This window comes from Talpa occidentalis, unplaced genomic scaffold (assembly GCF_014898055.3).
Source record: "Talpa occidentalis isolate TD23 unplaced genomic scaffold, MPIMG_talOcc4v2.1 talOcc4.12, whole genome shotgun sequence".
Taxonomy (NCBI): Eukaryota; Metazoa; Chordata; class Mammalia; order Eulipotyphla; family Talpidae; genus Talpa; species Talpa occidentalis.
The window spans coordinates 8,540,261-8,814,453 of record NW_023601212.1 but is presented as its reverse complement, the minus strand read 5'-3'; the positions used below and the strand labels follow the sequence as shown (position 1 = coordinate 8,814,453).

The 274,193-nt window shown below is 54.6% G+C and overlaps 16 protein-coding genes, 1 long non-coding RNA gene and 1 other non-coding gene across 26 annotated transcripts in view; 11 read left to right on the top strand and 7 right to left on the bottom strand.

Annotated features, from left to right (window-relative positions):
• The window catches only part of MYDGF (myeloid derived growth factor), a 10,221-nt gene extending 3,326 nt beyond the window's left edge, over positions 1–6,895 (top strand). The window contains exons 3-6 of the mRNA XM_037505127.2: positions 1–44; positions 2,552–2,633; positions 3,065–3,137; positions 4,207–6,895. The exon at positions 1–44 is cut by the window's left edge and continues 18 nt beyond it. Coding sequence (XP_037361024.1) covers positions 1–44; positions 2,552–2,633; positions 3,065–3,137; positions 4,207–4,286 — 279 coding nt within the window. The 3' untranslated portion in view covers positions 4,287–6,895. The remainder of the gene's footprint in view (positions 45–2,551; positions 2,634–3,064; positions 3,138–4,206) is intronic.
• TNFAIP8L1 (TNF alpha induced protein 8 like 1) lies at positions 5,825–19,811 on the bottom strand. 5 transcript variants are annotated; one of them, XM_037505123.2, is made up of 2 exons: positions 19,719–19,811; positions 5,825–8,187 (listed from the first exon to the last, which is right to left on the bottom strand). In XM_037505123.2, exon 2 carries the CDS (start codon positions 8,180–8,182, stop codon positions 7,622–7,624), a length of 561 nt encoding a protein of 186 aa, XP_037361020.1. In that variant the 5' UTR covers positions 8,183–8,187; positions 19,719–19,811; the 3' UTR covers positions 5,825–7,621. The 5 variants fall into 5 exon arrangements, with proteins under 5 accessions (XP_037361020.1, XP_037361021.1, XP_037361023.1 ...); XM_037505124.2 differs by lacking the exon at positions 19,719–19,811 and adding an exon at positions 18,942–19,663; XM_037505126.2 differs by lacking the exon at positions 19,719–19,811 and adding an exon at positions 18,959–19,663.
• Positions 12,250–12,354, top strand: LOC119242411 (U6 spliceosomal RNA). Its single transcript, XR_005124427.1, has one exon. It is a non-coding gene; the product is annotated as a U6 spliceosomal RNA (small nuclear RNA).
• Positions 19,812–53,683: 33,872 nt separating the features above from the next.
• SEMA6B (semaphorin 6B) lies at positions 53,684–81,020 on the top strand. Its single transcript, XM_037505121.1, has 17 exons — positions 53,684–53,707; positions 68,769–68,918; positions 69,057–69,180; positions 71,269–71,329; positions 71,479–71,541; positions 71,942–72,043; positions 72,443–72,533; positions 72,838–72,957; positions 73,418–73,506; positions 74,861–75,078; positions 75,899–76,030; positions 76,197–76,346; positions 77,202–77,384; positions 77,473–77,619; positions 78,356–78,433; positions 78,541–78,599; positions 79,176–81,020. The coding sequence occupies exons 2-17, from the start codon at positions 68,798–68,800 to the stop codon at positions 80,093–80,095; spliced, it is 2,658 nt and encodes an 885-aa protein (XP_037361018.1). The 5' UTR covers positions 53,684–53,707; positions 68,769–68,797; the 3' UTR covers positions 80,096–81,020.
• A 3,086-nt stretch (positions 81,021–84,106) lies between these two features.
• Positions 84,107–86,411, top strand: LRG1 (leucine rich alpha-2-glycoprotein 1). The gene is made up of 2 exons (XM_037504241.2): positions 84,107–84,174; positions 85,145–86,411. Exons 1-2 carry the CDS (start codon positions 84,143–84,145, stop codon positions 86,145–86,147), a joined length of 1,035 nt encoding a protein of 344 aa, XP_037360138.1. The 5' UTR covers positions 84,107–84,142; the 3' UTR covers positions 86,148–86,411.
• A 1,068-nt stretch (positions 86,412–87,479) lies between these two features.
• On the top strand, positions 87,480–95,951 carry PLIN5 (perilipin 5). 2 transcript variants are annotated; one of them, XM_037505118.1, is made up of 9 exons: positions 87,480–87,525; positions 88,014–88,125; positions 88,264–88,348; positions 89,241–89,436; positions 90,200–90,282; positions 90,595–90,775; positions 91,718–91,917; positions 93,962–94,078; positions 94,599–95,951. In XM_037505118.1, the coding sequence occupies exons 3-9, from the start codon at positions 88,286–88,288 to the stop codon at positions 95,127–95,129; spliced, it is 1,371 nt and encodes a 456-aa protein (XP_037361015.1). In that variant the 5' UTR covers positions 87,480–87,525; positions 88,014–88,125; positions 88,264–88,285; the 3' UTR covers positions 95,130–95,951. The 2 variants fall into 2 exon arrangements, with proteins under 2 accessions (XP_037361015.1, XP_037361016.1); XM_037505119.1 differs by lacking the exon at positions 88,014–88,125.
• A 3,063-nt stretch (positions 95,952–99,014) lies between these two features.
• Positions 99,015–112,731, top strand: PLIN4 (perilipin 4). The gene is made up of 9 exons (XM_037505115.2): positions 99,015–99,107; positions 99,235–99,302; positions 99,731–99,857; positions 100,903–100,964; positions 102,597–103,490; positions 103,583–106,742; positions 106,871–107,058; positions 109,790–109,876; positions 109,951–112,731. Exons 2-9 carry the CDS (start codon positions 99,252–99,254, stop codon positions 110,281–110,283), a joined length of 4,902 nt encoding a protein of 1,633 aa, XP_037361012.1. The 5' UTR covers positions 99,015–99,107; positions 99,235–99,251; the 3' UTR covers positions 110,284–112,731.
• HDGFL2 (HDGF like 2) lies at positions 110,610–129,125 on the bottom strand. 3 transcript variants are annotated; one of them, XM_037505117.2, is made up of 16 exons: positions 129,019–129,125; positions 126,603–126,679; positions 126,361–126,499; positions 121,381–121,572; positions 119,728–119,844; positions 119,566–119,637; positions 117,978–118,146; positions 117,815–117,890; positions 117,367–117,679; positions 116,317–116,420; positions 115,346–115,419; positions 115,117–115,187; positions 114,683–114,784; positions 114,263–114,476; positions 113,368–113,500; positions 110,610–112,998 (listed from the first exon to the last, which is right to left on the bottom strand). In XM_037505117.2, the coding sequence occupies exons 1-16, from the start codon at positions 129,088–129,090 to the stop codon at positions 112,896–112,898; spliced, it is 2,028 nt and encodes a 675-aa protein (XP_037361014.1). In that variant the 5' UTR covers positions 129,091–129,125; the 3' UTR covers positions 110,610–112,895. The 3 variants fall into 3 exon arrangements, with proteins under 3 accessions (XP_037361014.1, XP_054549037.1, XP_054549038.1); XM_054693062.1 differs by having other exon boundaries at positions 110,610–112,995; XM_054693063.1 differs by having other exon boundaries at positions 117,978–118,143.
• Positions 129,126–140,079: 10,954 nt separating this feature from the next.
• On the top strand, positions 140,080–151,830 carry UBXN6 (UBX domain protein 6). The gene is made up of 11 exons (XM_037505104.1): positions 140,080–140,250; positions 143,293–143,456; positions 143,966–144,030; positions 145,393–145,521; positions 148,777–148,874; positions 149,190–149,265; positions 149,685–149,769; positions 149,876–150,095; positions 150,188–150,318; positions 150,600–150,748; positions 151,245–151,830. The coding sequence occupies exons 1-11, from the start codon at positions 140,168–140,170 to the stop codon at positions 151,371–151,373; spliced, it is 1,329 nt and encodes a 442-aa protein (XP_037361001.1). The 5' UTR covers positions 140,080–140,167; the 3' UTR covers positions 151,374–151,830.
• A 1,929-nt stretch (positions 151,831–153,759) lies between these two features.
• Positions 153,760–180,096, bottom strand: CHAF1A (chromatin assembly factor 1 subunit A). 2 transcript variants are annotated; one of them, XM_037505102.2, is made up of 15 exons: positions 179,993–180,095; positions 177,533–177,583; positions 174,159–175,015; positions 169,159–169,212; positions 166,215–166,444; positions 165,936–165,996; positions 165,534–165,602; positions 162,539–162,765; positions 161,836–162,004; positions 161,634–161,714; positions 161,122–161,214; positions 159,856–160,108; positions 158,902–159,392; positions 154,631–154,727; positions 153,760–154,206 (listed from the first exon to the last, which is right to left on the bottom strand). In XM_037505102.2, exons 1-15 carry the CDS (start codon positions 180,042–180,044, stop codon positions 154,130–154,132), a joined length of 2,862 nt encoding a protein of 953 aa, XP_037360999.1. In that variant the 5' UTR covers positions 180,045–180,095; the 3' UTR covers positions 153,760–154,129. The 2 variants fall into 2 exon arrangements, with proteins under 2 accessions (XP_037360999.1, XP_037361000.1); XM_037505103.2 differs by lacking the exon at positions 169,159–169,212 and having other exon boundaries at positions 179,993–180,096.
• Positions 180,097–183,610: 3,514 nt separating this feature from the next.
• On the top strand, positions 183,611–216,536 carry SH3GL1 (SH3 domain containing GRB2 like 1, endophilin A2). Its single transcript, XM_037505100.2, has 10 exons — positions 183,611–183,856; positions 210,655–210,723; positions 211,014–211,086; positions 211,950–212,093; positions 212,521–212,654; positions 212,825–212,983; positions 213,342–213,445; positions 214,138–214,262; positions 214,392–214,448; positions 215,019–216,536. Exons 1-10 carry the CDS (start codon positions 183,812–183,814, stop codon positions 215,213–215,215), a joined length of 1,107 nt encoding a protein of 368 aa, XP_037360997.1. The 5' UTR covers positions 183,611–183,811; the 3' UTR covers positions 215,216–216,536.
• An 84-nt stretch (positions 216,537–216,620) lies between these two features.
• MPND (MPN domain containing) lies at positions 216,621–225,238 on the bottom strand. Its single transcript, XM_037505101.2, has 13 exons — positions 225,232–225,238; positions 224,865–225,124; positions 223,921–224,157; positions 221,508–221,640; positions 220,588–220,672; positions 220,293–220,389; positions 220,032–220,104; positions 219,877–219,953; positions 219,218–219,386; positions 219,060–219,130; positions 218,502–218,591; positions 217,746–217,838; positions 216,621–216,983 (listed from the first exon to the last, which is right to left on the bottom strand). The coding sequence occupies exons 1-13, from the start codon at positions 225,236–225,238 to the stop codon at positions 216,897–216,899; spliced, it is 1,479 nt and encodes a 492-aa protein (XP_037360998.1). The 3' UTR covers positions 216,621–216,896.
• A 560-nt stretch (positions 225,239–225,798) lies between these two features.
• On the bottom strand, positions 225,799–227,705 carry LOC119240586 (uncharacterized). The gene is made up of 3 exons (XR_005124149.2): positions 227,645–227,705; positions 226,123–226,276; positions 225,799–225,873 (listed from the first exon to the last, which is right to left on the bottom strand). It is a non-coding gene; the product is annotated as an uncharacterized LOC119240586 (long non-coding RNA).
• Positions 227,706–238,934: 11,229 nt separating this feature from the next.
• On the top strand, positions 238,935–247,188 carry STAP2 (signal transducing adaptor family member 2). The gene is made up of 13 exons (XM_037505099.2): positions 238,935–239,052; positions 240,699–240,770; positions 240,907–241,029; positions 241,868–241,924; positions 242,718–242,818; positions 243,200–243,334; positions 243,939–244,008; positions 244,098–244,200; positions 244,326–244,400; positions 245,307–245,480; positions 245,574–245,666; positions 245,748–245,813; positions 246,071–247,188. Exons 1-13 carry the CDS (start codon positions 238,951–238,953, stop codon positions 246,157–246,159), a joined length of 1,260 nt encoding a protein of 419 aa, XP_037360996.1. The 5' UTR covers positions 238,935–238,950; the 3' UTR covers positions 246,160–247,188.
• On the bottom strand, positions 246,433–256,776 carry FSD1 (fibronectin type III and SPRY domain containing 1). Its single transcript, XM_037505098.1, has 13 exons — positions 256,682–256,776; positions 255,749–255,844; positions 255,440–255,571; positions 254,701–254,802; positions 252,986–253,008; positions 252,666–252,787; positions 251,971–252,180; positions 250,106–250,204; positions 249,225–249,375; positions 248,790–248,869; positions 247,290–247,541; positions 246,824–246,912; positions 246,433–246,732 (listed from the first exon to the last, which is right to left on the bottom strand). Exons 1-13 carry the CDS (start codon positions 256,694–256,696, stop codon positions 246,622–246,624), a joined length of 1,482 nt encoding a protein of 493 aa, XP_037360995.1. The 5' UTR covers positions 256,697–256,776; the 3' UTR covers positions 246,433–246,621.
• Positions 256,777–258,147: 1,371 nt separating this feature from the next.
• Positions 258,148–260,147, top strand: LOC129145441 (transmembrane and immunoglobulin domain-containing protein 2-like; the record flags this gene model as incomplete). Its single annotated transcript, XM_054692940.1, has 3 exons — positions 258,148–258,193; positions 259,835–260,025; positions 260,127–260,147. Coding segments are annotated over exons 1-3 (258 nt in total), but the record flags the coding sequence as incomplete, so codon positions are not given.
• Positions 260,148–260,151: 4 nt separating this feature from the next.
• On the top strand, positions 260,152–265,275 carry LOC119240365 (transmembrane and immunoglobulin domain-containing protein 2). Its single transcript, XM_054693061.1, has 3 exons — positions 260,152–260,194; positions 264,375–264,518; positions 264,824–265,275. Exons 2-3 carry the CDS (start codon positions 264,419–264,421, stop codon positions 265,084–265,086), a joined length of 363 nt encoding a protein of 120 aa, XP_054549036.1. The 5' UTR covers positions 260,152–260,194; positions 264,375–264,418; the 3' UTR covers positions 265,087–265,275.
• A 739-nt stretch (positions 265,276–266,014) lies between these two features.
• SHD (Src homology 2 domain containing transforming protein D) lies at positions 266,015–272,258 on the bottom strand. The gene is made up of 6 exons (XM_037505097.1): positions 271,946–272,258; positions 270,489–270,594; positions 270,220–270,408; positions 268,627–268,750; positions 267,397–267,516; positions 266,015–266,406 (listed from the first exon to the last, which is right to left on the bottom strand). The coding sequence occupies exons 1-6, from the start codon at positions 272,240–272,242 to the stop codon at positions 266,220–266,222; spliced, it is 1,023 nt and encodes a 340-aa protein (XP_037360994.1). The 5' UTR covers positions 272,243–272,258; the 3' UTR covers positions 266,015–266,219.
• Positions 272,259–274,193: the final 1,935 nt, after the last annotated feature.

The window sequence follows — 274,193 nt, the reverse complement described above, 5'->3', positions numbered from 1 at the left end:
GGGACCAGCGAAGACCACCAGCACTTCACCTGTACTATCTGGAGGTAAGCCCAGGGTCCTGAGTTGCAATCTTTTTTCAGAAGAGGCCTCTTTGCTGACGGCTACTGTGGGCACATGCCTGGGGTGAAGCCCAGCATTGTTTCAGGCAACAGTGAAGACAGGGGAAGCCAGACCATGAGGGTTCTGCACCTCTGGAGGGGCACACAGGCCAGTGGAGGTGACGTGACACCGTGGAAGCAAGAGGGGTTCTTCCACACTGCTGGAAGTTGGTGGGATGGGGAGGGCTCCTCAAGGATGTCCATGTACTGAGGTTGACAGAGGTGGGGATATTGGGAAAGTATGTTCCAGGCAGTGTGAGTAGCTCAAGTAAATAAGTGCTCAAAGTGTTCACGGAGGGAAGGGACTCAATGTGGCTGCAGCCCCAGGATAAGGGACTGGGCTCCCGACTTGCTACCCTGCCCTCGTTGTCACCCTCAGTCATGTTCCTTGTTGAGGGCTTCATCTGCAACCATGGAATGTTTGTCTTTTCCATTCTTATCCCTTCTGCCTGGCGCCCAGCTTGATGACCGAGTGGCAGGCGGGGCGGGGATAGAGGAAAGAGAGGGTCCGCCACCGGTGGGTGTCAGAGCCGCAGGGAATCCTGGCCTTTCCCCCTGGAGCTCTATGGCCTGGAATGCAGTGCACCAAGAAGAACCTACTTCTGGAGCATTTATTATATGCCTGGAATAGTGTGGACACTTTGGGGGTACACAGGAGTCATCCAAGCTGTGTTCCCCCTTCAGGGGACCAGGATCAACATAGGGGGGCCGGTCAACAAATGAAACACCACTAGAGCACCCTGATGGTGGCATTTAATTAAAGGACAAGATGTGTTTTAATCACACCTGTAGGCGTTGTCCCACAGTTTGCTGCTCAGTGCTTAACAGGTAGCAGGTGTTTACTACAGTTTGGAGGGCGATTCTTACCTGCTCTGTGCCCCCCAGCAGAGGCCCCAGAGGCAAGGAGCTGGGCCTTTGTGATTTGCAGGGAGGTCCCGCCTTCTGCGTGCCTCTTTCTGTCTGGTCACTGCCTGGCATGGGGTTCGGTGTTCCATAGTGTATGGAGGGGCATAATCCCTCGCTACCCAGGCCCTGGGACATGCTGAACCCCACGCCTGCTGCCACACTCCACTGAGGGGCTGAGCCTAAGTGGGCCAGGCCTCCAGATTTCAAGCACTGGCTGACCCTCCACTCACCAGGCCTGGGGCAACCACCAGCCTTGCACAGTCACAATTCAGGGATGTCCCAGGGTCGACCTTAGGCCACTTGAATAAAGTGACCATTGCAATAAAGTGAGTCACACAAAGTTTTTTGGCTTCTTAGTGCATGTAAAAGTTATGTTTAACTATACTGTAGTCTGCTACGTGTGCAGTAACATTAGTTCTGAAGGCACAACACTCATACCTTAATTAAAACTACCTCATTACTAAAAAATACTAACCAGCATCTAAACCTTGAGTGAGTCTGATCTTTTTGCTGGTGGAATGTCTTGTAAAAAAGGCAGTGCCTGGGCCTCCCCTGGTGGTGCAGCGGTTGAACGCTGGGTTGTGAAGCTGCCCACAGCCTCTGCAGCGCTGGTTCGATCCCCGGCCGCTGGGCGAGGGTCCCACATGGCTCGCAGACCTCTCCTGCCGCCCGCTGCTCCCCTCAGCAGTGTACTTTGGTCCTTCTGCCTGCTCTGCTCCCCGCTCTGGCTCTGGTGAATTCTCTCACCCTCCCGCGCTTCTGACTGTACCCAGTGCTTGTATAAATAAATAAATAAATCTTAAAAAAAAAAAAAAAAGGCAGTGCCTGAGAAGTGCAGTAAACCAAGGTATGCCTGTATGATCTCCTCCCCCTACCCACTTGTATGCACCCTCTGCTGGGGCTCGCACAGAAATGACTTTCAGCCCATGGCCCCCTCTTCCCACTGCCGCCTCAGTGGTGTCCTCCCTGCTGCCTCTCTGTCCCCACCCATCTGCCCACCACATGTGAGTACGAGGAGTTCACACTGCAGACATCATTGTCTCCCTGCTTGCCACCTTCCAGTTACTTCTGCTCCCATTCCCATCCTCTTAGCTCCTGTTTCTGCACAGGCCATGCTGAGTAAGTTCCTCAAATGCCCCCATTTGCACCCCCCGCAGGACCTTTGTAGATGCCATTCCATCTGCCCAGGGCAGCCACCCCCCTCCTTTCTAGTTAACTCCTGTACTTCACGCTCCTGGATGTTGCCTGGCTTGGCCCCCACTGAAGTACCTGCACGCTCGGTTAAAAAGCTTTCAGTGAATGAACTTGTGATTCCCTGTCATAGAATAGCTCACACCTAGATGGACAAAGAAACTCATTATGTGAGCTGAAAGAACCTTCCAGCAAAGAGGAAAGAAGGAATGATGTTGAAGGGGCCCCGTCCATCCTTCCCACAGGCAATGCCTCAAAGCAGTTTCCCTCTTGAGAAGGAGAGGGCACAGCAGCCCGGGGCTGTCTACCCCCCCCCCACCCCCCCACCCCCCCACACACACTGCCTTCCTTTGCAGGCCCCAGGGCAAGTCCTACCTCTACTTCACACAGTTCAAGGCGGAGGTGCAGGGTGCCGAGATCGAGTATGGCATGGCTTACGTGAGTATCACTGCATGTTGGGGCTGCTGCCCAGGGCAGCCTGCTGTGAACTATATGTTTCAGACCACAGGCTGGGGGGAAGCAGGCAAGATGAGGAGAGGCAGACTCCAAGCCTCTCAAGTCTGTTTCACAGGGTGCACTGGGCAGACCTAGTGGCCCAGATTAGGACCCAGTTGACCCTGGAGACCCAGCGGGCAGAGCAGGAAGTGTGCCCCTGGCCTTCCTCTCTCCCACCACCAGGCTCCTGCTGGTGTCCCCCACTGGCAAAGTCAGCAGGAAGTCGGGGGCATGGCGGCTCTCCCAGGACAGGAGCAGGGTCAGCGAGGGCAGAAGTGGGCCCGGAGGGACAGAGGGAAGGCCCCACATCCCTTGGCTGGGCAAAGGGCCTGCGTTCTTTCCCACTTACAAAGTTTCCATTTGATCCCTTTCAGTCTAAAGCTGCTTTTGAGAGAGAGAGTGATGTGCCCCTGAAAAGTGAGGAATTCGAAGTGACCAAAACAGCAGGTAAGTAAAGAGGGATTGTAGAGGTGGGAGCCAGTTGCCAGGGAGGGAGGTGGTGCGGCACACCGACAGGGGCACCCTGGCACCCGCCCTCAGCCCCCATGTTCTAGCTCCACGTCTGTAAGCTGGTCCTGCAAAGGGCCTTTTCAGCTTTGTGGGGCACATGGTCTCCGTTGACATGACTCAGCCAGCCCCTGGAAGGCAAATCAGTCATGAACCATGTCAGTGGTTAGCAAGCGTTTCCCCGAGGCGGGGAGGGGCGGCCTGGCTCTGCGACCAGGAACAGCTCCGATACTTTAAAGTAGAAAGTGTCAGCATAGTGTTTCCAGGGGTGTGCCACGAGATTGGGGGTTCCCTCCTGAGGTCCTGAGAGCCCCACCAATGTCCTCTGAGCCAAGCCAGCCTCTGGGCAGAGGCTGAACAGAAGGGGTACGAGATCCCCAGAGTGAAGGCTCAGCGTGTGAGAACAAGGGGCGGCGCATGCGTAACTGTGACAATAGATGTGAAGCGTGGAGTGAAGCTGAGTGGGTGGAAGCCCTGAGGGTCCTGGGACAGAGAAAAGTCGGAGGAAGGAACCCACGTGGCTGCGGGCGGCACTGGCCGGGAAAGTGGAGGGGAGGGGCAGCACGAGGAGGGGCCTCCAGGGAGACAGTCCTGGGTGTGGAAGGAGCCTTGTCTGAAGGTCCTCGGGGCCGGGGTTACTTCAGAGGAGTGATCAAGGACAGAGGCGTGGGGGTTGTTGGACACAACCCTGGGGCTCACGGTAGAAGGGGAGGTGGGCAGGGAGCTGAAGGCCTGCTGAGGGCTGGGTGGGGGTGGGCCTGGTTCCCTGCTCCTGCCAAAACCTTTGCACGTGTGAGGGGCAGGTGACAGTCCCCGTCCATTCTCATTGTGGCAAAATTGACCACCTCGAACTTCCCTCTGGCTTCTGCCCTCAGGACAGGCCACCCACTCTCCACCCGTCTTCTGTGCCTTACCTGTAACTCTTACAGGGCCAGGGAGCTTTCCACGGGGAGTCCATTTGGGGACATTTGTGGGGTGTTGAAGGTCTGGCCATGTGTTTCTTTTGCAGTGGGCCACAGGCCCGGGGCATTCAAGGCTGAGCTATCCAAGCTGGTGATCGTGGCCAAGGCAGCGCACAGTGAGCTGTGACCAGGAGCCCCGATCAGGGTGGCATCACCTCATTTTTGCTGAAGGAGCCAGGACCTGAGAGGATTGGTGTAGTGCTGGTTTTCTAACATCAGTTATGCCTTGACTGATGTCGCCCTGATCGTAGGGGTTCGAAGCAGCGAAGGCCTTGTAGCAGAGTCCACTGGGCCTGGAGGCCAAGGATGTGCTGAGCCCCTCTCATGGCCTGCCCCTACCCTGCTCCTCTGAACAATGTGGATTGGGCACATGGTGGGCTGTGGGGGCACTCAACTTCTCTTAAGCTGGCTTGTGTCTCCCCCATGGGATCAAGCCTGGCTCCTGGATGCTCCCAGGGAGAGGACTCCTACAGACCTCCGACCCCACGCTGACTGTTTTCTCACAGCTTACCCAAGGGACCTCCTTTCAGATTGACTGAGAAGAAATGAAATGTTCTTTTATATTTAAATAAATAAGACATTAAAAAACAACCCACAGTCTTGGTGTCTGGCGCCTGCCTGGCTGAGCCGGGGGCCCAGGGATAGCCGCAGCGGGGCGGGGTGGGAGCCGGCCACCCATACTTCCCTTCTCTGTTGGAAGCGGGGGAGCTGTTGCCCTGGGCAGGTGGGAGCTTCAGGCATGACTGCCACGAACCGCCCCTGGAAAGTGGGCTCTGTGTGTCCCTGAGCCGTGGGGACGGAACCGTCCACTCCCAGCAGGTCCTCCACAACCCCCATAGATGGGGCGCGTGCTCCAGGGCACACTGTTCTTCTGCATCCAGGTGCTTGCTTTTGCTTATTTCTGAAGCTGGATTCTGCAGTGACTTAAAAACAAGAAAACCCACAGGCAAACCAAAATAAATAAAATCTCCAAATGTCTCAGCCACTCAGAAGGACCATGGTCTCCTAGTTACAGGGGCCTGGGAATCTGATTTGACCTTCAGGCGGCCCTCCAACCTGTCTTCTCGCCAGCAGACAAGGGGAAACACCCGGGCTCCCAGCTTCAGAGCCCTGAGGTGTGGAGTGCCTGCTAATCGGAATCACCATGCTGGAGCCACAGAGGCCGTTCCATGCCCTTCACTCCGTGCCCTGCCTCGTGCCAGCTGGAGCTGCTACCTGCCAGCGTGCATCTTTGCAGAAGAGGTCTCCTTGCAAGAATGAGGCCGTGGGACACTCAAAGACAGCCTTGCACCCTGGGCCCCAGGGAGGAGATTCTTAGGCAGTCAGCCTCCAGCCATGAAGGGTGCAGTGGTGGGGGCAGTGCACAGGACATGCCAGGGCCTCTGGGCACAGAGGAGCCCCCTGCCCCATGTGACTGACATGCATGCACATCTTTATGTAACTTTGTTCAGCGCAAGAACAAAGCCACCTGGCCCTGGGGCTCGTTGGTTGGGAGGAGGAGCTGAACCAAAGCCTGTTGGGGGCATGCAGAGGCCCGCTCCGCGACCGCACTCATCTGGCACCCTGGTGCCTGGTGGCGCAGAAATTGAACCTGTCACCAAGGGCCACGGGTATATGACATTTACATGCATCCTTGATTTAAAAAGCAAAAACCCCAGGAGGGCGAGAGAAAACTGTCAGACAGCGCCAGGCAATTCGATGGCCGTTTCCATATAATGCAAATGGAAGATGTGCACTTTTATTTAAATAGTTCTGTAGTGCTCTTTGGTTGTTTTAAATTAAATTTCAAATTTATGAAAAGATCAAGACAGGCTGGACAGCCCAGCAGGGAACAAGCACAAACTGCTCTGCACATTGACCTATTCAGTCAGCAGAGGCAAGGGCAAAGGATTTCATCTGGGGCTTGTTGCTGTAATCAAAACGCACATTTGCTCCTGAATTTGAAGCTCTGTCTCTTGACTAAAGATAAGGGGATGTTTGCCTGTAGAAAGATGGGCAGAGGTAGCAGCTGGCTTTCGGGTGAAAGCCTTTGGCTTTTTCAGGGAACCAGAAGTCACGCCACAGGAGACCGGCCCTGCACTTGAGGATGTAATCTCCCATCAGCCAATATAGCCGTACAGGGATATGCAAAAGGGCATGGTGGGGACTGTAGCAAAGCAGGGGGGCAACTGCTATGCAGCTTCACAGCAGGCATCAAGGCTCAGGTGTGTTTTGAGAGACACTCCAAGGAGCGAATGGTGTGCAAGTTCTTCATTTTTTAATGTTGGCAAATAATTCCAAATGTCTCAAACACTAGATGGGGCCAAGCAATCCCATCTTCCCTAATATGGCCAACGGGCCTCCTGTGTGCAACCTTTGCCCTAAACAGGCCTGGTTCTGCAAACATTCTTTTTTTCCCAAAAACAAAAACCAGTCACGGGACATCATTTTCTCCTCCTCTAGGGCATCCAGAATAACCTTCCCAACCCTGACAGTGGCCAGACCCACAGCAGTGTTTTGCAACCTTTTAAAACCAATGTCCCCTTTTGACAATTACAAATACATTCATGGCTGGTTTAACAACAGGTATGTTCTGAGAGATGCGTCATTAGGTGATCATTGTTGTGCGTACATCACAGAGTGTAATGACACAAGCCCCTCCACACCCAGTCTACATGGTACAGCCTATTGGAACCCCCATGGTGTATGTGGTCCCACAATCAGAATATGGTTAATTGGTGCTTGACTAATTACAATCAACCCTTGAACAACATGGGTTTGAACTGTACAGATCTGCTTCTCCACAGATTTTTTTTTAATCCTTGGATTCTGCATTCACAAATTCACCAACCTTGGCCTTTAGTTGGGATCCTAAAACCAATCCCTGATGGATACCAAGGGATATCTGTAAAGTCTTGGGGGAGTCAAAAAGTTAAACATGGATTTGGACTGCAAAGAGGTCCGTGCCCCTGCCCCTGCCTTATTCAACTGTCCATCTGCCGTGACACCCTATTCCCACAGTCACATTCACAGGTCCTGGGGGGTTGCTAGTGAGGACTTCAAAGACATTTGGGGGAACATAGTTCACCCCATAACACCCTTCTAGTTCACATGATGCTGTCTGTAGGAATGAAAAAGCCCAGGCAACATAATACTAAGTGGGAAGTGCCAGTCATGGGATGACAGCAGGTGCTTTGAGGGTGCAGACGGGCCTCCCAAGGGTTACGGCAGTTGAGGAAGCACAGGCGGTAGGTGGGCGCTGGCAGTGACTTTGAGGTGTGTGGAAGCTGCTGGCTGTGCTCGTCTCCCTGCTGAGCGTGGAGAGGTGACACGGATCCTTAAAACCGCTTCAAAAGGTTTAGCATCCTCCGAAAGGGGAGAGGTTACCTTTCTGGGGGAGATTTCAGCCTCAATGGGACTGAGAGAAAAGAGGTGGAAAAACCCACAGGTCCCGACCCCTGGCAGGAAGACCATGGACAGAGGTCAAAGGCTGCCCTCGTCCAGCATCTTGGTGAGGCCCTCGCAGATCCTGCGCAGGTGGGAGCGGTAGGGCTCGGCGGGCCCGTAGAGCGCCGCCAGGAAGTCACAGTCTGCGAAGTGGCCGAAGACGTGGTTGATGCGGCCGTGGGACTTGGTGGTCAGGTGTGGGCCCACGGCCTGGTGGAGCAGGTCCCGGCACTCATGCAGGCCGGCAGCCAGCACGCGCCGGTCGAAGGTGAACTCCACCTGGTGGAAGCTGACGGCCGTCATGGCCAGGCGGCGGGCCTGCTGGCGGAAGCGCTGCAGCAGCGCCAGCTCCTCGCCGCCCAGCTGGCCCCCGCGCAGCAGCACGCCCAGCTTCATGGCCACCTTGACCAGGTTCTTGACCACCTTCTGGGCCTCTTTGCGGCTCCGGGTGAACTCCTTGGTGGCGCGGTACAGCTCATCCAGGACCTCGCTGCTCGTGTCGTCGATGAACACGGCCACCATGGCCTTCGACGCCATCTTGCTCAGCAGCTTCTTCTGGGCCTGCAGGGCCAGATTCTTGGTGCTGAAGGTGTCCATTGGCCCTGCCAGAGAAAAGAGACCCATCAGTGGTGCCCACGGCCCAAGGCCCAGGGCTCTGAGGGGTAGCTGGGCGGGCCCACTGTCTTCACAATCTGTGAAGTGAGTACACACCAACAGCATGTCTCCGAGGAGCCACGGGGCCCAAGCCTGGAGAGCACCGGGTGTGGGGCGGGGCTGGGTGCAGCTTGTGAAGGCCAGGGCAGCTGGCAACTGAGCCAGGGATGTGTGGCAAGTGCTGCGGAGCAGGGAAGCTAGAAGTGCCCAGAGCACAGGCACCCCAGTGGATCACGGGGGCCTGGGCAGGCCTGGCGGGAAGGACAGATGGGAAAATAGTCGGGCACATCCCAGGGTGAAAGATCTGCCAGCAAGGGGAGGGAAGTTCTGAGCAGCTGGAGGACAGCGCACACAGGAAAACGGCCTTCACGCTCAAGCTAGTCCCCAGCGGACCCTCAGGGACTGAGAAGAAACCGTTTCTTAAAAAGAAAGAAAGAAAGAAAGACAGAAAAGAGGGTCAAAGTGTTATAGGGCAGCTCCGATACTGAATGGGTTCCTGGCTGTGGGTCCTCACCCGCGCGCTTTAAAGGGACTTATGAATACTCCACTGCAGACACACACAAAAGGTTCATAAAAGGTTTATTTACAAGGGAAAAGGAAATCAGGAAAATGTACAACTCAGGGAGAAAATAGGGAAATAAAGTCTTTAATGCGTCCTACCCGATCCGACGACCTGGAAACCCAAAGTCACTCTCAGAGCTGGCCCGATGCTGCGAGCTGGCGGAGAGCCAAAATGGGGGACCCCTCCAAAGCCCACGTGTCTGGCTTTATACCAACCTGGCTGCTTAACCCCACCCTCAGGTCCCAGCCACCTTCCCTTGGGTGGGGATGGGATGTGGAGTTCCCAGTGTCTTTGGCTTTGGCCTGGGGTGGGGGTGGAGTCCACAAAGCCTGTATGGAATCAGCTTTAGGACAGCCTTTCCCCCTAACAATTCCCCCCTTTCACTTTATGTCACCATTTCCATGGTGATGAAGATTGAATATATGGAGGTTGGGATGCAGTCTCAGATGAACATTTTTTACCAGGTTTGGTGAAATCTGAACAGGGGAACCCCACTACCTGTGAGCCCTGATAGCAACCCCCAAAGCTGTCATACTCTTGCTGTGAGTATGGAAGGGGCTTAAGGGGCGTTTGCAGAGAGGTTCCAGCTTGTTCCCCGCCCCCGTCCTGCGGTCTGGTGAGACAGGATCCCAGACCCAAGGCCTGGATTGTTGCAGGGGGAGGAGGAGCCGGGTCACTGTTCCCAGTCCTCCAGCCCCACTGCTCCCGAGTCACAGCAGGCATCCTTGAGGAACGAGTCAGGTGGGCAGCGGCCTGACAAGGTTTCCCGGGAGGCCATTTGGGAGGTTTGTGGAAATGCTTTGCAGCAGTGACTCCCAGCACAGAGACACTGGACGGCTCCCGCCCAGGAGGGATGGCCGGCCGCCTCTCGGGAACAGTGAGCAGCCTCTGACTGCAGAAGTCCTGTCTATCCCTCACGTCTGTCTCCCTTTGTCTTTCCTGCACATCAGTCTTCCAGATTTCCCAGGCTCTGGAGCCTGGAGCCTCCTACTCCCACCACCTGCATCCCACAGTGCCAGGATTCTCCCTAAATTGTACATCTGGGCATAACGCTTCCCATTTGAGAACCAGCTGGCAGCTCCCCATCATTCCAAGGAGCAGGCCCCACACTTCATTGGTGCCCCTGCATCTTCCCTGGGGGTCTCCTATACATCTTCCAAAGCCCCCAAGTTCCTGCCTCTTTCTTGGTGGAATCTAATAGATCCTCTTCTAAGGCCCTGCCTCTTCCCCTGCCGGATTCATCCTTCAACCTAGTCTGGAGTCCGCCTCTTCTGGGAAGCCATCCCTGAACAGCCGAACTGACAGTGAGACAGTGGTACCTCTGGACCCCACAGCACCCAGGCATTACCCCCTCACTTCATTTCCCCATCGGCCTGCCTCACCCCAGGCCACAGCGAGGAAGTGGGAATCATTCCTTATCTGCTGTGTCCTTGGAAACCAGAAACATCTACTGAATGAATAAGGGGAGCCCTGAGATCCACCCCTAGCACGCCCCCGTTGCCCCAGGCCCTGGTCAGAATGCACCCCGCCCAGGCTGCCAGGCCAGGAATGCCATGTGGGCGCCTGCTCACCCCTGGGGCCCCCCACAAAGCTGGTCTTTGTGTGAGCTCAGACCCCAAGAGAAATCCCAACCCTCAGCCTCCCTCTTGCTGGTCCTCAGAGGTCAGGACAGGCACGGGGATTACTGGGCTAGTATTCCCTGCCCCCGTAGCAACCACCAGACCCCAGGGTTATGCAGGTGTGGGCCAGAACAGGGGTGTGTCAATGACTCAGCACCATGTGGCAACCCCTAAGCCACCAGTGGGCCTGTTTGTCATTTCCAGGCATTGAGCTGGTTGCCTGTTTTACAGAACGAAACACAAAGGCTCAGAGAGGCCACACGGCAATGCAGTGACTACTGGCCCCTACTTCCTTTTTATCCCTAACTTCCTCCACCTTTCCCAGCTGAGGCCCTCCCTGAGTCTTAGAAGGCCAGGAGCTATCCTCCATGACAAAACCTGCCCCATTTTTTATGCGTGCTCCAGGCTTTAACCCTTTTGACAAGCAATATAGCCAACTGCCTCATGCTTCAATCTCCCCATCTGTAAAATGGGGAAGATCAGAATTAATGCCACCCTGAGCAGAATCACGTGGGTGAGCCCTGTGCTTCCCAAGATGTGAGCTTCCTCCGCAAAGGCTGGATACCGCTGTCGAGAAGGCTGCCATTCAAGTGCTGCACCATGCATGGTCCCTGAATGTGTAGACCTACTGCTCTGGAATTCCCCAGAAAACAGAACACATTTTCTAGAATACCCCATTTCTTATCCAGCAAACCCCTGCTCATCCTTCAAGTCTTTGTGTCACTGTCACTTTCTCCTGGAAGCCTTCCCAGACTGAAACCCTCAGCTCCCTTGTTCACTCTGTGTCTCTGGTAGCCAGCTCAGGGCCTGCTACTCAACAGGCCCTTGGGAAATGTTTTTTGAATGCATGAGGGACAGGATGTATACAAACATCAGGAAAAAAAGAGGGAATTCCCACTGCCACCCCGGGCCTAGTCTCCCCAGTTAACAGATAAACAGAGACTCAGAGAGGGAAGGTCTATCCGTGAGTCCAGGGACGAGGCACCTGGACCACCAGGGTCCTGGAACCCAGATCTCTCTGCCTGTCTTGGCTGCTGTGTAACCTTGGGCACGGAGAGGGCGCTGCCCTCCTCTGGGCCTTGACTTGCCCATCTCTAAGTCCTGAGATTCCAGAAGGGAGCTGGGTCTATTTACTGGCTTCAGGTAGGGCCTAGGCACCCCCTGAGCAGCTCCAGGGCAGAGGGGAAAGGGGCGGGGGCAGAGGGCAGCTTGCCCTCCCACCCCCAGTTCCCTGCCTCCACACTCCTGGCCCCTCAGGACAGCCCAGCTGCAGCCCCCCGCCCCCTGACCCATTGTTCTGCCAGAAACACCCCCATCCAAGCAGCTGGACAGGGATCTGGCTGCTCTCCCTGGGGAGCAGGCCACGGACCAAAATAGACCTCAGCCTTCCTTCCTGCTTTGCTCACCCAGGTCTGAGGGCAGGCAAGCCAGCAGGCCGCCGCCACGCCACATCAGCCCTCTGAGACGGGACTTTCCCAGGGACGGTGAGGGGCTCGGGACTCAGGGCTGAATGTCCAGGGTTCCGGGTCCCTGCCCATCAAGTGTTTGAACACCCCCCATCATCAAAAGTCCACTAGAGCTTCAGGGGTTCGACTGGAACACTCATTCAGTAGCTCACTGAGCATTTATGGAGCACCAGCCACGTACCTGGCACGGGGAACACAGCAGTGACCAGAAACGATCCCATCCCTAACTTCTTGAGCATCCCAGCCGCTAGGTCCCATGCCACCTTCTTGTCACAAAATAATTTGGGAGGCCCATACTACCCTGCAGTGGAATACACACACACTATCACCTCCCTCCACCCAGTGGTTTGAAAATCAAATTCAGGGCTCACTTCGGCAGCACATAGACTAAAATTGGAACGATAGAGAAGATGAGCAGGTCTCCTGCACAAGGATGCCACGCAAATCCATCAAGTGTTCCACAGTCTGAAAAAAAATCTAAGAGATGGTGATAAAGGCCTGATCTTGGGGGGAGCAGGTCCTGGATTGTGCAGGAGAGGTCTGCTTTGCCATGTGGGATTCTCGCCGGCCGGCCAGGATCGAACCCACGCTGCAGAGGCTGCGAACCGCTTCACAGTGCGGTGCTCAACCACCTGCGCCACCAGGGAGGCCCGGGGACAGGGCTTCTTTTTGGAGTGATGGAATGCTCTGAAATGTGAACACTTGAAAACGATAAATTTTATGGCATGTGACAGATCTCATCTAGCTGAACACTGACATACATTTATGTCTCATTTTTTAAAATATTTACTTTTTTGGGCCTCCCCGGTGGCGCAGCGGTTGAGCGCTGGGTTGCGAAGCTGCGCGCGGCCTCTGCGCCGCCGGTTCGATCCCTGGCTGCTTCCCGGCCACCGGAGGAGGGTCCCACATGGCGCGCAGACCTCTCCTGCCGCCCGCTGCTCCCCTCAGCAGTGTACTTCGGTCCTTCTGCCTGTTCTGCTCCCCGCTCTGGCTCTGGTGAATTCTCTCACCCTCCTGCGCTTCTGACTGTACCCAGTGCATGTATAAACAAAACAAAGAAAGAAAGAAAGAAAGAAAACATGCCTCTATAAAAAAAAAAAAATTTACTTTTTTAAATTAAATTAAGTCAGAATTTGGCCCACCCTGTAACACAAACAGAAATGAAAGGAGTGTACAAGTCAAGGTTTGTAAATCCCTTCCATGTCGATGAACACATAGTAGGTGCTCAATGCAATCATGTGCTCTTAGCAACGGGGCATGTTGGGAGAACCGCATCGTTGGTGGGAACAGCACAGCGTGTCGGAGACCGCACCCCTGGGCTATGTGGCCCAGCCTGGAGGAACCAGCGCCGTCCATGTGGTCTGGCATTGGCCCAAACATACCCAAGTGACACATGACTGTACATGCTTGATTTAAAAGAATGTCATTTCTTAAAAGCTCAAGCCAACTGAACTTGAAGGTGGAGCAAATCTATCAAAGGTTCGCCCGCCACGGGCCTTCATCACCATGCAGCGCCGTCTCCCCTCCACTCACCTAGGAGTTGCATCTCAGGAATATTCCCTGAATATTAAACTGTGCAAAAGCTCCAGTCGTGGGTTTATTTCTGGGGGCACATTAGGAAGCCTTGGGGGCCAAGGGACTCCCTGGTGTGGCTGGACGCCTGGTGTCCCTGGTCTCTGTCCCATGCCTAAAAGCCAGAACATCTTGCTATTATCACAAACAAAAATAATCCGTCTAAATTTCCAAAATGGCCCCCTAAGAGGCATTACTGCCCCAGATGGAAGGAGCGGGATCCAGAGCGCAGCGAACAAAGACATAAACAGGAATTTCAGGGACAGACAAGCACCGGCGCCAAGGGGGGTGGGAGGGGCAGTGACAGCCAGGGACAGGCAGGAGGACATGACCTTGGCCAGGGCGGTCAAGCTCCAGGTGGAGCCCCTGGAGCTGGGACAGAAAGGACAAGACCTGAGGGAAGGGTAGGCCAGGCAGAGGGACTGGCTGGCACTGAGGTCTGGGGCAGGGCTGAGCCAGCCACGCTGGGACAACAGTGAGGCCGCAGGCCCATCCACAGCCCCTGCATAGACTGCGGTCCAGGTCGTCCCACAGCTGTGAGGCCTCTCCACTGAAACCGCAGACCTTGCTCCTGGGGGCAGCTCTCACATCCATGAAATGGGTGTGCAGGCACCGAGTCCCTGTAGCTGTAGCTCGGGCCCTGCGCCACAGAACCCCAGTCCACAGCTTTGACTTTCACCCTGCCAACCCCTTTGTCTTTTGGACCCCAAACTTCATCCCTGTCCCCATGTAGACACCCCAGCTCCCAAACGCCCTGCAGACTGGCTGCAGAGGCTGACTTCAAGCCTCCGGCTGCTCCAGACACAAAAGCATCTTTTACCTGCAGCGCCAAAGCGAGGAGGTCGGACTATGGGCCTTGGGAGGAGAAGGGCTCGTGGCGGGGAGGGGGCTGGTCCCCAGTGCCTTGCTTTTCTCCATCCCTTCAGTCCCCAAGCTCTCCCCCATTGCACACAACTCCCCCTCTGGCTCACTCAGCTGCAGCCTCACCCACTCCTCGCTGTCCCTGCAACTCACCAGGCGCAGTCGAGTCCCAAGACCTTTGCACGTGCTGTGCCCTTGGTATGTGTTGGGGGGCATTCTCAGCATCGCTGTTCCCCCACCCCCCGCCCCTGGACCAGGCTTTCCCTGGCGTCATCAATAATTCACTCCCAGTCTTCTCAATTTCATCCTGTTTTTCAACAATTAATTGTATGGGCCCGTTAATTTATGATTTATGCTTTCCAGACCAGAGGTGAGGCCAGAAAGATGGGAAACGGCCTGTCTTAGTGCTGATGGTGTCTGTAGACCCAGTCCCAGGCACACAGCAGACTCTCAACCACACTTCGGACGGCAGCATATACAGCGGGGGTCCCCAGAGCCCGCACCATCAAGCCTGGGGGTCTAGTGGCTGTAGCAGCTAGATCTGTGTCACTAACTCTGCGACATCCACACGATGACAAGATCCCCTAACAATGCTTTACTCAGTATGTATCCCTGTTAGGTAACGCATGATTGTATGTGATTGTTCAATGACTAATCAACTACTAAATGTTATAGAAGCACTTACAGGTAAGATCTGGAAAATAAAGTTGTCCTAGCCTGCTAACTCCTCCCACCATACTCCCCATTCAACCTGAGCTGAGCACTCAGCAACCCCCCAACATATTTCCAGGTCCACAGCCACACTGGGGAGGGGTGGGAGGCCTTCAACATACACATTCCTGTCTAGATAGTGGGGGTGATGGTGATTCCAGAGGGTAGAATACCCCACCTCCCAGCTGCTTCTGCCCTTCCAGCACTCTGAAAGCTGCACCCCATTCTATACTTGCTGAAAAATTCTTAACCACCAGCTTTAAAGAAAGAAATGTACACACATACGATTATCTAAATGTTCCTGATAGAAAGGACACATGCTACCAAATTTAAAAGCATAATCAGATATACAATTCTCTGTATTGTAAATTCCAAATGCCCAACTATTTCTGGAAAAATGTTATTGTTGAAGTTTTGTCAAACTTGTATGACTCAACCTATTGTTGTAAATGACAAAGAAACGTACTTCCGACATGGATATCACCCTTTATATTCACAAGACTAACAAGGAGAACTAGAACTCCACTCCCTCCTTATCAATGCCATGAGCAGCCTCTTAGCTGAATCAAATAGTAGGTTTCAAAGAGCGGGAGAATATTTCAGTGTTTTTGTGCTTTCACAGTGAAACAGCTATACATAAAGGTAGAATTTTAAGTTTAATCTTAATTATTGACATCTGCTTAAGTTCCATCCAGAGTTGGCAAGCAAAGACCCTCTGCATCATTTTGTAAATAAAGTTTTATTGGCACAGAGCCATGCCCGGTGTTTCTGTATTGTTTATGGCTGCTTTCCTAATTGTAGTGTTGGATAGATGTGACAGAGTAAAATATTCTGCAGAGACAAAAATATTTACCATCTGCCCCTTTATTGAAACCATGAGCCAACTCCAGGTCTAGACAATCAACACAGCTAATGCCCTTGATTTGTGGCATCTACCAATTCCCCTAGTGTAAATTCTCCCACCATGGCCAATTTCAAGCTTCCGACTTGATGTCAGTCAGTGTGCAGCTAGGAAGATGCTCACCATTTCCACCAGATATACACAAGATGAAAATAATCTCAAGAGCTTTAGTCATAGCAAAATAATTAGACCATTATGATTTTTCACTATTACCTTTGCTTTTTTATAATTGTTGTTAAACAGAATTTGTATATCATAAAATTCACCCTTTCAAAGTTTACAACTCAGTGGTTCTCATGTATTCACAGAGCTGTACAACCCTGGCCAGTATGTCATTCCAGAACATTCTCATTACCCCAAAAAGAAGCCCCTTCCCCCACCCCACCCCCAGGCAACTACTCATCTACTTTCAGTCCCCGTGGCTGTGTCTGTCCTGGACATTTCACATCAATGGTGTCACACACTCTGCCGTGTGTCCTGAGCATGTTTCAGGTCATCCACGTTACAGCATGTGTCAGAGCTTCCCCTCTGTTTATGGCTGAATAATGTTCCACGCCACTGTTTCAAATACAATGCATTTAACTGTAAGTTCATAGTCTAACATTTTTAATATGTCTATGTTCAACAACTGGTTGGCAAAATTCCTGAAAATAAGCAAGTGGCTCTCGTGAGCTAAGACAAGCAGGCTCTGGCGAGCCACTGGTCCACGGGCAGCCAGCCCCCACCACATGAATTCTTCATGCCTCACACAAAGGGTGTCAATAATTGATGGCCCTGTTGGGCCGGGTTAAGCCATCACTCCAGCTCTCCTCTCTCAGCCCCGGCTGCGGCAGTGCAGAGGGACTCAAGGGTGTGTATGTAGCCCCTAAATGAATCCAACCTCCGCAGCCTCCACCCTGGGCCCCTGGTCTCCTCCACATGGTCCCCTGGCTCCCACCCTCAACCCGCTCCCCACAGCAGCTAGAGAGCTCCAGGGCAATCACCTCTCTCAGAGCTCAAAGCCCGAGTCCTCCCAGCTGCCCACAGAGCCCTATACAATCTGCCCCATCCACTCCCTGCCCTCACCTCCTCCTTCTCTCACCTTCACTCTCTGCTCCAATCACACAGGCCTCCTTGCTGTCCCTCCAACATACCATGTGTGGTGCTGCCCCAGGACCTTTGCACTAACTGCTTCTTTCTGGTCATCGAGACCTGGACTCACATGTCCTCCCATCCATCTGTCCCTCTACCATCTTTATGCAATTATAATGAATCATTACGAATTTGCTGGATGAATGTCCACCTCCCTCAACCACATGGGTCATCCCCCTCCCCCTCCCCAGGCCTTGGTCATGCAGGGTATTTGTTATCCTGCACCAGGTCCGGCTCATGGTAGGTTCTCAGAATCTGTTTGTTGAATAAATAAATGACCTTCCAGTCCCAGAGGAGCTCAGGTCCAGATCTCATCCAAGGGCCCCATGGTCCAGCCAGAGGAAAACAATGGGCCAGAGAGAAACAGATCTCTAAGGTCACACAGAAGTGCAGTGTGAGCCCCATTGGGCCTGCCCAGGTAGAAAGGGACTTCGATGGCCCCCAGCCTCTACCACCCCTAGAATACCAACGACACGTGCTGCAGGTGACCTGGCAGGGAGCGTTCACTAGGCATTTCACCTCCAAGCCCTCATTGCCAAATTCTTTCGATGGACTTGCCAGGTTGCGGTTATATCAGAGCGGGAAACTGAGGCAGAGCGGACTGGGATCTTGACTAAATTGACAGTACAACGATAAGGTAGGCTCAAGCTCTAAACCTAGTGCTTAAGCTGGGAGACCCTTTCCTTATTCCAGCCCATCCTGAAGGAGAGTGGTCTAAGCCCTTTAAGGAAGTTTCTAGACCGATGTGGCCTATCACCCACTTTGAGGGACTCATCGGGGGCCTTCAGTAAAAACTTTATGAAGTACCCTCCCCCCATGCCTCCCACTCTCTCCTCTTCCCCTCCCCCCACCCAGTGCCCTTCTAGTCACCAGTTATCTCAACTCCTTTCCAGAAGGAGACAACTAGCTCCCCCAGACAGACAGGAACTGAAGCACAGAGATCAGGGTCTTAGAAGATGCCAAGAATTCCATGCAGTTCAAGGGAGCAGGGCTGCAGGAGGTGGCCTCAAGGTTGGTGTTGGGGGATACCAAGGGAGGGATCACAGGGGAGATGGGCTCGCCATGTAACTCTACCAAGTTCTGCTGTCTCTAGCCTCCAGCTCTCCATCTGTAACGTGTGGGACTGTGTCCAGACCAGCTGGAGGCATTTATTCAGCGTTTGCCTCTTGGTGAGGCTGTTTCCATGACAACAGTTGGAATTTTGTCTTAGGGACCCTCTGGTGACCTCACTTGACAAGCGGGGACACTGAGGCCTCCTGAATCCAGATCGCATCACCAAGCAACCCCAAGGCCCCTCACCTGTTCAGACCTCAGGTGAGAAACTGGCTGCACAGTGGAGGGAACACGTGGGTCTTAAATCTGCACCTGTCTGACTTGTCTCTTGGCCTAGGGACCCCCTGCCTCCTGTCACAGTGGGTTGGAATACCCCCTCACCCCACCCCAGGGACCCAGGCACTCACCCACCGAGAGCTTCCCAGGCCAAGCCGGGAGAAGCACAGCTCAAGTGTTTGCGTGGCTGGGCAGGCTCTTTGTTCGGTTTCCATAGGTACAGCGTCCCTGGGCCGGCCCCTCCTCCACCCCTCCCAGCCACCCAGCCCTTGCCCGGCCCGGCCCATCTAGGCAACTTGTTATGTTTCAAAGTTGGCGCCCGTGGGCCTGGCATGGCTGTAGAGGGCACAGTCTGTGTTACTGTCCCGAGGCAGGGCTGTGCCCTGCACGTGGGAAGGACAAGGAGACCCCTGGGATTGGAGCAGAGTGAGTGAGGGGAGAGTATGAGGAGGTGGGGGCAAGAAGGAAACTTGTAAGGTTCACATTCTTGCATTAAATTCTGGAAGCAGTCCGAATCCCAGAGAATAGTATCCCTCTCCATTATACTTACAGCAAACAGAGACTCACTGGTTCAAGTGCCAGAGGGAGTGGCAGGATAGGAACCCAGGTTTGTCGATTCCAAGATCTGATGTCCCAACCACGGGCTGAAAGGTTCTCACCGCTGAGACCCTCCCAAGGGAATTCGCTTCCCACAGCTGGGCTCAGACAACATCAGGAAGTAACCTTGGAGTCTGGTTTACAGCTGGGACCGCCCCTCCTTCAGGCTGGCCCTCCAGGACAGAGGAGGAGCTGATGCATGCAGATCTGGGTCAGATCACCTGCCAATTACCTTGGAGGAGACAGACCCAGTTCACAGCTGGCAAAACTGAGGCCAACGCTTCAGGGCACTGGGTGCATCCCAGGTAGGTCTGTCTAGGTGGGCCTGGTCCTGGCTGCCCCAGCTTCCTGGATCAGCCAGGGGCAGGGATCGGTCCTTTGACCGGGCCTCCCACCACCTGGAATGGCCTCCCGACTCAGCATCTGGCTCCAGCGCCTGGCACCCGGCACCGCGAATGGGGCAGAGTCCATCAGAGTCCCCATGAGGGATGGACGCTGGTCCCAGGGCACGGTCCTGCACGGGGGTGGGGGGGCAGTTCAGACCCAGGTTGTTTCCCCGAACCCCCGCAGTGACCGAGAGACAGAGGGAGAGGGAGAAACAGAAGAGGGAAACTGAGGCAGGAAAAGAGCGGGGCGGGGAGGAAGGGAGAACGGGGGCGGGAGAGACAGACGGCGGCCAGGCGGCCCTCGACATGCGACGAGACGGGGCGCCCCGGCATCTTTCGTTCACCTGCTCTCCGCGGCCCGACCGTCGGGGATCTGTCCCGCCGCCTCCGAGGGGCGGTTGCGGCAGCTGCGGGACTCGCGCCTGCGGAGCGGGACAGGCACGGGGTGGGGCGGAGGCTCGGCCCCGCCCCCGGCAGACCCGCCCCCGGCAGACCCGCCCCCGGCAGACCCGCCCCGCCCCTTCCCCCGAGCGGGCTGTGGGGGGCGGGGCTGGGGGCGGGCCGAGGGCGCCGGCTGAGCCAATGGCAGCGTGGGCGACGTACGAAGCACTCAATGGGCGCAGGTCACACCGCGGGCGGGGCGGGGCCAAGCGGGCGGGGCGGGGCCAAGCGGCCGGGGGATTCCTCCGGAATCGCCCTCGGAGGCCGGATGTTGGGGGCCCTGCCGGGATGGGGATGGGGACGTGGGGTTTGAGCCAAAGAAAGGGGAGGAAGGAGACGCAGTGGTGGGGAAGAGGAAAAGACAGAAAAGCAAAAAGAAAGCTAAGCCAGCCATGTGACTTTGGGGGAGTCCCTCCTTCAAAAAGCTGAGGACTCAGTTTACCTACTTTGGTAATTGGGATTAGGGTGAAGCTTTTTTTTTTTTGAAGTACGACCTGGAAAACCCCTTTACAACAGAATTAGCTGGGAGCCCGTTTTAAAATGCAGATTCTTGTACCCTCAGATGGGCTGAATCTGGACCCAGGCTTGAAGATAAATCTTTCTGAGTTGCAGACAAATTCTTGGGATAAGATTTGAGGCAGTTAGTGGGTGGACAGGCCCTGGAGACCCCAACAGAGGACTCCCAGTCCAGCCTCAGTTTCCGTAGGAATGGGCCCTTGTGGGACACGTAGGAGCATCTTGCCAGCGGGAGGTGGGGGGCAGCTGGGCCCTCACCCCCCTCACCCCCCCACCCCCCCCAGGATGCAGCTGTGAGTCCTGGGAACTGGGCCCAGTAGCAACTCCCAGCTTCCCTGCTGCTCTGTTTCCTCCCTGCAGCCCCAACTCTGAGTCCCCGGTGGGGCTAAGGCCAGGGGAGGCCAGAGCAGACAACAAATGTTGGTTATGTGCCTGCTGTGTGTCAAATCCTGATGGGCACACCGGGGACACAGAACCCTGGCACAGGCATCATGAGCCAAAAATAAATGCCCAATGTGGCAGGGGAAACTGAGACCCAGAGTGGGAAGGCCTTGCCTGAGAACACAGTCACAAGTGGCAAGCCTGGGATTCAAACCCAGGAGTGCCAGTGCCATTTCCTCCCACCCCAGCCAGGTCCTGCCCTCGCTCCAGACCAGGGTTTCTCATCCGGTGACTCCTTGGTGGTGGTGGGGGGGCTGTCCAGCGCATAGGAGTTGAGCAGCATCCCTGGCCCTCACCCATTCAATACCAGTAGCATACCTGCCCCCCCCCCCCAAAGTCATGACAATCAAAGATGCCTGCAGATATTGCCAAGTGCCCCTTGGCGGACAGACTCACCCTGGTTTGGAACTTACTATTGTATTTCCATCTCTTCATGCCCTCTGAACCCTAAACTACTGAGACTCCTTCAGATAGTGTAGCTGGTGGGGGTCACAGAGGCAGGGGAGCTGTTTTTAGCACCTCATGGAACTGTAGACATTGTTTCTTTGTGTCCAGGGTGGGCATGGACAGTAGTTTGGTGTCACTGAGGTGAATGCAAACCCAGCTTTGTCACTCTGTGCCCACATATGTTCATCAATTTGAGACTGCATTTTCCAAATCTGTGACATGAGAATTATGAAGACTATCGGTCCACAGATAAGGGCACCTTAAAAGTACCTCAAGGATGTGGAGAAATTGGAACCTAACAATCCTTGTGGGAATTTAAAATGTTACAATGACTATAGGAAAAGTCAGCAGTTCCTCAAAAAAATTTAAACATAGAATTGCCATCAGACCCAGTGATTCCACTCATGGGTCTCTGCCCACGTGAGTTGAAAGCAGGGACTTGAACAGACACTAGTACAACCACTTCGGTGACAGCATGAGTCACACCAGCCCAAAGATGGCAACAACCCCAAAGCCATCAACAGATGAATGGATACAAACAACGCGATTTATCCATATATTGGAATATTATTCAGCCACCAAAATGAAGGAAGTTCTGATTCATTTTATAGAGTGGATGAGACTTGGAAACATAAAGTGAAGGGTACTGTTCATGAAAGGACAAATCCTGTGTGACTCACTCACATGAGGGCCCTGGGGGAGTCACATCCATGGAGATAGGAAGTAGATGGTGGTGCCAGAGGCTGGGGGAGGGGAATTAATGGTAATGGGGCCGAGCTCCAGCTGGAGAAGAAGGGAAAGTTCTGGAGCTGGAGGGTAGGAATGGCTGCACAACAATGTGAACATGCTTAATGCCACTGAGCTGTGCACTTAAACACAGGGAAGGTGGTAAATTTTGTTATGTATTTGCCACAATTTAAAAAAATGAAGGATGTAATATAGCAAAAAAACACTTGTATACTGTAAATGGGTGTTAGCTGAATTACATCTCAATAAAGCCAGTTTATTTTAAGTACACAGCAGCTGTCAGGTAATAATAACAATATTATAGCTAATGTCTATTGAGCTCTTATTATGTGCCAATCACTACTAGCACTTTACCTACATTAAGTCACTGAATCCTCAGAGTAACCCAGCCACGGAGCGATCTGTCCCAGGACACTCAGCGCATGGTGGGATTACAAAGAGGGACAGCCTGAGCCGGCTGTAATGTGCTCAGCGCCTCCGGGTGGCGCTGACACCTTGGGGGCTGCAGGAGGAGGCTCCTGGGCCTACTGAAGACAAGACCAGGGATTCTATTGGGCGTCAAAACTGGGGGCTTAGTCTGGAGCCAGAGGCTCCTGTCAGAGTCCAGAGTTCAGATCAGAGGTGACACTCAGCCTGAGATCTGGACGCGGGATCTACACAAAGTCGGGAGCTCAGCCCAGATGGGGGGCTCAGCCGGGATCGTGCTCTGCCAGACTTGGGGCTCCATTAGGGAGAAGCTCAGCTGAGAACCGGGGCTTCTATTCTGAGCTCGCAGCTCAACTCGGAGTTGGGGCTCAGCCTGGAATCACGGGTTTATCCAGGATGGCGGGTTTAGCGGGTAGGGGATCTACGGGAGTGGGGGTTAGCTTAGAGTTGGGGTGTCTCTCCGGGATCATGCTTCAGCCCGGGCGTGGACTCTTTACCCCGAGCGGGGCTCGCCCCTCTGGAGAGGGCTCGGCCCGGAGCGCGGAGCTGGGGCGCCGTCTCCAGCAGGGGGCGCGCCCCGCCCGCCGCGGCGCCTCTGCGCTCCGGGAACGGGTGGAGGCGAGCGCGGGCCGGACCTGCGTCTAGGGCAGGGTCCGCAGGTGCACAGCACCCCGACCGCAGGCCCGTCCAGCGCCACCGCCACCCGCGGGGCTGGTACCTCGGAGGGGCCACGCGGGTCTCCGGGCCTCGCCGCGCGCCTGCGCGCTGGGGCCAGGGAGGGGCTGGCGCTGCGGGGTGGGGCGCGGGCGCGCGGAATAAGGGGGTGGGGAAGTGGAGGTGGGGGTGTCGCGAGGAATGAGGGGGGGCCTGCTCTGGAGCCTCCGGGAGCCCCTCCCCCGCAGCCGGGCGGCTTCCCCGCCGGTCCCGCCGTCAAGGCGTTTTGGGGGCCAGCGCCCCTCTCCGCCCACGCTGCAGCCCCGGCCGCGACTCCTACGAGCCCACGAGCCATCTGCTCCCGGCCCATCTGCCTCTCCCTGCAGAGCCATCCCGAGGCCGCTGAAGAAAGGGAGTGGGTGGGCGAGCTCAGGGGGGGCAGGGGAGCGGGGGCCGAAACTGGCTTGAGTCCCCAACACTGGCCCAGCCAGGGCAGCTCCTGGAGCTCTCCAAGGACACTGAGCGTGGGGGTGTCTTCACGGGCCACCGGAGCCCGGGGCCTGGCGCCCCTCGCTCTTGCTAACACGGAGTGAGAAGGGGCTGAGGGGCTGGGGGGCTGGGGGTGTCGGGGGTGGGAAGAAGCTAAAACAATTTCGGTCCTCTGCCTCCTTCACCCCCATGCCTGCCCGTCTCCCTCCCCGCTGCTGCCGCAAAGAAGCGAGGAACCAGCGGGCCCAGCGGGAGGATGTATTTACAAGTGTCAGCCGCGGAGACGCCAGCCGGCCGCCTGCGTGTGGGAGGCGGGCGTCTGCAGCAGGAGCCCGGCTGTGAGGCTGTGTGTGCACGTGTGTAAGTGGGTGCCTGTGACTGGGGGGAGCATGGTCTGATCTGCCTCTGAGGGTAGTGAGCCGCCCCCGCCTTCCTGGCTGTAGGGAACTGCACTTCTTGCAGCCTCGGTTACTTCATCTGGGAGTTGGGTGCAGGCACACAGCCTGCTTCAGAGGTTCGTTAGGCCTGGAGGACAGGTGTCAGCCCTCGAAGGAGGTGCACTCACATGCACGCGCTGGCCACGTCCACAGAGGCCAGGCGCCCACGGCAGGGCTGTGACGGGGAACCGGGCACCCAAGGAGTTTTCCAGGGAGGAGACAGGTAAGTGAGACTGTGAGAGCCGGATCCAGTCACGGGAAGAAGCAGGAAGGAGGGAACCTTTCGTGCTGGGTTCTGGGCCCCCTTAGTGACCCTGGGCCATCATAGACCCCTCTGAGGGTGTTTCTTCATCTGTAAATACCCAGCCTGGAGGGCAGTTGGAAAGACTGACCAAGCGCATGTAATAAAGCCCTTAATCCAGAATGAGGGCCCAGTTTGAGAACTGTTATTATTGGGGGGGGGGGAGTTGTTACTTGCCCCTAGGAACTCCCAGGCTAAGGGAAGGAGGTGTAAGGACATTGGGAAAAGCACTCACAGTAAGGTTTTGGGGGTCAACAGGAAATAATGTTTTTCCTGACTATAACACTGGGACCCTCAGAACATCACAGGCTGGATAGAAAAACCCAGACTTCATCCTCAGGGAAATGGGGAGCTGTAGAGGGTGTTAGAGCCAAGAAGAGATCAGGGTGTTGGAATATCCCTTTGTGGCCAGTGAGGGGTGGGCAGCAGCAAAGGTAGCCACAGAGGCATGCCAGTGGAAGTAGAGCCCCACTATGAACCCACAATCATTGATTCATTCAGCCAACCTTTACTAGATGGGTTCAAATCCCTGCTCTGCCAGTTACCTGCAGTGTGACTTGAGACAAGTCATTTGCACTCATCGCGCCTCAATGTTGTCATCTGGAAAATGGGCACCTACTGTGTGTCAGCACATGTACTGGTTAGGGACAAAGGGGCCATCCCTGCTTTTGGCAAGCTCACGTCCTAGAAATGTGGGTTGCCGCTGTGAGCTGGGTGCTTTAGAAGAGTTTTCTTGTTTGACCTGCCCCATGACCAGGCACAATAACTCTGACCTTCTCCTCCAGGCAAGCCCTGCCTTCACACCAGCCAGAATGTCTGTCTAGTCTCTCTCACTTCCAGGCATCTGCCCATGCTGGGCCTGCTGCTTCACCTCTTGGCCTGGACAACTAGAGGTCATCCTAGAAGACAGTGTCTCCCTGACTGTCCCGCCCAGCTAAATTAGGGCCTCCTCTGGGGTTCACAGAGCCCCAGATGCCCCCCAGCCATGATCACCCTAATTTTAACAGCTCAGTGACATGTATTATACTCCCTTACTAACCTGAGATTCTTTTTTTTTATTTTTTTTAAACATTCTTTTTTTTTTTTTTTTTTAGATTTATTTATTTATTTATATAAGCACTGGGTACAGTCAGAAGCGCGGGAGGGTGAGAGAATTCACCAGAGCCAGAGCGGGGAGCAGAGCAGGCAGAAGGACCGAAGTACACTGCTGAGGGGAGCAGCGGGCGCCAGGAGAGGTCTGCGCGCCATGTGGGACCCTCCTCTGGTGGCCGGGGAGCAGCCGGGGATCGAACCAGCTCTGAGATTCTTGAGAGGAATGACTGGGTCTACTTGGCTCATGGCTGTGTCCCAAACAGGGCCTGGCACACAGTAGGCACTTACTAAATATTTGTTAAGCAATTTAAGGGGACTTTCCTTTCCATTTGGTAGCTGAGAGAGCAGAGCCCAGAAAGGACTTGTCCAGAGTCACAAAGCAAGTGGGGATCCAAACCAGGATTCAAGCCCACTCCAGCCTGATCCCCTGGTCCCTCCCTCCAGGCCACTGCTTTGCTTCACCCTTTGGGCACTGCTATTTTTTCCTGACTATTCTTCCCTATAATAGCTCCATCTGGCCTCATAATTCCTGAGGTCCTCTCCCCAATACTTTCCTGCAATACTGCAGAGGGTCAAGGCAATATGGGAGGACTTCCTGCAGGAGGGGGCTCCTGGGAAGCACAGTATGCTGAGGGTCACACCCTACCACCTGTGATGCCTGTGATGGTCGGGTAGGTTTGCTCATCCTCACCTCTCCAGGAAGCACAGGGTGCAGGTGGGAAGTCTATTTTCATCACTGTCCTCACACCCACCCGTCTGTCCCAATGACTTCATCAGGGCCTGAGCTAGGGGTGCTGCTGACCTCATCCTCCCACCTCAGGGAGGGTGTGTGAGCAGAACCCTGACATGATAAAATAATAACTCAGCAGCCCCACCTTCAGCAGAAATCTGGGGCAAAAAGACTTTGCATGCATTATCTCAGAGAGGAAGGCATTGTTTCAGGCTCCCTTTATTTATTTTTTTTTAAAGGTTTTTTTTTTTTTTAATAGAGGCATGTTTTATTTATTTATTTATTTGTTTGTTTTGTTTATACAAGCACTGGGTACAGTCAGAAGCGCAGGAGGGTGAGAGAATTCACCAGAGCCAGAGCGGGGAGCAGAGCAGGCAGAAGGACCGAAGGACGCTGCTGAGGGGAGCAGCGGGCGGCAGGAGAGGTCTGTGCGCCATGTGGTCAGGCGGCCGGGGAGCAGCCGGGGATCGAACCGGCGCTGCAGAGTCCACGGGCAGCTTCGCAACCCAGCGCTCACCCGCTGCGCCACCGGGGAGGCCCTCAGGCTCCCTTTAGCAGCGGAGTCTGGAAAGAGAATTCACTTGCTTAGGATCACACATCCGGTGAGCCGCGGGGCTGGAGCTGGTTTTCCACCCACCACTGCACTCTCCCTTCTAGGCATTCCCTTGGCCGCAGCTAGAGGGCGCCGGTGAGCACCTGAGTGGGGTCCTGCCCCTCCTCGGCCCACAGCCCTGCGAGGCGCCCATCTGCCTCTGGAGAACTGCCCAAGTACTGCCCCAGGTCCGCAAGACCCGCCACACCTTTATTCTTTCACACACACACACACACCCCATCACCTACCTACCCTCCTTCCCTCTCTCTATTCCCCTGCTCTAGCGCACGGGTCTCCCCGCCATTCCTCCAGCAGGCAGGCCCAGTCCTGTCCCAGGGCCTTTGCACGGCCGTTCCCGCTGCCTGGGAGGTTGTTTACCAGGGATCTGCGTGGAACATCTCCTTCACACCAGCTGAGGGCAGTGGAGTGGGGAAGACGCCTGCTCAGCGACGTGTGCAGGGGTGCGGGTGACACCACCACTGCACTCCCTCCCGGAGAAAGACGGTCAGCGCATCTGCTGGGCTGTGACCGTCCGTGAGACGGACAGATGACATCTCCCAAATCACTCCCAGTGGCTTCTTACATTGTGTTTCCCGCATATTCCTGTCTAATTAATATTTTCCTGTAGATCCGCTCATACCTGGAACATCCATACGTGTATTGGTTTTGAACAATAATTTTTTTCATCACAAAAGTGAGAGAAAAATCAGCACGTCTCGACAGAGACAGGTAGCCGAAGTACAATTTAATCTGGATCTCACTGGCTGCCACTGGCTGCCACTCTGCCACTGGCAGAGGCGCTGACCCTGTGGTGCGTGGCTAGATTAGCAAATGCAAGAGCAGTTACAGACCACCCCCCCAGACCCCGCCGAGACTTGAGAAAGGTGGAAGTGACATTTAAGAGGAGTCTCTTTGTAACTGGGCTTTGAGGTTATTTCATGCCATGCAAGGACCCTGCTGAAGTCATGTTATTTGTTAACTAGGGGGGTGCAGTGCTTTTGGCAGTGCTGGCCACAAGATTAGAGGACCAGGCCTAGAAACATCACCCCCAGACAGACCCTCCTGACAACCAACATCAGATATTCTGTCCGCTTCATCTATGGTGTTTCCTGTCTCTCTTTCTCACTAGAATTCATGTTTCATGAAGGTCATGTTTATCTGCCTTGTTCCCATTATGTCTCCAGCACTTAGAACAGTAGGTGCTTAATAAATGTTTGTGGAATGAATGACTGCGTGTGTGTCCACATCTCCTTGTGCTTGGCAGAATAATGATCACCCTCCAAAAAAAGATGCCCACATCCTAATCCCCAGAACCCATACCACATCACCTCATACATGGCAAAGGGCATTTTGCAGACATGATTTAAAGACGGGGTTTATCCTGGATTATCTAAGTGGGCTCAATGTCCTTGTAAGGGCAGAGGGTGAGAGTCAGAGAAGGAGATAAGACAACAGAAGCAAAGAACGAGGCTGATGAAATTTGAGAACAACTTGCCCAACATTTGCTGGCTTTGAAGATAGAGGAAAGCTTCATGGAATCCACTAGAAGCCAGAAAAGTCAAGGGAATGGGTTCTACCCCAGAACCTTTAAAGGCGATACAATTCTGCTGACACCACGATTTTTGGTTAGAGGAGCACAGGAACCTGGGAGGCGAGAGAAGGCGTCAGGACCCTGGAGAGCTCCATTCAACCTGTTTAAGGGATGCCTACTGTGTGCCAGGCACCATTCTGGGTGCTAGGAGTGGAGCAATGTAGAAAGCACACACAAATCCCTGCGCTCATAGCTCTGACATTCCAATGGGAAAGATGGGCAATAAACAATCTAATAAAATGCATAATACAATCATGCCTCACTTAAGAACAGAGATTTATTCTGAGAAATGCATCATCAGATGATTTCATCATTGTGCAAATATCATTGAATGCAATTCCACAGCCTAGATGGGAGAACCTGCTACCCGCCCAGGCTCGATGGTAGCGTCTGTAAGGACCACTGCTGCATATGTGACCTGTCATCTACAGAGGCATGGTTAAGCAACACACAATTATATTCATCCAGTGAAATAGTGTAGAGCAGGGCCTCCCTGATGGCACAAGGGGTTAAAATGCAACCTATGAAGCTGTTTGCAGCCACTGCAGCATGAGTTCTATCCCCAGCCAGGGAGCTACCCACATGGCACAGCAGACCTCTCCTGACTCGCCTGCTGCTCCCCTCCGCAGTGTATTTCAGTCAATCTGCTTGTTCTGTTCCCCACTCTGTCTCTGGTGAATCCTCTCACCCCCACACACACCTCTGGCCTGCACCCCAGTTCTTGTATGCATAAATAAATAAATCTTTTAAAAAAAGAAAAAAGAAATAGTGTAAAGCAATCAAAAAGGAAGTGATTGAACTGCAGAATAATAATTTCTAATATTTATTGAGCACCCACTATGTGTCAGGCACTTTACTAAGCACTTTATATGTGATAACTTAGAGAATCCCTTAGAAAAACACCCTAAAAATATAGGGAGTATTAGTACCTCTATTTTCTAAATGTGGTGGTTTCAAAATATGTCTGTGAGTTCTTTGACAATTTCTTCAAGAGTTGGAGCTCAATTTCCCTCTTTTTGAGTGTGGGCTGGATGTCATGACTTAGTTTTAATGTATAGAATAAGGCGGAAGTGACGAGTTCTTCCTCCTATGACTAGGGCACTCTGTTTTCCTCTTCACTCTCTCTGGGATCTCGGGGGGTGGGGGGGGACGCTGGCCGCCATGTTGTGAGGAGGCTCAAGCAGCACTACAGTGAACCCCACACCATGATCAACCCATCTATAGCCATGTTGGAAGCCGCTCCTCCAGCCTCCTTGAGCTTTCAGACGAGACAACCCTGCCACTGTGTTTGACTGCAGTCCCCATAGGGGCCCCAAACCCGAACCATCAGATAAATCACTCTCAGATTTCTGACCCCTAGAAATGTTTGAACTAATAAATACTGTTGTCTTAAACTGCTTTTTTATACCACGTGATACATGAATGTATAATTTCCATTCACAAAATAATCTTATTCGCTATTCATGGGAATATGTGTGTGAGAATACACACATATATGAGTGTGTAAAAATGTATGCATAGAGGTGGGGGTCACTGGGGGCTTCCTCTTTAGCTCTAATATTTTGTCGGTTTCTTAAAAAACTGAAAAGAGGGCCTCCCCGGTGGTGCAGCGGTTGAGCGCTGGGTTGCAAAGCTGCCCGCAGCTTCTGCAGCACCGGTTCGATCCCCAGCTGCTCCCCGGCCACCGGAGGAGGGTCCCACATGGCGCGCAGACCTCTCCTGCCGCCCGCTGCTCCCCTCAGCAGTGTACTTCGGTCCTTCTGCCTGCTCTGCTCCCCGCTCTGGCTCTGGTGAATTCTCTCACCCTCCCGCGCTTCTGACTGTACCCAGTGCTTGTATAAATAAATAAATAAATCTTAAAAAAAAAATGAAAAGACCTGCAGCAAACATCACAAGTGTTAGCCATTGTCAGTCCTGGCTGAAGCACACACAGGTGTTTGCTATATTCGTCTTTGCACTTTTCTTTCTTTTTTACTTTTCTCAAAATTAAAAATAAATGATTATAATGGAGGAGAAAGTCATGGAGGATTTAAATAGGTGGAGCAGAAGTGGGAGGGTGTTGCAGGCAGAAGCACCAGCTTCACAAAGACCTGAGGCAGCGGTAAACATGATCTTTCTGGAAACTGAGGAAACCTGCAGCCGTTATTCTGCCCCCAGCTGCACCTTTGAATCATGTACACAGCCCCCAACTCCAGACCAATTAATTCAGAATCTGGCGGTGGAGGTGGGGTAGAAGTGGTGGTAGGAGTTAAAAGCTTCCCAGGTGACTCAAATATGCACACAGCGTTTGGAAACCATTGGATACACAGTCAGGTGCAGTGGCCACTTCAAACCCGTTTGCTGAGGGGTAACTGAATTATTCCAGGAGAGTCAAAAAGAAGGTAAGCAGATCTCTGCCAACCTGTCATTTGGACTCGGGAGAAGTTGGCCAGGCAGGATTCAGTCCCCTTAATTGTGAACTTAATGGATTCTCATCACTAGCCTAAAAAAAATCCAGGTGATAAGAAAATTAAGAAAATTAAGAAGATCATGAGCTAGAACGCAACCGGGTGGCTTTTTTAACTGGAGTCGTCAGGTAGGCTTCTCGGAGGAGGTGACATTTGAGCTGAGACCTGAGGATAAACCTGCCCTAGAGCTGTGTGGAAAAGGTGTGCCAGGCAGAGGAAACAGCAAAGAGCAAAAGCCAGCACGGCGACTAGGACCATGACGAGGGACCCAAGAGGTGGAGTCTGGCTTGGACAGGGATGGGAATGGGGGTTAGGATCCATGCATGAATTTTCTCAACGCAGCCCTGTCACTCCTCAGCAGAAACACCCCTCCCCCTTCCCCAGCATCCCTGAGGGAAACAGCACCTGAATCAAGGCATTTATTTTTTCCGAGGGGAGTGAGCATGAACATGATCGCCCTACAGCCATCCGATTTTAAATTTAGCCTGGTGCACATGGAACTCAGTTCAGGAAAAACAAGAAGTTATAAAAATATAATTCCATTCTCTGTCATGGGCAGCAGGGGGAGTGGGGCAGGGAGAGATGGGGGCTGGGGGCTGGGCAGGATAGAAAACATAGAGGTGGGGTTGCTAGGACAGGGGACTCGTAGGGTCCCAGCCCCAGCACCTCCCCCCAACCCCCAGCTCCTCTTGTCCTGTGCCCGCTGACAGCTCAGTCCTCACACAGCTGTGATCAAAGCAACCAATCAAAACCCCAGCTCTATCCCTTCCCATGCTGCCCCGGATCTCCTGTGGTTCCCCACTGCCTTGCCGAAGGAGCCCAAAGCACGCGCTCGCCATCCTCCATGCCCCAGCCGGGGAAATTGCTTCCCAGTCTGCCCCTAAGTCCCTGCCTGTGCTGTCCCCTCTGACTGTGCTCCACCGTTTCAAGAAACTGGTCTGGAGGACGAAGTCATGCCTGTTGTCTCAGCCATCTCCAGCCACATAAGCCACTCCAAACTAAGAGGCTTCACACAACACACATTGACTGTGCAGTTTAGGTGATCCAGACACGACCTCACTGGCTGCTCTGATGTGGGGTCTCAAAAGACTGCATTCAAAGACAAAGCCAGGGGATGGTGGGCTCATCCAAAGGCCTGACAGGGGCAGGACCGGCTTTCGAGCTGGCTGGGTGGGTTGGCAGCATTTAGTTCTTTTCCGATTATCGGGCAGAGCATGCCCTCAGTTCCTTGCCAGGTCACTTTCTCCATCAAAGCAGGCAGGGAGGGAGAACCCAGAGTAAGAGACCCAAAAAGAAAGACCCAGAGAGAGAAAGCCAATAAAACCGAAGTTACAATCTTATGTAGTCTAATTAATTCATCTGAGAAGTCTATTTCATCACTTTCACTATATTTTCTTAGCTATAAATGAGTCAAAGGCCCCACTTACATCCAACTGGAGGGATGACACAAGAGTCTAACGAAGCAGGAGGCAGAAACCCTTAGAGGGCATCTAGAACTGGGGCGTCATTAAGGACATCACTTTATGTTTATGCTGTGGAATATTATGCAGCTGTTAAGAGTGGGGAGTTTTCCCCTGGTGGCGCAGGCGGTTGAGTGCAGTGCTGTGAAGCTGTCCGCAGCCTCTGCAGCGTCGGTTCCATCCCAGCCAACCCGTGAGGGCCCTACATGGTGCAGCAGACCTCTCCTGTCTCGCCCGCTGCTCCCCTCAGCAGTGTGTTTCAGTCAGTCTGCCTGTTCTGCTCCCTGCTCTGTCTCTGGTGAATCCTCTCACCCTCCTGCGCATCTGGCCTGTACCCCAGTTCTTGTATAAATAAATCTTTAAAAAAAAAGAGTGGGGGGTTTTAACTTTAATAGTATCCTGTTACTGGGGAGGGAATGTGTTCTTAGACAAGGGACGCTGGTGATGGTGCACGGGTGAATTGGTGGTGGGAATTTTGCAGGGACTACTCCTGAAAAGAGAAAGCATGCATTGTTAAAAAAGGAAGAATGATGTAAAATTTATATAAAATTTTAAACAATGTTGATAGAACAACCAGATATCTACAGGTAAAATAATAAAGGTAAATCTTTTCTTATACAAAAAGAAATTATCCTGTTACTGTTGAAAAACGTAAATACACATATATTAGAAATATAGACATTTTCTTCTTTATGATCATCCAATGATAGTCCCGCTTAAGGACCTTTGGACATGCGGTGCCCTCTGCCTGCTGTGCCCTCTGTCCACTCAGACATCACCTCCTCAGGGAAGTCCTCCCTGACCACTCTCTCTAAAATAACCCCATCCTCCTCCCTGACCCCCACTCTACTTTGTTTAGTCACAGCCTGGCCCAACATTTGACCTGTGTATTTATCTTGTTAGCCTCCATCTCTCCCACCAGAAAGGCACGTCCAAGTGCTCAGGGACTTTTGTCTCTTTTGCTCACTGCTGTCTTTCCATCACTTTGCATACAATGGGTGCTCACTTACTATGGATTGAACAAATGAATGTATACCTGTGTGCACATAAGTGCACATATGCTGCTTTTGATTAATGTTTGCCTCTACAAGCAAAATTTCAACTGCCAACCAATCCCCTTTTCTTAAGCACCCCCAACACCTGGGGCATTCCTGGCCTTGACTCTGTTGACTTCATTCTCATTACAGGGCAACCCGGCGCTCTTGACCCCTCCAAGCACCCAGTTTTCACTCATTGGTTGGATAGAACACACTTTTCCCACCCGTGCCCCCACTAGCCCACCCAGCCAGCCGCTTTTTCTAAACTTAACTGGCCTCTGAATGCAGGTCCCAAAGCAAGCTGCCCCACCCCGCCCCAATTCTCCCTGCGTCTCCTGGGAACAGCCATGTCTACAGCAGCCCCACGACCATCTTGCCCAAGTCCTGACTAGTCCAGTGCTACTTTGTTTCATCATCGCCCAGCGTGAGCTGATACCCTCAGGGCCCCCATGCAGATGAGACACTCAGCCATCACACACACAGCAACAGGGGGCTGCTGGGACTCAAGGTCGCAGGAAGTCCCCGACCAGGGCCTTTGTGTCCTTGGGAAGGTCCCCTGCTCTCTCTGGACTCCCGCCCCCCGGCAGGCAGGGAGTGGTGAGGCCACAGAATACATTCCAATTCTGCCTCCCAGCTCTAGTTCAGGACCTGGGAGGCAGGGAGCAGACAGAGGGGCTGGAAGTCGAGATCCCATCCCAGCAGAGGAGAATGCGGCCTTCAGAGACTGGGCAGCCCTGGGGAGGGCACAAGCACTTCTGAGCCTCTGCTAACAGAGAGGGAGGCCGAACGTCAGAGGACGGAGGAGAGGCAGACAGAAGGGGGCGCTGCGGTGGGGGGTCAGGGGTGGGTGGGTGATGGAAGGAGCTCAGCCCACCCACCCCGTGGCCAGTGATAGAGGGGCACATGGGTCTACAGAAGCACGAGGGAAAAAGGAAAAGAGAGGTGGGTGGAGGGAAGAGAGGAGACAGGAGAGGGAGCGGAGGCAGAGGAGGAAAGTCAAGGCAAGAGGGGAGAGAGGCAGTGAACGGGAGAAACAACAGAAGGGAGCCAGCGCGAGGGAGAGTGACACACCAAGACGAGAGGGAGAAGGGAAATGCACGGACAGGCTCTGGAGACTAAGCCCAGGAACCAGGCGAGAGAGCTGGTCAGCCTCAGAGACGCAGCGACGTTGGATCATGCAGGCTTGGATTGTTCTGTGTCTTCTTGGGATACCCAGGCTGTTCCTGGAGGCTCCTCCATAGACCACCCTCTACCTCTCGCGGCCAGGCTGCTGGAAGGAGCTGGAGCTGGGAGCAGCGGCAGACAGGGCCTGGCCAGAGAGGGAGAGAGGGACAATTCAGGCTGCACAGGAGAGGGGCATGGAGCCAGGGCAGTCATGAGAGGACAGGCAACCAACCACTAGGAATGAAAGATTTAGAGGGGGGTGTAGGGAGGCGGGAAGGTGTTCCCAGCTATTCCTGGCAAAGGGCACAGCTTGTGCGAAGGTCCTGGGGCAAGCACACGACTGGCATGTTGGAGGGGCAGCGAGGAGGCCCACGTGGCTGCAGCAGAGCGAGTGAGGAGAGGACTGGAGGGGACGGGGCGGTGGGGGGGGAGGCGGGGGGGGGCAGGTCTGGCAGGCCCAGGGCCCTGTAAGCCATAGGGAAGACTTGGGACTTTACCCAGAAGAAGGGGGGCGTCCTAGAGGGCAATGTGCAGAGGAAGGAAGAATCTTCCTTAGATTTTAAATTGATTATTTCTGAATTCTTTCACATAGGAAGAAAAACAAAAATTTCAAGCAAAAGTAATCAAACAGCTTTACTTCTAACTGAGGTGGTCCACCTGTGACGTATTCTCTGGACTGGGAGTTCTTTTTCAAAATTTCTCCAAATATAAATCAACAAGCAAATAAAGAACAAGTTCAATCTGATCTCCAACTCCACCCAGGCTGTCCCACTCAGGTGGGACATTCAAGCCTCCCTCTGGCCTGCACCTTTGAGCCTTTTCTGGGGCAGGGCCCCCTCACTGCCCCCTCACCTTGAGCCTCTCAGGCAGGAAGACCGGCTTCTTCCCTGAACTCACTGACTAATGCCTCGGCTCTGAAGGCCTAATTGTGCATGAAATCCGATCGAATTATCAGACCCTGATGAGCAATTCCTGAGATTATTTAGCTCAGTGAAGTAAATAATGACATGAGCCATTGAGTTCCCCTGCACACTCCTGCATCACCGTCCCCCCAAACACATACACACACACACACACACACACACTCCGGTACTGTACTATGGTTGCCTACATGGTCTTTAGCCTGAGAAGTGGGAACAAAAGAAAGAGTGGGGGGCTCAAGACCCTCAGATGTTAACCAGAAGAACACTTTATGCTTTCCTACAGGTGGGGAAAGTGAGGCTGAAAGCTGACACAGAGAGTTAGGGCTCCAGAATACATCGCTACCTCTCCTGATGCAGGCAAGTGAGGACCTACCTGCCTCTATTCCAGGAGGAAAAAAATACCAGACAAGAGTGACATGCAGAAGGGCGGGGTGGGAGGGGAAATGTGGGGTGCGGGTGGAGGGGGAGCTGGTGTGCATGAATCCTAAGCTCTTGTCATTTTGGAAGAGGGAAGAGACACTGAAAATTTCTCTTCCGTGATAAGCTAAGTATACATGTTAAGAAGTATATGAGTGACTACTAGGAGGACAGAAATAGGATGAATAATTTCCAAATCACTAGATGGAATAAAAAAGCAAATAAAGAATATCTGACAAATTCAGCAGAAGGTTGAAAAGGATTTTAAAAAGAAGCAAAAGGAAAAAAATCCACATTGAGCAGAAAGCACAATAAAAGAAGGTGAGAGAGATTTAAATATGCCAGTAAATGCAATAAATATAAATGGATTAAACTCACCACTTGAAAGATTGGGTACCTAGAAATATCAACACACTCGATCCATCTCTGGTTTTTTGAGGATGCACCTCTTAAACAGAATGTTGCATTGTCAACAAATAAATTGCATGGGAAAGAGAAAAAAGAGAAAGAGATGGAGGGGACCTAGGGAATAAAAGACATGTAAAGACAGGGGCCTCCCTAGTGGTGCAGGGGTTAAGTCTCAGCACTATGAAGCTACCTGCGAATTCAATCCCTGGCCAGGGAGCTACCCACCTGGCATGGCAGACCTCTCCTGTCTCACCCACTGCTCCCCTCAGCAGCGTATTTCGGTCATCTGCCTATTCTGTTCCCCACTCTGTCTCTGGTGAGTCCTCTCACCCTCCGCATCTCTGGCCTGTCCCCCAGCTCTTGTATGCATAAATAAATAAATCTTTAAAAAAAAAGAAATGCAAACTGATCTATGTATAGAAAAAATAAATGATTCTGGAACTTTCTTCAAGATAATGACAAGAAAGATTAAATAAAATCAGTCATGAATTGATAAATGTTGACGTTGATGATGGATATATAGGGATTCATTGTATTATTTTCTCTGAAATTCCCTACAATAAAATGCTTGTGAAAAAGAATGATACAGATAAGCTTAAAAGTCAAAGGATAGACAGAATAATATGCCAGACACTGATCCCCAAAGGCTATTCCCAGGACCTCTGTGGTAGGGAGACACCACACCAGAGAGGTCTCAGGGAGGGAGTCTCAAGTACCAGCAGGGGGGATGGGTGGGGTCCAAGACAGGTCCATAGGCCCAGATAAGGCAACTGAGACCCAGAGGTAAAATGACTCGCCCAAGGTTACACAGCTGATGAAGAGGCATGTCAGTTCCCCACCTGGAACTGGATTCTATTTCCTCTTCTGTTGAACCACATAGCTGAATAGAATATAAAGGAAGTGACACTCTATGACTTTCAAGGCAAGTTTATATAAGGTACCAGGACTTTTGGAACCTGTTTACAGGCCATGTTATAAAGAAGCCCAGATCATATGCAGAGACCGCAAGGGCGGTCCAGCCCCAACCTGAGCTGAGGTCCTGGCCAACAGCCAGCATTGACTACCAGACATGGGAGGAGGTGACCCCCAGGGTCCAGCCCCCGCCAAGTAGAGCAGAGACCAACCATCCCATTCAACTCTGGGCCCAACGGGTGTGACTTGCCTTTGCTGTATCCTCACACCTGGCACAGGATCTAGCACACAGTTGGTGCCCAATAAATGTTTGTGGCTTGCATGAGTTGAAGCTGTTCTGCTTGGTTCTCTGGCCTAATGATGACAAACATAATAGAAAAGAGCACACACAGGGACTCAAACGGCAGGCAGGCGCACATTGGTAGCCATGGGCCCCTAATCCCTGGCCTGGCCTGGCTCAGCCTAGAGCCTGCTGCAGTTCTTCCAGCTCTTATTAAAGCAAGACTTTTACTTAGGCAGGCGCTGCCAGTTCTAATTGATTGCCTGCATCCCCTGGGGGACTCAAGTTCCCGAGGTTGGCAGCTGGGTCAGGGCCAGGCCACAGCAGGTAAGAGGGAGATGCTCTGAAAGACAGCGAGGCTGGAGCTTCTGCCTCCTCAGAGGGGGGCCTGCTGCCCACCTGCCCTGCCCTGCCCTCTCCAGCCCCAGGGACTGAAGCACCATCTGACCTGCAGGTTCAGGGTCTCCCTCCCAGGTCTGTGCCAGACCTTCATATGTTTGAATGTTATATGCTTATATGACATATGTCAAATGTTTTGGTCACACCAAGAACACACTCCAAGATGCACATGGACTCATGAGCACACGCAGACAAACCCACGACCCAAAGATCCAGAGACCTGTGGACAATATTCCCACCTGGGCCTCAGACTTCCTGTCTGTAAAATGGGTTTATAATAGAGCCTCTCCCTGGGGGGGGTCTGGGAGAGTTAAATTAATTAATATTTAGGAGAGTCTTAACATGGGACCTGGCAGATACTCAGAGTTCTTTGCTTTTTATTTATGCACTCAGCAAGTATTGATTGAGTGCCTACTGCATGCCAGGGCTGGTGGTGACAGCAGTGAGCCGATGATGCACAAACTCCCGTCTTCTGGGAGCTGACATCTGAATGGGGAAAGAGGGCGAAAGCCTGGTTTAAAAAAAAATCAATGCTGGGGCCTCCCTGGTGGCGCAGTGGTTGAGCGCTGGGTTGAGAAGCTGCCCGCAGCCTCTGCAGCGCCGGTTCAATCCCCGGCCACAGGGTGAGGGTCCCACATGGCGCGTAGACCTCTCCTGCCGCCCGCTGCTCCCCTCAGCAGTGTATTTTGTCGGTCTGCCTGTTCTGTTCTCCGCTCTGGCTCTGGTGAATTCTCTCACCCTCCCGCGCTTCTGACTATACTCAGTGCTTGTATAAATAAATAAATAAATAAATAAATCTTAAAAAATAAATAAATAAAAATAAAAAAATCAATGCTGAAGTATGCTGGGAGGACACAGGCAGACACACACACACACACACACACACACAATCTAAGAGGTAGACCCTCTGAGGTTCTGGGACCATTCCCATTTCACAGGAAGGGGTGCAGGAGGCTCTAAGACGGAACAGAATAAAACAGGCTTATTCATGGCACATGGCAACAGGCCATGCTCCATGTGGCCCCAGGACCTTTGCCCCTGCTGTTTCATTGCCAGACAGACTCTTTCCACTCCTTATCTTTCCTTCTCAGCTGCTGTCACTTCCTCATGACAGCCCTTCTGTTTCCTCAGTCTTTCAAGGAGCCTCTGATGCCTTGAAGCTGCTTTGACAACAGCTGCGTGTGAATTCAGGAGCTTTTTTTCATTAACATCTGTCCTAGTGGCCGCTGAGTTCCCACAGCCCTGGGCAGGCAGGGCACACAGTAGGAGCTCCATAAATCCACACTGGCTGTTAGTACCAGCTATACCAGGTGTAGCTCTGGGGCACAGCCCTTCTCACACAAAACCTGCAAACTGGGAGCTAAGGGGGTAGGTCGGGAGCCTCCCACCTTCTTAGCCTGAACTGCAGCTGTGCCCACTTAGGCCACCAGGATTCTAGAAGCTACTTCCAGCTTTTCATCCTCCCTGGAGACCCTTCATTTCTGCTCTGGGGTCCTAGAGGCAGGAATCTGCCTTCCTGAGCTTTGAAACCAACACTTAACTTGAAATGTACCACCTCAGTAAGGACACCCCTAGACCTAGACGGTGGGCTGCACCTGGCCCGCTGCTGTTCCCGTCAGCCTCTCCTTTGTAGGCTGAAGGGAATGACCAACTTTGGGTCCACATGAGATCTGCACAAAGCCTGGGGAGCTGTTAGTAATGTCACTGGGATAATGATTTTCACTGTTGTCGAATAGAACCACAGCAGGATCTGCTTGTGTCTGGCTTTGTAAAACTGGGCCCACCTTCTTCTACAGCGACCACCCTCAGAAATCTAGCAATATTCTGAGTCATCTGTCTACACTGAAGGTCCCCGATACTCCTTCTCCCATGGGGCTCTCATGCCCCCACATCAGGAAACTGCACCCCAAGAAGCATGTCCTGGCAGGAGGACCCACCTTGGAGAACGCACGGACAAGCTGGGGCACAACTGGACTCCTGCTCCCCTGGCAGGAGCTGCCCCCACCTCTGCTGGCCTGGAGCTGACGGCCTTCCCTGCACCAGGGAGTTAGGGTCCAGGGTTGGGTGGAACGGGGCTTTGCTTCCCACTTTCTAGGGATTTTCCGAACAGGGACAAAGTTGGGGGTCTCTCACTTCAGGGGCAAGTCCAGGCAGAAGAGGTGAAAGTAGGGGGGGAAACTGCTATGTTACCCAACAAGCAGGGGCACGGTTCCCAGGCAGAATCACCTCACTCCCTCGCTCTGAGGTTCCCAGGCAGAATCACCTCCATCCTTGCTCTGAGCTGGCAGCCGGGAGGCCCCAGGAATACCCCCCCACCCCCACTTAGACCTCTGAGCCTCATAAAGAACACACAGGCAGAGGGGAAGTAAAACAGGAGGTAACATTTACGAAGGGTTTACCACGAGCTGGAGGGTGTGTGAGGCTCAAGCCTCTGAAATAGACGCTACTACAGCCCCCCTTTTATCTATGGGGAACAAGGCCAGAGAGACATGGGGGCCCAGTCATTCGACGGCTGGTAAGTAGCCGCCAAGTGGGGGCCCTGGGCTCCCCAAGACCAGAGTCCCAGCCTGTGCTGGGCATCTTGTTTCCCACCTGGGGCTGTGCCGTCCACACAACAACCCGCCTTGCACAGATGGGGAAACACGCTTGGAGGGGCAGGCCTGGGCCTCCCGCCTGAGGTCATGCTCCCCGAAACCTGCCTCTTAGCCGGCCTGTCACCAAAAGCTGTCTGGGCCTGGGATCCTTGCAGTGGGTTTACTGCAGGGTCTGGTCCTCCAGCGGGCTGGGCACCTTGAAGGGCCACTGGGAGGGATGTTACCAGGTGGGCGGCTCAGGGACAAACAAGGCTCCCAGGGGCCACTAACCTCGCTCCAACTCGGAGCTGTTGGCTCTTCCCACCAGGGCCTTGGTGGGTGGGGAGTCCCCTGTGCCCTCTGCCCCCACCCCACGGGGCCAGCACTGTCTGGGAGGGTTGGCACAGCCAGCAAGCTCCGAGTTTGCCAGCGTTGCCCAGAGACCAGTGGGCAGCAGGCGAGCCCCCGCCCCCCGCGCGTAGACCCCTGCCTGCCCAGCCCCGGACCCGATCCTGGACAATGGGCAGGTCATGGGAGGAGGGGACGGGCGGGGCTCTGGGCCCGGGGGAGCCTGGGAACCAGACGACTCGGGGTGGGGGGGTGGGCGTGCAGGGAAGGGGCTCCTGAGCTCAGAGAAGGGGCTGCAGGAGGAGCTGGCAAGGACGGCGTGGGGGGAGCCTTGGAGAGGGGCCCCAGGGGGCGGGGCCTGGGGAGAGCCAGGGAGATTCGACCCCTCGCCCCACAGAGGCCCCGGCAAGCTGGGCCGTGACCCCCGGTCGCCGGGCTCGCCCGAGAACAGGTGTGGGGGCGTCTGCAGGCTGGAATAAAGGGCCCGATCCCTTTCGGAAGTGAAATGACATCGGCCCTCGGGGCTCTAAATATGGACGCAGCTGACTTGGGGGTGGGGGAGAGGTTGGAGGAGCCCGGAGGACCGGGGAAGCGAGGGGTAGGGTATGGGGGGGGGGCCGGGGGGGACAGCCTGAGCCCGGGGGACACGATCAGGTTTCTAGACGGACGCGGAGCCGGGTGACATGATACACTCCGGCCCCAGGCATCCCCGCCCCGGAGCGCAGCGCCCCAGCCCCCCTCCCTGCGGCCCCTCCCCCCAGGCCCCCCCCCAGCCCCTCCCTGCTGTCAGTGCTCTCCTGGGGCGCCCCCGCTGCCGAGCCCCTCCCCTGCCAAGCCTCCTCCCCCTTCGCCCCCCCAACCCCCTCTCTGCTCCCTGACCCCCCACTCTCTGAGCAACCCCCCTCCCATCCTTCAGTGCCTTCGAAGGGGGCTGCCCTCTGCAAGAACCCTGACAGAAAAGCCACTGCTGCTTCGGCTGGGACCTGCTTGGCCTTTCCTCATTCACAGCCCAGGCCTGGCGCTGGGTGAGGGGAGCAGAGCTCCACTGGGCACCCGGCGGGACTGGCTCCCCAGCAACGATCTGCAGGGACCCCCTTCCTGAACACCTTGGGCAAGGCTTCTCAGCAGACATCGGTGCTGGGAGGACAATCACCTACACACACACCCACCCCACACCTGAACCCCCAGCGTGGCCGGCTCAGACCTCCTTGCCATCCCAGGAGCCAGTTTGGAAATGGGGGACGGGCAAAATTCTTCATTCATTTCTATTATCAACAAACAATGAGCACCGAATGTCTGTGAGTCTGTGCCAGGGGCGGGAAAATACTGCCCCATCCTGAAGGGGCTCACAGCCTAGCGGGGAAGACTGTCAAGGAGGTGATGGGGGCACGCGGGCAGTTGTGGGGTCAGGGAGCTGCAGGGTCTGGGGTGGCTTCCACAAGGGGCGTCCGCTAAACGAAGGGATAAAGTCACCAGGGGCCAAGGGCAGATGGAAGCAGGAAGAACAGCAAGTGCAAAGGCCCTGAGGCAGTAGCCCCTAAGTTGCAGTCCCAGCTTTGTCATGTGTTTGCTGTGTGCCCTGGGCTAGTGTGCCTGCCTCTTTCTGAGCACTGGTCTCGCCACACTCAAGGAGAGGGCTTAGGAGGCACCTGGCACACCGTGTAAATATTTGCCAAAAGTTGGTGAAAGAGTTGAGGTTCTGGAAGGTTGTCATGAAACAGAAGGCTCGTAATTCCTAAGGGGGTTGGGCGGCTCCTGACCTTTCCCTGGCCAAGGTGCCCCTTCCCCTAAGCCCTTCCTCCCTGGCCCACCAGTCCTCTGCCAGCTGTCCCTCCATGTGTGCGCCAGCCTGTCAAAAGCAGGCGCCTGTTCCGGAACACCTGATGCTTCCCTTCCCAGGGATTTCGGAGCAGTAGATGCACGGAAGTTCAGCTGCCACACCGGCTTAACCCTGGAGCCTGGGTGCCGGGTTCTCAGAGGCCTGACGCCATCCCTTTTGACCTTGTAGAGCGCCCTGGCACTGCTCCCAACCTTAGCTAGAAAGACCCACTTCAACTCCTGGCATTGCCTGGCTGTGTGACCTTAGGAAATGTAGTCAACCTCTCTGGTTACAGGCGCCACTGATACATCAAGCACATCCAAAGTGGGTACTATGTGCCCAGGGCTATGTTTAGACACTTTCTAGGAATGAGCTCTATCTTACACAAGATTCTGAGTACTCAGGTGTTGTTGGCCCATGTCACAGATGTGGAAACTGAGGCACTGAATCATGTTCTATGACTCAAAGGGTAAAATAATCCAATTGCTAACAAACACAATAACATATTGTGTGCTCACTGTGTGCCTGCCTTTTTAACGTGGATTAACTCATTTAATTTTCCCCCCAACCCAAATGAGTTTATGGACTTTGTTAATAGAGGTCCCTTTTATAGATAGAGAAACTGAGGCCACACAGGATAAACAACTTGCCAAAGTCACGAAACTATGTAACTAGGACCTATTGGGTTTAGCGATTTATTTCTCTCTCTCTCTTTTAAGGACTTATTTTTAATTTATGCATACAAGCACTGAGGTGTAGGCCAGAGGTGTGGGGGTAAGAGGATTCACCAGTGACAGAGTGGGAAGCAGAGCAGGTGGATCTACTGAAATACACTGCTGAGGGGAGCAGTGGGTGAGACAGGAGAGGTCTGCCTGCACCATGTGGGCCAGCTCTCTGGCCAGGGATCAAACTCAGGCCACAGTAGCTGGTGATGACTTGATTGCACCGACTTTAACCACTGTGCCACCAGGGAGGCCCAGCAATATGTTTCTCTTGTGCGCATGTCACACCTAAGGCATTAAAAACAGCGGTGAATAGGGCTGCTATTGTGATTGCTATTGTCATTATTGTTACATTGTTATACCTATTAAGAAAACTTAGCTAAAACTTGGAAATGAAGAAGAGAGTGCAGCAGAACTTTTCATGTTCCACAGGGTGTTGTCTAACCTGACCATCAAAAATTATTTCGTTTTCACACATTGTCCAATATGGTACCACTAACACATATGACCAGGTAAATTGAAATCACTTAAAATGAAATCACCCTCAAAATCCAATTGCTCTTGCTCTTACCAGCCACAGTTTAAGTGTTTCCTAGCCCCGGACCGCTGGCTGCTGTATTGGAAAGCAGGCATTTCAGATACCTCATGGTAGAGAGCTCTAGTGGACAGCTCTGCTCTGTAAGAAGCCACTTCACCTTGACTTTGCATTTTACCATCTGATTAGATGAGAAGTCACAGTTAACTTGTACATTTTGGTCTGTTAGAAAAGAGAGCCCCAATTATGATTTTATTACAACAGAGAACATTCACGAGTTTGTATCTAACCTAATCTTATTCTAACACTCTCTCTTTTAACAATCCCCATAAATACCCAGTTCCTCAAACCAGCTCGACCATCTAAATTATTGCCCCAAATGATAGTTAATTAATAGCTGGTAAATGCTTATTCTATGTCGGGCTGAATCAAATTTTCAACGTTGCAAAAACTGTACATTGACAGTCCCAGATTGCAAATGGGGAGACTGAGGCCAGCTCTCTGCCTTCACTTTGTACCCCAAGCCCAAGGGTACAATCACTGCACAGCCAGTCACCCCTTCAAGCTCCAAGAAGCAACTCTAAGAACCTGTCTTCCTCCCGCAGTGGAGAACCAGGTCAGCCAACCGCTGGGACTTCAAAGGGAATCTATAAATACAGCTGCAGGAGGAAAAATAGACACTTTCCTGGCCCCTCCCAGCCTTGCCTCTCTCCCTCTCCAGATCTTTCCTGGCAAGGCTCCCACCCCAGTAGCTGGGCTGAAGCCCCCACTCCCAGGAACCCCTGCTTTCCCCTTGGTCCCTCTCCCAGGTACCTAAGAAAAGAGGGTATCACCAGGAGGTGAAAATGAGATTCTAAACCCAGAGGTGGGATTACTGGTGTGTTGAAATCTCTTAGTTCTAGGACCCTGGCAACTTCCTTCCTTCTCTTACAGGACATGAAAGGTTTCTGTGCTGTACTGGGTGCTGGGAAGCTGGGAAGCTGGCAGGACCAAGGCAGATTGTTCAGGGAGGGGTGGAGCAATCAGGAGGGCTTCCTAGAGGAGGTGCTATGAACTTAGTTCAAAGAAGGATGGGAGAGATGGGGCACTGGGGCCATGATGAGCCAAACTGGGGAAGGTGCAGAGAAAGGGGTTCTGAGCCCTCTTGGATTCATCCCTCTTTCTCACTCCCCAAGTCCTGTGTCTTCGCATCCCAAATGCCTCTCAAATGTTCCCCTTTCTCTCTGCCTCTGTGGCCCCTGTCCTGGGCTGCATGATGCTCCCCTAGACTAGTAAAGTCCCCTCATCCCTGGTCCTTCTAATGTGGCTCCTGCTCTAGGTGCACTGGTCTCCACAGGCAGCCAGAGGAGCATTTTCAAAAGTTAAATCAGATCATCTCATGTGCTCACTATCTACTCTCCCATGGCTCCCTAGCGCTCTTGAAATAAAATCCACGTCCCTTTCGCCACCCTGTCCCCACCGCCTATGCTTTTGTTCTCTCTGCCCCAGTCACAGTGGCCTTCACCCCTTCCTCCTAAACCCCAAGCACAGCCCTGCCCTAGGGGCTTCACACATAGCTCCAGCCCCTCTTTCTTTCCCAAACTGGCTCCTATTCTTCACGGAGGTTTCAGCTCAAATGTCACTTTCTCTGAGAGACCCTCCCTGATCCCCCTACACACACACACACACACACACACACACACACACACACACACAGCTGTTGCTTCTCATTTTTTTTTCCTTCCTGGCCTTTGTAATGACCTGAAATTATTTTACTTATCCACTTGTTTCCATATTGTCTGTCTGTATATGCCCTTGGAGACCACAGACCCTGCCTATATCCCACCTCCACGGGCCTCAGTTTCCCACCTGTAAAATGGGTTGTGACAAGCTGTTCCCAAAGGGAGGATGCCTGCCCTATTGGTCATTAAAGTCTCTGTTTCCCTTGCAAACATTTGCTTGGTTTGGGAGACTCTTGTAAGTGGCATGCTAATCAATGCAGGTTTTATGCAAATAGCATGAATGTTTATTTCTTGCCCCTGCCTTCCAGAAATTCCCCACTAACCTAGAGGACCCAGAAACTGTCCCAACCCATATCTTTCGGGGATCCACACTGAAGTGGGTGAGCAGGAGGAGGGGGCAGCCCTGGGTCAGTCAGGAAAAGGGTGGAACACAGAAAGCCCCATCCAGTAAGGGGGCAAGATGGAGAAATAAGACAGGGGATGGAGAGATGGAGAGAAAAACACAGAGACTGGGAAAGGGGCAGAGAAAGGTCAGCAGAAAGGTGAGGGGCATGCTGGTCGTGGGCCTGGCCCCAACTTGTATCAGAAGAGTGATGCATAGCCTGTTGGAATCTTCTAAAAGGAGAAACGGAGGCTGACCCCACAGGCCTCACTGTATCCCAGGGCAGGTCCGGGGTAAGAACAGGCCCACTGTTTCATGAGACCATTGAAACAAGGCGACTTCTGTGACAGGGGCCCAGACCTTACCTTTACAGAGTGCCTGCTACATGCCAGGCTCTATGCTGGGTAATGCTGAGGCCAAGACAAAAGTACCTTGACCAAGAGAGCCCTGGTCCTTGTCCTGAGACTCCCAGTCTGGTGTGGGGATGAAGAGGCAGCAGGATGGGAGGAAAAAACAGCATGAGCAAAGGCCTGGGGCAGGGAAAAGCTGGGTTCTCTGAAGAGTTGAATGAATGAATTTCAAAGTGCTGCCCCATCCGTTCCCTCCCCTCTCTCCTGTCTACTCTGTTGCAGACACACAGGCCTCCTTGCTGTCCTTCCAGTACACCAGGCATAGTCTGTCCCAGGACCTTTGCACATGCTGTCTTGTCCTCCCACGGGAACTCTGTTCCCCACATCAGCATTAATTTCTCCCTCACCTCCTTCAAGTCTCCACTGAGACGCCACCCCCTCAGCGAGGCATCCCTTGAACACATGTTTAGAATCTCCCCCAACCTGGGCATTCCCCATCTTCTTTCCTTGCTTTATTTTCCTCCTTTGGATCATCTGGCCCAAAATAGACTTAACCTATTTATGCTGTTTCTTGACTCACTCCCCCATTGGAACACCAGCTCCTCCAGGCCAGAGATTAATCTGCACTGTTCACTGTGCCCCAATGATTAGAGCCAGGCATCTAGAAGGTGCTCAGTAAATACCTGGAAGGGTCATCTCTCCCTTTCTGAGCTCTGCTAGGACAAGGCCCGGCTCTGTCAGGGTCACCACAGTATCCCCAGCACAGCTCAGCAGAGCACACAGCAGGTGCTTAATAAATAGGCCAGTGGGATCAAGACCCGCAGTCTCAGCCTTGCCTCTGAAGACATCAGAGGTTTTGTAGCCCAAAACTGAGCTTGTCCCAGGCAGGGTGCGATGGGAACCAGGGGACAGATGTGAGCTCAGCCCAAACATCAGCACTTCCACACGCTGACGTCAGTGGCACTTGAGCCTCGAGCCCTGGTGGCAATGACAGAATCCCGCGGGCTGAAGTCATTCACACCACGTTCCACTGCCCAGACTTGTTCTCTCCATAACAGTTCTGAATTTCTTTTTTATTGTGGTAGAATGTAGAGCACGTATTATTTGCTCTTTTAAACCCCATTTGTAAGTGTTCGATTCCATGGCAGTGAGTGGGTTCACACTGTTGTCCCGCCATCCCCACCAACTAGCCCAAAACATTTTCCTGATTCTCAACAGAACTACATCCCCACTCAACACTAACTCCCCCGCCCCTTCTCCAGGTTCTGGGCTGTCTCTATGAATTCCATGCCTCCAGGACCTCACACCAATGGAATCCTATAGTCTTTGTCCTTTTGTGTCTGGTTTATTTCACTCTGCACAGTGTCCTCGAGGTTCATCATTGTCCAAGTGTCAGAATGTCCTTCTTTTTTAAGGCTGAATGATATTCCAGTGCCTGGATGAACCACACTGCTGATCTCGTCTTGTCGAACACTTGGGCTGCTTCTAGCTTTGGCTACTGTGATGTCTGTTTCGGGAGTCCAGGCTTTTGCTTTAGCCGTCTGTTTTCACTTCTCTGCTGACCATGTCTTGATCAATGTCAAGGGCATCCTCACAACTTCCAAGGGAGGATGAAGATCTTGAAAATGTCTCAAGATGAAGAAACTTAGAAGTTCAGAATCTCATGGGGGGTGCGGGGTGGGGGAGGAGACCCACCTTTCTGAAATACCTACTATGTGCAGGCCTCTGGTGTCCTTAGAAGAGTCCTTACATAAAACTAGCCGCAGCTGAGAAGCGAGCTGGCACAGAACATATCCATTCCGCTGTCAGCTTGCTTGCCTCTGGTGACAGGCAGCTCCCCTCTTCACCATCAATTCAAAAAATGATTTGACAAGATGATTTTAGAGGAAAAAATCCTCCACCAAGCACACAAAGATCTTCCCAAGCAGAGGGAGCAGCAACTGGAACGTCTTCAGGAGGGACTCTGTGCAGTGCGTTTACTGGGGTGGGGTGGGAGAAGCTAGATTTTGAACAGGGAGAATGTGACACTTTGCCCCTACCTCCAAGGAACACTAGCCTCCGCCTGTTTCTACCTACATCCCAAGAACAGACCTCAGGGAGCTTTAAGATTCCCGAAGCCCTCCCCAACTTCCCCTTCAGGGAACCAGAGTGCCCTTTATCTCATCTGCACATACAGCTGAGGCCTTGGGAAGGGGAGGGGTTCTGGGGCTACCCAAGACATTCCCAGGCCTTTGTGGGGGATTTTACTGTTTCTGAGCACAGGAAGCTCTGTAATTGCTCTAATTTCCACTCACAGATCAGGCGGTGAATCCTGTTGCTTATCTCCCTAATGTTTTCCCCGTGTATGTGTGATGTGTTTAGCTCAGTCAGACACAGGCTGAGCGGTCCCCAGTGGCTCCCCACTGGCTACCTAGCTGAAAGCCTACTTTGTGCCCAGCCTCTCCCAAGTCCTCTCCACAGCGGGGACTTGGACAGATTCTGGGGACAGGCATCCTGAGTCCGAATCTGTGCCCAATTCAAAATGAGCAAAGTGCTGGGAGCTCTGCTCTGTACACAGTAGGTGCTTAATAAGTGCTCCTGAGGTTATTAGCTTTCTGGTTACCTCTCCCCCAAGCTTAAGAGGTAGCCTCTTGTTGCCCTTTTATTTTGGTCAGGGAGGTAACTGAGAGCCCCCAGGCCAGCCCCCAACCCAACCGGGCCTCAGTTTCCCTATCAGGAGGGAAGGCAGGTACCAGAGGCTCTCAGGCCCCACTCACTCACTCATTCATTTGTTCAGCACTTTTGTTGACCGTCTATTGTGTGCCAGACCCCATCAGAGACCCAGCAGACCCAGCAGAGACCATGGCAGACTCCATGCCCCCCCTGGCAGAGCTCACCAGAAGAGAAAGAAGAGAATGGATAAAAGAAATACTGTTTAAAAAAAAAGTATAGCAAAGCAATCCAAACAGGGGAAGGGGATGATTATTTAGATGGGAGAGTATGAGGGGACATGAGGGAGCCTGGGGGGGGGGGTATTGGGAAAACAGTTGAGCAGAGACCTGGAGGGTGTGAGGGGGGCAGCTCAGGGAAGAAAGATTCTCCCAGCTAGAAAGAACTGCCAGAGGCTGAACAGACTGTGACCAGCTAGAGGAACAGCAAGGAGGGAAGAGGTCAGAGGTCAGAGTGACTCAAACAGAGTGCCTGGAGGGTGGGGGAGATGACAGGAGGAGGGGGAGCCTCTGGATGAAGGGGGCAAAAGACAGGGTCAAGGTCTTTTGCCCCAGTACCATAGGGGCTTCCCCATAGCTGCCCTCTGCCCTCCAGCCCCCCCATTCGTGTCCACGTCTCTGAGGTTTCTGGTTAACAAGCATTTACTGACCATCTTCCGAATACCTCGTGCTTTTCTAGGCAATGAGGATCCAGCAGGGAGAAAACAGACAATGTTTGGTTGTGAGAAACACAACGAAGCACCGAGCAGGAGAAGGGGCTAGAAAGCAAGGGCACGTGGTAGCTGGGGACATCACAGCTGGCTCCCAGGGGAGGTGACATTTGGGTTGAGATTTGGAGGAGAGGGGGCCCCTATGGAGATCATTCCAGGCAGACAGAACAGCAAGTGCAAAGGCCCTGAGGCAGGACAGGCTCAGAACAAAAACAGCACATTCAGGGACATGCATGAGGCCTCCACAGTTGTACTCCCAACATTTCTTTTCTTTTTTTTTCCTTTTCCAGATTTATTTTATTTGTGCATACATTTTCCATTGGAGCTGCTGCAGCCTCCTCCCCCTCTCCCTCTTCCTGCTTCTTTCTCCTCCTCTCTCCTCCTCCACCTGTCTCTTCTGCTCTCCCCCCTCCTCCCCTGGAAGCCCTTCTGCATCCTCAGTGCTGGCAGTTGGCAATGGTCCCCACGGTGGGGCTGAAGGCAAGGAGCCAGGGTCTGCCCCAGGCTCAGAAGTGCCCAGGCAGAGGGCAGGGGAGGTCCTCGAGATCCCACCTGCTCACTCACGGGTCTTCCAAGCTAGTGAGTCCCAGAGTAAGTGCTGGAAAGCCTGGGGTTCAAATTCCAGCTCCAGTTGCTCGGTGAGTGACCAGCCGCTTCTCACTGCACCTCAGTTTCCACACTGAGACGGAATAACAGTAGTGACGATGTTCTATAATGATGGAGCTGCAAATAGTAGGTGCTCAGTAAATGCCCATCACTGCAATGACCGCGATGTGCACACTGTGGGGAGTTATCCGGGCAGCAGGTCCAGGGATGCTGCGTGGCCTCGGGAACGGGCCACACCCTCTTGGGCACCGGTTCCCTCCAACCCTCCAGAGGGGTACTTGGCGACGACGCCAAGAGAGGACCCCCCCCCCCAAGGAGGCCGGGATCGAAGGGGCAGAGCCGCGGCCGCGCCGCCCCACACGAGCGCGCGGGCTCCGGGCGGTCAGCTCTGCGGAGGGACCAGCTGGGCGGACTTAGCTGCGCATCTGCCGCCCGAGCAGCTGCCGTTCTGGGGGGGCTGGAGGGGGATTTGGGACGAGGGAAAAATCTGTCCGAGGACAATCGCGTCTGCGCTGCCCAGCTGCCGGCCCGGGCTGGGGGGACACCCCGAATCCTCCCGGACCCCCGGCCCCTCCTCCGCCGCGGCCGCCCCACGTGCCCCTGGGGGGGGGGGCGTCGGGGAGGCCCTGACGTCACACGCGGCCTCAGCCAATCGGAGCTGCCCTTTCTGAGCCCCCCAGGGGATTCCCAGGCCCGAGCCGGGACCCGGGGCACGACCGCGCAGCTACCACCCCCCAACTTAAAAGAGGACCCGCACCCGTCCAGAAAACCGAGGCGGGGGCGCGCCTGGGAGGGGAGGGGGGACCCCTGGGAGCCGCCGCCCCCCGCCTGGCCCCCGCGCTGCCCAGACCCGGCTCGGACGCGAGGGAGCCACGCAGCGGGGCGCCCGGGCGGGGAGCACTGATGGGGGGCTCGGGGGCAGCGGGGCGGGATTCCCAACCCCCCCCCAGGCGCCAGTCAGCCAGGGCTAGATTCAGCGTCACCCCATCAAGGGCCCCCGAAGGCCTCTGGCCCCCGCGGGGTCGCCCCGCGCCCCCCGGACCCCGCGCAGCGGCCGGGCAGCGCCGAGTAGGTGCCGGTGGCCGCGGCGCCCGCAAAACCCGCACTGGATCCCGCCCGGGGCGGAGCAGGACCGGTGCGCAGCGCGGGCCAAGCAGGCAGCGGCGACCGGGAAACTGAGGCCCAGAGGGCGGGGTTTGCTCAGTCTCGTAACTTGGAGGGTGCTGCTGGCAGTGGGAACCTCGGGTGAGACCCTGCCCCTCCCTGGGCCTCCCTGACTCACCCCGAGGCCAACTGTGAACTTCCTGCCACCCTCCTTCGGGCCACAGCTCAGACAGTGAGGAGCCCAGGGGCAGGCGAGGGGGAGGGGAGCAGCCCGGCCTGACCCTGCCCTGGTCAGGGACATGAAAGACCCATTCATGGCTGCTGAAGCCTGGGTGGCAGCTGAACGGAGGTGGAGCCTCCCTCGGGGCTTTTGTCCCAGCCGGTCTTTCTACCGGTGTCCCCTTCCCGCTCCCCATCCTGTCCTTCTCTGGCCCCAAACCACCCCCCCTTGTGCCTCCTGGAACCCCACCTGTAACGGTGCCCTGCCTGTATCTATGCCTTCAATTCTGCAACTTGGGGCTCTTCCAGCTTCCCTGCTAGATTGAAGGTAGGGAGCCAGTTTCTTGTGGACTGCCTAGCGCAGGACCTGGCACACAGTAGGAGCTCAGCAGATGTTTCTTGAAGGAATAGGTTGCAGAGGAGGCCACATGGGGCCAGGCTGCTGGCATGCTAGGGGATGGACACCGCAGGGTGACAAGTGTAGAGCCTGGATACCCAGCAGGGGTTCTGTGATTTAACCCCCTTGTCCAGCAGGCCTCGGCCCCTCCTACCCCCATCCCAAACCCCTCCAGACAAAGAGTTGGGAGGCTGGATGCTAGCAGGTGGTGGCTGATTTGCCTGGAACTCTGGCTCTGCCGGAAAGCAGGTTAAGGCAAAACCACCAGCAGGAAGGCCTGACTGTTGGCGGAGGTTTGTGGTTGCTGATGGGATAGTCTCTGGGAAAATGCCCAGGGCCTGAAAGAACAGGGTTGTGTCTCAGGGTGCCAAGGAGGCTGCAGGTTGCCAGGGACCCAGAGTGTCCAGGGGAGCAGGGTTCAAGCCCTGCCCCCTGCTGTGTGCCTGGTCACCTGGAAGCCACACCACCTGTCTGAGACACTCCCCTCCCCCCAGGACGGCTGGGAGTTGTGCACAGGACAAAGTGGGTAAGCACACGGAGAGGTTGCTCTACCTAGGGAAAGCTCCTCGCCCTCTCTGTCCCCGTTTACTGTCTATGGGGGCCTCTCGGGGCTAACCTGAAGATGAATATATGCCTTAGATGCTCAGGAGTAGTCCCAGCACACAGTAGGTGTACAAGAAATGTCAATAAATAACATGCTAGAGTAAAATGTTTACTGAACCCTCTATACTGAAGATCCAAGAGGCACAGGACAGCAAGTAGCCAGCGAGGGAGACACATGGTCACAACCACATGGAAGTGTTTGAACAGAGAAGGACCCCAAGGCCATAAAAGGGGCTCCTGGTTGTCCTAAGATCACAGAGGGCCAGAGCGGTTACGGGAAGGTCTGCAAAACTGGGAGGCTCCATCCTGGAGGCTAAAAGACAGCAGCAGCTCCCACCTGACCAGGGGTTGCTGGAGCCCCCTCAGCACCCCTTTCTGGGCACTGGGGCAGAGGACGGCCTCTGGGGGCTGTGTGCCATTCTGCTGTCCGCAGCTAGCTTGCTTAGGTTCTGATCCTAGTTGAGTGACCTTGGACAAGATGCCTCCCTCTGCCTCAGTTTCCTCAGTGAGTCTTGTTAGTGTGAAGATAGTGGATTGACTAAATGACCTCATCCACCAACGAGGTCATGCAGACCCGGGAGGGGTAGTTCCTGACTCAGCATCACCCTGACCATCCCTGTGAATCTGAGAAGAGATGGATCCTGGGGGTGCAACTCTGGCCAGAGGGAAGGGAGCAGGAAATTGAGGAAACAAGCAGGCTCCCCATCTGTGCAGAAGCAGGGTGCCTTCTTGGGAGCCGCTCCCCGCCCCCACCCCGCCTCCAGCGCCTCAGGCAGCCCACTCCGTTCTGCTCTCCGTTCCGCGCCTTCGCTCCGGGCCGGGTTTTGCGCGGCTCCGGGCCGGCTTCGGGGTGGGGGGGTGGGGGGGCCGCGGGGGGCGGAGGTGGCAGAACCGCGAGTCGCAGCGGCGGCCGCGGCGGGCGGAGGAGATGCGGCCGCGGCGCGCCCCCGGTCCGGCCGCCGCGCAGCGCCCCCCGGGAGCCGACGCCAGCGCGCGGGGGGCCGGGGCTGAGCCCCCTCCCCCAGCGCAGCGCCCGGGCCCGGGGCGGGGAGACGCGGCCCCAGCGCTCCCCCCGCCGGGATGCCGGGCTGAGCCGGCCCGGCCGGGACAGGTGCGCGCACGGACCCCCCGCCCGCGCCGCCCGCGCCCGCGTCCCTCCCGCGCCTCGCCGCGGCCCGGCTCGAGGTGAGCGCCCCGGGGCGTCTGGAGAGGGGGCTGGGGCGTCGTCATCCCGGGGTGTCCGTCGGCACGCAGCCGGGGGCTTGGATTCTTGGCAGGGGTGGCCGGGCTGGAGGTATAATGGGGGAGTCTGCGCGCCCCGCTGCTGGGAGGATGGGTTTGGAGCCGAGAAGGGGCTGGTGGAGCGCTGTGAGGAGACGATCTGTCAGCGACGCAACTGGGGAGAGGGGCTGGATTTTCGGGGGGTCGCCTTAAGGAGCCTTATAATGGGGGTCCAGTAGCAACGCTTTTAAGAGGTTGGATTTGGGCCTGGGCGCTAAATGAATCTCCATAATGGGGGTGTCTAATGGTACTGCAGCTGGGGGGGGCACTGGATTCTTGACTGGGGGGCCTGTATGTAGAGCTATAATGGGGGTTCTGTCGGCACCGCAGCGGGTGGAGATTTTGTGGGGGGGGAGCCTAGAAGGCACAATAATGAGGACTCGCGGCTGCGCCGCTGGGGAGCTGGATTTGGGCCCAGGTGGGGGGTTGGGGAAGGGAGGGGGTCTGCTAGCCGGGGGTGGGGTGTTGTTGGGGGGCGGGGCCCTGAGATCTAAGTCTTGGGCCACCCGGGGCTGGTGTGGTGGTCCCGGCGCGGCGAAGCCCCCCGCCCCACTCCGCGGTCCAGCCGCCGCACCTTGGGCGCCCCCGTGCCTTTCTCCTGCCTCTGGCCGGGCCCAGAACGCGTCCAGGGCCCGCGCCGCGGGGGAGGGCCACGGTGGGGGAGAGAACCAGAGGGTCCGGATCCCCCTCCCCGCTGCAGTGGGGGCTCGGGGGTGCAGGTCCCCCCAAGAGCTGACAAAGGGACAAAGAAAGCGTTTCTCTCAGAGCGCACTAGGCGGGGTGGGGGTGATGAGTGTGGCCCCCTCTTGCAGGCGCTGATTGGTTCCTGGAGCGGGGGTCACGTGCCCCCCCATCCTGCTGCGCTCCCCCTAGTGCCCTCCGAGTTTGGGGCACCTCCCAGAGGGGACGCTGCCATAGAGACCCCTCCTCCCTGCCCAATAGGTATAGATGCTGGAGCTGGGAGTATTTGCAAGAGTCCTGGGGTTGGGGGCCATACCCAGACCCTCCCCCCTAACTGGCTGAGGTTTTTGGCGTTCTTCACATTATGTCATCTTTGACCCCCAGATTGGAGGGGAGCTGGAGCTTAGGGTTAGGAGAGGGAACTGCAGTCATTCAAGATCTGGATTTGGGTTTAAGGAGGAATGAAGAGTGATTCTAGTGACTGGGGCTACAGGACCCCCCCCCCCCGCCACACACACACACACACACACACACACACACACACACTCCATTTGCAAAATTGCATTGCTTCATGTTTTTCTGGGTTCCCGCAGCTTTTCACTAGGCGTCCACATACCCTCTCCAAAATCAAAGTTCAGTAACCTGGGACATCCATCCCCCACGACACCCCCACCCCTTCCCACATCCTATTAGACACAGTTTCTTTCAGAGATCACATTTTCAGAAATATTCAGGCGATTGCTGAAACTCTCTTTGAAAGAGTACAGCATGGAGGACTTGGCTGGGGGTCCTGGGTGGGGTCAGAACCAGCTCCCTGGGAAGTTGTCTGGGGGTCAGTGTGGCCCAGAAGAGACCCCGGTGGGTATGGGGTAGCTGGCATCTCTCGGAGCCTCATTGAACTAAAGCGTCCACTCTGAAGCAGCCCATTCCCAAAAGCAGACAGGAGACCGAGCCCAGGAGGGGGCAGAGTGGGCAAAGAGGGGAGCCAGACCTTTCTGCCCCTGAGGCTGCTAGATGGGGTGAAGGAGGAAAGGAACCCCATGTTAGCAGTACCCTCCTGCATCCCCACCCCCAGCTGAGGGTTGCCTCAGAAGCCCGGTTGATGGTGAGCTGTGCAGAAATTAGACATGGGTCTTGCAACACCCCACCCCCCTCCAGAAAAAAATTTTTGTGGAGCAGAAAAGGCTGGGACCAGGAGGAGAGAGCATGGCCGCAGGCAAGTTGCTGGCCCCCTCTGGGCTCTGGGCTCGTCAGGGGTGCTCTTTGGTTTTCAGTTCTGAGTGGAGGGAGATGAGACGGAGGAGGGTCACACAGAACCTTCTGCCTTTGAAACCTCTCCACATTTCCTCCTGCCGGGGCTGAGCACCCAAATCCTCAGGGTCCTCTCACCTCCAAGGAGGTGAGAATGTGTGCAGTGGAGGGATTGAGTCACCTGGGCGGGGCCTCAGTCACTGGGGATTTGGGCTGGAGAGATTTTGACATCTGCAGTGATCGTCCAGGGTTTGAGACTGGAGTTGCTGGGGTTACCTTGGGGCTGGGCCTGGAAGATAGAAATCAAACTGCCCTTGGGAAGGTGACCCTGACGTCAGCCAGCGGGACAGGTGAGCCAGGTCCCTGGGGGCCGAAGGACGCGCTGGTCACTGCCCGTCTCCTGGGAAGGAGGTGTCCCTAGCTGACCCTGGGTGTGGCTCTCCTCCTGCGTGCCTGGCCCTTTGCTGGATGATGCTGGCGGCTAAGAGAGAGGCAGATGGAATCAGGGAAGGCTACCTGGAGGAGGAGATGCTGGCGCTGGGTTTGAAGGATGGAAGGATGTTGCCGGGAGGAGAGGGGACAGGTGTTCCAGATGGCGGGAGTGGTAAAGACAACCACGGCAGGGTGTGTTGGGGGAGCCTGAGTGACTGTTTTAGGTGTGGGAGAAAATGAACAGGGAGGCCTGAGAGGAGGGCAGGGGCTGTGAATGCCAAACTGAGGAACAGACTTTACTCCCAAAGGCATTAGAGAGCCACAGAAGGCTTTAGAGCCGGGTGAGGGTGGAATGGGCAACATTTCAGACTTGAGCAGTCACTAGCAGGGACCTAGTAGGAAACAGGCACCTGACAACCAAGGTTGCTGCTCAGGGGGTGGGGAGTCGCTCGTCACAGGAGGCAGGCAAGTGGAGGTGGAGAGTCGTCTTTCCAAATTCTGGAAAAATAAGTCTGGTGTTGGTTAGGCCCAGGTAACCCTCCAGAGTTGTTTTCAATTTCCACTTACTGTGGCGTTTTGCTGTAATGTTTAAAATACCATGATTCTGAAATTCTAGGCCATTTAAGGGGCTGCACATTCTCAGATCCTGATTCCTCCAAGATGCAGTGGTGACTGGGATTGACTGTGGTGGGTCTGATTTCTCAGAAATAGGGACACTGAGGCTCAAGGCAGCCTCAGATGTGGTGCCCCAGCCACCGGCCCATGTCCTGTGGTCAAATGATCAGGGAGCCAGCAGGAATTCAGCGCATGGCCCAAGAGATCCAGGCCTGAGCCACATCATGCTCTTTTATCATGGCCAGCCCTCTGGGATGTTTAGAGAAAGTAGCAGATGTTATAATGCGCTGAGGGCTAGGGACCCTTCTTACATCCCTTTGGGCAGTCATATGTGCCCCCCCCACACCAGTTGCCCTAAATGCCCCTTTACTTTCTGGTCCCAGGGTCCAAAGGTAGCCACCCCAGGGTCTGCTGTGAGGTAGGCCCTGTCTAGTAAGGACTACAATTCCCAGGATGTGTCCTGGCCCAGACCAAGTTGCCTTCCAAGGGCTGGCCTAGGAGAGAATTTCCCCACTGCAGGAACCCAGAGAAGGTTGTGGGTTCTCGGGGGGAGATCCAGGCCACCTCAGGACTGATAACTCAATGAGTACTCCCAGCGGCTCCTATATGCCATGCCCCGTGTTGGGTGATGCTGGAGCTCAGGAAGGAGCCTTTAGCTCTGATGCCTTGTTGGCCCTCAAAAGGCTTCCAGGCTCGTGGGAGGGGAAGCAGAGGCAGACCCTGACCCTCTCTGCTACGTGGAGTAAGAGCCCTAGCAGAGGGAACACATGGGCCTGGGGAAAGCTGATCTCTACCAGTTGGATCAAGAAAGATGCACTGGGGAGGAGGTTATAGCTGGGGCCACGGCGGATGTGTAGGAGTTCACGGGGGAGCCACGTGTTTTCTAATATTATAGTTTCAGAACCTTCTCCCTTTCTGAAAGCCAGAGTCGGAGTCCCTGGGAGTTTGAAACAGTCACTCTGAGTCGTTGCCCTTAGAGATTGCCATAGTTAGGGCAGACTTACTTGGGTTGGAATCCTTTCATTACTTACTCCTGCCCGCTCTTTGAGCCTCAGTTTCCGCATCTGTAAAACACCAGTGCTATTCTTGCTCCTTTAAGCTTGAACATTTAAACAAGCGGAAGCAGGCAAAATGCCAGGCATGACCTATTGTTTTTCTTACTCCAGAAAAAGAAATAACTTTGAAAGGCAGGAATGTATGGCCTGGCCCTGGAGCTGTGGGGTCCTTGTTCTCATTGATGAGTTGACAGATATTGGATGAGCACTTACTATGTGCTAGGTACTGGGGACCAGCAATGACCAAGGCAGAGTGGACTCTGCCCTTTGTAAGTTCCCAGAGTGGAGATATGGACACTAACCGGGGAAATAAAACCAATCATTTATAGTGAGTACCTGGATAAGACAATAATCCTGGATGATGAGGCTGAGAAGGGCGGGGCTGTTTTATCTGATGGTGTCAGGCAGGGTGTCTTTGAGGAGGTGGCGACTGAGCTGAAACCTGGAAAATGAGAAGGAGCCCATCATGCGGAGGCCTCGGGGAACAGCCTAGGCGAGAACACAGCACATGCGAGGGCCCTGAGACAGGACCCCACCTGGGGGGTTGGAAGGACAGGAATGAGGTTCATGTGCCTGGACAGAGTGAGACAGGGAAGGGGGAGGCAATGGGAGCAGGTGGTGCAGGCCTCCTGGGCCCAGGGCAGGACATGAGCACCCTGGAGGGCTGTGGGCAGAGAAGGGGCAGGACCTGGGTGCGGTGCTCACCAGCGCCCCCTCCCTGCTGTGGGAGGACAGACAGTAGGAGCAGAGATCCTGAGTTTGGGGGTGGTGGGGAACGCCTGCTCTGCTGCAGGTGCGTGACTGTGATTGTTAATGGATGAACGTGGGGAGGCACTGAGGGCCCTGCCTCCCGGGTGATGCCTGGCTGAGACTGTGGTGTCTGGGTTCAAGTCCAGCTTGGCCATTTCCTGGCTGGGCAATTTGGGGCGTGTTTCTTGTCCACTCTCAGCCTCAATTTCCTCACCTGTGAAATGGTCGGAAAAGCCTCTCCCACCTGGCACTTTCCGTAAAGCCTGTTGCTGAAGGTTGAGAACACGATAGATGTCCCATGAGTGTTTGCTGTCATTCCCCTTTGAAGGTCCGAGTCCCAAGCTCTGGGGAGCAATGAAGCATAGGTTGTTGGGGTGGCAAGTTCCTCGAGGTCACCCAGCAAACCGGGGCCCCTACTCCTCCCTGTTTTTCTCCTTGATGAACGTTTCTCACACCCCAACACCCAGAGCCCCTATCACTTACCAGCCTCTCCTCCATTCCTGAGCCCTGACTCACCGGCAGTTGTGGTCCCTCTGACCCTCAGGACCTGCTTCCCTCCTTTGTCTTCTTCAAGTTCACTCTCCAGGTCTCCCCTTCCCGGCAGCACTTGGCACTACCCACCCTGCGTCTCTCATGCAGACCCCTCCACGTCGACCTTCCTGATCCTCCCCCCTCAGGGATCATGGGTTCTCCCAGACAGAGCCTCAGGGAGAGGAGCAGTGACTGGAGGAATTCTGGATGGGGGGGTTCCCAGAACCCCAAGTGTAGGGGCTGGGGCTCCCCATCTTCTGCTCCCAGATGGAGGACACAGAGGGCAGGGACTTAGTCTTTTTGTCTTCTCTAAAGTTAATCCCGCTAGAGCTAAACCTTACCTGCCCCCCAAATCTGAACCCCAAGAACAGGGCCTGACACCTCTATAGTTCCTCCAGATTGGGCTGGGACATCTTCCATCTGCCCTCAGGCCTGCCCAGAGACCCCCTTGGGAATCTGTGGGTGCCCAATCCACCCAGCCCCAAGCCCATCCTGGAATTTCTAGGACCCCCCCAGCCCCTACAGCCAGCCCCCTCTCGTGCCCCCTAATTACCTGCTGGCTTAAATGGCACTTTAATTTCTTTGCAATGGTCGCAACATCCGCAAGAAGGCAGCCCCTTCCCCATCCCTAATTACAAGTTGCTGCTTCCGATTTGCCTCCTGGAGGCCCAGTTGCCAAACAGTGATTAAAATTAATTACCTGGGAGTTCATCCTCCCCATCTGGGCTGGGAACCCTGGGACTGGACTGTGTCCCCCACTCGAGATCCTTCTTCCTCACCCCAACTTCCTGAGTGGGAATCCAGCTTCCTGGGTCTCTACTTGCTGATCCCCAGTGTTCAGCCTCCGTGGCCTCCTCAGCGGCAGATGGCACCTGGTGGGCGCTCAGTAAATGTCAGCAAGAGGCAGCTAGCCGTGTGGCCCAGGCTGCAGTCCCAGCTGCCCCCTGCCGTGCTGTGTGACCTTGGCTAAATGGCGTCCCCTCTCTGAGCCTCTTTTTCCATCTGTGAAATGTGGATGATGGCGCTGGTCTCTCCAGGTTGAGGTGGGCAGGAAACAATTCATACCTGGGAAGGGTTTGGCCCAGCACCTGGGTCACAGCAGGGGCTTCATAAAATCTTAGCTGGCACTACCCATCCTGCGTCTGCAGGGTGCCACCCCTGCTCTGCAGGGCAGCTGTCGGGTGCCGTGGAAAACCACTCGGGCACCTTGAGCACCGTCCTCTTCAAAAGAGCAGCTCAGCATTGAACGCTAACCGTGTGCCAACTGTGCAGAGCCCTTGACACGCGAGACCCCGCGTGGCAGTGTCCCTGGCCCAGCTGGCATGCAGTCAGCGCTCAGGAAGTCTGGAATAAACAAGTCCTTGCAGCGCTTTCCTAAGTAGGGACCTTCCGTGGGACATTCATCCAGCCAGTGTTTGTTGAGCACTTATTAGGCGACAGCCCGACCCCCTGTCCCCACGGAGCTGACATTGTCACCCCCTGTTTACAGAGGAGGAAGCAAGCCCAGAGAAGGGGGGGCGTACCCCAAGGATGCACGGCAGTCAATACGGTTAATCAAGCACCTACTCTGCGTTGCTCATCTGCCCCTGGTGAGAACCTGGCGCGGAGGGTTGTCACCTCAGCCCACTTGTGAGGACACCGAGGCTCCAGGGGCGCAGGACATGAGGAAGAGGGCCAAGGACCAGGGGTGCACTGGCTGCCTGCAGGCTGGGGAGGGATGAGTTAAACGGCATGAAGGGAGTGTTGGGAGGGGGCCTCTCTCCTCAGCCCACCCTCCCCTGTGGCCAGGGCCCCTGGGACTCCCTCTGGCCACTCTGCCAAGTTCCTAGACAGTCCTGGAGCGATGGGGCGACTGAGGCAGCTGGAGAAGGCAGCTGTAAGCAGAGCTGGTAATGAGACCTGCATGGAGCTGGGGCCCGGCTGCTGGGCTGGGTTACTCGATCCCCCGGGGGACGCCTGGCCCCAGAGCTGGAATCCTGGGGCAGTGGGCTAACAGGAGCTCCTTCTGTGGAACTGGAGACGGCATCCTGCCCCCTGCCCCATCTTTTCCAGGGCAGATGGAGAAAGAGGGCCTGAGTCTAGCCCCAGGCACTGAGTCTCTGCCATGGTCTGGAGAGGTCCAGAGAGGGGGAGCTGCTGGCCGCGGTCCCCTAGAAAGGTCATTGCACATAGAGCAAGCACGTCACCAGCTCCCGTTCTAGTGCCATATTTTGCAGGCATGAAATCAAGGCTCAGTGTCTTGTCTGGAAACGGGGGAGCACCCAGGGGTGTTCCCTTAGGATAGCAACCTCCCCCACTGCTGTGACCTGCTTGCAGTCTCCAGGCCTTTGCAGTTTCCTCCACTGGATCATCCTTCCCTCTCACTCTTCAGGCTTGAGCTCAACTGTCCTCCCTGCCCCAGGAGGTCCCTGACCACTGGCCAAAGCAGCCCCCTTTGCCACCACCCTCCATCATTCAATCATTCTGTGCATTTTTGTCACAGTGCTTCACCATCATTACAGAAGTTATCACATGATGTGTGCACCCCCACCTTCCCCCTGGACCAGGACCCCACAAGGGCAGGGCTTTGCAAGTGTCTTATTCTCTGCTGTGTCCCCCTGCCTGGATCAGTGGCTGGCACACAGCTGGCACAGAGTAAAATTGTTCATCCAGTGAGTGACTGAATTGCTTCCAATTTAGGGTACAAGGAGAACCAGAGCTAGGCCTGGATGCTCTCAGGCTGGCTGAATCTGAAGAAGGAGTAGTGGCTGGGGGAGTTCAGGGAGGGAAACTAAGGCAGTCAGGAAGGCTTCCTGGAGGAGGGAACATCCATATGTAGCCTTAACTGGTGAGCTACCTGCGAGGTGCGCAGGATTTGGTGTGGAGCTTTTAAGGAGAAAGAATCAGGTTACTCAGATCTGGGAGATTGTGAGGCTGTCCTGGAAGGATACAGGACTTGAAAAGGCCCAAAAGGTCCTGCTGGCAGAGGTGACAGCCTGAGGAAAGGCCTGGAGGTGGAACTGGTCTATTCTAAGCATTCCTGGTCAGAGGTGAGGGCAAGTGAAAGGTTAAAGTCATCCCCAGGGTGGAAGGTGTCTTTAAACATGAAAGAATGAAGCTGGCTTTCTTCTGTGGGGCAATAGGGAGCCATGGTAGGTCTTTGAGCAGGAGAGTGGCAGATCCTGCGCTGATTTTGGATGTACAGTTAAAGGAGTTCCATGGTGAGGGGGTGTCAGAGAACAGGTGGCGTTGCCTTTCAAGGGCCTTTCAAAGCCTGTGCTGAGATTGCCCAGGCCAGAGAAGGAATCTAAACAAGTCTTTCCTCTAAAGGACCGTCCACAATGGTGGCCACTGGCCACGGGGACCAGTTGGATCATATGCAGCCGATCCATATGGACTCTAAATATAAAACATACACCAACTCCAAAGGTTAAGCACAAAAAACAGTGTGGAATGTCTCGTTAATCATTGATTACATATGGAAATGACAATATTTTGGGTCTGTTGGGTTAAATAAAACAAAGTATTAAAATGAACTTCACCTTTACAATGAGGCTAAAAGGAACTTTGAAACCACGCATGTGCACGGCCGGTTTCTATCGGAGGGTGAGGTCTAGACTCTGTCCTTCCATCTGATAGAAGCGATCTGGGGGTGGACCATTAGAAGTCACAGTTTGTAATTGGGGAAAACTGCGGTACAGAAAAGTGACGTGACCATTGGGGGTCTTGACGCTGAGAAGCAGCAGAGCCAGGAATTGAATCCAGGCCACCAGATTCCAGAATCTACACTGCGAACACGGGGCTCTTCACCGGGAAGTGTTTCCTGACGGCCTTACCTCTGTGCCAGTTCCCCTCACAGGAATTCTCGGTTGGGCTGGGCAGACATGGCTAGTGGCCAGTCTGATACCCACAGTTCATTGGGGTCCTCAGAAACTACTTGACAGTCAGAATGTCATCAATGGGGGGGGGCAGTGTATGTGCTTGGACACAGGTGTGTGCACACGGATACAGGTGACCTGCCACCCCCGGGCACATGAGCAGACGTGAGCTGTGGCTGCATCTACAGAAACGTGTGAACATAGATCCCGGGCCATGCTGTGGGCTTTGGGGGTCTGTGATCCAGTGAGAGGCTGAAGGTCAGCCTGCCCTGGACTCAACTCCAGATCTGTGCTATGTTGCCTGCTCACACAAGGGCCACGAGCATCACGGAGCACCAAGTGTGCCTTACACTGTGGGGAGTCCCACGGTCAGGGCACCCCCAGACCTGCCCTCACAGCGCTCAGTCCAGGGGAGCATGTGCATGTGCAGCCTGCACATGCACATTCGGGCTCTGAACACACAGTTACGTGCATGATTGTTTTATTCAGGTGGGTCTGTGCGTAAGCCAAGCTTCTCTGGACTACTGTGCGTGCTAAGCAGTTACTACACAAGATTTTGCAAAAGCGCAGGCTCCGGTTGGACGGGTGTGGAGCGGGACAGGGGAGTCCGATGCTGCAGGTCAAGGACCACACTCAGAGTAACAGTCTCTGAAGCGCCCTTCGAGAGTGTGACACTGGCCAGGGGCCTAAGGGGTGATGGGGAGAGGAGAGGCTGCTAGACTTTGGGAGGGTGGTTGAAGGCAGGGGGAATCTCTCTGAGGAGGTGGAGTTTCAGGAAGGACCTGAAATAAGGAGCGAGCCATGTGAGTATCTGGGAGGAGGCTTCCAGGTGGAGGTGATGGCCAATGCAGAGGTCCTGGGGCCGGGCCCAGCCTGGCCTATTGGAGAACAGCAAGGAGGCCTGTGTGGCTGGGGCAGTGAGCAAGCGGGGAGTCAGGGAGGAGATAATGGTAGAATAGAAAGTCCTGCTAGGCGGCTTGTACCCCGAGGATGGGGGAGCCCTGAGGGCTGTGGGTGGAGGAGGCACAGGGCCTGACTGGGTGCTCACAGCCGCACCCTGTGGCTGCTTGGAGAGGAGAGACAGGGGCTGGGAGGGGGTGCGAGTGTCAGAGGCAGAGCAGAGGACCAGGTAGGGGGAGGCAGTGGTCCAGGTGGGAGGTGATGGGGTCTTGCCAAAGAATGAACTGGGAAGGGGTGAAAGTTCTGGATACATGTGAAGGCAGAGGCCACAGGGCTTGCTGACATTCAACCTGAGTGTGAGAGATTGAGGCTGGCTGGGGGTGCTATTTGGGAGAAGGTTCCCAGGTGTGGGCTGAGCCATCAGCTGAGAAGGGGGAGCAGGGAGGTGCTGGTTGGGGTGGGGGCATCAGTTGTCGTTCAATAGGTTAATTTGCTCTGATGTTCAACTACCGGTGAGTCTCTCCACAGATTTTTTCATTTGTTGTTTGTTTGGGAACTTAGTAGCTCATCCTAAAATTTATACTGAAGCACTAGAGGGGTCAAGAGTAGCCCGGACACCTTGCCTCCCCAAGAAGTGCCAAGTGAGAGAATGTTCCAGAAGGAAATTTGAACCAATGACAAAGTTATAGTAACTAAGGTAGTGTGGCATTTAGGAAGAGGGTCTGGGGTCAGTGCAAGAATGGGTTTCCCAGGAAGATGGTGTGAAGTAGGGCGCCCTGGAGGGAATTGCTGCCTCTGCCTGGGTTGCCTCATCCGTGCCCGGGATTGTGTGCGGGGGGTTGGAGGTCCAGCAGAGGGGCCGGCCACAGCCCGAGCCTCCCTGGAGGGGAGGGGCACGTCATGGCCCTGGCTGTGCCTCTGCCCAGAGCACGCACCCACGGGCTGCAGGCAGGGGCTCGCCGCCCGCAGACACATGCCCTCAGACATGCGGGTGCAGGGGTGCACGGCACATTGGGGCTGCACATGCCAGCCAAGTGGCTCCCCGCAGCTGGCCCTGCGTGGTGGTTCCCGGTGGCCAGGTGCTGGGGCAGGTGGTGGGGCCACTTCTGGGCAGGCGGGCGCCGGGCGGCTGCTGGCAGGAGGGCCTTGAGTTTCATGGAGAGAAGCAGATGGTCTTGAGGGGACGGGCGAGGCGCTAAGACCTCCCGCGAGAGGCCTCCGGGAGCCCTGATCTGGTGCCGTGGGGGGCCGGTAACCTAAGGCCGGGTTTCAGTCTCGGCTCCACAGCTTCCATTTGGGCAAATGACTTGACCCTCTGCGCCTCGATTTCCCAGGCTGTATCCGGGCCACATCAAACACACCCACCTCTTGGGTGGGTTGCGCAGATTAAATAAGTTAATTTAAGTACTTGCCACGATGCCTGGCACATGGTGAGTTCCTTGTGTTGGCTATTTTTATGATTTATGCAGCTCCCACTGTAAGCCAGGCCCTGCGCTGGGGACGCAAGGGTGGCCAAGACAGACCCAGCCCTGGCCTCTCAGGGACTCCCAGCCCCGTGGGGAGAGAGAGAGATAACAGGCAGCTAGAGGTAGGGTGGTTGGAGCACTTGGGGAGGGGGGGAAGCAGGCGCTTTGGAAGTCCGGAGGAGGCCTCTGCCCAGTCTGGGGCATCACCTGGGAAGCCTTCTGGAGGAGGCATCTGAAACCTCAAGGAGGTGGTCACCAGGTTACCGGGAGCACAAGGAAGGAGTTCCAGGCAGAGGGAACAGCAAGTAAGGCGTCTGGAGGAGGAGCTGGAAGGGAGGGGGGAGCTGAAGCTTCATCCAAGGGTGCTGGGAAGCCATAGAAGGGTTTGAGCAGGACATGGCGAAGTCTGGAGACATCTGTGGCTGTCACAAGTGGGGGTGCTTCTGGCATCGAGTAGGCAGAGGCCAGGGTTGCTGCTCAACACCCCACAGTGCTCCAAACAGCCTCCCACCCCCAGAACAGACCCTAGTTTACAGCAGGGGAGAAACAGGAGAGATTTGAATTCTGGAAAGATCCCTTTGCTGCCTTGAGGAGGAGACAGAGGGGCAGCACTGGGGGCCAGGGAACTAGGTGGGTGGTAGGGCAGTCAGAGCAGATGGGACGAGTGAGCGGCTCTGGAGGGAGCTGGGCAGAGATGGGTGGTGGAGGGGGCAGGGAGGCGTGATCTTGGCCTTCAGCTCAGGGATGATGGGGCGTCCCCAGTGGAGGGTCTCTTAGGAGAAGCTGATCTGAGGCAAAGAAAGAGCTTGGGTCCCCGATGGCCTAGAGTGGATCTGTGGGGCTGCGGGCAGCTGTGGGCAGAGGGAGGACATGAAACCCCTTACTAGCCCCAGGTTGTTGCATTGCAAAGTTAAGAAAACCAGGAGAAAAAAATTAAGCACAAGGTTCCATTTGGACATGGGGCCTCAGTCTGTCGGTCTGTGAACTGGGTGTTACGTTACTGCTGGGGTCACCAGTTGACAGACAGGTGCATAGGCTGGGTGATTATTAATTTGCATGAACATTACTCCGTCCAACATGTAGGACATAGAGACATCTGTGGAAAACCCTGGAACTTCGGAGCCCTGGGTTCAGTCCAGCTGCCACATCCTCTCTGGCAGGGCCACAGTGCCTCAGTTTCCACATCTGCCAAATGGGTTGGATGTTATACCAGTTCTGCTAGAGCCAGTGGGGGTTTTGTGGCGTCATCCCTGGTGCTAACACCCACCACAGGATGATGTGTTGCCGTGCCCATTTTACAGATGAGGAAACTGAGGCCCAGAGCTGGGGAGTGACCTGTCCAGGGCCATATGGCAGGTAAATGGCAGAACTAGGGTTTGTGCCCTTGCAGCCTTGCAGCCTTGGGTGCGGCGTGATCAGGGAAGGGAAGCTATTGTTTGAACTTTCTTATTCTTAGATATTTCTTAAACATTATTCTGAAAAAAAAAAAAACATGGGATAAGAAGCCCAGGACACCATCACACACCCATTAGGACGGCTATTATCAAAAATCAAAAAATAACAAGCGTTGCTGGGGAGATATAGCTATTGAACCTTGTGTGCTGCTGCCAGGAGCGGGGGTGGTGAGGTCGCTGTGGAGGTCAGCATAGAATGACCACATGACCCAGCACCCTCCTAGACACACACACACGTACCCGGGTACATACATGATGCGCGTGTGGGCGCCCACACCCGGCGCAGTGAAAGCAGCATTATTCAGAGAGCAAGAAGCTGGAAGCAACCCAAGGGTCCATCAACAGAGACGCAGAGACACATGGTGTGTCCATGCAGACAGGGGAACGTTCTCCTGCCTTAAAAAGGAAGGAAATTCAGACACAGGGAACAATGTGGATGGGCCTTAAGGACACGAAGCTCCGTGAAACAAGCCAGACACAGGACACGGTGTGACCCACTCCCAGGAGGGCCCCAGGGGAGCCACATCCATAGAGACAGGAAGTAAAGGTGCTGCCAGGAGCCGGGGGAGGGGAGAGAAGGGATGTTAGAGATTAATGGGGCCTGAGCTCCAGTTGGAGAAGATGAAAAAGTTCTGGAGCTGGAGGGTGGGTTCGGCTGCGCAACAGCATGAACGTGCTTAATGCCACTGAGCTGAGCACTTAAACATGGTGAAGATGGTAAATGTTATATATATTTTACCACCATGTAAAAATTGTTTAAAAAAAGAAAAAGAAGGCACAGAGCAGACACCCAAAAAACTGGGCACCCTGGGCAGGTGGGGTCGGGGAAAGAGGCTTGAAGGGCCAGCAGCATGAGGGTGGGAAGGTGCTATCGGGGCAGCAGTCAAGTTGGGGGCCTTGAATGCCAGGTGAGCAGGGCCTGGGAGGTTGGTGGGAGCCACTGAAGCTGTGGAGCAGGGGAGGGGCCTGGGGAGGAAACCCTTGAGGAAACAGGGTCATGACCTCACACGCATGGGATCCCGGCATCCGCTGAGTCACAAATCCTGGAAGTGCAGGTCAGGGAGCGGAAGCCCTGCCGGGCCACGCAAGACCTTCCTGTTTTCTGGCCCTGAATCCTCAGAGCACTCCAGGGGCAAAGATCCCGCATCACCTTCACTTCCAGGGCTGCAGAATCCCAGAGCTGTGAGGCCAGGGCAGGGCATGGCAATGTCCCTGATACTCAGGCAGGGAAACTGAGGCACAGGTCTTGCCTAGAAAAACAAGGCTGCCTCATTTCTTATTCAGGGTCTCCAGGAGATGGAGTGTGCCCCTTCTGGAAGGGGCATGGAGGGCTGGGTTCCAGAGGGTGAGCTCTGTGCATGTTTCCACCAACCAGATCATCACTGGGAGACTCGGCTCCACACCTCTGGAAGGTTCTTCACATTATCTTGAACGGGAGGGGAAACAGATCCCCTGGAGTGCTAGTGAGGGGCCTGTCACAGGGGTACCCCCGTGAAGGATAGAAAGGCTGGACTGGGGAAGGAAGCCAGACTTACTGGGACTGCTAGAATACTCAGCAATGCTAAAATATTGCAATTCCCAGGTTGTGATTTATAAAATTCCAAGAGCCTTTGAATTTCTTTAGTCTTTAATTTTAAGATTTTTTGTTTCAGTTCTAAGAATTCTTAAATATACTTTTGAGATTGAATTTTAAAATGTTTTGAGGTGCTGTATCTATTAATATTCTCATTATTATTAATTTTTGATAGAAATCGTTTCCTGAGATTTCACTAAAGTGTCAGAAAGTTGTACTGATAATTAAATAAGTGCTGCTATTATTGTCGTTATCGCCATGATTATTGTAATTTTTTATTATTATCCTAAAGGGGAATTTTTCTGGGACTTGGTCTACATTGCTGCGGCTCGCCTGCCCTCTACCGGCGAGTGGCGGTACTGCAGGCCTCCGCGCTCACCGCCCCGCCCCTCGTCTTCAGGTGTCACCTCCCTTCGCCCCAACCTCGCCATGCGGACCCCGAGAGCGTCCCCTCCCCGTCTGGCTCTACTGCGCCTACTGCTGCTACTTGGGGGCGCCCACGGTCTCTTCCCCGAGGAGCTGCCACCTCTCAGTGTGGCCCCCAAGGACTGTAAGTGGGGATCCTGGGGCGGGGGGGGGGGTTTGGCGAGGGAGGCTCCGGTGTCCCAGCTGGGTCTGCTGCCTTCCTCCCCCCAGGGGCTGTGCTCACCCCAACCCTGGGTCACACCCTTCCCTCCCCCTCCTCTAGACCTGAACCACTATCCCGTGTTCGTGGGGAGCGGGTCGGGACGCCTGGCCCCTGCAGAGGGCCCCGATGACCTCAACATCCAGCGGGTCCTGAGGGTCAACAGGACGCTCTTCATCGGGGACAGGTACGGGGGATTGTCGCGCAGGGTGTGCCGGGTAAGGTGTGGGGAGCAGGTGGAGGCATTTTTAGATGGGACCTGTGTGTCCATGGAATGGCTTTTGAGGATTCCGAATTTGGTTTTTGTTTTTTTAAAATACTTATTTATTTATGCACACAAGAGCTGGGGTACAGGCCAGAGTTGTGGGTGGTGAGAGGATTCATCAGAGACAGAGTGGGGAGCAGAACAGACCGACCGACCGAAATACACTGCTGAGGGGAGCAGTGGGCAAGACAGGAGGGGTCTGCCGCGCTATGTGGGTTGCTCCCTGGCCGGGGATCGAACTCGTGCTGCAGAGGCTGCGGACTGCCCCATAGTGCAGTGCTCAACCCCTTGCGCCACCAGGGAGCCCCGGGTTCTGAATCTGGGGTGTGGTAGCAGGTGGGGACAGCTGGGGTGTCTACAGAGGATGCTGAAGTGGCACCCCAGGGCTTCTCTCAGGAGGTGACATTTGAGTTGAGACTTGAATGATATGGAGCCAGCCATGGGGAAATCTAGGGAAAATCCAGGCAGAGGCCACAGCCCCAACCTACCCTGAGATAGAATTGTGCCTGGCTTGTTGGAGGAGCGGCAAGGAGGCCTGCCTGACCGGAACAGAGCAAGGGAAAAGGATAGGGTGTAGGGAGGAGAAGGGGAAGGCAGGGCAGGGCCTTGTGGGCATGGAGGGGTCTCTCAGAAAGCAAAGCGGGGGCCCAGAGGGCTGTGAGCAAAGCGGGGCCTGGCCCTGAACCCTGTGCTCACAGGCGCCCTCTGGTGGTTGTTTCTGGAAGGACCGACTGGGGCTCATTGGGGAGCCTGGGGAACCAGGGAGGGCCCTGGTTCAAGTGGGTCATAATGGAGGCTAGACAGGGACTGAGAAGAGGGTGGATTCTTGATAGACAGTAAAGGCAGATAGCACTGGCTGATGTGGGAAGGGGAGTTAAGCATGACTTCTAGGTTTTGACCTGTACCCATGGAAGGACAAAGCTGCCCCCCTAGGATGCAGGTTTGGGGCGAGGGTTGGGTACAACATGGCCCTGTTGAGTATGAAGCCCCCATGAGTCTCCCCAGAAGGGCAGCTGGACCTCAAATCTGGATCTTGGGGGCCCAGACTGGAAGCAAGACTGCTGGCCGAGCTTGTCAGGGTGTGGACGGGGTTAGATGCCCTGGAATGGATGAGGCTGCCCAAGAGGGGTACTGTGGGGAGACAAGGACAACGACCCAGCCCTGAGCAACAAGTAGCATAGCCCAAGGGGGCACCAGAGAAGTGGGAGGGAAGTCAAGCAATTTGGGGGGGGGTGTCCTGAGGGGTTCCCAGGAGGAAGGGGGACCAGCCCTGACAGGAAGGGGGAAGAACAGAAAAGTGGCCTCTGGCCTTGACAACATGAGGGACCCCATGACTTTGGCTAGGGCAGTTTCTGCAGCATTATGGGGAGGAGACAGGTCTTGGGGAGACTGAGAGGTGCGGAGGGGAACATGCGATGTAAAAGCACTGGGCAGGGCCTCCCCGGTGGCGCAGCGGCTGAGCGCTGGGTTGGGAGGCTGCCCGCGGCTTCTGCGGCGCCGGTTCGATCCCGGCTGCTCCCGGCAACCGGAGGAGGGTCCCACATGGCGCGCAGACCTCTCCTGCCGCCCGCTGCTCCCCTCAGCAGTGTACTTCAGTCCTTCTGCCTGCTCTGCTCCCCGCTCTGGCTCTGGTGAATTCTCTCACCCTCCCGCGCTTCTGACTGTACCCAGTGCATGTAAAAACGAAACAAACAAATAAATAAATAAAACATGCAAAAAATAAATAAAAAATAAAAGCACTGGGCAGCTCACACTGGGTGCAGGCCCCGGGGCTGCAGGCGTGTGAGCATGAGGTGGCATGTTAAGGCATGTGGGCTGCACCAGCACCTGTAGGCCATTCTAGGCGTGAGGAAGCAGGTGAGGCGAGGGAGTAGGTGTGGTGGGGACTCGCATGGCAGCTGCGTGGGCGCGCACCTGCGTGTTCTCAGATGGACACCACGTCTCCTGTTGGGAGGTTGTAAGGTGGCGGGGTGGAGGCCCCTCAGTCCAACTAACTATACCCATCCCCAGGGACAACCTGTACCGGGTGGAGCTGGAGCCCCCCACGTCTTCAGAGCTGCGGTACCAGCGGGTGAGCAGGGGGCTCAGGTGGGAGGGAAGGGCCATGGTTTAAGGGGACCTAACACTGTGTTAGGGTGCAAGGTGGGCTTGTCTCTGTCGGGCAGAGGTTTCTGGGTCTGTCAGGACCCTGCTCCCCTCACCAGCTCCCTCTGTCCTCAGAAACTCACCTGGCGTTCCAACCCCAGCGACATCAACGTGTGTAGGATGAAAGGCAAACAAGAGGTGAGCCCTGGCCGCACCCCCAGCTCTGGCCTTGCTCTGACACACCCCAACCCAGACCCAAGTGGTCCTTGGCGGTCACTACTGTCAACTCTGGTCTTGGCATAGTCCCACCCCCTAATGACCGTGGATACAGTGTAGCTCCCTGTCTAGATCCCTGTCTAGATCCTTCCCTTAGTCATGGCCAAACCTCCAACCCGCTCCTATTTTGGCCTCTGCCAGAGCCTGACCTGTGACAGGGGCCCCAGACCTGACCACGCCCACATCGCTGGCCCCTCCCACAAGACCACCTAGATGCCCTGGCTCCGCCTCCCACCCGTGTCAGGCCCTATCACAGCCCACCGACATGGCCACGCCCACACGTGTGACCACACCCCCTTGACTTATCTTCCCAACCCCCTAGGCCGAGTGTCGAAACTTTGTAAAGGTGCTGTTACTTCGAGACGAATCCACGCTGTTCGTGTGCGGTTCCAACGCCTTCAACCCTATATGCGCCAACTACAGTGTGAGTCTCCGCTCTCCAGCGGCCCTGCCTGCTGGCCTTCCAAGCCCTGGCCTTGGCCCCTGGCCTCCGCTCGCCCTGCGATTTCCCAGGCTGCATGTCTTGTACAGGAAGCCTTACTGGACAGGCCCTCCCTGTCCCTATCCCAGAGCTCAAGAGGAGGCTTCCAAAGGGGTCAGGGAAGCTGAAACTACATAAGCGACGACCCAGGGATAGGCCTGACTAGGACTGAATCTTAGACTCATTTATGGATCAGAAAACCAAGCCCCAGAGAGGTTGGGTGACTGACCTAAGTCACACAGCATCCCAGAGAGCCAGGGTTCCCCTTGGAGATGGGGATTGGGGCAGTCAGGGGTACCAGGCGTGACCAGGAACTGTTCTCAGACTCTGTCTCCCCTGCAGATGGACACGCTGCAGCCTCTCGGGGAGAACATCAGTGGCATGGCCCGCTGCCCGTACGACCCCAAACATGCCAATGTCGCCCTCTTCTCTGGTGAGTGTCCCCCAATGCTGACCATCTGATGGGGTCCCTACCCTGAGCAATGCATCACATTTTCCTCTCTTGAGTTGGGGTCTTTTAGAAAGCAGCCAGGAGATCATCCAGCTGTGAAATAGGCAGAATCTCATCCCAGGATCTAGACTCAGCTGGGCTGGGGGCGCAGGTAGGGTCAGCACTCTGCCTAGAGACAGGCGTTCACGCAGGCTCAGGGCTGTCTTGGAAAATGGAGTTTTGCCCCAGCTGGCCTTTAGCCTTTACTGCCTAACCTCTCACCTGCGTCCCCCTCCATGGACCACAGATGGGATGCTCTTCACGGCCACTGTTACTGACTTCCTCGCCATCGATGCAGTCATCTACCGCAGCCTCGGAGACCGGCCCACCCTGCGCACCGTGAAACATGACTCCAAGTGGTTCAAAGGTACAGTGACCTGGCAGGGCTGGCATTCGTCACATCCCCCCACCAGAATAAGAGTACCAGGACAGACAGGGAGGAGAGTCCATCTCACCTTTGGAACTCGTTGGCCTCTTTGATAATAAAGCTACAGGAATGATTTAAGTTGGATCTAAAGTAGAACTTGCTGGGGATGGGTGGTTTCAAAATCTGAAGTGGAGCTACCAGAGGGGTATAGTAGGAACTCAGCTCTTTAACGCGAATAGCAGATATTGCTATATTTGGAGATGATTTTAGGCTTCTGACCTTTCTGCCCCCACCAAAAAAAAAACAGAAAAACTCAACAACTTCGAGTTATTTTATTTTGCGTGGGCAATCAACCAATATCCCCCCTTCACCATAAAAAAGCCACCCAGGCTGTGTCCCCAGGCCCAGAAACTCCTTTTCTCGTGTCAGGGGCTGAGTTCTGACCCCTCCTCTCCTACAGAGCCCTACTTTATCCACGCGGTAGAATGGGGCAGCCACATCTACTTCTTCTTCCGGGAGATCGCAATGGAGTTTAACTACCTGGAGAAGGTAAGGCCCTACCTCCTACCCCCACCTCAGAGCCCTGGTAATGGAACATGAAGCTAAGAGGCTCTGATTGTGGGAACTAGGAAGCAGAGGTGAATCCATGAGCCTGGTCCACGAGGCCCTTCACCCCAGCCAGGCTTGGGCATAAGGCTGCAAGGATTCTGTGGAGCAGCCTTGGTACACACAGCCCTGGGTCATGTCCACAGGTTTGAGCTCAGATATACTCCTGGGTTCCAATCCTGGTGCTGTTGCTATTTGCCCCTCCATCTACCATCCATTTATCTATCCTTCGTCTGCTCTCCAGTCATCTGTCTTCTCACACCCCCCCCTAACTTAGCCACACTCTCACCCACCTATCTGCTCTTCATCCCACCCAGACGCCTGTCGGCTCATTTATCAATCTATCCATCTACCCATGACCCGCTCACCAACTCAGCCATCCTCCATCCTTCCTTCCATTTACCTGTCACCAGCCCTGCCATGCACCTAGCCCTCTGGCCACCTTCTCCCATTCATTCTCTTGTTCATTCACTTCTCCGTGCACCTGTTCACGCGTTCATTACCATGCACTGATCTGCCTTCCTGCTTATCAATCCATCCATCCGCCATGCATTTCCCCTTCTATCTGCCCACCCTTCTGAATGTACAATTATCTCCTCTTCATAAGCTCTTCACCCATTCCAGTCAGCCTTTTATCCATCCATCGATCCACTCATCAATTTCTCTATCATTATCTCCTTCATCTGTTCATCTATCTACTCATCCTCCATGCACCTAGACATTCATCCACTTATCCACCCATCCATCCATCATCCATCCATCCACCCACCCATCCATCCATCCATCCATCCACCCACCCATCCACCCATCCATCCACCGATCCATCATCCATCCATCCACTCATCTACTTGTACACTTACCCACCCATCTAGTCATCTCTCCTCCCCTCATGCAAGGGGCTAAGACAGCTAAGTACACAGAGAGCCATTTACTACTAGAGTGACCATAGGCTGCCTTCTTTTTCTCTATGCCTTAATTTTTCCATCTATATAAAGGAGATATCAGTAGACTCTCCTTTGCAGAACTTTGGGAGAAATGTAAGAGATGAGAAGAAAGTGCCTGGTCATTGCGAGTGAGTCATAGGTGGAAGCGATTATGGCTATGATGGTCTCCTTGCTATAATCATCATATCCTCCTCACATTTCTGCTGGGGAACCTGTTGCCCTGGGCGCCTTGGTGTGGTGGGTGGGAGCCAGAACCAGTGTACGTGCTTGCCTGCGAGGCAGGCAACATGGATTTCAGGTAGGTCTTCCTGGGACCTAGGACTCAGGCCCCACCTGCCTGCTGTCGTGCCCAGGTGGTGGTGTCCCGCGTGGCCCGGGTGTGCAAGAATGATGTGGGAGGCTCCCCGCGTGTGCTGGAGAAACAGTGGACCTCCTTCCTGAAGGCGAGGCTCAACTGCTCTGTGCCTGGGGACTCCCACTTCTACTTCAACGTGCTGCAGGCCGTCACGGGCGTGGTCAGCCTAGGGGGGCGGCCTGTGGTCCTTGCTGTCTTCTCTACCCCCAGCAACAGGTGAGCAGGCACTGATGGGAGCAAATCGCAAGCGTCGGGTGGCCATGGATGGAGAGGTCCCGCATTCACTGATCACCTATTTCTGGAAACCTGGGCTGGGCCAGATTGGACCCCAAGGAGGCCTCAGTTTTAGGACAGGATGGGACATAAGCAGACACTGACCCTTTAAAGTCCTTTAGTCAGAACTGGGCAGATGGGGGATAGCTGCAGCCCTACTTGGGAGGAGACCAGGGAAGGCTTCCTGGGTGAGGGGACATTGGATCTAGGTTTTGATGAGTGCAAAGGAAAAGGGAAGAGTGCTCTAAGTTACAGAAACAGCACGTGCAAAGGCCCTGGGGCTACAATGAGCTTGATACATTTAAAGAAGGAGACTCGTGGCTACAGTGGAGAGAGTGGGGAGAGAGTGGAAGATGTGAGGGTAGAGAGGTTACAGGCAACCAGGAAGAGCCTGGACTTTATGCTGAGACTTCTAGGGAGCCATGGAAGCTTGAGAAGCAAGAGAGGGACAAGGTCAAATTTGCAACTTCGTCAAAATCTCCCAGAGAATGGGTTGAAAGAGGGCAAGAGTGACATCTAGGAGGCTCAATGTCCAGGCAAGTGACAGGGGGTGTCTGGGCACAGGGTGTCCTGGAAGAGCCTCCTGTGGCCCTGAGTGAGTGCTGACCGAGAGCTGGAGTGACAGAATTGGGTGGGTGGCAGCAGCTCAGCTCAGGGGTCTGAGCATTGACGGCGCGGGAGGAGGATTCCTGCATGCTGTTGGCAGGGGGGACACCCAGCCAGGCTCACCCTTCCCTTTCTTCTACCACCCCCCGCCCCCTAGCATCCCTGGCTCGGCCGTCTGCGCCTTTGACATGATGCAGGTGGCTGCTGTGTTCGAAGGCCGTTTCCGCGAGCAGAAGTCCCCAGAGTCCATCTGGACGCCTGTGCCGGAGGATCAGGTGCCGCGGCCCCGGTAAGAGCCTCCCGTCTGGAAACGGGCGCTGCCCCTAGGGCGGGACTCAGGTGGTTATTTAGCCATCGCTGAGTTGAGCTACACCCATTGGGCAGTTGGGGAAAACCGAGGCCCTTTGGGCAGGGCAGTAGGTCCCTAAGCCTGCCCCAACCCCTGCCTCCGCTAGGCCCGGCTGCTGTGCGGCTCCCGGCATGCAGTACAACACCTCCAGCGCCTTCCCTGATGAGATCCTCAACTTCGTCAAGACCCACCCTCTGATGGACGAGGCAGTGCCGTCGCTGGGCCACGCTCCCTGGATCGTGCGCACCTTGATGCGGTGGGTCCCCACGTTTGGTGGGGTCCTGGTCAGCCAGGGGGTGGGCAGGAGCCCAGGCCAGGATGCTGGGCACATAGAAAGGAGGGAGCCGTCTGCAGGCTGGAGGAGGAGGGGAAGGGCAGATGCTGAAAACAACTCCAGGGCTTCCCAAAGAGACGGAAACAGAGGGAGACACAGAGAGAGGGAGAGAGACACACACCAGGAGAAAGATGAAGGACAGAGAGGGAGATGCAGAGAAAGAAACAGAGGCAGGGCCTCCCTGGTGGCGCAGGGCTTAAAGACAGTGCTATCAAGCACGGCCAGCCACCGCACCACGAGTTCCATCCCCGGCCAGGGAGCTACCCACACGGCGCAGCAGACCTCTCCTGTCTCCCCGCTGCTCCCCTCAGCAGTGTGTTTCAGTCAATCCACCTGTTCTGCTCCCCACTCTGTCTCTGGTGAATCCTCTCACCCCCGCATCGCTGGCCTGCACCCCAGCTCTTGTGTGCATAAATAAACAAATCTTTTTTTTTAAAAAAAAAGAAATGCAAATTAAAGCAAAATTGAGATATCATGTAAAAAAAGAAATGGAGACAGAGGGGAGAGAGGGGGAGAGAGAAAGACACACACGATCCAGGAAGTTCAAGACAGAGAGACACGGAAAGGAGCAGAGCAAGACTGAGGGCTGGGGAGAGACAGAGACGGGGAGAGGCAGGCCCAAGGGGGGGCCCAGTGGGGATCTGTTCCTCTCCGTGAGGTGCACCATGTCACTGCAGCTGCCTACCTTGCTGGGCGTGGGTGGTATCACCGCGTGGGCCTGGGGTGACTTTGGGGGCTCTGGGATCAGCCTGACCCTCGCCCCCATCCCGGCCTTAGGCACCAGCTGACGAGAGTGGCCGTGGACGTGGGTGCTGGCCCCTGGGGCAACCAGACAGTCGTGTTCCTGGGATCTGAGGCAGGCACTGTCCTCAAGTTTCTCATCTGGCCCAATGCCAGCGTCTTGGGCACCAGCGGGCCCAGCGTCTTCCTGGAGGAGTTCGAGACCTACCGGCCAGACAGGTGGGGCTGGGCAGAGGCCAGGAGGCGGGGCAGGTGGGCAGGGAGATGGAATGCCCCCTTTGAGTCTTACCAATCTGCTCACCCCCAGGTGTGGACGGTCTAGTGACGACGAGACAGGGCAAAAGCTGCTGAGCCTGGAGCTAGACACAGCTTCAGGTGGCCTGCTGGCAGCCTTTCCCCGATGTGTAGTCCGAGTGCCAGTGGCCCGATGCCAGCAGTACTCGGGGTGCATGAAGTAAGTGCTTCCCACCCACCCCCAGATCAGCTGCAGAAGGCAAGAAAAGGGGTGGAAAGGAGATAAACAGGGAAAGAAAGAGCCAAATTGAAGTCCAGGGCACAACAGCATCCTGCTTCATTGAATAATGAGCTAGGCAGCGAACACGGCGTGTGCAAAGGCCCTGGGGCAGGGCCATGCCTGGCATGTGGGAGAACCAGCAAGGAGGCCCGTATAGCTACAGCAGAGCTGGGGGAAGTTAGAGGAGCGCGGAGGGCAGGGAGGGGACAGGGCAGGTCATGTAGGGACTTGTGGGCTGTGGGGAGGAATTGAACTCTGGCCCCGAGTGAGGCGGGAGCCCTTCGAGGACTGTGCAGGGAGAGACAGGGTCTGCGTGACACTTTTAAGAGCAGGACAGGAGAATAGGCGGCGACTGTCTCCCTGCCTCCAAAATGGATAGAGACCAGATGCAGAAGCAGATAAACTGTTGGCACCTCTGGGGTCAGCGTGAGACCCCTTGACGTGAGAACCCTCGCCCACATCTGTCATCAAAGCCATGATGATCCGAAGCAAGCCCGCCCGGCTCCACCCCGGCTCTGCATTTGGGCAAAAGTGACCTCTCCTGAGCGCCGGCTCCCTGATTGCTAAAATGGCAAAGGATCAGCCCCACTGCAGAGATTTGCCGTGAGGGCCCTGGGATGGACGGGCCTGCAGGAGAGATTGACTAACCCACATGCCGGGCCCCTGTCTACCGCAGGAACTGTATCGGCAGCCAGGACCCTTACTGCGGGTGGGCCCCCGACGGTTCCTGCATCTTCCTTAGCCCTGGCACCAGGTACCGGGAGGGGAAGGTTGGGGGCGGGGGGGTGTGACCCAGTGTGACAGGACCCCACCCCCGGCTCCGTGAGAGGGTTTCTACACCTGCCTCTCTTCCCCCCTCAGAGCCTCCTTTGAACAGGATGTGTCCGGGGCCAGCACCTCAGGCTTAGGGGACTGCACAGGTAAGACAGGGGCAGGAAGGGGGCCTGGAGACTCCATGCTGGACCTCCAGGGCTCTCATGCCCTTTGCCATCCTTGCTCAGCGGGGTGGGTGGGGCTGGCTCCCAGCCAAGCTTTGGAAGGGCAGGGGGTTCTATTTCTATATAGAAGGACAGACAGACCCCGGGACAGAGAGAGACCAGAGACAGATGGATGGATGAGCTTTGAGAGGACAGACAGATGGACATGGAAAGGGCGATACCATGAGGCAGACAGATGGACAGAGAAGACAGACACCAGGGGACAGAGAGACACTGACAGACAGACAGGCTGTGAAAGGAAGAGAGAGGAAATGAGAGACAGACAGACCGATGCCAAGACAGCCAAGCCCTAGGGTGACAGACGTCACAGACTAGAGGGACACACTTTAAGGGGTGAGGCCCCAGAGAAACGGACACCGAGGGACCAATGGGGCTTCAAGGGGAGCGATTTCTCAAGAGAGATGAACTCCCAGAGGACGGGTGACAGATACTGGGGCCCGCGGAGGCGGCGGGAGGTGGGAAGGCCCCGGCCGGCCCCTCAGCCCGCGCTCCCCCCAGGGCTCCTGCGGGCCAGCCTGTCGGAGGAGCGAGCCGGGCTGGTGTCCGTGAACCTGCTGGTGACGTCGTCGGTGGCGGCCTTCGTGGTGGGCGCCGTGGTGTCCGGCTTCAGCGTGGGCTGGTACGTGGGACTCCGAGAGCGCCGGGAGCTGGCCCGCCGCAAGGACAAGGAGGCCATCCTGGCCCACGGGGGCGGCGAGTCCGTGCTGAGTGTGAGCCGGCTGGGCGAACGCCGCGCAGGGGGCCCCGGAGGCCGGGGCGCAGGCGGTGGTGTTGGCCCTGGGGCACCCCCCGAGGCCCTGCTGGCTCCGCTGATGCAGAACGGCTGGGCCAAGGCCACGCTCCTGCAGGGCGGCCCCCACGATCTGGACTCAGGGCTGCTGCCCACTCCTGAGCAGACACCACTGCCTCAGAAGCGCCTGCCCACGCCACACCCCCATGCCCTGGGCCCCCGAGCCTGGGAGCATGGCCACCCCCTGCTCTCCGCCTCCGCCTCCTCTTCCCTCCTGCTGCTGGCCCCAGCCCGTGCCCCGGAGCAGCCCCCAGCGCCAGGCGAGCCAGCCCCCGACGCCCGCCTCTATGCCACCCGGCCCTGCCGGGCCTCCCACGGCGACTTCCCACTCACCCCCCACGCCAGCCCGGACCGCCGGCGGGTGGTGTCAGCGCCCACGGGCCCCTCGGACGCAACCTCAGCTGCCGACAGCCTCCCGCGGCCCTGGAGCCCGCCGCCCACAGGCAGCCTCCGGAGGCCGGGGCCCCACGCCCCGCCGGCTGCCGCCCTGCGCCGCACGCACACCTTCAACAGCGGGGAGGGCCGGCCCGGAGACCGGCACCGTGGCCGCCACTCCCGGCCCAGCACGGACTTGGCCCACATCCTCTCCTATGGGGGCACAGACAGGACTGCGCCCCCCGTGCCCTAGACCGGGACCCCCCCATGCCTTGGCAGTGCCAGCCACGGGAACCAGGAGCAAGAGACCCGGCCCAGCTCCGAGTGGGTGCTCAAGACTCCCACCCCACTCTCGTGGGGGCCCCCTCCGCCACACGGAAGCACAATGAGTTCGGCCTCCCCAAAACCCCGGGGCCGCAGGACACTGAGGCGGTTTGGGGGGTGGTGGGTGGGAGGAATGTGCTATGGATTTGAGGTTGACCTGCGCGTGGATTTGGGTTTGTTTTCCAATTTGCATTTCTTTTGCAGTTTTCTAACCAATTGCACAACTCCGTTCTCGGGGTGGCGGCTGGGGGCATGGAGGCAGCGGGATGTGGGGGGCTACAGCTGCAGACCCAAGCCTCTCCATCCCTCAAAGGTCCCTCCTCAACCCGGGCTCCTGGCGTGTGTGGGTGTGTGTGCGTGTGCATGCTGTGTTTGTGTGCAAGGGGCCAGGAAGTGGGGAGATGAGCGTGTGTGTGTCCTTGAGGGCTGCTGTGGTGTGCGTGGGGCAGGCCGTGCGTGCAGTGTGTGTGTCTGTGTGTGAGCGGGGGCCCCAGTGGCCTGGGCATTGGCTAAGCCAATGCAGGGCTTCCAGAAGGCCCAGGAGCCTCCAAGGTGCCGGTTAGGAGTTTGAAGGGGAGACAGGAGGGGTTTTCAGGCAGGGGTGCCGGGAAGGCCTGCCCAGAAGTCATTGGCAGCAGCTGCCTGAAGGGCTCAGGGGTCTGGGGGGTGGCATAGGTGGGGGGCCCCTGTAAATATGGCCCCAGGGTGGTCAGAGGGTCCCACGACACCTGTCCTTTTGTGACCTCCCCTTGACCTCAGCTGACCATGCATGCCACGTGGCCAGCTGAGTCCTGGACCCTCTCTGGAGTTTGCCTCCCCCATCCCCTCCCCATCAATAAAACTGTTTACAACCACCGGCCCCCAAGGCTCTGGGTCTGCTTTGTCTCCCTGGGGTGGGACCTACACAGTGTCGGGGCATTTGCAGGCTGGGTCAGAACAGTAAACAGTTCTAAGGAGCTGAGTATCAGGTGGGACCCCATCTTCATCTGGATGAGGGACGGTTTTTGATTGATCCTTTAGCCGATATTTATTGTGCATCTGCTATGCGTGGGCATAAACACCTCTGTCCTCACAGGGTTCACAGCCTGGTGGGGGAGACCAATCATATACAAGTTGATTAAAACTTGATTTGAGGTAATGACATGTGTAATGAAAAACAAGCCAGACAATCTAGGGGGGACTGTGTGGAGGGTGGTGGTCAAGGAGGGCCTCTTGGAGGTGATGATACTTGAGCTGAAGTAGTCCAATGAGAAAGAGCACCAAGGAAGGTGTGCAGAGAGAGCATTCGAGGCAGAGGGCACAGCCAGTGCAAAGACCCTGGGGTAGTAACAAGCTTGGAGAAAGAGCCAGGCAGTCAGTGTGGTTGGAGCAGTGTGGGTGAGGAGGGAGCGGATGAGGATAATGGGGGTAGGCGTGCAGGCAGGCAGGCAAGGCCTTGAAGGTAAGGAATATGAATATTTTGTGGTAAAATACACAGAAATGCACATAAATTCAAATTTATCATTTGAACCATTTTGAAGTTCAAAGGCAGACCCAAGTCCATTCACATTATTGTGCACCCACCACCCATTTTTGGAATGTTTCCATCTCCCCAACCTGATACTTTGTTCCCATTAAATTCCACCTCCCCCTCCCCCAGCCTTATGAATTTTAAGTGGGATATGGAGCCATTTGAGGCTTTTAAGCAGGGGGCCTGATCTGATTTCACTCTACAAGATTGCTTCAGCATCTGTCACTGTTCACAGCCCTTCCTTCCAGCCCACGGTGACAGAGCACCTCCTGTGCGCTGGGTCTGGGGGTGGCCCAGTGAGCAATGAAGATCTCGGCTCCCCCTTCATCCTGGGAGAGACAGACATTAAACCAAGAAACACCAAATACCTTGAGGGTGTCTGACCTCTGACCTGGTGTGTATATGTTCCCCAGCTTGCTTGAGAGATACTATGTTTAAAGTGTATAGCTTGATTTCATCTAAGTGTCATTTTCTATGGCAAAATGATTGCCGTAGTAAGTCACTTAACACATACACTGTCTCACATAGTTAGCTTTTATTTGATTGAATCTTATTTTCTGGTGAGAACATTGAAGATGGACTCTTATTTACAGCAACTTTCAAGTACACAATACAGTGTTGTTAACCTGTCACCATACTAATGGCTGGGTCCCTGGAATTGCTTCATCTTATACTGCAAGTCTGCACCCTTTGATCAACAGCTCCTCTCTCCCCCACCCCCAGCCCCTGGCAACCACCATTCCATTCTCTGTTTCTTGAGTCTGTTTTTTGAGTTGGTTGGTTGGTTTCTTCGTTTTTTTGGATTCCACATGTATGTGAGATCATAGTATTTGTCTTTGTCTGCCTGACTTATTTTCACTTAGCGTAATGCCCTCAAGCTTCAACCATGTTGTCGCAACTGGCAGGATCTGCTTCTTTTTAGTGACTGAATACTATTTCTCTGCATGTGTGTGTTTTCTTTTTTTTTTTAAGTGTCTTACTCTTTTTGTATTTTTTTTAATGATTTATTTTATTTATACAAGAGCCAGGTAGCATCTCAATGTGAATGACGTCAAGCACCTTTTCATGGACCTGTTGGTCACCTGCATGTCAACTTTGAAAAAAATGTCTGTTCAGTTCCTCTGAACATTTTTTTTTAAAGATTTATTTATTTATTTATTCATATAAGCACTGGGTACAGTCAGAAGCGCGGGAGGGTGAGAGAATTCACCAGAGCCAGAGCGGAGGGGTCTGTGCGCCATGTGGGACACTCGCCCGGCAGCCGGGGATCGAACCGGTGCTGCTGAGGATGTGCACATCTTCGCAGCCCAGCACTCAACCGCTGCGCCACCAGGGGAGGCTCCCTCTGAACATTTTTATGTGTCCATTTCAGCAGGCCTACTTCCTGTCCTGTGTGTCCTGCTCTGTCTGGATCAGCTTGGTTCGTCCTTGTATTTTCACCTGTCTCTGTGTGAGCATTGGTGTCTGTGTATTCGTGTGTCTGTCTGTCTGTCTTTTTCTATGCCTGTGGCTGTCAGTTGCATGTATCTTAGAGCCTGTGTGTCCACTAAGGCAGAACCCTTAGTCACCCTTGCAGCTGATCAGGGACAAAGCCCGTCAGAGATTGACTGGGGAGAAGAGGTGTTCTGGGTACACCTGAACATTAAGAACTGAACGAGGAAAAAAAAAAAAAGAACTGAACCAGAAAAAAAAAAGTATCAAATGGGTTCAAACCCGTAAATCACATCCAAAGTATTTTTTTTTTTTTAAGGAAAACGTGTAGCCTCCAAATACATTTATTAGGAAATGAGAAAGATCCAAAACAAATCCACTTCAGGCAAAGAAAGAAAGTGCAGAAGGGCCCTCGGAGGTCGAGTTCAACTTCACAGACAGGGAAACAGACCTGTAAAGGTAAACCCTTTGCGCAATGTCAAAAAGCAATTATGACAAAGCTAGGCTTTTAGAGAGAGTTTTTTTCAGTCCCAGACCATTGTGGGAACAACTAGAGACTTAAGGATCCACTTACTTTTGACCTTTATTTTTAAAATTATTCGATTAAAAAACATGTCACGAACACAAGACAAATGTCCCCTTCGCTGAACTTCCAGGTTGCTCACACGTAACATAAATAGTACATCTTACTCAAGAGCTGGTCCCCTCCCCCAGGAAAAGTGCCTTGCAACTTTGACCTGGGTTGTAGGAAATGGAGACTCCGCCCGGGTGACTTTTGGGTACCTACTCCCCCAGAGTAGAAATCAGTGGGGGGGCTCAGAAGGGAGTGAACAGGCCCCTTATTGTCCTCCCCCTGCCAGGAAATAATTTTGCAATCCTGACCCCTCCCTTTCTCCTGCCTGGTTCAGGCTCAGCCCCTGTCGGGAAAAGGACATGGGTGGAGACTTCCCTGTGGCCAGTGTCCCTGCCCCCAGCCCAGATATAAGGCCACCTCTCCAGACCAAGGTAACCAGAGAGGAAAAGAGAGAGCTCATCATGTCCTCTTGGAGCCAAGATCGAAACCAGAGGTAGGTTCTCTGCCTACCCACCTGGACCTGAATAGGAGCCATACAGAAAAGGGCCACATTCCACCTGGCCCTCTGAAGTCAAGGAGCAGGTGTAGGCTGCAGGCTAGAACAGATGACACCGAGGTGCTAACTACAGGCAGACACTCCCATGCACACTCTCACTGAGGAAGCCCCCAGGTGGGCCATGGGCCAGGCAGGAAGTAAGAAGCCCCCACCCCTGCCTATGGAGGGACCAGAAGAAGCAGAAGCTCCAGCTCTCCAAATGTTACAGTGTCAAGTGTAAACCCCCCTATCCCAAGGTCAAATATCCCCCCCAGACCTGCCTGAATCAGAAAGCACTTGAGTCCTGTTTATACCCAGAGTCCTGGGTTGCATCTGAGCACTTTGGAATAAGTACTCTGAAGCAAGCATGATGGAGCTAGAGAACCTAACCTTGTTTGGTCAGGGCTGGACAGAAAGTGCAGGAACCCAGGGGAGAAACTGTCAGCATTGCTTGGGAAGGTCAGAGAAAACTTCATAGAAATGGGAGCTTTGAAGTTGGGACTTTGCAGTATGAATAGGAGTTTGCTGGCTCTGCCTTCAAAACACAGAGGCAGGGACACAGAAAAAGTGAGATCAAAGGAAATCAGCAAGATGGACTGCAAATAATTAATAGCCCATTGAGAATAGATTGGTAATGGGGAAGGGTAGCATTTAGGGGTCAGACAAAGAAACTCAAATTTCATAGAATTAGAATTCTCCCAGAACAGGGGCTATGTCTGGCAAGTTTGGGCAGGTGAGCATGGAGGCCAGGAGAGGAGAAGGTGACTGCAGGAGTCCAGGTGAGCGATGACGTGTTGAGTCCCTCAGGACTTGGTAGTCCAGGGAGCAGAAGTGGAGTTGGGAAGTACACGGGTCTGGGTATATGTTCACTTGCAGCTAGCTATAGCTTCCTTTCAGCTTATCAAGCACCTTCTGTCATTGCCTGCAGCAAATATAGGGGCCTGGATCCCCATATTTCTAGGACCCTGTTCCTGCTGCTGCTATTTGTGGCCTCCAACCCCAACCCAGATGCCTGCCTGGTATCCCAGCCGAGCAACGGCAGCTTCGTCTCCTGCCACCCACCTGTCAAATTGCTTCGCCACTTCCCCGCTGACACTGTCCACCTGGTCATAGAGTTCTTCAACCTGACAGAACTGCCAGCCAATGCCCTCCAGGGCATCTCTAACCTTCAGGAACTGCACCTCTCTAGCAACCGACTGCAGAACCTTTCAGCCAAGTTTCTACTGCCTGTGCCTCAGCTGAAGGTGCTGGATCTAACCCGCAATGCCTTAAGCCAGCTGCCCCCGGGCCTCTTCCAGGTCTCTGCCGCCCTCCACACCCTGGTGCTGAAGGAAAATCAGCTGGAAGGGCTGGAGACCTCGTGGTTGTGTGGTCTGAAAGCCTTGGGGCACCTGGACCTGTCTGGGAACCACCTCCGGACACTGCCCCCTGGGCTGCTGGCCAACTTCACTGATCTGCGCATTCTTGACCTTGGCAGTAACCAGCTGGAGACACTGCCCCCTGGCTTTCTGAAAGGCCCTCTGCAGTTGGAACGGCTACATCTGGAGGGCAACAGATTGCAGGCACTTGGAGAGGGCCTTCTGGCTCCCCAACCAGACCTCCGCTACCTCTTCCTGAGTGACAACAAACTGAGTGCGGTGGCGGCCGGCGCCTTCAGAGTCCTGCGGCAGCTGGACATGCTGGACCTCTCCAACAACTCGCTCTCCAGCGTGCCCGAGGGACTCTGGACATCCCTTGGGCAGCCTGCCCGAGACATGGAAGAGGGCTTCGACATCTCTGGGAACCCCTGGATCTGCGACAAGAAGCTGAATGACCTCTATGCATGGCTCGTGGCCAATAAAGACAAGATGTTCTTCCGGAACAACACACGCTGCGCCGGGCCTGAGGCCTGGAAGGGGCAGACGCTCCTGGCAGCGGCTGGGTCCCATTGAGACCTGGGCTGGGGTGCAGGTGGCAAGACATTCCTGGCCACACACAGCACCCCATTTAGCCAACAATCCCATGTTCCAAGGGTAAAATGCAGGCTTTCCATAGTTGCCAAGTCCTTGGTGCCCTTGTTCTGAAATGCAGTTGGGCCCTCCAGTCCAGCCTCCTTACCTTTACTTGAGCGGCAGATGCTTCCTTTCCCCAGTTTCCCCGGTCTCTGTCTCTGAAGCTCCCTCAGGCCCAGCCCTGGCCACCCTGGGCTTGTGTCTCTCTGGCCCTGTTTCCCCCCCAGTTTGGGGGTTTTCTAAGTGCATAGTCTGGGCTGAGTTGCCTCTTTCCCAACATCATTCGGTTTGGAATCAGACCTAAGGGTTTAATAAATAACTGAGCAGAATTCGACAGATTGGCACTCATTTTGTGTGTTCCCTGATCCCCCGAGTCAGCTTCCTAGGTCTCCAGGCTGAAGCAGGAAGAAAGGGGAGCCACCCAGGGCCGGGGTGCTCAACACGAACTCCCAAGTGGATAGCGACTGGCATCTGAAGGCCTGTGGCTGCTCCCCACCCCCTCCCTATGTAGGACTTAACTCGAAATAAAACCCTGACCATTGCCCAAGGTGTCATTTTACCAGCGGATTCCTGCCAGAGTCTGTGTCCTGGGGAAGGTTGAAATTAAAGCAGATTGCTCCAGGTCTTCAAACAATTTGTCATGTTGGTCCATAGCCCAGAGGAGGCCCTCGGGCAAGCATGGGCAGCCGGATGAACACAGAGAGCTGCTAGCACGCTGGGAATGGGGGGAAGCTAATGTTAGATTTGGGGGACTTGCGGAGTCTTCAACCCCCTGGAAGGAGGGTCATGTCCACGCTGGCAGTCATGAAAGTCAGAGATCTGGAGTCTGGCAGAGCAGGGCTTGAATCGGATCCCTCAACACTGTAGGGTAGGTGGGGCCGGCGTGCTAAGCCTCAGCTTGCTCCTCTGCAAAATGGGACTGGGCCTGTCTGGCTCCTGGTTTAGCTCAGCGGTAGATTTTTTAAAAATAAAAAGGCCTTGGGGACTTGTCCAAGGTCACCGGGCCAAGCGATGGGGACTGTGATTGCAGTGAGGAGGACAGGCGGCCGAACTTGGCCACAAGTAACTCAAACCTTGGGCATCTAGGGTCCACAGGTTGCTATGGCAACTCCAGAGCGCTCTGGGCGCCCCGGGAAGAGCGCGGGGAGCCTGGGGCCACGCGCTGGCCACGCCCCCTAGAGACCTCTTCCCATTGGTCAGTCCCCAGAGGCCACGCCTCCGGAGCCTATATAAGGCGGCCGGCTGGGCGGGGGCGGAGTCTGAAGCCCGAGTCTGGGGTCTGCAGTGGCACCTGTAGCGCCAGGCTCTCCGCGCCCAGGTGAGTGCCGCTGCCTCAGTCTCGGGGTCCCGGGATCGCATGGGTTGGATGAGGGTCCGGCGGCGTGGGGAGGGCAGGGAGGTGACAGACCGGAGCAGGTGACTGAGACCCTTGGCCCAGTTGGCTGAAGCTCAGGACCCAGTTGGGCGGGAGCCAGGGTGGTAGAGGGAAGGCGCTGCGGGCTGGGAGCCTGAAGCCTAGCTCAAGCTCCCAACTCTCACTCTGTTTAGCTGAGTGACCTTGGGCCCAGCAGGGCCCTGTGGTTGCCTCAGTTTCCCTGTCTGTCAGGTGTCCCTGTGGATTTGTTGGCATTCCACAGGTAGCTTCCACCCTTCCAGGGGGCAGCTTGTGCAGGTCTGCCCAGGGTGGGGGCAGCAGGGATCTCCTCCACTTTGCCGAGGAGGGAAGAGCCCAGAGAGGTAAAGGTTCTCGCCCAAAGTCACACAGCAATAATGCCAAGACGCAAACCTAGGTCTTTCTCTCACTAGAGCCCATGTTTTGAATCACTTCAGTGCCTCCACCTTGCCACAGGCTCTTTAATGTGCACCTGCTGTGTGCAGAGTCCAGGCATAGGCTGTCTGGCCCTCAAAGCTTTCTGAGGTAAGTATTATTTTGCTGATGAGGGAACTGAGGCACCAAGAGGGAACGAGACTTGCACAAGACCCAGCCGGACAGAACCCTAGGCCTGGGCAGGAACTGGGAAGGCTGGTTCCTCCCCCTCACTCTCCTGCCCCTCAGGGTGACCCTGTTTGCAGCAAGCATGTCGGAAGGCGAGGAGGAGACTCAGGTCACCAGACCCAGCTTATGGGAGCAAGACCAGCAGGTAAGGAGCTCCTCTTTCCATGGAGCAGAGGCACAGAGAAGGTGGGGGGACAGCCCATCCTGGGAGGAGGTGGGGCACCTCCTCCTGCCTCTACCCTTGCTGTGAACACCTCACTCTGGGGGCATTTTGGACCATAGAGGGGGCCGGCACATCCTACTCAATTTCCAGAAGGGAAGAGTGAGGCCCTGGGTGGGGATCGTCTCTCCAAGCACACCAGCTGGCTCACCCACCCCTGCCCAGTTCTCCCTCTCCCACCACTGGGGCTCACCCTGCACCCCTGTTTCCACCATGGCATCACGGCACTGTTAACATCAAAACTAGCATTAGTGGGCCTCCCTGGTGGCACAAGGGGTTAAGTTGCAGCACTATGAAGCTATCAGCAGCCACTGCTGCACGGCATGAGTTCAATGCCAGGCGGGCCAGGGAGCTGACACAGCAGATCTGGCACAGCAGACCTCTCCTGTCCCGCCCACAGCTCCCCTCAGTGTATTTCAGTCAGTCTGCCTGCTCTGCTCTCCACTCTGTCTCTGGTGAATCCTCTCACCACCCGCACCTCTGGCCTGTACCCCAATTCTTGTATGCGTAAATAAATCTTAAGATAGATAGATAGATAGATAGATTGATAGACAGACAAACAGAGATAAACTAACATCAGTAACAGCGCACAATCTGCATCGGTGTCTTCACCTGCTTCACATACTGGCTCCTTGACTCCCTCTCAGTCACAGCAGCCCGTTTGACAGATGGGCAGATCAAGGACCCAAATCAAGTGGGCAGTTGCCAGTTGAGAGCGCTCAATACACTCTCCCCTGCCCGCTGCCTGGCCTCTCCCAGACCCGGGAAATGGGCTACGGCTTGGTCCGGGGGCCTCAGCTGCTGCCCCTGCCTGCAGAGCGTCGTGCAGCGAGTGGCGGCGCTGCCCCTGGTCAGGACCACATGTGCCGCGGTCTCAGATGTGTACAGCGCCGCCAAGGACAAGCACCCGCTGCTGGGCTCGGCCTGCCGCCTGGCTGAGCACTGCATGTGCGGCCTGACCACCCGAGCCCTGGACCACGCCCAGCCGCTGCTCAGCCACCTGCAGCCCCAGCGTGAGTGTCCCTGGTGGCGTCCCGGTCTTGGGGTTGCCCGCGGCCCATCCTGTAACGCTCCGTCTGCGTGGCATGCTGTGGGGTGGGCCCCCCGAGTTGGGAGTCCCTCGCGGCCTCCCCTGTTCTGAGCGCCTTTCCTCTGCCTGCCTGCACCCTTCCCGCTGCGTCGTGTGCCGCCCCCTCCGTTCTTGGTCTCCTGGGCACCTGATTCTCCCTGGCCCCCTCCGCCTCCAGCTCTGGAGCTTGCCCACCTGGCTGGCTGGCCTTCGCTGTTCACTCACGGCCTCGCTCCTCTTGTCCCCCCTCGGCCTGCCTCCCTGTGCTCCTCCCTTGGTCTGCTGCACCTCAGATCCATTTGCCTGTCCAACCTCCTGATTGCCCCTCATCCCTGCCTCCACCTGCCCGGAACCACCTTGTCTCCCTGCATCCCTGTGACCATCTCAGGCATCCCATCTGTGGGGGGCAGGGAAAGACCCCAGGCCTTGACTGAGGAAGGGGGTCCCTTGAGGGTCCCAACCTAAGGGTTCCCCTGCCTCCTTGGCTGGCTCGTGACCTTGAGTGCCTTCTGGGTATCTGAGCCGGGTGTAGGTGAGGCGTCGCCTTGGTCCCAGCAGGGCAGAGGTGAGGAGGGCAGAGGAGGCACAGTCCAGCCAAGCTCTTGGGGTCCCCCGTGTGGCCTGGGCTTCCCTCTGTCTCTCTTCCCTCCTCCCCCTCCCTGTCTCTGCCTTTCCCCTTCCTTCTTGCTTCTCTCTCTCTCTCTCAGTGGCCACAGTGAATGACCTTGCCTGTAGAGGCCTGGACAAGCTGGAGCAGAAACTGCCAATTCTCCAGCAACCTTCTGAAATGGTACCGGCCTAGCCTGCAAGGGTGTGGAGGTGGGAGCGAGGTGTGCAGGGGCTTCGTTTGGCTTTTGTCAACTTGTAAAACACCAGTCAGATGAAAACAATCGACACCCACGTTAATTGAGCACTTATTATGTGCCAGTCGGTGCTGGTAATGCTTGCAACAACCCTGAGAAGGGCTAATAGAGGAGAAACTGAGGTCTAGAACCAAGAAGGGGTCAGGGATCCTTGACTCCCAGCCCCAAGCCTCTGGGGCAGGGGGCCAAGGGAACAGACCGGAGGCTGACGGTGCCTGGAACGGAGCCCCTCCATCCAGGTGGTGACCTCTGCCAAGGACGCGGTAGCCAGCAGCGTGACAGGTGTGGCAGGCCTGGCTCGGCAGAGCCGCCGCTGGAGTGTGGAGCTGAAACGCTCCGTGAGTCATGCTGTGGACGTCGTGCTGGGCAAGTCAGAGGAGCTGGTCGACCACTTCCTGCCCATGACTGAGGATGAGCTCGGTGAGGCCAGCGCCGTCCCCTGAATCCCCCGGCCCCGCTCGCCGGCCCCTGATCAGAGAGGTCCAGTTCTCTCCCCGGAGACCGCAGGAAACACAGAGCCGGGGCCTCCCACTCTGCTTCCATAGCCCCCCCGGCCCCCATCCTGCTAGAAACGCATACGGGCTGATAGACTTGAGAGTGGGACTGTCCACCTGGTGACCCACCGAGTTATTTGGCCTCAGCAGCCTTTGACGTGTTTTAAATCATCTCCTGCATTTAGCAGTCAGACGTCACCCTGCAGGTCCTGATCCCCGGCGTGTCTTGAAAAACTAGCCGAGCGGCCATCCACACCTCAGACGGCTCCGGGAGCCCGTCAGCAGCCAGTGTCCGCGTCTTGTCTGCTTCGCTCCTTTCCCGCGGCTGGTGGCGAGCGGCCGCCACACCTCCTGCTTGTGCTCACCTAGTCGCGCTCACTGACACACGCGCATGCACCATCGGGGGTCCCGGCGGGCTCCAGCACCCAGCCGGGTGGGCGGCAGGCCAGGCCCCCTAGGTTGTGTTGTTCCACCCACGACGTTCACACAACACAGTGTCGCTCTCGAAGCCCTTCTCAGAATGTGGCTCCGTTGCCAAGCAAAGCGCGACTGTTCTCCCCACACACGGAGGCCGCGGGGCATGAACAAAGCGCCACCGTGCGCCGCCCCTGTAATGCAGGGCAGGCTGGCAGAGTGGGTCAGCCCCGGCCCAGGCCCCGTGCTGCCTCTAGCATGCTGTGGGGCTTCAGCTCTGTTGCCTCGGGCGTCTTCATCTATAAAATGGGGCATCGTAGACACTGGGGAAGCTGAGATGCGTTAGTGTTAGTAAGAAAACTGCACTTGGAAGCCCCCAGGCTTGTTAGCCCAGTGTCCGCAGGCGGGAAGGGAGCGACACACCTGGCTGACACGCTTTCCTGTCCCCTCCCAGCGGCGCTGGCGGCTGAAGCCGAGGGCCCGGAGGTGGGCTCGGTGGAGGAACAGAGGAAACAGCAGGGCTATTTTGTGCGCTTGGGCTCCCTGTCAGCGCGGCTCCGCCACCGGGCCTATGAGCACTCTCTGGGGAAACTGAGGCAACGGAAACACCACGCCCAGGACACAATGGCCCAGCTGCAGGAGGCCCTGGAGCTGGTGAGCGCCCTCTGCCTGCCCCTGACTCTGATGCCAGCCGCTAAGCATGGACGGAGGGCCAGCGGAGCACCCGCCCTGTGCTCGTCCGATGGGGGGAGGCAGAGCGAGGTGCCACAGCTTCAGGCTCTGACAGGCCAGGCCGGGGCTGGGTCAAAGCTCAGCCTAAGGAGTCAGGAAGGGGTTTCTGTTGAGGAGGGGAAGTAGGAGCTGGGACTATAGTCAGTTCAGGGGATCCGGAAAAGAGACGGCCCCTCTTCCTTGCCCTGCCACCACCAAGCCCGGTCCTCTCCATCCTTTGGGGTCCAGCTCACACACATCTCCCACTGCCCGCCCCTCCCGGCTCCAGTGGGATGGAGCAGCTCCTGTTTACTGAGCGTGATGAGTCCAGATGCCCCCCACCTGCTCCTCCCTCACCCCCAAGTCCTATCTCACTGACCTCCGTCCTTCTAGGAGCTCAGACCCAAGCCTGGGAATCATCCTCAACTGCCCTCTTGCCTTCCCCACCGGACACCCCAGTCAGTACTGCCAGCTCTGCCTTCTATCTCTTCCACTGCGGGGTGTGGGTAGGGTGGGGGGTGGGGATCCTTCCCGACTCCGGCTCTGTCCTCACAGCCCGCAGTTAGTCCTTGTAGTGGCCACCAGAGGGCGCCGGGGAGCGCGCAAGCAGGTCCTGCCCCTCTGCGGCTCCTCCAGGGCTCCGGATTCCCTCCAGATAAAAACCTAAGTCCCCCCCATGCCCTGAACCCCCTCCCACACCCTCCCTGACCCCACCTCCGCCCTCTCCCTCGCTTTTCTCCAGCTCCACAAGCCCATTGGCCTTTCAATACGCCAAGCACAATCCTGCCCCAGGAGTTTCTGCGTGGACTGTGGCCTCTGCTCGACACACTTTATTGTCCATGCATTTTGTTTACAAAAACCCTGTGATCGGCTTGTTTTACGGTTCACTGTGTGTGCCCCTCTGCACTAATAATTAATCGCGAGGGCCGAGCTGTCCTGCTCATCCTGCCTCGGACATTTGCCGAGGGCTTGCTGCGATGAGCCGTCAGGGCCCCGCCCGGCCCTCGCAGCCCCTGCCCCACGCGAGGACTCCAGAGCCCGGGCGCCTCAGCACCAAGTCGCTCACTTTACACACTAGGGAGCAATAGGTGCTCACATCGGCGCTGCGTGCCCCGTTTTCTGCTGCTGTGAGAGACGGAAGAGACATAACACACTTACATAACTCAGCAGCTGAACCATTTTTAAGTCCACAGCTCCAAGGCATTAACCACATTCACACCGTGGAGCAGCCACCCCTGCCATCCAGAACTTTCTCATCTTCCCAAACTGACACCTACACACCAACTCCCCTTCCCTCCCCCAGCCCGTGGCACCACCACGCCTTCCCGTCCCTGTGATTGTGGCTCCACTGGGGCCCTCCCGCCAGCGGATCACACAGGATTTGTCCTTGTGCCTGGCTTATTTCTCTGAGCGTCATGTGCTCAAGGCTATAGCTTGTGTCAGGATGTCCTTCCTTTTTATGCTGAGGCATATTCCACAATAGGACTGGGTCACAATTCATCTTCTCAAACCTGCCCTGTTCTGGGCACGGGAGGTGCAGTGGCCCCCTCAGGACACTCACAGTCCAGTAGGGGGAGCAGGGTCATGATGGGAACAGGTCTGGTGCTGTGGATCCCGTAGGAGAAACCTGCTTAGCTAGAAGCGAAGGAAGGAAGGCTTCCTGGAGGAGATGACATCTACACTGATACTTGAATTGGTGTGAAGCAGGCAGGGGTATAGGGTGGAGAGAAGATTGTACCTGGCAGAGGGGTCAGCATGGGCAAAGGCCTGGCTGTGAGTCAGAGCTTCCAGGGAGCTGTGGGCCACAGGTGACAGAGGTAAGAGGAGAGAATGAGAAGGTGACTAAGCAGGATCAGCAGGCCTGGAAGCTTTCGTACAGGAACGTGTACACTAAATGCCATTAAGGGTAGATCCAGGCTAGAGCCAAACCTTGTCCCCCTCGTGCGCAAACTACCAGCCCTGATAACCATTGCCTTCACCCCTCCAGATCGACCTCATGCAGTGCGGGGCGACCCCCACTGCCCCAGCCCACCCTGGGAAGGTGCATGAGCTGTGGGAAGTCTGGAGCCAGCGCCCCCCCAAGAACGGCCGGAACCGCAGACAGGTAGAGGAGGGTGCAAGGATGGGGGAGACCCGGGGAGGCCAGAGGCCAGGCTTGAGCTGTCTCAAATCATGTGCTGAGGTCAGCTGGCTGGAATGTCCTTGGGGGAAATTGGGCCTGTCACTACAGGCAAAGTGAGGCAAAGTGATGCAGGGAGCCAGTCCCTGGGGCAGGGAGCTGGTCCTGCTCACAGGGAAACTGAAGCAGGACAGTGGTCCAGCTGGATGTCCCTGGGAAGATGGAGGCATGTCAATAGCCCCAGAAGTTGGTCTGCTGGGGAAACCCAAGTCCGGGACAGTTCCACGGGTGTCTGTAGGGAAACAGAGGCGGGTCAGCGGTTCTGTTGAGTGACCACAGGGAAACTAAGGAAGCTGACAGTTCTGTTGTGTGTCTGTGGTAGAAACTGAGGCAGGATGATGGTACCGCTGGGTGCTCAAGGGGAAACTGAGGCAGGGTGATGGTACTGCTGTGCGCTCAAGGGGAAACTGAGGCAGGGTGATGGTCTGGTGCCCTCCCTTTGCAGGCAGAGCTGGAGACATTGGTGTTGTCCCGCAGTCTGATGCGGGAGCTACAGAGCACCGTGGACGTGCTGGAGTCCAGCGTGCGGGGCTTGCCCCCCAGTGCCCAGGAGAAGGTGGCCGAGGTGCGGCGCAGCGTGGATGCCCTGCAGGTGGCCTTCGCTGATGCCCGCTGCTTCAGAGACGTGCCCGCAGCGGCTCTGGCTGAAGGCCGGGGCAGCATGGCCCGGGCCCACGCCTGCGTGGACGAGCTGCTGGAGCTGGTGGTGCAGGCCATGCCTCTGCCCTGGCTCGTCGGGCCCTTCTCGCCTATCCTCATGGAGCGGTCGGCGACACCCCCAAACCTGGCAGCCTGGGTGGATGAGGTGGTTGGAGGCCCAGACCCCCGCTGGGCACATCTGGACTGGCCAGGCCAGCAGAGAGCCTGGGAGGCCCAGCATGGGGGGGATGGGACGAGTCTTCCTGAGGACACTCCTGAGGAGGAGCCCGAACCACCCCGCCCCAAGCACACCCTGATGCCAGAGCTGGACTTCTGACCACAAGGGGCCACCAGCAGAGCTGCCTTGCACCTCAGGATCTCTGAGCCCCCTAGTGGCAGTGCGTAAGCACTGATAGCCCAGGCACTGAGCAGGGGACTTGGGGACTCTGCTGATCTGAGATCCTCCCCCCATCTTTGGACATATGGGGACCTGAACCCAAACTCAATCTGACTAGTCCAGAGGTGGGTTCATCTCTCTGGGGTCCTATTCCCCTACCCCAAGACACTGATCAGAACTCCCCTGCAAAACACACATTTGCCCACTGGTTCCTGAAAAGTGAGTGCCCACCACCTCTTCTGCCTGTACATCTGGACTAAGGGTCCCCAAAGACACCTGACTGTACCAGTTTGGCTGCCAGAACTACTTGCTTTGTCGTTTGGGTTCTCTCAAAAATAAAGGTGCTTCGTATTGTCCAAAGGCCCATGGCCTCTGTTCCATCCCGGGTGGGTCTCAGCTGTATGTACTGAATGGTACAAGCCAGGGTTCGAGGTTTGAAAGAAACGATGCTTCTCTGATCAGCTTGTCATCCTGCCTAGGTTCCACCGTAGCACTCAGTCCCCCTGATAAGCATTGCTTCTTCAGACGTAACTTCCTGCAGTGGAAGCTGTTCACACTTTAGTATAAATGAATTTCTTGGAACTTGTATGGAGTAGTATAAGAAGGAGGAAGAAGTCAGACAGGGCAATCCCTCCTATGCCCACATCACTGCAGACTGGCCTTGCTATGGTTTCTCCAGCTGTACTGGTCAGGATGGGGAAGACAGAGGCGGGCAAAGGCCATGGGCTGGTCTCATGGGAGCCCTCTTGTCCTCTGACTACATTCTTGGCTACCACTCAACCTTGCTTGTGGCCACTCAGGGTGTGAAGAAACCACAGCCTGATGTGGTGAGGTCAGGGTGGCCCCTGGCTTCTCTGGGACCCAGCCCAGAGGCGGCTCTGGGACCCCAACTGCTGCCTGCTGCCAGTCCCCTCCCTGCCCCTGCTCAGGAAATTTATTTCTGTATTTCTGCTCCCTGTTGCCCTCAGACCAAACATCCAAGTTCCACACCCCGGTGTTTAAGGGCCTCTGACTTTGAAGGATCCTCTGCACCGACACTGCAGAGGACGCCCAGTGAACTGTGCACCACCCCCTACCCTGGGGCCTTTGCTCAAATTGTGTCTAAAATGCCCTTCCCTCTCCCTGGTGGCACAGCAGTTGAGCACTGGGCTGCGAAGCTGCCCGCAGCCTCTGCAGCACCAGTTGGATCCCTGGCCGCCAGCGAGGGTCCCACATGGTGCGCAGACCTCTCCTGCCGCCCGCTGCTCCCCTCAGCAGTGTACTTCGGTCCTTCTGCCTGCTCTGCTCCCCGCTCTGGCTCTGGTGAATTCTCTCACCCTCCCGCGCTTCTGACTGTACCCAGTGCTTGTATAAACAAATAAATAAATCTTAATATAAAATAAATAAATAAATAAAATGCCCTTCCCACTCTCCCACCCATATCTCAGGCACATCCATCATTCTCCAGCCCCAGCACTAATGCCACCTCCTTCAGGAAGCCTTCCCTGACTCTACAGTAGCAGGATACATCCTACCTTCTACCATCTACCTTCTGGGCTCCAAGTCCTTTTCACTTGGCTTCCAGCAGCCTTGCCTTTTCTTCTCCCACAATGCTCGGTCTCCTGGAGAGCTGGGCCAGGTGAGCATGGCAGAGCCACACAGAGGAAGGACATTTTGGCAGAGGGACTGGTTCAGTCAAAAGCGTGGGAGAGGGCTGGCATGGAGGAGAAAGAGGGTGGGTTGAGCTAAGTCATGGAATCTGGGAAGAGCAGTAGTTAAGTTTCTGGGTTTGAATCCAAAGCTTGCCTTCAATGGGGTGGGCAAGTGACTTTCCCGCTCTGAACCCATTTTCTTCTCTGTGACATGGGTCTGAAAGCCTTTAGGCAGTTGTACCAATCCTAGTAAACACTTCACCCATGGACGCTAGTGTTCATGCTTCTGTTCACTTCACAAATATTCACTGAATGCCTACGGGGTGCCACGCAGTTCCCTGCCTTGGGAACACAGCACCAGGCAAAACAGATGAAAACCCTGCCCTGCAGAGCCTTATAATTCAGGAGAGACAGACAACAGACAAGAAAAAAATATCTCTGTGTTAGTAGATCATGAGGAAATGAAGAGGACAGAGGTGGAGAGAGGCCATACGAGGCTGGTCGTTTATTTATACACAGGAGATAGGGCAAGGAAGGGTTCTTTGAAGAGGTAACATTTGAGCAAAAACCTTGAAGGAGGTGAGGAGTTTAAGAAAGAATGCTCTAGGCAGAGGGCATAGCCAGTGCAAATGTCCTGGGGCAGGACCATGCCGGCCAGGTGACAGGACCAGCAAGGAGGCCCATGTGGCTGGCACAGAGTGAGCTTGGGGAAGAGAGGGAGGAGGTGAGGACAGGGAGGGATGGGCCAGGTCACGCAGGGTCTTGTGGGCAGCAGAGAGGACTTGGGGTTTTATCCCAAGGGAGGTGGGAGCCCTGGAGGGCTGTGGAGAGAAGAGGGTGTTTATGAACATATTTATTGTTTTTGCTGGCCTTCCCCACCACCCCCCAGCTGTGCTGCGCAGTCCCTCAGGGAAGGGAGCGGCACACCCAAGGCTGTCCCCTCCCCCTACCACCTTTGGGAAGTGCTGACTGAGAGGAGAGAGGTTGGGGGAACCCCCCCTTTTGTTCCTCAACTGTTTGGCAAACACAGTGATGACTCCAAGGAGACAGCCCAGGCAGCATGCAGGCCCAAGGTTGAAACTTTCCTCCTCCCAGATCAGCCAGGAACTGGAACTGGTCTATCCCCACCCCCACTGGCGTGCAGCTGCGATCCTTGCTCCAGGGACTGGCAGGGGGAAACAGTCTTGTCTTCTGGTCAGTCCTCTGCTTGTCTACACACCCACCCACTGCCAGCCAAATGGGCGCACAGGTTTCATGTCTGGGTTTGGAACCTGTCTCTGCCTCTTCCCGACTGAGCGTCCTCTGCCTCAGGATGCTTCCTCCAGGAAGCCTCCTTGGATTGACTCAAACCCACCGGCTCTGGGTCTCACTCCTAGGGTGCCTCAGCAATGTGGGTGCCCTGGCTGGGTATGCATTTCAGTCCTTTCTTGAGGAAAGTCCCCTCTGGAGAGTGTCGGATCTCTCCCTGCTGGGGACATATCCCTTTTTTTTTTTTTTTTTTTTTGCTGGGACAAAGCTAAGTTAACATGTGTGGGTAACAGGCACTGGGGTAAACATCACATGCGTGACCTCATTCCTTGCTCACAACCACCCTGTGAGTTGGCCCACTTACCCAAACATTAGGTGCTGACTGTTCTGTTGCAGGGGACACAGCAGGGAACAAAACAGGCCTGAGTGAGGCAGAGGTGAGGAAGGGAGTTGTGTGGGTGTCTAGGGAAGAGAGCTCCATGGCGAGGAATCGCCTGTGCAAAGTCCCTGAGGCTGATGGCATCTGAAGATTTGGAGGAACAACCTGGGGGGCCCAAGTGACTGGAATGGGGTGTTGGCTTAAGAGAAGGAGGAAGTAAGGGCAGAGAAGTAGGGCCTGTGGGTTACAGTGAGGAGTCTACAGTGAGGGAGAAACTGAGGCACAGGAATGCTAACTAGTCAAGGCATCCCAGTAAAGTCAGAATTTGGAGTGCGTCCAACTCACAGATGGAAACTAGAAGCCGAGAGGACCTCTGGGCAGTGCCTCGGGGTACAGGATGGCCTGTGAATCACACAGCCTGGTGGGGGTGGCTACCGTGGGCAGAGGTTGCCCATCCTGAGAGCAGGGGAAAGGTGCTGGGCCAGGGCCCGTGCTGGGCCAGGCAGGCGGACACGTGACGGCCTGGGCCCTCCCCCGCTCCCTGGCCGCCTGCCTCTGCTGGCGAGGCTCTAGCCTGCCCCAGACCCTATAAGGCCAGGGAGTAGAGCAGAGCCGCTGGCAGCTGCACCGCCATCTCTGAGGGACCCTCACACAGGCCAGGTGAGGAATGTCAGGGTGAGACCAGGCCTCAGGTGGGTGTCAGGGGGCAGCTCAAGCTGAGAAGGGGTGAGGGCGGGGGCAGGAGCCCAGAGGGCTCTGTTCGCATACCCTTTCTGTTCCCTTCCAGCTGCGTAGCGTGTGACCATGTCTGCCCAAAAGGAAGGGGGCCGGGGCCCCCCCAAGGCGAAGAGCAAGGTAAAGAGAGGAGTGGGAGGGGGAGATCCCTGCCGGAGCCTGGAGATCCCCCAGAACCTTGGGAAGGTGACCTCCAGTGTCCCGGGGTGTGAAGAGAGCCTTCCCGGGTGGAAGCCACAGCGCCACCAGCTCTCCCCTCCGTTCCCCAGGGGGCACTCGCGCAGAGTTCGGCATCGTCCCCGCCCTGTGACTTTGGGCCAGCCACAGGCCCTCTCAGAGCCTCAGTTTCCCCATCTGTGAAATGGGGCCTGTGGGAGGAAAAGGTCTTTGGAAACCTGGAAGACGACCTTTTTCTCTGCCCATGAGCGAAGCCTGGCTCTGCTTGCTGGCCGGGGAGGCCCCTGCAGTCCCCCGGGGGGAGGGGGCTCCTCCCTCCCTGCCCCTGCTGCACTCTGGCTGCGCTCATGCTGCACCCTCGCCCCCCGTAGCTCAGCAGCTTCTTCGGGTCCCTGCCTGGCTTCAGTTCTGCACGGAACCTAGTGGCCAACGCCTACAGCTCAGCGAAAGAGGCCCAGCCTGGCACCACCCCTGAGGCCGCCCAGCCCCAGGCTCAGGGTAAGTGAACAACTCTGTGTGTGTGTGTTGGGGCGGGGCTCCAGAGGTAGACCCCAGTTAAAGGAAATCCCCTAGCAGGGACTCCTGGTCATTTTTAGGGTGCTTCCTGTAGGCCTGCCTCACCTCATTGACACTATCAGGTTGGCATGATCATTTAGTGCCAGATGGGGAAGCTGAGGCATGGATATTTGGGGGAGTGGCCCAAGATTGCTCAGCAGCAAGAGTGGGGGTGTGAACATAGCCTATCTTCCTGTAACACCCCCCACCACCTTGTCTGATACCCCGTGATGGGGAGAGCAGTGACCCCAGAGGATTGTCAGGGACTCTGCTTGTCTCAGCTTCTCGGGGACTGAGGTTTACAACCCTGGTACCCACAGAGAGGCAGCAGCCTCCCTGGTTTCTTCTAGCCTGAGGGGCTCCCCACCTCCAGTTTCAAAGCTGGGGTACTAGCCCTGGGTCACCCAGAGAGGCAGGCCAGAGAGCCCAGGGTGGGGACCACTGCCTGGGCAGTGCCTCGCTCTGGGCCCAGAGCCCCAGGCAGCTGATTTCTGCTGCACATACCTGCCTGGACAGGCAGGTGCCAGAGTGGTGGGGTGGGGCAGGCAGGGCAGTGTGGGGGCTGCCCCCACCTCCCCAGACTGCTTGGGCCCCAAACTCAGGTAGTGGGGGAGGCCTGTCGAGAACTCCCTTCAGCCCTAGAACCCCCTCAGACTCTGAATCCTCTCCCTGCACCCTTCCCCAAGTGGACATCCAGCACTCAGGACCCAAGCAGAGAACACCCCAGAGACAGCCCCCTCACGCCCCCACCCCCAGCCTGGGTTCCAGGGAACCAAAGCCCCTGGGAGGTCCAGGGAGCCCCCAGGGCTCTGGCTAACCCTGGCTCAGGGCTGTGCATGTCACCTCCCGCTGTCCCTGGCAGGGTGGCTGGGACATTCCTGACCTTTCGAGCTGTGCCCAGCAATTGCACAACGGGCGCCAGGGCAGCTCATGCCAGCCTGAGTCCCTTGTCCTCTCTGGGGTGCCTGACTGCTTCCTGTCCCTACAGCAGCCACTGGCGGGGAGCAGAGAGCCAGTGAGGCGGAGAAGCTGCTGCCGCCTTCAGACAAGGTGAGAGGGGCTGGCAGAGTCTGGGGTGATGGCTTTGCTTCTAGGGTGGGCGAGAGGCTTCCCAGGATGGTGCAATGCCAGCTGCCTGAGGGGGTGGCACAGGTCATGGAGAGGGTGGATGCCCTTTGGATGGCTGCTATGGGATTCCAGGAGGGTCCTCTGAGCCTCTGTTTTTACATCTGTGAAATGGGTACAGTAAGGCTCCCAATAGTCCTCAAGAGCCCTAGCTCTGTGCCCAGTCTAGCCACCAAAACGACAGTAATTCACAGGCTCTGGGCTAAGTTCTTTATTAGTGCTGATTGCCAGGTAATCCTCCCAGCTGCCTGTGAGGAAGGGAACCATAGAACCCCACCGATAGCTAGAGCACCGAGAAGCAGAGCCTGCAGAAGGTCACACAGCATGGCGTTTGAACCTCGGGCAGTCAGACAGTGAACCATCACCAGAGCTATATCCACCCTCAGTCCCAGATCACCATATTATCATGTCCCAAAGACCAGGCCAAGTGAAGGGGCTGAGGTAAGACAGTGCAGTGTCCTGATACTTTCTCTGCGCCTCTTCACGGGCGTTAATTGAGCACCTACTACTTGCACAGTGCTCCAGGCACCTGGATCCATTTTCTCCACAACCCTTGAAGGAGGTGCTGCCTTAACCACTGTTTTGGGATGAGGTTCAGAGAGGGATGTGGCTTGCCTGAGGTCACACAGCAAACGTGGGAAAGACCTGGGACTCAGGCCCTGTCTCTGCAGGCACAGAGCCCGAGACACCTCCTGGAGATGAAGCCGGACAGGAGGCAGCCAGCGAAATGTCGGTGCTTCTCCACTTCAGTAAAGTGGCCACATGAGTCCGATCATTCTTGGTTATGGGGTCCATCCTTGGGCACTGTGAGGTGTTGAGAGGACCCCTGACCTCAGGGGGTCAGTAGCCCCATACCCTCAACTCATGACAACCACAAACGTACCTAGCCTCTGACAAGTGTCCCCTGGGAGGCAGCATCACCCTGGTGCCACGCTGAGTTAAAAATGGCGCACTCCCTGGGGGACCCTGAGCAGGGACCACTCTGAGCCATCACAGCCCTTTGGGAGTATAGTGGAGCTAGATGAAACTGCCCTTTGATAGGGAAAACATTCTTGAAGTTTTCAATAATTTCTGAGGGTTCTAGCCTCAGACCTGTGCCAGTGCTTTTCTGCTTATTCCTAAATGTGATCCTCTTCTCTTACTTGAATGTCATCATTTTAATAAGCCATTCGTTTCCCACGCTGTGACTGGGGACACCAAGCTCAAAGCCGGCCACCACTAGAGAGTAGGCCAGATGAACAAAAAACACGTCATTGAATGACCGTGCTGATGTCCCAGGTGGAGGGAACTGCGCAGGGGGCCAGGTATTAGGGACCTGGTGTCACCGACGGGGCTCTATTGAATCCAGAGGTGGGAATGAGGTGAAGGGAATCCTGTGGCACTGTGTCCGTTTGTTAGGGGTGTCCTAGAAAGTCAGGGGGACCAACCCAAGGCTAGAGAAAAGTGACAGGGGATGATGTCTGGGGGAGGGGGGACCTCCGGATGAAGGTCCATCTCCCCAAGGCACACTAGGGCGCCCCCAGCTGTCCCCTGACCACAGACGTCCTTTCTCATCAGATGACTTCTGGAACAAAGGACCTGGTGTGCTCCAAGGCGACTAAAACCAAGAACACCGTCTCCTCTGGGGTGGCCAGTGTGATGGATGCAGCTAAAGGCGTGGTTCAAGGTGGGCTGGACATGACCCAGTCCGTATTGGCTGGCACCAAGGAGACTGTGACCAGCGGGGTCACGGGTGCAGTAGGCATGGCCACAGGAGCTGTTCAGACCGGTGTGGACACCACCAAGACCATCCTGACTGGCACCAAGGACACCGTGTGCAGTGGGGTGACTGGTGCTGTTAATGCGGCCAAAGGAGCCGTCCAGGGGGGCCTGGACACCACCAAGACTGTAGTCACGGGCACCAAGGATGCCGTGTCCACTGGGCTCACTGGGGCAGTGAACTTGGCCAAGGGCACTGTCCAGACAGGTGTGGATACCTCCAAGACCGTCCTGACAGGCACCAAGGACACTGTGTGCAGTGGGGTGACCGGGGCCATGAATGTGGCCAAAGGGACCATCCAGGGGGGCCTGGAAACCACCAAGAGTGTAGTCATGGGCACCAAGGATACAGTGTCCACTGGGCTCTCAGGGGCAGTGAACATGGCCAAGGGCACCGTCCAGACTGGCATGGACACCACCAAGACGGTCCTGACTGGCACCAAGGACACTGTGTGCAGTGGGGTGACCAGTGCCATGAATGTGGCCAAAGGGGCAGTCCAGGGAGGACTGGACACCACCAAGAATGTAGTCACAGGCACCAAGGATGCCGTGTCCACTGGGCTCTCTGGGGCAGTGAACATGGCCAAGGGCACCGTCCAGACTGGCATGGACACCACCAAGACTGTCCTCACTGGCACCAAGGACACTGTGTGCAGTGGGGTGACTGGTGCCATGAATGTGGCCAAAGGGGCCGTCCAAGGAGGACTGGACACCACCAAAGTGTAGTCACAGGCACCAAGGATGCCGTGTCCACTGGGCTCTCTGGGGCAGTAAACTTGGCCAAGGGCACCGTCCAGACTGGCATGGACACCACCAAGACTGTCCTCACTGGCACCAAAGACACCGTGTGCAGCGGGGTGACAGGAGCAATGAATGTGGCCAAAGGAGCCGTCCAGGGGGGCCTGGACACCTCAAAGACTGTCCTGATGGGCACGAAGGACACAGTGTCTACAGGACTCTCGGGGGCAATGAACATGGCCAAGGGCACTGTCCAGACTGGCATGGACACCACCAAGACTGTCCTGACTGGCACCAAGGACACTGTGTGCAGTGGGGTGACTGGTGCCATGAATGTGGCCAAAGGGGCCGTCCAGGGAGGACTGGACACCACCAAGAATGTAGTCACAGGCACCAAGGATGCCGTGTCCACTGGGCTCTCTGGGGCAGTGAATGTGGCCAAAGGCGCTGTGCAAACTGGGCTGAATATGACCCAAAATATCGCCACAGGCACCAAGGACACTGTGTGCAGTGGGGTGACTGGTGCCATGAATGTGGCCAAAGGGGCCGTCCAGGGAGGACTAGACACCACCAAGAATGTAGTTACAGGCACCAAGGATGCCGTGTCCACTGGGCTCACCGGGGCAATTGGTATGGCTAAGGGGGCCGTCCAAGGGGGTCTTGACACGTCCAAGGTCATCCTGACGGGCACCAAAGACACAGTGTCCACTGGACTCACTGGTGCCATGAACGTGGCCAAAGGGGCCGTGCAAACTGGCCTGAACACGACCCAAAATATCGCCACAGGCACCAAGGACACCGTGTGCAGTGGGGTGACCAGTGCCATGAACGTGGCCAAAGGAGCCGTCCAGGGGGGTCTGGACACCTCAAAGACAGTCCTGACAGGCACCAAAGATGCAGTGTCCACTGGGCTCTCTGGGGCAGTGAACTTGGCCAAGGGCACCGTCCAGACTGGGGTGGACACCACCAAGACCGTCCTGACGGGCACCAAGGACAATGTGTGCAGTGGGGTGACCGGTGCTGTCAATGTGGCCAAAGGGGCCGTGCAAACTGGACTGAGTATGACCCAAAATATCGCCACAGGCACCAAGGACACCGTGTGCAGTGGGATGACAGGCACCATGAATGTAGCCAAAGGGGCCATTCAGGGAGGTCTGGACACCACTAAGACTGTGCTGACAGGCACCAAGGATGTCGTGTCCACTGGACTCACCGGGGCCCTGGGTGTGGCTAAGGGCACCATACAAACTGGCATGGACACCACCAAGACCATTGCCACAGGCACCAAGGACACCGTGTGCAGTGGGGTGACTGGCGCCATGAATGTCGCCAAAGGAGCCGTCCAGGGGGGCCTGGACACCTCAAAGACAGTCCTGACGGGCACCAAAGATGCCGTGTCCACTGGGCTTACCGGGGCAATTGGTATGGCTAAGGGGGCCGTCCAAGGGGGTCTTGACACGTCCAAGGTCATCCTGACAGGCACCAAAGACACAGTGTCCACTGGACTCACTGGTGCCATGAATGTGGCCAAAGGGGCCGTGCAAACTGGCCTGAACACAACCCAAAATATCGCCACAGGCACCAAGGACACCGTGTGCAGCGGGGTGACAGGAGCAATGAATGTGGCCAAAGGAGCCGTCCAGGGGGGCCTGGACACCTCAAAGACTGTCCTGATGGGCACAAAGGACACAGTGTCTACAGGACTCTCGGGGGCAATGAACATGGCCAAGGGCACTGTCCAGACTGGCATGGACACCACCAAGACTGTCCTGACTGGCACCAAGGACACTGTGTGCAGTGGGGTGACTGGTGCCATGAATGTGGCCAAAGGGGCCGTCCAGGGAGGACTAGACACCACCAAGAATGTAGTTACAGGCACCAAGGATGCCGTGTCCACTGGGCTCACCGGGGCAATTGGTATGGCTAAGGGGGCCGTCCAAGGGGGTCTTGACACGTCCAAGGTCATCCTGACGGGCACCAAAGATACAGTGTCCACTGGACTCACTGGTGCCATGAACGTGGCCAAAGGGGCCGTGCAAACTGGCCTGAACACGACCCAAAATATCGCCACAGGCACCAAGGACACCGTGTGCAGTGGGGTGACCAGTGCCATGAACGTGGCCAAAGGAGCTGTCCAGGGGGGTCTGGACACCTCAAAGACAGTCCTGACAGGCACCAAAGATGCAGTGTCCACTGGGCTCTCTGGGGCAGTGAACTTGGCCAAGGGCACCGTCCAGACTGGGGTGGACACCACCAAGACCGTCCTGACGGGCACCAAGGACACCGTGTGCAGTGGGGTGACCGGTGCTGTCAATGTGGCCAAAGGGGCCGTGCAAACTGGACTGAACACAACCCAAAATATCGCTACAGGCACGAGGGACACCATGTGCAGTGGGGTGATGGGCACAATGAATGTGGCCAAAGGGGCCATTCAGGGGGGCCTGGACACCTCGAAGGCTGTTGTTACAGGCACTAAAGATGTCATGTCCACTGGGATCACTGGGGCAATGAACATGGCCAAGGGGACTGTCCAGACCGGCATGGACACCACCAAGACCATCCTGACCAACACCAAAGATGCAGTGTCCACTGGGCTCTCCAGTGCTGTGAATGTGGCCAAGGGGGCCATGCAAACTGGGCTGAACACCACCCAAAACATCGCGACAGGCACAAAGAACACCGTGTGCAGTGGGGTGATGGGCACCATGGATGTGGCCAAAGGGGCTGTTGAGGGGACCCTGGATACCACCAAGACCGTCCTGACTGGCACTAAAGATGCTATGGTCACTGGGCTCACCGGGGTGGGGAATATGGCCAAAGGGGCTGCCCAAAGTGGTCTGGGCACCATCCAGAATTGGCTGCCAACTTCCCAGGACACAGTAGTGGGCGTCCATACTAGCTACAGGGCCCCAAGCCAAGGAGGGGCACAGACTGGCCTGCTTCCTTGGGATGCTCCTTCCTCTGGAGTCTCTGGTTTCTCAGACATACCATGTGCAAGCCTGGTCCTTGCTGGGGAAGCCATGGAGGGCAATCAGGGCCTTGTGCCTTCTGTGGGGACATCGCCCCAAGGAGCCTCGCTGGGCGGAGATGCGGTGGAGCACACAGCCACCACGCGCTGCCCCACGGAAACTGTGGACGCAGTGGCCCTCCGGGGCGAGTTGGAGGAAGTGGGGGAAATCTTCCAGCCCATGACTGTCCAGGAGCAAGGTGAGACCAGACGGGCAGACAGGGTCTCGGTGTGGGGCTGAGCTCTATAAAACCCAAGCCCTGGTTACCCAGAGTGGGTGCGGGGAGCGGTTTATTCCTGGATCGAGTGATTCTGTCTTCCTTTCCAGCCCGGCTGGCTGCCTCCGAGCCTGCGCCCAGGGTGTTCTCAGCCGACCAGGGCAGCTACTTCGTGAGACTAGGTGACTTGGCGCCGAGCTTCCGTCAGCGGGCTTTTGAGCACACCCTGAGTCACCTGCAGCACGGACAGTTCCAGGCCAGGGCCACACTGGCCCAGCTCGAAGACTCCTTCCAGCTGGTAAGAGGCTTCTCGTCCCCAGGCACCCTGGGGGAACAGTGATGAGACAAATACAGTCAGGCGTCACCGAGTGACCGTTCAGCCGACACAGTGCACCTGTGACCGCGGTCTCCACAGGCGGTCCCATCTCGCCTGGGGGTGGGGCGGGCTCTACCATCAAGGAAAGTGAGGCTACACGCTACTCACGGTGATGACAAAATCACCCAAAGGTGCATTTCCCAGAAGAGTCCCTGTCGTCAGGCGACTTAGATTTAACCTAAAAGATCACGTGGACTTTTTAAAATACAGTTGTAGCCCCTGCGTGAGTTGGGCTATATTGGCACGACAAGGCAACAGCAGGTCTTCAGATAACACCACTTTTTCAATGTCATTTAGTGATAACATTGAGGAGAAACAAAAATCCCAGCGACGCTTGACAAGCTGTGGCCACAATGTTATTCGAGGACCTGCTTTCATGATACTTTGTCTCACAGAAAGTCGCAGTGCCCGGGAACCTGTGGCTGACACGGTAGCGGCCTCGCTGGACCACGCAGGCGCGAGCGGCTGACCCAGCTAGGCCGCGCCGCCACTCGCTACACCCTTCACGCAAAAACGTAACCTCCCCAGGTGCATTTCTCCAAATGTGTGCCTGTCGTTAAGCGACACGACTGTGCTCAGTGAGCCCCTGGCAGACAGTGCCAGTCTGCTCCTGGGCCAGTCACGGAACCCCCACCCCAGCCTTCTCCATCACATACAACCCACGCTCATTGCTGTGAACTCATGAGAAGTGGCATTCCCTGTGCAGGGCTGCCTCGGCAGGGAGTTGGCAGCACCCCTGGTGTGGCTGGTGTGGCTGGTGACAGACCCTCAGTTCTGAGGACCCCCAAGTTTTCCGAGTTAGGAGTCTTAGATGTTGGTGTACAGAAGCCCTTGGTAAAGGTCAAGGAGGTGCTGCCTGAACCCGGGTCCTGGGGAGCACCCGGCACGTTTCCAAGCAGCGCCCCAGGGGTCTGTGATCAACAGCAGTTTGAGGACCACTGCTGCAACCCAGAGGACACTGGGCACTGTCTGAATGACAAGTGTGTGGTTGTCACAACTGTCATCAAGTGGGTGAGGGCCGGGGATGTTCTACTGGGTTCTCAGGATGGCCCCCACAGAGAATGACCCAGTCTCTGGTGTCCACAGTGCCAGGGAGAAACCCTGGGGTAACTATTTGGGGAAAGTGAGTAGATCCCTAGCTCACCCTAGCCACCAGAATGGATCCATTAGGTTAAGGGGCCACCCTGGTTTATACATTTGGGAGTCACCCCCTCATCCCCCAACTTAGTGTCTATTTAAGTGTCTACAGTGTCCCAAGGCTGCAGGAGGTCAGATGGTGATAGAACAGTCTCCTGGGGTCAGTGAGATACCCTAACCCAGAGGGGCTCACCCAAGGGTGACCCTGCCCCCAGGCAACACTGGGGCAATGTCTGGGGTGTGCTGGCATTGAGAGGGTGGGGGCCAGGGATGCTGCTCGACAGCCACAGTGCCCAGGACCGTGAGTCAAGGAGCGGCCTAACCTAGCATACGTTTTCCTAGCGGAGATCGCCCTGGCTGTGGGGAGCACGGGTCAGCGGGTCAAATGTCAAATCAGGTGTACAAATCCTGGCAAGTGACAGGACCTCTGGATGCACACTGGCAGCAGTGACAGGCTCTTGGATTCTGGATGTGTCCCCAAAGCAGAGCTGTCCGCATCTGTAGCTAGTTACATGTGGGAGGTGAGAGAGAAAACCCCAAGAGGTCTCAGTGGTTTTTTAACCTGAGGAAAGCAGGGGCACTAGGGGATGCTGGGCAGGTTAGGTGATGAACAAGAGCTTGGCTTTGCACAAGGCAGTTGGACATTACTGGTGGGGCCCCCAGATGGAGTCCACAGTGGGGTGAGAGCTGCTACTGCACTCGGAGTCAACATTTGGTCCACGTGCTGCCCTCTACAAGCTATCAGGAAGACAACCAAGAGTGGATTATGGGGGTGAAGGGGAGTGGGGCTCCTACATGCCAGGGACCCAACAATCAAGGAAAAAAAGATCCTGACAGAGATCCCACCTAAGGGGGAAAATAAACAACAAGGAAACCCCATGAGAACTCACCAGTGACATGACTGAGCAGTAGATGTGACAGGGAGGGACTGGAGGCCAAAGACTGGTGGGTACAGAAGACCTGGCCTGCAGGGCAACCAGGAGCTGAGGCTGCATGGGCATCCTGTGAAGGGCCAGCAGAAGGCTGCTCTGGGCTAAGCAGCAGAACATGCAAAGGCCCTGAGGCAGCAACATGTTGAGTAGACTGGGGACAACGAATCCAGAACAGTGCGCGTGATGGGGCGTCTCTTGAGTGATGGATCTGGGTGTCAGTGGAGACAAGGTTGGAGACCACACAGGTCACGGGAAGAATTTTATCCAGAGGGCACTGGAGAGCCATGGGAGGGTTTTGAGCTGAGGAGTGACTTGATCCCACAGACATTTGTTATTTGATCACCCTGACGATCTCATGGGAATTTAGGTTATTGCCTCTGTAGATGAGGTGACATGCCCACTGTGGTGCAGCTAGCTCTAAACTTGTCCCCTGTCCATCAAGCCCACTATAGAGAGGTCTGGACACAGGCTCCAGGGCCAGGCCTGGGCAAACCTGCTTCAGCCCCCCTCGCACTGCCTCGGGGAGGTCCCTGCCAAGAAGTCCTAAGTTTTTGGGAAAATTACTCTGAGCTCTCTCTTTCCAGATTGAAAAGGTCAAGCAGGCTCCTGAAGAGCAGACATGGTCAGACCAGGGCTCCAGCTGCCAAGTGGAGGAAGCTGGTCCCCAAGAGGTACCTGCAAGAGGGTCAGGGTTCCCCCTCTCCTCCCCTACGACCCCTGCTCACCTCACTCCTTCTTCCTGCAGGTGCCAGGTGCCGGGGCTCTGTCCAGGGCCTGCAGCCTCATCCAGCAGCTCCATGTGGCCTACAGCACCCTGGCCGCCAGCCTCCAGGGCCTCCCAGCAGAGCTCCAGCAGCAGGTGGGGCAGGCTCGGCACAGCCTCTGCAAGCTCTACGGCATCCTGTCCTCCGCTGGCTCTGTCGCCGAGCTGCCGGCTCAGAGTCTGGCCCAATGCCGCAAGAGCATGGGCCAGGCGTGGCAGGGGCTGGAGGAGGTGCTGAACAGCCTGCAGCACAGCCCGCCACTCAGCTGGCTGGTGGGGCCCTTTACTCTCTACCCTGGTGAGCAGCAGCTGTAGGGCTCCCCCCTCAGAAACTCCTCCCCAGCCCCAAACCAGCTCTGATTCCCCAAAGCTCTGGACCCTACATGGGGGCTTGGAGGACCTTCTGAGTGAAGTCACTCTGTGCACACACCACACTGGGCTCCAGGCCTGCCTGCACCTGCCCCCTGTGCACAGCAGCCCCTCTCCTGAGCCCCTCTCCTGAGGGCCTTCTCTTAAGAGACCCAGAGCAAGCGCCTCAATTAGGAAAGGTGGAAATGTGTGCTTCAGCCCAGAAGGTTCTCCAGTCAGTGCTGACACTAAGGGACCCTTTCATCTTTAGGGGACTCTTCTAGCCCCCCAATCTGGGTCCTTTGCTAGCAGGCAACAGGTGGTCCTACTCCTCCACCCTGGGCTCCAGGGCACGGCCCTGGCTCTGACAGAGTATTCCTGGCCCACAGCAACCATGGAGTCTTAGTGCCACAGCCTTGTGCAGAAGGCCCTACAGGCACACCTGGCTTTATTGCACTTTGCGGATATTGTTATTACAAATTGGAGGTTTGTGTCAACCTGCATCTAACAAGTCTACCAGCGCCATTTCTCTCGGCATGTGCTCCCTTCCCATCTCTGAGTCACACGTAATTAAGGTGTGTGCACTGTTATTTATAGAAATAAGCTATTACACGCTTAGTAGACTACAGTTTAGTATAACTGACTTTTACATGTACTGGGAAACCCAAGTATTCGTATCACTCACGTTATGGCGATGATAACTGCATGTGGTGGTCAGGAACCCACACTCTCGAGATGTGCCTGCGCGATGCCAAGATTTTTGAGGTAGTCACCAGCAGCACTGTGCAGTGGCTGTGGCTGTTGACAACCTGGGCTTTGGCTGGCCTGGCACATGAGGACTGAAGATGGGCAGGGGGCAGGTTTACCCCACAAGCCCCTTCCTGTCTCTGTCTGCTCCACCCTGTCCTTCACCTGGCGAGATCAGCTAAGATGCTTCCAGACCTGACATCCCATGGCCCCTTGGGCGCTTGGGCTACCCATGAAATAGGCCCTAGGTGGGTGTGACCACCACGGCTCCTGGGTCGTGGTTAGTGCTCGAGGCTGGAGATGGGGGCTGGGTTGTAGCCAGCAACTCCATGGGGCACCTTCCTGCCTGTGTGCTTTCCCTGGCTCCTCAGGGCGGTCTTGCCACGCAGGCAGCGCATGGGGAAGCTAGGCCAGAAGTCCGGGCCCCCTCCTGCTGCCTCAGGCCCCCAGAAATGTGAAGACTCAGAATGCTCACACACACCCTCGCCAGGCCTCCCCATCCTTGAATGGGGACTAGCTGCCCATCAGAATGCCAGCAGCAGAGCCACGGCAAGCTCCCACTTCCCAGAGACGAGTCATACCATTTCCCATCAGGGGGACTTGAAGTGCCCCACCAGGCTCCAGCATTCGAGCTCTAGGATGAAGGCCAGCTCTCCCCCAGAGACACCACAGGTACCAACAGTCATGAGGGACTCTGCACTGGGAGAGCTGGGCTGCTGGTGACATGGGGGCCACGTCCGGCAACCCCCCAGGCCTCGCTTTCCTCATCTCCCATTATGTGACAGCCATTCCCAGCAACCAGGCACAGTGATTTGACCTCAAAGATAGCTGCACCAAATGGGGGTGCCTGGGCTCAGAAGTCTCAGAAGTCCCTCTGTTTCAGTGGGGATGGAGGAATCTGGCCAGGGAAGGCAGGGGAGTAAGGGCCACTGTTGTAACAAGCAAGGTGTCTGACTCACATGTCCCCTTCTAAAGCCACATGCCAGCCCCGTGAGGCCTGGGGTCGAACCCCATGCAGGAGAGAGAGAGGCCCAGAGTGGGAGTGCCACTTGCCCCGGGCCACACAGCTAGGCCTGTCCCTGTTGCTCGCAATCACAGCTCCAACACTGGGGACAATGGACAGCCTGCAGCACCCCGGCTGGGTCAGGCTAGGGCTACTAAGGACCATGGGTCTTGCCTAGGAGTCCAGATGGCAACAGGAAAGTCATGTCAGTGGAGCAAGGCAGAGGCTTCTGGGAAAGGCATGGTCTCCACTGTCCCGGCCCTGCCTCAGTGACCACTGGAGCCTCAGCCACCCCTGCCCTCCGGACCTCTGGTCTTCCTGCCTGGGCGCTGGGCCACCAAACATAGGAAGAGTCAAACCACAGCCTCTGTGTGAGCTGCAATGTTCAGAGGTTTTTATTTCTCTTCACTTTTGGAAAAGTCTTACTCCCCACCCCACCCTCCTGCACTGCAGGCCTAGGGCTGGGCCAGCTGGGCTGGGAGCACCGTTAAGAATTAAGTTCACATTTACTATTAATGGTGACCCTACGATTTAAAACCCTTTGTCCCAGAAAGAGCCCCTGACAGTTGCAACAGTTCCCAGCTCCGGCCTGGCTGCACCACTAATGCTAGAAAACCAAGCCAATAAAAGTGATTTTTTTTTCATAAAAAAAACCCTTTATAGTCATTTCATGTGGGTTGGAAATCACAGAAATTAGGCAGAAAAAAACCCAGGGGGACAAATACAAACAAACAGCATGGCGTCTCCAACAGTCCTCTGATCCCTGGGCGGAGGGGAGGAGACAGGCAGCCTACAAGGTCTGTGGCAGGCGGGGCCTGGTTGCCAGCGTTCAGCTGTCCTCATCGTCCAGCGACTCCGAGTCCATGCGTGCCCTCTCTCGCTCCTGCCGGTCGCTCCCCAGCCCATCCAGGTCAGGGTCCTCCCTTACGCTGCTGGCAGAGCACAGCATGGGTGGGGGTGAGCAGGCCGGCTGTCTCTAAGGCCTATTGCCCCCAGACCACACTCAGCGCAGTGAGCAGGAGCCATGCGCCCACTGGAAGACCAGGGGCTCCTGCGAGGCTGCACGGCAGGCTGCGGAGGTGGTACCTGCGCCTACTCTAGACATTCAAAGAAGCCATCCTTCCAGGTGGGCCCATGGCAGCTCAGAGCTGGAAATCAGCTGCTAAGGTGGGGAGGATGGGAGGCCCCCAAGGGTGGGGCGGGGGAGCTGAGGTCTGCGGGACCCTCACGCGAACAAGCCTGCCCTGGAGAACAGCACCCTTCTTAGGAAATGGCTCCCCACGGTCACTGCTAATACTTACTCGTTGTGTAACAGGTCTTCAGAGGAGCCACACCGAGGCCCCTCCTCTGAGGTCTGCCCTTCCTCCTGTTCCTTGTCCTCCGGCTCCTCCCCCTTCTGGGAGGTGGCCTCGCCATTCACGGGGGCTGAGAGATCTGGTGGGAGAGTCACAGGATGCTGTGGGGTTGTCTGGGACCCCACAATCCTTCCTGTTGAAAGTTACTGAGTGAGCAAGCTAGCACTGGGCCAAGGATCCTGAAGGACACCAGGCCCTCCTGGAGGATGCAGCCCTGGGCACTAGCATGCACCTCCTTCCTCTCTCACATCAGGACTGTCAGTTCCCACGCGGCCTGGGCAGTTGCGCCCGTGCCCCTGAAAGGGGTGGACAGTAACAGGCCAGCCTGCGGCAGAGTAAGAGATGTCCCCTCTGGGTTGTTCCTTGGCTGTTGAGGCCTCAGCCAAACTCCATCCTAATTTGGGTCTCAGGGGGCTCTCTGAACATCTGTCATTGGGACGTGTGACCCCAAGAGGGTAGGCCCCCTCTCCCATCGCTCAGTCACTGTCCCCGCACGGTGACACCCTTTCTCTTCTTCCTCCCCTGCCCCCCCCCAGACCTCCAGGTCCAGTCCGAGGCCTCTGCCAACTCCCTCTCTGGAGGATGCTCCCACGCCCGGCCCACACCCCTGGCGGGCACACAGGCTTAGGGCCTATGTACACAGCCTCCGGACCGTCCACCTCAGAGGATCTGGAGTCTACGAGCCAAGCAGGCGTCCACGTGTCAGGCACTAGCTACCCTGGGGACGCAGCCAGGCGTGTGCAGAGTGCCAAGGACATGCCTCTCCAGCCACTTGGGGAGGAGCACCAGCTGTGCCCCAGCAAACCCGGCCCACCTAGCCCCACTCCCTCTGGCCCCTCACCAGCGTTCGCCTCATCCCCTGCTTTCTCCACGGGGGCCTCCTCTCCAGCCAGCGTCTCCTCAGTTTTCCCCGCCTCAGCCTTCTCCTTCTCCACACCAGCTCTGTTTGCCTTCTGGACAGCCTCAATCTTTGGTCCCAGGACCCTTGACTTGAGTCGGGTGTAGACTTCCGCAGCCTTCTCCATCACCTCCTTGTTGGCCTTGTAGCGGCGAATCTGGGACCCCCAAAAGCCCGACTCAGGACATGCAGCTAGGCCTCATCCCTGTCCAGGATCCTCCCCCATGGCTGCCACCCCTGGCAGCAGTGGCATCTCCATGAAGAGCAGCACTACCCCTTCCACAGGCTGCCCACCGGAACCTGGTTCTGTGGGTAGACTCCACCTCCATGAGCCACCAGGCCTTGCCCCCCACCCCCACATACCTTTTTCAAAGTAGCCACCACATCTGTGTTCTTCTGGAGGATCTGTGAGGTCACCTGCAGGGTCCCTAGCTCTTCTAGTGCATTCAGACATCTTTTCACATCCTGCAGGGTAGGAGGGAGTAAGGAGGGACAGCACCTAGCTCAGGGGTCCTAGGAGTCCTGACAGGGCAAAGGAAACCCAGAGGCACTCCTTTTGGGGAACCAGTGACAGGTGAAAAACAGGGACAGACAAGAAGGAGCCTCATGGGCCTTCATGAAGCCACCTGGTGGGGACACCGAACACTGCACCTGCAGAGGGCCCAGAGCCCTCAGCCAAGAGACCTGGGATGGGCACAGCAACACCTGCCCTCCTACCCCACACACTGTACTTGTCACGGCTTCCCAAGACTTCTAAGGAAATCCAGACATGAAGGGGTAGGGAAGACTTGGCTCACCGGATTGTCAACCTTCAGGGCAAACTTGATTTCACTGTGTAACTTCTGGAGCTTTTCCTCCACGGAGGGTTCTGTGGCCAGGAGAGAAGGCACAGTGCAGGCCTGAACAGGGCCATGAGGCCCGGGCCATGAGGCAAAGACCAGCTTGGCCTCCAACACCTGCCAGCTGGCCGAGGGAACAAGCTCTTCTGCACCTTCCCTCCTCCCTCTCAGCAATCCCACCCCTCACCTTTCTTCTTGTCCATCTTCCTGTCTGGCTGGAACCCTTCGGACCGTTTCCGGGTACGTTCCACCTTTACCTGCCTGTGGGGAGTCACAGGCACCCCTTATTAGCTGGGCCCCTCACCAACATCCCCGGCTATGCATCCCCCTGACGAGGAGTCAGGGTCTGTGGGGCAACCTGCACCTGCTGTGAAGGAAGCCTCTGGGAGACGCGCAGCCGGGAGGGGATAAGGCCCACCACGGCTAGCAGAGGGCGGGCTCCCAGGCAACCACAGACATCAACCCTCCCTCGGGTTTCTGTGGGCAAACAAATGTGAAGTCCCAGAATTCTGGTTTTTGTTGTTGTTTAAACACATGGATGAGGGTCAGTGACTGCCGGGCTATTAAAAGCCACTCCAGTTTGAAACACACAGTGGAGCAGGCTCATCACCAAGGCTGAGTCCACTTTCCATTCGCCAGTATTTCTGACAAGCTGCCACTGGATAGGCTGGTCAGCGATAGCTGGAATTTCACTTAGAGAGTGGGGAATTAATTCTCCCCGCCCCCACCGCCTCAGGGGGCCACAGACTTAAAATATCTGAGAACCACAGGAGGGAAGGACAATCTCCTCCACACACTGTGGACATCGGGCAGTATCTCTTAGGGGGGCCAACTGGGGCACTATGGGGTGTTAAGCAGCATCCCTGGCCCCATCCACTGGGTGCCAAGAGCACCCCCAGTCAAGATAACCAGATGTCCCCAGACATCCAATGTCCCCTGGGTGGGGGCAAAAATGCCCAGGTGAGCACAATGCTGGAATAGCAGCTCCTGGGGGTGGTTCCAGAACCAGACACTTCAACCTGATTGTCTCCAAGACTGAATTTGGAAGCTGAGCCCCTCCCATAACAGTTAAGGGATCCCTGGGATCCCAGAGAAGGACAAGGGCCAGGATGGGGCAGCTGGGGCCTGCCGAGAGGAGGCGGTCCAACGGGAGCTGACCTGGCTCGGGGTTTCTCCTCAGGACGTCCCCTCTTCTCCTTCTGGCTGGGTCTCCTCACGGTCTCTGTGCTTTGTGATTGCAACTTCTTAGCTGATTTCTTCGCCTACAGAAAAGAGAATGGCTATGTGATGGGAAGTAGGGCCTGACCCCAGATCCCTGCACTATCTCCCTTAGAGATACAGTTCAATACTTTATGCCACCACCTTCATACTGCTGAGAGGAGCTGGTGGAATGAACAGGATGGGAAGGGAAGGACCCCTTGTCCAGTCTGACACTGGACAGCAGCTTCTCACGCCCTGAAAGGACCTGTGGGAAGGTGGAGGCCAAGCCTGACACTACACAGGGTAGCCGAGGCCATAGCTAGAACACCTCCTGTGACAGGCACCTGCTCCACCTTTGTGACAAGAGAGAGAGTAACGGGGAGAGCAAATGCCCTCCTCCTGCTACCTCACCCCCCCTTCTCATGATGTGGGATTCAGGTTCAGTCAAGAAGGTATCAGGGCTGGGAAATCGGACTTCCAGATTCAGGCTAGAATGTGAGAGGGTGGGCGGGGGAGCGGATGGTCCTGGCCATACCACACAGAACCTAACGCACCACTGATCCTCCTCAGAGGCCTCCTCACTACTCCCAAGTTGCCCCCCACCCCCCAGATGCCAGAAAGCACCTCTGAGCACCCTTCCTCTGCCTACAGCCCTCTAGAGCTCCCGCTTCCCTGGGGGTAAAAGTGTCCAAGTTCTCCCCATAGTCCACAAGGCCCGGCATTGGTGCCCTCCTCTCCGACATCACCTCCGCCCTCTCCTGTGATCTCCTGTGATCTCCTGTGCCTGCTACATGGATCTACTCATTGTTCTTCAAAAAAACCCAGGGCTAGTCCTGCCCCAGGGCCTTTGCACTTGCTGTGCCCTCCACCTAGAATGCTTTTCCCATTTATCTTCACAGATTCCTTTCACTCCATTCAGATACTGAATGTCTTTCAACTGAAGCCTTTAGGGTCAACCCAGTGTAGGCTCTCAGGGGACCCCAAGAATCCAGCCTAGGCTGGGCGCACCTCTCTCTCCAGCTCGGCCTCCGGTTCTGAATCAGAAGTGGACTGGGGACCCCGGCCCCGGCCCTTCCGGCCTCGCTTCTTGACAGGCTCCTCATCGTCCCTGAGCTCATCGCCACTGCTGGCGCCACTGCCCCCATGCGGGGCATCCCCACGCTCGGCCCGCTCCCGCCTCCGCTCCTTCTCCTCCTTCTCCTGCTCCCGCAGCCGCCGCAGCTCCTCCTCCTGCTCCCGGCGCCGCCGCGCCTCCAGCTCCCGCCTCCGCTCCTCGTCCCGCCGCTTCCACTCGCTGATGCGGTCCACCTCATCGCTGTCACTGGGGGCGCAGGCCAGTCAGCAGGGGAATGAGTCCTCGGAACAGGAAGCTCCGCCACCAAGTCTGAGGGAACGGGCCCACCCACTGCCTGTGGCCCCAGGGCGGGGCTGAGGACCTGGTAAAAAGCCACCCCACCTGTCACTGCTCGAGGTGCTCGGGGGCCGTTCAGGCTTCGGTTTCCGCCCACGTGGTTTTGGGGGTGGCTTCTCAGCTAGGGCAGAGGAGAAGGCGGTGGCTCACACTGGGTCTCTAGATGGGCAGACACCCTGATGGGCCAGCCCAGGAGCTATGGCCATACCTGGCTTCCGGCCCCGCAGAGGCTTCTTTACAGACACATCCGTGTCAGAGTCGGAGGAGGACGAGGAGGACGAAGAGGACGAGGACGCTGACCTGGCCACAGCCACTGGCTCCCCCTTGACCCCGTCTGATTCTGCTTTGGAGTCTGAGTCGGAGGCTGATGGTGCCTTCTGGGAGAGACCGGGCACAGAGGTGAGAGAAACACAGGGCACGGGCAGGCCGTGAGCACCCCAATCCCTGAATCTTCACCCCACAAAAATCCACCATCCCCCATATTAGAAACTCTTCATCTTGGCCAGAATCACAGGCGTCCTGAAGTCACCTGCAGCCGCCTGACGGGAGTCAGCAGGGTCAGTTATGGTGCACACTCTCCTGGGTCTCACCCACTCCTCAGTCATGTGTGTGCGTGCGCACCCTGGACCTCTCCCGTAAACAAAACATTTTGCAACGGGCCTCCCTGGTGGCACAGGCAGTTGAGCACAGTGCTGTGAAGCTGTCCGCAGCCTCTGCAGTACTGGTTCTATCCCCGCTGGCCACAGAGCAACCCACATGGCACGACAGACCTCTCCTGTCTCGCCTGCTGCTCCCCTCAGCAGTGTATTTCAGTCAGTCTGCCTGTTCTGCTCCCCGCTCTGTCTCTGGTGAATCCTCTCACCCTCCCGCACATCTGGCCTGTACCCCAGCTCTTTGTATAAATAAAATAAATCTTTACAAAAAAACCAAACATTTTGCAACATAAAGCCTTGCATGTGGGCCCAAGTAGACAGGCTGCCCTCTTTCCCGCGCTCACCTATGCCCACAGCACGAGTGCACGTGTGTACAACACACACACACGCACTTGCACACACAGTATATGCCCATCATATGCACTCACCTGCAACAACACACGTGTACATAGTGTGTGCACACACTTATGCACAAGTACACACCCACACATGAGACATCAGACAAGCACATGGCTTGTATGTGCAACACATGTGCCCTGGTAGACCACATACAACATGCATGCATCCTCTCCCAGACACATACACATTTACACAGATGCGTGCACATGGCACACACTCTGTCCCCATGTGAGAGCAGAGCCCTAGATTCCTCTTTCCAGTGGCAATTCCAGCATCCCGGCTCCCAGAGCGGGCTCCAAACCCTCTGAGGAGCAGCAGTCTGGCCGTCTCCTGTTCCGAAGACGACAGCACAGTGCACAGACGCTCAGAAGCAGGGGGCTGAGGCCACGAGCACAGGGAGCAGCTGGCACTCTCGGAGGCCTCCCTGGGCCCGCGCTACCCTGCTCCAAAGAGAGACTGACGCGCGACTGGATAAAGACGGCGAGCGAGGCACGCGCAGAGGAATACTACCCAGCTACAAGGGAAAAGGAGAAAAATTCTCCATTTGCAGTAAAATGGAAGGAACTCAAGGGGATTAGGCAAAGCAAAGTCAGACAGAAGAATAAACAGAGACACTGGACGGTGTCGCCTTCATGAGAGACATAAAGAAACAAAGAAAAGACAAAAACAAGCCGGTGCACTTCGAAGCAAAGCTCTAGAGTTTCCCCAGCAGGCATGGAAACAAACCAGAAACGAAGCCTCTACCTTTTTCTTCCGTCCCGCAAGGGGGCCCCGCCTGGGCGTCCGGACCACAGCTTTCTTCTCTGGGGTAAAGTCCTGGGTGGAGAGCGGGAGCTGACAAGTAGCTGCCGCAGCGCCAGCCCACCCAGCATCCCCCGAGCACCCGAGGAGCAGCCCAGAGCTCACCTGGTCACTGGTCTTCTCAGACTCAGATGAACTTTCCGAATTCTCCTCCTCGGAGGGGGACACGCTGGCCGGATCCAGATCACTGGGGGCCTTTCGAACTCGTTTTGAGACTGACATCTGGAAGGGGAGCAGCTCGAGCAGATCGGCAACCAGGAACTCACGCGCCAAGTCTCCCACCTCGGCAGGAAGCCCTCCCGCCTGCCTCTCCCAGCCCTGGGAAGAGCGGAAGGTCTGGAACCTGAAGGGGTTGGCAGGGACCCCTTCAAAAGAACCCAATAAACACCAGGGATCTTAAACACTGGGGGCATGATGTTCAGTGACATAAACCAGACAGAAAAGGACAAGACGGGTCACGGACCACAAAATGACATTTCCTATTAACGATGTACCACGTACAGACGGTGGCCCCCATAGGCGCTGCCACAGAGCCCAGGTGCATGGCAGCCTGTGCCATCTAGGTTTATGTCGTCACCCTCCACATCATTCACATGACACGAGACCACCTAACGACACATTTCTCAAAACAAGCCCATTGTTAAGCCATATGCAAGTGCACTGCGTGACCCACTCACACGAAGGCCCTAGAGGAATCACAGCCGTAGAAACAGCAAGTGGATAGTGGGTGCCAGGGCCTGGGGGGGACGGGGGTTAGTGTTTAATGGAGACAGTTTCATTGGGGGAAAGTGAGAAAGTTCTGGAGATGGAGGGTGGGGATGGTTGCCCAATAACATGAATTTACTTAATGCCACTGAGCTACACACTTAAAAATGGCTCAAGTTCTATGTTATGCATGTATTACCACCTTCTCCACCCTTATCTTGGCCCTGCTGAGGCTTATCTGCTCCTGCCACACCTGCCTATCACAGGGCCTTTGTACATCCTGCTGCCTCTAGGAGGCTCGCCACAGGCCTTTTTCTGGCTGGCCCCATCCTATTCCTTGAGCCTTGGCAGAAATGCCTGCTCCTCCCTTCACCATACCCTTTACATTTTTTGCATCTTCTATCTACAGTAAGTCAAATTTATTATAATTGTAAAAAACAAAAGGATACTTTCTTTAAAAGTGTTTTTAAATCAAATAGAACTTGGTGCTAGAAGCTGGTCTTTTCATTCTGCACTCAAATACTTAGCAGCAGTAAACAAGCAGAAGAAGAAAAAAAGGGGGGCAAAAAGAGAACACATTCAAGACAACTGAAAACACGTCCACACAAAAACACGTACATGACTGTTCACAGCAGCATTATTTGTAATGTCAAAAAAAGGGCAACAATTCAAATGGCCATCAACAAATTAATAATTACAACTCAGTCCATCCACTATGGACTATCTGGCCGGGAAGAGGAGAGGCACTGATGCACCCCACCACATGGATGGACCCTGAACACATGACACCCGTGAAGGGAAGTCAGACACAAAAGATCAAGCAGTGTGAGAGCCCCCTGATGTGAAATGTCCAGAAAAGGCACAGCCACAGACAGAAAGGGGGGTTGTGGTACGAGGGACGGGGGAGGATAGTCGTGACTATTAATGGGAATAGGGTTTCTTTTAGAGTAGGTTTTAGGATGCAATCTCTGGTGACAGGAAGAAGGGCCAGAGCATTGCTGGGTTGTGGCCACCCACAACCCCAGTGGCCAAGTTGGCCTGTCCAGCGCCTACCTTCAAGGCTGATGCCTTCCGCTTCAGGCCACTGTTGTCACTACTCTTGTCGGAGTCTGAGTCGCTCTCCATCCTGTCACTGGCGGCTGCGGCAGTCACAGCTGTGACAGCCATAACCCCCCGGTCCTCATCATCTTCACTGCCACCTGCCGGCTCAGCTTCGGGGGCCTCACTGTCCGAGGAACTCACTGGCTGGGGGACAAGGTGAAGGGCAGACCACAAGTCATCCCCATGTTTGAGTGGCATGACCAACCAGGATGGAGACCCAGCACCCACCAATGGGGTCTCCAACGTCAGGTCTGACCTTGTCAATATCTGGATGGTAAAACTGAGGCCCAGAAAGTTCTGAGAGGTGAGGCAGAGGGACAAGAGGAGCACGTGTGATGAGCACACTGATCCCAGCACTGCAGGATTCAAGATTAAACTCAAGGCTGGTGACTTAAATCTCTGTGCTTTAATTTCCACATATGAGCAATGTGGATGCCAATGTTTAGGCCTTGCAGGACAGTGGCAAGGGTGAAACAGAATACCTGACTTATGAAGGGCCACGCCCAGACCAGCAAGGAGTCCATCAATGTCTGCTTTCATGATTACTATTATTCTTAGGAGGAGGAAGGAGATCTAGGGCAGGGACTCTGGGCTTAAGCTTCCACGTACTGCTACTTCCATTATAGCCAAAGGGGCTGGCACATTCACACACTGGGTTGAATCTGTGGCTCGGTAGGTAGGTAGGTAGCTAGTACCCATGATCCCTGCCCCCAAATAGCTTACAATCTAGTGAGACAGACTGCAGGCATATAAATAGCTCAATGTCACATCATGGTGGCAGGCAGAAAGGGAAATACCTGCATGTGGATGTGCAGCTGCAGCAGATGGTTTGGGGGGTGGGGGAAGCCCTGGAGGGTGTGAAGTTTTAGCTGAGGAGTCATCACAAGCATGCAAAGGGGTAGGGGCTAGATACATTCCAGAGAGTGGGAATAGCATGGCTGAGGACAGGGAGAGGTTGGTTTAGTGAGGTCACAGAATATCTAGATAAAGACAGGGTAGAACAGAGGAGGGAGCAGGAGGTCAGGCCAGATCATGCAGGAGTTGGCCAAGCTCCCCATCTATCGTGATCTGATGGGCGCCTCGACTGCTGGCTCAGGTGATGGGATGCATGTGCATGTTCCATAATTGGGGAAACTGAGTCTCTAGAAAGGTAAATGACTTGCCCTACATTATGCTTGCAGATAAAGGCAAGAACCTGAGCTCTCCTGAGGTTGGCCCATGGGATCCAACTGTCTACCAGGAAAGGTGCTAGAAAATCTGATTCATATGAAGAGGTTTGGGGCACAGAGAGGAACAAGCATTTATCTGCAATGAATCTGGAGTGTGACCAAGGTGGAAAAGGAACATCAAATGCAGCTAGGCCTCCTCATTCCCAAATGACACTCACATCACCTACTGTGCTGTGCCCCTGTAACGAGGGGCCAGTGCACACTTGCTCACTGGGTCCTCCCAGCAGCACTGTGAGCTTCTGAACCTGGGACAGGCCCTTCTACCCCTTCATTACTGAGAGACGAAGATGCATAATCATGCATAGTTTCAGGACGCTCCAGTCAGCGAAGGACCATGTAAACAATGGGGGTCCCAATAGACTCTACCACCTAGGTTTGTGTAACTATACTCTATAACATTTGAAAAAGGACACAATCACTTAATGATGCATTTCTCAGAACATGTCCCCATTGTTAAGCGACACACAACTACACTAAACTGGGATCCTTCTAGGTCAATGGTTCTCCACCTTGGGTGATTTTGTTCCCTAGATGGCATCTAGCAATGTCTAGATACATACTGGCTATCAAGATGGGGCTGGGATGGGGCCTCCCTGGTAGCATGGGGGGTTGGGCACTGCACTGTGGGGCAGTCTGCAGCCTCTGCAGCACAAGTTCGATCCCCAGCCAGGGAGCAGCCCACATAGTGTAGCAGATTCTCCTGTCGTGCCCGCTGCTTCCCTCGGCAGTGTATTTCAGTTGGTCTGCCTATTCTGTTCCCAACTCTGTCTCTGGTGAATTCTCTCACCCCCCCCCCCAAGTCTCTGGCCTGTGCCCCAGCTCTTACATGCATAAATAAGTAAATCTTAAAAAAAAAAAAAAAATGGGGCTGGGAGTGCTCCTGGCATCAGGGAGGTGGGGTTTAAAGCTGTTGCTTAACACCCTCAGTACCCAAGATGGCACCCCATACAGAAAGATCTGGCACCAAGTGTTGAGAAATCCTGGTCTAGGTCTAGGAGATTTTAGACTCTAGCTGGGTCCCCCTGGGCAATCAAGTGAACTCTGTGGACCTCAGAAAGTTTATAGATCTGTAAAATGCAAAAGATACCGCCTGCCCAGCTCACTCTCAGGATTACCGTGGGAACCAAAAGACTAAGCAGCTGGAACCACACAGAGAGACCAGCTTTCACCTCCTGGCTTGGCAAGGAGAAGGAGAAATGTGTCTTACTATACACCATTGGCAGAGGCACTGGTGGGGGGTAATAAAGAGTAAGCACTGACTATATGCTCACATGGACCAACCATCAAAGACTGACAAGAGAATAAAGTACAGAATTATATGCCTAAGAAAGCTATACAACATTTTATATGAACTAAGAATCTTAGAAAGATAAGTATGGCTTTCTTGAGATGAAAATGAAACAGTGGGGGCCTCCCTGGTGGCGCAGGCGGTTGAGCGCCGCACTGTGAAGCTGTCCGCAGCCTCTGCAGCACAGGTTCGATCCGGCTGGCTGGGGAGAAACCCACATGGCACAGCAGACCTCTCCTGTTTCACCTGCTGCTCCCCTCAGCAGTGTATTTCATCAGTCTGCCTGTTCTGTTCCCTGCTCTGTCTCTAGTGAATCCTCTCACCCTCCTGCGTCTCTGGCCTGTACCCAGGTTCTTGTATAAATAAATTTAAAAAAAAAATCTTTTAAAAAAAAAAAAAAGAAAATGAAACAGTGGCCAAGAGGCAGCGCCACTGTTTTGTATACCTCTTCAATTTTCTACCCTGAGTCTACAATGCCACTTGAAATGTAGAAATGAACTACAGACTTTCAAGGATGAAAAAAGGAACTGCTGAGATACCCGCAAAGCAGTACCATAAGCTTACTTGTGGACTGGCTATAACAGAAGCATCTAAGATGATGCCTGGGAAGAAACACCTCAAGGTTCCCAGGCTTCAGCTCCAAACTACTAATACAAAGCCCAAACTTCTAAGGGTAGGGTCCAGGAGTCTTCATTTTAAACTAACGTTCCATGGAGAGGTATAACAGCTAGTCCTTCACCTGGAGAGTCTGTACAGGGCTCGTGTAATGTCAAAGCTGCACCATTTTTGAGTTTCATTTCCTCGAGGGCAGGCATCTATCCAGTACTTAGCAAGCTGTGGGTGTGTAATAAATATTAAATGGTGTGATGATTCACCAGGAGGTAATAAGCCTTGGATGTAACCAAACAGAACTTGAGCTGGGGCCAGAAAATGATCTCTTGAAACTCAGTTACCTTCAGGACCTTCTGATCTGCTTACCCAAGCTGGGGACAAGCAAAGCCGAGGAACAGCCAGCAGGTAGCAAAGCTGAGGAAGCCTCCATGCCCCATATGCATCACAGGAGATAAAAGTAAAACACCACAAGAATTAGGCTACCAGAGGGGTGGGTGGGAGAGGGAGCAATGAGGGTGGGGGTCCAATGATATGGTGATGGGTGTGGTGTGGTAACAGAGATCTGAAGAGGTGTCACTCTAGCGCCTTAAATCATGTACAGTATTGTAAACTGATACCTCAGTTTAAAAAAAAAAAGTGAAACACCAGTAATATGTAGCATGTGTGGGCCTGAGTGCTCAGGTAACTGTTTCATGAACCCACATTCTGAATGGTGAGCTCCAGAAGGCAAGAACTGTGCCTGATTCACCCTGGATCCCTGGTCCCTACACAGCATGTGACAGGTGGAAACACAAGTGTCTGCTGAGTTAGCGGAAGAGCTGAGCCACAGGAAAGGTACACCTAGACCATCTCCAGACCCCGATTTCTCAAGCAGGACCAGGCACTACAGGGCTACTTAGTCCTTTACAAACATAAACCAGACCACTTAGACCCAAGCTATACTGCCTGAAGACCACACTGATGTCCCTAACAGTTAAGTTCTGTCCCTTCCAGTTAGCTCCTGTGACCTGAAAACCAATCTCACCACAACCCATCCTTAGACCAAGCTAATCCTCCCCACTACCTCGTATCTTGCAGGAACCCCCAAAAGAAGTGGTTAAAAGCAGAGTGAAAAACCCCAGCACCACCTCCCTTCAGCATCTCACCCCAAAGTATTTGACAAGGCACCCCTCTGCCATCCTTCCATGGCTATTTATGAAGTTAATTTCTACTTTTCTAAATTCCTCTGTTTCGCTGAATAGTTCCAAACACTAATTCCCCATGAAGACATTATCTCTGTGACTCCTGGAGTTTTTTTTCCACCTAAACAGAAACTTTCACATCTATTAGGTATGGCCTTTTTCTGAATTGAAAGGTTAGTAGTAGTGGGAGGAGGGGCTATTAGTGAAAGAAAAACAATGTTTTCCTTATAAAATAAAAATAAAAAGTTTGGTAAAAGCTATGACAACACTTGTATTTGCAGGCTGATCCTAGGGCAGGGGTCTCACCAGGGGTGATTCTGCACTCCTTCACCCAATCCAGGGACACCTGGCCACGTCTGGAGACACATTCAGTTGTTACAACCCAGGTGAGGGTGCTCCTAGCATGGAGTATGTGGAGTCAGGGCTGCTGCTAAACATCCCATAGTGCGCAAGACAGACACCCCCCAGAGAATGGTCCAGCAGTTATGTCAGCAGTGCCAATGGGAAGACTCTAGACCTAAAGGTTTCGCCTCCTTCTAGGAGACAAGCTAAAGCCACCTCTACTCCTATGTACACACATACCTGATCCCATTTGGGCTGCCCTCCATCCCCAGGTACTCACCAGCGGAGCACTATAGCTGGCATGGGGATTGTTCTGGATCTCCCACAGTCCTTCATTGAAGCCTTTTCTCTTGTTGGGTTTCCCGTATTTATCTTTACATTTGTCGTAGGGAAAGAGGTCCTTGGGTCCCAGGAAGGCTCTGGAGAAAGGAACCATGGGGCCAGTCCCAGGTGAGCCAGGCTACCGGCGGGGCGGTGGGGGGTAACCAATTGGAAAACTCAGCCCTAGCTGGGAACACTTACGTTTCGTGTGTGCCAAAGAAGAAGATGGGGTACTTGTTGGGTGGGGGCTTCACGGCACCATCAGCGATGTCATCAATCTGCAGTGAGAGGCCAGTCAGAGGGCAGCTGGGGGGCAGGGGGGAGTTTCACCCACTGACCCAGGAAATTACCAAAAAATCAGCCAAGTTACTTGGGGTAGAGTATGCTAGGAAAAAGGGAGCCTTCATTTTAAGAAGCCACATCACCTTCCACTTAAGCATCTGCATGCTTCTGTGCAAACCCCCCCACTCCCCAGGGTACTTCACCTGAGCAAAGCCAGATAAGGTCCTCTGAGCAGTTGGGGGGTGAGGCCAGGCAGGGCTTCTATGAACTCTCAGAACCCTCCCACAGGATCCCTTCCCGCAAAGAGGTTATCGGTGGTGGGTTTCCCAGAGACTGCAGCTGGCAGCTCCAAGGATGCAGAGGGTGGGGGGTGGGCTGCAGGAGACAGGCGCTGAGCATCCAGGAAGTCCCACCCTCTCCATACAGGCCCATGGGCTCCGGCAGCTGTCAGTCACCTCCCCACGGGAGGCAAGCAGCCCCTATACTTCCAATCAGGTGCTTGGAAATGTTAGGGGCTTAGAGAGCTGGCTAAAGGAAGGAGGTGCTGAGAAGAGGGAGAAGCTGGTACTCAGGAAAGAAGGAAAGTGCCAGTAAAGTTTCATTGCGCTGTGTATCCCAAGAAATTAAGTGCAAGCAAATAAGACTAGAGTGGGCTCTCCAGTTCTCATTAATTCCTTCCATTCTTCTTCAGTGCCTGGGTGGCTTGCTCCTGACTTTCTGCCTCCATTTTCCTCAGGGCTAGTTTCCAAAGTCTTTGACGGTGGACCCTGGGCCTCTGGCATCTACCCCAAGCATCCCATTTCTGCACAGAAGCATCCCCAAACTCCATCAAGGTGAGGACCAGCCTGGATGCCTTCTAAACCCTGCTTCTGCTCTGGTCTCACCAAGTATCTGCCTCTCATCCTGAGGCCCAGACGTCCTAACAGTAGCACCAGCTCTAACTTCTCTTGGGGTTGCCCAGACTGAGGTCCCTGAGGTCCCCTTGGCATCCAAACCCTGAGTTCTGTGTGATGTCTTTCTGGCTACTTCTACCAAGGAAGGGTGGACCGAACAGGCAGGGAGCAAGGCTGGAATCTCCAGCCATCCCACAGGGCTGCCCAGGTCACCTGCCCTGCCCACCTCACCCTGCTGATACCCAGGGCTGCCAACCCCACCCACCAAATTCCTTCAGTTGTACCAGGCATATTCCACCAGCCTCAGTCTTGGGGGTGCAGGGGAGCATTTGGAGTCCTGAGACCTTGGGATGACAATAAACCTCAGGTCCCTCCTTTGCTGGCTGCTCTCACAGAGCTTGACCTCCACTCTACAGATCTGCGACTCTTGGGCTCAAAGAGCCCTTCAGACCTAACCCCCCATCCCACACCACTTGAGCTGTCTGCATCCCAACTTTCCCCAAAGAAACCCCAAGTCGCCTTCCCTCGGTTGCTCCCCTTCAGCCTGGAGTCCCCTTGAGTGGGGCTGATCTGATTCAAGCATCAGAGAGGACAATCTCATCCCAACCAGTTTCCTCCTCTGAGTCTGGGGAATGGGGGGGGGGGGGTGTGAATCTTCACAGGGGACTAGGGTGCCCCAAACAAGTCTTATTTATATTCCTGGCCCCTCAGACCTCTCACTTTCATGTTCAGTCATCTCAGCTCCAGCGACCTTGTGAATAGAGCCCACAGCCCCAATTCCCAGTCCTGACTCCCTCACCCCTCGGTCCTGAGGCTCCAGCAGCTTCTCCCTGACTGCATCCCTCCTCCTTCGCGCCCTTAAACGCCGCCCTCAGCACACACCCCCACCCCACCCTTAGGACTTGGCTTCCGTGACCCCACAAAGAAGGTCCTCCAGTCTTGGGGCACTTTCCTCTCCCAATAAACCCAGCCCCCCACAAATCACACTGTGCTCGGCCCCCTCGCCCCTCCCTGCTCCCTCCCCCTGAACCCGTCCCCTCAGGTCTCAGGTCCTGCACACCCAGCATCACTCGACTCTGTGACCCCCAAGCCGCCCCTTCAGGTCCGGGGTACCCAAGACCCCTGGTACGCAGGCCACACAGTCCGGGGACCCCCAGAACCCCGACGTTCGGGTCCCTCAGGCCTGGGACCCCAGCTCTCCCTGCCGGCGAAAATCCCTCAGGCCCGGCACCCCAGACCCCTGCGCGCGGGTCCCTCAGCCCCGAATCCTCCCAAAGCCCGGGCGTGCGGGTCCCCCAAGCCCGGGTCCCCCCAAACCTCGGGCGTGCGGGTCCTACAAGTCCGGAGTCCCCCAGACTCCAGGTGTGCGGGCCCCCGAGTCTGGGGCCCCTGGAGCCCCACCCCCCACCCCCAACCTTCGCCCATCTCCCCGGCGGCCTCACCCGGGCCGGCCAGTGCGGGTAGCCCTTCATCTTGGCGAACACCAAGTCCCCGGGCTTGAAGGCGTGCGGCATGCTGGCGGCGGAGGCCCGGGCCGCGGGAAGCGGCGGCGGCGGCGGCGGCGGCGGCGGCAGCGGCAGCGGCGGCAGCGGCGGGAGGCAAAGCCGGGGGCGGGAGCGGGACACCGAGGGGGCGGGGGCGGCCGCCAGGACTGCGGGCCGGAGCGTGTTTATTGGCCTGAGGGATACCGGAAGTCCTGCCTCTCGCCCGTCACGGGTGGGCGATGCTGTCGCTCAGTACCACGTGCGGGGATAGAGGAGAGCGGGGACCAAAGAGAAGAGGGGATGGAGCAGCTCAAGTTAACGGGATTGGATAACGGGCAGAAGCAGGGGGCGTGACCAGAGGCCTAATGGAGGGGGCGGAGGTGAAGGGAGGTGAAAGGGGAAAAGTGGGCGGAGGGAAACGGAGGCGCAGCGGGCGAAGAGGCGGGCGGCCGGGGCGCCTGGGGCGGGGCTTAGCGTTGAGGGGCTGGCCGAGGCCGCCCCGGGAGGCGGCCCGCCGTTGGGCCCCGCCGCGTCCCCCTCTCAGGGAGGGGGTTTAATGGAGGGCCGCGGGCCATTGGCTGTCACGAGAGGCGCCCCGGGGCGGGAGTGGACATTGGCCAGCGCCGGGGCAGGCCCCGAGGAGCTGCCGCCGCGGACGCCCCCCGGGCAGGGTTTCGGCTCCAAACGGGGCCGCGCCGGCGCCGGCCGGGGGCGGGGCTTAGGACGAGGGGCGGGCCTCGGGGGGTTGTCTCGGGAGAAACACCCCCAAAATGCACACTTTCTTCTTGGTGAGGAAGCTTTTTGAGCGCCATGTGCCCGAGCTACGAAATACTTAACACACGTTCGTGCAAGAAGAGTGTGCCGAGCGCTGCGGGGCCACGCTCCTTTATCGCTTTGTGCCTCAGTTTCCCCACCTGTGAAATGGGACTCTGCTGATCGGGCTCTATGAGAAGCCTGAGGAGGCGTCAGTGACTTCGCGGCTCTTAGAGGGGTGAAAGCTGTGCCTGGGAGTAGGAAGCCCCGGGGGTGCTGGGGGCCCGTTAGCAGCTCAAGGTCTAGCAGCGCAAAGAAATGTTCATTTGTGGTTTGGGTCAGCGGTAGGAGCAAAACGGGGGGCGGGGGGAGGGGGGCATTGTATGGGGACTATAACCAAGATGAAAATGCATACATTGTGCAAAAATGAAAAAATGATGTAAAAAATATATAGAATTTAAAAAATAATAATTAAAAAAAAAAAACCTCAAGGCACCTGAGTGCTTAAGAAAAAGCTGCGTAATGGAGGAGGCTTTCTCTAGCCTAAAGGAAGTTCTTTTTTTGCCAGACTTGAAAATCGTAAAGAAATTGGCTAATATCAGGGGTACACTGGAGGACTGAGCGAGTGGAGGGAAGGAAGCGAGGCTCAAGGGCTCCACTGAGGAGCTGTCATAATGCCTTGTGAACTTTCCTGAGAAATTTGAGTTTTATTTTAAGTTCTAGGGCAAACAGAAGGACTTGATCACCGAATACAAAAAAAAAGGCATTTTTTTGTCTCAAAAAACACCCATATGCACTGGAAATATATCTCGAAATCTTTTTTACAAGTTAAGCATAAACTTAATATTCATCCCTAGGTCTGTACCAAGAGAAATGAAAATAACCCTCTACATAAAAGCTTGGACACCAGTAAGTAGTACGTTTCACAACAGCTAAAAAGTGGAAGCAACCCAAATGACCATCGATGGGTGAATGGATAAACCAAATGATATGGCATATATTTATGATGAATACTATTCAGCAAAAAAGAATTGAAGCATTGATACACAGTGCAATAGTAATGAAACTCAAAAAGTGTGAAAAAAATCAGGCAAAAAAAGTCACATGATTTCAACATCAGATGACATTAATGGAATGTCCAGAAAAGGCAAATCTTTGAAGACAGAAAATAGATCAATGATCTCTTTTTACAGCGTTAAGCTGGGAGTACAATCCAGACTGACTGCATGGGCACAATGTTTCATTTTAAGGTGATGGAAATGTTTTTAAATTAGATTATGATAATGGTTGTATGACTCTGTAAATATGCAATAAAATGTACCGAATTGCATACTTAAAACAGGTGGATTTCATGCTGTATAAGTTATATATCAATAATACTTTAAATAAATATACCCACCTAAGTGTCCAATGACAGATGAGTGGATCTAAAGATGTATATATGCTGATGGAATACTACTCATCTATAAAAAAGATAGATAGAATTGCAGAGGATTATGCTAAGTGAAATAAACCAGGAGAAAGACAAATACCCCATGATTTCATGCACACCCGGAATATAAAGAAACAAAGCAAAAGAACAAACAAAACCAAACCAAAACAAACCCTTGAAATCTGACTATAGAACTGAGGCTACATGGAGAGGGTGGTACATCTGCATAGAGTGGAGAAGTGGGCTGTGGTGAAGGATTTTTGGGGTCTTGGTAGTAGCCATAGTGTGATAACTTACAACTGTAGAGATGTGAAGTTCTACCTTTAAAACATATACAGTGTTATCAACCAATGTTACCTCAATAAACATCATTTTATTTTTTTAAAGATTGATTCATTTATGCATACAAGAACTGGGGTACAGACCAGAGATGTGGGGGGTGTGAGGGGATTCACCAGAGACAGTTGGGGAGCAGAACAGGCAGATCTACTGAAATACACTGCTGAGTGAGCAGCAGAGGAGTCAGCAGAGGTCTCTGCGCCATGTGGGTCAGCTCTCTGGCTGGGATCAAACTCGTGCTACAATGCCTGCCGACAGCTTCATAGTGCTGAGACTTAATCCCTTGTGCCACCAGGGAGGCTCAACAAACATAATTTTAAAATAGAAATAAAAACTGCCAGAAGAAGGGCTGTAAGTAGAATTACCAGATAAAATTCAGAATGCCCAGTTAAATGTGAGTTGCGGCTACACAATTTTTCAGTATAAGTAGATTCCATGCAATATTTGTCCCATGCAATATTTATGCCATCTGTACTAAAAAAGTATTTGTTATACATTCTACACCATGGATGGACCTTGAGGACATCATGCTAAATAAAATAGCCTGATGCTTAAAAACGAATACTGCAAGAGCCCACAGGAGCCTTTAGGAGTCAAATGCATTGAGACAGGTGGTAAAACAGTATCAGGGGGAGGGAGAGTTAGTGTTTAATGGGAACTAATTTCAGTTTGGAAAGATGAGAAAGTTCTTATTATGGATGGTTGCAAAAATGTGAATGTACTTAATGCCACTAAGCTGTACACTAAAAAATGGTAAAATGGTAAGTTTTATGCATATTTTACCACAACAAAAAATAGTAACAAAAGTACATATCATCAAATAGGAATATTTGACACACACAAAAAATTGACATGGCTTTTTTTTTTTTGAGAACAGAACAGGCAGATTTATTGAAATACACTGCTAAGGGACACAGCTGGAGAGACAGGTGAGGTCTGCTGTGCTGACATGGTTCTTTAAAAATAGTTAAAATTGGGCCTCCCCTGGTGGCACAGGCGGTTGAGCGCCGCGCTGTGAAGCTGTCCGCAGCCTCTGAAGCGCCAATTCAATCCCGGATGGATGGTGAGGGTCCCACATGGCGTGGCAGACCTTTCCTGTCTCGCCCACTGCTCCCCTTAGCAGTGTATTTTGTCAGTCTGCCTGTTCTGTTCCCCACTCTGTCTCTGGTGAATCCTTTCAACCTCCTGCGCATCTGGCCTGTACCCCTGCTCTTGCATAAATAAAAAATAAATCTTTTTAAAAAATAGTTAAAATTAGGGGGCAGGTGGCCCTTCCCGTCTTGCCTGCTCCTCTCATCAGTATCTCAGCAAATTTGCCTTTTCTGTTCTCCACTCTATCTCTGGTGAATTCTTTCACTCCCACATCCCCAGCATGCACCCTGATTTAGGGGGTGTCAATCGTGGGATAATAAAATTTGGGAGAAGAAAAAAATGGTTAAAATTTAATATTGTATATTAAAGTATTTCTTTATCTGAAATTCAGACTTGCCTGGCATCCTGTATTTTTATTTGCATAGGAGTGAGAGTCATAACGATTGAGGAAGACTGTGCAGAGGGACCCGGCCTGGGCCAGGGTACAGCTGGGAAGACTGAGCCCCCAGCTGTACATGTCTTGCCTTAGGTTACACATTGAGTTTAAGAGCAAGAATGCCACTTCTGCTGGTTCCCACCTCCAACTGTGGGGCATACTTCTCCTCCCCAATGCCAGCCCTTGAGCCAGGGCAGAAAAAAAGACAACCTTCCAGAGATTTTTCTGCCCAGACCTGGCTGAGCTATGTGGAACCACAGGAAAAAGATCAAACTCTGATGGAAGCTGGGGCCAGAGTTCAAGAAAGTGGGAAAGTTCAAGGGGCCACTTTGGGGAAGGAGGAACAAAGTGTCAAAGGTGGCAAACTGAGGTGGAACAGGATCCATGCCTTCCCGCCAAATTAGAAGTCAGTTAAGCCAAAGGTTGGGCATTAGTCACCAGGGGAGGTGCTGTGGCTTCCTGTTCCCTGAGACAGGGATTGGCATCTGGCCAAAGATGCCAAGTTGGTGACAGCACTCCCTGCTCCCTGCAACTTTGTGAAACATTCCCCTCTAATCAGCAGCTAGTCTGAGCACCTACTGTGTGTTGCTGGCTTGATCCTCAGTTTATACCTCGGCCATAAGCCTCAATCCTTTCATTAACAAATATTTGGGGTGGTGCAGCGGATTGAGTGCAGCGCTGTTAGGTGGTCCGCATCCTCTGCAGCGCGGGTTCAGATTCCTGGCCGGCCAGGGAGATACCCACATGGCGCCGCAGACCTCTCCTGTCTCGCCTGCTGCTCCCCTCAGCAGTGTATTTCAGCCAGTCTGCCTGATCTGTTCCCTGCTCTGTCTGGTGAATCCTCTCACCCTTCCATGCCTCTGGCCTGTACCCCGGCTCTTGTATAAATAAAAATAAATCTTTAAAAAAAAACAACAAATATTTGGGCACTTACCCAAGTAGAAGAATAATGTTTATTGAGCAGGTACTTTGTTCCAGTCCGTGATATATTGCATGTGGTTAATTTCATTCCCATGTCAGTTAGTTTTCATTTCTGCTTTCCAACTTTTCAAAAGGGGAAACTGAGGCAGGGATTCCACTGGGGGGGGGTTGTAACTCCAGAGTTTTGGAGTCCCATTTGCCCCCAAATTTCTCCCAGTCTTGGCTGTGAGGGTTATCTTCTATTGCCAGCTCACGGAGCAACAGGGGAAGTTGTAGTGCCGTTCACTCTCCCCAAGAGTCTTGTCAGGGCCTCCCCGGTGGCGCAGTGGTTGAGCGCTGGGTTGTGAAGCTGCCAGCAGCCTCTGCAGCACCGGTTCCATCCCCGGCTGCTGCCCAGCCACGGGAGGAGGGTCCCACATGGCGCGCAGACCTCTCCTGCCGCCCGCTGCTCCCCTCAGCAGTGTACTTCGGTCCTTCTGCCTGCTCTGCTCCCCGCTCTGGCTCTGGTGAATTCTCTCACCCTCCTACGCTTCTGACTGTACCCAGTGCTTGTATAAATAAATAAACCTTAAAAAATAAAAAGAAGAAATCTGGGGGAGGCTTGGCCCAGGGTCTCCCATGAGAATGTACTCGAGACACTTTTGGGGACATCTGAAGCCTCCACTGCAGCAGAGGAGCTGCTTCCCAAGTGGCCCCTCACCTGGCTGCTGGCTCGAGACCTCAGCTCTTCACCAGGTAGGTCTCTCCACAGCACCGCTGCACCTTCCTTACAACATGGTGAACAGCTTCCCCCAGACTGAGCGAGAGGAGAGAGCACGGAGGAAGATGGCAGTGCCTATTATGATCTAGTCTCCAAGCTACACATCCTCACTTCTGCTCTATTCTGTTTGCTAAAAGTGAGTCATTAAGTGCAGCCCACACTCAAGGGGAAGGAATTAGGCACTGCCTTTGGAAGGAATGTTAAAGAATTTATTGACGTATTTTAAAACTACCACAACCCTATGCTTATTATCAACAAGTGTTAACATTTTTCTAACGTGTTAAATGCATTATGTGTGCAGTTATGCACAATGTGTGTTGGTTGCTTCATAACATTTCAGTAAACAACAAACCACATATAGGATGTTGGTCCCAAAAGTTGTACCATTTTGGTTTGTGCAATTACACTCTAGCATCTTTACAGTTGCCTAAAGATGCTTTTCTTTCTTTTTTTTTTTTTTTAAAGATTTATTTATGCACACAAAAACTGGGGAACAGGCCAGAGGTGAGAGGATTTACCAGAGACAGTGGGGAGCAGAGGCAAACTGAAATGCACTGCTGAGAGGAGCAGCGGGTGGAACAGGAGAGGTCTGCTGCACCATGTGGGTAGCTCCCTGGCCGGTTAGCTTCATAGTGCTGTGTTTAACCCCTTGTGCCACCAGGGAGGCCCCTAAAGATACTTTTCTCCAAATTTATCCTTATCCTTCAGGGATGCATGGCTGTTTTTACATATATGTTTGATTTTAAACATTTGAAAGTAACTTTCATGTATACACTCTTCACTTGTAAATATTTCAGCATTTCCTAAGAATAAGGACATTTTACTATATAAGCATGATACTTTATCGCATCAAAGAAAATCCATTTTTATTCCATGGTATTATTTAATATCCAGTTCATGTTCAATTTTTGTGATTATTCTAAGATTTGTTATTTGGGAGGGTAAGGGGACCAGATTTGATCAAAGTTTATGTACTGAATGCTAATGTTCTTTTTCTCTAATCCCTTTTAATGAGAATCTTGTTTGGTTTTCACCACACTGGCTTTTGGGGACAAGCAGGCCAGTTGGCTTAGAGAATGTCTCCTATTCTGGAGTTGTCTCTTTCTTTGTCACGTTGTTTCATTTGTTTTACTCCCTTTTGTAGTTCCTACAGAAAAGACCTAGAGATATGACTCAATTGTACTTTAAAATATTCTCTTTTATTGTAAAAGTCAATCCTATTACAGAAAATTTGGAAACTAGAACAAAAGGGAATAGAATCCTTTAACAAAAGAATAACCAGTGTTTTAATTTTTTTTTAGATTTATTTATTTATGCATACAAGAATGGGGGTATAGGCCAAAGGTGTGGGGGGTGAGAGCATTTTACCAGAGACAGAGTGGGGAACAGAACAGGCAGACTGACTGAAAAACGTTGCTGAGGGGAGCAGCCGGCGAGTCAGGAGAGATTTGCTGCTCCATGTGGGCTGCCCCCTGGCCAGGGATCGAACTTGTGCTGTAGTGGCTGCGGTTAGCTTCATAGGTTGAGTCTTAACCCCTTGTGCCACCAGGGAGGCCCCAGTGTTTGAATTTTGCCTTCTTCCAAGCATTGCTTTCTACATATTACAAGCCAGTGGGCTGACAGTGTTGTCTTTGCCTTTTTACGCACCGCTCTAGTGTAGCGGTCTAGCTGGTCAATGATCTCCATCTTCTGGCACTCAAATCACTGTGAAGTCTCACACTGTGTCAGGGTTAGTCTGTGAAACCAATTAGCAAATGGCAGAAATCCAGTCCCAGTCAGGCTGGAGACCATGAGGCGATGAGAGGGACAAATCAAAAGCCTGGACACAGTCATCATCTGGGGCGGATCCAAACAGAACATGGTTGGAACCATGACAGACAAGCCTGTGGGAAGAGCTGGTGTGGCCACCTCTCCCCTGACCTCCATCTACAGTATCTCCAGGCACCTGGAACCAAACCCCTGATCCAGAGATGCAAGCAACATGAATGAGGCTTCCTTCTCTTCCAGCTGGGGGAGGAAAACATCAGAGATGTAACTGGGACCCCAGGCCTGACTGGAAACCATGAAAGGAGATAAGCGGAGCTGGACTGACCACCTGCTGGAGTCTGTCCCCACCGAGGAACTTCCCTACCGACACTGGCAGGGAATTAGGTGCCCAATGCCAGAATTGTAAGACTCAGAGTGGGGCCTCCCTGGTGGTGCTGGGGTTAAAGACAGCACTAACAAGCTGTCACCAGCCACTGTAGCATGAGTTCAATCTCTGGCTGGCCAGGGAGCTGACCCACGTGGCACAGCAGACCTCTCCTGTCTCCCCACTGCTCCTCTCAGCAGTGTATTTCAGTACATCTGCCTGTTCTGCTCCCCAATGTCTCTGGTGAATCCTCTCACTGCCCACCCGCACCTCTGGTTTACACCCCAGTTCTTGTATGCATAAATAAATCAATCTTTAAAAAAAAAAAAAAGACTCAGAAGCAGTATCATGTGACAGTCATCAGAATAGATGGGATGATCAGTCTGCACAAGGAGGCATGAGACCCAGAGACCACCCTGGTCTGGAGAAAGTGGGTGAGTCTCCTCTACCACAGGAAGTTCCAAAATCAAGGAATCCGGAGAACCACTCCCCACCCCTGCCCTACAAGAGGTTCCTGCCATGCTCTGCCTAGCTACCTGCCACGTGGGTCAGCTCCCTGGCCACCTGAGCAGCCCAGTCTGCTGCAGTCCAGGAGCGCATGTCCTTACCCAGGAAAAGGACAAGCTTCCAGCAAAAGGACAAAGCTCGTGGCCTGACCATCGGTCTAGAGTGTGCAGTGAGGGAGAAGCTGGGGTGATCAGGGCGGGGGAGGGAGGCACACGGGAGAGGGTTGGATGTAGGCAGGTGGAATATTGGTGGGAGGACCGTGCCTAAGGAGAGCAATAACTATACAAAGATGACTGACGATGTAAGAAAATTAAAAAAAAAATAAACCAACAATGAGCAAATGTCAGAAGTAATGGTATGCCACTTCCAATATTAGGTTATAAAAAGGGAGGCACTCTTCACCCCTCCCTGTCCCTATTCTCCTTTCTAGTCCCCCACCCCCAATTTCCCTTACTGTGGAGGAACCTAGCAGCCATGGCCTGAAGACACTCAAGAACTTTACAGAAAGATCCCTGTATACAAATCCTGAAGCCGCTGGCCAACAGCCAACAAGGAACTAAAGCATGCCAACAACATTTCCATTGAGCTTGAAAGCTGACCCTCCTGCAGTCCTGCCTTTAGATGAGACTGTACCTCCAATCAACACCTTGACCACGTCACAACCTTGAGCCAGAACCATCCAGCTAAGCCACACCTGATTCCTGATATGCAGAAATTATGCTTGTTCTTTTAAGCAGCTATATTTGGGAAAATTTCTATGCAGCAATTGTTAACTAGCACATATCCTTGGGGGGTTTTCCAATTGCTGTTGTTTGGTTCCCATGAGGGGGTTATCAGAACATACATTACTTGATCTTAGCAAAGAACCTACTATACCCTCTCACTCAATGTGTTCCAGGCATAACAGTGTCACCTCAGTGCCTTTGTCTTTACTGTTCCCTCTGCCTGGAAAGCTTTTCTCCCAGATAGCCTCATGGTTTAGTCTCTCCTCTCCTTAAGAGATCTCTATTGAAATGTTAGACCTGACTTGCTAATCTTAAAGAGAATTCCCATTATGTTTGGTTCCCGTCTATTTTTCTTTCTTTTTTTTTAAAAGCTTTATTTAGGGTGTAGGTCAGAGGTACAGAGGGTGAGATGATTCACCAGAGACAGAGTGGGGAGCAGTACAGGCAGATCTACCGAAATACACTGCTGAAGGGAGCAGCAGGCGAGACAGGAGAGGTCTGCTGCGCCATGTGGGTCAGCTCCCTGGCCAGGGATTGAACTGGCGCTGCAGTGGCTGCAGACAGCTTCATAGTGCTGAAACTAACCACTTGCACCACCAGGGAGGCTAATCCATCTATTTTTCTTAATAGAAATTCTCACTCCTTTACATCCCATACAAGTCCTCAAATAATAAATCAGTTGTTTTGTTCAACATTGTTTCATTACAACCTTGATGAGGAAAAAAATGAATCCCAGCCAAAGTTGAATGAAACCACCAGGACAGGCTTTAGTTAGACATTATTTTGCTTGAAATGGCAGTTTCCAAGAGCCTACGGACAAAGTTAAGGGAGTATTTGTTGTCCATAGTAGATGCTCTGCAAGTATTTGGAGAATGACAGTGGTCATACCCTACAGCCCAAACACACTGCAGACATAATTCTTACCTGTGTATGTGATTTTTTTTTTCTGGAATATTTTAATAGCACACCTGGGATGTGACTTCACCCTTAATTCCTCCGAATGCATCCCTGATGTAAACTTGTATTTAAATATAACTACCTTGCTATTATTAACAACTGTTTGATAGCACCAATACCCAGGCACATTCAGAAGGCCTGGAGGTCTCGAAAATGTCTATTTCCTGTGTGTAATCCCCTCCGTTGATGTCACAGACTGCCTCCATCCTGCCCTCCCCATCCTGTTTTCCATTTTATTTTTTCCCATAGCATTTAGTGCCATCTACCCACATAAATTTTATTTTACTATCTTACATCACTACTCCCATCAAAAAAATCACGAGCCCTCTCTTGAGGTCAGGGAATTTTGTCAGCTTTCGTCACTGCTAGTAGAGCACACTCTGGAGAAATATTAAAGTAGTAAATGTTTCAGACTGCATCATCATCCCTACAATTGTCTTATGGGGGGAATGCTAATCTTATGCTCACCTCATAGATAGGAAATTGAAGCTAGGACGGTTAAAGTTTGGGGTACACTCATTCTTTCTTAAATCCCCTTAGTGCTCTCTGGCTAATCTCTGATTTCCTTAACTTAAGCCCCTTGGGGGTCATCGTAGAGCCTCAGGTTGGGGGCTACAGAGGCTGAACGCGGGGCTGTGTCGTATGGCTGTGAACATCCCCACAAAGAATTTCGATTTTATCACGTAAAGCCTGGAAAGAGGCAGGACTCGTTCTCGGTCGGCTCAGTCGGCCGGTACCTCCCTCTCCTGCCTCTCTCTTCCGGACAGCGGTGGAAGGCGCCCAGGCACAACCTCCAGAGAGGAGCGCACGCGTAGCCCCTAGCAACGCCGCCCGAAAGAACCACAGAGACGCGGCCCGTGAGTGCAGAGCGGCCGGAGGAGACAGCGAGGAGCGGAGAGCTAGAGCGGCCTATTGTCACGTGGGCGGCCGCGCGGAGGCGGGACTTCCGGCGGCCAGGTATTTTCTTTCCGGTTGTTGGTTCCTGCCGGCCCCTCCCCGACTGGGCCCTGCGCCCCCCTCCCCCCGCGGCCCCCGCCGCCGGGCCGCCGCCACTATGAAGAAATTCTTCCAGGAGATCAAAGCCGACATCAAGTTCAAGAGCGCGGGCCCCGGGCAGAAGCTCACGGAGTCGGTGGGGTAAGTGACGGGGGCCGGGGCGAGAGGCCCGGGAGCGTGGACGGGCCGAGGAGGCTGGAGAGGCCTGGGGGCGGGAAGCGGCGGCCGAGGACCTCGGGGTGGGGAGAGACCCTAGGGGCGGGGCAAGGGGGGCGGGGTGGGTGTGTTGGGGGTGGGGAGGCCTCCGGGGGCGGGGCGAGAGGGGCGAGACCCGAGGGGGCGGGGCTGGGCAGGGAGGGGGCGGGACTGTAGGGGATCTTGGGGGTCAGTGGAGAGACCGTGAAGGGACTGCTTCGGGACATCGGGCTTAAGGGAGTCGCCAAGGCCAGATAGTGGAAGCTGTTCCCGGACAAGCGAGTGCAGCGGGGTCGCGGAGTCGTGAGGCTTAACGTCCATGGCGGTGGGGGTCTGGGCCCAGTGGCCAGAGGGAGGACCAGGAGATATTCTGGAAGACCTGGCGGCTTAAGGCCTTCCTGGAAGGGTTGTGAGGGACTGGGGCGGTCTGGGTGAATTAGGAGTGCTGGGGGAACTGAGGGTGGTCTGGGAGGTGAATGGGGAAGCAGAGGACTGTGTGATGGGAAGGAGATGGGGGCCTTGTGGTGATGGTGGAGTTGGAGTGGAGGTCCTAATGGGGATCGGGGAGGGGGCCGCACATCCAGGCCTCAGGGACTTGTTAACTGCGTCGGACTTGAAGAAGAGCGCCTGAGCAAGACCGGAGGAGACTCAGGGGTGCGTGGAGGATATAGTGAAGAGGTGGAGCCGGTGAGGATGGAGGCTGTGATAGGGGAGGCTGAGAGGGGCTGAGCTGCTGCAGGGAGTTGCAGAGGAGGTGGTGGGAACTGGTGTGTGTGGAGGCGGGTAGGGGGGGTGGGGGGGAAGAGAGAGAAGCACGCTGTGGGGGTGGGCAGGAAGGTGTGAGTGAAGAAAGATGCCAGCCTGGGGAGGGCTCAGTGGGGCATAATGGAACGGATTGTGAAGAGGTGGGGACTGTGATTGTGGGGGGCGTGGAGAGGCAGGAGAGCAGGCAGGAAAGCATAGGGACTCGTGAGGTAGTGGGGGCAGAAGAGGGAGTGTGGGTGCACACCACAGTCATCAAGGCATTTGCTGCCAGGATTGAGGGCATCTAGGGTTCTTGGTGTGGGGGCATGGAGTGGGCTACAGGAGGCCATGAGGGCCAGGTCTGTGAGTAAAGGAGGGAGCACATGTGTAAAATCCTGGGAATCTCGAAGGGAGAGGAGGGCAGGTTTGAGGAAGCCGGGGAGGAGAGGATTCAGACTTCTGTGACTCACCTGGAGCACCAGAGAAATTACAGTGTGTGGGGAGGGCACATGCCCAGTCCTGGCTCAGGACTCACCTCCTAGAGGGGGAGACGGACAAGTGATCCAGTGAACATGATGGAAGAGTTGGTGGGAGTCCGTGCTGGGAGGGAAAGCCGCAGGGCAGGGCACAGCAAGTGATGTTGGCGACTATTTGGTGTGGAAAGGTCTCTCTGAGGAGCTGATATTTGAGCTGAGAGCTGGAAAGGTGAGACTCAGGCCTATGGAAATCCACCCCCGCCCCAGAACAGCTCTGTCCTCTCTCAGACCCGCATTCCTCATCCCAGCCTGCCTTGGCAGAAGGCACTGTGGTAGGAACCTTTGGGCCTGTGTGAAGAACAGCAGGAGAACTGTGTCAGAGGCGTCTGCAGGGAAGTGGGCAGGATGTGAAGGACTCTGTAGACCCGTGGGGAGGCGCTTCCATTGTGCATGCAACCGGAGGGCTAGGTGCGGAGGCATGATATGCGCTGGTGTAGGTCTTAGAGGGAACCCTCAGACTGTCCAGCAGAGCCTTAGGTGGGGGTTCTTGGAAAATGGCATTTTTATAGAAAGATCTGGAGGTCTCATGGGGCTAGGGCAGTTTTACATGACTCAGCTGTGAGGAGGGCTGGAAGGGGGTTGTTAGCAGGGGTGGTCTGGAAGCAGGACCCAGAGGCTCTGGGGTAAGAGAAGAGGGCTGCCTGAGAGTCTCGAGTGGAGCAGGAGGAAGGCGGTCCCGATATGACAGCTGGACTCTGCAGGTCTACAGCATAGCACACGTGCTACCAAGCACTGGGGCTGGGAGAGGCCCCCGGGGGTGGGGGGAAAGGTGAGTCTGACTAGGAGGGACTTCTCTGCTGGAACAGTCTTGGCAGGTTGATTATGAAGCCCTTGTCCCTAGGGGTAATCATGTGCTTTGCCCTTAGGGTGGAGGTAAGGTCTTTGTAATATGAAGAACCCAGGACTGGTGTGTGACCTGGGGCTGCTGCCTGAAAGCACTCTCAGGATTGAAGGGAAGTCTTAAGAGTCCTCCAGAGGGGGCCTCCCCGGTGGTGCAGTGGGTTGAGCGCAGCGCTGAGAAGCTGTCCCCAGCCTCTGCAGTGTGGGTTCAATCCCGGCTGGCCGGCGAGAATCCCACATGGCGCGGCAGACCTCTCCTGTCGTGCCCGCTGCTCCCCTCAGCAGTGTGTTTTGGTCCTTCTGCCTGTTCTGCTCCCCACTCTGTCTCTGGTGAATCCTCTCACCCTCCCACGCCTCTGGCCTGCACCCCAGCTCTTGTATAAAAATAAATAAATTTTAAAAAAAAGACTTCTCAGAGGGATGGTGTGAGGACACAGGCTGAGCCATAATGAGCTCCCTACGTGCTGCGGGCACACAGCCAGTGCTCGGTGCAGGACGCTGGCATCACAGCCCTTGTAGGGAGTAAGGGTGGAGAGCCTTGCTCAGGGAAGGCAGCGAGGAGCAAGGATGTGGTACTTTGGTTCTCAGTGATTCCTGAGGACAGAAGGATGCCCACACACATGCTTCCCCTGCCAGCTCCCGGGGGCTGAGTGCTTTTCCCCCCACTTAACAGACATGGCTCTGGGACCAGGACTGTCCAAAGGGAGTGGACCTAATCTAGCTCCAGGGCTTGTCCCCCTGTTAGAATCTTCTGGTGGCTGTGGGTGACCCATGGGAAGGAGGAGTGTGTCTGACAAGGTGGGGAGAAGTAGGAGAGGGAAGGAAGTTCTTCCAGCGAACCTCATATCACCTCTCTTTCTGTCTCCAGGGAGAAGGCCCCCAAAGAAAAGCCCACCCAGGTAAGCCTCAGGCAACCTCGCCAGGGCCCCACCGATGAGGCACAGAGGGCGGCTGCAGCGGCCCTGGCCAGGCTTGAGCAGAAGCAGCCCAGGGCCCGGGGGCCCACATCGCAGGACGCCATCCGGAACCAGGGTGAGCTGTGGACATCTTTGGGCAGTAGGGGCAGGAGTGGTAGAGCAAGATCCGTGCGTGCCACATACGCCCTCTGTCCTTGAGATCAGGCCACCTTGTGCTTGGTCCTGGAGGAAAGTAATTCCTTGACCCTTGACTTCGGGGGATGGCTAAAATCGCAACTGTGAGAGTGTTTTCAAAGGGGAAGTGCAGAGTGGAACAGCATAGCGAGGGGTCTGATGTGGTCTGGCAGGACGGATGTCAGGGAGGTTGAGGAAAGGAGAGAAGATCTGAGATGAGGAGGAAGGAGGGAGAAGAGGAGAAGGTGGAGAAGGCAGAGGAGCAGGAGGAGGTGGTCAGGCGGAGCCTGGGGGCTTAAGCAGAGGGGCTGCTTTCCTCCTGGAAGCAGCACTAGCACTTGACTCACAGGCGGGTCATCGGCAGCACTTAGATTCAGCTGCTCTGGGAGAGGCCAGTCTGGGGGCCAGACACTGATCTGTCTCTTTCTCTCCTTGTGTTTCTCCTTCCAGTGAGAAAGGAACTTCAAGCTGAAGCAACTGTCAGTGAGAGCCTGGAGGCCCCAGGGACTAAAATGGTAAGAGCACCCCTGGCAGCATCACTGCTGGCGCCTGCACGGGGCCCTGGGGATCGCAGAGCTGCCCGAGTTCACACCCGCCTTAGTCTAGTTGGCTGTGTCCTCATCTCCAGCCGGTGCCTAGCTCCGGGCTCTGGGGGCTGGAAGTGGCCCCTACAGTGGAAGTGGGAATACAGAAGAGACAATAGGGTTGACCAAGGTTACTTCTGGCCTTAAGGCAGATTGGAGAAGCCTTGAATGGTGTACGTGGGTTGTAGTCGAGGGCAGTGTTGACTGATTCTCTGACTCAGCACATGAAGCCCCACAGGCTGAGGGATGGACTGGACTCCCCATAAGCTTGATGGTTTCCTTGAAGGTGGGCGCCATTGTGATTCCCATTTCTCAGAAACCTGAGATTCAGAGGTGAAGCCTGCTGTCCTTAGTCACATACTCCCATCCCAGCAGGGGCAGGCCAGGAGCCCCCGACTGTCTGACTCCTGATCCCATCCTTAGCACTGCAGCCTGGCTCAGAGGTAGGAGGCTCCTTGGATGCTAGTGTCATCAGGGAGACCTTCCTGGTGGAGATAGGCCTTAAAGGAGAGCTTGACAGAAAAAATATTCTGATTTGGGCCTCCCCGGTGGCGCAGCGGTTGAGCGCTGGGTTGCGAAGCTGCCCGCGGCCTCTGCGGCGCCGGTTCGATCCCCGGCTGCTTCCCGGCCACCAGCAGAGGATCCCACATGGCGCGCAGACCTCTCCTGCCGCCCGCTGCTCCCCTCAGCAGTGTACTTCGGTCCTTCTGCCTGCTCTGCTCCCCGCTCTGGCTCTGGTGAATTCTCTCACCCTCCCGCGCTTCTGACTGTACCCAGTGCATGTATAGACAAAACAAACAAACAAACAAAATAAATAAATAAAACATGCCTCTATAAAAAAAAAAAAAAATAAAAAAAAAAAATAAAATATTCTGATTTGCTCAACCTGTGATTCTCACTGAATTTTAGAATGGAAGAGACCCTAGAATTGCCTAGGAATTGAGGCCCAGAGAGAGGCTGGAACTTGGCCAGGACACTGTAATTCCTGACTCCATCCCAGAGCCTATTTCTCACCAGGTAGGGGACAGGAACAGTCAGAGCCGCTGCCTGATGCCTACGCCGTGTCAAGCTGCCACATGCATTCCGTTCCCCACCTTGTTTAACTCTAAGGAACATTTAACAGACCAGAAAACAGACTCAGAGAGCTTCAGTCACTGGGCTAGGTGCCCCATGGTGTTAGGTCAGGCATGCCAGGGCCCAGGGACACACCCTCAGGGCTGTGGCACTCGGTGACCCAGGGTGGCCTCTGTCCACAGTCCAGACTCAGACACTTTTATATCCCCATGATCCCAGGTGCCTGAGCCCAAAGAGGAAGGCTCCACCCACCTAACAGTGCCTGGAGTGTACTTCACCTGCCCACTCACAGGTGCTACTCTGAGGAAAGACCAGCGGGAAGCCTGCGTCAAAGAGGCCATTCTCTCGGTGAGTGCTGCCCCCTCCCAGGTGCCCGAGAAGCCTTCAAGCTCACCTGGGTGACGCAGATTCCTTGTAATGTTCCTGCCTGCTTCTGTGGTGTTTGTCTTGCTTGTGTTTGTTTTAATCTCTCTAAAGAGGTAATACTTTCAAGCCGTACAGAATTTTTTAGAAAGAGCAAAAGATGGAGAAAAGTACCCCCGGGCCCCAGGCAAGCATTGTAAGTGGTTTAAGTCTCTTTTCACATAGAGTCCAAATCTGTCCAAACTCTTGCTATACTTTTATCTTCTCCTGGTTTCTTTAATTTCTGTTTTAAAAGGAACTATACCATTCACTTATAGAAACCTGGAGGTTTTATTTCGGTATAGAACAAAATCCCACATTGTTTTCCTTAAAACTCTATAATTGGTAATAATTTCAAGCTTAATGAAAAATTGCAACAACAAAAAACAAAACAAAAACACCTAAAACCTTTACCCAGGATATGAGTTTTCTGTTACTGTTACAACTCACTGTGAGGGTGTAGCTTTATAAAGGACACATTCATTATCTGACGATTCTGCAAGTCAGATGCCTGACATGGGTCTCATGGGGCTAAAGTCAAGGTGGCAGTAGGTCTGGTTCCTTCTGGAAGCCCTAGGGGAAGAGTCACTTTGCTGCCTTTTCCAGCTTCTGGGCTGCCTGATCCCTGGGCGTGTGGCTCCTTCCTCCGTCTTCATAACCGGCAGTGCCACCTCTGCTGCTCTCTTCCATCCCACGCTTCCCTTTTGCTTTTGTTTTTTTAAGATTTATTTATTTATCATACAAGAACTGGGGTGCTCTGTCTCTGGTGAGTCCTCTCACCACTCTTCCCTTTTAAGGGGCCTTACGACAACTGGTCCGGCAGGCAGGATAGTCCATGCTAATCTGCCTATTTTAAGGTGGCTGAGTTAGCAGTCTTAAGTCTACCTGCCGTGTAACTTAGCATATTTACGCTTCCAGGGATTAGGACACGAGCATGGTATTTCTCGTGCCCTTACCCAATTTACCAAGTGTTAACAATTTTGCCCCATTTGCTCTGTCACCAGTTTCTTTTTTTTCCTGCACTATTTGAGAGTGATTGTATAATGCTTTACTTCTAAGTTATCGATAATGATGTAACAAGTCCCCGCTGGTGAGCATGTAGAAAGTTTTTAGTCTTTGAGAATAAGAATAGTTAGGCAATGAAAATTTTTGTATACTTCGTACCATGGCTAAGTTCCAGAAATGGAGTTCCTGGGATGCAGGACAAGTACTTGGGAATTTGGATAATTTTAATCAGTTGAACCTCCATAGGGGTCATCCCAGTTACATTCCCAGGAGCAGTGTGTAAGAAAGCACCATTTACTTGGCTCTCACTGTCACTATGGGCTAACAAACTTTTGATCCTTCCCCAAATTGATATGTAAACTTGATATCTCAGGATAGTTTTAATTTGCATTTCCCTTATTTTGGGTTAAGTTCCAGCTTCTGGGCTGCCTGGATCCCTGGGCTTGTGGCTCCTTCCTCCATCTTCATAACCAGCGGTGACAGCCGAAGTATGACAGACCAAGTCTCGTGTTTTCATGAGACTGCATCTTTGCCCATTTTTCTGTTAATGGTTGGTCTTATTGATTCGTAGGTACTCTTTATATATTAGGGAAATTAGTTTTTCAACATTGTGATCTTTGATCGTGGATTTTTTTTCCATTGTAAATTTTTTAACTCTTCTTATGGACACTTTGTCATATGGAAATATTTTTTCCCTTGTAGAAATTTTTGATCTCTCTATAAGTAAATGTGTCAATTTTATGTGATGGTTTTTGGATTCTGTGTCTCATATAGGCCTTCCCAAACTTGGTATTAAAAAAGTTTTCCATGGTGTTTCTAGTGCTTTTTTGTTTTGCTTTTATTTTTTTAAATTTTTTAGATTTTTTTATGCACACAAGACTGGGTTCTGGCCAGAGGTGTGGGGAGTGAGAGGAATCACCAGAGACAGAGTGGGGAGCAGAACAGGCAGATTGACTGATATACACCGCTGAGGGGAGCAGCAGGCAAGTCAGGAGAGCTCTGCTGTGCCATGTGAGTAGCTCCCTGTCTGGGGATTGAACACGTGCTGCAGCAGCTGCTGATAGCTTCATAGGTTGCATCTTAACCCCTTGTGCCACCAAAGAGGCCCTTGTTTTGCTTTTAGCTGTTTGTTTTAATGTTTAATGCTTTGATCCCAATGGAAGTTGTCCCTGTGTAGAGTATGAGGCATGTAAAATATAAGGCTTGGAGCCAGTGTTATTTCTTCCCTGATAGCTACCCAGTTTCCCCACCCCCTCAACCCTTTTTATTGAAAACACCCATGTTGCAACACAGCTGTGAAATGCACTCTTTTCCTAAAGTAAAATCCTATGTGAAGTTGGGATCCTTTCCTGAAGTTTGCAGGAAAGTTGACTCCTATTGGACTAGACTTCCAAATGACACAAATATGTTGCTGAAGGCTCCCCCCACCCCCACCCCTTGCAGTACAGAGGCAGCTGGGGCATCTAGAGGACCAGCCAGCCTGCCTGCCAGGAACTCTGAGCCTTCAACAGGCTACTTGGGTACACTTGTGTCCTGGGTCAGCTGTGCTCTGAAACATCACCAGGTGACCCTAATGTTCTGTGAGCCCCACAACCTCTTCAAAGTTCTAGCTGTGGTTTCTCCCTTCTCCAGGGAAGCAGGTGGAACACACAAGGCAAGGGGACTGGTCAGTGTATCTCTGCTATTGGCTTCTCCTGCTGTGCACCAGAGACAAGGTCACACGCCCTCCTCTTTTGTGTGACCCTGGATGAGGGGCTTCCTGCCTCTATTTCATCTAAAAATCTAGGAGTCATCCAGAAAGTCAGTCACAGAACTGTGAGATTAGGAGGAATGTTCTGGCTATAGTAGCTGGAGGGTTCCAGGTGCTCAGACAACTAGCTGCCCTCACAGGGGTTCGCTGTTGAACTTGGGTTCTGAAGCTGCCACATAGGGCAGAGAGATGCATCAGATTGACCCTCAGAAATGCCCCCTTGTCTCCAGTGGTGGGCACAGGCTGAGGCATCGAGGGAGCCATCAGAAGCTTTTTTCCACTCTTGTCTCTGAGCATCCATGATTGAGTTACTTCAGTTAATGCTGCCAACTTCCTGTGCACCTGGCATTACTATTGGCACCTTGTTTACTGGTGACATCTGAGCAGAGATGGGGCAGGGTAGATGTGGCTTCCTGGTGACGTGCCCCCCCCTGCTCTAACTCCAGCACTTCTCCACTGACCCCGTGGCTGCCTCCATCATGAAGATCCACACCTTCAACAAGGACCGGGACAGGGTGAAGCTGGGTGTGGACACCATCGCCAAGTGAGTGGGCAGCCCCCAGGCACCACCCGAGTTTCCAGTGCCCTGCACCTTCCAGGCGCCACCCTTTCCCCCTCCGTTGGGACCTGCTGAGGGGGCTTGGAAGGAACAAGGCCCTGGGAGTGGGGCTAGGCCCCATCCTCATCCCCCCAGAGCCTCACCGGGCCTCATTTCACCTGTCTGTGAACAAAGGGGTCTACTGAATCGGGGGTTTCCAACCATAGTGTGGTTCCACCCATGTGATGACAGCTCCTCTAGAGTTACTTTGTGGTTTCTTTTTCACCAAAGGCCTTCTCTTGCCCCTCTGTTCCACCCTAGGTACCTGGACAATATCCACCTGCATCCTGAGGAGGAGAAGTATCGGAAGATAAAGCTGCAGAACAAGGTGTTCCAGGTGAGTGCTGCCGCCCAGCATGCCCAGCCTGTGGCCTCTGTGGTGACCCTGGGCCCAGTGCGGGGAGGGGGCAGCCAGTTGCCTGAGCTGGCCTGGGAGAGCTCCTCCAGGGACTGCAAGTTGGGGCAGGCAGAAGGTGGCAGACAAGGATGAGAGCTTTGTGCAGATGCCCACACATTGTCTGCTCCTAGTCCTCTCCCAGGGGTGTTTGGACTTCTGAGTCACTTGAGAATGCCTCAGCACTGAGTTGCTGGTAGAAACTCTGTGGCCTCTCCTTAGATAGTTGTACCTTGCCGGAATCTTTGGGGTTTGTCCCACCTAGGTGTCAGTCGCTCCTTTAACGGGGGACTCTGGGCTCTGTGGGACTGGGGGGTTGACAAGGCCTGGGAGCCCCATATGACCTCCAGCCTCACTCCTAGGAGCGCATTAACTGTCTGGAAGGGGCTCATGAGTTCTTCGAGGCCATCGGCTTCCAGAAGGAATTGCTTCCGGTTCCCAATCAGGGTAAGAGGAACAGAGAGGGGCCTTGGCTGAACAGGTGGGGATGGGAGGGGCCTGGCTGGGGTAGGGAGCTCACTGTTCAGCAGAGTGATGCTCCTGCCTGCCTCAGAGGACCCAGAAGAGTTTTACGTGTTGAGCAAGGCCGCCTTGGCCCAGCCACAGAGCCTGGAGAAGCACAAGGAGCAGCTGCTGAGTGCTGAGCCCGTGCGTGCCACCTTGGCCCGCCAGCTCCGGGTCTTCCGGCCCTCACCCCTGGCCTCCCAGTTTGACCTGCCAGGGGATTTCTTCAACCTCAGCTCTGAGGAGATCAAGCGCGAGCAGAGGCTGAGGTGGGCAGGGCTCCCTGGAGCTGGGCTGGGGCAGAGGGGGCTTGGAGGCCCTGGGGTTTGGCCTTTCAGAGCCTAACTCTCACGATGCCCAGGTCTGAGGCTGTGGAGCGGCTGAGCGTACTGCGGACCAAGGCTATGCGGGAGAAGGAGGAGCAGAGAGAGATGCGCAAATATAGCTACACACTGCTCCGCGTGCGCTTCCCCGACGGGTGTCTCCTGCAGGGTATGTGTGCAGGGCTAGCGTTGTAGGGAAGGGGCCCGGGCAGCCTCTTCTGGGGGAGCTCTCTTGGGGCCTTGGAGGTGGCATCTGTGCTGATAGGGTGACAGCTTTTGGCTGTGGGCTTGCTGTGCCTGCCTCTCCAGGAGTGAAAGGCCTTCCTGGTCAGATCGACCCCCCAGAAGATACCCCAGATGTCTTCAGATGCTTCTGATACTGACATCTTAGGGGCTAGAGGCCCTGGGGGGCTCCACAGCTGACTTCCCTACGCCCCCCCCAACTCCCAGGAACCTTCTATGCCAGAGAAAGGGTGGCGGCTCTTTATGGGTTTGTCCGGGAGGCCTTGCAGAATGACTGGCTGCCCTTCGAGCTGCTGGCCTCTGGCGGGCAAAAGTTGTTGGAGGATGAGAACCTACCCTTCAATGAGTGTGGACTGGTGAGTGATTGGGGGGGGGGGGGCGGCATGCCCCACAGGGGTCTCTGGGTTCTCCTCGATCTGGCAGAAACTCCAAGGAGGGCAGTGCTCTTTAGTTTGGGAGGCAATAGGAGTGAGGTCCCAGGGCCAGGCCCCCTAGGTCACCCCATCTCTCCACTTACTCGCAGTGTGACCTTGAGGGAATAACTTCCGTGTGCTCCAGTTTCCCACCTATAAAACGGGAACACAGCAGATGTGTTAGTTCTGGTCCTCTGAGGAGCCAGAACCAAGATGGGATTGGAAACGCAGGGTTTTACTGGGGAAGCAGGAGGCCTGAGCAGGAATTCCCACTGCTGCCTGGTCTGGTGGCTTCAGCCACACAGGGTGGGACGGGACACCCCTCACTGCAGGAATGGGCCCGACTGTGCTGTCACCAGAAGGGGGCAGCACCAGTGAGTGAGGCCCAGCATTGAATGTTGAGACGACCAGTCACACTTCAGTGTCTGTCCCACTGTAGGTGCCCTCAGCCCTCCTGACCTTCTCGTGGGATGCGGCTGTGCTGGAGGACATCAGGGCCGCAGGGGCCCAGCCGGACTCCGCCATCCTGAAACCCGAGCTCCTGTCTGCCATCGAGCAGCTCTCATGAAATAAAAGCAGGGTTGGCTTCCCCCTCACGGGTCTGTCTCATGCTCTTCTCATCCACCACTGCCCCCACCCTGACCACTCCAGGCCCTCCCTGAGGGCAGGGCACTGGTGGGTGCAGACACGTGCCCGTGATTGTGGCCCACTGAGGGCCCTTGGGGCAGCTGCCTTGCTGTCTGCAGGAGTACTGGATCTCAGCCTTGTCCAACTGCTCTGTACCAGTTGATCAGAAGCCTGGGCACCACGAGTGTGGGCGCCTCGCTGGGCAGGAGAGCTGGCTGCGGCTGGGGCCAGTCCTCAGGAGCTGTGGCCCCAGTGGCCCTGAGGCTGCCTTGGGGGGCTGCTGGTGACCGATCCAAGAGAGGCGCTGGGACTAGCAGGACACAGTTGTGTAATGACTTAATTATGAACCCAAATAAATAGAACGTTTGCCTAGTCTCTAGTGGTTAATTCAAGGTGTGTGATGCAGGGGAGGGCCAGCAGCTGCAGAGTGGCTCCTGGTGGAGGACCACTTGGGGGTCGTCAGCATGCAGGAACCCACGCTCTATATGTACTTTTCTGGGCACCCGGAATCCATAACTCTGTCGCCACCCCCAGACCCGCTGACCTTGCTGACGGCAGTTGTTCCAAGTCCACGGGGCTGAGGCCCAGAACCACAGTCCTCATAGATGGCCACGCCTTCCCTCTGCAACCTGGGAGTGTTCCTTTGTGTAACGAAAGACTCCGCAGGTGTGACTCGGGAGACCAGGTTATGCCGGTGGGCTTCGTGTCGTCACGGGTTCTTACATGGGCGGAGGCAGACATGAAAGATGCTATTCTGCAGGTTTCAGAGATGAAGGGGCCAGGAAGCCTCTAAAAGCCAAGGCAAGGAAATGCACTACTTCCTAGAATTTCTAGAAGGAGCCAATCAAGGTGCCTTGACTGTAACCCCGCAGGGCCTGTGTAAGACTTCTGTTGTCACGGGGGGCTCACAAGGTGTGGAAGGCACGTGGCCCTGGTCAGTAACAGCAGGGGGAGACTGAGCCTGTGCTTTTCACTACCAGCCCAGAGTATCCTCTGCCTCTCACCTCCCTCCAGCTCTGGTCTCCCGTCTCCCACCTGTCCCCGTATCCTCTGCCTCTCACCTCCCTCCAGCTCTGGTCTCCTGTCTCCCACCTGTCCCCGAGTGGAGGTGTGTGGAGCCACCTAGCTAGCCACCTGCCGGCTAGCTGATGGACCTGAAGCTTCAAGGCTCCTCCTTTATTCTTCAATATCCAGAAGAGAAGGTTTCTTATGAGAAGGGGGGAGAAGGGTCACTTCCACAGACACCAGCAGGCAGAAAGCTGCCCCTGCTGCTTTGCAAAGGGAGGAGATTGGCGAAGAGACACCTGCAAAGGCACAAGAGCTGCTGCCAAGGCTCCTCTTGTTTTAACACTTCCTTATTATACTCAGTAAGTAAAAGCCCCTTGGGGCCCCCAGGTAGTAAGCCCCCCCACATGCCTGTGCCTCACACAGGGACACCAGCCACTCTGGCCTCACATCTGTCACCCTGGGAGGAATGGCAGTACCTGGGCCTGTCCTCCTCACCCCGTCTCGGGAACCCATGCATCCCCTTCCTGTCCCTAATTGCTTTGAGCACCCAAATGACAGTTGGGTACCCAGCTGAAATGAGTCCAAGGGCACCTGCCTGACAGGGGTTGTCACATGCATAGGAGTCTAATACAGGATGCTGCACCCTCCTCCGACAGGAGGATCCTGCCTAGGGCCAAGGCCCTCCCCCGCAGCTGGGGTGTTTGTCAGCCCCACTCAAACAGGGCTGGGGAGCAATGAGCCCCTGGAGAAACAGGGTCTTGGCTGCCACATGGCAAGAGCCGAAGGGCAGACCTTTGCTGTGGGTGAGCTGCCTCACGTAGCTGGTTGTCCCCCCTGGGGTAGCAGGAATAAAAATGACTACGCGAGAGGCTGGGAGGACAGAGCCCAGCTCATCAGGTGGTCCCGTGAACTCGGCCAAAACCTCAGCTCTCCTAAGCCGTCAACATGCTCAGCTGCTCCCCGGGGGCCATCCCTGCCCTGTTAGGACCTTGAGACCAGGGCTCTGGAGTCATCATGGCGGGATCCACATTTCCCAGCTTCAACATCTCCCAAAGGGAGGCCAGGCCCGGCTGGTCACCTCAGGACTCGGGTCCTGGCACTGGGAATATCCCCTGCCCACCCACCTACGGGCAAGGAGGGGCCCAAGAACACACGCGCCTGCAGGAAGCCTCCCTCCGGCGGGGGGCAGAGGGGTCCCGTAGCGTCTACGCAATGCCCGGCGAGGTGGCGGGGTCGGGGGCGCGCAGAGGAGTCCACAGCACGGCAGAGGGGGCGCGCACCCGCCCGCAGACAAGAGGACACACGCCAGGTCAGGGCCAGACAAGTTTATACACGTCCGCGTCAGGTCCCCGCGCCGCAGCGAGCCCCGGGCGGGCCTCCAGTTCATTTCCACGCCCGTGGCCACGGCGCCTGCCGAGGGAGGCGGGAGGCTGGCCGGGCTTTCCCGTGGAGCCGGTACACTGCGGTAATGCTTTATTAGAGGGCGGGTGACAGGCAGCTTCTGGGGGGGAGTTTTTACAAATGTCAGAAAGAATGAATCAAGCATCCTCTATAAAACTCTCCAAACCTCCGGGGGAGGTCTGTGAAGCAGGACAAAGTGCTCTTTACACAGGAATCGTAGGGCTTTCAAGTATCTGAGAGGCGTCGAGAATCCCCTAACCAGCTACGTACACGCACGGGCGGCGGGGCTCAGGAGGGGATCTCGCCGGTGTCCATTCCCACTGAACTGCTGCTTTGGGGGGCGGCTTCACACAGGGCCGGGACCTCTGCAAGGCAGACAGGGAGGGGGGTTCAGCGGCCACGCTGCCAGCCGTGCTGCTCTCGGTCAGTGGGCACCTTCCCGGGGCGGCCCCCACTGATCACGGGAAAAGGAGAGGCTGTAGCTCTCAGGTTATACAGGGGCTTAGGTCACTGGTGCCCCCCAAACCCACCCACCCCTTGAGACCCTTCTGCCCTGATGCCCACCCATGCCCCCGGGGCTCTCCTCAGCAGCCTTCAGTTCTTCCACCCCCTGAACGGAGCTTTCAGGCCAACACAGCCTTCAGCCCCGGACCGGAACCAGCGATGCACACCCACCACGAGGCGGCCCACCAACGCCCCTGGGTCTGTAACCCCCCTGTGCACCCACTGTGTATAAAAGGGGCGCCCAGGAGAGCGGGCAGGCACTCCCGTCCCGCCAGCCCTTCTCACCCCCAACATCCGGGACGTCCATGATCACACAGTCGCCGTCCTCTTCCTCCTCTTCCTCCGTGTCTGCCTGGAAGCCGTCCAGGTCCCCAGCCCCCACCTGGTCAGGCAAGCACAGACGTCAGCAGCGGCGCTGGCAGGGACACGGCGCCGGAGGGCCTCCTGCGCGGGCCTCCACGCGGCGCTCTCTGCCTTTACCCACTCCGGGCGTCTGCTCTGTGACCAAGGGCAAGCCTGGGGGGTTGTCTCAACGAACAGAGTAAATTCAGGTCTCTGCGAACTACTGTTGCTCTTCACCTGATTAAAAACTAATTTGCAAATGGCTTCTGATTAGAATTTTGGGTTTCAGGTTTGGTTTGAAACTGAAATTGATGAGAGAACTGAGGGAGGCGGCACTTTCCATTCCAGCATCTCCCAACAGCTCAGCCCCTGCAGCTGGCACCTGACAACCCTCTCACGTAACTTAGGCTCAGATCAGTTTAGCCAGGAAGAATACCATCCGGGTAGCTGTGGACAGCAGTGAGGAAAGATGTGGACGGGTGGGAAGGTCTCTCCTACGGCTGTGAATTTTTTTTTTAAGATTTATTTATTTATACAAGAGCTGGGGTACAGGCCAGACACGCAGGAGGGTGAGAGGATTCACCAGAGACAGAGCAGGGAGCAGAACAGGCAGATGGACCGAAAACACTGCTGAGGGGAGCAGCGGGCGAGACAGGAGAGGTCGGCCGCACCATGTGGGAATCTCCCTGTCCTGCCAGAAATTGAACCGGCACCGCAGAGGCTGCGGACAGCTTCACAGCCCTGCGCTCAACCCGCTGCACCACCGGGGAGGCCCCCAGCTGTGAATTTCTAATGAAGATTCTTGAGCCATTTTCACTAGAGGAGGCAGAAAATATTAGGACACACATTAAACATCAGCCATTTTCTCTCTCTCTCTCTTTTTCTCTCTCTCTCTCTCTCTCTCAACTTAAGGGAACCAGCAGGAGAGGTGGAGACAGGCTTATTTCAACAGAGAGGCTATTTTCCAAAACACTTCTAGAATTCCTGTTACAAAAAAAAAAAAATCTCCAGGGCCTCCCCGGTGGCGCAGCGGTTGAGCGCCGGGTTGCGAAGCTGCCCACGGCCTCTGCGGCGCTGGTTCAATCCCCGGTTGCTCCCCGGCCTCCCGAAGAGGGTCCCACATGGCGCGCAGACCTCTCCTGCCGCCCGCTGCTCCCCTCAGCAGTGTATTTCGGTCCTTCTGCCTGCTCTGCTCCCCGCTCTGGCTCTGGTGAATTCTCTCACCCTCCCGCGCTTCTGACTGTACCCAGTGCATGTATAAACAAAACAAACAAACAAACAAACAAATAAATAAATAACATGCCTCTATAAAAAAATAAAATAAAATAAAATAAAAAAAAAAGATTAAAAAAAAAAAAAAATCTCCATTTGCCTGGAAAAGGGACGACGAAGTGACCAGACTAAGATCTGCAGCCCACTTCCCTGGCTTGCTCAACAGGCCCTATCAGTTCCTGGTGGATTAGCTTCATCACCAGATTCTGCAGGTGGACAGAAGCCAAAGACACCACCAAGAGAGGAGTTCCCCTGGGAGGATGCTACGGACCGTTTTCAGGTACCTGTCACAAAAGAATTGTTCAGCAAAGAAGAGCAGAACTGTCCGGCTCTCGACTGTGCTGATGAGAGCCACCTGGCAGCAGACATGTTTGGTTGGGCCTGTTAAGCCACAGGAACAAGTATCTTTACGGTGCTAGGAATTCTGTGTAAAGAGCATATCCCCAGCCACAGGGCCCCCAGACAGGAGCTGCAAGTGTGACGAATAAAGGTTTATCTAGATCCAAACTCTCCAGAGAAATCACCACCCTTGACCCTGCCGGCACACTACAGCTTGTAAAGAACTCTGAGGTGAGAGTTTAGGATGCCACCAGGTCCGCTGTGCTGAGAGCTGCCAGCAGCTGCTAGAAGGGGAAAGTGCACCAGCTGCGGTCACCACTGCCCGGGGCAGACGCAGAGATGCACAGGGAGGACAAGCCAAGGACTCGGTGGTGGAGGATGCTTAGTGACAGGAAGATGCAGACTGTGTAACACCTGTTGTTCTTCTAGTTCCACTTTGATGACAGAATAATTTTACTGTTAAGGGCAAGCAGACTCTGCTCTTTCTAAAACCGTGGCCTAAAGAGTTGAGTCACCCTGGGCCCACACAGATGCTTGGCAGCAGAACTGATGTCCACCTCAGCCACATCAGTCTCATTAGACCCTAATACCTGAGGTCCCACAGGTATCACTATCTGGAACTCTAAAGATCTAAAAATCCTCACAAATGAAGAAAATCCAACCCACCCTAACACAGTTACACACATTTAGAGTTTAGCATTAACTATCCCTGAGGGTTCAGAAGGATTAGTGAGTAGCTTTACCAAAACTCAAGGGCAGCATCCACGTCCTCCTGAGCCCCCCATGCTGCCTTCCAGTGACCTGTCCCTCCCACCCTGTGCTGATGCCGTGCAGTGGCCGGCTCTGCTCAGTGGATACCACCAGAATGTTCTTCCACCCATTCTGCCAAGAGCAAGCAGAATTCTGTTCCGAATACTGGTAGTTAAGACTCATCTCCCCAGTGCCTCCTGCAACAAGGGTGGCTGAGCCTTTGGGCAAGACATAGGTGGAAGGCGCCTAGGGAAGGCTCAGCAGCCCATGCCCTGCTGGCTGGAGGTAGAGCAGCTGCCTGTGCCCAGACACAGCCTCACATCAAGGGAGAGGGCGTGGAAGACAGGAGGAGCCTGGCCCCGGGCAGTGTGCCATGGATCGGCCCTTGTTGCTGGAGACAACCCTACAACAGGCGCGAGCCGTGATCCAAAGGGCGGTCACCCGTGGCCTGACATGATCCTGGGGTCCAAGAGTTGTTGAGCAGAGGGGTCCCACCTCCAGCACCCTAAGGAGTGGCTGGGATTAGTGCCCATGGAACTGCTGAGACCAAGGGGCTCGGCACTTCCCTCCTCCAGACGCACCCGCCGTGCTGGCCTGGGCTGTGGTCCTGGGCCCTTTGCCGGGGGTTCTGACACCTGCTGAATCAGAATCACTGGGGCTGGTGTTCCAGAACTCCAGACATTTTGCACGCCTCCCCCGGCAACGTGCAGGCCCAGAACAGTCTCAGACTCCTGCATGGTGTGGTTAACCCTGAAACTGGGCCAGCCCACAACTCATTCTGTGCGGCGTCAGGGAGTGTCATCAGAGCGCTGAGTCCACACAAAACGTCCCGCCCCCATGAGCGAGGAGATCACACCGACCACACAGTGTGATCACGGCTGAAACCCCATTACACTGACTCCAGGTGTATGCTGTCTCGCACACCCCGTCTCCTTCCAGGAGGAGCACGCTAGCTGAAGCTCTTTCCTAAGGCTCGTTAAGATGGGAAGCTTCTCTCCACCACTGCGATGTAGGGCATGAGGTGACAGGTCACAGGGGCTAACGAACTTCCCACAGAGAAACACGGGTTACGCGCATGAGCGAGGACCACCACAGCGAGGGTGAGGGCTGACTGATGGGGGCAGAGGCCTGCAAACACAGTTGAATGGTAGCACGTCAGCTGGCCTCACCCACTTTCCAACTGCAGCTGGGGTTCCTCTGGTGTTTTAACTAGAGGCAGCCATGTTTGGACACTTCAGAGTAACAATGGCTACCAGATCACAGCACCAACAAAAGCCCTGAGAATGAAACTCGCTGCACGGAACACAACACAACACTAAAAAGAAACGAGGTGTCAAGCCACGAAAAGACACGGAGGAAGCGTAACTGCACACACTACTCAAGAAGCCAGTCTATGCGGTGCAATCCCAGCTCTACAACATTCTGGAAATGATGAAACTGTCAAGACAGGAGAAGTGCTTGCCAGGGACCAGGGGAGGGGGAATGACGAGGTAGACAGAGAGCATTTTATTGAGTGAAATTACTCTGTGTGACGCTGAGAGGGAGGCCACATGGCATTATCCAAACCCAGGGAACGTACGCGACCAAGATGAACTCGTGTCAGCCATGGGCTCTGGGTGACAGCCATGTGTCACCGTAAGTTCATCCATGCAACGAACACCCTCTTTGGTAGGGGATATTGCATGTGGGGGAGGTTGTGCATGTGGGGTGTTGGGTAGATGGGAATTCCTGGCTCCCTCTCACTTCTGGACAATTTTGTCACTTTGATTTTGCTGTGAAACCTGCAACATTATAAAATAGAAACCTTATGAAGAATGAAACGCCACCTTGTGCTCTCACCCCACCCGGCTCACCTGCCCGTCGTGCCTGCGCTTCTTCATGAACTGGGTGATGCACATGCTGCCCGCAGACTTCCTCTTCAGCGGCACAGGTGTCCCCTGTCCAGGCCCCACAGCAGGGACGTTGCCACTGTCCTCCTTGATGGCTGAGGGCACCATGGTGATGTAACTCCACTGGCATGGCACAGGCAGGTGCTCCTGGTCAAAGCTCTTCAGCACCTGCGGGTGGACGTACCAGCACATCCTGAAGTCAGGCCTCTTCTCGTACACCGAGTTCTCGGAAATAATCCGCTTGAGTCTGGCTTTGGAGGGGACAGCGGTGTCCTCGCCAGCAGTAGGAGTCTGTGGGCGTGAGGAGCCAGGGCTTGGGGGGCTGGCGGAACTGCTCTCAGGACTGCCGATGTCCCTGCCAAGCAGTCCCCGGCGGCAGCACTCCTGGAACTCCTGGATGATCACTTTGCTTCCGTTCACGTTCCCGTGCAGCAGCGGGAGCAGCTGGGCCAAGACTAGCAGGGAGAAAGGGAATGATCATCGGGCGCAGCCTCCGTGTCACCCAGGCCAAGACATGATAGCTTCAGGGCCTTTTAAGTGGGGCTTGAAGATACTCTGGAGCCCACATGTCACAGGCTGGGGTGAGGATAAACCACCCTGCGCCATTCATGCCCTGTCCTTCCTTAGTGATGGTGGCTACGCCCTCACCCTGGGTCACCGGGCTCCCCTGAGGAGGCCGCCGTGTATTGGGGTAGTGTGTGACCTCAGGTCAGCCTCCTCTGAGTCTCTGTCCTGGTTAGTGAAACGAGTCAAATAGTTGCCTCATACTGTGACTATCAGAGGACAGATGTGCTGAGCAAACTCTGGTTTTGCTATTTATTCAAAGAACTATCAATCCAGTTGTCTAATGAAGTTCCCCAGCACCCAGGGGCAGCGGGAGCCACCCTCTCCACACCACACACCCTCGCCAGCACTCACTCTGCTGGTCTCTCTTCTCCCTCTTGGAGGACTTGGGCGTCTGCTCCTCCTCGGAGGGGACGGTCTCCAGGACACACGCTGTGAACTGCTGTAGCACCTTGAGGTCGGCGCCACTGTCCCCGTCGGATGCCCAGATGCAGCCGATCTTCACGGGCTGGAGCACTCGGAACCTCTTCCCCTTGGCTAAAAACTCATCCCACTCCTTGGCTTTCAGTTTCTGGCGAACCTTGTGGTTCTCCGGGTCAGCACACTCCTGGGAGGGAAGAGTAGAGGCTCACTGAGGCCCCCACTCCTCTCCACCCCAGGACAGTGAGCGCAGAGAGCATGGTGGGGCAGATGGGCCAATGTGCAGAGCAAGGGCCAGTTCCGGGAACACCCTCAGGCCTCTGCACCCCCACATCATCCCAGCCTGTCTTCTAGGTGGTGAGATGGGCAGAGCATTTCTAGACGGAACGACAGTGGGCACTTCCTTTCTTTTGGTGTTTCAGATGCATCTACCATGTGGGCGACTGGTGAGTGACAGGTATTTTCATCACCTCACCAATAACATGCACTCCTGGATCTGTCCAATACCTGGATCTGACCGATACCAGTCTCTAAGACAGATGTGCTCACAGGTATGAGGAGACCTCCACCTGCCTCTTTGGTCAGGAATACAGTGAACACACACCCTTCGTGCCTGCCTTATAGACAATCCTCCCTAGCCGTACCACACCACCGCCCAGACGCTGCAACCCGCAGGCCTCTGGAGTCCAAAGAATGGCTGGTGGCTGGCTCAAAAGTCCCACCAAGTGGGACAACTTAGAGTCGGTGGGGATGGTGGAAGGTGAACTGAAAAGGGTTTGGAGGAATCTTCTGGAGAGAAATATTCTAGATTGTATTTTGGTTGGTGGTTTCACAAATGTAGTCAATGTTAAATCTCATCACACAGAATAATTAAGATCTACATATTTTGTTTTACTTCTGCTAACAAAATGTTAAAGAAAGTTTCATGTCCTGATCTACATCCCACAGTCATTCTCTGGCCAGGGTTTCTTCTCACAGCACTGTCCTTACTGGGAACTTTCCCCACCCTCCCAGGCAAAACCCAAGTGTAGGCTCAAGCATCCCACAAACCACTAGATGCTGGGAATTGCCTGCACAGCTGCGCGCAACAGGCCAGGCAGTGGGGCGGGGCCTTCAGCACCATGCCCAATGAGTAGCCCCCAAGCTCCCTCTCTAACTGAGCTCTTTTCTGATCCAGCCACCATTCCGCTCACCCCTCACCTCAGTTACTCCTTCATCCTCAGACAGGTACCCATGGGGCACGAAAAAACCATCATCCTCATCTTCATCTTCTCCAACTTCATCATCATCATCCTTAAAAAGAGAGAGAGGAAGTACGTTCATATCATGTAGGAACAGGTTCTGCTTCATTTAAAATTTTCATCTGTTGTTTTCCTGTGGAACCACGAGGGTCAGCACAAATCCCATTAGCTAATCCCCACACAGCACGGTGGTGGTGGTGGGGGGAGGGGGTGTTCAGACAGAAAGCAGACCAGCAGAGCAGGTCGGATGTAAGATGAGGGGTGGGAGTGCTTGTGAAGCAATGGGGCATACTCCACCTGAAACTGCCACTCTGCAGACGGGTCAGCATCATCAGAAAAAGTTTTTCAAGAGGCTAGCAAGCCAGACACTGGCTGAAACTGTCAGGTAACACTACAGGTCAAACACAAGCTGTGAGTCCATTTCTCCTGGCCCCGGCCCTAGTCTTCTGGCGGGAATGTGTCTGTGCTCACCCCTTCACTGTGCGACAGGGACTCCCCTGGCTCCTCCTCTTCCCACTCGTCATCACTATCCACCTCATAGTCAAGCAGCTTCTGAAAAGACAAATACATTAGTGTGTCACTGTCTTCAGAGTTAGAAGGAAAATATACAAAATCCAAGAACCCAATGGGGAAAAAGGCAAAATGAGGGTGTGCACCTGGCCCCCAAACTCACCCTGTCCTGGGCCCAGGGGTCCCTTGCATGGATCACCGTCGTCTTCTTATTCCAGGTCCCCCAGTATGCAGGTCGGTGATTCTCGGAAAACTGCAGGAGCTTCATCCTGCCGAACTTCCTCCTTTCAGGAACGCCATCGACCTTGCTGCTCTCCACGATCACCATGTCACTGCGGGAACACCACGTTCAGTAACATCCCTCCTCTTCACCGGCCACAGCCTCCCGGGGAAACAGGCCACGAGCACCCCAGCAGGAGGGTACCACTGCAGAGCAGCAGTGACTGCTCCCAAAGGAAGCTCAGGAACATCATTCCAGAGACCCAAAGCCAGGAAGGAGAAACAAGGTGGTCAAGTTGCTGCCCAATAGCATTTACGTAATTGGGCTGGAGGAGAAAAAGTAAATCAGTAAGAACAGGGAAATGACCTTAGAGGAAGGTTGGCAGAGAGGAATCCCTCCCACCAGAGGCAGGGAGGGAAGCGTGCATGCCAACACCATGGCTTTCTGCAAGACCACTACACATGGGAGACCACAGAGGCTCCCAGGAAGCCAGGAAAGAGACATCCAGGGCCTGAGGCCTGGTCCCAGTGAGTCAGCAGTGGGCCAGAACCAAAGCTCTGCCTTGTCTCCCCACCAGCAGCTCGGATGCTGTCAACAGCGCTCAACTTCACCAACCAGCAAACTACACAGTCTCCCCATCACTAACCTGTTAAAAATTTCCGCGTTCCGGTTCGAAACCATGGTGGGTCCAGAGCTGAGGGGCTGTCGACCTTTTAGATCTTTCAGAAATGAGAACTCACTGCTCTGCTGCTTGAGGAGCTGGTCTAACTGGTCACAGAGGTCTTGGTCAAAGGCAGTCCGACACCGAGGGGCGAGGACCATGTGCTCTTTGATTTCAAAGGGGGCAAACTTCCCACAGGAGCCGGCCAGGGTCTGAAAGGAGAAGAGACCCAGGGGCACAGCTGTGCTGGGGAGGACCACCCAGCAGTGGCAAGGAGGTGTGGCATGCACAGCATCATTGCTTCTGAGACAGAAACAAGGGCCATGGGCTGTGTGATGCCAACCACAAGCGTCTCTAGATAAGGCAAAAACTATCGGCCAGAGAGAAGATCATCAGTTGCCTGGGTGTGGGATCAGAGAGGGGACGGACTATAGGGGGATAGAAATATTCTAGATCTGATTACAAAGATTGGGGCCCCATGTATTATCAAAACTCATTGAATGGCACCGCTGTAAAGGGTGAATTTTACTGTGCATCATACCTCAATAAACCTATTTTTTTTTTTTTTTAATATGAAACCACCAATTTATTTATTTATTTATTTATTTATACAAGCACTGGGCACAGTCAGAAGCGCGGGAGGGTGAGAGAATTCACCAGAGCCAGAGCGGGGAGCAGAGCAGGCAGAAGGACCGAAGGACACTGCTGAGGGGAGCAGCGGGTGGCAGGAGAGGTCTGCGCACCATGCGGGACCCTCCTCTGGTGGCCGGGGAGCAGCCGGGGATCGAACCGGCACCGCAGAGGTCGCCGGCAGCTTCGCAACCCAGCGCTCAACCGCTGCGCCACCGGGGAGGCCCTATTTTTTTTTTTAAAGAAAGAAAACGAGACCTGAGGTTGAGGGAGAGGCACTTAGTCGTGCCACCCTCAGCAGAGAACAGCAGCTGGAACCAGACATCAGGCCCTCCCCTCGCACAGTTTCCAGCGAAGAAACCAAGACTCAGTAACGCGACTGACTTGCTATAGCCTTGTTGTCACATGAGTTAGTAAGACATAGAGTCCACTTTCAACCCTGAGACCTGATATGAACCTGGAATATCAGGATCTATTTCTCAAGAATCATCCTCTTATAAATTCTGATGGATTTGCTTTTCCCTTTGATCAGAGCTCTGTCAGTATCTTTACTGTTCACAAAGTGAAACACAGTACATGGGGCATCAGGAGAAGGATCAATGTCTTTGAAATTTTGTCTCAAAAAGCAAGACTTTCACCTCAGAAAGAAAAGAGCAGCTGAGGCCAATGGCACTCACTGTGGGAAACAAAATTCCCAATGTCCAAAGTGAGCCCATCAAGTTCTCTGAGGAAGGAGCTGGGTCCTTGCAAATTTTTTTTAAAGATTTGTTTATTTATGCATACAAGAACTGGGCTGTAGGCCAGAGGTGTGGGGGGTGAGAAGATTGACCAGAGACAGAGTGGGGAGCAGAACAGGCAGATCTACTGAAATACACTGCTGAGGGAAGCAGTGGGCACAACAGGAGAGGTCTGCGGCACCATATGAGTAGCTCCCTGGCTGGGGATTGAACTCAGGCCGCAGTGGCTGGCAATAGCTTGATAGTACTGAGACTTTAACCCCTGCCCCACCAGGGAGGCCTTGTAATTTTTTTAAACTCCCTGACAATTCCAGCATTTGGCCTAGGACAAGAATCAACAGGCTGTTCTTTTCACAAAGGGGCAATGGGAACATCCGGGGGCCACACCCTACGTCAGAGCAAGTTCCAGGTCCAGGTAAGATGAAACATAAAAAACAAAACATAAACTTAAGCAAAAAGAAAGTGCATGTATAATCATAGGATACACAAGGCTTACCATGCAAAAGCCAATATGCCATCAGAAAATAAAGATGAAGTGCCTCCCCAGTTGGCGCAGCAGTTGAGCTCTGGGCTGCAAAGCTGCCTGCAGCCTCTACAGCGCCGGTTCGATCCCCAGCCACCGGCAAGGGTCCTACATGGCACGCAGACCTCTCCTGCCGCGCCCGCTGCTCCCCTCAGCAGAGTACTTCGTCAATCTGCCTGTTCTGTTCCCAGCTCTGGTGAATTCTCTCACCCACCCATGCTTCTGACTGTACCCAGTGCTTGTATAAATAAATAAATCTTAAAAAAAAAAAAAAAGAAAGAAAAGAAAGATGAATACAATCACATCATTCAATGACATCTCAGTAAGTGACAGACCACACAGATGGTGGTCAACAGGCCCCATCACACAGCGCAGGTGTCGCAGGCTATGCCACCAAGGTGTGTGTAAACTCTATGACGTTTGCACACCACCAACCTGGTCTAACGATGCATCTCTCTAACCCTATCTCGTCGTTAAGCTACTCATAACTATCAATTCAAATGTGCCCAGGGAAGCAAGAACCCAAGACACAGCAAAATGGTGACATCATAAATTGAAAACAGACCTGATTTATATGTTTACAAGCACACAAGTAGATGCAGGTGTGGAAAAAGAGAAAGGCGTGGAAGGGTACACGACCATCAAAGGAGATGGGCTACCTCTGAAGAATGGGGGAGAAGGGTGTGGATCAGGGGTTCCACAGCAAATGCTGGACTAGAAGGTGACTGGGTAGCGGGCTGGAGAGCTCCGTGTGGTTGTTTTAAGCTCTACCTTGGCCCCATCTTGAGCTAAGTCTCCCGAGGTTAAAGGACCAGGACTTCTCTTCCCCTTTCCCTGCCTCTCTGCAAAGCTCTCAACACAGAACTGTTGATGAAGCAACCTCTGAATATCGTGCAGTTTTAGCAAATGTGTCACTTTTTGCCTTTTCAAGAACACATTGAAGAACTAAATAACGACCCAGCAGACTTACCCAAAACAAGAGCTCCTGTGAAAGAGGGTCCCTTTAGATGGTCAGAAGACACCCTTTTATTTTATTTTCAAATAGGAACAAGTCAATAAAAAGTGGAGCCAATGGATGCCAGCTGCTCACCTTGGGTGCCTGGGGGGTCTTTGGCTTCTGAAAGAACCTGGTGATTTCGGCCTTCTCTGCTTTAATGCGCTGCAATTTAAGAGATGAGAGAATGAAGAAATGAAGGCCCCTAGAATGCCGGCCTTCTAGGCCTTTTTAAGTTTAAAATTTTGATTTTCAGCCTCAAAACCAATCAACTCAAGTATGGCAAACCTCAAAAACTCAGAATAGCTCGTGGGCAGGACGGGACTGGTGAGCAAGTGGGCACAAGGAACTAGTAACAAAATCCTATTTACGCACACCCGGCAGTCCCTCCTCTGGGGGCCACCAGGCCTCCCACTCCCGAGGGAACAATGGGCAGCAATAAGGAAAAAACCCATTATGACATCTGGATCTATCCCTCAAATAGGGAGATCATTCTACCTTTTCTTCCTCTCTCAACCGTTTCTCCTCTTCCTTTTTCCGCTTCTCCTCCAGTTTTGCCCTGTGACACATGAAATTCAACTTCAGCTAAAGCACCCAGGTGCACAAAGCCTGCATTCCCACAGCAGCAGAGCGGCCAGGGGTCCCCGGCATGCAGGAGAGTGCAGCAGACCAGAGGTTTCTCCCCACCCTCCACTTCAGGGGCTCAGTACAAGGAGGGGCGGGAGGAAAGACATGGCCAGGCCTCCAAGTGCTCAGGCAGGCCGGGAAGGCACTCACTCCAGTGCCTCCTGCCTCTCCTTGCGCCGTTCCTCCTTGAGCCGCTGCTTCTCTGCCCGCTCCCGCTCATCCTTTTCCCTTCGCTCTCGCCGCTCCCGCTCCTTCAGCTCCTTCTCCTCCTCTCTCTTCTTTTTGGCTTCTTCCTTGGCCCGTTTGGCCTCCTTTTTCAACTTCTCCTTTTCTTCCTTTTCTGCTCGTAATTTCAGTTGCTTGCCCAAACGCTCCTTATCCTGCAGCCGGAAGACAAGGGAACAGGTTAGTCCTGAGGATCCCCTGGAGGGCCAGGCCAGCATCCTCAGGGGGCCGTGTTAGGGCAGACTGGACATCAGCACCCTCGTACTCAAGGGCTCTCTGATGCATGTTGGACATCTGTCACGACAGACGTGGAGAATTAGCCACTTGATCACAGGACCTTGCAGTTAGGTTGGGATAAGATCTGTTTAAAATGCCTCTTTTAGGGCCTCCCTGGTGGCGCAGAGGGTTGAGCACACCGCTGCTCCCCTCAGCAGTGTTTTCGGTCTGTTTGCCTGTTCTGCTCCCTGCTCTGTCTCTGGTGAGTCCTCTCACCCTCTCGCACCTCTGGCCTGTACCCCAGCCATTGTATAAATAAAAAATAAATTTTTGAAAAGTAAAAAAAAAAAAACGCCTCTTTAACTAAAAAAGTCATAGAATATATGCTCAATGGAATACTACTCAAGATTAAAAAAAGCTGAAATATGCCTTTTGGACAAAATGGATGGATCTTGAGGTGACAATGCTAAGTGAAGTCAGAAAGTGAAAGAGAGTTACTGGATGGTTTCACTCATTTGCAGAACATAAATAAGCCAAGAAAGCAAACTGGGAAAGCACAGCAGAAAGAATTCCTAGACTGTAAACAACAAACTGGCTACCAGAGGGGTGAAGGGAAGTAGGAAGGAGGTGACAGGATGTTGGTGCTGCAGCTCTGGTGCAGGGTGAGGCATAAGCACATAGGAGGTGTGAAGTTGTACTCCCCAAATTACATGGTTGTGTAAATACTCAGCAAAACAATAAAGTTGGAGAGGGAAAAAAAATGCCGTCTTTAATCACAGGACAAAGTTTTTCATTTAACTTAAAAAAATATAATATCTCTGGCTGCCCTTGCAAGTACTGGCTATTAGGTTTGACTGCATTTATTTAACCAGAAGGCAATGGCAAAATAAAGATATTAAAACACCTGCAGGTTTTGTCTCCTTACCTCTAAGACAAAAACATTTTTCTTTCCATCCCCACCAAACCTACTAAGTCTTAAAATGATGGGGAATACATGAGAACACATAAAAAACTAAAGGAAAAATAAAATTCTTTATTTTTAAAACTAACAGGAACTGAAAAAGAGGTTAGATGAAGAATGAAGAACTGATTATTGGTAGGAGAAGACAACTAGTTCCTTCTATGTTCTTTGAAGTTGGAACATTTCATTTTATCACATCATTCCTCATTGCAAAAAATCAGTATGTGGCCAGTGGCACTGAGTTATTATATAATCTTAAATTTGTATTAAAAACTCACCTGCCTGATGGAATGGGTGATTAGCTTTAACACACGAGGTAATTTTCAAGGGCCGTTACCCAGTCAAGATGGGCTTTTTTTTTTTTTTGTGGGACCCTCACCGGTGGCCAGGGATCGAACTGGCATTGCAGAGGCTGCGAGCAGCCTTGCAACCCAGCGCTCAACCGCTGCACCACCAGGGGAGGCCCCAAGATGGGTTTCTTAACTGACAACTGAGCTTTCGGCTTCAACTGAGGGCATGTGATTATGCCCTCATCTCTACATAGAACATCATACGCTATGCCCTGACAACCTCTGATCCCTTTACAAGAGTCATGGAGACAGACGTGCAGTCAGAAATGTCTGAATGCTTGTTTTTGCAAAGTATCCTCTGCATTCCTAAGAAATGGAAGCCAAAGGTATCAGGTCTCTTTAGCCATACCCGAGTCCTGTCCCTGCCCTCACTCCTTCACGTGTCCAACTCTGTCTGAAATGCCAATGAAGAATGAGATAAACTCTAAAAAGGCCACCAATGCCTGGCTAAGCTACAAGCTGTCACACAGGAAACACCTGGCGGACACCTCACTCATGTCCTTGGTGCCCCTTCGTGAGTCGGCAAGGGTGGAGAGAAGCCCACTGGCCTTCTCTGTTCTTCACTATAAGAAAGACCCCTTCATAGCTGTGTGTGAGGCTTGAATCCTAGATAATATAATCAAAGACTGAGCAGGAAACCACTGAGCAGTAATCACCCATCTAGTTTTCAGGGCACCAAAATGTTATAGCACTGGGGCAGGGGTGGAACTGGAACCCACCAGTAGGAGACTGAGACCCAGGAAGAGGCAGGGGCTCCCTGGAGGGCAACTTTCAGCTATAATGGGCAGCCCAACTACTGAGGTAGCAGTAACTGTAGTAATGATTGTGATAAAAGCTTAGAAAAGGCTACAGGCAGGGCCTCCCTGGTGGTGCAAGGGGCTAAGCACCACACTATGAAGCAATCCACAGCCTCTGCAGCATGTGTTCGATCCCCGTCCATCCAGGGAGCAGCCCACATGGCGCAGCAGACCTTCCCTGACTCGCCCGCTGCTCCTCTCAGCAGTGTACTTCGGTCAATCTGCCTTTTCTGTTCCCCACTCTGTCTCTGGTGAATTCTCTCAACCCCCGCATTTCTGGCCTGTACCCTAGCTCTTGTATGCATAAATAAATAAATCTTTAGGGAAAAAAAAGAAAAGGCTACAGGCAAACACTTAGGATTTAGAAAGCTTAAATGATGCAATCCACATGTCAAGAAGTGTAAAATGAGGCAACAATAGAATGATGGTCAGAATAAGCAGGGGGAAGGCAAACACTAGGCCAAGGGAAGTGCAAAAGGCTTTGCTTACTATTTTATGCAAAAAGCACAGCAGGGTAATGTTCTATTTCAGGGAAAATGTCTTACTCTTAGCAGTCTCATCCTGATCTTCTCTGCCGAACTGACCAATTTCTTAGGTATCTGAAATGAAAGACATTTATTGTTTAACACGTGGACAGGGGAGGTGACCCACGCTATCAAGAACTTTGCACAATGAGAAAAATGAAAACCTTTTCGAGTGACCAGTTCCACCTACAGAACAAAAATGCTGGAGAGGGCCAAGCACTGCGATAAACATGCACATGCATGTACCCAGGATAAAAGGGAGGGGGTGGGGTGGGCAATAACAGGTGAGTGCAGAGGACCAAGTAGAAGAACAAGGAAAGCGTGAAAACAAAAGCAGCGGCCAGTGGTCAGTGGCCTGGAAGGCAGGCACATGGCAGAGCAGTCAGAGGACCTGCCCTTTCCACATTGGACAGCTCTCAGGCTTAGCCACTCCTGACGATTTTCTGAAGATAGTGGGAATATTATGTGAATTTTATAAATATATTTAGGAATCAACACTGTGAATCAGATAAAGCATGTCTATGGGCTGGATTCCCATAGACCACAAAATACTCTCTGCTCTGGTGCAGATCAGCCTTTTATTTATTTATTTTTTTTTTTTTTTTTTAAAGAGGCATGTATTTTTATTTATGTATTTATTTATTTATTTGTTTATACAAGCACTGGGTACAGTCAGAAGCGCGGGAGGGTGAGAGAATTCACCAGAGCCAGAGCGGGGAGCAGAGCAGGCAGAAGGACCAAAGGACACTGCTGAGGGGAGCAGCGGGCGGCAGGAGAGGTCTGCGCGCCATGTGGGACCCTCCTCTGGTGGCCGGGGAGCAGCCGGGGATTGAACTGGCGCCGCAGAGGCCGCGGGCAGCTTCGCAACCCAGTGCTCAACCGCCGCGCCACCGGGGAGGCCCCAGATCAGCCTTTTAGACCGTGGAGCGAAAGCTCAGGATAAGAGGTCAACTCACCAGCGGTGGCACTTCAGTCTGGACCCCTAGCCTCTACTGTCCTATTGCAATTTGAGCATAGGTGACAGGATTTACCAGGATGCCCATCACCCTGCGGGCTCTACTGTCCTAGGTAGATGTATGAACAAAGGGCTCACCATGGAGCCTAAGTGACACTCAGAATAGGACCCCTGATATCCAGACCCCTGGACTCAAAAAAAAATGAACAGAGACATGAGGCTGGAAGAGCCTGAGGTCCACTTTAGGCTTGGAGAGGCAGTCAAGAACTGAGACTGGGGCCTCCCCGATGGCCCCAGCCAGGGAAAGGAAGCAGAGGGAAGACATATACCCCCAGGTGGCCCACCCATATTAAAAGAACGCAAGCAGGCAAATGTGTATGTTCCCCGGAGCCGGCCACTGTGCTTAGAGCCCAAAAAAATACATGAAAGGAAGACTATCACATAGTCACACCATGGGTTAACAACACAGCCCTTAAAAAAGAGACCACCCCATTCTAAAAAATAGCTTAGACTCCCTGGAATGAGAAAGAAACATAATTACAATACACAGACCACGCAAGGAAACAAAGTGACACTGTATTCCTAAGGGATCTCCCCAGCACTGGCACACAGAAGAAAAATAATGGCAACCCTGGGGGAGAGACAGGGGCTACAGGGGCCTGCAATGTTTCAATGAGTTTTCTAATGGAATTGCACAGGATGAAGTTCCAAGTAATCTGGGTTCCTTGGTATATAGAGATAAAAGATTCAGGGACAAAACTGCATCAGCATTATTATCCACAGAATAATCATCTTCAGCCATCCGTAAAGTAGGCTTAATTACACCTGTAAGTGCAAACAGCTTGAGAGATGGTTCTGTCCCAAACAGACCAAGCTCTAATGCTGAACACTCTGTGGCCAGTCAAGACCTTGGGAGTGATTTTTAAAAAGGTGTTCCCAAATTACTGTTTCTTCAAAGCAAGATTCTCCAGATCCTCAAATACTTAAAAAACAAAACTCTCTCAGGGGCTCTATCCAACTCCCAAGGAGAGGACAGCAGGAACTGCACTTTCACGCATTTCCTGGAAGGAAGGGCAGTGAGGAAAGCCTGAGGGCTCCATACAGAGCTTTTACCTTACCCGCTCCAGGACAAACAGAGTCCAGCAAAAATCACACATATTACATGGTAGCAGGAAACAGGAGTCAAGAAAAAATTTGGGCCCCACAGCAGGGAAAGGTTCTTAGAGTTAGGTGCCAACGATGAAATGAACAAATTAACAAAATCAATAAATTCTGAATTCTGGAAGTGAAGAGATTTCTAGAAAGCAGTGCACATGAGTTGAAAGGGGTCTCTGGGCCAGGCACAGATGTATTCTTTGCTCTCAGACCTGTGGTGTCACCCAGCACCAGTGTGACATTCTTTTGATAGGTGGACCCTCCTGCTGGAGATGGGCAGTTTCCTGCCACAGGCTCTTGGGTGGCCCGAAGCCTTCACCACTTGCAATGTAAAGTATCTGTAAACCTGCAGGGCACTGCCTTTCCAGGGCATTCTAAACTCCCGGGCTGAGTTCAGTCAGACCTAGCATCGCGGCTACAGGATTTCCTAAACTGAGCTTGCTGGGCTCATGCTATCAGCTGTTAGGCCAATTGAACCAGTGGACATAAGGTTCAAGAGAATGTCCAGCTATAGGGAATCTCAATTCTGTTTGTTTGTTTTTAAAGATTTATTTATGCATACAAGAGGTAGGGAGGTGGGGTGCAGGCCAGACATGTGGAGGTTGTGGGGGAGGGTGAGAGGATTCACTGGAGACAGAGTAGGGACCAGAATGGGCAGACTGACTGAAATACACTGCTGAGGGTAGCAGCGGACGAGACAGGAGAGGTCTGCTGCGCCATGTGGGTCGCTCCCTGGCCGGGGATTGAACTAGTGCTGCGGTGACTGAGGACAGCTTCATAGGTTGTGTCTTAACCCCTTGCGCCACCAGGGAGGCCTCCCCCCATTTCAATTCTTAAGTCTAGCCATGGGCACAAAAACACACTTTAAGAAGAATGGAAACATGGGTACACAGCACGGGGTCCAGGTCCATTGGCTGTAACACATCACACCACAAAGCAGTTCTGCAAAGCAGCAGTCTTCAAGCTATTTAATAGATGGGACAAGATGGTGGCAGCAAAAGTGATTCAGACTTGCATGTTGAATCTGAACAATGGCTCAGATGTAAGTTTTGAAAATGCACATCGCAGTCTGCCACATTTACAAACTTAGAAGAAAAAAGACTGCTCTATTCTTGATTGATATTTTTTGAACCTAGGGAGGAAACCATTTTTCCTTCCTCCTATACTCCTTAGGAGGTGAAGACACATGAAATGGAATCACCTAGAAAAATAGTCCCTGAGAGGTCGAATTTCAGAAATCAGGGGCCTCCCTGTTGGTGCAAGGAGTTAAATCTTAGTACTATGAAGCTATCCACAGTCACTGCAGCACAAGTTCAATCCCCGGCCAGGAAGCTGACCGACATGGCACAGCAGACCTCTCCTGTCTTGCCTGCTGCTCCCCTCAGCAGTGTATTTCAGAAAATCCGCCTGTTCTATTCCCCACTGTCTCCAGTGAGTCCTGTCACCCTCCCCGCAAGCCCCTGCATTTCTGGCCTGCAGCCCAGCTCTTATATGCATAAATCAATCTTCAAAAAAAAAAATTCAGAAATCAATCCAGGTTGATGACTTATGGTCACATTAAGCAAGCAGAGACTGAATGAACCACCGCATATAAAAATCCAACAAGAATTAAATGAAAGTGCTATAAAACCAAAAAAACAAAAATTCCATCATTAAACACACTTGGGGATTCTTGGCCAATTTCATCAAGTCTTAAGGCCAGGTGAGAAGAGAGACGTTTGACATTGTGCTAACCAAAAACACCATCAGAAACATGTCAGAAGTCATCCTTCTGGGGCTCTAAAATGGCAGTTTTCTCTGTCTTTGGTTGTCATCACTCTGGATGAGTCTGGCTCTCAAGATGGGCAGCTATGCTGTTGAGAGCTGACCCTACAGAATCCACCATGTAGGGATTCCTGCAATCTTGGGGTCTCCTCACCAGTTTACTGACTCTATCACCAACATCCCCACAAGTCTGTGTTGGACAAGAGAAAGGAACGGAGGAAGCTGAAGTCCGACTTGAGGACTGACAGATGTCTTCTTAAGTTTGTTACTCACTACCACGGCAAAGTTGACCAGTATCATCAATCAGGTGTAAATAACCAAGACTTTCAGAATGGCATTGACTGACTAGGCCACTAGCACATGGCAGCGTACAGGTTAACTAGATACCTCAATTAGTTTGTTTGTTTGTTTTTTTAAAGATTTATTTATATATTTATTTATACAAGCACTGGGTACAGTCAGAAGCGCAGGAGGGTGAGAGAACTCACCAGAGCCAGAGCGGGGAGCAGAGCAGGCAGAAGGACAGAAGTCCACTGCTGAGGGGAGCAGCGGGCGGCAGGAGAGGTCTGCGCGCCATGTGGGACCCTCCTCTGGTGGCCGGGGGTCAGCCGGGGATCGAACCAGCGCTGCAGAGGCTGCGGGCAGCTTCGCAACCCAGCGCTCAACCGCTGCGCCACTGGGGAGGCCCCTCAATTGGTTTTTGATATGGAAAAGATTACAAGCCTACAAGTCTTCTTTTGGGAGTCATAAAACCTAGTTTGTGGCCCCACTGGCTCAGCCACCTGCCATGTGAGTGGCACACTATCTGCAGGTAAAAGTGAGGGTAGGGGACCTCCCCGGTGGCACAGGAGTTAAAGTCTCAGCGCTATCAAGCTATCGCCAACCACTGCGGCCTGAGTTTGATGCCCGACCAGGGAGCTGACCCACATGGCACAGCAGGCCTTTATCCCCTGCTGCTCCCCTCAGCAGTGTATTTCAATTTGCCTGTTCTGCTCCCCACTCTGTCTATGGTTAATCCTCTCACCCCCCCCCCATACCTTTGGCCTGCATCCCAGTTCTTGTATGCATAAATAAAATAAATCTTTAAACAACAAAGTAAGGGCAGGTACCCTGTGCAGGTACCCCAGGCACTTAGGGAAATACTCACTCTGCGTACTGGTATGCAGGTGGGGAGGGGACTGCCAGGCTGTTTTCCGGGAGCAGACTGCCCCTCAGGTGAGCTGGTAGAAGAAGAGCTCAAGGATGAATGGCTAAGCACCGAGTCTTCTTCAGGGCCCGACTCTAGCAGCTCACCCGCGGAGGGCAGTCCCTTGTCCAGGGGCGTTGCTGGAGACTTGGCTTGGGGGGATCTCACAGCCAGAATATCCTCTAAGACCACCACAGGCACCTTCCTTTTGAACAGGATGCCCCCAGCTTCACTCCAACCGTTCTGTTCCTTTTCCAGGAACATTCTTAGACCACCCATCAGTTCAGGGCAGCTCTGGGGTGAATCTTTCAGCTTGGTCCCACTCCTTTCTGTGACCCCCAAGCCAGCAGCCTCCTCCTGTCTGTGACACGGAATGTCTGAAAGGAATGCTCCAGGAAACACTGATGCATCCTCATTGGCCTTCGGCAACGACTGCCTCTTGTCTCCAGTTTCTTCTGTGACTCCATTTACAGCCTCCCCCTGAGCAGAGGCTTCAGAATTTAGTTTATCACGGGCCACAGAGTTGTCTGTTTGATCACTTGAGTCCTCTGTCAAATCAATGATTACGGCAGCCTGGCTAACGTTAGTTTCGACTCTATTTCTTAAAAAGTTATCTAAAGGACCCTTCCCATTCAGAAGTTTTGGCTTCAAATCTCTGTCGGAACCCAAGTGACAGTCATTCTCCAAGTTGTCCAGAGAGGTTTCCAAATCAGGGACTTGGCCTTGCATGGCAGCACCCTGAGAACTACTCGTGACGTCAGACCCATCCTCAGATTTCTCCTTTGGGAGGAGGTTCAGGCGCTTGAAAGGCAGACGAGCTGAAAGGAAGAGAGATGGTCATTGTTTTGGTGTGAAGTGTGACAATATTTAATATTCCCAATACCTGAAAATTAGTGGCCTCGCTGGGCTTAGGGAAGGGGATTTTAAAGTTTAAAAGAGGGCTATTTTTTCATTGTGCATTTCCCCAGCATCCTAGTTTAAAAAAAAAAAAAAAAAAGACCAGTTTTTAGCAGGGATGCTACTAGAATTTCAAGAGAGAGTTTCTGATCAGTTCAAGATCTAGTTCAAATTCCCAATTTATTTATAATGGGTAGCAAGCTCATCTGAAGGTAACTTGCTCAGAAAAGCTAGAGTTTGATACACTTGTGTAAGGATTTTTCTCTATGCCTCTAATATCCCAGGCTCTGTCAGCCTGCCTTCTCAAGCAAATAGCTATCTTCTCGTCGCTTACCAGGCTTCCAGCAGGTCCTCAGAGACACACAGCAATACTTCAGGATGGTGAGCAAATTCATGGGAACACTTCCCAAGGAACACACACTTGCTTAAATGCCAATACATCTCTATTTTATAATGTAATAGACCAAATAAACCTGTTCTTAACCAGTTACTGAAACAATCACACCCTTGGGTTCCATGGTTAGCCCCCAATCCTTTAACCTCATGCTTTTAACATGATTCCTACCAACACCAATCTTGCCATCAATCTTCATAGATGGCACCTACCTATAGGTGAACCAGATAACCAATCAAGGATTAAAAAACATAAACCACTGGGCCTCCCTAGTGGCGCAAGGGGTTAAGACACAACCTATGAAGCTACTGCAGCACTACAGCATGAGTTCAATCCCCAACCGGGGAGTTACCCACATGGTGCAGCAGACCTCTTCTATTCGCCCACTGCTCCCCTCAGCAGTGTACTTTTCGGTCAATCTGCCTGTTCTGTTCCCCACTCTGACACTGGTGAATCCTCTCATCCCCTGCACCTCTGGCCTGTATCCCAGTTTTTTGTTTTTGTTTTTAAGATTTATTTATTTATTTATACAAGCACTGGGTACAGCCAGAAGCGCAGGAGGGTGAGAGAATTCACCAGAGCCAGAGCGGGGAACAGAACAGGCATACTGATGAAGTACACTGCTGAGGGGAGCAGCGGGCAGCAGGAGAGGTCTGCGCGCCATGTGGGACCCTCCCCCGGCGGCCGGGGAGCAGCCACGGATCGAACCAGCATGGCAGAGGCTGTGGGCAGCTTCGCAACCCAGCGCTCAACCGCTGCGCCACCGGGGAGGCCTGGTTCTTGTATGCATAAATAAATCTTAAAAAATAAATAAATAGGGCCTCCCCGGTGGTGCAGCGGTTGAGCGCTGGGTTGCGAAGCTGCCTGCAGCCTCTGTAGTGCTGGTTCGATCCCCAGCCACCAGGCGAGGGTCCCACATGGCGCACAGATCTGTCCTGCCGCCCACTGCTCCCCTCAGCAGTGTATCATCAGTCTGCCTGTACTGTTTCCTGCTCTGGCTCTGGTGAATTCTCTCACCCTCCTGCGCTTCTGACTGTACCCAGTGCTTGTATAAATCAATCAATCAATCAATCTTTAAAAAAAAAAAAAAATTAAAATAAACCACTTAAAAAATAAAAATGGAGATAGCATGATTCAGTAACCCCACTTTTGGGTATCTATCTCAAGAATAGAAAACCTTCAACTAACAAAAGTGTATGCTTCACAGTGTTTATCACATTATTTACAACAGCTCACATCTGGAAGCAACCTAAGCGCCCACTGACAGAGCACTGGAAAAGTATGTGGTATGCCTATCCAACTGAATATAAGGGAAGATGAAATGCTACTGTTTGCACAATAATAAAAAGAGCTAGAGCTTACTTTGCTTTATATATAGCAAAATTAAGTCAGATAGATATATTGGGCGATTCACATATATGAAAGAAGAAACAATCAAAGCAAAATAAACTACCTGGCACTGATAATCAAAGTGAGGTTCTAGAGGTTAAAAAGTAGGGGAGAGGGAAAAAGGGTTAAAGGTATAAGTGATAGGGAAAAATAAAATTTTGAAACCAGGTTATATAATCCAGCTACTAATTTGGCCTAAGAGTAAATGCACTGCCCTTTTTATGTAGGATTTGGGGAAGTTTACCTGCCTGGACACCAGAGTTCCACCCAGAGACATCTGGCAATTATCTGAGACTAAAATTATTGGTAGTCACAATTTGAGGGAGGAGCCTGGGGTGCTGCTCAACTCTACAATACAGTACAGCCTCCCACAATGAGACATTACAAAATGTCAACAGTGCCGAGGTAGAGAAATCCTACTATAAAGGCAAAGGTTCCTGGATTTGCTCCTGGCACCCTAAAAGAACAGCAGTGTATGACAATGGGTTTCCCAGATTCCGACTGTGAGGTGCAATTGTTCTCCCCCCACCAGCCCTTTGGTGCTTTTGTTGACTACAAGACATGGCCTCTGCTCAAGTGAATTAAAAATAAAATTAAGAAGGAAATGAAGAATAGGAAATAGGAACAAATATTTAACCCATTCCCAGGAAGTTACCTTGTATTAACTTCTTGACTGGAAAAGCTGGTCGGTCTTTGCAATCCATGGCTGTGAATAAGTGTCAAAGTATAAGTTATTAAATGTTGGAAACAATAAAGTAGCAAGGGCACAAGCTGCACTCAGTATGTACAGCCCATCTCCAATAGGGGTGATATTGTTGCCTCTCCCCCACATTTGGCAGTATTGAGACATATTTTTGGTTGTCACCACTGGGAGTGAAGGTTCTTACATCTAATAGGTAGAGGCCAGGGACACTGCTAAATAGCCTACCATGCAAAGGATGCCCCCTCCTCCCTTCTCTGGCCCAAAATATTAATAGGTTGAGTCAAAGGTCTTGCTTTGTTTTCTTTGTGCACTTATCCCTCTGAAAGTTGTTATTCACTGTATCTCCTCTCAACAGAATGGCAGCTCTGTGACAGCTGGGAGACTTGTTCCCCAATGTACCTACACTGCACATCACCTCAGCGCCTGGCAGAGTGGGATACCAATGAATACAGTGGCAGGAGCAATGAAAAGGGGCATGAGGCAAGTAGAGATAAAACACTGTATTACCAATTTCATCCTGAAATGATCCTAAAACAACCTCTTCCAACCCAACCCCTCCCTGCCACCAAATCTGTAAATAAAAAATATAGTTCATTTTCTTTTTAAATAGTGTTTATGAAGGTAATACAACTTAAAGCATTTTAAGTGTGCCAGACAGAAACTGAAATGCTGTCAGTAAATAAGGGACAATGTTTTCCTGTACCAAATAATCTCAGGAATAGCATCTAGTTATATCAGAGTTGATAAAGAAATGACCGTGAATGGAACTGAGTCTTTGGAGACGTATCTTTGAATGGTTAGAATTAAGTTTAAAAGCTGACACCTGCTAGGAGATCTGGAATGCAAAAATCTAGGTTAGTTATTTTGGGCAATCTGTGTACTTTTTATAAACTATACCTATGAGTACTTTTTAAAAGCAGGTGAGGCTTTCTAAAAACCTCAGTTTGTTCATAGGTGATAGTGCCTCCTCTACCCCCTCCTCTTGGATTATAAGAAAGGTGTCCCAAGTATTCATCATTTCTTTCTACCCATTTCAAGACAATTACTCTCAAATTTTATGTTGCCAAAAACATGGTTTCCCCCACCCGTCCCCCAGACCAATTAAAGGATAGTTTTCAGTCACTTAAATGTATTTGTGGGAAACAAGGATTTATTGGCATGGCCCCAAGTCATCAGCTTTGATGCAAATGGAACAAAGTAACCCAGGTCCTAAAGCAACCTCAGGTGGACATAAAAAACAGATCCCATCCAGGGACCTGACAGTTGAAAGGTGCACACAGTCAAAGCACTCTTGTATATAAAGTAACCACTGCCCTTTACGCTGAGGTCACTTTCCACGTAATTTTATCTGGCATTAAAATACCCTTCTCTTTTATGATAACATGGTCATAGCAGGTAGAACTTTTTAAAATGAACATCCTTACTTGGTCCAATAAAAACATCACAGGTCCATTACAGACAGTCCTACCAACTTTATTTATGGAATCTTATTTCATACTGTAAAATCCCAAAGCCTGGAAACAATTAGAGTGCAGGTTCTCAACCAAGGGGCGATTATGCTCCCCAGGGACCACTTGGCAAAGCCTGGAGACATTTTTGGTTGTTCCCACTGGAGAGGAGTTGCTACTTGCATGTAATGGCTGGAGGCCAGGGATGCTGCTCCACACCACAGTACAGAGGACAGCCCCAAATGTCAGTAGTGCTGGAGCTGAGAACACCTGGACTAGCCTCGCTGATGTCCCTGCCAACCCTTAATTCATTCAAATAACACAAATTTATCGTGTGCCTACTACGTGCCAAACATTACACCAAGTGCTGGGGATAAAATGAGTCCCCGAGCAATTTTCCCTGCTAAGTAAGAGGATATGGGCAGTCAGGTTTTCAGTTTGGGTGGAGCTGCAAGGTGCTAGAAAGCTTCTTCCTAAGCTACTGGAGGAGAAAGGCAGATTTTAGCCTTGCATACTGGGCAAGATCAGAACGCAGACGGAAGCTGTTCAGGTTCCAGTACCCCTATGACTCCGGAGCCTCAGTTTCCCCACCCGTCAGAGGGTGCGCGATCCAACTTGCTCAGGGGACACAAACACACTCTGCAACCTGCAAAGCCGGCCCTTTTTTCTCCCCGGGCCGCTGCTTCCCCTCTTGCCCCACTGACTCATCACTGCGAAGGGCCCTGGCAAGAAGAACCGGCGCAAAAAAGCTGGGTAAATACTACAGCGGCCGAAACAATGCGGTCAATGCGGTCGCCCTTCGGGTCCCAAGGCCCTTCCTGAGGATGGAAAGGGCGCCGCGGACCGACCACCAGGTGCGGAGGGACCAGCCCGGGGTCGGGGAGCCCGCCCCCCCCAAGCCGCCTCGGCCCGCACAGGCCGCGCGCCGCGCTCCCCCTTCCCCTAAGCGCAGGCCCGAACAGACCTGCGGCCGCTCCACGGGCGCCCGGCGCCCCACACTCCAGCTCCTCCAGCATCGCCCCGACGGTGGCTCGGGCTCCCCTCGGGCGGAGGAGGCGCGGGCTCCGCTCAGGAGGCAGCCGCCGCTCGCCCTCCCGCCCGCGCCGCTGCTGCCGCGGCCGCCGCGCTCGTATTTGGCGGGAACCGCAGCGACCCCCGCAGCCCGCGAGGCAATTGGGCGAGACCGCGCCACGTGACGGGGCGCGCCGGGGCGGGGGTAGCGCCGGAAGCGTCCTCGCGAGAGCCGCGACCTCCTGTCCTCCACTGGCTCCCCTGCTGGTATTTCCGCGGTCGGGTGGGCTGCCTCCCTGTCATTGGCTGGAAGGAGGCGCCCTGCGATTGGCAGCTGGAGGTGTCAATCTGAGAGCTCTACACTGTGATTGGCTGATTGCGTGGGATCCCTAGGTCGCCGGAGGCGGGAGAGCCCGTCTTTTACACCAGAGGAATCTTTTTATTTGGGTGCGGGTTGACAACCGGAACTGCGATTTAGGTGAACTCTCAAGTTCTGAGTTTTATCCTAATTGGAAATCGGATGAATATAGCAATAGCAATTGAAATCATAAATTATTTTGTGTGGATAATAAAAATAAATGAAACCTGGGTGATACTTAGAAACATGTGACATGCAGTATATATATTCAGAATGTATGCAACGAAATGTTTCTGGTTTAATCCTTTTGATTCTTGCACATGTTTCCTCGCCTAGAACTCTCTTCCCGCAGTTCTTTTCCTAATTTCAACTTAACTGTAAGATCTTTACACCTCCCAATCACTCCTCCTCCAACCCAACAAATGAAGTGCCTGCACCTGTTCTTTCTTGAGGGAATCGCAGCGGATGTTTATTAGCATTTTCTTTGATTGGTGAATTAACTTGTTTCTGTCACTCACTTAGTGAGGGCGGGAATCTTTCATCCCTGTAACCCAGGGATCTATAGGCACTAATACATTAGTGTTTAATCAACATTTGCTTGAATGCCTAGATACCAGGTGATTGGACTGTGTGATCACATAGGTTAAAAACTTCACAAAGAACAGGAACCTTAAGTGTAAGCCTGCATATCTTAGAAGTAAGTTTTTAATCACAAAATTAATTTCTAAAGCAGAGCAGAAGTGGGGAGAGAAGATTTAACCCAGGTTTGCAATTCTACTGAGTCTATAGATTGGATAATTAAATCAGTGGTACTGTTTGGAAATAATGTGGAGAAGGAGAATTTAGGGATATCACTTTGGGTGTCATGACTCACTCAAGGCCTCAAGCTTTCCCATCTCAACCATGAGAATGTTTTCCCTCCCTTTGTCTGAAATGCTGGCATTCTGCAAAAATTCAGACTGGTGGATCATTGCTGAGGGTATACATCAGAAACACATGGGTTTTTTTCAAACCATTAAAAATAGTACCATTAGAGGGCCTCCCTGGTGGCGCAAGCAGTTGAGAGCAGCGCTATGAAGCTGTTCGCAGCCTTTGCAGCACAGGTTCAATTGCCCGCTGCTCCCCTCAGCAGTGCTTTCAGTCCATCGGCCTGTTCTGCTTCCCACTGTCTCTGGTGAATTCTCTCACCCTCCCGCGCTTCTGGCCTGTACCCCAGCTCCTGTATAAATAAATCTTTAAAAATATAGTAGTGGGGGAGGGGGGCGGTAAAAAAAAATAAAAAAATATATAGTACCATCAGAATCTGGGGAGGGAGGTTGGGATATGTGTACACTGAAACAACCCTGATCTAGTCCAGTAGCTTCTGTTAAACATTTGGAACCTCCAGCAAATTTCTGCTTCAGAAGATCACCCCAACCTGTCAAGCATTTCAGCACTGAAGATGCAAGCAGTTTAGATCATCACTTTCTTTTTCCTCTTTCTGGACTCATTTACTCATTCTGATCCATCACTAGTTTCAAATTTATTCAATACATTTTAGTTTAATAGTTTGTCAAAAATAGTTTGATAAGTTTGTCAAAAATCAGTATCAGTAGCATGTATTGATCCAGGAAGGCATCCCAGGAGTTGACATTCCAAGCAGAATCTCTTTAAGCACAAAGAATGAATGAAAGATTGGAAAAGAATATGTGTAGAGGCAGGAGAACACAGGGCAGGATCTCTATGACCTGAGCAGATGGGTTGTAGGGGCAGGAAGGACACTGAGCAGGTTTTCTGCTGCAGCAGACCATGTAAAGGAGTCCTGGAGCCCTTGGTGGCTTTTGCAGGGTTTTATTGGGATTACCATGTACACGGCAGGCTCTCTGGTGTTTTCTCGTGGCTTTGCTTCTCTGCTCTCTCGTGGTTCTTTCTTTCTTTCTCTCTCTCTCTCTCTCTCTCTGCTTCTGCTGGTGTCCCGTGACACCACCCCTAAAAGCCCAGTTTCAGCCCAGGTGAATCCCATCTACATATGCCCACACTCTATTCCAGGTGCCCACCATCAGGCATGCATTTGGGACCACAGGTTTCTGTCATCTATCCTAATGGCAGAAGAGCAGAAAAGCCTAATACTTTTTACCTTACCCCACACGGGGTAGAGGAGGAGAGTCCTAGAGCCCTCGGTGGCTTTTGCAGGCTTTTATTGGGATTTACCAGGTACGCAGCAGAGGTACTGGCGCGGGGGCCACGAGGTTGGCTGGCCTCCCAGCCCCCAGCAAGTCTTCACTCTTTCTGGGCTCTCCAGTGTTCCCTGGTGGTCTCTGCTTCTCTTTCACTCTTTCCCTCTCGTTCTCTCTGTTTCTCTTGGTTCTCCTGGCGTCCCCTTGACGCCACCCTTATAAGCGCAGCCTTAGCCCAGGTGTATCCACTTATGCATGCCCACACCCTACTCCAGGTGTCCGCTATCAGGCAAGCATACAGGACTACAAGGGTCCATCATCAATCCTAATGGCAGGAGGGCAGAAAAGCCTGATACTTTTTCACTTACCCTACAATATGCAAGAGAGGAACAAAGGCCTAAAGGCTGAGGGATCACAGATTATAAAAGAGGAAGAGATCTTAAGTCAGAAACACTGACAGAACCAAATTATGCAAGCTTTGTAGGCCATGTTAGGAAGCTGGTAGGTAGATTTTAAAGAGGACACGCGTGATCTTAATTGTTACAGAAACATCTTTCAAACTGCCTTACAGGGGATGAATTGAAGGGAAGAACGTGAAACTGGGCACAGCAGAGGTGGAATAGTCCGGTCAGAGCACTGAGGACAGAGGTGGGCAGTGGAAAAGAGGCAGCAGTAACATCCTGATGTCTGTCTTGGACAAGTGAGTGCATGAACCCAGTTGGGGGTAGAGAGGAATTGGAGAGCTCAGATTAGCAAACAGTTATCTACAGATTCGTAAACCCCGTCAAGCGAGCTCTACCTGCATTTCACTTTCCTAACCTCTCCAGGTAGATTTAAGCGCCTCTCCCAAGACCTTAGAGCCACTTCCGCAAGTCCCCGGGTCGCCAGGGCCGCCAGGGCCGCCAGGGCTCCTCTAGGACCGCCCGAGTCCACTCGTTGGCGCAGGGAGGTGGGACTTCCTCGCGACTGTTAAAGAGCGCGTGCGCCGAACTGCCAGCAGGGGGCGCGCGTGCGCAGATGGGCAGGGGCCGGCACCGGAAGTGTGTGGTTGCCATGTAATATCCTGGCCGCGCGGGCGCGCTAGGAGCTGAGGCGGCGCCGGGGCGGGCGCGGAGCGGGCGGAGAGGCTGAGAGGTGGAGGCGGCGCAGACCGGGCCGGCTGAGGAGCGCGGGGGTCGGCGGCGCCCGAGAGCCTATCGTTTGCGCCCTGCCTCCGTTTCACTGCGTCCGGGCTGGAGGCCCGACGGCGGGAGGCAACATGTCGGTGGCCGGGCTGAAGAAGCAGTTCTACAAGGCGAGCCAGGTGAGTGGAGGCCGAGGCGGGGGGCGAATCCCGGGCTGCCCGGAGTGAGGGGCCAAGCCAGGCCCGGCCCGAGCCCTGGCCCAGGCCCAGGAGTAGACCGGAGGCACGGAAGGGGTGGCGTTGGCTCTTTTCCCACTTTGGGTGGGGAGACCCTGGAGGTTCGGGTCCTGAGTGTGAAGTCACTCAGGCCCTGCGCGCCATGGGAACTCCTGTCTCCTCAAGAAGATGGGGCAGACCCCCGTGGCGGGCCAGAAATGCACCTTCTAGAGGTTGACCGGGGACATGGGCCCACTTCTCCTTTCCTTCCTCCTAGAAGTGCGGGGAGGAGGGAGAGAAGGGGAAAATCTAGTCCAGAGGCTGTCGAAACAGGAGTCTTGCCAGATAGCCCAGGGACAGGGAAAATTTGTGTCTCACAGTAATTAAAACACAACGAAAGGAAACAAAAAACCCTTTCGATCGACCCAGTATGAAGTTAAAATGGTAGAGTGAAAAGTTAGGGTCTCACTCCAGTCCCTCTGACATCCAGTCCCTCTCCCCAGAGACAGGGACTGTCACCACTTCTTTATGTCTCTTTTCAAAGATATGTGTGCCTCTTTCCGAGGTAGTGTAGCATAGTCTTCATCGTTCTATGCACTTTGTGTTTTTCTTAAATGTGTCTTAAAAATCACACTATGACTGGAATTTTCCACCTGGGGTCATCCTGTTTGGTGGGCTAGCCTGGGCACTGCCTTAGTTCTCTAAGGCTAAAGATATTTAGAGACTATCTATAGATTCCAGATGACGGCCAAACCCCGGAGGAAAAGAAACAATCTAGAAGGCATTCTAAGATTGTTGCTGAGAGTGTAACCCTTTGTCCCAGAAGGATGGAATTAGGTGATCTGGCCCCTGGTTAGACCCTGCCCAGCAGACATCAGATCCCCATGTGGTTTACTGGAGCATCTTGGAGTACTCTTCATTCTCTTGGACCCTGATGTAGTCTCTCCTGTAGGGACTCTTGTTGTCACCATAGATCCTGGAAGAGTCCCTGGGCCGCGTTGTTACCTCACGTAGACAGGTCTCTGGAAGCTGTCTCCTCTCCACCCCTGTCAGGTCCCATCCTAATGGCCCATGCCATCCCAGCAGACACAGCCTGGTCAAGGAAATATCTGGGCCTCTCTGACAGCCACCAGAACCTTTTCCCTTGGGAAGGGGAGATGAAGCAGGCCGACCTGCATCCAGGTTATGAAGTACCATGAAAGCACCACGTGATATAAACTAGTGGTTCAGATCAATTTATTATCTTGACGTTCTGAGGGTCAACCCCAGAGAATTGCTGCAATGGCCACATCCTACTCTGAGAGCTATCTTCTTGGCCTCCTGATCAATCCTGTGTTGAGTAGCACTCAGGGATCACCCTGGCTGTGTTCCATTCTCTTCTGCAATAGTTTCCATGGTCCTCTAACAACCAGTTGTTTATCGAGACATATACATCTCTGTGTCTCTTTTCTCATTCTTAGGAACACCTCCTTAATGCTCTTCTGTGCCTTTAGAATAGAGTCTGTGCAAGAGTGACATCTCCTGTTAAGTATTATTAACTCATCTTTACTAAGTTCCAATGGTATTCGTAGGCACTCTGCTTTAAATCAGTTGGCCTTGACTGGTCTCACTCATCTGGCTGAAGGATAACTGTACTCCCCCTTTCACGGCTAAGGAAACATTTATGTTCCTATAGAACAGTGGTTCTCAACCAGGGCCAGCTCTGCTGCCCTCCAGGGGACACTTAACAATATCTGGAGACATTTGTGGATGTCACAACTTGATGGATTGCACCTGGCATCTAGTGGGTAGAAGCCAGGATGCTACACTGCAGCCTACATTACACCATAACCCTTAACAACCGGGAGTTATCCAGTATCAGATGTCAGTAGTGATGAGATAGAGAAACCCTACTTTAAGATTTGAGAAAAATGGCCCTCCCTGGTGGCGCAAGGGATCAAGCACCACACTATGAAGCAATCCACAGCCTCTGCAGCACGAGTTCAATCCCTGGCCGGCCAGGGAGAAACCCACATGGCAAGGCAGACCTCTCTTGTCTCACCCATTGCTCCCCTCAGCAGTATATTTCAGTCAATCTGCATGTTCTGTTCCCACTCTGTCTCTGGTGGATCCTCTCACCACCTGCATCTCTGGCCTGTACCTCAGCTCTTGTATGCATAAAAAAAAAAAAAAAGATTCGAGAAAAATGGTAATAGTTACACCAAAACACCAAACTTGGTCATTCTTATGATAGCAGTCTGCTTTTTCATAGTGCTCGAGACACAGACAACCACACAGATGCAATCCAGTCATGATTTAGGGAGAGGAGGAGGCTGGGATTGAGTGAGTCCAGGAACTGTTGCTAAACATCCCATAGTGCAAGGGGCAGGCTTCCCCCCAGCAGAATTATCCGCCCCAGTGTTGATAGCAGCGGGGCTGAGAAACCCTGCCTTGAAACAGCCTCTTTATTTAAAAGACTCATAGCAGTGTAGTTTGTAATTTGAGAAAAAGAACTGAGGTGGATGTGGGTAAGAGAGCTTGGTACAGAGAAACCTGGTTCTTAGCAGTAAAGCCAGGATATGAATGAAAAGTTCCTAATCTCATTGGTGATACAGACAGTAAACTAGTTACAATATCTGATTCCACACCAGCTCATCTCTACTGAAAATGTTTAAGTCTTCTTTAAAATCATTTTGGGCTTGAGTGGGAAATCTGTGTTTACTTCTTTTTTTTTTCTTTTTAAAGATTTATTTATGCATGCAAGAATTGGGGTGTAGGTCAGAGGTGCGGGGAATGCGAGGATTCATCAGAGACAGAGTGGGGAGCAGAACAGGTGCATCTACTGAAATACACTGCTGAGGGGAGCAGCAGGCGAGACAGGAGAGGTCTGCTGCACCATGTGGGTCAGCTCTAGGGATCGAACTCAGGCCGCATTGGCTGCCAATAGCTTGTTAGAGCTGAGACTTAATCCCTGTTTAAAAAGGTGGACCCTTTTTAAATTTAATTCTGCATAGAGGAACTGGGGTATAGGCCAGAGGTGGGGGCAGGGGAGAGGACCCACCAGAGACAGTGGGAGCAGAACAGGCAAATCTACTGAATATACTGCTTAATCTGCTGTGCTATGTGGGCTAGCTCCCTGGCTGCAATGGCCGTTATAATGGTAGCGCTGAGACTTAACCCCTAGGCCACCAGGGTGGCCCATGTGTTTACTTATTATGAACTATCCCCCAGCTGGCTGAGGGTCTGGCATGAGAAAAGCTGAAGATTCAATATAAAAGCAAGCAGTAAAGAAATAGGCATCTATCTTAGTCGTGTGTGTGTGTGTGTTGTATGTTGTATATGTATATACCCTGATCTTGCTTGTGTGATTCCTATTCCCTCAACAGCCATTTGCCATTTACACACATCTGGGGGAGGAGGGAGAAGGATGCTTTTTATGAGGATTTCTGGGGAATTCAGAAGGACGAAGAACCCTGTTAGTGAGATCCAGAGATTCACATGTTCCCTTCTCAGTGTGTTTGCCGGACATTAATTTACAGAGCCAAACTGCCAACTGGTTTCCTGATCATTTTTGCGGCCAGGCTGTGAAGATTTGAGAGTGGAACTAGGGATGGAGCTGGCGGCTGCTTGGAATGCTAGTCTCTCTCTCTCTCTCTCTTTTTTTTTTTTCCCTACCCCTTTTTGGCCTGAGAGGAGGGAGAAAGTTTGAACTGAGAGATTGGTTTCATCTGAGCTAGGAGTGAAATTCATGACTGTCATATCCTGGAATTTGGAAATTTGTTGGATGCTAACTAGGCCCTGGGCTTGTGCCTAGAAGAAAAGATAGAACTTTTGTGAGATGCATGGGATGAGGGGCATGCTGGGGGGCCCAGGACCTGAACCTGGTAGAGTAAGCGTATCTAGGGGCTATAACTGGTGTTTTGGAAAATTTCCAGTTACTGCCTGCTCTGATCTCATTCTTTAAGCCTCACTTTGTAGAATCATGCTTTTGATTTCTTAGCAAAGTGCCTGTTAAGTGATAAACACAGAATGGTCTTAAGATACAAAAAGCTGAGGGCCTCCCCAGTGGCGCAGTGGTTGAGAGCTGGGTTGCGAAGCTGCCCGTAGCCTCTGCTCCCCTGCCACCAGAGGAGGGTCCCACATGGCGCGCAGACCTCTCCTGCCGCCTGCTGCTCCCCTCAGCAGTGTACTTCTGTCCTTCTGCCTGCTCTGCTCCCCGCTCTGGCTCAGGTGAATTCTCTCACCCTCCCGTGCTTCTAACTATATCCAGTGCTTGTATAAATAAATAAATAAATAAATAAATAAATAAATAAATAAATAAATCTTTTTTAAAAAAAAAAAAAAGATACAAAAAGCTGGAACCTGTAACCCCCTGGCCTTGGCATGACTCAAAGTGTGGACCCCATGTGCTGGGAATACTAGGTGACAGGCGAGGTCTGGAGAGAAGTGTTCCACCCCAGGCCCCCTGAGCTCAGCAGCTGGGGGATAACCTCCGGAAGACCACCTTCCTGAGGCAACAGATGTGGGACGGGCTTTGGCTGTTGCGATGTGCACATGTGATGAGAACTGGGTCAGGTTCACTCTTACAGGAAGCCGTTCTGCCAGCTCATTGTGCAAGAAGACCCTTGAACTTGCAGTCTCCCTGTGGGACCTTAGGCTAAATGTTCCCATCCTGCTCCTTACCCCCTTCCTAGTGAACAGAACAACTGCCTTGTATCCCCAGCTTGCCCAGTGGAATAATCAGCTCAGTGCTTTAGGCTGGAGTAAAGATAAAGAAGAAGTTTGAGATCAACCTTTGCCAGAGAAACCTGGGGGCCTCCTTAACCCCACCACTTGGCAGGCCTTTCTGTACCAGTAGGTTAACCTGAACTTTGCAGGCCCCTGGGTTCACAAGGATGAAGGTACACTGTAACCACAGTCCTGTATCTTTTTGTTAACTCAGTATGGAGGGATCATGATTCTGCTTCTGCTTCCGGAGATTGCTGCATGTCAGTCTGAAAGTTTACCTCTGACTCAGAAGCCTGTGTTTAGTGAAGACCAGTTTGACTTCCCATGGGTGCTAATCGCTAATAGCTTTGCTTATCTGGGTGTGTTTTAAGGGAGAGCCATAGGATATTTAATTATATTCTGTGTGCCACTTAATAACAGCCTGAGAGGTTAGGGATTTCATATTATCTCTGTTCCATTTCAGCAATTGGGGGCTGCCACATTTTTGCACCCCTAGACCTGTTAAAGACTTAGCACGTGAACCTAGACAATAGTGCCATTTGCCTGCCTGCCTGCCTGCCTCTCCATGCAGCCTTACCTTCCTGAACCTGCATGAGTGTTGGGTACATTGGGGGCCTGAGCTCACCTATCTGCCCTTTAATTGTCCCTATGTGCATCTGTTCACTCTTTTGCCAGAAATAAAATCTACAGGTTGTGACTAGGCACTCAGAGCTGCATTCAGCTCTGGCATGTGTGTGCCTCAGCCTTTTGATCTGGAGCCATCTGGAGCCATCCGCTGCATTTAGCTCTGCCCTGGCCCCTATCTCAGCCCTTCCCTGCTCTTGGATTGTTGCCAATATTTTGAAATTGATTCAATCTGGAAACTTAGTTTTTAATTTGGGCAGGCAAGTGCATGGTTTGGACACTATGGCAGGCGAAAAGTAGAAATTGTCTTGTGTTTCTGATTTCACAGGGCAGGGTGAGATTTCTAAGCTTTAGGAAGGGTTTGAGGCAGAAGAGTTTGGAACCACAAGTCTTTTTCACCCCAGGAAGTTAGGAGCTCTTGCTGGCCCTTTGAGCCCTGTGCTCACACCTTAACGGCTCACTCATGTGCCTGGTGAAGTGCTAGGGGTAGGCTTTCCCGCTTCTTTTCAAAGCTGTCCCTGGAAAGCTGGATGGAAGAATGTGTCAGACTGGCTGCAGCTGGTTTCTCTCTTCTCACTCCTCCCCCCATCTCCATTTCCTCCCCCTCTCACTTCCCCTCCCGCCCCCCCCCCCCAGTCTCTGTCTCTTTCATGTCTCTGTCCTTTCATGGAGGCTGGATTTGGCAGCCTGTTCTTTTGAGCACTGCAGTTGGGGTGCGTTTTGCTCATTTCCTGTTGAGCAGTAACCAGGACTCTGCACATGCAGCTCCCAGGGGACGGCTTCATCTTTCCTTTCTGCTTCAATCCTGGAAAAACATGCTGACTGGGCCCCAAGAGTGGGGTCACTCGGAGACTCCAACCACAGCAGAAAAGTAGATGTGGCATTTCCTCCCAAGGACCTGACTCAGCACCGGTTGCTGCCATGTTAGAAAGGGCTCCTGCCTGGCTGCTGGGGTTTCTACACCTGGGCAGTAAACACCTCTGACGGGCATTGCACCCAGTGTATTTGATGTCAGGGAACACAGCCGCAGGAGACGCTGTCCTAGCCAAATGACAGGAGATGCCCACTGGGTGGTGAAGTATGGGTTGCTTTTCTGTGCCAGGCAGTCCTCCCACCAGCGCCTTCCCAGACCCCTGAGTGCTCACATCCCTTGTCTCCCAGTTTCCTGACCCCCGCCTCCTCATGGGCGCATACTCCAGTTGGACCAGTCTGCTGGGCCCTCTTGGCTGGCTTATTCCTTCCCTCCTCCTCTGACTGGCCTATAATATTGCTCTCACTTTACCCACCCAGCCTGGTCTCATCTACTTCCTGTTTGCCCTTTAAAGCCCCGTGTGTATCATCTTTTTTTTTTAAAAAAAAGATTTATTTATGCATATAAGAGCTGGGGTACAGGCCAGGGGCGGGGGGAGGAGAGAGAGGATTCGCCAGAGACAGAGTGGGAAACAACAGGCAGACTGACCCAAGTACACTGCTGAGGGGAGCAGCGGGCTAGTCAGAAGAGGTCTGCTGCTCCATGTAGGTTGCTCCCTGGAGGGCCAGGGGATTGAACTCGTGCTGCAGAGGCTGCGGACAGCAGCACCATAGGTTGAGTCTTAACCCCTTGTGCCACCAGGGAGGCCCCGCCATGTGTATCATCTTTATCCTTACCATCTCTTGTGACCTCCCACTGCAAATACTTCTCTACTCCTTCGAACACCAGGTCCAGTAGTCTCCTGACCACACCAAGCGCGTCCTCATTGAGTGTGCTTTTCTTCACACCAGACACAAGCTTCTGAGGGAGCGAACTACCTGGTGGCTTGTGATGGACCCTGGTGCCTCTTGCTCCCCTCACTGCTTGCTAGTGCAGTTGTCAGAAATGCACTAACAAGAAGGTCAAGGTGGAGGTGGTGGGCTCCTCGGAGTGGGAGAGGACCTGTGTAGTGATGGCAGCAGGTCTTCTGCAGTGTCTCTGGTGGCTCCTCCTCAGGCCTGGGCAGAACCCCAGGGAAGCAGGGTGCCTGACAAGGCCTTGGAGGGTTTGGTTGGGAACAGGTCCAACTGGTTTATAAAAATAAGAAATCCGAGCGCTGAAGTTATTCCCTCTGGTTTAGGATCTGCCTCAAAGGTTTCAGGACCTGCACTTGGCTGCACCAGAGGGACCTGGTCCTGTGTGGTGGGTAGTCTCTGTCACCAGGACCATGAGGCCAGGCTGAAACTTACTCAGGGTGCTGGCCTGCTCAGAAGTGGTTTAGAGACAGTTGACTTCTTGGTCAGCCTGCAGCCTCCTCCCCTCCTTCTGCTTGTCCCCATTGTTTCTCTCTGTGAGCTGACCTCCAGTTCTGCCTCTGGGCATTCTCCCTGCAGGGCCTAAACTGGTGTCTACCACTCCTTCATGACACTCCCAGCCATGGCTGGATGGTGGCCCCCTACTGTCATCCTCTAAAGTAGACAGTTCAATGGTAATTTTTCTGTCACCTTGGCCTCAATCCCAGGACTGAGCAGAGACTCCCATTCTTAGAGTGCCCCTCTGAAGGTAAACTGGGAACTTCCTGCCCCTTTTCATCCACACAGACCCAAGACCCCTTCTCGTCCCTTTCCCCCTACCTCTAGCAGATGTTGGTCCATCAACCTCACAGCCATCATTGGAGCCATGATCGTCTGCTGGCAGACAGGCCCTTCAAGAAAGGCTTCTGTGGTAGAATGGGGACAGGATTTCTCCATACCCTAACCCTAACTGGCCTCGGCCTAGGATTGTCTTTTTTTCTCCTTTCCCTGGGGCCCCATCAAGTCAGCATTTCATCCACAAGGAACATGTGAGCTGCTGCAGTGCCCCACTAATTGCCAACTAGGTGTCTGGGCTCCTAGCCATGTGCACATGATGAACAATACTGAGGTGGCTTTGAGTGTGGACAGAGGCTGTGGCAGACCCTTTCTACTTAGCGGAGTCCCTCGGACCCATGGGCTTGGGAGTCTTTTTTTTTTTTTTAATATTTATTTATGCATAGAAGAACTGGGGTGTATGCTTGGTGGGGGTGAGAGGATTCACCAGAGACAGAACTGGGGGCAGAACAGGCTCATCCACTGAAACACACTGCTGAGGGGAGCAGCGGGCGAGACAGGAGAGGTCTGCTGCACCGTGTTGGTCAACACCCTGGTGGGAATCGAACTAAGGCCACAGCAGTGATAGCCCCGAGGCTTAGCCCTAGGCCACCAGGGAGGCCTGGGGCTTGGAAGTCTTAAGTGGGAAATTGCAGTCGGGAGTGTTTGGAACCCAGGAGGAGAGTTTCTTGTTCAGCAGAGTGGCAAGGAAGAGGACCTTTTGCCCTCTCTGCCCTCAGCTGTGTCTCTAGAGTCCACAGGTCTGCTCAGCACCCCCAGAAGAGCCTGCAGGAAAAGATGACCTCCTCCTAGGAGTATTTACTGAGCTAGTTTGCAGTGAGTTCACCAGGCCCACGAGCTGTTCAATACTAGTGTCGCAAAGGAGCATACCTCTTTGGGCACCTCATTAAGTTCGTATTATAAAGTGTTGCAGACATAGAAAGAGAAAGAAAGTTCTTTTTAGAAAGAATGGCTATTAGGTCAACCCATAGCCTAGTGCCCACAAAAGGTTAAGTAAAACGAGCAGCGTGTTGAAGCCCCCACCCTTCCTTATGCCTTCATTGCACATGATTTATCTCTAAAAATTAGCAGTTTTGTTTTGCAAATTTGCACCTTCATGTACATGGCACCACATGTTGGTTTGTGCGTGTGTAACCTGCTTTCTTTGCTCAGCACTGTCTGCATTTTGTTCACACTGATCCAGCACTTGTAGTTTTTTTTTTATATAAAGTTGTGTTTTTTTTTTAAGATTTATTTATTTATATTTTATTTATACAAGCACTGGGTACAGTCAGAAGCGCGGGAGAGTGAGAGAATTCACCAGAGCCAGAGCGGGGAGCAGAGCAGGCAGAAGGACCGAAGTACACTGCTGAGGGGAGCAGCGGGCGGCAGGAGAGGTCTGCGCGCCATGCGGGACCCTCCTCCGGTGGCTGGGGAGCAGCCGGGGATCGAACCGGCGTCGCAGAAGCTGCGGGCAGCCTCACAACCCAGCGCTCAACCGCTGCGCCACCAGCGAGGCCCCAGCACTTGTAGTTTTGACCCCCCACCCTCGCAGCTACAGAGCTTTCATTTGTGTGGTTGTACCACAGTCATCTATCCATCCTTTCCCAATGGAATTTAGGGTGTTTCAGAATTTTTGCTCTTTTTAGCAGCTTGACAGTAAGCAGTCTCTTAGCTGTCCCCTGGGGCATGTTAGACAGCGTTTCTCTAGAGTCATCCTTTAATGGAACCATATAAGTTTTCAGCAGTACCAACCTGGAAAAAAACAGCCTATTCAATTTTCATGACCTAAGTCTCAGTGCTGGCAGGAATCAAGTATTTGAGCCTTTGTGAAGGGTGCTATTTCACCTGTGGCCTGCTGACTACTTGGACCCAGGCCCTCAGCTAGGAAGCTGGGCGCCAGCGGACGGGGGTGCCCCAAGCTTCGGGTTAGCTCTTGAGAGCTCCAGTGGGAGTGCACTGTCACCACCAGACCCAGGCCTCTGTTTCTACCCCCTGTCTGCTTCACAGATTTAATTTATTTGCCAGCCTGTGAATTCTTCAAGAACCCAAGTTTTCCATTTGGTCTCCATGGTGAGACTGAGCTCCTACAAAGCCCCTGGCATTAGCCTTGTTGTCCCAAAGGGCCCTCAGGCTGGTCTGTACACTCAGTATTCATTATCTGTGATTCTGCATGTGTGGTTTCACCTGCTCAAATGTATTTGTAACTCCTCCTCTATGCTTGTACACTTTCCTAAACTTGCATAGAAAGGCAGTAAATTTGAATCTTCCAACATGCTTGTTCCCAGCTGAGGTTGAACCGTAACTCTGTATGTGATATTCCTTCCTGTACACACCTATGGTAAAAGTGACCTTGTGAATTAGGTGCAGTGAGAGGTTAATAATAACTAGTAAAGTAGGGCAATTGTGTCGTGTTATAGCAATTATGTGAGTGTAGTGTCAGTCTCTCTCTCTCTCCCCCTCCCTCTCTCTTCTCTCCCTCTCAATAAGATACTGAGAGTATCTTTTTTTTTTTTTTTTTAAGATTTATTTATTTATTTATACAAGCACTGGGTACAGTCAGAAGCACGGCCATGTGGGACCCTCACAGGGGGCGGGGGATTGAACCAGCGCTGCAGAGGCTGTGGGCAGTTTCGCAACCCAGTGATCAACCGCTGCGCCACCAGGGAGGCCCAAGATACTGAGAGTATCTTACTGTATATAATATTTTTGGATCAAGGTTGACCTTGGGTAACAGAAACTGCGGGAAGCAGAACCAAGGATAAAGGAGGGCTACTGTAGTTCCTGTGATAGACAGGATGCGCCCCCCACCCCGCCCCGGCCCCCGAAAAAATCTACCAACCAGCGAATGTGTTACCTGACTGGCAAAAGGGACTTTGCTGGTAGGATTAAGAGTGTGGACCTGCAGATGGAGATAGTCTGGGTTATCCAGGTGGGCCCACTCTAATCTTAGGGTCCTTGCAAGCACACACCTTTCCCTGCTGTGGTCAGAGGGTGCGATGACTAGGGAAGGGACAAGGCAGCACCATAGGCCTCTTTGGTTCCTCCAGAAGCTGGAATAGGCAAGGGAACCCCTAGAGTTCCCAGAAAGGAGCATAACCCTGCCAACATCTTGTTCTCAGCCCACTGAGAGCCACGTGAGACTTCTGAGTTCCTTAAGATTCTTGTATTGTTTTAAAATTGTGTTGGTTAGGAAATTTGTAGGTGATTGTTACAGCAACCATAGAACTGTCCACACAGTCTTAAAACCTTGTCCTGATAAAGGTTTTTGGCTTAGTCTCTCTCTCTCTCTCTCTGTGTGTGTGTGTGCTCCGTTACCTTTCCCCTCCAACTTAATGACAGCTCAATCTCTAAGGGGTGTGGTGTGTGTGTTTTATCCTTTATTAACTCTCCTCTCCAACTTAATGGCTGAAGTCAGCAAGAAAGTGGGACAGATGGCTTTGCCAAGTTGACTTATGGGTTACTGTGCCAAGAGAGGCGTCCCCCCGGACATCTTCAGTTACAGGGATTTACAAAGCAAATCTGAAACTAAGGCAGTCAGCCCCTAGTTGCTGGAATCCCACCCTGGAGACTCAGAAGCTGGTGAACTTATAGAAAATCCATTGCCATTACTCACCATGACTTCAGACGCAAAGCCTGCGTTGATTCCCATGGACGGTGCAAGAAGCTGGCATGTTCCTTTTGAGCACAGAGCCTGACTGCTCACACCAGATTAAGATTCTTGTATTGTTTTAAAATTGCGTTGGTTAGGAAATTTGTAGGTGATTGTTACAGCGACCATAGAATGGTCCACACCGACTTAAAAGCTGGTCCTGATGAAGGTTTTCAGCTCGATCTGAACTCCCTACCATAATGACTCCCTTCAAAGTGTCTTCAAAAGAGGCACCTCAAAATCACATCCCAGGCATTTGTTTCCAAGTCATCCCTCAACTCTATCGTCCGTGTTGCTGCACCTCCCCCTTTGTGTCTGCCCTTCCTCATATAATGCCCGCTTTCTTCCTCCTGTATCCACATTCAGTCCACCCTTCAAAGCCAAGTCCAGAGTCACCTCCTGTGGCTCCTACCTGGTTCCCTCCCCTGCAAGGAGGAAGTGGTTTCTTCCTTATAGATCTCATCTCATAGATCCAGCTTCTTACCATTTTTGTGTGACCGTATATTCTTTTTTCCCCTGTTATAGCTGGTGCATATAAATAATAAGTATTTGCTGAGTGAATAAGTATAACCGACTTGAAAAGGGGGGATATGACTTTCTGACTTTCACCCCAGAGCAGATCAGGAAGGAGAGTGTCACAACCGTGCCCAGTGATTGAGTGGTTGACATAGGCCCTTTGGTAATACAGGGCCCTATCACAATACCCTAGGGAGAAACCAGGGTGATGATTCACAGGGAGGTGTGCATTGGCTTTGAGTTGGGACATAGGAAGGAGGACAAGGGGACACAGACTTCCCTGGGCAGGCAGTGGAGTGAGGTCCCAGGGCTGGGGTCTTGAGCTGCTGGCCAGCTCTGCTGTACTCTTCCCCGTGGCCCAGAAGCCCAGGCAGTGTGGTCTAAGGATCGGTCCTTCCTGAGGAACAGAAACGGCCCTGGGCACTGGGATGAGGCACTGGCTGCCAGACAGTAACCATTGAGTAGAGAGAGATTTGAATTTTCTTTAGGCTCCTAGCTCAGGAAGTGGCAACACTAGATGCGCATCATATGTGACAACAGAACAGCAGGCCTGGGGCGGAGGGCAGGGCCGCTCTCCTCCTACAGAAGCCAAACATGAAAAATACAAAACATCACTGGGAGGGGCGAGAGTCTGCTATCTTGGCAGATGCAGCAAGACCCCCAACCGATTGGGGAAAAATCTCTCATCTACAGAGTCTAAGCACAGCTTCCTGCAGCCATGCGCACCATCTGGAAGGAGGGGAGAGAGTGAGGGACCCCCGGAGAAGGAATCCGCTTAGCCAGCATGGGGGCAGAAAGCTGCTCGGCCAGGAGGTCAGGGACAGCCATTAGCTGGCTGGTTGGTGAGGCAGGAAGAGGAATGGCGGCCCAGAGACTGTGGCCACGACCCAGGTGTGCTGCGGGAGCAGTTGTGCCTCAAGTGCTGCTCTAGACGGGGCCTGGGAGGGTTCCTGCTCATCCTTCAGGCTGAGTCATTTGGGGCTTCATTCCATCCCTTCCAGAAAGCGTTTCAGAGTTGCGTGTCCGTCTCCTCCCATGCTGTAGTGAGGCATCGCGTGAGGGCGTTCCGGCGACGGCGCACACATCCGAGGACTCGGCAGGCTGCACGCTGTAGCGCAGGTCTGTGGCCTCTGTGCCTCCTAGGTGTGTGTAACGATACTGTGTCGGTTGCCCGACGATGAACTCCCTCGTCATTAACCAACACGCGACTGTCCCTGGTGCCCTGAGCTTTCTGGAATCTGGCTTCTACCCCGTCACTGATTTTAGGTGCTTTTGGTGCAACAGAGAGACTAGAAGCCAGCCTGTTGTCGACAGGTTGCTTATGTCTCGCCTGCGTGTGAGCACACGTGTGTGGCACCAAGATTCCCTCCTGAGAGGGGGACCTGGGAGAGTCATGTTCCCACTTGCTGAAGAAACATGGACACCAAGCCTTCATTCCAGCAGCGGGCGGGGGGCTCTTCTTGTCCCATCACCCAGGCCTTGCCAGGCATTGCCCCCAGTGCCCCTCAACTCACCTTTCCTTGGACTTGCATTACACAATGAGTGGCAGCCTTCGGTGTATACACAGTTTATGGTTTTTAAAGCATGTTTATCCCAAATCACGAGGCATGTCGGCATCGCCCCATTTTGCAGTTGAGAAACAGGTCAGGACTCTTCATTCTTTGTTCTTGCTTAAGCCTTAGTCCAGGGGATAGAGCCCAATCCCGCCCCTCAGCTTCCCCATGCCCACTCTGTTGCCTCACACCTCTAGGGCACACCCTGACTTGACTCGTTACAAAGCACGAGAGCTTCTCCAGCACCCCCAGAGGGTGGGGTCTGCTCACTTGACAGATTTTTCATCATCTCAAATACCAACTGAGCACCTGCTGGGCACCCAGCCCTGTGCTGTCCTACTGACCTGTCATGGTAGCTGGCATTGCGTGCTTGGGGCCGGGAGGCCAGGCTGTCCCTGGTGGTGGTACTGGACAGTGAGCCACAGGGAGCAGAATGGGCCTGGGAACCTCCTGTCAGGTGCCCCCACGTCATGACATCAGTGAGTGTGCACGTGCAGGGCCTGTGAGAGGCCCCCACTCTGCAGGGCGGAAGGTATGGGAGGGAGGACACAGCACTTTGTCCTGGTGACCACCAGGAGCTGCCCAGCTGGTCCTGGCAGCTCCCTTCTCGACGCCATTGTGTCTTCATATGTGTACTGAATCGGACAGTGATTCAGAAGTCCCTCTGCGCCAGGTTTCCCAGACTGTGGCCTTGCCTCAGCTGACCAGTGCTCACCTATAGCAGGAGCTGATGGGCTTCCCTCTTCCTTGCTTCTGTGTGCTGACCCATATCATGAGCTTCCAGGTGCTTCTGGTAACCACACCCGAGAAGCTGGTCTTGGTGACTGGGCCACCATGGCTGTGAGTCACCTGTCACTGTAGCCATTGTCACTGTTGTGGCAGGCAAGCAGTAAGCCAAATGAGGATGCATTCCTCAGCAGTCACTCACAGCTTTTGCCTGGCACTGTCTTATGTGGGGGTACCAGGGGCCTCAGAGCACCATATTTGAACTCATTTAGAGAACCCTATCTTACCCCCCACTCCAGCCCTGAGTGTTTTCAGGCTGTTTCCGTTTGGCCTTCGGGACCTGTTTGCCTCTCAGCCTTCCTTTCCTGTGCCCTGTCCTCCCAAATTGTTGCTTTCACTGGGGGTTCCTGTTGATTTAAAAAACACTCTGGGAGCCTGATCCCTTGGATATGGGCCAGCTGGACCCAGCTTGTTCAGATGTTTTTCTTTGTAAATTTTCCTGAATCTTCATTCTCAGTGAGGGATGTGAAGCTGAGAATCTTCATTCTCAGCTGTGGGCAGGTTTTGGGCAGAGAGCAGGGCATTGGACTGGCACCTCTGGCCAAACCTGAACGTCATATAAATGACAAAAAGGAAAGTTGGGCAGGGGAGTGCTGCCTGCCAGAGCTTGGCCAAGGTGGCATGGTGGGAGGAGCCCAGATCTTTCATGCGGTGGTTTTATCCTCCCATAGGCGCTAAGTAGCCACTAAGCATCTCCTGCTCACTTCAGCTGCACATCCAGTGGGAGGAGGCCATAAGTAAACAAACGCATCAGAGTGATGAATGGTTTGAAATAACAGAAGTCAGGGACAGCCCCTCTGAGAAGGGCGGGGCGGGGTCATGAAAGGGCCTGGGGCTGAAGGAAAAGCAGGGCAGATGGGACCAAGATAAGGGCCTCTGCAGAACAGAAAACACAACCTGGTCCATGGTGAGGTTTGATTGGGGTAGACACTTAGGAGGTAGCGCTCAGCCAGGCCATTCCTGCCTGAGTAAGAGAGTCAGCAGGGCTTCCTGGAAGAGGTGATTTCTCATTAGTGACAGGAGGCAGGGATACGTTAGCTTGTCATCACTGGGGGTACATAGCCCCTCACTGAGACTTGGGCCTGAGTGTTTGCAGTCTCGGGCATCTTATGCTACAGAAACTGTTTTGATGCCTTCTGAAGACTGAGCGGTTTTATGCCTTCAGGTTTTCCAAACCCATTTCCCCTTTTTCTGATGAGCTGCTCTTGCGTCAGCTGTGCGTTGATTTAAGATGATTTTTCAAAAACACCTTATCATTTCTGCACATTTGGGTAACAGGATAATGATCTGTTACCTGACCCCACCATCGTGAACCCCAGCATGCAGATAGTGATCAGAGCTCATGCTGCCCTGCCAGGGAACTTGGGGGACTTATCACCTCATTTGTTTGTGGTTTGGGTGTTTTCCTTTTATAAGTTTTTGTCTGAAATTGATTTTCCCAGTAGTGTGACATGTGACTTTCCTGCTGCATCTCCCAGATGAGAAATTTAAATGCAGGAGGCTGATTTATACCTAGGCACTTACTTCAGCCCTGGCTAGAAGGCCAGATGCACGATGGTCGTCAAACAGATGCTGGCATAGCCAGGGGTGCCAGCTTGGATCAGACCCTCAGAACCCCTGGGAACAGCAGGCCTGTTCCCTCCTCCTTTCCCAGGAGGAGGCAGAGTGAGCTTTAGGCCTGAGCCGCCACCCTGGTCTGCTGCCTGGATTCCTCAGCCAGACCCTGCTGCTTTCACCCTCACCTTTCCCAGTTGCATCCTGGGCAGAGACTTCATCAGCAGGGCTGGGACCTGGCTGATTCTTGCCATTATTTAGGGGCACTGTGCCCTGGACAGGGGTCTACGTCAGTGAGACTGAAAGCTGAACAGCTCCCAGTTAGGTGCCCCGTTGGCTCTCATTGGAGGCTCCATGATGTTCCGGGGGCTGTGGCCTCACATCAGGCTTGACTGGTGTGTATTAGGTGGGAGACCAGAGCAGCAGGAAGTTCAGGGCAGAGCCAGTCTCCCAGGCGGGTCTTCCAAGGCGGGTCTTCTGCCTCCAGGCCATGTGCTAGCACAGTGCAGTCCTGGGTGGCCATCCCCATGGTCTCTTGAGCTCCTCCATCTGGCATCCAGCAGCAGCCACATTCCTCTGACTGCCTACTCCCAGGGATCTGGGATGTGGGCCCACACTCGCTGGGCCACAGGCCCACCAGGCAGCCGGGGCAGGTTTGCAGCGCCAGCCCTCCCTCTCCTGCAGATCCGCTCTCACTATTAGTCAGCTCCCTTGGCTCCCCAGCCCTGACAGCCCCACCCATTTCTGAAAATGAGGAAACAAATCAGAAAGGTGCAGTGGGGCCTCCTGCGCAGAGTGATTTAAGACCCGTGGGCCCTGCTGACTGCCCCGTTAGTGTTTCCATCCGGCCTGGCATCAGGCGTGTGCACACACACGACACCTGGCCCCGGGCAAGGCCTGTTTGTAAGATGGAGACACCTGTGCAGAGGCTGTGGCTTGGCCAAGTGAGCACTGGAGGTCTCCCCACTGGCTTTGTGCCTTCCTCTTGGGGTTTTCAAGGATGACAACCGGGCCAGAAGGCAGCAGGTCCAAGGAGCTACGTTGTCTGATGTGTTTCATAGAAACATTGAAAACAAACTCTGACCTCTTCTTAGCTCCTGCTGCTGTGCCTCTGCTGTAAGCTGTAAGTGCTTCAACTCAGAGCCCGGCTTTCCACAGCAAAGAAAACAGGGGCCCTCCCAGCACTCACTGGGGCCCACTTCCTTCCCCAGACTCAGATTAGCCAGGTTGCTGGTTAACCATGAGTAAAAACGAGGAGCAGTTTTTGTAAGTGCCTCTTGCCTCCTTTTGGGGAAATTCAGCATCTTAGTGGAAACCCCAAAACTGCTAGTTGTTGGCACTGAAGCTGGGTCAGTGCTCCCATTTCACAGATAAACTAGGAGTGTCCCCAGAGAGCCATGGTGCCCTGACCCCAGGCCATTGCCCAGCCACGGTTGTTGGGAGGGTGCTCGGGCCCATGGCTCTGGCCAGCAGACTGCGCGGGGAAACCCCACCTGTGCCAGTGCCGACAGCCCAGTCCCAGGCCTTGATGCTATCTTCTCCTCCCTCCACAGGGAAGTCAGGCCAGGTGGGGTAAGTGCCTTATCACCCCTTTCCAAGGACCCCTGAGGGAAGGGAGACACTTTCCTTAAACAGAGCAGGCTGGGGCACCTTTGTGCCCGGCAAGAAAGGGCACTGAGCGCCCCCGTCCCTCTCTCATCTTCGCGGCCATAGAGCCCCCGTCCTCCTGCAGTTGGTTTGTCATCCTTGGGCGGCAAGGAGAGGCGGTCCTGAGAGGCAGGCCTGGGGCATTCTACTCCTCCCCTTCCAAGACTGTGACGTGTGTGGCAGGGAGAAGGCTGCAAGAGCCAGCCTTCAGGGGTGACTTAGGTGTGGCGCATTGGGCCAGCCAGTCCATCGGTATCCACGGGTCCCTGTACCCTAGGAGCTTGCCAGCAGCAGTGGGGATGTGTGTGAGATGCACATTTTGCAGTGTTAGCAGGCGAGAGTGCTCCAGAAGGCACGAGGGGCTAACTGGAAGTTGTGCCAAAGCTGAGGCCTCCCAGCTCTGAGCAAGAATTAGGAATTAGGCTGGAGCAGAACTAAGGGGCAGGGAGGGCTGTAGTTCAAAGACCGGGCAGTAGTGTGGAAGGGGCTCAGGTCCCATGGATGGAGGGTTCTGGACAGAAAGCTTAAACAAGGCCTGGGAAGGAGAGCCCCCCCCACCCCCAGGTGCCCAGGGGAGACGTGTTGAGAATTAGAATGGAGGCCAAAGGTGTGAGCTTGCCCAAGACACGATAGAAAGGACCAGTGCTGCAGGTGGCAGAAACTCACAGGGGTGTAGACAACGTAGGGGGCCAGGCCTTGCCAGGCCCCTGTGCCAGGCTCCTCTCCCTGGCTTCCATGGCTCTTGATTCTGTCCCCTTCTGGCTGGGAGACCCCACAGCTGGCTTGTCCTTGCAGCCTCGAGGACCTGAGGAACTGGTCTCGGGCCCCTCTGTGACCCGGCCAGGAGTAGAGCTGACGCCCCAGTCTCCAGCCCAGGCCCAGGCAGCAGCCCCTTTGCTTAGAGAAGCCCCGGGGCTTCAGGGGCCACTGTCCTTTCACTCGGGAGTTGGTTCCCAGTAAGCCCTGTGCGCTGTGCGCAAAAGAGTATCTGTGTCTTGTCCCCTGGGGGCCTGATCTGGGGTTAGTGGTACCTGATTTGGGGTATCCCAGTGAAAAGTAACTCAGTAGTCTTTTTCCTGGTGGATCATTTCCATACTCCCAATCACAAAGACTGCTTTAAAAACAACTTTAGCTTTGATCTAGAGGAGAAAAGGAAATGTGTGTCTGGGGGCACGAAGGGTACCAGCAAATCTCGGGAAATTTCAGGATTCCTGGTAGGCCAAAGGAAGTCCTGACTTGGAGCACTTCCGTCTGTGGGTTTAACAAAGAGGTGGTGACTTGTTCTTTGTCAGCTGACAAATATTTACAAAGGACCTTGGGACAGCCATGGTTCTCACCTGGCTGCCGAAGCCTCGGTCTTCCTTCTGACCCATCTCCTTGGACTGAAGAGTGTATTTCTACCCTTTGGTTCCTCCTAGTTGGAGTGTGAAGGTTCATTTGGGGTACAAATGATGCTTCGCGACCTTTCAGCCATTTGGGGCTCTGAGCTGCCTGGAATCAGAGTGCCGCCCCCGTCCGCAAGCATTTCATAATCCAGCAACTTCCAAGGGCTCAGGCTTTGGAAATCTTCCAAAGTATCCTGGCAGCTCAAGGGACCACCGAGGGCATTCAGACAGGGATACACACAGTCGGAGCTTTGGGGTGGCTGCTGTGCTTCCCTAGAAGCCTGCTTGGTTCACCATTCCAGAGTCCAGTGGGCCAGAGAGCACACCACCTGGTATGCACCCTGTGTCTTATGGTTGGGCCTGGGGCGCAGGCAGGGACAGGAGACAAGGCCAGTGGCTGTGTGTGGCTAGGGTTAGACCCTGAGTCACATGACAGACGACCGTGAGGGAAATTAGAAGGGGTATTGTTCAGGTACCAATATTTGGTGCAAAGCTTCCCGGGTATTTGGAGGCCAGCAAGAAGAGTTACAGTTGAAAGGGATTTACCTTTTTTTTTTTTTTTAAGATTTATTTATTTATTTATACAAGCACTGGGTACAGTCAGAAGCGCGGGAGGGTGAGAGAATTCACCAGAGCCAGAGCGGGGAGCAGAGCAGGCAGAAGGACCGAAGTACACTGCTGAGGGGAGCAGCGGGCGGCAGGAGAGATCTGCGCGCCATGTGGGACCCTCCTCCAGTGGCCGGGGAGCAGCCGGGGATCGAACCGGTGCCGCAGAGGCTGCGGGCAGCTTCGCAACCCAGCGCTCAACCGCTGCGCCACTGGGGAGGCCCGAAAGGGATTTACCTTAAATGGAAAGTGTCCATCCTCTGTCCCTCCTTCCCGTCCCCTGCCATTATCCCAGTTCAGGAATTCCTCAAGCTCCGTCCAGGATCATCACGGCAGCCTCTGGGGCCTCCCATGTCTGGGCATTCTACACCAGGGCCATCTCAGACCTCCCATGGCCCTCTGAGGCCACACACCCTTGCAGCTGGGCCTGCACAGGCCTCAGCCCTCCACCCCTGCTTTATGTACCCCATCTTTAAGGACGGGTTATGGTACAGGGTGGACCCATCCAGCCCACCAGGATAGGTGCAACTCCCAGTAGCTTCTCTTATAGCTCCCCAAGCTCTAAGTTCTTTTGCCCTTCACCCCTCCGGGTCCTCATCTGTAAAATGGGCGCACCGGTCCCTGCCTCAACTAGTAGATGTGATGGTTAAAGGCTTGATGTGTGAAAAGTGCCTGCTCAGTGCAGTGGATCAGAAATGGCCGCCCCATACCTGTGTCTCACCTTCTGCCTGCTGGGCACGACTCTGCCCGGGCCTTGCCCTTCCTCTCAGTTCCTCTGTGTGACTTATCCAGCCAAGCCACGTGCCACTGCTGTTTGGCATGTTTATGCCTCTTTGTTGGCGTTTAATCTTCTGGGTTGCGCTTACATGTGATACTCTTCTCCTCTCCAGAGGGCACTCCTGGAGACCAGGGTAGCGCTTCACGCCCCTTCCATACCCCTTTCCTGCTCCAGACACAGCCTATCACATGGCTGGCATGGGCTAGCGCCAGCTTGCTGCCACCTGTAGAATGAGACTCAACCCCCTCCTGACAGCGCTGATAATGAACCAGAGGTGCTCACACCTCAGTACCAGGGTCACTGTGCCTCTGCTGGTGCTGCTGGATCTTGAGGATGGCCACCTGAACAGGTTGGCTGGGCATGGGCACTCAAGGCCCTTTCTGCCCCAGGCCACCCTCATCTCTTCCATGCTGATCACTCCAGCTTGTCCTGTCAGTGCCTGTGGGTGACTGCTTTCCTCTGTGCCAGACCCCAGGCGAGAACCTCGCCACAGAAGAGGGAGAGGCTGCTCTGTAGTGGGTGGGGCACATATCCTGGCCACACTCGCAGACAAGTTGGAAGATGTTAGCCAGGCAGGCAGTGGGCAGGAGGGGCAGCTGTGCTGAGAGAGGCCCAGGAGGCCTCTGATGTTAACTGTGAGGTGGTCCTCGGTCACCCTGAGCACAGTAGTTGGACAGGCCTCGAAGACATTGGAGCAGAAAAGTGTGGAGTGTCCGTCCTAGCAGCAAGGCTGAGCAGCCCTGGCACTCCCTCTCTGCTCTCCGAGCCAGCGTCTGCCTCCTCCTTTTGCTCCCTTAAACTCTTAATTTGTCAAAGCGAGTCATCCGCCGGGGTCTCGGAGCCTGCAGGTCAGTCCTTTATGTCTGTGGCGTATCGATCGGGTTATCCTGCTGAGATGATTCAGCCACCAGCCGCTCTTGCTGCCGTTCAGCTTGGCAGCATTCGAATAGCTCCTCTTGCTGCTGCAGTTGCGCCTGTCAGGTGTGGGGCAGCTGTCCACCCCAGCACCCCCAGTTAAACAGGAGCCGCCCACCTTTGTGTTTTCTTGACTCCTCCAGAGCTGCCCGCCAGGTCTAGGCTCACATTGCTCTCAGTTTGTGCCTTCACCACACGGAGCACAGCGTGTTCCGCCACACGCCTTTTTTCCTCCCGTGCATCAGCATCTGTTCCTCTCCCGAGATGGCCAGAGGTCTAGAATACTGAAGAACACCAGTCTTTGAAAGAATAGCCCTTTCTTCCATTGGTCCTGTCATTACTATTCATGGTGACTGTGTAGGGACAGAAGACCTGGGGTTCAGGGCAGGGATGAAGACCCATGTCTGCTCCTGGCTGGCTCCCTTCCGGGTGCCAGACTCAAGGTGTCACGGAGAGATACTGCTGCTCCGCTGCGGACGCACGTGCGAGCCCGGGGACAGGCCGCCGTCTGCCTGTGGCTGTCACTGCGGCCATGGCATCGTGAATATGGCCATTCAAAGTCTGGGAGGGCCAGAGTGGGGATGTGTGGAGGGGTCCCTGGGAAAGCAGCCCAAGTGGCTCAGACATGTGGATCTGGAGCTCTTGTACTCACTCGCTGCCCCTAAGTGTAGCCTGAGCTGCAGGGGCAGCGTGGGCTGGGGGCAGGGCACAGGACACACTTCCCCAGTACATGGGGAATACTGGCCAAACATGGGTGTGCAGTTTCCCGAAAAGCCCCCACCAGAGGGAGAGAGACAGCGGAACCTGGTGGGGGCAGGATTGCTGGCAGGAAGGCCCCAGGGAACTTCCTGCGAGGCTCGGGGTGGTCCGAGCCAGACGAAGTACTTTCACTAAGCATTACAACCCAGGTACACGGTGGCCGTCTCGAGACGTGGCAGACCAGTGTTCAGCTGTGTCCGGCAGCATCCCTCCCTCGCACTCACCTAGTGGTGGACCTGGCCCTCACACCTGGCCTGTCTCAGAACCACCCCAGACCCAGCCTCCCCTGGAAGAGAGCCAGTGCAGCCCCCTTGTAGAACACAGTCACCGAGTGCCTTCCTGAGCCATGTGCCCGGGGGGAGGGGAACAGCTACCAGAGAGACATGGCCAGACACTGGCCAAACTAGTAGATCATGTCGGGTGGAGCTCGGGAGAGGGGGAGTGAGGCGGGTATCTGAGAGATCAGGAACCAGTCTCACAAAGAGCTGAGTGGCACCCACTGGGCAACAAGTTTGTCTCTGGAGACCACAGGCAGGTCTGACCAAGCAGTAGCCTCTCCCACAGCAGAGTCTCAATCCTGGGTCTCACCTGGTAGGCACACCCAACCAGCCATCTCACCATGCCTTGGCAGCAGGCTCTGTGGGGCAGGAGCACCCGGGCACCTGGACTGGGACAGAGCCTTGGAGAATGTTCCAACTTGGGCTGAGCCTGGGGGAGGACTGGCCTGGGTTTCACAATGGCACTCATTATGGGGCCTGCTGCCAGTGACTCAGGCGCCGACCCAGCTGGGTGGGGCCCAGGAGGCCATAGATTCCACAGCACCTTGCTCATGGCCCTTTAGGGGAGTGGACATTGGTTGCCCACCCTCTCTGCCAGTCCAGCCAGCAGAAGACCGCCCCCTGCACCATGAGCCCTGGGGCACCTGGCGGCCATTAGATTTGGAGAGGAGAGAGGGCTGCAGTCCTTGGCCTTGGCTTCCTCTCACACAGCATGGGGACACAGTTGGATTATAGCAAGCACCAAGCCAGGGAGTGGGGGTGGCGAGCTCTGGTAATTTGGGATGCAGACATGTTTTTTCCACAACAGCATCTGCTGTTCGCTGGGCCTGAAAACCTGCGTGCAGTCTCCCTAAGCCAGGGCTGCAGTGCTGGCCAGGCCCTCCCCTACAGACTGGCCCCTCCCTGTCCTCCCACTTCCTCTATCAGGCCAGGGTCCAGCCGCTGAGCAGCCAGGGTTAGCTGCTCGGTGACAATGGCCCTCAGCCCCTAGAAAGGACCACTTGAGTCCCTCCTCAGGTGGGGCACAGTCTGCACCTCCAGGGGAGCCCTACCCCTACCCCACTCCAAGTAATACCTTGTCCCTCCTCCTTTGTCATGGTTCCTGTAGCCAGCAGGTTGCTTTTTTGATTTTCCACTTTTTCCCTTTGATTTCATATCATTCTTTTGTCTGTTTATATTGGTGCCAAGACTGTGAGCCTTGGAGAAAAGGACATGGGGGCCATCAGCTGCCACCAAGCTGCTTGATCTCAGCCCTCCCAGAAGGGGTGGAGTAAGGTGAGGGTGGTGCTTGGTAGGGACCCAGATAGGTCCACTCAGCTTCCTTGTTGCATGAGCAAGGATGGTCAGGTAACTCTGGCCTTCTGGGGACCTTCAGGAAGGCCTAGTTCCAAATTTCCAGGGGGGGGTGACTCTCCTGGGAGGGGCCCAGAAGCAGATGCAGTCTGCCCAGTCCTCCCCCAAAGAGGAAGACTTTCCCCTTAGAGGAAGACCCCACTAGCAGGTGCCTGGGAATACGGGGCCTGCTGATACAGCATTCCCTTGGGCTCGTGCCCTCATCCAGAGGTGTGGCTTTGAGCACTGGTATGTCAGCTCCCTCAAATCGTCTCATGTCAGGCAGCAAACTCATTTCCTTCCCTGGCAACCACTAAATTTGAGAATGTCCGGTTTTACCATAGTCAAAAGAAGTGAAACTGCTCTGTGAAATAATGTAGAAAACAAAAACACCTCAGGAGAGACCAGGTCTTTTCCTCTAAGTTGTGAGCAGAAATGAGAGGGCACCCCTGCCTCTCCTGCGAAGTTGGGCACCCCCTAGAGGAGGTGCGCCTGGAGTGCAGCCTGGGCACCTAGGGCTCTGTCACAGCTTCCTTCCAGGCCCCCTGCAGAGGGCTTCTCACCCTGCCCCAGTCCTTCCCCAGACCCCCAGGCGCAGCTGCGCTGAGAACCACTGACCTCCAGGGGCACATGGTCCTGCTCCCTCTTAATCCTGGTGGTGGTGGGGGCGGGGGGTAAAGATGAAATGGCTGGGCCTGCCCTGGAGCTCTAGAAAGTCCCCTTAGATGGAAAATGACTGATCAGAGGTGTGGGCAGCACTAGTGACCAGTGCTTACATATGCCTTGTGCTTGTGCAGCAGCTCACAGAAACCTGACCGCAGCTCTGTGGGTGCATAGCCATCACTCCGTGCGCCAAGGGGAGGAACAAAGAGGCCCACCTTGTGCCGGAGACCACACAGGTAGAAGATGGCGGGCCCATCCTTGCACCCTGGTAGTCCAGTGCTTCTGCAGGTTGCAACGCCCTCAGGAGTCCCAGGAGGGGTCCCGGCAAGTGGGCAGGAAATTGAGAGAGTGCACATTTGTGTGTGTGTGTAGACCTGGGATTAAATGAGGCATTAAATATGCCAGATTGCTGCTCTGGGGTGTGCGCACCTGCGTGTGGGACAGGGTCTCCAGGCGCCGGGGCGGCTGACCCCGAGCAGGACTCCCCATCCTGCTCCTCCAGACACTGGTTCCCATGGTGGCTCAGCCACAGGGCCTCCTCTGCAGACCTGCTTGTCTGGTGGACATGCCTGGATAATGCATTTTGGGGATGTGCCAGACCCAGTAGTCCACAGGTTCTTTCCTGGAAAGGCAGGAATTTGACAGAGAAAGAGAAGTCAGCTCTTTGCACCTCAGCCCCTGGTAAAGGGACTTCAGGGAACCTCATCACACCTAGAGCTGAATCATGGCACCATGCGAGGGCCCATCAGCCTGGAAGGGGATGTCACGTAGCTGTGGTTGGCCCTGGGCAGGTGTGGGGGGCACTCAAAGACCAACAGGAGGGCTGACCGGGAAGGACTTCGCTGCCCTGGTGTGAAGGGGTCAGCCAGCTGGTAAGGTGGGGCCTCCGGGAGCCTCTGGCTCTGGTTGCCACTGCCTCCCCATTAGCCCAAGGAATCACCCTCTCAGGTAGTTTTGAATTTCAAGTTAGATAGTAAAACTCAGTATTTTATATCCACAGATGATACTCTTGGGCACCCAGTGGCTCTTTCTGAGCAGGCCAGACTGGAACTGCCACTCTGCTTGCTGGCATCCCGGCCCCACAGCTGGAACCAGTAATAGACCTGTCACATGCAGCCTGAGGTGACCCAGGCCAGTAGGTTGTGAGCACAGCGCCCCTAGAGTGGCTGTCCCTGTGACATCCTTGTCGCCTGCCTCCATGGCTGAGACTTAGGGCCTCTCCATAGCTGAGAGCTGGCCTTTGGTCAGACCTCCGCTCTGCCTCCTTTCTAATTCCCTCTCGTGTGTACAGCGGGAAACAGGGGTGAGACCGAGATGGGCAGACTGTCCCCGAGCCTGCCTTGCTGAGCTGGGCTGGGTCTTACCCACCTCGGATGTCCAGACTCCTGCACAGCTCTCCCGGCCTCCAGGTGCTCCCTCCCAGGGCCTGCCTTGGCATGCGGCTGGCCCTGGAGTCGCATCGCTGCCAGCCATGTTCCCAGGGGCCCTGAGATCATGAGATTAGCCTCTTGTCTCAGGGTTGCCCCCTTTGCAGCCCTGGAATTTCCTCACATTCCAGATCTGATGTGAAGGTATGATCTCTCCTCTGGCCTGGGCACATGTTCACCTCAGCGAGCGCAGGAGGAAAGAGATAACAATTTAAGTGGTTATCACTGCCACATACATACCTTGTAAAATTCAGCCTCTGCTTGTGGGAGGGAACAGGTGTCCTGTAGAGCAGGTGCAGACCCCAGAGCTAGGGGTGAGGGTTGGCGGCTTCCTTGCTTCACCTTCCCGCGTAGCCATTGGCTGGTGTTACTGCTACCAAAATGTCAGCAGTTTGTTTTTTCAAAGAAAGGAGACTGCAAACATTCGAGAATGATAGCAAGTCCCCAAATCTGTATCCTTGGGGGTGTTTGTGCACCTGCAGAATTGGTTTCCTCTGCAGCATTGCTGCCCTCACCCTCACGCCAGGGGTGGCGGCCTCATTTTGTGTTCACACATCGCGGCTGCTACACTGGGGTCACGGCCAGTGCTGTGGTGGGGCTTGTTGAAATGCCCGTGGGAGCAGCTGTCCTGGTGGGTGGCAGTCTGTAGCCCAGGAGTCCGGACTTGGTGGAGTACTTTCCAGTTCCCCTGTTGCTGGGATGAACCTCTGCCCTTGGGAGTTCCTGCCCAGTGGGGCAGCGGGCAGGCACCTGCGGGGTGTCCCTCTCCTGGGGCAGCATTCGGCCCGGAGGTTTGCAAGTAGCATGGCTGTGCCACCCGGGCTGTTACCCGGCTCATCATGCAGAGGGCGTGGTCCTCCGCACGTGGATCTGAAGCCGCAGCCTCCCCCGGCCTTCTTGCCATTGACTGGTGGCTGCTCAGCACCCTGGGAAGCCACCATGAGCATCCTGAACCCTTGACTTCTCTTTCTGAGGCTCATGCTTTTCTCCCTCTGTCCCGCAGCTGGTCAGCGAGAAGGTTGGAGGGGCTGAAGGGACCAAGCTTGACGATGACTTCAAAGAGATGGAGAAGGTGAGAGGAGTGGTACACGTGGTACACAGTGGCCTGCCACTGTGTCAGCCCCCGTGTGCCCAGCTCAGACAGCTGTCTAGGGGGCAGTGGGGTGGGGAAAGGCCCGTCAGGATAGGTTAGGTGGGTGGCCCGGCAACCCCAGAAGCAGCAGATGGTCCTTGTGTAGACTCTGGTAGGTGGTGGGTGGGGAGCAGGACCTTCTCGCGCACAAGGACTGTCCAGGGCTCTATACCTGGTTTGGCCTCAGGCACCCCAGTATTTACAAAATCCCATGTTGCCTCTCTTTACAGAAGGTGGATGTTACCAGCAAGGCTGTTACAGAAGTGCTGGCCAGAACCATCGAGTACCTGCAGCCTAACCCAGGTGAGGGTGCCGGGCAGCCACGATGGGTCCATCCTGTGCAATCAGGGATCTTCTGTTATCCGGGCATGAAATGGGAACGTATGTGCTCATGGGACTGAAATGCCCGGGGATGGACATGTTCAGGCATGGCTGGGCCCGGGAGTCCAAAGATTGTCCTGGGGTCATACATTTCCTTTCCACCGCATCGACAGCTCATTCCTCATTCCAGTCCTGGCCTTAACCACCTCTCCGTTAAAGGTCCCATAGAAAGAGCATTTTTTCCTTAACCAACCCACTGGACCAGTTTGAATTGGGTGATCATCTGCCCCGTGTGCCAGACCCAGTCCACATGGCTACTTTCGGAGCAAGGCATGGGTTCTCCCAGGTTGAGAGGGAGGCAGGGTTCTTTCCCCGAGGAAATTCTCAGTGCTGGTTTCCGGGGCAAGCGGCGATAAACACTGCAGGACACCAGCCGTGTCCACTCAGGCCCGTGTCAGGGTCAGACTTGAGAAGCAGAGAGCTGCCCACCACTGCCTCGCTGAGGCATTTCTCCCCAGGCCCAGGAGAGGTGGTGTTCAGTGAGAGGGCAGACCCTGGGGCTCCCAGGTACCATGCGGGGTGCCCAGGTCAGAAAGAGGCCTCGTGATGGAGGACCAGCTACCTCTTCCACTTACCCTTGCTCACTGACGGTGCCTATTCACGACCAGCGGGAACACAGGTCTGCTCCAAGGCATCGCCTCATGGCTTGGCCCCAGCAGGTGCAGGAAGTGAGGTTCCCTGGGCTAAGGGGATGCTTTAGGAATAAGCAGGCGGCAGAGAAGGGGACTGGCTGGTGGTGTGGGAGACTTGGGAGTTCATCCTCACGCCCCCACGTCCTGTTCCAGCCTCGCGGGCCAAGCTGACAATGCTCAACACAGTGTCCAAGATCCGAGGGCAGGTGAAGAATCCTGGCTACCCGCAGTCAGAGGGCCTCCTGGGCGAGTGCATGATCCGCCATGGGAAGGAGCTAGGCGGCGAGTCCAACTTTGGTGAGAGCTGATGGGGGGGCCTGGGGGTGGGAGGATAAGATCCAGAGGGGTGACCGGGGTGGACACAGTAAGCAGGATGGTGCTTCTCTCCCTAATTCCAGAATCTTCTCTAGGACTGGCTAGTCTCCTGGTGACAGCTAAGGTTCCCACGAGAGTCCCTCTGGCCCCTGAAGGTTGAGGGAGGATCTTCCAGCAATACCCACGCCATGAGAAGCCCCCCTCACACCACAGCTAGTTTGGTGCAGACCTGGTCTCACCTGTGAGTGTGAGGGTGGCTTTTGAACACTAGCACTGCCAACACCTGCCCTTCCGTGGCTACAATTCAGACCTGAGGGTCCCCTTTGTGGCCCTGGGCCATGGAGTGTGGAGGCACCCAGCCCATAGGCAAGGCTTCCTATGACAGCTTCTCCCACCCTCCCTCCTGCAGGTGACGCCCTGCTGGATGCAGGGGAATCCATGAAGCGCCTGGCAGAGGTAAAGGACTCCCTGGATATTGAGGTCAAGCAGAACTTCATTGACCCCCTCCAGAATCTGTGTGACAAAGACCTGAAGGAGATCCAGGTACCACCCCGCATACCCCCTACCCCAGCTTCAGGGGTCCTTAGCTAAGAGGGGGAGCCCCCTCTGCCCACTTGTGTATATTCACCGTTGCGCCTGGGGTAGGTTTCCCAGCGCAGAGGCCTTGGGCTAAGGTCCTTCCCCCTCATGTGACTCCTGTCCCCACCTCCCAGCACCACCTGAAGAAGCTGGAGGGCCGCCGGCTGGACTTCGACTACAAGAAGAAGCGTCAGGGCAAGATCCCTGACGAAGAGCTGCGCCAGGCCATGGAGAAGTTCGAGGAGTCCAAGGAGGTGGCTGAAACAAGCATGCACAACCTCCTGGAGACCGACGTACGCATGTGGGCCCCGGGGCCTCCCCCCACCGCAGCGGCCTGCCCGGGACTGCCCTGGGGTGGGACCAAAACAGGCCCATTCTCACTCTCTTACTCCTGGCTATAGTTGCCCATTCAGGAAACAAGAAGAGACCAGAGGGGGCAGCAACCATCCTACTGCAGAGGGTAGGGTGGGCAGCCTCCTGAGGCTTGGGGTTTCCTCTTGGGCCCTTTGCCTTCTATGGCTGCAGCACAAGGTCAGGCAGACAGGTAGGGTCCTGTGGCTGGGCAAGTCCAGGAAGACGCCCTGTTGGAGGCAGCCTATTGGTGAGAACTGTGGGGAGAGGAGCCCCTTCAGCCCTGCTGGTCGCTTGCAGATCGAGCAGGTGAGCCAGCTCTCGGCCCTGGTGGATGCCCAGCTGGACTACCACCGGCAGGCCGTGCAGATCCTGGATGAGCTGGCTGACAAGCTCAAGCGGAGGTGAGCCCCAGGCCCCTGCCTTCCTTGTAGGAACCCCACCCTGCTCTCTCCTAGCCTGCAAAGTCCCAGGTCCCTGGAAGCCTGGAGTCACCCCCAAGAGCCTTGGGCCAGCCCTTCAGGGTACCTGCGACACTGCCTTGTGCCCTCTGCCAGTGGGCGGGGGCGGCGCCTCACCCTAACATCCAGCCCTGTACACGTTCCAGAGCCCAGGAACTGGCTTCCTGTGGGGGCAGAGGTCCTTGAGGGGTGGGGTGGGCGAGGGAGGGGAGGACCAGAGAGGCTTCAGGCCCAGGGACTTCCTTCGCTTCCATGACTTTCCTGCCATGGGCCGCCGGGTTCTCGGGCTCCTCTCGCCCCAAACAGTCTCAAGACTAGTTGGCATGCAGAACTGAGAGGGAAGCCTTGGGTGACGGTATTCTCCGGGGAGGCACGGAGTGGGGCGAGTTGGGCACCAGCTGCTCAGAGGACTCCAGGCCTCGGAAGGATCTGGCTGGCCCACAGTCTGCGGGTTGCTCGAGTCAAGGCTGCTAGCTGGGGGCATTTGTTGGACCCATCTGTCCTCGGTGTCCTGCCAGTGTCAGGGTCCCTAACCCCCGCCCTGTCCTGGGACAGCCACCTCAGTGATGGGGTGGGAGAATCGTCCCTGGCCTTGTCACCTGACTGCTTACTGTTTACCCCTCCCACGCACACAGGATGCGGGAAGCTTCCTCTCGCCCCAAGCGGGAATACAAGCCGAAGCCCCAGGAACCCTTTGACCTCGGAGAGCCGGAGCAGTCCAATGGGGGCTTCCCCTGCACCACAGCCCCCAAGATCACAGGTACTGTTCGTGGAGGGACCCATTACCCCAAGCAGCTTGGGGCCGCTCCCAGCCCACTGCTCCATGCAGACTGGGCAGAGGAGCGCCGACCCCAGCGCTGGCCACCCACCGCTGCTTTGTCTCACACAGCGTCGTCATCTTTCCGATCTTCAGACAAGCCCATCCGGACCCCCAGCCGCAGTATGCGTGAGTGCCCCAGCCTCAGTTTGTGACGCCGCCTTCCATTCTGTTCCAGAAGCGTCTTCCTCCTCCTCTTCCCCTCCTCTAGAAGAAGCGGACACTGTGGTTGGGCCTCTTGGATAAGGGCGGAGCTGAACAACAGGCCTCGGCCGCCCCGTGTGCAAGGGGCTGTCAGGAGCACAGCTCCCAGCCCTCTCGCACCCTCCCCGACTCTGGGCTCGCTGAGTGACATCTGAGGCTGTGCTTTCAGTCATTCTGTCGCCCTGAGTGACAGCGGGTGTCCCTGCCCCCTCCCAGGATATCTTAGTAACCACTTGCAGAGCCCTTTCCATCCCTTTTGTCGCTTGCTCCTTCCGTCTAACGAAGGGAGCCACAGGAAGGAGGAAGCAGTTCTTTGGGGGAAACCAAGGGTCAGTGAAGCCATAGAACTAGGGTGGGGCCCTGGGCCGGGCACCAGGTGCACACCAGCAGGGCAGGTGGGGGGTTGGGGGGGCCCTGGAGGGCTGAGCTGATCTTGTGGCTGGAGTGAGCATGGTAGCCCGGTCCTTACCTCTTCCGTCACCCCGGCCTCCGCAGCTCCCCTGGACCAGCCGAGCTGCAAGGCCCTATACGACTTCGAGCCTGAGAATGACGGGGAGCTGGGCTTCCGCGAAGGCGACATCATCACGCTGACCAACCAGATCGATGAGAACTGGTACGAGGGCATGCTCCACGGCCAGTCCGGCTTCTTCCCCCTCAGCTACGTGGAGGTGCTGGTGCCCCTGCCCCAGTGACAGCAGCGGCCCGGCTTCTCCGTCCACAGTCCACTCCCCTGCATTCCACTTAGCTCTGCCGGCGGGCACGGGCCCTGACGTGACAGCAGTGCTGTGCCAGGGTGGCTGTGGGAGGCTGTCCTGGTTTCTGGGGAGGTGAGGGCCTTGTTTACACACACGCTCACCACGGTGGTGGGCGCTCCCTCCCCCACGCCACAGCACTGGGCAGTGTTCCTCCTTCCTTGTGCCCGGACTCCACCTGCCCGGGCGCAGCCAGCCCAGGGGGCTAACACTAAGGTGCTCTTACAAACACTAACCCTGCTCCCGCGGGACTGCCGGCTCCAGGTCCCCCCATAGCGCTCTCTCTCACACACACACTCTTTCTCTCTCTCTCACACTCTTACACACACACATATATCATTAAAGGGAGGAGCTTGCTTGTCTGTACAAGGGGGTGGTCTGGGGGACCCTAACACGTCAGGGCTCCCTACCCTGCTCTTAAATCCTCACATTTCCTTTCCAGCCTGTTGCTGGCGATGGGCCCCACCCTGACTCCAGGGCTCCCCAGGCCCCTGCACACCCACAGCCACCACCTCACTGAGAGCCATTACCCTCCCTCAGACCTGGGGCTTGCGGGGAGAGGAGTCTGGGGTCCTCAGCCAGGTCCCCTCAGCAGCACTTGGGCCACACACACCCATGCCCACCTCTCCCCTCTTACCCTTCCTTCCTGTGGGGTGCCCCACCTCAGCCAAGCACAGGGAGGGTTTCTCTGGCACAAGCTGCCACCACCAGCTACACGCACCACATGGACACACACACAGACACACACGGGACCACTGGAGCACCCCAGCCTCCGCTCTTTGAAGGTCAAGCACAAAGGCTTCCATGCGTTAATGTTCATGGACCCCTGGCTTGTGGGGCTTCCCCTGCCCCGAGCCAGCCACCATCACCACAGAACAAGAAAGCAACAGCCCGGAGCAGCAGGGCCCCAGCCCCAAGTTGCTTCTCTTGCCTGACCCAAAAATTGCTTAAATGAGAGGACCTTGAGCCTGGTTCACATTCCCCCTTCCAGTGACCCCACAAAGCCCCCAGGACACCAGGCTGCACTCACCCCTGAGTCTCCCCTCTACACCATTATTTAGGGGAGGCACAGACATCCCGGCTGAGACCAGCAGCCTTGGTCATAGTCTAGACCGGGGGGAAATTTTTTTTTTTTTAAAGTATTAAATGTCTCTTTCTATAGCCTCTCGCCTGGTTGCACGGGGAGGACATTCCCCCAGCCTACCCAGATTCCAGGGGTCCCTGGTTGGGACAGAGCCCATGTGGCCTCGCACCCTCCGCTGGCTGGGGGGAACGTGGTGACTGCTGCTCGCCCATCACCAGCCAGGCAGCCTGGTCCCCCCCCACCCCCCCCCAGAGACCCGTCCCACAGCACTGCTCTCATTCTCGCTCACGCCCGTAGCGAGTCCCTCCCTCCTGCAGGCGGGGCTGCACTGTGCTCCCTGCCCAGACAGACAAACCGAGGGCTGTTCGCGTCTCTTCTTTATTGTCTGGGCCCTACCGTCACACAGCTGAGTCACAGGGAGAGGATGCCTCACAGCCACCAGCAGTCCTGGGCCTGTCCTCACCAGGCCTGGAGCGGAGGGTGAGGGCGGGGAGCATCAGGTGCTGAGTCTGACAGCCCCCCTTATCGGCCGGGCCCTCAGTTCCCCTGCTTGAGGATGCTGTAAACTTGCTCCAGCACATGGCACAGACCCTGGTCCTTGGGTGTCCTGCTGGCCAGGGAGATCTGAAACAAGCAGAGCCTGGCCTCAGGGCTGTGCCTAGCAGCCCTCCTGGTTTGTGTTCTGCCGGCCGGTGCCGCAGCCTGGCGGGCGGGCTCTGCTCAGCCAGGAGCATGGCGCTGTCCGGTGGTGACGCTTTCTAACTAGAGCGCCGTGTCGCACAGAGGCGTTCCCAAATCCCCCTCCACCAGCTGCTGGGACGGCCCCGCCCTGGACTCCAGGGCTGTGACAGCCACCCCCCCCCCCCCACAGCCCAGTGCTGCGTGGCAGCTTTAACCACGGTCAGTCTTTGGTTTTGTTTTTTAAGTTTAAACAAAACAAGCAAACACTGAAGCTGCATTTCTCGGCTAAGCCGAGCAGAGAGTGACTTTGAAACAGGAAACAGACACAAGCCACCCAGTCTGGTTTCACTACCCAGCTAATTTGAATGTCCCGGGCAGGCACACTAGAGAAACACATTCACACTCTGCCTGCTCTTCAGGCTCTGAATCAGATCAGGGCCCCTGCAGCACCCTCCAGGGGTAGCGTGGGGACACCCCTGGTGCGGGACTCGGGTTTGAAGGCTTTTACATTCCTCTGTGTTTTGATGGTGATCTTGACCACCATCACCACCCCTGCGTGGCAAAACAAGCCTTTTTCTTGGCAGTTAACTTCTGACTGAATACTCTTGTCCAGAACAAGTTAGGAAGTCACCGTCTCAGGCTACCGATGGCTGTATCCCTGGGGGCTCCCCAAGAAGTGCTTCCCTGAAGGAGGGGGAGTCTCACCTTCAGTTTGTCGAGGTAGCTGTGCTCCTGGCTCCAGGGCTCCTGGAATCGCACGAGGTCAGGGGCACCCTTGTAGAACTCCACCAGCAGCATCTAGGGGAAGGGGTGGGCGACACCTCGCTCCTACCCATCCTGCACCAACCACAGGGAATTCACTGCCAGGGCTGGCACGGAGCCCCTTGGGGAGCTCCCAGTCTAACAGCACAGAGAGGGTACCCAGTGCCCGACAGCCCACCGGGGAGGGTCGCCCCTGAGGGAAGGGGCATGATAAACGTGGTTCTTTATCCACTGGGCCTGACACCGCATCCTGGTCTAGCGTCATCTTGCACAGTCACACCGGTCAGGTCAGAGGCATGACAAACTAGCTCCTTTGTTAAATACCTGTAGAACCCTGGGTATTAATGTTCATCCCAGGTAACACCTGAAGTTCCCTCATGTGTCTCCACTTGGAGAATCAGTGGCAGCTGCAGAGGCGGGAACACGCCTGGCATGTCCAGAACAGCAGGGAGGCCAGGTGGGGGGAGCAGCTGGGCAAGGGAGGGGAGAGGCAGGAGGGACCCGAGCAAGTATCTAGGATGTGATCCTGAGAGCCATGGGTAGTCTGCAGTAGCGGAAGAGGACTCTGACCCAGGCCCTGATGTGGCACATTCAGCCGTGGCTTCTGGAGTCCCGTGCCAGGTACCGCGTGGGCTAGGAACCTTCAGATCTCACCCACTCCGCCCCCGAGACCCCCAGCCCACCCGGGAGTGAGCTCACCATCTCGTGAAGGATGTCGTTAGTCAGGAAGCTGTCCTGGATGTAGGCCATCTCCACGTCCATGGGGATGCCGTAGTCACTGGGTCTTTGCTGGTGGGGACATGAGCCCGTCACCACCAGCCAGCCCCGGCCCTCCACCCCAGGGCGGTCCGGCGGGCCTTGCTCGACACGCGGGTCAAAGGTGCCGAGCCACTTGGGACCTTAGTGGCACCCAGTGGTGCCACTAGGGAGGCAGGGTGGTTCCCCTCCCACACAGGGGCGTGACAGAGCCACGACCCTCAGTTTCTCTCCAGAGCTGATGTCTGCCCCTGAGACAAACTCGGGAAGACATCAGGAAGGTTCAGGAGGAGGCCGTCTCGGTAGCAGGCGCCATGCTGTAGGTAGAGCCCCGCCATCTCAACAGCCCTCACCCCCAGGCCCTCCGTGAAGCGGCTCACAGGGACAGTCACGTTTCCACTGCGCGCCTGGTAGACTGAGGCCTCAGTCTGGAACCAGACTCGTCAAGACCTCCTGGCCCCACCCCATCTCTGGCTCAGCCTCCCTCGGCAGCCCACCTACCTCAGGGGGCGGCATCACCCAGAAGGGCGAGATCTTGGACTCTGGGCCCGGGTTGCCAGAGTAGTAAGGGGCTGCAGGAGGACAGTGAGAAAGGGGGCTGGGCCTGGGGGGGCTCGTGGGCCTCCGAGGCCGCCCCTGGCCCCTAGCCCGGGACTTACAGCAGAGCAGGGCTAGGCAGGGCTGGAAGCCGTTGCTGGAGCCCTGCAGCCGCAGCTGGTAGTCCATCTGGGTGTCGATGTCCTGCAGCGACGGCAGTGCCGGGCTGTGCGGGTGGCTGTGGTACCAGCCGACCAGGGACAGGCCTCGCAGGAGCAGGCTCTGGTAGATCTGGGGGCAGACTCGAGGCTGGGGTGGGCAGGGCAGGGGGCCCTACCAGCCCAGGTGCACCCACACTACTACTTGTCCCAAGCCTGCCTGGCACACCCAGCCCCCACACACCCCAACATTAATGAGTGCCAGCTGTTACCAGGCATGGGCACACAGCAGTAACCAGACAGACCTGGCTTCTAGCCCGGTGCCACGCATTATGTGCCATTATGAAAACGATTAAGACGAGCAGCTAGTGCTTCCCAGGCTTTGTGCTAGGCGCCAGGTGCACGTGCAAGCGGCGGCCCAGAGAGGAAGGGGCTGGCCACGTGCTGCACAGAGGAAGTGTGGGAGTGAACCCTAGCCGTGGGGTCAAAGGTGCAGGGGCGGTGTGCACACGCACCTGCACACTCACGAGTGTGGAAACCACTAGCTGTGGGAACTCGGCAGCCCTGACAGCTGTGTTCACCCCAGCCCTCCCCAGAAAGCCCTGTCCCTGGCAGCCCCTCACCTCCTCTTCGATGGTGGCGGCTGTGTCGCAGTCCCCCAGCCGGCTCCGGCACGGGAAGGCCCTCAGCACTGTGAGCACTGGGCAAGGGAGGGGAATGCACGGGTATCGACAGCAGCCCCAAACGCCCCCCTCACCACCCAGCTCCAAATACCCACTCTGGCTGTTGATGTCCCAGCGGCCCCCAAGGTACCCCACGACCTCACTCCGGGTCAGGTGGCTGTGGAAGTCCTGGTAGGGGAGGGACATGGGAAGACCGGCTCAGGCTGCAGTGCCACGTGCAGACGCCAGCCCCTCCTTCATGTAAACACTGAGTGCCTGCCGTTTAGCAGGGGCCCCCACCCTCAGGGAGTTAATATTTCAGGGCCCCCCCTCCCTCTGGGGCACCCCAGTCCCCTGCCCAGGCCCTGAGCACACACCAGCAGAAACAGCACATTGCTGGACATGGCCACGTTGAATGGCTGGAACTTGTTGATGGCAGCGAAGGATGTTACTTCCACCAGAGTGTGGGGGTTCCTATAGGAGCCAGAGGGTCCCACAGTCTCAGGACCCCCAGGCCTTTCCCTCACCCCTAAGCTGGCTCCCAGCCCCTAAAGCCAGCTCTGGGGATCTGAGGCCTTGTTCCCACCCTACCCTTGCTCTTGCTTCCCCCACATTGGCAAGAGCTCCATGTAAGGGGTGGGGGGGCTGGTGGCAGGCTTAGCCACATCTCACCTGGTGGAGTCTCGACTCCCCAACATGCAGTAGCGGACAGGAACCCGGATCTTGTTTTCCAGCCGCTTCCCAGGAAGCATGGCCTCTGGAGGAGGCGAGGGTAAGAGGCAGCATCAGTCCCTCCCCAACCCAGAACTGCAAAGTGAGGAAGGGGCAGCCCAGGAGGGCAAAAGCCCCAGAGGCAGCCTTGAAAATCAGGAGGGGGCCTCCCCCGTGGCGCAGCGGTTGAGCGCTGGGTTGCGAAGCTGCCCGCTGCCTCTGCGGCGCAGGTTCGATCCCCGGCTGCTCCCCGGCCACCGGAGGAGGGTCCCACATGGCGCGCAGACCTCTCCTGCCGCCCGCTGCTCCCCTCAGCAGTGTGCTTCGGTCCTTCTGCCTGCTCTGCTCCCCGCTCTGGCTCTGGTGAATTCTCTCACCCTCCCACGCTTCTGACTGTACCCAGTGCTTGTATAAATAAACAAACAAACAAACAAATGAATAAATACAATATGGGCCTCTTTAAAAAAAAAATTAAAAAAAAAAAAGAAAATCAGGAGGTGGGTCTGGCACTCGGGCGGCTGGTAACGAGCTGGCAGAGGATACTCATCGGGAAGGGCTCGGGGAGGCAGGTGAGGAGCTCAGAAAACCAGGCAGGTGGCCAAAGACTCCGCAATCAGAGCTAAGAAACCGGGCAACAGGCAAAGAAATCGCACGGGGGAGCAAGGAAGTCAGGCAGCGGGACTAAGAAATCCGGCAACACAAAGTGGGCTGTGGGACCACGAGGCCCGGTGCTGGAGCGGACGGAGTCCCGCAGGGGGAGTGAAATTGTCAGTGGGGCTGGGACGTCAGCAGAGGGGAAAAAAGGTCAGACCTAACCCCAGCCTCCCCCCACACCCACATTCTGACGGCTCCCTGTCCTCCCTCCCCCCATCACCCCTTACCAGAGTGGGCGGACTCTGGGGGCCCCTTGGACAGTGCTCTCCGGCTCTTGTCCTCCGACGAGACGCCTGCCAGGACCTCCTCCTCCTCCTCCTCCATCAGCAGCTCCTCCTCTTCCCCTTCACTGGCCGGGCTCTAGAGGGGTGGGGGTCAGCGGTGGGACCCTCAGCTGGTGCCCCCATTCTCCCCTGCAAATTTCATCCAGGCCGAGAGCAGACCTAAGCCTTCCGTTCCCGCTGCTGCTGCCCCGGGTGCCCACTAGAGGGCGGCAGTGCGCCAGTGTGGGCTAAGGCTGGGGCAGCTCAGGCCTGAGCTCACGCCTATGGCTCCAAAGTTTGATCCTTCCCCTGCCTCTCAGAGCTGCTTTCCCGCCAGCGCCTCAGCTCTCCTTAGTAAGGACATGCCTGAGAGAATGAGAGAATGCGCGCAACGCCTTCAGCCACCCCCTGCTGCTCCATTCATTGAGCAAGGAGAGGCCTTGCAAGGATTATTTTATTAAAGTCTCAATAAACTCCCTCTTGCTCGCTGGTGAACTCTTCTTGCCGAGGTGACTTTTTGTGCATATCCTGTGGGCACAAATGTCTCTGCCCTCATGCCCCTTCTTGGGGACTCCTCCAGGCTCCAGGCATTCTCAGCTTCCCCCTTCCTCCCTGGAGGCCCCCTCAGCTTGTCCCTCTCCACCCGCCTTGCTCAGGCCTGGGTCCTTAGGCCTCTCCCCTCCCTACTTTGACACCCCTGGGCGGCCTCTGCCATTGTCCATCCACCCAAACTTGCTCCTCCCCGCGTCTCAGAGGAGGGCAGCAGCACCCATCCACTCACTCAGAACAAAACCTCCTAACCCCAACATCTGATCCATGCTGTCAGATCCACCTTCAGAACTACCCAGAACATGCCCATTTCTTACCCCCTCAGAGGCTAGCCTGATCTACTTCATCATTGCTCCCCAAGACCAGCACAGTTCCCTGGTCCCCACAAAGTAAAGGGCGGGGAAGAAGGGCTCCCACCTTCTTTGGCAAACCCAAGACCTCCCTTACAGCCACAAGGCCCAGCACCACCTCTTCTACCCCCCTCCTTGCCCTCACTTCCATTTTCTCCCCCTCCCTCACTTTGCTTCAGCCACGTGTTTCCTCACTGTTCCTCCATCACGCCACAGCCACCTGCCCCAGGGCCTTTGCACAGACTGTTTCCTAGATGCCCTCAGAGCTCTCTCCCTCCCCTCCTTCAGTTCTCTTTTCAAATGTCACCTCAGTGACCCAACTCCCACTCCCACCCCTATTCTTCTCCTCTAACACACTATAACATGGACTTATTTTCTTTGTCTCTCTCCCCATGATGGAGATTTTTCTCAGTGTTCTCTGCTTTATCTCCAGCACCAAACACAGGGCCTGGCGCAGAATTGGCACTTAATAAAAATTTGCTGAATGAAAAGCCCAACATGGCATGAGGGTTAGTCTTACATGTCAGCTTGGCTAGGCTCTAGAACTTAATCCAGCACTAGTGTAGGGGCTATTTGGTATTGCGGTTCACATCCACAATAAACTGGCTGTCAAAAATTACCCTTGATAGGAGCCTCCCTGGTAGCCTAGGGGTTAAGTCTCAGCGCTACCACTACCATGGCCCACTGTGGTGGCCTGAGTTTGATCCCCAGCCAGGGAGCTAACCTACATGGTGCAGCTAGACCTCTCCTGTCTTGCCCGCTGATCCCCTCAACAGTGTATTTCAGTAGATTTGCCTGTTCTGCTTCCCACTGTCTCTGGTGAATCCCCTCACCTCTTGCACTTCAGGCCTACACCCCAGTTCTTCTACGCAACAATAAATAAAATCTTTAAAAAAAAAGATTACCCTAGACCTCATGCAATCAAGTTGAAGGGCCTGAAGAACGAAAACAGGCTTCTTAAAAACCGAAAACAAAACAGGCTGCCTCAAGACCGAAGTGTCAACTCCTGCCCAAGGCTCCAGATGATCACTGGCCTACAGATTTCAGACTTGCAATCACCTGTGTCTAACGCACACGGGTAATACTGTCATCTTTTTATTTATGTACAAGACTAAGGAGGGTCCTTGGCCAAGTTCACCCAGTGGGTGACTCTCCAAAGATTATGATGGCATTCAAGACCCTCCTAGATCTGGTCCTTGCTAATGTGTCCAGTCCCCTCACGTCCCCCAAGACATCTGAACCTCCAGCGCACCCACTGGTCATGGATCCCTAATTGCACATGTTGCTTCACACCCACGTGTCCAACCTCTGGGAAGTTTTCTCCTTCATCTTGTTCTGACAAACTCCTGCTCATCCCTCAAAGCCCCAGCTCCAACACCCTCTCTCTGGCCCATCCGTGGAGGAGCTGTGTCCAACTGGGCACTTTTTATCCAACAGTGAGTCAGGGAGGGCTTGCCTTGGGAGGCTGAAGGACGCACCTCATCAGCGACAGCTGCAGGCACATGGAGCTGGTGTCGCCGGAGCCAGGCAGCCTTGTACTTGTCCAGCTTCTGGCCCTTATACTTGACGGAGGCCCAGCCACAGCCTGATTTCTTGGCCGGGTTCACCAGTTTCTTGCAGTGGGTGGCCCAGGCGCTGGGTGAGTTGAATACTTGCCCTGTTTCCTGCCACACGATCCTCCCATCTGGCTGCAGATCCCCCATGAACTTCTTCCCCTATATCAAGAGTAGGCAGGCTGGACCAGGAGCTGGCACCCACCAAGACCCCTCCTCCAGGAAGTTTTCCCTGATTACGCACTACTCTGGGGCTTGGCACCCACTTCCCACCATGGCACTTCTTCCAGGCAGCCTCCCGGTGCCTGTATGTCCACTGTCACATTCCTGACCAGACTGTGTCTAAATGGTCCAGTTATCGTGGCCACCTCCCCTCACTGGACGGCGAGTCCCCGAAGGACGGGGTCCGTCTTGATCACAGCCATGTCCTTAACTCCCACAGACAGGCTGGCACACAGCCCTTGCTCGGGTCACACACTGTTCCCACCCACAAATCCAGCAACAGCAACAGCAGTAACACCAGCACTTAAAAGCACGCCCTGCGTTGCAGGCACCCTGCTGGACGCCTCGTTTACTTACTCCCCAGCCCCAAGGGAGGGGAAAAAAAATACCATTTTACAGATGGGGGAACAACTCGGGGACACGGGGCGAGGCGACCCGGCCAAGGAGGCCGCCGGCTGCTCTCTGGACCTCGGTGTCTCCTTTGTGGAGCGCGGAGTCTGGGGAACGTCGCGCTCGCACCCACAAAGGCTCGTTCTCGGTCTGGCTGCTCGGGGTCCGCGTCCCTCCCCACCTCAGGCCTCGGGGCGCAGGGGCGCCTCCCCTCCTGCCCCAGCCCGATGGGATGGGATTGGGGGCGGGGGGCTCACCAGGTAGTAGATGGACAGCACCCCGGCGCCGGGCTCCAGCAGCGCGTCTTTGAGCAGCACCCGCAGCGTCACCGCGCGCCGGGTGAGGGCGCCCCCCGCGCCCCCCAAGAGCCCCGACCCGGGCCCGGCCCCCGCCGCGCCGCCGCCGCGCGCGCTGCCCGCGCCCGCCAGGCGCTCGGGGTCCTCGGCCTCCGCCTCGTCCTCCTCCTCCTCGGGGGCCTCCTCGCCCGCGCCGCCCGCCGGGGACAGCGACTCCGGAGCTGCGGGCGGCAACAGGCTGCAGCGGGGCCGCGCGCCCCCCGCGCCCCCCGCGCCCCCGCGGGCCCCGCGGGCCCCGCCATCCCGCCCGCCGCCCCGGGCGCGGTACCTGCCATGGCGGCTCCGCCCCGCGCCCTGCGCCCTGCGCGCCGCCGGCGCTTTCTTCCCGGCACGTGACGCGGCTCCGCCCCGAAGTGGGGCGACCCGGTCGGCGGCGCCTCCGGTGCGGGCTGGGGTCGCGCGGGCCGAGCCGGGGGCCGCCGGCTGCAGCCGCCCCCGGGCCCAGCAGCAGGAGCCGGGGCCGCCGCGGCAGCCCGAGCGGGCCTGGGCCCCCCCCGCCCCGCACCTGCCCGCGCGGTTCACGGTGCGGCCCCGCTGGGTGCGGGCGCACGGGGTGGCCCCAGCAGCCCCCCTGGGTTTCTGGCCCCATCCTCAGACCTTTGTCCAGAGGCCTGATGCCCCCTCCTGCCCACCCCCCCCAAAGCCGCGGGGCGCCATGGGCTGGGCTCCGCCGCAGGTGGACTCCGGGACCCCAGGCTGGACCCCGGGACGCCCCGCAGCCGGCCGCCGCCCGGACCCGCCCTAAGGTAAGGGGCTCTGGGGACTCACTGCTTTCTCCTCCCAGCTTCTCGCGCCGATCTCCGGGTGGGTTCTCTGTTGTGACGCCCCGGGTAAGGCGACCCCCTGCGCGCTCTGGACCCCCCGGGTTTGCTCGAGCCTCTCTGGGCTCCGACTTTGCTCCCCTGGGCTCCTGCAGAGGGATCTGATCTTACTCCTGCCACCTCGACAGCCTCCTGCCGCGCTGAGGATTTTGCCTGTTGCGGCTGAGGGAAAAACTCCCCGCCTGGTGGGACAGGTCTTGGAAGCCCAGACCCCACCGTAGGCCCAGCTCCAGCTGGTGGCCCCGGGCACCTCCTTCGCTGCTTTCCAGCCAACACACGCGATGGCGCCCGGGAAGCCGGCGGCGTGGGGAGCGCGCTGCGGACAGGGTGCTGCTCACCTTGCCTCCCCTGTGCTGTTTCCCTTCCCTCTTCTCTCTCAGCATTTGCACCTCGTTCCAGTCCTTTGCTCCCCCAAATCGACCATGGGCCATAAGATCTATCGTCACAGGAAATCAGGAAAGTGTTCCAAAAGACTCCCCCTGAGGTGCATTCCTAGGAATTGGGACAAACTTCGATTCGATGCAATAGCCAGGGAAAAGCTACTGCTCGTTTGTAAAACCTCCCGGCCCCAGGACACGGTGTAGGCCAGGAGGCCAGCCTGGGAACCACCAGATATGAAACCATAATCGAGCCCAAGCTTCTCTGCCAGGGAGAGCAAAAATGGGGAGAAATCCCCTGTGCAGGCACGTGAAATGTGCACTGGACGCCAGCGTGAGCAGAGCTTGCTGAGGATTTGTGGTCTCTGACCTCCCTCCTCACACTTGCCAGATCAACAGGGAAGGCCCCGAGCACAGGCTGTTCCCTCGGCCACCAGCCTCCCCTTGGGGGTAAAGCCCAGGCCAGGTGAGCCTTGCGCCTTCCGTGAGGCTGCTCATGGACGGCGGCCCTGGCAGCCTCCTGCTCCTCTCCCCTCAGACCACCCCCGTGCGCAGGAAGACGTGCCAGCGTCGCTGAGGGCCCAGGGAAATTCAAGGATGAGTTTGTTAGACGAGAGCGGCTTTAACTCCAGTGTAGGGACACGCAGGGCACTGCTGACATGCCGCGCCCCGCAAGGAGGCCCAGGCGATCCTGAAGACCGGGGACGCTGTGCATTTAGCAGCTCTACCAGGGCCAGGTGACGCGGCACATTAAGGGGGAGCTCAGGCAGCCCCAGACACAGGCCCCCGTCAGCACACGTACATCAGCTCTGCCCCGGGAGAGCGCAGAAGGAATGGAAAAGAGCCAGCTTGAACCAGACAACTGTAATCAACCCAGGGAAGCCACTTCATCGGGGCATGAAAACCCTGCCGTGCTCACGAGACTCACAGAGCCTTCCAGAAGAGCACTCATGTGGACCCGAGCGATGGGGCAGGCCCTGCTGGTGCTGCGCGGTCACCGACATGGCCTGGATATACGCCGCACACTTCAGGAGTTAGAAGCAGGACCACACAACCTGCCTTGGGTGTTGTTAGATGAGGCTTGCAAAGTCTTTAATAACAAGCTATGGTCAAGCAAAAAGGGCAGCTTGCAAGAGAAAAGGCAATAGAAAGGCCCCTGGCCAAAGGACCTCGCTACTGGACCTGCTTTCGGGGCCACCCCGATAAAGGAAGGTGAGTCCTCTGGGGGGATCCACGGTGCATGCTGCAAGAAGGTGGGGTACTGCGGGGAAGAACATCCTCCCTGGGGCAGGAAGGGGGCTGCGAGGGGCAGGACCTTGACCACCTCGCCTCATGGCCCAGTTGAGGACCCCAGGCTGGCCAATCAGGGGAAGAAACTCTGAAGGGACCCTAGCGAAGTAGGGTGCTGGGCTGAGCACCTCCATCACTGCACCCGAGCCTGGGTAAATTGACTGACTTCCTTATAGATACAGAAGCCACTTACTGGGTTTAAATTTGGTCTCCTGGCCCACTTTCCAAGACCAAATGTCTTCTTCTGGGGGTGGAAAACCTGAAAAGAAAAAATGCACACTCAGCCCCTGAGCTGTAAGGTCTGGGGAAATCTGCTAGGTGCCCTCTGTCCTCTGTCACTGCCTTACCCCACTGCTCACAGGGTCTTGCTCTCCCACCTGGAGTACAGCTTTTTGGTGCACCCTCCCCGCACCTTCCAGAATCCCACTTGTTGGAATAGCAGCGCCCCTAGTGGCAATGGACGAGGCAGCCCCAAGGTTTCCAGTGGGCACTTTTAGACAAGTAAACCCAGAGGTAACAGCCTCAGAGTTCCCAGGAAGGGAGAAAAATGTGACCTTCGTTGAGATCAAATTGAAAAACCCAGAGGGATTCCCCTCTCAGCCCCAATACCCACTGTCTAGTGAAGCCAAAAGAGAAAGCCGGTGTCTGACCAGCTGGCAAGTGTGGACTTGGAGCTGCGAGCAGCTGGCCATGCAGCACTCATTCTCCCGGTGAGAGCCCGCTGGGTGGTATGGGCTTGTGCAAGAGCCGAGGGAGACATCGGATGGTCCTGAACTCCTAAGGGCTGCTTTTTCACTCGTTTGAAGGACACTTTTCCCCTGCATTCCTGCATTCCACTGACCCAAAATAGCCAGTACTTGTTCGCTTTTGAATGGGAAGACCGTGAAATATGCCAGGGTACCAGCATAGTCCTTCCCCGGGATTCCAGGGCTAACGCCCACCTGTTTGTGAGTCCTAGGGCAAGTTCAGAGACAGTGCAGGCTGCAGGCGAGTTAAGGAAGGCTCCAGAGATAAGGGCAACAAATTCCAAAGGGGCCAAACACCCCAGGCCTAAGGGCAACAGAACATTCCAGAACAAAGATGATAATGAAGAGTATGCTAAGATAAGGGCTGGGTCACAGAGTTTTAACTCTGGGCACAGAGACATGAGGGCAGAGTGGGTGAGACCACCGAGAACTAACCAATCAGAGAGAGGCTGGTGGAGCTTTCGCATACTTGGGGAAAGCAGGTGCAAATTCCTAAGGCACTCCTCCCTGGCCTGGTTCACCAGCCTCGGAGTCCCACTTTATTTCTGTTCCTTTTCTCCTTAATAAACCTTTTCTTTCTCTAAGCAAATCTACCTCTCTTCGCTTGCTTGCCTGAGCGTCAGCGAAGTCCCTGTTGCGGCCTCATGAGACACCAACCTGTGGTGGTCTAGAGGCTGGGGCTCAGCGCTGCCACTGCAGCCTGTGGTCACTTCCTGGCTAGGCCTGAAAACCTGCCATTACAGTATCATTTGGAAATGCCTTGGGACAGGAGTTGAGACAGTTCATGTGACTTGGGGGGCAATAATCCAATATGTGGGTGATGTTCTCATTGCCACCCAGCCAAGGAGGCTTCTGAGCAGATACTGTTCAGGTGTTAGATTTTTTTTGGGGGGGGGGCTTTGGGTCTCCTTAAAGAAGGCACAAACACCCCAACTTAGGGTATATTATTTGGGATATGGGGTTTATTATTTGGGGTTAGGGAGTCGGAAAACTAATCAGTGGGTCGCAGCTGTCACACCAGTGTCTGCCCCCCCTCCTTGCGAATCCCCACCCGCTGTGCCTCTCCAGGGAAGGCTGGGTTTTGCTGGATTTGGATTCCTGACTATGTTCTTATTGCAAAGCCTCTGTGTAAGGCAACTACAGGAGCAAAAGGATGCTTTAACTGGACCCCTCCAAGTGCACAGCAGCCTTTGAGCAACTTAAGACCATGCTCACCAGGGCTCCGGTGCTGGGGGTGCTAACGCAATTTTGGGGGCCCCAGAAATTGGACCAGTGGTGTACCATTCTAAACAGCTAGATCCAGTTGCCCAAGGATGGCTACCTGCCTCGGGGCCCTGGCAGCCGCCACCCTATTTCAGGAAGCCAGAAAATGGACTGGGAGTTGCTATAACTATTGACACTTCCCTGTCAGGTCTCCACCTTCCTTCAGACCAAAGGGCACCACAGGCTGACGAGTAGCCAAGTAGGAGAATATGAGGCCCAACTTCTTGAGATTCCCGAAGTGACTGTCAGAATCTGTCCAACCCTAAACCTTGCATCTTTCCCTTAGGAGAGCCTCCCCTTCTCTATTCCTGTAACAAGATTATAGAACAAATCTATTTTAGCAGAATGGATTTGCAAGAAACTGCTCTTTTTTTATTTTTATTTTGCATAGATGAACTGGGGTACAGGCCAGAGGTGCAAGGGTCGGGGGTGTGAGAGAGAATTCACCAGGGACAGAGCAGGGAGCAGAACAGGCAGACCCACTGAACTACACTGCTGAGGGGAGCAGTGGGGAGACAGGGGAGGTCTGCTGTGCCCTGTGGGTCAGCTCCCTCACTAGGGATTGAACTCAGGCCTCAAGGTGGGCCTTCACTGGTGCTAATGCTGAGACTTAACCCCTAGGCCACCAGGGAGGCCCAAAAATGCTCTTGATAACCCAGATTCTGAGTAGTTCACTGATGGGAGTGGCCATGTAGAGCTGGAAATGGGGGTCTGTGTGTGCTGTGAACCTGTCAGCTTTTGTTGAGACCAGAGCTCTTCCCCCTGGCGCCTCAGCCCAAAAGGCAGAACTCATAGCTCTAATCAGAGTCCTAGAAAAAGTCAATGTCTACAGAGGTGGTAAATATGTCTTTTGCGTATGACATGCCCATGCAGCCATCTGGAAAGAAGGGGGAATACAGGGGGCCTCCCTGATGACCTAGGGACTAAGTCTCAGCGCTATCACCACCACGCCTGAGTTCAATCCCTGGCCAGGGAGCTGACCCACATCTGGCATGGCAGACCTCTCCTGTCTCACCCGCTGCTCCGCTCAGCAGTGTATTTCAGTCATTCATTTTGCGTGTTCTGTTCCCCACTCTGTCCCTGGTGAATCCTCTCACCATTCCCCAGTCCCTCTCCCAGCACCTCTGGCCCATATCCCAGTTCTTCTATGCATAAATAAATATATAGGGCCTCCCTGGTGGCGCAAGGGGTTAAGCACCCACACTATGAAGCAATCAACAGCCTCTGCAGCACGAGTTCAATCTCCGGCCAGCCAGGGAGCAACCCACATGGCACAGCAGACCTCTCCTGCCTCACCTGCTGCTCCCCTCAGCAGTGTGTTTCAGTCAGTCTGCTTGTTCTGTTCCCTGCTCTGTCTCTGGTGAATCCTCTCACACACACACCCCCCACATCTCTGGCCTGTACCCCAGCTCTTATATGCATAAATAAATCTTCCCCAAAAAATAAATATATAAATCTTTACAAAAAAAAAAAAAAAATGGGGAAAACAAATGCTTGAAATTTCCCAAACATGGCCCAGAATCCTCAGGCTACTGGAAGCTGTCCAGCTGCCTGCCCGGTAGCTGTCATTCACTGTTAAGGACATCAAAATAATCTAACCCATCAGGCCAGAGGTAACCGTTTTATTGCTACCACTGCAAAGAATGCAGCACCCACCCCTTCCCTGTAGCAAACACTGAACCCCTGGTCTACATTATACCAAAAAGGAAAAAGACTCATCTATCAGCCATGGTTATTTTCCCAGAGAGCAAGGGTGGCTAATAAAAGAGGGAGGCCAGATCTCCCTCCCAGGATCCCCACGGTTTCAAATAATAAAGGCACTCCAACTCATTGGGGAAGAGAGATTCTGGAAAATGTAGTCCAGCCTATGTTCCCAGGACAAGGCCTCATGCCGTGGTTCATGCCGTGTCTGCAGAAGTTGAAGAGCTGAACCAAATTTTAGAACACCACCAACTGGCAACTGACTATTCGCTGGCCAGAAAAGGGTGAATTTGTGAACTTGTCCGACAGGGTGAATGCGGGGAACTGTTGGTGCTTTAAATAAGGGAACAGGATAATGAACCCACAGAACCTACTCGGCACTGCCTTGGAGCTCCTCAAGAGGGCGCTGGTGATCGGCTTTGTCCTCTTGCTGTGAGGACCATCGCGCCCAGGCCCGGGACCAGCATTGGACAGTTACATGTAGTGATGTCGCTGGAGATTTCAGCCGGTCCTGGGCCAGGCTGGGGCAGAGTCCCCCCTTGTAGGCAGGGCCTGAGTCCCCCTTCAGCAAGAGCTGACAGAAGAGGACACCTTTGCCCGCTTGCTTCCAGCATGAGATGACCTCTCAGAGGGGAGCAAGACAGGAGGAGCCTGGAGAAAGGCCCTGCCCAAGTGACTTAACCTTTCCTCAGGTGTCGCCCTAAAGCTGCCTTGGCAGTTCATGGATGAGGTCTGCAGTGGGAAAGGAGGCGCTGTGGAGCCCTAACCCTCGCCGAGTGGGTGGATTGCTGAGTCCATGACCTAGGAAGCGTGCATCTTAACGCTAAACTCTCTGCCTCTGGGCAGGGTGTGACCTCCAAGTCCGCATGTGCTAGAGACCACCCCCAGCACGCAAGGAAGGGGCCCCGGATGTGCTGGGACCTGTCCCCTTTCCGGCAAAGAACCAAACCCCTATAGGAGACTTGCAGGCGCTCTGGTCCCGGAGCCACTTCTCTGCGAAGGGCGGGGCTCTCTCTGGTGCTTTCATTTTTTTTTTTTTTAATTTATTTACACATACAAGAACTGGGGTACAGGTCTGGTGCTTTCATTTTTAACAAATCCCACTCGGTGTGTGGAGTCCTCGCTACTCCCGAGGACAGATCTCAAGGACCCACTGGACAGATCCACACCAAGAGGGCGGGACACCGGGGGCAGAGATGTCAGCCGGGGTGGCCCAGCATTTGGGCCTGATCCAAATGCAGCAGCGTCACCTCCCAGCCCTGTGACTCAAGGGACTCCCTCCTGATTCCCAGGGGGATGGTCACCAGAACAGAGCTTGCCATAGAGTAGGAGCTGGGCAAGTGTGGTTATTGTCTTCTCGGGTCTGTGCACACAGGAGGGGGTGGGAACAACCCGCCTTCTGAGACCATAGGAAGCAGAGACTTGGGGTCACCCTCCTTGGAGAAGGTGGAAACCGAGCACTTATGGCTCTACCAGTGGGGAAACTGAGGCCCAGGATTTCCACACCCAGGGGACCAGTGATTCTATCGAGGCTACCACCTGTTGGCCTTCCTGAGGCACCCGCGTCCCCCACCACAGGTCCATCCACCAACTGGGCATGCCCCAGACCCCTAGACTCAGGACCCAAAGCGGCCCCGGTTTATTCTACACCCTTGCCAAGTTTCTCTCGGACTCTTCCAAAACCCTGAGTCGGGCCTCCCGCCTCTCTCACCTGATCTGTGGTGTAGGGTAAATGAAGTTAAAAATCAGGCTTTTCGGGCCTCCCCCGTGGCGCAGCGGTTGAGCGCTGGGTTGCGAAGCTGCCCGCAGCCTCTGCAGCGCCGGTTCCATCCCCCACTGCTCCCCGCCACCGGAGGAGGGTCCCACATGGCGCGCAGACCTCTCCTGCCGCCTGCTGCTCCCCTCAGCAGTGTACTTCGGTCCTTCTGCCTGTTCTGCTCCCCGCTCTGGCTCTGGTGAATTCTCTCACCCTCCCGCGCTTCTGACTGTACCCAGTGCTTGTATAAATCAATCAATCAATCCAAAAAAAAAAAAAATCAGGCTTTTCCCCATCCTCCCACTGCCAGCGTGGCCGCCTGGCAAAGCGGCGTGAGTGCGGGGCCAGCGCGCCTGTGGCTGCGGACACCAGAGCCCAGGGAGCACCGGCGTGTGCGTGTGTCCTGTACGAGGGCCCAAGGGTAAGAGGGCGGCGTCCCTGAGAGAGGACTATAGGGAGCACCACTGTGAGGTGAGACCAGGAGGTGAAAACGCCAGAGGCCAGAGAAAGAGAGCAAAGATTAGTGGGGGCTGGTTGCCTGGCTGCCTCCCAGCCCGGCGTGCCTGTGTACCTGGTGCCCTGAGAACATTAAAAGTCCTGTAAAAATCCACCGAGGGTTCCAGACTCTCTTACCTGTTTGCCTGACTCGACAGTGAACCTGCCCTGTGCCTGCTGGCACGGGATCTGGTCGCCTTCTTGGGCCTCAGGCCTCCCACACACCCCCATCTTCTACCCTGGACCCAGGAGATCTTTTTTATAATGCAGCCAGACCACTCCCCTCCCTACTCTTAAGCCTTCAGTGGCAAAGCAGCAACAGCTGCTGACTGCCCACCTACAGGTGTTTCCTCTTTCTCCTAATAAAACTGCCTTTTGAAATGTGAAAACAGGGGCCTCCCTGGTGGTGCAAGGAGTTAAGCACAGCACCATGAAGCTACCAGCAGCCACTGCAGCACTTTGATCACTGGCCAAGGAGGTGACCCACATGGTGCAGCAGACCTCTCCTGACTCGCCCGCTGCTCCCCTCAGCAGTGTACTACGTTCCGTCTGCCTGTTCTGCTCCCCACTCTGTCTCTGGTGAATCCTCTCACACACACAACCCCCACCTCTGGCCTACACCCCAGTTCTCGTATGCATAAATTAATAAATCTTTAAAAAATAAATAAATAAAATGAACAAACAAAAAACCCTCAATGGCTTCCTGTTGTCTTGATAAATAAAACTAAATCTAACTAGGCTGACCGTAAGCATTCATGCAGCGCTTTATGGCAGGCGCTGTTATCAATGATTAGTTCAGCAGAAGAAATGGCCCTGAGTTGTATTGCCTTTGAGCAGATTCCACAGGTGACTCTTTGTGATGAGTATAAAGTCCAGGCTGAATAACACTGTAACTATTAAGGAAATTGAATTTGTAAGTCAAAAACACCAGAAAAAGAAACCGCCAGACCCAGATAGAAAATTCTACCAAAGCTTCAAAGAATGAACCGCACTTTCAAATAATCTCTACCAGAAAACTGAAGAGGAAGAACTCCTCCAATTCATTCCATGCAGCTAGCATCAGCCCGAGACCAAAACCAGACAAGGACAGCATGAAGAAAGCTACAGACCATCCCCTGAGGAATCTAGATGCATCTAGGAATCTAGATGCCAAAGTTCACTAAATATTGGGAAATAGAATTCAGTGATATATAAGAATTATACAGAATGACTAGAGTTTACTGCAGGCATGCAAGGCTGGTGCAGTGTTCAAAAGCCAACGTTGTCCACCATTTTCTGTGCTAGACAGAATAATGGTCCCCTAAAGATACCCTTGTCCTGGGGGGTGGGGATTCTATGGGGAATAGAACCAAAATGAAAATGCACACATTGTGTAAAAATGAAAATGATGTAAGAATTATATAAAATAGGGCCTCCCTGGTGGCGCAGCGCTTGAGCGCTGGGTTGCGAAGCTGCCCGCAGCCTTTGCAGCGCCAGTTCGATCCCCAGCCGCGGGGCGAGGGTCCCACATGGCGCGCAGACCTCTCCTGCCGCCCGCGGCTCCCCTCAGCAGTGTACTTCGGTCCTTCTGCCTGCTCTGCTCCCCGCTCTGGCTCTGGTGAATTCTCTCGCCCTCCCGCGCTTCTGACTGTACCCAGTGCTTGTATAAATAAATAAATAAATCTTAAAAAAAAAAGTGAAAAGCCTTTCCCCCTCCTTCCCCCTTAAAAAAAAAATTACATAGGGCCTCCCCGGTGGCGCAGCGGTTGAGCGCTGGGTTGCGAAGCTGCCCGCAGCCTCTGCAGCGCTGGTTCGATTCCCGGCTGCTCCCCGGCCACCAGAGGAGGGTCCCACATGGTGCGCAGACCTCTCCTGCCACCCGCTGCTCCCTCAGCAGTGTACTTTGGTCTTTCTGCCTACTCTGCTCCAGCTCTGGCTCTGGTGAATTCTCTCACCCTCCCATGCTTCTGACTGTACCAGTGCTTGTATGAATAATAAATAAATCTTAAAAAAAAAAAAAAAAAAAAAAAAAAAAAAAAAATTACATAAAATAAAATAAAAGATACCCTTGTCCTAACCTCCCAAACCTGTGAAGATGGTAGGTTATGTGGCAAAGGGGATTTAAGGTGACAGAATCAAAGTTGCTAACCAGCTGACTTTTTTTAAATAGGGAAATGGTCCTGGATTGGGGTGGGGGAGTCTAGTGTTATCACAAGGGTCCTTGAAAGTGGAAAAGAGATTCAGGAAGAGGTGAAGATGGGAGAATTTCTGAGATGGGATGTGGCGGTTTTATAGATAAAGGAGACCATGAGCCAAGGGATGTGGAAGCCCCTAGAAGCTGGAAAAGGCAAGGACGTAGATCAGCCTCTGAGCCTCCGGAGAGGAACCCAGCCCTGTCCGCACCTTGATTTTAGCTTCGCGACATCCACGTAGCACCACTGAGCTGCAGGCCTGTAAGACAGTACACGTGTGCGGTGTTAAGCTGCTAAATTTGTGATAATTGGTCATGACGGTCATAGAAAACACATGGGCTGAAAGTATAAACATCCCGTGATCATATCAATTGATGCCAAGAAAGCATTTGGCAAAATTCAATACACACTCATGATAAAAATTGGCAAGGGCCTCCCTGGTGGCGCAAGGGGTTAAGCACAGCGCTGTGAAGCTATCGGCAGCCTCTGCAGGACAAGTTCGATTCCCGGCTGGCCAGGGAGCAACCCACATGGCGAGCAGACCTCTCCTGTCTCCCCGCTGCTCCCCTCAGCAGTGCATTTCAGAGGATCTGCCTGTTCTGTTCCCCACTCTGTCTCTGGTGAATCCTCTCACCCTCCGCATCTCTGGCCTGTGCCCCAGCTCTTGGAAGCATAAATAAATAAATAAATATATTTTTTAATTATTGGCAAATTTGTAGCAACATGGATGGAGCTGGAAGGGATGATGCTAATTGAAATAAGTCAGAGGGAGAGAGATACATACTGAATGGCCTTACTTACATGCAAAATACAGAGAACAAGCTAATGGACAAGAAAAGGCAAAATGGCAAGTTGACCACAGATCTGAGGCAAACCGCAGGGGAAGGAAGGAGGAGGGTCCAAACAGGAGGGAGGAGCACAGGGGGATATGGTTCTGGGTCCCTGGGAGAATGGAGAACTATGGCGACTGCATCTGGGGGGAGAAATCAAATATTGTACAAAAATGAACAACGATGGGCCTCCCTGGTGGCGCAAGGAGTTAAGTCTCAGCACTGTGAACCTATCGCCTGCCACTGCAGCATGAGTTCCATCCCCGGCCGGGAGATACCCACGTGGCGTAGCAGACCTCTCCGCCTCGCCCGCTGCTCCCCTCAGCAGTGTGTTTCAGTCAGTCTGCCTGTTCTGTTCCCCACTCTGTCTCTGGTGAATCCTCTCACCCCCCACACCTCTGGCCTATACCCCAGTTCTTGTATGAATAAATAAAAATAAATATTTTTAAAAAATTGAACAATGATGTAAAAATATTTTTAAAAATGAACAACAAATGTAAAAAAAATTTAAAAAACCCAACTCTTGGCAAACTAGGACAAGGGGAATGCCACGCCAACTGGGTAAAGAATATGCAGGGACGCTCAGAAGCACGGCATGAATGGAGAAGCAGCTTCCCCAAGGGCCCCGGGCAGGGAGGTCCTCCGGATGCAGTGACAAAGTGTCTGTCTCTCTGTCCCACCTAGAAGCTCTCCTACTTCCTTTTCCTTTCCCTCTAGGATTAGTACCCCCTGCTCTTCCTTTTTTAAAAGATTTATTTTTTTATTTATACAATAGCTGTGGTACAGGCTGGAGGCACAGGAGGGTGAGAGGATTCACCAGAGACAGAGCAGGGAGCAGAAGAGGCAGACAGACCGAAAACACTGCTGAGGGGAGCAGCGGGGAGACAGGAGAGGTCTGCTGCGCCATGTGGGTCAGCTCCCTGGCCGGCCGGAAATCAAACCCGCGCTGCAGAGGCTGTGGACAGCTTCACAGTGCTGCGCTCAACCCGCTGCACCACCAGAGAGGCACCCCCCCCCCCCGCCCTGCTATTTTACAGTCCAAGGAAAAAGATCTTCGCCACGAAGATAACATCAGGGCTGCTGGCCACAGGTGATGGCGGAGGCAGGCTGTCTCAGCCACAGCCTCCAGATGCCTGTGTTGCCAGGATGGACACGCTGCTCCCTGCCCCCTCCCCCTACGGCCCCTTTGGCACCCTGGATACATACCCTGGCCTCTGCCAAAGGCAGGACAGCGGCCTTTCAGGCAGATTCTGCTGCCTCCTCAATCTGAGACAAATTAAACTACTTTCCTTCTCAAACTCTGTTTCCTTTCATTGGCCAAGGGAATGGCGACTGGCGTGCGGGCATCACGCTGTCACCATCTTACCCAGCACGGAACTGGAAGTTCTGGTCAGCACAATACTGCAAAAAGAGAAAAGGTGTGTAGATGAGCAACCAAGAAATAAGACAGCCCTGCGTGCAAACACCACGATGGCCTGCACAGACAAAGCCCTACAGCCTACCCAGTGTGCCCCCGAACGGAGGAAAGGAGGCAGCTCAGCAAGGTTGTAGGTCAGCAGGCAAAATCACTTACCTGTCTGTATACGAGCAATAGATATGTGAAAGCTGGTGTTAAAAATATAATGTCCCTGGGCCTCCCTGGTGGCGCAAGGGGTTGAGCATCGCACTATGAGGCAGTCCGCAGCCTCTGCAGCACGAGTTTGAGCCCAGGCCGGCGAGGGAGCTACCCACATGGCGCAGCAGACCTCTCCTGTTGCACCCGCTGCTCCCCTCAGCAGTGTATTTCAGTCAGTCTGCCTGTTCTGTTCCCCACTCTGTCTCTGGTGAATCCTCTCACCCCCCGCATCTCTGGCCTGTACCCCAGCTCTTGTATGCATCAATAAATAAATCTTTAAAAAAATAGATATAATGTCCTTTATTACTGCTCCAAAGGTGGGGGGAGGGGTAGATTGAAATCTGCAAAACAGGTATAAGACTCACAACACTGATAAATGAAATCAAAGGAGAGTTACAGAAGTGAAGAGAGAGATCATGCTCATGGACTGGAAGATTCAGCAGTCAAGATGGCAAATCTCCCTCCGTTGGTAAACAGGCTGATTGTGAGTCCTCTCAAAATCCCAGCACGATCCCGCCCTGGAGAATGGCACGGTTATGCTAATACCCAGGTGGGCTAATGGGACATTTCAGTCCTGGCCACTCGGGCACTAAACCCTCAGCTTCCTCACTTCCATTGCTGAGTAGGTCCCTGCTCCTGGGGCGCCCGGGCCCCGGTCTCTGCTCAGCCCTTCCTCCTCCATTCCCTTCCTCCTTCCTTCCCTCCAGAGAGCCTGCCTTGACCTCTGCAGCAGACCGGGGAGGCTGGGATTTCCCCAGGATCCTTGGACCTGCCCAGCCTCGCCCCGAGCTGGCAGGGAGGGAGCTCAGAGCTGACAGGCAGAGACTGAAGAGAGGAAATTCCCCTAGAACCAGTTTCTCTGCTTCCTGACCCGGCCTGGGCGCCCACTGGAGGGACCGGCTGGAGGAAGCCTCGGCCTGCCATGGCCACAGTCCTGAACCCACCCCGGGTGCCCAAGCCCAAGAGCGCTCAGCCCTCACACTACCACGAGAGCTTCCTGGAGAAGAAGGGACCCCGAGACCGGGTAAGTCGGGACAGGGAGCCTGGCCTGCTGGGCACCCACGGGCAGGTGTGGCACCTCTCTGAGCCTTGATCTCTTCACCTGCTCAAGGGGCAAGGGGTGAGTTCGGGAGTCTGGGGAGGGCTCTGTCAACTGTCTGTCAGTCTCTCTCCAGCTCTGACTTGATCTTTCTCCATGTCTCTGCCTGCCCTGCCTGGCTCCCCATCTGTCTCTTGGTTTCAGTCCTTCTGTCTTGGTCCCTCTCTCTCAGATACAAACAGGGTTAGGGAGTTCCTCCAGGGGTTGGGGAGCCTTCTGACTCCCATGTCTCCTCTGTCCTAGCCCTCCCAGCTAACTGTGAACTTTAGCTGCAGGGGTAAAGGTCACGACATATAGCAGGTGGATACTGGTCGGGAGACCACTGCGTGTATGTGTGTGTGTGTGTGTGTGTGTGCGCCTGCGCGCGCATGCGTGTGCATTTGTCTTGCTCAGAATCAAGTCCCAGTCCCTTACTTCTCCCTTAGTTCTCCCTAAGTCCCTCCCTCCCCATGGCCCATATTCACCTGCCTTTGCCTTTCGGGTCCCTCCTTTCCCTCTGCCTCCATGCTCCCCAAACCTCCCCAGCCTAGAAAGCATTTAGAGGCAGATTCAGAGGTTTAGAACCACATGGAGGCCAGAGTGTGAGCCCCAGGTTCACGTGCTGCTCCCTGTCCCCCTGACTCCTGAGTATGCAAGCATCTCTCCAGCTATGTGCCTCCGTTTTCTCTGCTACAGAATAGGTAGAATGAGCTGTGTTCATAGTGACAGAAGATGGGTGGCTCTTACCTGGGGGTGGCAGTGCCTCAGGGCAAGCCCTCCACTTTTTTTTTTTTTTAAAGATTTATCTATCCATGCATACAAGAGCTGGGGTACAGGCCAGCGATGCGGTGGTTGAGAGGATTCACTAGAGACAGAGTGGGGAACAGAACAGGCAGATTGACCAAAATACACTGCTGAGGGGAGCAGCGGGCAAGACAGGAGCGGTCTGCTTCGCCGTGTGGGTTTCTCTCTGGCCGGCTGGGGATCGAACTTGTGCTGCAGAGGCTGGTGATTGCTTCATAGTGCGGTGCTTAACCCCTTGCACCAACCCACTTTATATGGGTTGATTCACCTGAGTCTCATGGGGGCCTTCGAAGCAAGCCCCATCGTTATTGCCATTTTAGAGTGGGGAAACTGAGGCACAGGGAATTAAATAACTTGTGCAATAGTACATGACTGGTGTGTGATGAAGCATGTGTGACTATCCTGGGTTTAATCACTGCCTGCGCTATCCCTGGTGTCTAGAACAGTACCTGGTACATGACAGCACCTCAGGAAATGTTAACTAAGTGGACGTAGATGTCTATGGATGTATCTGTGACCCTCAAATGGGTGGGTGTGTGGGTGTGGGGGTGGGTGAATGGATGGAGGAAGGGAGGGAGATACCCAGGAAGGGAGGGCCTGAGAAGACAACATTTGCTCAAAAACCCAAAAGCAGCTAGTGAAAGTGACTATGTGAAGATGAGGGGGAGGAGTCCCCCTCATGAGGGGGGTCCAGGCAGAGAGAAGGGCCAATGCAAAGGTCCTGAGGCAGGAGTCGTGCCGCCAGCCGTGCCTCCTCACCTCCCCCTTCCCCCGCCTCTGGTCTTTAGGATTACAAGAAGTTCTGGGCAGGTCTCCAGGGGCTCACCCTCTACTTCTACCACAGCAATCGGGACTTCCAGGTAAGGATGGAAACTCGGACTCAAGGGTTGGACCCAGGACTCTTGATCCAAGGGACTGAGGCGAGGGTAGGGGCTGAGTGGCTAAGTCAGATGATCCAGGAGTCTGACGCTCAGACCCCTGCTTCTGTGCCCCCAGCACGTGGAAAAGTTAGACCTAAGCACATTCGTGAAGCTCACAGATGAGGCTCCCTGGGGGAACCCCCAAGACTCTGGCATCCATTTCAGCGTCATCCTCTGGAACCAGGAGGTCAAGTTCAAGGTAAGTTCCTTGGTGGGACTGGAGGGACACCCTCTCCCCCCTTTGCGCCCACCATCCACACGCACTAGAATGGAGTCACAGTGTCTACCACTGGGCTGGTGAGATGGGGCAAGTCACTTAACCTCTCTGGGCCTCAGTTTCCTCAAGTGAAACAAAGGAAAACATGTGTAAGGAACCCAGAATGGACTCACAAGGATCATCACTGCCATTATTCACTTATTCAGCTAACACTATGGCGCACCCACTGTGTGCCAGACACAACTCTTCTAGTTGCACAGCAATAAACAAGACAATTAAAAATCCCTGCCTTTATGGAGTTTGCAATCTGGTAGAGGAGTTGCATAATAAACAGCACAAACGTGTGACATATAGAGTGTCCAGATGGCAGAGGCCTTCAGGAGACAGGTGCTAGGGAAAGGGACCATCAAAGTTACAATGTTCAATACTATCAGGAAAGGACTTATTGAGGACCCGGAGGAGGGGAGAGAGACAGCAGATTAGATTATCTGTGAATCAAGGAATCATATACAGGTGTCCAGGAAGAGGAAACAGCCTATGCAAAGGCCCTGGGGCAGACCAGACCTGACATGTTGGAGGAGCTGCGAGGATGCTGCACGGCTGGAGAGAGGGAGGGAGTGAGATGAGAGACCAGGGGATGCGACAGGGCCATGTCAGCGTGATGGCATCAAAGCACGGCAGCCCATCCACTGAGAACTTATACCAGACATCCTAAATTAAGCTGTCCTAATTCACTTCACCTTCAAAATGGCCCTCGGAAGCAGAGACTATTTATTATTCCTCATTCATTGGCGACATTGCCCCCCCTTTCTCTCCCTAGGTTGAAAGTCTGGAGTCTCGCGAGATGTGGAAAGGCTTCATCCTGACGGTGGTCGAGGTAAGAGTGGTCGCCCACTGCCTGCCTCTCTCCCACTGGGTGTCCTCAGAAATCCTCCTTTTTCTTTCTATCCTTCACTTCCCAAATGAATCTTTAGGCTTATAAGGCAAATGTAGCACATAAACATGCTTTAACAACTCAAGTATTAAAAAGATGAAAGTTGGGGCCTCCCTGGTGGAGCAAAGGGCTAAGTCGCAACACTCTGAAGCTACCTGTAGTGACTGCAGCACGAGTTCGATCCCCACCTGGCCAGGGGGCTACCCACATGGCGCAGCAGACCTCTCCTGTCTCACCCGCTGCTCCCCTCAGCAGTGTATTTCAATAGATCTGCCTGTTCTGCTCCCCACTCTCTCTGGTGAATCCTCTCACCCTCCACACCTCTGGCTTTCACCCCAGTTCTTGCATGCATAAATAAATAAATCATATATATATATATGTATATATATGACAGTTGCTGCCATAAGGAAAAAATCAGGAATTTTAGTCTACATTCCTGATTTATATTTTACTCATTTGATCCCTTCTGAGCACCCCCACCCCCAGGCCATTGAGTTGGGGACCTGCCTGGCTGCGCAGTCTGTAGCTTTTGAGGCCCTATATCTAACATGTACTCTGCCCAGCGCCCCATCACCGGAGTCTCTCCCACCCTCGCAAAGCCTTCTTTGCCCTGAGCTGTCAGGCAGGTACCCCAGACCCGATTTTCCATCCTGGCTCCCCGCGCTCTGGCCTCAGCTGGCCCCTCTGTGTCGCGGGCACAGCCACCCCCTTCCCTGACGCCCGGATCGCCCCTCAGCTCCGCGTGCCGTCCCACCTGACGCTGCTGCCTGGACACCTGTACATGATGGCCGAGGTCCTGTCCAAAGAGGAGGCTCGACGTGCCCTGGAGATGCCCCCGTAAGACCCGCCGCACCCCGGGGCCCCGGGTGGGGATGTGAGTGGAGTTTCCCGCTTCAGGCTGAGCACTAGGCTCAGTGCCGGCTTGGGCGGGGACGAGGCCTCTTGCGGGGAGCCCGAGTGGGTGTTCGGGCGGGGCTTAGGTGTCCAGGGGTGGGCCTGGGTGCCGGGAAACAGGGCGGGTTTTCCAGGGCGTGGCCTGGGGGCCGGGGCGGCCGGGCGGGGCCTCCGGGGCAGGGGTGTGCGGGGCGACCGGGCTACGCCTTCTGGAGGCGGAGCCTGGGTCTGGGGCGCGGCGGGATCTTCGGGGTGGGTGTGCCCGGGGGAACATGGCGGGGTCTCGGGGGCGGGGCCCGCCCCGACCAGGTGACTGCCCGCCAGGTGCTTCCTGAAGGTGAGCCGCCTGGAGGCACAGCTGCTCCTGGAGCGCTACCCCGAGTGCGGGAACCTGCTGCTGCGGCCCTGCGGGGACGGCGCGGGCGGCGTCTCGGTCACCACGCGACAGATGCTCAACGGGTGCGCGGGGGCGCCGGGAGCCGGGCGCGGGGGCGGGCGCGGGGGCGTGGCCACAGATGGGGGCGGGGTCCGCGGGGCCGGGGCGGGGCTTAGCCCGGGCCCGGCGCCCAGGGGGCGTGGTCTTCTGAAGCTGGCCCCGCCCAGAGGCGGAGCGTTCTATGCCCAACCCCTTGTGGGCGGGGCCGGGCTCGGGGGCGGGGCCGGGCGCTACAGGCGGATCAGACCCTGGGCTTGGGGACAGCCCGTCCGGTCCGAGTTAGACACCTGGGGCCAAATTCCGGGGTCCGAATTAGCCCTTCGGGAGGAATCACGACCTGTGGATGGAGCCACAGCACGCCGCCCCCTCCCCTGTGGCCAAAGCAGGCTCTGGAGGCAGAACCATGTCAGACACCAAATCCTCAGGGTCAGGGGCCGGGACCACCTCGAAGGTGGAGTGTGGGCAGATCTGGGGGCTTCCTGGGGTCAGAGAAACTCCCTCAGTCTTGCCAGAACCCGCAGTGGTCTGCAAGGGAGCTGGAGATTAGACTCCGTGGGGGTGGAGCGGGGACCAGCGCCGGGCCTTTCCCTACCTGAATCAGGCCACCCACTCGCCCCCTGCCCGCAGGGCGCCCGTGGTCCGGCACTACAAGGTGAAGCTCGAGGGCCCCAATTATGTGATTGACGTGGAGGAGCCGGTGAGCGTTGGGCCGGGGCCCCCGGGAGCACGGTGGCAGGTTCCATGTCCCGTCCCCACCAACCCTGATGGAGCCCCACTCGCCCACAGTTCTCCTGCCCCTCACTGGATGCAGTGGTCAACTATTTCGTGTGGAACACCAAAAGGGCGCTGGTGCCCTTCCTGTTGGACGAGGACTATGAGAAGGTGCTAGGTAGGTGCTGCCTCCAGAATTTAAGGAGCTCTGTTGGTGCCTCTCTTGGACCTGCTCCCTACAGAGTCGCCTCCGGGTCAGCCCCTGGCGGCTGCACCGTCTCCAGCCCACCCTCTCTGTTCCAGGCTATGTGGAGGCGAATAAAGAGAATGGCGAAAGTGTGTGGGTGGCACCCGTTGTCCCTGCGACCCCTAACCCAGGTGATGCCCCTTCCCTACAACCGCCACTGGGCAAGAGTTGGGGGAGACCTAGGACATGTAGCCACATCCCCCTCCCCGCTGCACGTACCCTATCTTGTACCCAGAGTTTCAAGGACTCAGAAGTTATCCAGGCCCTGCTCTAGAGGGCTTGGTGATCATGGAGAGGGGCGACGGAGCTTGACTCCGACACTCCCAGTCCTGGGGAGTCCTACCTGGGGAGATGCTTAAGGTTAGTGAGAAGAGGTGACAGAGTTGAAGAAAGGCTTCCTGGAGGAAGAGATGTTTACTGAAGGTCTCAAAGGAATTTAGTAGATAGAGATGAGCTTTGTGGGGATACCTGGAGCAAGAACTACTCAGAGATGAGAAATCAGGGTGAATGGTGGGAGAACAGGAGAGCAAGAGGCTGGGAAGGTCTAAGAGGTGAGCTGTATGATCCTGCCTGGGCTGGCACATCATGGAGCACTTGGCATACATGGAGCACTTGTCTGGACATGCATGAACTGTATCACCACTTGTGTAGCCAGAGCTCATATATGGAAATCTCAATAGACACATGCATGAATACATGAGCCACACCATTCCAGGCCTGTTTTGCACACATATATACATATTTTAAGCCACATAATAGACACGAATGCAGACATTTATAGACATATGCACTAATACAGACCCAAGCATGTACCTTAGCCTCCATGCAGTGTCATGCATGTATGCACATATTTACATAGAATCCGTGTATGCAGATTCATCCATTGCACATGTTTATGCCACACAGGGACATAAACACAGACTTAGCAACAGGCACTTGTGCAGACACACATGCATAGGGACATAGGCACAAGGCTCACCCTGAGATGTCCCCACAGCATGCCCCCACAGCCCTGATGGTCACCAATTTCCCAACAGGCCCTCCAACCCCTGCAGCTGGTCCCAGGCAGCTGCTTCCTGCAGCCACTGTGACAGGCCAGGACAACCTGCCACCTTTACCTCCCCTGCCCCCGCTACTGAGCCAGGATGAGGATGACAACTACGTGATCCCCATTGGAGATGCCCCAGATGTCAACTATGAGAATGGAGATGGTGAGTAGGAAACTGGTGGGAGCAGCTGAGATATGGGGGTGGGGGGAGCAGGTTAACATCTGGATGTGACCCACCACACCTTTGTCCATGCAGTACTTTCCTTGAGTCAACTGGTCATCACGAAACCCAAGAAATTGGCAAAGGCTCAGGCAAAGCTTCCAAAGCCACCCATTGTGCCCAAGCCAGGTAGGGGTCCCTCCTCCCCAGTCCCTCCCTGCCTCATCCAGTGAAGGGCCGGCCCCAGCCTTCATCTCTTTTCTCCTCCAGAGCCCAGAGGTGACCAGGCCCGGAAGCAGGCCGTCAGCTCACCACAGGCTTTCTTGCCCACAACAAGTAAGGGGTCTGTGGGGACCATCCAGGGGGTGTGCGATTGCACAAGTCTCCACACTCCAAGGGGCTGTGTTCAGAAGGTGCTAGAGCTTTGGCTAATGCTCTGCTTTGTCCATTTTGATATGCCTTGTGCCTTTCAAACACATTTTCATTTAGTAATGGGCCTTGCAACGTCTGTAGCCAATTCTGGTGGATGTTGGGGAGGGACAACATGGACTGGGGATCCTGGTACAACTGAAGCCTTGTGTACCCACCCCCAGGGCTGGCAGATGTGACAGCAGAGCTGGAAGAGAAGCTACAGAGGAGGCGGGCACTGGAGCACTTGTCTGGACATGCTGGGGACCAATGAGCCAGTCTCGGGGTACAGTTTGGCAGTCAAGACGGATCCTTCAGAATTAAAGCTCAAGTGACCCCAAGACCTACACATTTGGCTTGGCTTCAGGGCTGAGGTTGTTAAGGGGTCTGTTGGATGCCTGCCTATAGCTGGTCCCCTGCACTTCCAATGGTCCTCAGCTCCGCCGGCCTGCCACCTGACCCTGCAAGAAAAGCCCATTTTACAGCCGGGAAAGTGGAGATCCACAGAACGCCGGGACATACCATGTCCCAAAGAACCAGCAATGAAGCCTGGCCAGTGTTTGACCTTTATTAGGAGGCAAGGTGGGGAGGAGGACCCACCCAGGTGCCTGCTTCCTGCTGGTGACCACCCATCAGGAATTAAGGCTCCAAGCAGTGAGAAGAGGGTGTCAGGCTAAAACAGCCAATGCCTGGTGGCGGCTCCCAAACCAGCCCTGCTGGGTGGGCAGTCCAGTGTCTAGGTGAGGCTAGTGTTGGAGCTGCTGGTGGCACTGCCCCGCTTCTGAAGGCAGCGCACAGAACTGGGGACCTGCAGGCCTGTTGTCACCTGGAAGCTGCCACACCACACCTGGGGACAGAAGGGGAGCAGGGAGACTCAGCACCAAAGCCAGCCCCAGTCCCACCACCACCCCACCCCGGGCCATGGAGTGGGGTCTTACCGTAAAAGCAGGCAGCAGTGGCTGTGTAAACTTGGCCTTAAAGGTGTGCAGCAGCTGTTTTGTGCGGGCATTGTAGAAGGACAAAAGACCTGGGGCAGAAGGCAGATTGACCAGGGGATAGTAAGAGGGATGTGCGGGGCTTCCATCAGTGCCACCACCACGACGGCCTGAGTTCGGTCCCCGGCCAGGAAGCTAAACACATGGCGCAGCAGACCTCTCCTGTCTCCCCGCTGCTCCCCTCAGCAGTGTATTTCAGTCAGTCTGCCTGTTCTGCTCCCCACTCTGTCTCTGGTGAATCCTCTCACCCCCGACACCTCTGGCCTGTACCTAAGTTCTTGTATGCATAAATAAATTAAACTCTTACAATAAAGGAATAATTCTTTAAAAAGAAAAAAAGAAGAGGGGCTTGCAGCACAGAGACCGGGTGGCAGAGATGGCTGGAATGCCAGCTGGGGCTTGGGGTTACCTTGGTGAAAGTCGCAGTGCACGCCCAGGCAGTCAGGCACGGGGGCGTCCAGCACCTTAGCCTTGTTTGAATGCTTGGCGGTGAAGCTGACCTGCAGCCAGTTGTTGACATGCAGACACCAGGAAGCTGCTGTCTTGCCCAGCTGCTCGAAGCGCCCCAGACTGCGGTAGGCCACCCCAACGCCGAACGCCTTGCTGTCAGGCTCGTAGCGCACCTCCCAGTAATGTTCCCCGCCATCAATCAGCGTGTCCCCTGTGGGGCGGGGTGGGCAGTAGGGACTGGATAGAACCAGCCCCCGATGCTCTTCCACAAAGGGGCAGCCACCCTGGTGGTCCCCAAACTAGATACTCCACGAGACCAGCGATTCCTTCCAGGTATTCCCCAGGCTGCAACAACTCCTCCAGACACTCCCCAAGCATCTACTAGGCCTCTCAGTGTCTACGGGCCTGAGATAATTCTTCAAGATACATCTGGGCCCTAAGAAATGTCTTCCAGTTTCTCACTGAGATACTTCTCAGTCCTCAATTCTTCCCAGACTAGACAAGCCCCAAACCTCTGCTCCTGACAGACCCAGATCACAGCTCAGCTCCACCTGGTATCCCTGCTCCTCCCCAGATAAAGGACTAAGTCCCATACACATTTCGCTCCTCTCTGACTCAGCTAGTCCCCCAACCACAAACTGCCTAGTCTCCTTCCCCGCAGTTAGATGTCTTCCTCACAACTCCTGGCCACCCTGCAGACACCCTCTTTACTATACCTTCAGATCTTTCCTCGGCAAACCCAACTCTCACCAATCCTAGAAGCTTTCCAGAAAACCCAAGTCTTCTAAGAATCTTAAGTTCTCCTCAAGCTTAGCTTATTTTCAGAACCCAGCTACTCCCAACTTCCCCTTCTCTCCCAGGTCCCACCATCCACATGGATTTCCTCATACCCCAGTCTCTTTTTCCAGCCCTTTTCTGGACAGTAGTGATTCTTTAAACTCCAGTTTCTTCATGAACTCCAGCTTTTCCTTCACGGGATCCAACCACTCCTGCAGTGCTAACCCTCCTGCAATTCTAGTTCTTCTCTCGACTTGTCCAACACCAGCTACTCTCTCTGGCTTCCACACACACCCTAAGCCACTGCCCCAAACCTCTGCCTGCCTTCTGCTCCCCCACAAACCCCCCAACCGTAAGTAACTTTTTTCTCAGCTACTCCCCAAATTTCAGCTATTCCCCAAATACCAGCTACTCCACGATGCCAAGAAATCCCCCTTGAGCTCCGACCTGACCACTCCCAGTCCGGGGCCTCTTTCCTTAGCCCTCTAAGCTCTGGGTCACCTCAGTAATTCACCAGGCCCAAGTCCTGTCCCATCGCCACAGTACCACGTGCTGTTGCACCATCTCTGGAGACACTCTACTTGTGGCTCTCTCGGTGTCCCCAGCAGAAGGCGTGCTCGCCCGCCTGCACCATCAGGGCCCTGCCTGGGGTCCCTCTCTCTTCCCAGTTCCCCCTCCTTACCCAGCACCGTGTAGGACTCAGCTGTGAAGCGGTCCCGTCCGCCGCGACCTGAGGGCATCCGCTTGGGTGATGGAGTGCCTCTGGGGGCGGCAGGGCGGGAAGGAGAAGACAGGTCAGGCCTGACCTCCCCACAGGAGGACTTCCCTGGCCCCCTCCCCTCCCCCCAGCCACCTTGGTAGCTGGTACTTTCCATAAACTGGGCCCGTCATGTCGGACCTGGCCTGTGTCCTTCCTCATCTGGAAAATTCTTTTTTTTTTTTTAAATGGAAAATTCTTATTAGACCATTAAAAGGAAGTTCAATGTCACTTCTCCCTTCATTTTTTCTGTGGGTTCCTCCAGTCCTGTTTCCCACCTTGCACCCCACCTTGACTATACTGGGCTCCATTATGTGTTCACGCCCAGCCTAAGGACCTGGCGGGGAGAGGGCAGGTTACCTTGCCGGGGAGTTGACAGGAGACGCTGTCCGCCCTTTGTTATCTTTCTTGATATCTTGCACCTTCCCGCCCATGGCGTCCCACTCCACGGAGAGCTCATCCACCCGCAGGTTCTGGTGGGATGTGGACGCATCCAGGCGGAATATGAATGCTAGGGCCGGGCAGATGCGGGAGTCACAGAGATGGGGAAACCCAGAGGAATATAGAGACAAAGACAGACAGTGACCAAGACAGACCGAAACAGGGACAGAGAACAGGAAGAGGCAAAGAAACAGAGACGCAGTGAGTGAGACAGACAGGGACGAAAGCTCAGAGGCAGAGACACAAGGAGACGGGCAGAGGCACCGAGAGAGGCAAGACGGGGAACAGTGGCGGGAGCAGAGCATGTGTGAAGGCCGAGGACTTGCTGCCTACAGGTCTCCCAGGCCTGGAAATAGTCTCAAACCGTTCACGCTCCCCTGGGCTTCCACTGGGGATTAAGTCCAGGAAAGCGGAGGGCTCCAGCAAGACGGAGTTAGGCTAGACTGCAGGAGGGTCTCCTAGGACACGCAAAACTGTCACTGACACCTCATCTCCAGCTCTACAGAGTACTTCCTATTTTCTGGAATCGAGTAAGAGAGTATAAAGCTATCTAAAGAGTATAAAACTAGGTACATTGGGATCAACTGCAAAAGCAAAGGACAAAAACAGATTTATACCAGACACTCAAGCTAAAGAATAGTATGAACTGAGCTCTGAGCTTCCTAGAAGCCAAGGCAAAAAGAGTCACAGAACCCTGATTACAGGATTTTTTTTTACACACTGGTTCCAAGCTGGGGATTGGGGGGTATGGGAGAAGGTGTTATGGAGTCACAGCCAGAGTGGGTGTGGGAGCCAGTCACCTGGTGTCTCTAGGGTCACCGGCTCGGAGAATTCGCCTGAAACTGCTTTGTTGCAGGCCTTTACCCGGAAATTCATGTATCTCATGTCAAACTTGAGACCTGGGAGGGAACAGAGGGATCTCAACAATGTGCACACTCTGAGCAACAAGTTAGAGCCCCACAGTAATCCCACCATCCCTCATTCTAAGGAGCACCTGGCCAACGACACCTTTTTTTTATATATAAAGAAATTTTAGTTCTTTCAACAGCTTGTGGGATCATTTTTTAAAAAGATTTATTTATACATATAAGAACTAGGGTACAGGCCAGAGTTGCTGGGGGGTGAGAGGATTCACCAGAGACAGAGTGGGGAACAGAACAGGCAGGCTGACTGAAATACTCTGCTGAGGGGAGCAGTGGGCGAGACAGGAGAGGTCTGCCGTGCCATGTGGGTAACTCCCTGGCTGGCCAGGGATCAAACTCATGCTGCAGAGGCTGTGGACAGCTTCACAGCGCTGTGCTCAACCCCCTGCACCACCAGGGAGGCCCGCCAAAGACATCTTATTCCTGAAAAACCATTCTTGGTCTACACTCACCTGCAGGACTACGGATTATTTTGTTCTGCCCCCCAACCCTAACTGGTAAAACTAGGTGCTTTATGACCCAGGCACAGTGATTGGCTCAGATATAGGCACATGACCCAGACCAGCCAATCAGCATCTGCCCTGGAACTTAGGCTGATATATTTGGCAATCTTCTAAACCATGGATGACCTTGAGTATATTGTGCTTAGTAAAAGAAGTCAGGCACAAAAGACACACGCTATACGGGCCCACTGATATAAGGTCCCTAGGAGTCAAATCCCTGGAGACTGGTGGGTGCCAGGGGCTTGGGGGAGGGCACGAGGACTTAGTGCATCCAGGGGACAAAGTCAGTTGAGAAGATGAAAAGGGCTCTGGAGACAGACGATGGGGACAATTGCACAACATTATGAACATATTTAACATCACTGAACCGTATACTTAGAAATGGTTAAGTTAGTAAATGTTATATTATGTGTATTTTATTGCAATTAAAAAAAAGATTGAAAAAAATGGGGTGTGTTTATTTTGTTTGCCAGGCAAAGGATAAACCAATTGCTACTCAGGCCCACTAGCAGGCTGGTGGCTTTTCTTTGCTGCAATTAGCATGCTCATTAACCATGTAGGCTAATTACAGATAAGGAACAGGCTAATTACAGCCCAAGAGCTCTAGTAATAGTTATCTTGTCAGCAAGGCTCTCCCCGCCCCCGAGGGTGTCCCCTGGTTCAGGATGCCTTTTTAAACTCATTAGGGATCCCCGATTTTGCCCTCCTTCAGGTCCTCCCCTACCAGCTATGTGGGTTCCCCAGGCTTTTTGCTTTCCTGTAACTGCCAAAGACCCTCCAAGCCCTGGGAGGGTGGCCTGGAATGCCAGCCCCACGAGGGGACAGGCTTTTTGTTCCCTTTGCTCATGAAGGACAGTGCCTGGTATACTGTGGGCACACGACAAATGAGAATGAATGTATGAATGAACAAACGAATGAATGAACGAATGAATGCTGAGTAGCAGAGATGGGAGGTGGGTGGAGGGTGTCACCTCTCCCGTGCCTGGTCTGCAAAATGGTGACGACAAGCAAGCGCATTACATACAGGTAAAGTGCTTAGCACACAGGGAGCCCTCTACAAAAGAGCCCGTGGTCGTCATCAACACCGTCCTCATTATTATATTTTGCAACTCCTGATGAGCCCAGCCATGCTCTCTCACACCCCATGAGCTCTGGGGATTGTCTATGGCCCCAAGCTCATAGGGAAAGTGGGTGCCCTGAGGGGCTGAGCTGCCAGGCAGTCGGCAGGGGCGGCCTCACCTGTCAGTGTGTACTCTGTCTGCCGGATGCCCTCGATGACCATCCAAGGGTGTTCCTCCTTGAGGCGGGGCGGGCCCTCAAAGTTCGTGCGTCGGTACTCCAGCACGTAGTGGTCAATCTTGCTGTCCTCGTCCGGCATGCGCCACACCAGGGTCACGCAGTTGTCTGCCACCAAGGACTCGGCCAGGTCAATCACCGGGGCGCTGGGCACTGCCCACGATCAAGTAGAGAGGAGAGTCAGGGTCCTGAGAACTTGGGGTTGGGGTTCAGCTGGAGGCTTGCCCACAGGTCAGGTGTCCTTGGGGAGGGCCTCCGGACTGGCCTCCTTAGAGGCCACATTTAGGGGCCCAGCTTTTGCAGGATCTAGTGGTGGATCCTCCTCAGGGTTCTTCCAAGGGGTGGGGGCATAAGACAGAGTGTTCAAGGCTCCACCAACAAGGGGCTGGCCTTCTTGGCATTCACCTTTAGAGGCAGAACTTTTTCAGAGTTCCTTACCACTTGGTGTGGGCTGGCTTGGGGGAGGGGAGTGTGGGTTGGGAATCCTCAGAGCTCCACCTGGGGGATGTGGCCTCCTCCTCCAGGCACCACAAGAGCTGGCCATCCTTGGGGCTCCATCCCTGGGGCTCTCTCAGGCCATCCCAAACTTTGGAGCCACTCCCCCCAAATCCTGGCCCTCTGGTGAGTTCCACTCTCACCTGGAAGGAACTTGAGAGATTGCAGCATCCGCCGCTCCTGCGCAAAGTCCACCATGAGGTGACTCATGTTGTCACTGACCTTAGCTTTCAACGACAGGCGGAAGGCAGGGGCCATCGTCACTCTGCAAGGAAGGAGGTGGAGGCAGTCTGCTGGCAGGCATGGGGGAGGGGGGCTTAAGCCTGGTCCTCCGGGGTCTGTGTGGGGTCCCCTCCCTCTTGTTCTAGTCCACTGCTCTGGGTCAAGGGGCCCTCACCTGGGTGTCCCCACCTTCACACCAGAGGCGGGGCAATAGGGTGGGTGCCAGATCCCAGCATCTTACCCATCTTTGATTTGCTTGGCAGCCTAGAAAGCGGAACAGAATAAAATTCAGAGTAGTCGCAACTGAATCAGAAAGGCACTGTGCAGAGACTGAGGCCCAGTGTGGTCACCATTTGCCAAAGTACCCCAGCATTGCAGCAGGAACCCTAGAGTTTCTTTTTTTTTTTTTTTTTTTATTTTTTAGAGGCATGCTTTATTTATTTTATTTTTTGTTTGTTTTGTTTATACATGCACTGGGTACAGTCAGAAGCGTGGGAGGGTGAGAGAATTCACCAGAGCCAGAGCGGGGAGCAGAGCAGACAGAAGGACTGAAGTACACTGCTGAGGGGAGCAGTGGGCGGCAGGAGAGGTCTGCGCGCCATGTGGGACCCTCCTCAGGTGGCCGGGGAGCAGCCGGGGATCGAACCGGCGCTGCAGAGGCTGAGCGCAGCTTCGTAACCCAGCGCTCAACCGCTGCGCCACCGGGGAGGCCCAGAACCCTAGAGTTTCTTATCCCTTGACAAAGACAGATTCCAACCCCCACTCCATCTCGTGACCAGTGCCCGGTACATACCATCAGCAGATTTCCACCCGCCCCCTCCCCCAAATACAGGATGTCCAGTTAAATTTGTACTTCAGATGAGCAATAAATATATTTTTAGCATAAATATGTTGCATCCAAGATTTGGGATACACTTATACTAAACATTTCCATGGGATATACTTATACTAGAAAACTAGTCATTGTTAAATTTGAGTTTCAGATAAATAATAAATAATCCTTAGCATAAGTATATCCCATCAAAGATGTGGGATATACTTACACTAAATAGTTGCATGAAATATATTTACACAAATTATTCATTGTTGCATTTGCATACTAGGTTGACAATAAATGATTATTTAGTTTAAGTATGTCCTAACCTAAACATATGCATGGAGTATATTTATACTAAAAAATTATTTATTGCTAAATTTGAATTTCAGATCAACGAATAATTTTTTTTTTTAAAGATTTTTTTTTTTAATAGAGGCATGTTTTATTTCTTTCTTTCTTTCTTTGTTTGTTTGTTTGTTTATACATGCACTGGGTACAGTCAGAAGCACGGGAGGGTGAGAGAATTCACCAGAGCCAGATCGGGAAGCAGAGCAGGCAGAAGGACCGAAGTACACTGCTGAGGGGAGCAGCGGGCGGCAGGAGAGGTCTGCGCGCCATGTGGGACCCTCCTCTGGTGGCTGGGGAGCAGCCGGGGATCGAACCGGCGCCGCAGAGGCCGCGGGCAGCTTCGCAACCCAGCGCTCAACCGCTGCGCCACCGGGGAGGCCCAACGAATAATTTTTTTTTAAGTAAAAGTATGTCCATGTAGGGCCTCCCCAGTGGCGCAGCAGTTAAGCGCTGGGTTGCGAGGCTGCCCGAGACCTCTGCAGCGCCGGTTCGATCCCCGGCTGCGCCCCGGCCACCGGAGGAGGGTCCCACATGGTGCGCAGACCTCTCCTGTCGCCCGCTGCTCCCCTGAGCAGTGTGCTTCGGTCCTTCTGCCTGCTCTGCTCCCCGCTCTGGCTCTGGTGAATTCTCTCACCCTCCCGCCCTTCTGACTGTACCCAGTGCATGTATAAATAAATAAATAAAATTTAAAAAAAAAAGTATGTCCATGTAATCTTTGAGATAAAATTATATTAAATATTGCATTGGATATACTTATGCTAAAAAATTACTACTGCTTCCAAGGCACCCACCTGAGGAAAGTCCTCACTTTCTGTGGCCTGCAGAGTCTGGTTGGCTGTCTCGAGCAGCTCTTCTGAACTCTCCAGGGCGCGTGTGCAGGCCGCCAACTGGTTCTGTGGGTGGCATGGCACCAAAGGAGTGGACACCTCATCCCACAGCATTAAACCCTCCCAGGGCTCCCCACTAGCTTCAGGACCCAGGACCATGACTTTCTCAGACTCTATGTGGGAGGAGGAGGAGGCTGGAGGATGGTAGGGTCTTGCTCCTGAGAGTGTATCAGAACCACCTGGAGGTCCTGTCCTTAAAAACTCACATGGTTAAGTTCACACCCGAGAGCTCGGGTGCCACATCCCCAGGGATGGGAATCTAGGACGTTAGGAAGTTGCTGGGGAGGTTGAAGTCAGAGGAAAGGACTGAGAAGTTGGAGATTCTGGGTGAGGAGGAGGGGGAGGGCAGCCAGATGTAGGGGTGGGGCAGTGGTAATGGAGAAGAGAGGATTATGAGGGAGATCTGGTGGGTGGGGTACTGATGAATCAGCAAGGGGGCAGGGAAGAGAACAAAGAAAAGGGAAGGTGAGGTCTACACTATCAGGGTACCTGGCTCTGGGCACTAGAGAGTCACTTGGGGGCATCTCCGAGAAGGAGTAGGTTTGAAGGGAGAAGCCAAGACAAGCAGGGCTGTATGGATTCTGAGGGTCATGGTGGGGGGACGGCATCTGGACAGGTATCCAGGAGAGCCCCCCAGACACACCTGCAGCTCGTAGGTGCGACTGGCACGGTCCTGCTTTATCTTCATGAGCATGCCCTCCTTCAGCTCCTCCAGGAGGGAAAAAAGGGACTGGAACTCTGACTCCAGGTCCTCCTGCACCTTGGCCGAGTTTGCCTTGAGGAGATGTTGCAGGGTGAGAATGGCCAGCACTGGGTCCAGGCAGGCACACTACTCCACGGGCATGAACTGCAGCAGGTTAGCTCCTATGGTTGCCCACTCCCTCCCTTCCACTCACCTGGCCAAGACTTCCCACCTCCCTCTTTGGGGTGGTGGAGGGGGTGTCTTGCTCACCTCCACATTCAACAGCATCTGCTTGAGGGAGTAGATAAAGCTCTGAATCTCTTCATTCTTCACAGCCAGGGTGGTGATGATCTTCCGAAGAGCCTCCTGTCCCCACGGGAAGCAAGGCACACATGGCAGGTACGCCCCTTAGCCTGGCAAGGATTCCCCTGGGACTCCCCACTCTGCCACTCAGAGATTCAGAGAGGAGGTGTAAGGGCCACTGTGCCAAAGAGCTTGGGCACCTGCTGCAAGGTAGATCCTGGGGGAAGCTCTGGCCCTGAATCCCCTCACCTGGGATACCAAGAAGCCCATTTTATAGGGCAGGAAACAGGTTCAGAGCGAGCCTCTCCAGAAGTGACACACCCTGGCCTGGAGCTCAGTCGGCCTCCAGGTACTGGCACCCTGAGGGTGGGGCACAGGCTGCGGTGAGGGGCTAGCTAGCTTGGGGAGAGCAAACCCCAGAGGAAAATGTCTGCAGAAAATGAGCTAATCTGGGGAAGGGGATGCCTTGGGGAAAGGGATCATTAGCAAAGAGAAAAGGGGAACCAGAGGAAAGCGGGTGCCAGAGAGCCCAGGTAAGCAGGAGAGGACTGTCTGGGGAAGGGGATGCGGACCCTGGGGGCGCAGGGTCGGTGGGGTCACTTGTGCTGAGGTTGGGCGTCCTCGGGGACTGGGGGCCCCAGACACCTGGTCCGCAGTGTGGATGCAGGAGCGGGGTGGGGCTGGCGAGGGTGGGAAGCGTGGAAGGGATGCGCCAGGATTCAGGCCCCGATGAGAAGGTCGGCGCGGGGCAAGTGGGGGCTGCGTCCAGAAAGGGGGAGGCCACATGGGGCCGGTGGGGCCTCGCCCAGAGCAGCTGGCGGGGGGCAGCAAGGGCGCTGCGGCACCCCCTGGTCCCGTTCCCGCCCCCCAAGGACCCCGCCCCGCCCGCGCCTGTCGTACCCTCTGGTCCTCCATGGCTGCAGCCCAGGTGGTCCCCGACCAGGCCCGCGGGCGCGCGAGGTCTCCCCGTCCCAGAGCTGCCCTTGCCAACGCCGGGAGCCAATGGCCCACGAGCCTCAGCTGCCGCCGCAGGGGCCCCGGCGCCCCCGGTCAGCGCTCCATCACTGGCCCCAGCGCGCAGGCGCGCCGGCCGCGGCATGCCGGGAAATGTAGTCCTGCCCCGGAGTCGCCACCCGCTGTGACCCGAGTCTGGGAACTATCAGGTTGTGATGTCTGAGCTGGAGAGAGAGAGCCTGAAGCTGACAGACTAATTACCTGGGCTTTAGAACCCCAGTCCTAACCTTGAACCCATCTCCAGTTCTCTGGGTGCCATAGTGCCCCGGCTTGTTCGCCTAGGCGGTTATTCAAACTGGAATTCTATCCCACCATACCCCACCCCCAATACCTGGCACCTGAAAAACCAAGACCTTTGCCCAAGCTAATGTTCAGCCTCCAATGGCTTCTTTCCCTCCTCGCATCCCAATCGAACCCCTATACATCTCACAAAGCCCCAAGCTCAAATATCTCTAGAAGCCTGCCAGACTAGTATTCACGTTGCTAGGGATGTCTGTGTCCAGCTCTGTCTTTTCTGGTGCTGAATCGATTCAGTATTTCCTTCGTTGCCACTTGGCAGAGGGTGGGGGGAAATGTGGGCCTTCAGAAAGTCCAAAGGAGGCGGAAGGACTAGCAGGCAAGTGTGTGTGTGTTGGGGTTATGTGGGCAGAGCACCACCACACAGGCCTCCCGTGGTTGAACAGAGCAGTTCCGCGAAGGACCAGGCCTCCTTCTATCTGAGTGAGAAAGGAGGTCATGCTGTGGTCGGAGGTGTGAGACAGGAGTCCTCCCCCTCCTGCCTCGGGATGACAGACACAGTGCTGGAGATGGTGAACCCCCTCGAAGACTCCAGATACTACAACCCCCCTCAACTGAACCCCCAAACTTCTCTCTGTGGGGGTCAGGGAAACCCTTACATCTGTCTCTGAAACTCAAAGGAAGACATTTTTGGATGAAATAACTGAGGCTGGGATTCTCCTGTTCAGTCCGCCCCTCAGACTTCAGCTGCTGTGACCCTCCCTCACCTGTGTCACCTGTCTTTCCATGGTGTCCTCCTAGCCTAGGGGTGTTTGTGTAGAATTTTCCAGAAAGAGTTTACTTACTGGGATACATTACCCCCACCCACACATGCAAACTACCTTTCAGATTTAAAACAACACAACTTTGGGGAAACTGAGGCACAAGGTGGAGGAGGTGGAGGCCCAAGCAACACTGGCCACAAGATGTCTTCCGCCTGGTGTGTCTCACCCCCCTGTCACTTCTGCCTCTGTGGTGGGGGCGGAGTTGTGGTGGGGGCAGGAAGTCTGTCGAATGGGGAGGGGGGGAAGGAGGAAGGTGCGCCAATTGGGAGAGGGGGGCCTATAGGGCCAGGGATGGGGTCTCCGGGCATGGTGCTGGTGCTCCTGGCGCAGTTTTGGGGTGAGTACCTGGACCTTCCCCCGTGCCTCTCCTTTTGTCCGTCACCCCAGCTGCCGGCCCCTCCCGCTAGAGCCCCTCTAAACGTGAGTTTTCCGCTTTGCTAAATAGGACCAGTCCTTTGAAATGCAGAACCTCAGGAGGTTCAAACGGCATTTTATTCCACAGGATGAAATTCAAACCATGACTTGTACACCAGTCTTTTGTGGCCCGATTCCTCTGGCCTCTCTCGTCTCTGCCTCCTCTAAATTTCCTTTCTCCCCGTGTTTGGCCAGCTGGCTTTCCTTTCTTTTCTCTTTTTGTAATATACCAAGTTTGAGTCCACCTCTGGGCCTTTGCTCCTGCTGTTCCCTCTGTTTGGAACACGCTTCCTCTAGCATCAGCTGCAATTGCATCTCCAATGACAGGAATTTCATGCAAACCCTTTTCCTCTGAGGGATCCACCAGGCATTTCAGACTTCTTTTGGCCAAAAGCAAACTCTTTCTACTCAACCTCGCATTGTCCCCCATCTGGATCACAAGCCACCACCCAGGCACACAGTCCCTCGGGTTCAGACCTTGGGAAAATACCACCATCCCTCTGTCCCGCTCACCAATTCCAGGCTTCGTGCAGGTCTCCTGGGGCCCCCTCCACGGGTAGTCTGACCACCTCTCTCCTTGGCCCGGTCCCCACTACGGCTCAACTAGAATCTCACCTCCTGACACACCCCCACCCTCACTTTAAAGTGGGTTCTCACCACGGCAGTTAGGATGAAGGGTCTAGACAGGGCAGGGAAGAGCACAAGGGACTATGGGGATGGTTCCCAGGTGACAAGGTGGCAGGAGAACTGTGGGGACTATGTCTGAGGGGAGAAACGAATTACTGCACAAAAATGAATGACGACGTAAGGAAAAAAACCACCTCAATCGGCCCATGTTTCCTCCCTGGTTTCCCATCACACGCAGATAAGTAGCAAATGCCCTCCTTTCCCCACGCCCACGACACCCATCTGTGTGGCCGACAAGGCTTGTACAAGCCGCCCCTTGCTGACCTTTCTGATTCTCCCTCCTCTGCTCTCCTGGATACTTCTATAGGCCTCCTCTTTGTTCCTCCAATAAGCCAGGTTTGGTGCTGCCTCAGGGTCTTTGCATGAGCTATTCCCTCAGCTTAGAATGCTGTTCCTTCCCACGACTGGTTACTACTTATCATTCAAATCCTTGCTTAGATGTCACTTCCTTCGAGAAGCCTTCCCTGACCACTCTGGATAAGTAGATTCTTCCTCATTCATCCTTTCTTCTATTGCCACCCTCCGTTCCTTTCCTCCATGGCGATTCTCATTTCACGACTTCCTGTGGATGTCTCTCTTCCCAGGCTGTCAGTTTCAGCAGAGTTTTTTCCTATTTTACTCACATCTGTGTCTGGGTCCATGGTGGCCAGAACAGGGCCTGGTATCTACAACGTGATATGTGTATGGTGGAGAGCTGGACATGTCGTGGAGTGCAGAGAGTTAGACCCACGTCCCAGATCAGGGTATTGAGCTTCAGCGAGAAGTCACCTTGCAAAGACTCAGGCAAGCTGAGTCCCCCAGCAATGCAGGCGTGCTAGGAGAGTAAGTCACACACATGGGCATTCTGAGAAAGTCCTCACCTGCCTCTGTCCCCTAGACCTGCAAGGAGCCACAGGCCTGAATGTGCAGCAGCAAGGACCCAAGCTGCTAGTGGTGACGCCAGGCAGCCAGGTGACCCTGACCTGCCATGTGACCCACACCGAGGCTTGGGAGAAGATCCGTGCTACGTGGACCAAGGACAATGTTACCTTGTGCCAGTCACTCATCGCCCATAACAGCACAGAGCAGGTCTGTGGGCTCGGGGGACAGTTCTCCTGGCAGCTGCCTGACAAACTCACCCTGCGGTTGGAGCACGTGAACGTCAATGACAGCGGGCATTACGTGTGCAGGGCGACCTTGGAGATACCCCTTTTAGAGGAGGCCAAGGGCCGTGGCACGGAGCTCCGGGTGGAGACAGGTATGAGAGCAAATGAGGAGAGAAGCTGGGGAGTTAGAACCTTCCAGAATCTTAAGACTCTAGAATCTCAAACTCCTAGAAACCTATGTTAAATTCTTCAAATCCGATTTTTTTTTAAAGATTTATTTATTTATTTATGCAAGCACTGGGTACAGTCAGAATCGCGGGAGAGTGAGAGGATTCACCAGAGCCAGAGCGGGGAACAGAGCAGGCAGACGGACGAAATACACTGCTGAGGGGAGCAGCGGGCGGCAAGAGAGGTCTGCGCGTCATGTGGGACCCTCGCCAGGTGGCCGGGGATCGAACCAGTGCTGCAGAGACTGCGGGCAGCTTCGCAGCCCAGTGCTCAACTGCTGCGTCACTGGGGAGGCCCCAAATCCGATTTTTAAGAACAAAAACCCTAGAAACGCGAGCACATCAAATTCTAGAATCGCAGAACCACAGATACAGACATTTATAATTCAAGGCGGAGGCTTGGTAAGCTATTTCTGTAAAGGACCTGAAGGTCTCTCTGTTGCAACTCTGTCATTCTGCACTGCAGCATGCAAGCCACCATAGACAGTGCCTGCAAGACCAGGCCTGGGCGCCAAGGAAACTTTATTTTAAAAAGCAGGCAGCGGGCTGCGTTTGACCCGAGAGCGGTAGTTTGTTGAGCCCTGTTCCAGAATATCACAATCATAAAGACTCTCGAGTGCATATACTTCCGGAGTTTTGGTTAAACACAATTCCAGTGTCTTTTATTTTTAATTTAATTTTTATTTATTTTTGCATAGAAGAACTGGGGTGTAGGCCAGAGGTGCAGGGGATAAGAGGATTCACTAGACACAGAGTGGGGAGCAGAACAGGCAGGTCTACTGAAATCCACTGCTGAGGGGAGCAGCAGGCAAGACAGGAGAGGTCTGCGGCACCCTGTGGGCAGCTCCCTGCCTGGGGATCAAACTCAGGCCCCTGGGCTGTGGTAGTAACAGCACTGAGATTTAACCCCTAGGCCACCAGGGAGACCCTCCAGTGTCTTTTAAATGTGTTATAAAATACCTCCTACAGACAAGAAAAGTGCATATCCTGGTTGAAGAGCTCAATCAATGTCTTAGTCCATTCAGGCTACAGCAACACTATAACCAGGTAGGTTATAAACAACAGAAAAATATTTCTTACCATTTTGGAGGCTGGGAAGTTCAAGATCAAGGGGCCGGCAGACTTGGTGGGGGCCTCCTTCCTGGTTCACAGAAGGCCATCTTCTCCTTGTGTCCTCACATGGTAGAAGGGGCAGCGTCTCTCTGGGGTCCCTTTTTAAACCACTAATCCCAACCTGAGGGATAATCCTGCCCACATGACCTAATCACCTCCCAAAGGCTCTCCCCTAATACCACCACCTCAACGCAAAGAATGGACTCTTGCAGTTCTAGAATCCCAGGGACATAGGATGCTCGCCTCCAAGAATTACAGCATGCACTACGCCTAAGAAGGCAACAACTGGGCTTTGGTGAGCGAAGAAAATCTTACTCTTTTTTATATAGAAAGCATAAAATTAGGGCCTTCCTGGTGGTGCAAGGGGTTAAGACACAAACTAGGAAGCTGGTCACAGCCACTACTGCATGAGTTCGATCCCCTGCTAGGGGGCTACCCACATGGGGCAGCAGACCTCTCCTGAATCGCCCGCTGCTCCCCTCAGCAGTGTATTTCAGTCAGTCTGCCTGTTCTGCTCCCCACTCTGTCTCTGGTGAATCCTCTCATCCCCCCACACCTCTGGCCTGTACCCCAGTTCTTGTATGCATAAATAAATCTTTTTTAAAAAGTATAAAATTGGGCCTCCCCTGGTGGAGCAGCAGTTGAGCCCTGGGCTGCGAGGCTGCGGGCAGCCTCTGCAGCGCCGGTTCATTCCCCAGCCGCAGGCGAAGGTCCCACAAAAAATAAAATAAAATAAAATAAAAAGTATAAAATTAAACAAATATAAATATAATCAACTTTACAATATATTAGTGTTATCTGTGGTATTAAAATTTTGTGAGAACAAATTAATATTTTTTAAACTCAGGTAGTTGAAAATGGAAAAAAGTTGAGAAACACTGAACTAGAGGAATGGATGATTCTAGAACCTTAGAACTGCAGTCTCTCAAGCACTTCAAATACCACTCTTAGAATTTTGCCATCTGAGCGCATGTTAAGGTAGAGAATTCTAGAATCCAGAATCGAAAGCCACTGCCTCGCAAAGCCGGAAGGAACCTGCAGATCAGCTGTCTCCTTTCACAGGTGAGACAGCAAAGAACCAAGGCTTGGCCAGAGAGACACACGAGCCGGGGATCCCGGCAGCCGGCTTGCTCAAGAGCCAGCTCACGCGCCCCCAACCCGTGCAGGACACCCCAAGTCCTGCGACCCAGGCGACCAGGCTCCAGTTCTTCCGGTGGCTCCCGAGGGCCTCCGGCACACACCTGCCCCTATCGGGCCGAATGGAGAACTGCACGGGTTCCCCTCCCCAAGCCCGGGCCTCCCCTCCCCAGCTGGGGGGACCCGCCCACGGCCTGCCTCTGGGGTGGGGTGTTGTGACTGTCCTGCCTGCCCCCCTCCCCATTCGTGACAAGGGTGCCGATTACCAATTAGCAGAGGCGGGGTAGCCTGGCACTAGGCTGTGCTTAGTTGGCAGCTGCGAGAGAGGGGGCGGGCTCGGTTCCAGAGCCAAACAGCTGGCATCTGCTCCTCCCAACAGCCATTCGCCAACCCACCCCCAACCCAGACAGCAGCCAGCTTTTGAGTCTGAAAGATGAAGGGGTTGGGGCCGCTGAGCCCCATCTTATTCACAGCAGAAGGAGCCTTTGTCTGGGGTTCGTGTCAATTATAGGGACCTGGAACAACATCCCCACTCAGCCATTCACTTGCTGTGTGACCTCGGGCAAGTAAATCGACCCCTCTGAGCTGGTTTTCCTAGCTATCAAAATGCAGCTAACGGTGCTTTCTGCGCTGTTAGGTGAATTTTAAGTGATTATACATAAAGCGTTTATTACAGTCTGGGACATAGTGTGGCCCTGATAAACATAAATGGTTCCTATTAAGTCTATGGAGCTGATTATTTGGCAAGATTCAAGTGTTCAAGCCAATGTAAGCATATTTCCCCTTTTATCAGGGAAGGAGCGGGAAACTGAGGTTAGCAATGCCTTTGTTCAGAGCAGGGTCCAGCTGGTGCCTGGGTGTGTGACCCCCCCCCCCCAGAAAGTACTCATGCTCTCAGGTCCTTAGCTTCCTTGTATGTAAAATGGGCTTGGCACAGAGTAGAGGCAGAGGAAATAGGAGCCATGAGGATGATGGATCCTGTGCCAGGATGATAGAGCTTATGTGGGGGGTGGGGTGGAGTCAGGATGGGGCTTCTGGTAGGAGGATAGGGTTCGTGATGGGGGTGATGGCACCTATTATGCGGGTGTTGGGCTCATGACAGGGACGGTAGGTGTAAAGGCAGCAATGGACACAGTGCAGGTTTTCTGATCCCATGCAGACCGGGTAAAGGAGCAGTCAGTGTCCTCAGTGGTTTTTTGCAGGTTTTTATTGGGGTTCAGCGGGTACATGGCAGGCAGGGGTGCTGGGGGTACTGGGAGGCTGGCAGGCCTCCCAGCCCCCAGCAAATCCTCACTCTATCTGGGCTCTCCCATGATCTTGGCTTCTCTTCAGCTTCTGCTGCTGCTACTGGCGTCCCCATGACGCCGCCCTTAAAAGCCCAGTCTTAGCCCAAGTGAATCCCATCTACCTGTGCCCACACCCCACTCCAGGTGCCCGCCACCAGGCACGCATTCAGGACCGCAGGGATCCATCATCTATCCTGATGGCGGGAGGGCAGAAAAGCCTGACATTTTCTTTACCCTACAGTAGGCCTCATGCTGAGGATGCTGGAGCTCATGATGAAAAAAATACAGATGGGAGTTCACAAAGGCCCAGCAAAATAAAAAGCTCACTTTTCAGAAAAGGAAGCAGGTTCAGAGGGAACACCTACCCAAACTCAGTGTGTGGTGGGGGCGGAGACCCTGAGTTCCCTCATGGGAGGGGGAACCCTCACCCTGGAGGATGCAGGAGCTTGGGACTCGAAGGTGAGCAACCCCCTGCCCCCAGACATAGATTCTCTGCAGATGGCCAGCTCCTGCACCCGAACCAAACCTCCAGTTTCCCAGGTGAACCTGCCCTAGTGTCTCTCTTCCAGACCTAATCACAGTCAAAACATCCACTTCAGCACCTCCTCCAGGAATGCACCCCGCGCTGCTGGCGGGGTGCGTGTTGGTGGTCCTGACAGCGATCGCGCTGGGCGCGGGGATCTGGATCCGCCGCCGCGGGCACCGGGAGGCAGGTAACCACCCCCGCAGCCACACAGAGGGGGGACCCCGCGGGCGCCCTGGCCGCTGGCGAGCGCGCCCCCTTGCGGCGGAGGCGGGATCTGCAGTCGGGTGACGCGGGTGGGACGCGTCCCTCATCCCATACCTGCCCCTCAGGAAGGAGGGGGTGCGGGGCGGGCAGGACACAGGAGAATAGATGGAGAAGACTGGCCCCTAAATCACGTTTTCAGAAGCAGAGACAAAGCCCTCAGAGGGGGGCTGGAAAGGTCAGGCTCTCAAGTGACTGTCCCACTTGGTCTGCTCACCCCTCCCCTCCCAGAGAACCCCCTCTACAGCAACATCCCACGCCAGCCGCGTCGGGCCCGGAGGACCGAGGTGGGGGCTGCAGAGGGGAGGAAGCAGCTGGACATCCCCAGGGAGGACCAGAAGGCTGAGAGCTTCTATTCCACCTCTTTCCCCCGGCCTCCTAGCCCCCCGCAGAATCGCACTCCAGCCCCCAGCCCATGCCCCAGCCCCAGGCCCAGGCCCAGACCCCCCATCTCTGCAGGCAGAATCTCCCCCCACCCAGGGCCCTATGGGTAGCCAGAGGCAAGAAGGTTCCTTTAAGTGGAAAGAGGAATTGGAATCCCCAGAGATCCAGTGAGGCTCTCCCAGTGGGCACGTGAAAATGTAACTTATTCCAGGGGGATCAGCCACTCACCCCGAGGTCACTGTCCTCACCCAGTCCCTGGACCTGCCCCTGCTCCCAGTACAGTCAATAAAAGCTCATGAAAAAAGCAAAGTCAGACTTTGTGGTGATTTGGGGGTGCTAAAGAGATTTGAGGGTTCATCTGGGGGGTCCAGAGCCTCCAGGGGTCGCTGGAGAGGTCCACTGTGGTGATCTGTGATATTCACCAGCCTCCCCTGTTGTCCTTGCATGTCTAGTGAGCGGGGAAGTGATGCCCCAATCCTCCAAACAGTGCCTCAAGCGGGAAGCATCCCTTCCCCAGCTGGTATGGCCCACCCAGGCGGGCTGGGAGGTTGGTGGGGAGGAGCCAGGAGGGAGACCCAGGCCCCCTGGCATTTATCAGTCCTCAGGGTCTCTTGCCTGACTGTCACCTTGAAGTGACACCAGCTGGGCTAGGGTCCCCTCCCCCACCTCTGTTTCCATGGGGACAGATGTCCTTTCCTCGCATCAGGCCTCAGATGCCTGCCCAGATGGGGCAGAGGAGCGTGTGGGGGAGGGGTGGGCCTAAGAGCCTGCCCCCTCAGTTTCTCCATCTTTATTTCTGCCTGTGTCCACTGCCTCCTGGTTCTTCTCTGCCCGCCTTATCTGCCTCCCCCTCCCTGTTGTCTCCAGCCCTGAGGTTTGTTCCCTGAATTGTGGGTGCAATTCAGGCACCAACCCCAGCTCTACCCCAAAATGAGCTGTTGGGGACCACAACACCCTTCCCTCTCCAAGAATCTGTCTCCTTTCTTCCTTTGGCGTAGGAACCTACCTCCCAGAAAAGACATTTGAAATACACGGTAAGTTATTTATTTCCTGGCCAGCAGTGGGCTTCGAGACATGATTGGGGAGCGCAGAGAGAGTCGGAGAAGGCGGCGCTGATGGCGACCGGGACCCGGCAGGGGGAGGAAGTCTTTCCACCCAAGCCTCTCGCAGGACTGGAAAGACCTCCAGCGTTTACTGGGCTGTCAGCACACAGGGCAACAGGACAGGGAGCTGAGTCTCCTGGTCAGGGCGTCTGGGTGGTCACTGGGTAGAGCAGGGCCAGGTGCTCGGCGCCCTGAACGGGCAGCGGGCGTGAGCTGTAGTGGAGGACCAGCTCGGGCACGCTGGCGAAGGGGCCACTGTGCTGGCCTAGCACCAAATGGTTTTCTCGAGTCCGGGTGAACTTCAGATGCAGAAATCCCTGGCTGCTCCTGAGGGAAGGGACCAGAGGGTCTCAAGCGGCCCAGAACTACCCACACTCTCCAGCCCTCAGGCCAACCCCGCATGGCCCCCAGGAGCCACGTTTGGGGCCAACCGGTGGATTGTTCCACCCCGGTAGGGGTCTTCCGTCTCCCCAGAGGGCTGAGGTCCCACCCGGTCCCTCCTCCAGAACACTCCCAACCCCTGTGCGCCCCATCCTGGGCTCTCCACTAGTGAACCCTCAATCTGGGGTCTTTTTCTTTTCTTTCCATTTCGGGTGGGGAACCATTTTAGCATCATCATTAATAGGAAGGAAGCGCTTCCTGTGTCCTGGGTCCTATTCTCGGCTTGCCTGTGTTTGTTTCCATCTGGCCAGTGCGCTACTATCAGCCTCATGTTACGCCTGACCTTAGCCCAAAGGCCGAGAAGCGACAGCCTCATATTACAAAGAGAAAACTGAGGCTGGCAAGTGGCAGAGGCAGGATTTGAATCTGCCTCCAACGTCAAGTCCTCTTCCTCTTCCTCCTCCTTTGCGTAGTCTCACACTCAGATGCTAACAGAATCTCAAGAACGTTTTATGATCAGACACACTTAGAACCTGAGGCAGAGAAGACTCAAATGCATACAGGGCCACGCCGAGATTCTGGCTCCAGACAGACACAAATAGCTCAGTTTTGGACTAGGGGAGTCAGGGCAACTGTGGACGTTTAGTTCACCCTCTTACTCAGGCCCAGGTTTACTGCACAGCTTCCACTCCATTTTCTGGCCGACCTCAGGTGCAGGGAGCCAGCTCATGCTGGAACCAGGCCAGCCCAGGCCGCCCTAGGAGCCCCGCCCACTGGTCTAAAGTCCTGCCTATCAAGCCTGCAAGCCTCGCTCTGACCCCAGCAACCCCACCCGCTGGCTGCTGCAGCCCCACCCGTGCGCCCACAGAATGAACTGTGAAGCATGTCACCTGCAGACCTGTGACCCTCTGTCTCTCCAGAGGGCTGGGGTCTCACCTGAGGGACAGGGAACAGTCCTGGGGGCTGGTCTCGCTGAGCCTCACCAGGTAGCTGCCTTCCTTGCAGAGTGACAAGATGTTCTCGGCATCGGCACGGCTGAGGGGCCCATGGAACCACCTGGGCGGGGGGCAGGGGTCTCAGGAGGGGAGTCCACCTTCCAACACATCAGGGTCGCCCGAGGTCGCATCGCATGCCAGCACAAACCCCGCGGTCGCATGCCAGCACAACCAGCACAGAGGAAACAAGCAGGAAAAGTTGCCTTGGGCTTCTCAAGAGGGGCCTGGAGTTCTGGCAGACATGGTTACCCTGGAAAGTCAAGGGGGAGCCTCTCCCTCCAAATCAACACCTACACCTCAACTTTCACAGCCCCCCTCAAGTGCCCTGACCTCCCTCCCTAATCCCCCAACCTCAATCCCTTTCATGAGATTCACCGCATCCTGTCTCCCCACTCACCTGTACCATGCTTTATTCACTATTTCATAACGTGATCAAAGGGAGGCTCAGCGGCCGTGCGCAAGGTGTCAAACACAGAGCGCCCGAGGCCTGGCGGTTGTTTGTATTGAAAAGAAAACAGCGTCTCACGCTGGGTTTCCACGCTAATGAGCCAGTTCTGTACAGGCCATCTAAGAGGTTTGGGGCGGTGATAAACACACCCTGGTCCCCAGGAGGCTGGGCTCTGGGGGCTCACTGAGGGACAGGGAGCAGACCCAGAACCTGCCAGCTTGTGCGCCTCAAGATCTTGTGCAGGGCCTCCCCTGGTGGCGCAGCGGTTGAGCGCTGGGCTGGGAGGCTGCCTGCAGCTGCTGCAGCGCCGGTTCATTCCCCGGCCGCCAGCGAGGGTCCCACAAAAAAAAAAAAAAAATCTTGTGGGTGTGAGAACAATTTCTGTCTCTGCTCTCCCCACCCAGCTAAAGGGAGGAAATCCCCCTTTTTAATATTTTGAGCTGGAGACTCAGAGAACTTAAGTCACTTGTCCAAAGCTACACAGCCAGGGGCGCAGAGCAGGAATTTGAACCCAGAATCGGGAGCCTGCATCTGATTCTGCTTCGCGCCTACCTAGGTGTCCGGCCCGCAGCGCGCAGGCGCTCGGCGATTAGTTGAAAAAATGAATGAATCAAAGTTCCACTTGCCCCTTCTGCACCCCCTCCCCAACCCGAGGAATCTGTAGCTGGGAAGTGACCCAGAGGGGCTCAGGTGGGCTGTCCCCAGTTCCGCTTCCACACTCACGGCTGTTTCTCCAGGGGCAGCGCGGGGTCCACGCGCTCAGCAGGCTGGGGGCTTCTGGGCGGGTGTCGCCGGAGCTCCCTGGCTGCGCCTGAGGTCCTTTCCCAGTCAGGACTGTCAAACTGCACTAGAGGGCCGGGATGAGAGGAGGGTTAAGTGCAACCTACCTGAGACCTTCAGAAAAAGGGGGTGTAGCCATGAACAAATCAGGTGGCTTGCAAGGGCTGGGCAGCTCCATGAGTGATGACTCAATCAGAGGACAGGAGTGGTGGCAAGATGGGTAGACTGAGGCATGAAGACCCAATTTCCCTCTCAGTCATACAAATTCTAGGGCAAAGGTGAGCCCATGCAACTCTTCTTGGTCCAAGGTATTTTATTTCTTGAAGCTGACCCTATGGCTTTTTTTTTTAAGATTTATTTATTCTTGCATATAAGAATTGGGGCGTAGGCCAGAAGTATGGGGAATGAGAGGATTCACCAGAGAGAGTGGGGAGTGGAGGAGGCGGATCCACTGAAATACACTGCTGAGGGAGACACAGGAGAGGTCTGCTGTACCATGTGGGTCTTTCACCTCTGCGCCACCAGGGGAGGTCCTCTTGAAGCTGACCTTATGGCTTTTACATAAGAGGGAACTGAGTTTCAGAGACCTGCCCAAGCTTTCTGATTCAGGAATTGACCCTAACGCCACCTAATGACAGTTACTGTGAAATGCTACCCAAGAAAATTTACTAAGAAATTATGTATGGGGCCTCCCTGGCCCGCCAGGGAGCAACCCACATGGCGCAGCAGACCTCACCTGTCTCGCCCACTGCTCCCCTCAGCAGCGTATTTCAGTCAGTCTGCCTGTTCTGTTCCCCAGTCTGTCTCTGGTGAATCCTCTTACCCTACCCCCATACCTCTGGCCTACACCCCAGTTCTTGTATGCATAAATAAATAAATCTTTTTTAAAAAAAAAGAAATTGGGCCTCCCCTGGTGGTGCAGCGGTTGACTGCTGGGCTGCAAAGCTGCCCGCGGCCTCTGCAGCACCAGCTTGATCCCCGGCCACCGGCGAGGGTCCCACATGGCCCGGCAGACCTCTCCTGCCTCGCCCGCTGCTCTCCTCAGCAGTGTGTTTTGTCAGTCTGCCTGTTCTGTTCCCCGCTCTGGCTCTGGTGAATTCTCTCACCCTCCCGCGCTTCTGACTGTACCCAGTGCATGTATAAATAAATAAATAAATCTTAAAAAAAATAGAAATTATGTATAATTGAGCACATTGTACTACTCAATTTACAAGCATCCTGTGGGGTAAGTACTCTGAAGATTTCCATTTTACAGGTAAGGGAAATGAGACTCAGAGAAACTCAATGACTTGCTCAGATAAGTGACACAATCCCAGGTTTAGCAGACACCAAAGCCTATGCCTGCACTAAACTTACAGGATGAGCAGGTTTCATTGCACTCTAAACAGTGTTTCGGTTTCCAAGGAAGATACAGATTCTCCTGGGAAATTTTTAACCATCAGTCATTCACACTTTAGAGAGAATTAACAAACTGCCAACATGGCAGGTGACGGGGATGTGGGCATTCAGAGGTGAGGACCTGTACTGGGGAAGCACCTGCAAATGCCTTGGAGATGTGATCTTTCTTCCACTCCCAGGGCTGATCATATTCATCTGCTGGGCGTTCATCCTCCCGGGGCAGCCGACTCTGCCGAGGCCTCTGCCCTGAAGGAGCTTCCTCTGCTGGCCCTTGGCCCTGCTCCTCATAGGGAGTGTCATACAGCTGCACAACCCTGCACGGCAGTTCTGCGAGAGGCCAAGAACACTGGTCAACTGTCATTCCCATCTGGGGCCATAGCCCCTTCCCTCAAGAACTGTCCACTCACCACTCATGACCCGCTGGGCATCATAGGGCTCCATGTAGCTGTCATCTGCAGGTGGTGCACAAGGCTGAGCATCAAAGGGGTCCGAGTACTCAGTGTCCACTTCCAACTGGAGAGAGAAGGAAGGGAAGGGGACAGGGACTCAAGGGCCATGCCTAGCTCTGAGCGATGGAACACCCTCGGCCTGCCTTCTCTAGGCCTTTCCACACATAACTTTCAAGCAGTTCTATTTGGGGACTTGGGGGTAAGGGTTGGGGGTGTTCTCCACCACCCACAAGTGCTTGCTGAACAGACACCACCTTCCCTTTGTCTCTCCCTCCACGTCCTTCTGATTCTCCCTGACCCAGGCCCCTCCTTCCGTCTTCATAATGATCAGGTTCCAGCACTATTCTAAATGCTAAATGCTGTATAAATATTTCATTGTGATACGAACATTCAGTAAGTGCGTAATTCCCATTTTATAGATGAGGCAACCAAGGCACAGAGAGGCTAAGTGACTTGCTTAGGGTCACACAGTACATAAGCAATTAGGTCATATTTTTTTTAAGATTTATTTATTTATGCATACAAGAGCTGGGGTACAGGCCAGAGGTGTGGGGGGGGGGGTGTGAGAGGATTCACCAGAGACAGAGTGGGGAGCAGAACAGGCAGACTGACTGAAATACACTGCTGAGGGGAGCAGCGGGTGAGTCAGGAGAGGTCTGCTGCGCCATGTGGGTAGCTCCCTGGCCAGGGATGGAATTCATGCTGCAGTGGCTGCTGATAGCTTCATAGAGCTGCGTCTTAACCCCCCGTGTCACCAGGGAGGCCCCATGTAGGTCATATTTTGATTCCCGCTTGTCTGCACCCTTGAGTCCTGCATCTTCCTACCTTTCTCTGTGATCTCAATCACTGACCTACAGTCTCATCACCGCAAATCCTTCTCTGCCTGGACTAGGGACCTGGGGTTCACTCCCTGATCTTCTAGGAAAGATACTGAGAAGAGCATGCACATCTTTACTTCAAATTCTAATGAGCCAAAGCCTGTGGCCTTGGGCTGGTTGCTTTTCTTCCGTGAGCCTCAGGTTCCACTTCTGTAAAATGGGGATGTTTAAAGCAGAAAGGGCAAGGAACAGTGGGGGGGATGTCTGAGGGCCTGGTAGGGGAGAGATGTGTTCAGATTTCTTATAGAAAGACTCACCAGCTGCTAGGAAGAAGGGAAGCTGGGGAGAGGGTCAAGAGTGGGGGATCTGGGCCACAAGGCAGAGGCCATCCGAAAGGTAGGGGGAGCGGCCAGCCTAGTGCATTGCAAAGAGACAGACATTAAACTCGCCAAGCAGAACTGGGGAGTGTCTGGCTGGTGCCCTGGCTCACCCCTGGGGACACACATAAAACAAGCGCCTGAAATCCAAGGCTCCAGCCTGGCCCTCGCCACCCCGCATCCCGGGGCCACCCCACGTCCCGTGATAATAGCCACGCACCTCTTCCCCGGGGCTGCCCAGCAAGACCTTGGCTCGGGCCATGTCAGCTGCCTCCACCTTGATGAGCCGATGCTTAGGAGAGTCGTACTTGGCCTCTCCAGGGCCCTTGGAGTCCGCGGGGCCCGCAGGGTCCAGCTCCAGGCGGCTGTCCGCATCCTCGTAGGGGTCCTCGAAGTCCAGATCCTTCTGCTCCCGATAGGCTCTCAGGATGTCGCTCTCCGAGTAGTCCGGGGTGGGGGGCTGCGGAGGGGGCCTCCGCCCGCCAAAGGTCAGATAGTCTCGGAGCCACTTGGCCATCTGGGCGCGCGTCACCTCAAACCTAGCCACTGTCAGAGGCGGCCCCACATGCCCCCTTCCAGGTGCCCTTCCCCGGCGGAGTACCCCGGCAGGAGGAGGTGGAGGCAGGAGCAGGCCAGGGGGGCGGGGAGGGAGGGGCGGGCGCGGTGGGAGGAGAGAGCTCAGGTGAGCCGCGGGGCTGGCTCCGGGAGAGAAGAGGGGCCGAGGAAGGAGGAATAGGGGAGGAGGGGCAGGAGCCCCCCTCGGCCGGGCTCCGGAAGGGCGGAGGCGGGAGGAGGCGCGGGGGTCGGGGTGCGGGGGTGCGGGCGGCGGGGCGGCCCGGCCCGGGCGAGGGGCGTCCGCAGAGCGCGCGGAGTTTTCGCGGGCGGCGCGGTCCCCGCGCGACTCGACCCGCCGCCGCCCCCGGGCAGCTCCGGGACCCCCCTTGGGCTGGGGGCTCGGGGAGCGCGCCGCGGGGGACGCCCCGGCTCTGGCCCAGCCCGGACGCCCGGGTTCTCGGCGCAGCGGGCGGGTTCACCCCGGGCGCGGGCGCCGGGCGCAAAGTTGGGTCGCGGGGACGGGGACCTCGGCCCGGCGCGTCCTTTGTTGCCCCCTTCTCCGCGCGGGGGGCGCCCCAATCCCGCTGCCCCGGCCGGGCCGCCGCGAGCCGGCCCCAGCCACCGGCACAAAGGGAAATAAAACCTCCTCCAATCCCCTCACGCCCGCGGAGAGACTTTACCCGCCGGCGGCCGCGCGCGCCCGGGAGGAGGCACTTTGGGGGTGGGGGGCGCCCCGGCGGCGCCCCAGCACCCACCGGCCGCGGCCGCGTCCCCGGCAACGCGCTGAGCCTTCCCCGCCTCCCCCCGCGGCCCCCGCCCTCCCGCGCCCCGCGCGCCCCTCCAGGTGACGGGGACCTGCAGCTGCTGGGGGGGGGGCCGCCGCCGGGGGGCGGGGGGGCCGCGGCCGCTGGACACCCGCCCGGAGGACCCAGGCGGCGGGAGCGAGCGGAGGCGGGGGAGGGAGCCGGCACCGGTTGACCTTGCCGGGGGTCGGGAGGGAGAGGACCGGGAGGGGGACCCCGCCGGGGAGCGGGGACCGACGCGGGGGAGCCGGACTTGACCGCCAGGCGGGCAGCGGCTGCCCAGCAGGGGGGCGAGTGGCCACTGACCACTGTTGATGGAAACGGAACCGGCACCCGACCGCAAAGCCGGCCGGAGTTTGGGGGTGCGGAGATGGCTCCAGAGGTCAAGGGGAGGGGCAGGACGTGGCCGCTCCTCCCCCAAGAGGGCCCTTCTCTGTCCTCCCCCGGGGGGCCGTCGCTGTGCGGAGCTTGGGGGTTGGGGCAGCTGGCGGGCAGGGAGATGCTATCAGCGACTGCGGGGCCGCAGCATCTGTCCTTTTGTGGCTGGGGGGGGCAGAACGGAGAGGGGTCGCCTGTCCTGCCTGTCTCTTGGCCGGGGCAGCTGTGGGGGAGGGGCCAAGACACCACTAGGTTTGGGGGGGTGAGAGAAGAAAAAGGGGCTACGAATTCCAGCAAAAGCACATTTTTTTCTTTCCCCATAGGGAGCTTGTTCAGTTCCCCCTTATGGCTGGAGTAAGAGGGGGTGGTCAGGAAGGCTGGGACCCCAGATTCCCTTCTCCCTGCCCAGGGTAGGCAGGTGCTTGTGGCTTAGAGGGGAGGAAGGACCCGACAGAAATCAGAGCTAATTCTGTCGTGGGGACCCGGGTTTCTAACGGGAACAGCAGCGCCTGAGGAAGTGTGGGCAGGAGTGAGTGATCACCCACCCTTGTCATTCTACTGGTAGGGAAACTGAGGCACAGAATGGGGAGGGACTTGCTCACAGCCACCTGACAGATTATTTCTGCCTGGATGCCAGGAGGTGGCCCGGCTTGGGGTGGCACCCAAAACCCCCCAGAGTCTTTCATGCTGTCAGCTCCCTTTCCAGATGGGGAAACTGAGGACCAGAGCTGG

Excerpts from the sequence above, each read along its gene's own strand:
- TNFAIP8L1 (XM_037505122.2), bottom strand. The coding sequence starts at position 18,335 with ATGCGATCTGGATTCAGGAGGCCTCAGTGTCCCCGCTTGTCAAGTGAG. Across the intron at positions 8,188-18,136 it reads GCTAGAGACAGCAGAACTTG|GGCCAATGGACACCTTCAGC; the intron begins GTAGAGTTACAT and ends TTTCTCTGGCAG.
- MPND (XM_037505101.2), bottom strand. Across the intron at positions 220,673-221,507 it reads CCCAGAGTCCGCCCACTCTG|AGGCCATGCTTCCTGGGAAG; the intron begins GTAAGGGGTGAT and ends CGCCTCCTCCAG. Across the intron at positions 219,131-219,217 it reads CTGCCTAGCCCTGCTCTGCT|CCCCTTACTACTCTGGCAAC; the intron begins GTAAGTCCCGGG and ends GTCCTCCTGCAG.
- PLIN4 (XM_037505115.2), top strand. The coding sequence starts at position 99,252 with ATGTCTGCCCAAAAGGAAGGGGGCCGGGGCCCCCCCAAGGCGAAGAGC. Across the intron at positions 99,858-100,902 it reads CGCCCAGCCCCAGGCTCAGG|CAGCCACTGGCGGGGAGCAG; the intron begins GTAAGTGAACAA and ends CTGTCCCTACAG. Across the intron at positions 100,965-102,596 it reads TGCTGCCGCCTTCAGACAAG|ATGACTTCTGGAACAAAGGA; the intron begins GTGAGAGGGGCT and ends CTTTCTCATCAG.
- CHAF1A (XM_037505102.2), bottom strand. The coding sequence starts at position 180,044 with ATGCTGGAGGAGCTGGAGTGTGGGGCGCCGGGCGCCCGTGGAGCGGCC. Across the intron at positions 160,109-161,121 it reads AGGATGAAGGAGTAACTGAG|GAGTGTGCTGACCCGGAGAA; the intron begins GTGAGGGGTGAG and ends CTTCCCTCCCAG. Across the intron at positions 154,207-154,630 it reads GGACGTCCCGGATGTTGGGG|AGGTCCCGGCCCTGTGTGAA; the intron begins GTGAGAAGGGCT and ends TCTGCCTTGCAG.
- PLIN5 (XM_037505119.1), top strand. The coding sequence starts at position 88,286 with ATGTCGGAAGGCGAGGAGGAGACTCAGGTCACCAGACCCAGCTTATGG. Across the intron at positions 88,349-89,240 it reads TATGGGAGCAAGACCAGCAG|AGCGTCGTGCAGCGAGTGGC; the intron begins GTAAGGAGCTCC and ends CCCTGCCTGCAG. Across the intron at positions 90,283-90,594 it reads TCCAGCAACCTTCTGAAATG|GTGGTGACCTCTGCCAAGGA; the intron begins GTACCGGCCTAG and ends CCCTCCATCCAG.
- LOC119240365 (XM_054693061.1), top strand. The coding sequence starts at position 264,419 with ATGCACCCCGCGCTGCTGGCGGGGTGCGTGTTGGTGGTCCTGACAGCG. Across the intron at positions 264,519-264,823 it reads CCGCGGGCACCGGGAGGCAG|AGAACCCCCTCTACAGCAAC; the intron begins GTAACCACCCCC and ends CTCCCCTCCCAG.
- HDGFL2 (XM_037505117.2), bottom strand. The coding sequence starts at position 129,090 with ATGCCGCACGCCTTCAAGCCCGGGGACTTGGTGTTCGCCAAGATGAAG. Across the intron at positions 121,573-126,360 it reads CCAGCTATAGTGCTCCGCTG|CCAGTGAGTTCCTCGGACAG; the intron begins GTGAGTACCTGG and ends CTTGTCCCCCAG. Across the intron at positions 112,999-113,367 it reads GAAGACCTGTTACACAACGA|CAGCGTAAGGGAGGACCCTG; the intron begins GTAAGTATTAGC and ends GTGCTCTGCCAG.
- SEMA6B (XM_037505121.1), top strand. The coding sequence starts at position 68,798 with ATGCGGACCCCGAGAGCGTCCCCTCCCCGTCTGGCTCTACTGCGCCTA. Across the intron at positions 69,181-71,268 it reads ACGCTCTTCATCGGGGACAG|GGACAACCTGTACCGGGTGG; the intron begins GTACGGGGGATT and ends ACCCATCCCCAG. Across the intron at positions 73,507-74,860 it reads AGTTTAACTACCTGGAGAAG|GTGGTGGTGTCCCGCGTGGC; the intron begins GTAAGGCCCTAC and ends TGTCGTGCCCAG.
- LRG1 (XM_037504241.2), top strand. The coding sequence starts at position 84,143 with ATGTCCTCTTGGAGCCAAGATCGAAACCAGAG. Across the intron at positions 84,175-85,144 it reads AGCCAAGATCGAAACCAGAG|CAAATATAGGGGCCTGGATC; the intron begins GTAGGTTCTCTG and ends CATTGCCTGCAG.
- UBXN6 (XM_037505104.1), top strand. The coding sequence starts at position 140,168 with ATGAAGAAATTCTTCCAGGAGATCAAAGCCGACATCAAGTTCAAGAGC. Across the intron at positions 150,096-150,187 it reads AAGCGCGAGCAGAGGCTGAG|GTCTGAGGCTGTGGAGCGGC; the intron begins GTGGGCAGGGCT and ends CACGATGCCCAG. Across the intron at positions 150,749-151,244 it reads CCTTCAATGAGTGTGGACTG|GTGCCCTCAGCCCTCCTGAC; the intron begins GTGAGTGATTGG and ends GTCCCACTGTAG.
- SHD (XM_037505097.1), bottom strand. The coding sequence starts at position 272,242 with ATGGCCAAGTGGCTCCGAGACTATCTGACCTTTGGCGGGCGGAGGCCC. Across the intron at positions 270,595-271,945 it reads TGGGCAGCCCCGGGGAAGAG|TTGGAAGTGGACACTGAGTA; the intron begins GTGCGTGGCTAT and ends TTCTCTCTCCAG. Across the intron at positions 270,409-270,488 it reads TGCCCAGCGGGTCATGAGTG|AACTGCCGTGCAGGGTTGTG; the intron begins GTGAGTGGACAG and ends GGCCTCTCGCAG.
- SH3GL1 (XM_037505100.2), top strand. The coding sequence starts at position 183,812 with ATGTCGGTGGCCGGGCTGAAGAAGCAGTTCTACAAGGCGAGCCAG. Across the intron at positions 212,094-212,520 it reads AGGCGGCGAGTCCAACTTTG|GTGACGCCCTGCTGGATGCA; the intron begins GTGAGAGCTGAT and ends TCCCTCCTGCAG. Across the intron at positions 214,263-214,391 it reads CACAGCCCCCAAGATCACAG|CGTCGTCATCTTTCCGATCT; the intron begins GTACTGTTCGTG and ends TGTCTCACACAG.
- FSD1 (XM_037505098.1), bottom strand. Across the intron at positions 252,788-252,985 it reads GCCAAGCAAATCAAAGATGG|AGTGACGATGGCCCCTGCCT; the intron begins GTAAGATGCTGG and ends CCTTCCTTGCAG. Across the intron at positions 252,181-252,665 it reads ATCTCTCAAGTTCCTTCCAG|TGCCCAGCGCCCCGGTGATT; the intron begins GTGAGAGTGGAA and ends GATCGTGGGCAG.
- STAP2 (XM_037505099.2), top strand. The coding sequence starts at position 238,951 with ATGGCCACAGTCCTGAACCCACCCCGGGTGCCCAAGCCCAAGAGCGCT. Across the intron at positions 244,009-244,097 it reads TGATTGACGTGGAGGAGCCG|TTCTCCTGCCCCTCACTGGA; the intron begins GTGAGCGTTGGG and ends ACTCGCCCACAG. Across the intron at positions 245,814-246,070 it reads GGCTTTCTTGCCCACAACAA|GGCTGGCAGATGTGACAGCA; the intron begins GTAAGGGGTCTG and ends ACCCACCCCCAG.